At 39.5% G+C, this 288,358-nt stretch overlaps 1 protein-coding gene and 2 long non-coding RNA genes across 9 annotated transcripts; all 3 read right to left on the bottom strand.

Moving 5' to 3' along the window:
* Window positions 1-30,851: 30,851 nt before the first annotated feature.
* Window positions 30,852-42,278, bottom strand: LOC309849306. The gene is made up of 4 exons (XR_014303642.1): window positions 42,196-42,278; window positions 36,847-37,007; window positions 34,995-35,069; window positions 30,852-31,436 (listed from the first exon to the last, which is right to left on the bottom strand). It is a non-coding gene; the product is annotated as an uncharacterized lncRNA (long non-coding RNA).
* Window positions 42,279-46,428: 4,150 nt separating this feature from the next.
* Window positions 46,429-68,953, bottom strand: LOC309848733. 2 transcript variants are annotated; one of them, XR_014303245.1, is made up of 5 exons: window positions 68,836-68,953; window positions 59,522-59,633; window positions 59,252-59,406; window positions 53,563-53,703; window positions 46,429-46,854 (listed from the first exon to the last, which is right to left on the bottom strand). It is a non-coding gene; the product is annotated as an uncharacterized lncRNA (long non-coding RNA). The 2 variants fall into 2 exon arrangements; XR_014303246.1 differs by having other exon boundaries at window positions 59,252-59,385.
* A 95,523-nt stretch (window positions 68,954-164,476) lies between these two features.
* B3GLCT (beta 3-glucosyltransferase) lies at window positions 164,477-282,690 on the bottom strand. Of its 6 annotated transcripts, XR_014303530.1 has the most exons (16): window positions 282,452-282,667; window positions 268,225-268,274; window positions 258,771-258,810; window positions 253,314-253,423; window positions 238,008-238,084; window positions 237,204-237,315; window positions 230,054-230,190; window positions 223,119-223,182; window positions 217,252-217,371; window positions 215,505-215,574; window positions 208,608-208,721; window positions 200,291-200,390; window positions 188,890-189,009; window positions 178,929-179,073; window positions 166,269-166,557; window positions 164,477-165,042 (listed from the first exon to the last, which is right to left on the bottom strand). XR_014303530.1 is itself a non-coding variant. In XM_082701486.1 (15 exons), exons 1-15 carry the CDS (start codon window positions 282,522-282,524, stop codon window positions 166,390-166,392), a joined length of 1,500 nt encoding a protein of 499 aa, XP_082557612.1. In that variant the 5' UTR covers window positions 282,525-282,690; the 3' UTR covers window positions 164,477-166,389. The 6 variants fall into 6 exon arrangements, 3 of the variants coding, with proteins under 3 accessions (XP_082557612.1, XP_082557610.1, XP_082557611.1); XR_014303531.1 differs by lacking the exon at window positions 178,929-179,073; XR_014303532.1 differs by lacking the exon at window positions 188,890-189,009.
* Between the last annotated feature and the right edge of the window lie 5,668 nt (window positions 282,691-288,358).

The raw sequence follows: 288,358 nt of genomic DNA, 5'->3' as shown, positions 1-288,358 counted from the left end.
ATACTGAAAATGACTTATTTGGGGGTGGGCAGATAGTGTGTTATATTCTAATGACCTGACTTACTAGGTCAAAGTAGCAGGCTAAAGTCAGCCTGTATCAAGAACCAGTTGTTAATAGTTAAGAGTTTTCAAGCTGGTTGTTAAACAATTGATAACTTGAAATCAATCATTGTAGGAGTATTTACACCACAAAGATCAGTAAATGCTATAAATTGGGTCCTTTTTTTTCCCCCTCAGAGAGTCCATTTATCAGCACACTGCTGAGTACCTGTGTCACATACAACACATGGAAGAAAATGAGGTTGCTTCAAAGGTAATGGCTTTTTTTTCTTGAAGCATGTTTGCATCCTATCTAAATAATCTTCCCACCAATTGTATGACAGTGGCAGAATATTTTTATTATTCTGCTTTACATACCTGGAAATTGAAATAATGATGCATAGTCATCAAGAATGCAAAGTAATGTCTATCAGGATAAATCCAGGACTAAAACCTAGGCTTCCTGGCTTATCACAATATTTATTCTATTCTGGTTTTGAGATACAGTATCACAGGATATTGCTTTTTACAATTTTGGACTTCCAATTAATTTTTTTAAAGATTTTATTTATTTATTTGACAGACAGAGAGAGATCACAAGTAGGCAGAGTGGCAGGCAGAGGGAGGGAGGGAAGTAGGCGCCCTGCTGAGCAGAGAACCTGACATGGGACTCAATCCCAGGACCCTGAGATCATGACCTGAGCCAAAGGCAGAAATCTCCTCAAGGATTTCTGAGCCATCCAGGTGCCCGGACTTCCAATTAATTTTAAGAGATGCTATGATGTTTTCTAAACTAACAAAAGAAGGAAATCATTAGAATTAAATATTCCATATATATCACTTAGTGGGGAGTGGTTGGAAATGAGGAGAAAGTTGAAGAGATGGTAAATATTTCCTACCAATGTATTTATTTGTCAATGTTAGGTGAATACTCTGCTGGTTGCCTTTGGATATAGAAAAAGGATATCAAATAAATGGAATGTGTACATGTTTCCCTGAAAAAGATTTCATTATGACTAGGAATCCTGAACAGACGTGAAATGCTCAAGAATGTTTACAAAGCAAAGTAACAAAAAATGAAGTGCAGTTTTGTCCAAACTGGGAACCTGTGCACTGGGAGGTTGATCAAAGGAGGCCTCCTGGAGGGCGAGAATTTTGAAGTGTGTTTTTTAGGAAGTGTCAGATACAGCTGAATTGCTGAAGATGACAAGAGAGGATGTTGGTACCTGGTGTGCTAGAACAGCTAAGCAAGGACTTCCTTCCGCAAAGGATTTCCTGACTTCTGGACATTGCTCTAGATAATGTACCTCTCCTACGAATGGGGAAATGCGACTTAAACCAGACAATTTCATTATACCTTTTCCAGTCTGGTAAGAGAACCAAGGTTGAATATTAATAACAAAATATTAAAGCCTAGGATTTTATTTTCCTTTCTATCACTTTCTTTAGTCATTCAAGTCATTTCCTTTTGACATTAAGTACATAAATCAGGTATGAAAATATCTGAGAAAATTTTCCAATTGCTTTCTATAAAGCTACATGACATATTGTTGTACCACAATTAACAAAATCCTAGAAGACAAATATTTAAACCCATAAACCAAATGGATCAGAGTATGCCTATTTGCATCACAAAATGTCTTTCTTTTTATAAAAGGATTCACTACTGTTTTATTAGTTCATTTTTTTAAATTTTTTTATTTTTTATAAACATATTTTTATCCCCAGGGGTACAGGTCTGTGAATCGCCAGGTTTACACATTTCACAGCATTCACCAAAGCACACACCCACCCCAATCTCCATAACCGCACCCCCTTCTCCCAAACCCCCTCCCCCCAGCAACCCTCAGTTTGCTTTGTGAGATTAAGAGTCACTTATGGTTTCTCTCCCTCCCATTCCCATCTTGTTTCATTGATTCTTCTCCTACCCACTTAAGCCTCCATGTTGCATCACCACTTCCTCATATCAGGGAGATCATATGATAGTTGTCTTTCTCTGCTTGACTTATTTCGCTAAGCATGATACGCTCTAGTTCCATCCATGTTGTCGCAAATGGCAAGATTTCATTTCTTTTGATGGCTGCATAGTATTCCATTGTGTATATATACCACATCTTCTTGATCCATTCATCTGTTGATGGACATCTAGGTTCTTTCCATAGTTTGGCTATTGTGGACATTGCTGCTATAAACATTCAGGGGCACGTGCCCCTTCGGATCACTACGTTTGTATCTTTAGGGTAAATACCCAATAGTGAAATTGCTGGGTCATAGGGCAGATCTATTTTCAACATTTTGAGGAACCTCCATGCTGTTTTCCAGAGTGGTTGCACCAGCTTGCATTCCCACCAACAGCGTAGGAGGGTTCCCCTTTCTCCACATCCTCGCCAGCATCTGTCATTTCCTGACTTGTTGATTTTAGCCATTCTGACTGGTGTGAGGTGATATCTCATTGTGGTTTTAATTTGTATTTCCCTGATGCCAAGTGATATGGAGCACTTTTTCATGTGTCTGTTGGCCATCTGGATGTCTTCTTTGCAGAAATGTCTGTTCATGTCCTCTGCCCATTTCTTGATTGGATTATTTGTTCTTTGGGTGTTGAGTTTGCTAAGTTCTTTATAGATTTTGGACACTAGTCCTTTATCTGATATGTCATTTGCATATATCTTCTCCCATTATGTCAGTTGTCTTTTGATTTTGTTAACTGTTTCCTTTGCTGTGCAAAAGCTTTTGATCTTGATGAAATCCCAATAGTTCATTTTTGCCCTTCCTTCCCTTGCCTTTGGCGATGTTCCTAGGAAGATGTTGCTGCAGCTGAGGTCGAAGAGGTTGCTGCTTGTGTTCTCCTCAAGGATTTTGATGGATTCCTTTCTCACATTGAGGTCCTTCATGCATTTTGAGTCTATTTTCGTGTGCGGTGTAAGGAAATGGTCCAATTTCATTCTTCTGCATGTGGCTGTCCAATTTTCCCAACACCATTTATTAAAGAGGCTGTCTTTTTTCCACTGGACATTCTTCCCTGCTTTGTCGAAGATTAGTTGACCATAGAGTTCAGGGTCTATTTCTGGGCTCTCTATTCTGTTCCATTGATCTATGTGTCTGTTTTTGTGCCAGTGCCATGTTGTCTTCATGATGACAGCTTTGTAATAGAGCTTGAAGTCTGGAATTGTGATGCCACCAACTTTGGCTTTCTTTTTCAATATCCCTTTGGCTATTCGAGGTCTTTTCTGGTTCCATATAAATTTTAGAATTATTTGTTCCATTTCTTTGAAAAAGATGGATGGTACTTTGATAGGAATTGCATTAAATGTGTAGATTGCTTTAGATACCATAGACATTTTCACAATATTTATTCTTCCAATCCAGGAGCATGGAACATTTTTCCATTTCCTTGTGTCTTCCTCAATTTCTTTCATGAGTACTTTATAGTTTTTGGAGTATAGATTGTGTGCCTCTTTGGTTAGGTTTATTCCTAGGTATCTTCTGGTTGGGGGTGCAATTGTAAATGGGATTGACTCCTTAATTTCTCTTTCTTCTGTCTTGTTGTTGGTGTAGAGAAATGCAACTGATTTCTGTGCATTGATTTTATATCCTGACACTTTACTGAATTCCTGTACAAGTTCTAGCAATTTTGGAGTGGAGTCTTTTGGCTTTTCAACATATAGTATCGTATCATCTGCGAAGAATGATAATTTGACTTCTTCTTTGCCGATTTGGATGCCTTTAATTTCCTTTTGTTGTCTGATTGCTGAGGCTAAGACATTTCTAGTACTATGTTGAATAGCAGTGGTGATAATGGACATCCTGCTGTGTTCCTGACCTTAGCGGAAAAGCTTTCAGTTTTTCTCCATTGAGAATGATATTTGCGGTGGGTTTTTCATAGATGGCTTTGATGACATTGAGGTATGTGCCCTCTATCCCTACACTTTGAAGAGTTTTGATCAGGAAGGGATGCTGTGCTTTGTCAAATGCTTTTTCAGCATCTATTGAGAGTATCATATGGTTCTTGTTCTTTCTTTTATTGACGTGTTGTATCACATTAATTGATTTGTGGATGTTGAACCAACCTTGCAGCCCTGGAATAAATCCCACTTGGTTGTGGTGAATAATCCTTCTAATGCACTGTTGAATCCTATTGGCTATTATTTTGGTGAGAATTTTTGCATCTGTGTTCATCAAGGATATTGGTCTATAGCTCTCTTTTTTGATGGGATCCTTGTCTGGTTTTGGGATCAAGGTGATGCTGGCCTCATAAAATGAGTTTGGAAGTTTTCCTTCCATTTCAATTTTTTGGAACAGTTTCAAGAGAATAGGAATTAGTTCTTCTTTAAATGTTTGGTAGAATCCCCCCGGGAAGCTATCTGGCCCGTGATTGGAGATTTTTAATGACTGTTTCAATCTCCTTACTGGTTATGGGTCTGTTCAGGCTTTCTACTTCTTCAAGGTTCAGTTGTGGTAGTTTATATGTTTCTAGGAATGCATCCATTTCTTCCAGATTGTCAAATTTGTTGGCATAGAGTTGCTCATATTATGTTCTTGTAATAGTTTGTATTTATTTGGTGTTAGTTGTGATCTCTCCCCTTTCATTCATGATTTTATTTATTTGGGTCCTTTCTCTTTTCTTTTTGATAAGTCTGGCCAGGGGTTTATCAATTTTATTAACTCTTTCAAAGAACCAGTTCCTAGTTTCGTTGATTTGCTCTATTGTTTTTTTGGTTTCTATTTCATTGATTTCTGCTCTGATCTTTAGGATTTCTCTTCTGTGGCTGGGCTTAGGGTTTCTTTCTTGTTCTTTCTCCAGCTCCTTTAGGTGTAGGGTTAGGTTGTGTACCTGAGACCTTTCTTGTTTCTTGAGAAAGGCTTGTACCGCTATATATTTTCCTCTCAGGACTGCCTTTGTTGTGTCCCACAGATTTTGAACCGTTGTATTTTCATTATCATTTGTTTCCATGATTTTTTTCAATTCTTCTTTAATTTCCTGGTTGACCCTTTCATTCTTTAGAAGGATGCTGTTTGGTCTCCATGTATTTGGGTTCTTTTCAAACTTCCTCTTGTGGTTGAGTTCTAGCTTCAGAGCATTGTGGTCTGAAAATATGCAGGGAATGATCCCAATCTTTTGATACCGGTTGAGTCCTGATTTAGGACCGAAGATGTGATCTATTCTGGAGAATGTTCCATGTGCACTAGAGAAGAATGTGTATTCTGTTGCTTTGGAATGAAATTTCTGAATATATCTGTGATGTCCATCTGGTCCAGTGTGTCGTTTAAGGCCTTTATTTCCTTGCTGATCTTTTGCTTGGATGATCTGTCCATTTCAGTGAGGGGAGTGTTAAAGTCCCCTACTATTATTGTATTATTGTTGATGTGTTTCTTTGATTTTGTTATTAAGTAGTTTATATAGTTGGCTGCTCCCACATTGGGGGCATAGATATTTAAAATTGTTAAATCTTCTTGTTGGACACACACTTTGAGTATGATATAGTGTCCTTCCTCATCTCTTATTATATTCTTTGGCTTAAAATCTAATTGATCTGATATAAGGATTGCCACTCCTGCTTTCTTCTGATGTCTATTAGCATGTTAAATTCTTTTCCACCCCCTCACTTTAAATCTGGAGGTGTCTTCGGGCTTAAAATGAGTTTCTTGGAGGCAACATATAGATGGGTTTTGTTTTTTTATCCATTCTGATAGCCTGTGTCTTTTGACAGGGGCATTTAGCCCATTAACATTCAGGGTAACTATTGAGAGATATGAATTTAGTGCCATTGCATTGCCTATAAAGTGACTGTTACTGTATATTTTCTCTGTTCCTTACTGATCTACCACTTGTAGGCTCTCTCTTTGCTTAGAGGACCCCTTTCAATATTTCCTGTAGAGCTGGTTTGGTGTTTGCAAATTCTTTCAGTTTTTGTTTGTCCTGGAAGCTTTTAATCTCTCCTTCTATTTTCAATGATAGTCGAGCTGTATATAGTATTCTTGGCTGCATGTTTTTCTCATTTAGTGCTCTGAATATATCATGCCAGCTCTTTCTGGCCTGCCAGGTCTCTGTGGATAAGTCAGCTGCCAATCTAATATTTTTACCATTGAATGTTACAGACTTCTTTTCCCGGGCTGCTTTCAGGATTTTCTCTTTGTCACTAAGACTTGAAAATTTTACTATTAGGTGATGGGGTGTGGGCCTATACTTATTGATTTTGAGGGGCATTCTCTGAACCTCCTGAATTTTGATGTTTGTTCCCTTTGCCATATTGGAGAAATTCTCCCCCAATAATTCTCTCCAGTATACCTTCTTCTCCCCTTTCTCTTTCTTCTTCTGGAATCCCAATTATTCTAATGTTTTTTCGTCTTATGGTGTCACTTATCTCTCGAATTCTCCCCTCGTGGTCCAGTAGCTGTTTTCCCTCTTTTGCTCAGCTTCTTTATTCTCTGTCATTTGGTCTTCTATATCACTAATTCTTTCTTCTGCCTCATTTATTCTAGCAGTGAGAGCCTCCATTTTTTATTGCACCTCATTAATAGCTTTTTTTATTTCAACTTGGTTAGATTTTAGTTCTTTTATTTCTCCAGAAAGGGCTTTTATATCTCTCGAGAGGGTTTCTCTAATATCTTCCATGCCTTTTTCAAGCCTGGCTAGAACACTGAGAACTGTCATTCTGAACTCTAGATCTGACATATTACCAATGTCTGTATTGATTAGGTCCCTAACCTTCAGTACTGCCTCTTGTTCTTTTTTTTGTGGTGAATTTTTCCGCCTTGTCATTTTGTCCAGAGAAGAGTATATGATGGAGCAAGTAAAATACTAAAAGGGTGGCAACAACCCCAGGAAAATATGCTTTAACCAAATCAGAAGAGATCCTAAATCGTGATAGGTAGAAAGGGGATAAAAAGAGGTTCAAAAAGAAAGAAAGAAAAAAAAAGAAAATGAATAAAGAAAAATATAAAAAAGAAACAATATATATATTAGATAAACTAGTTAAAAACGAAAAGGGTAAAAGTTTAAAAAAATTTAGCAGATGAAGAGAAAAAAAAATGAAAAAGAAAAAAATTAAATTAACTGCAAGACTAAAAAAATTACATGGAGAAAGCCATGAGTTCCATGCTTTGCTTTCTCCTCCTCTGGATTTCTGCTGTTCTCCTTGGTATTGAAACCGCACTCCTTGGTAGGTGAACTCGGTCTCGGCTGGATTTCTTGTTGATCTTCTTGCGGAGGGGCCTGGTGTAGAGATTCTCAAGTGTCTTTGCCCCAGGCGGAATTGCACCACCCTTATCAGGGGCTTGGCTGAGTAGTCCACTCGGGTTTGCTTTCAGGAGCTTTTGTTCCCTGAGCACTTTCCATAGAGTTCTGGAGGACAGGAATACAAATGGCGGCCTCCTGGTCTCCGGCCCGGAGGAGCCGAGAGCCCGGGGCCCCACTCCTCAGTGTGCCCTCAGAGAACAGCGCCCAGTTACTCCCGTCTGCCTGACCTCCGGCTGTGCTCCGAGCTCACCGAGCCTGCGACCGGTTCAAGGCAACCCTGGGCTGTGATCTTACTGTTGGCTGTGTCTCTGTAGCTGGTTTTCCCGTTCCAATACCCGCAAGCTCTGCAACACTCAGACACCCCCGATCCTTCTGTGACCCTGTGGGACCTGAGGCCACGCTGACCCCACGTGGGCTTCGCCCCGGTTTAGCCTCTGGAGCGATGTCCCTCAGTGGAACAGACTTTTAAAAGTCCTAATTTTGTGCTCCGTTGCTCTGCCGCTTGCCGGGAGCCGGCCCCTCTCCCGGAGTCTATCTTCCCGTCGCTTTGGATTCACTTCTCCGCCAGTCCTACCCTTCAGAAAGTGGTTGTTTTTCTGTTTCCAGAATTGCTGTTTTTCTTCTCTTCGATCTGCCAATGGATTTGCAGATGTTTGCAATCTTTAGATAAGCTATCTAGCTGATCTCCTGCTAGCTGAAGTAGTCTCAGCCTGCTACTTCTCCGCCATCTTGACTCCTCTCCTATTAGTTCATTTTTTATGTAGGCATTTTTTAAGTTCAGTCTGTATTTTTGGCATTATAGACACAAGGTTGTATAAAACAGGATACCCTGCCCTCACAGATCTCAGAGTATACAAGAGGAGACCAACATGTTCTGACATAATTATAGTCACGCTTGAGGTAGAAAAATGTTGGGGTTTGGGGCCAACAGCCAAGAAAGAACTCTTGAGACATCTTTGATGCAAAAAAAAGAAAGTGGTTTTATTAAAGCACAGGGACAGGACCCATGGGCAGAACGAGATGCACTGTGTTTGTGATGGGTGACTGATTATATACTTCTAAGTTGGGAGAGGGTTAGGGATTGTACAAGCTTCCAAGGTATTTTGGAAACAAGCTTTCCAGGATTCTGAGGAGGCTATCTGTTGGTAGGAAAATATCATTTGTTATTGTTTAGTAAAAACTCAGTCAAGCGGTTCTTCAGATATGTATCAGTGGGCCATACACTTGGAGGATAATTGCTAATATTTATCTTAGGGGGTGGAGATAAAGGAAACTTCCAAAGGAATTTTTATACGTTAAAGAAGACTTAGAGGATCCTGGGGGCTTGGGATAAGATTGCCTCTTGACCTTAGCAAAGTATTAGCATCCAGGCAGCTGAGTACCTAGAGGACTGTCACTCTATTTGGAGAACTTGTCAATGGGCTATAAGTAGTAAGGAAATTTAATTTTTCTTTTGCCTTTATTTTCCACATTAACACCCAGTTGTTATAATAGAAGTCCAAATACCATAGGAATAAAATGATTAGGACAATTAACTGTTTCAGCTGTTGGGCAAGTCTATAAATAGAAAGTGATGATTCAAGTGAAAATGAATGAATGGGTTTACCAGAAAAAAAAAGAAGAGCTTTCCTAAAGGATGACAAAACAGAAAAGTAAGCAAGTATTTTTTTTTTAATGATGTGTTGCCATGGTTTCCACAATGTTCATGGTGTCAGTCTAGACCACTTAGACATAATAACTGAAAGGCTCATGTGAGATTAGGAGTAATCCTCATATTATGTCACAGTCGTGAAAGGTGGTTGTTGTGATTATAATTGGAGTGGGAAAATTGAAGCTTCTGGAGACAGATTAGGTATACGTGATAGGAAATCACTGAACATTTTCAGCAAAATCCACAATAGTATGCTGTGAATTATGCCTTTTTAAAAAGATCATTTTAGAGATGGTATAGAGGATGGATTGAAAGTTAGAATTTCTTAAATAGAAGTTTCCTCATTACATTCAAAATGTAATTTTATTTTCAGAACTTCTGCTTGCATAGAGCAAACCCTTAACCCATTCCCTAAAACAAGTGGGCCATACCTCAGATAGGGCAGGTGAAGTCCAAAAACCACAAGTGTTTTAGTGTCATGATCTTCTGTTTTTCAGTGACACAAAACTGTTCTACTCAGAGCAAGTACCATCCACACTATAAATATTTTCAAAATATCAAAACAATGGCTCCAAATAATTCATATGTATAAGTTCCCAGTTACTTATCATCCATTTCTTGACCAAAAATTTTGATTTTGACCTTAAGGTTCCCTTTCTCCTTGCTTTGAGATGTTGCCAGTTGAAGCTGAACTATCTGCAAAACTGGTATAGGATTCACTTCATCCCTTAAGATAAACAAGGGAAAGCTTATAAGGAAATTTCTCAAAATGAGGACTCAATACAAAATATGGAGGCTTTACATATTTTTTCAAAGGAATTTTGGGAAATTGAGCTTAGAGCTTGCTAACATCCTGTTGAGTTAAAGATCTGTTGGCTAACATCCTGCTGAGTTAAAGATTTTCAAATTTGGAGAAAATAAAATAATTAAAACTGCTTCTGAGGGTACTGTAAAGGACTGAAGAAATCCATGATTATTCAAATTAATGCTCTGGAACACTTTCTGATATAGCTTGGGGTAATGGCAGGCAGTTGTGTTTTCCTTGTATTTTAAAAATATCTTAATTTGAAAATCATCTTTTGGCATTTATGACCCCAATTCTACCGTGTCAACATAGCACATTACTATTCTCTTTTTCATTTTTTACTTTTTAAAAAAGGTGAAAGACTTTATAAAACTCAATCTCAAACTTCTTGAACCAAAGAATTCAGGAAAATGATGCACTACCTGCCATATATAAACAACCAGGTAGACCATATTGTAGGTAAGCCTGAAAATCAGTTAACTCTATTTTTATGTTTTGTTTTGTTTTCTATCTGTTGTTACAGCTCTTTATACTTTCTTAGCCAAGGATGGAAGAAAGAGTATCTGGTGATGGCAATTTATTTAGGCTTGACTCAGACTGTAGACTGCTGAAAATTTTTCAGCCATTGGCTTTTAGAAAAAATATATCTATCTGTAAGGCCGGTTGCACTTGTAATTTTGTTTCAGTCACAGTTTGATTTATCACAGATCAGTGGACATTAGGCTATGACTAATTCTTTCAGTACCTTAAAGCCACTGAGCTTTTGTTGTGCAGGAACTCAGGAGACTGCCCAGGTGGTGGTTAGCAAATTGTCAGGCAGTGATATTGAGGGTGTGGGAAAGAAGTAGCCTGGTCTACATAATGGTTCAAATCATTATCTAAAAACACCATTTTGGTGCTTTTTATTGGATCAAGACTAAGTTCTCTACCCTAGGATCCAAAGCATTCAATTTAAAGGCCTCACTAGCTCTCTTGGAGCTTCTCTCTCACTCTTGCCAGCTAGTGCCCTGTGGTTTGCCTATTTCTTTATTATTATGGCCCAGATTTAGTAACTTTGACTTTGTTACTCATATCCAACTCGTATATTTTCTTAAATTCTCTCCTCTAAACTAAATCCTCAAATTTCTTCAAGACCCACAGTTTAAAAATCACCTTAACAGGGGCGCCTGGGTGGCTCAGTGGGCTAAAGCCTCTGCCTTGGGCTCTGGTTGTGATCCCAGGGTCCTGGGATTAAGCCCCGCATCTGGCTCTCTTCTCAGCAGGGAGCCTGCTTCCTCCTCTCTCTCTGCTTGCCTCTCTGCCTACTTGTGATCTCTGTCTGTCCAATAAATAATAAATAAAATTCTTAAAAATCACCTTAACAAACTTACACCATCCCTCAAAGATATTTTGGTACTCACCAAAACAGAAAATATAATACTCTAAACCCTTTATCATGTATTTTTAGTCCTGGCATTCATACATCACAGGACTTTGTAGCTGGAAAGGACACTAGAGATTGTTTATAGAAGGGAATCTGAGGCCCAGAAAGATTGAGAGATTTTTTCTAGTTAGAGTTCGGTGCATTGAAGACTGATGCTCCTGAAGAGTCTTGAGACCCAGTGGTATCATGAGATGACCTTAAAATTATCAAAGGATGGTTGACTTGTATTTATTTTAGCTTCATAGTTAAATCTGAATCTCGGAAAACAAGCATTCCAGGTAATTCTTATGTGGCATCTCCCAGTCTTGCAACATAGGTATTCTTCAGAACATCATATTACGTACTCACTCCGAGAGCAAACAGAGTGTGTTAGATTTTGGAAAATTTCCACAGTTGTTTTGTGTGAAGTTTCCTCTTCCACTTTCCCATAGCATCCATTTCCTTTTGCAGAGAAAATATCTACCCTCTTAATAACTGAATTGAATTGTAGTTATATTATTATAATAATGATCTTATCATTGGATTATTAAATCATGAAGGCAGGGACTGAGATTGTTTTGCTTCATTGTATCCCTGTGTCTACAACAATGCCTTGAACATAGAAAGTCCTAAAAAAACTGTTGAATGAATGAATGACTGTTTATGCCTTTTTTCCAGCTTAAATGTATAGGCTACAAGACAGGGTTTAGTTCTTATTATCTTAAAGCAATTCATTTAAGTTATCTAAAGCTTAATCAAGATTTTTCAATAAAAATCTACTAGAACATGAGTCACACATTTACACGCCTATAGATGCAAGCGGGGAGCACAAGTGAGCAAAGTCAATTAGGTGTGGGAAAAAAACAGCACAACAATGCAAGCACAATCTTAGAAAAGGATACTAATAATGATTAGAAGTGTGGCAAAGAGCATAAGTCTCATCTAAACTGGTTGACTACTGCCTATCAGAATGGACATCCAGTGATTTTTATAGAGAGGCTAAGATTCAGATTTAAATATAAAATATCACAATATTAAAATATTGATAATTCATTTTAAACGAAAAACACTTTGTGAACAAATCTTTCTATGGGTATCCCAATGGCCATCAATTGCTAGACTTCTGTTCTAGAATCAAGGGAACACATCTGGACAGCTCTGTATGGGTAAATGAACCCCGTACTCCCTGTTTCTTGTTGGGACCTCCAGTAGTGTGTGGACAGCATCATGCTCTAAACATCATGCCACCATGAGAATCAGATGAATACAGCCCTTTACTCCAATCCAGGACCTACAAGGGCTAAGAAAATATAGCACAGATGTACGCTGCTGGCAGGCTCTGCAGCTTCACAAGCCAGTAATTGGCTTGACATTTTTAAAATAGGAAAGCAACAAGACTTATGCACTCTAAATTGACCATGAAATGCTCTCAAAGTGAAATTACCACCAAGCCTGTCTGAAACATCTTCCCAGAAAAGCAGGAAAAGGGAGGACCAGAATGGGTGAAGTTACTTTCTTAAGCTTAGAGTCTGCTTTGCCTACATATTTGAGAAAATTCTTATAAAAGTAGTGTGCAATTTGATCGAGATCTTTTGCATATTACACAGAAGAGCATGTGCATAAGAAAGGATTCTTTCATAAGAATTATATTGTTTAGAGCATACAATATATTACCTATTACACTGCATTATTCAGCAGGCCATGCCTTCATGAACCAAAAGGATTTCAACTAGAGAAAGTTAGTCAAATCTCTTACTTGTATAGGAACCCATTTTTTTTTTAAATGAAGACAAACCAAACCACTCAGGCAGCTAACACACATACACATACACGCATACATGCATGCACACACTCACACATACATGTGTGTGCACGTACACACACACACACACATACACGCACCATGAGCTAGGTCAATAGAATTATTTAGTTTAAAACTGTGTACATGGGTCTAAAAGGATATTCATTCAACTACAAGTTCATTGATCAGCCCGGTGTGAAATGGAGAAAGTTGGCTGTCAGAAATAGCATCCTGTGGAAGGTTTGGAACTTAGAAAGAACCTACTAACTGTACTCGTTTGGCTGGCTAGCGAAGCATGCTGCCGTCACTTGCTCAACATCCTTTTGAGCTCCTGCTGTGTGCCAAGACACTGTGTGGACACCAACAGTCATCTCTCACCCATCCTGCTTCCAATTTGCTCCAGAGACATCCATTTTCAAGATTAAGCACTTAAGGTACACTGCTCCTCAAAGTGGAGAATGTAATCATTTCAAATACATTGACATTTTCTCTGATCCCACTGGTATTATTTGACAAACAAAACATAGGCAGTCTCAGCACAAGCCCAGAGAACAGATATTTTTGATGAAACAGCTGAGCTAGGACTCAGTCTCATTGTCTGTCTCCTGACCAGGTGCTTTCTGCTCTTCCTCTGAGCCCCTCTGCCTTAGCCACAGACAGCAGCCATTTGTTTCCCATCTGGCCCATTTCCAGCTTTTGATTTAGTAGAGATACAAGATCATTAAACTGGAAAGAATTCTCAAAACATGAATCAAATATCCTGGTTCTAATATACCTTATACAAATCACTTAACCTTTCCCTTATGTAAAATAATTGGATAATATCTGCCCATCTAAACACAGAGGACTATAATGAGAATAACAGAATTTATACACATGAAGTCAACATATACAACGTAATCAAGCAGAAATAAACCTCCTTACCTCAGAATTCCTTATCAGTGTTTACCTAGTTTTGCTCACTCCAAGATCTTAATGACTACTTGTAAAGTGGGGGACTCAAATCTAACTATGTAGAGCAGGTGTTCTTTAAGATGACAAAAATAACAAAACATATATTATTGGAACTGACCAACTTTGCTCTGGGATTAAAGTATACCATATTTATATGGTATTTATATACAAATAACTGGCTTTTTATATTATTCTTTAGTTTACTCCACTAGGGAATGAGTGGTAACCATAACCAGTATGGCTAAAAGATTATTTCTGGTCTGCTCTAGTCTTGGTCTCTGAAGTTAGAAACTTCAGCATCATCTCTCACTCCGCATCACCAGTCCTGTCAATTCTGCCGATCCTCTCTCCTCTCCTGAGTCAGTGAACTGCCTCAGCCCCATATGGATCTCCTTCTCTTATCATCTGGATTATTGCAATAATCACACCAGTCTCCTTGCTCTAGGCTTGCTCTGCTCTAATCCTTTCATCCCACAATCACTCTTGTTCTCTTCCTAAGGGACACATTTGACCAGGTCACAGCCCAAAAACCTTCAGTGACCATCCACGGCCTTCATATGTAACACTAAGCTTGCTCCCTAGCTTTCAAACCCCTCTACCTCCCCAAAAACCGTAAGATACCTAGTAATAAACCTAACCAAAGAGGTTAAAGACCTGTATTCTGAAAACTGTAGAACACTGATGAAAGAAATCAAAGATAAAGAAATGGAAAAACCTTCCATGCTCATGGATTGGAAGAACAAATATTGTTAAATCTTTGTATTACCCAAATCAATCTTCACATTTAATGCAAACCCTTTCAAAATACCACCAGTATTTTTCACAGAACTAGAGCAAACAATCCTAAAATTTGTAGGGAACCACAAAAGGCCAAAGCAATCTTTAAAAAGAAAAACAAAGCCAGAGGCATCACAATTTCAGAATTCAAGCTATATTACAAGACAGATGGTACTATCCCCAAAACAGACACATAGATCATCAGAACAGAACAGAGAACCCAGAAATGGACCCACAGCCGTATGGTCAACTAATTTTGACAAAGCAGGAAAGAATATCCAATGGGAAAAAGATGGTCTTTTCAACACGTGGTATTGGAAGAACTGGACAGCAACATACAGAAGAGTGAAACTGGACCACTTTCTTACACCACACCCAAAAAAAATTTAAAATGGATGAAAGATCTAAATATAAGACAGGAGACCATCAAAATTCTTGAGGCGAACACAGGCAGCAATCTCTTTGACATCAACCATAATGACTTCTTACCAGACACATCACCAGAGGCAAGAAAAACAAAATCAAAAATTATCCACTGGGGCTTTATCAAGATAAAAAGCTTTTGCGTGGTGAAGGAAACAATCAGCAAAACTGCAAGATGACCTACAGAATGGGAGAAGATATTTGCAAATGACATATCTGTTAAAGGGTTAGTATCCAAGAGCTGTAAAGAACTTATCAAACTCAACACACAAATAAAATAATATAGTGAAGAAATGGGAAGAAGACATGAACAGACATTTTCCCAAAGACATACAAATGGCTAACAGACACATGAAAAGATGTTCAGCATCATTCATTATCAGGAAAATACAAATCAAAACCACAATGAGATACCACCTCCCACCTATCACAATGACTAAAATTAACAACACAAGAAACAACAGATGTTGGCAGGGATGTGGAGAAAGGGAATTCCTGTTGCACTGTTGGTGGGAATGCAAGGTGGTACAGCCACTCTGGAAAACTATATGGGGGTTGCTCAAAAAGTTAGAAATAGAATTACTATATGATCCAGCAATTACACTCCTAAGTATTCAAACATTATTTTTTCAATTGTGTAGTTTTCTTTTTATTCTTTAGAGGCAATAAAAAATTTTAAGACTTAAATATTTTAAAGGCCCCTGAAAAGTGAGTAAGCATTAGTTATGTTTATCATGCCCAATAGATCAAATGTCTCTATGGCTATAGGGCTAAATGTATATGGAAACACACAGAAAAAATAAAAGGTCTGGAATTATAAACAATGAATGTAAGTTCTAGGAAGGGAATTATGATTGGAAGTAGAGGGTTAAGGAACACTAGCTTAATTTATAATGGCTAAATTTTGCACAGAGAATATGTTCCTATATTACTTTGAAAATACAACTTGAAAGGGGGCTTAATATTATTTTTTCCTTTTTCTTTTCTCTCTCTCTTTTTTTTTTTATTTCTTTTCAGCATAACAGTATTCATTGTTTTTGCACCACACCCAATGCTCCATGCAATACGTGTCCTCTCTAATACCCACCACCTGGTTCCCCCAACCTCCCATCCCCCACCCCTTCAAACCCCTCAGATTGTTTTTCAGAGTCCATGGTCTCTCATGGTTCACCTCCCCTTCCAATTTCCCTCAACTCCCTCTCCTCTCTAATGTCCCTTGTCCTCCATGCTATTTGTTATGCTCCACAAATAAGTGAAATCATATAATACCTGACTCTCTCTGCTTGACTTATTTCACTCAGCATAATCTCTTCCAGTCCTGTCCATGCTGCTACAAAAGTTGGGTATTCATCCTTTCTGATGGAGGCATAATACTCCATAGTGTATATGGACCACATCTTCCTTATCCATTCGTCCGTTGAAGGGCATCTTGGTTCTTTCCACAGTTTGGCGACCATGGCCATTGCTGCTATAAACATTGGGGTACAGACGGCCCTTCTTTTCACTACATCTGTATCTTTGGGGTAAATACCCAGTAATGCAATTGCAGGGTCATAGGGAAGCTCTATTTTTATTTCATATTATTTTTTAATTAAGTATAAAGAGAAGACTAGAGTGATAGATATCATAGACACTAAGGATTTTCAAGAATTTTGGGTAATTTTTAATGATGGAAATATCTTTAAACCTATTTTTACCAGGATGTGACATATTTGGGCAGATTAAATAGTGCTGATTTTTTTTTCAAAACAAGTAAAAAGTCTCCAAGATAATTGTCCAAGAACTTTACTGTAGTATCTGACTATATAAAGTACTTTTGGAATGGATAATTCAATATATGACTTTTATAATAAATCTTTCCCATTGTTTATATCTGATTTTGTAGCTTCTAGAAACATATAATGAAAAAATTGATATGAAACTTTTGGTATTAAAATGATGATACTCCAGAGGTAAGAATAAGTGGACCATGTTTCATGTTACTTTGCAGTAGTTTGCTTTCACCTCAGCATTTATTCCAAGTCCTGGGTCAGTTGCAAAGGTTTTTCTAAGGACACTAAACCGAAGGCTGTTACCACAGAGGAAGGTATAGAAATTTCATGTAACAGGACCCCATTCTTTCAACATATATTTTAATGATTACTTTTATTAACATTTGCAAGCAAACATGAGGTATTTAAATATATGCATAAAAGTGCTTTGTTTATTTTTATTTTTTTAAAGATTTTATTTATTTATTTGAGAGAGAGAGCATAAGCCAGGGGTTGAGGGGTAGGGGGAGAGGGAAAAGCAGGCTCCTCACTGAGCAGGAAGCTCCACAAGGGACTCCATCCCAGGACTCTGATATCATTACCTGAGCCAAGGGCAGACACTTAACTGACTGAGACACCAAAGCACCCCTAATTATTTTTTACAGAGAAATAGAGACCATGAGCAAGGGGAGAGGCAGAGGGGGAGGTAAAATCCCAAGTCAGCTCAGCGCTGAGTGTGGAGCCTGACGTGGGGTTCAATTCCACAACCCTGAGATCATGACCTGAGCTGAAATCAAGAGTTGTATATTTAACCAACTGAGCCACCCAAGCACCCCTGTATTTTTTTGTTGTTGTTGTTGAAGTTTAGTTGATTTATATTATATTACTGTCAGGTGTACAACAAAGTGATTTGACAACTCTATACATGATGCAGTGCAACCATGATAAGTGCAGTTATCATTTGTCACCATATAATGTTATTACAATATAATTGACTATATTCCCTAAGCTATACTTTTCATCCCCATGACTCATATATTTTGTAACTGGAATTTTGTGCCTCTTAATCCTATTCACCTATTTTTGCCAATCCCCCAAACTGCACCTGGGTGCCTGGGTGCCTCTAGCAGCCACCAGTTTGTTCTCTGTATTTATGAGTCTGCTTCTGTTTGCTTTGTTCTGTTGTTTGGATCCCGCATATAAATCATATGGTATTTGTCTTTCTCTGTCTGAGGCTTATTTCACTTAGCATGCTATCCTCTAGGTCTAACCATATTGTTGCAAGTGGCAAGATTTCATTCTTTTTTATGGCATAATAATATTTCATTGTATGCGTTTACCACATCTTCTTTATCAATTTATCTATCATTGAACACTTTATGTTGCTTCTATATCTTGACTATTGTAAGTAATCCTGTAATAAATATAGGCATGAATTAGTGTTTTCATTTTCTTTGGATAAATACCCAGCAATGGAATTACTGAATTGTATGGTATTTTTAGTTTTAGTTTTTTGAGAAAACTCCATACTGTTTTTCACAGTGACTACACCAATTTATGTTCCCTCCACAGTGCATGATGGTACCCTTTTCTCTAAATCTTTGCCAAAACTTGTTATTTCTTGTCTTTTTTACTCTAGCCATTCTGACTGTGGTTCTGATTTGCATTTTCCTAATGATTAGTGATGTGTCTGTTGGCCATTTAAATGCCTCTTTTGGAAAAATGTCTATTCAGGTTCCCTGACCATTTTAATTGAGTTATTTGACTTTTTTGGTGTTGAGGTGTGTGAATTCTTTATGTATTTTGGAAAATAATCCCTTATCAGATATACTATTTGCAAATATCTTCTCTCATTCAGTAGATTGCTTCCTTCACTATGCAAAAGCTTTTTAGTTTGATGTAGTGCCAATAGTTAATTTTGCTTTCGTTTTCTTGCCTGAGGAAACATATTCAGAAATATATTGCTAAGGCCAATGTCAAAGAGATTACAATCTTTGTTTTCTTTTAGGAATTTTATAGTTTCAAGTCTTACATTTAGGTATTTAATCCATTTTGAATTTATTTTTATGTATGCATAAGAAAGTTGTCCAGTTTCATTCTTTTGCATGTAGTTATCCAGTTGTCACAACACTATTTATTGAAAAGACTGCCCCTTCCCCACTGTGTATTCTTGCCTCTTTAATTGTACATGAATGGACCATATACACATGGGTTTTTGCTTCTAGGCTTTCTATGTGGTTCTGTTGATCTATGTGTCTTTTTTTATGCCAATATCATGCTGTTTTAATTACATAGCTTTGTAGTATATCTTGAAATCTGGGATGGTGATACCTCCAGCTTTGTTCTCAAGATTGCTTTGGATATTTGGAATCTTTTGTGGTTCTATACAAATTTTAGGATTATTGTTCTAGTTCTATGAAAAATGCTCTTGGCATTTTAACAGGGTTTTCCCTGAATCTTGTAGATTGCTTTGGGTAGTATGGATATTGTTGAGAATAATCTTTCAACTTATGTTTTGTCTTCAGTTTCTCTCATCATAGCTTTCAGAGTATGGTTCTTTCACCTTCTTGGTTAAACTTATTCCTAGGTATTTTATTCCTTTTAATGAATTTGTAAATGGGATTGTTTGCTTAATTTCTCTTTCTGCTAAAAAGTGCATGTCTTAATGCATCCAAGAACATTCTGTTTTCACCCATTCAGACAAGATAGTATCATTTTAAATGTCATAGTTTTAAGATAGTCTAACCCATTAAAGATTTATTTTTTTAATAATCTGGATACCACATGATTGTTTTCCTATATTACTTAACTTATTTAAAAAAGTAATTTTTGAGATTTTTTTATTAGTCTTCTTTTGTCCACAAATTTCCTTTATGTTTAGACATTATTTTCAAATCCAAAATCTGAATTGACCATGATGAACACAAGGACAACTTTGTGTTCCATTTTTTAGTGTGAGGAAAATTATTTATTATCTTTTTATTTCCAACATAAAGTCTAGAGAAAATGTTAATTGATTCCTTCTGGCAATAATTGAGAACTGGTAAAAGTATCATCCTAAAAACATGAGGTAGCAAGCAATGTTAAAGAAAAAAAATGTTGGAAAATATTAAAGCCAAATTTTCCTAACAGTATTATGAAAGAAGGACATTGAGCATTCAATACAGGGACAAGATATAAGAACAAATAAATACATCAAACCAATGAAAACAAGATAATCAAAATGCCACAATATTCAAAAAGTGGCAAGGAGTAAGAAATTAAGGCATTACTGAAAAAAAAAAGGAGTGAGAACAATAGATGTAAAATGGAGCTATGAAGAGGAAAATTGAAAAAATTAAGAAAATTAACAAATTGCAGTTTTTAGTACATTGTGTCATTTAGATAAAGACCAGTAACATAAAAACAAACTTGTTTTTAATTTCTGATTTTATTCTGTAATGTGAACCAGATGCTAAACAAAACCATTCAGTTCAACTGATCAAGTGGAAAATTACCTTCTTTCCAGCAGAAACCCTTGGTCATCCAATTTAAGAACTTTGTTCTATTTTGGCATTGTGTCAATATTTTAGGTAATGTAGAAAGAAATAGATCAAATTTGAGATAAATTCTAAGCCACTCCAGGTGGGTGTCCTAGGTCTGGTTTTAGCCAGAAGCATCTTGACATTGCTGTGCATTGGGTTCTGGTTTGGCAGAGCCAGGTTTTTCGTGACCTCAGATCTGTTTCTCTGAACCTTACTGTTCATGCCATTCCAATTTCCCTCCTTCATTTTAGACTGACTGAAATGGCCATCTTTTATTTTGAGTAGGTCTTAACTCATTTTTAAATCTCCTGGAGAGAGACATAAAACTGAACCCCAAACATTGGAGTCATATATGCAGGGCCACCCAAACCCCTGAGGAGTCTTACAGGCCTGTGCCCAGCTTGGCAACTGATGTGTATTCCAGGCATTACTCCTTCAAAATCCAAGAAAGCAGTAAACTCCCTCTATATTTTCTAATTGCAATGTGGAGGAGAAGATGAATTTTGGAGAAATAAAAATGTTTTCCAGCTCCTGACATGAATATACTAATGAAGTCCTAACGTCAGCCTCTCGCATTTGGAGGCCAAGGAAATTACTCCATATTGGAAGCCTTGGGACATGGCCCAATACCTGGGGAGTGAGCATGCTCAGTAAACAGTCTCAGAAGGGGTTTCAGCACAACTCAGAGCTTATTATCTTCTGTCTATCCCACACCAAATCTAAGAGAACATTTAACAACAAATCTCAACACTGCCTGATTCTGCTGAAATTAAGGTGGCTATTCAAGTTGTTTTAACTTACAGCAGGTTCAGTATGTCAAAAATATTCTTGCTCTGATACCAAGGTTATGAAAAATTAAGGTGGCTAGTTGACTTTTTTTCTCTAAATCCATCCTGAATCTTAGACTGTGTTCAAAAGTTTACTTTTTTTTTTTTTTTTCTGTGTTCACCCAAATGAACTTGACGAGGAGCATCAGCCACATGTGGAAGTTTTGTTTGTATTACCTCCTTTATAACTTTTTCGTTTAAATCACCAAAATACGCCCACATTCTGTTTCCCTTTTCATAGGGAAAGATAAAGTATATTTCCCAGTGCTCATGTGTCATCATTCCAATTTTATATTGCTAAATTCACTCAGGTGGACTTCCTGAGCACAGCACGTGTCAGGCCTTTATGATGGGAAGGAATAGCCCTCAAGCTTTTCTCCTGTCCAGTAGTTTATTTGGATATTCTTATGTCCACTCATCTTAGATTTCCCAAAAGAATCTCCACTTTAAATATTGTGTTCTTCTGTTGTCTTAAGACATTGAATGTGAAAGGCCATCCCAGGACACTTCCTGAACCATAATATCCACATGTGAGTTATGTCAATGTTTGGTACAGGTACTACTTTCTCAGTGTCTTCATAGTTACCTTATCCTATGGCAGTCTGCGTTCTGCTATCCCAGGACACTAAGCTTTTACCTTGATAAAAGCTAATGTAGGCTAGCCATTTCTGCAGTAGATCAAAGGATAGACTGTTAGCAGAAAGAATCCCATCATACAGCCAGTCACAAATGTCCTCAAAGTGGAGAGGATGGTCTAAAATAGTTCTTTGCTGTTTCCAAACTAAGCAAATTCTTTCTCATATGCGCCTCCAGAAGTCCCTTCTTTCTTGATATCCTTCCTTCCTTTCCTACCATCTGTCCACCTTCAAGACCTCCTTTGTCACTGACCCTGTGTATAAGCTCTGGGAAACCCATTCCTGGTTTCATCCAAAGAGGGGATAATGAGTTCTCACTTTCTTTGGAGCAGAGCCCTTTAAAAACCAGCCTATGTCATGCATAATATAGATGTGTTATTCTGCTAGAAAAATCCCTCCTGGGCAGAGGTGAAGATGCATGTGAATAGAGGTGGTGAGAAGTCCATTTCACCATAAAGGAATAACAAGAATTTAGGGAGAAGAAAATATACCTAGGAGACTCCCATTGATATAAATTTTAAAATTCTGATGATTGAAGTTGGCACATAGTCTATTAAGATAATGGTAGTTAATATCACTGAGTATTTTCTTTATGATAGACACTGAGTATTTTCTTTATGATAGACACTGAGCTAAGTGCTTTGCTTGGATTATATATTTACCTTAAAATGGCTCTAAGTAGTAGGTGCTATTTTTGTTACAATTTTGTAGATGGGGAAACAGATTAAGAAGATTAAATTGCTTACTTATAATTAGACCATCCTGACTTTGGGTACAAAAGATGATGTGCACTGTGCCCATTATAGTTACTTGAGTATAAGAGTCAATCCTAGATTAAATTAAAAGAACTTGGAAGTCAAAAAGTTTTATACCCACCCACCTCTCCATAGCACATACTTGCATAAAGCTTAGAACAGTGACCTGAAGACATTAAGAACTAACAAATGTTTGTGAAGTGCATGAAGGCACAGCAGGATTTTCATAGGTTAATGAAGGCATACACCACATTTTTGGAGTTATAGTCAAGTGTTCACTCTTTAAGTTTACACATATAGAAATAAGAAGTAAAATATAGCAATGACAGGGAACATATTTAAAAAGAGAAATGAAAGACCTTAGCCAGAAATGAAAACAAGATAAATATCACCCTGGACGAGAAATGGAATAGAGATTGAAAATGATGAGCTTGCTGAACCCAAAAGCCCACGAGGCTCTGGCTCTGGACATAGGCAGTGGCTATCAAGAGGCAAGGTTCTTAAGGTAAAAGGGGCTGGAAGTTCTCCATCACACATGGGGCAGGAACCAGGTTTACAGCATGAAGACAAGGGTTCAGGTAGGACTCTCCTTAATCATAAAAAGACATTAAACAAAAGAAAAATAATATGGTAAGGGTCCTCCTGGAGCTCTGGTCTTTAGAGAGCTGAGGATCTAAGAAAGCAGCATGTCAGTACATCAGAATATGAGACAGTAAGCCAAGTTGTCTTCTGGTTCTGCAAAAGATCTACTCTCTCCAGTATCTTGGTGGAACAGACATTCAACACTGTTCTAACTCTTCTTAATTTAGAGGCTCAGAGGGCCAGGAAGAGGCAATTGGAAATCTGCTAGCCTGAGAGGGAGAGACAAAAATACTAGGAAATCTAATATTAAAAAGCCAACAAAATCAACAATGAAAACATTCTTATAGAATACTTTATAGACTCAATTTTATAGACTATTTTTAGCAAAACCTCCAAATAAGTGTACTAAATGTGTTAAAAAAAAGAAAAAGAATGCAATTGCAGGGTCATAGAGAAGCTCTATTTTTAATTTCTTGAGGAATCTCCACACTGTTTTCCAAAGTGGCTGCACCAACTTGCATTCCCACCAACAGTGTAAGAGGGTTCCCCTTTCTCCACATTCCCTCCAACACATGTTGTTTCCTGACTTGTTAATTTTGGCCATTCTAACTGGCGTAAGGTGGTATCTCAATGTGGTTTTAATTTGAATCTCCCTGAAGGCTAGTGATGATGAACATTTTTTCATGTGTCTGATAGCCATTTGTATGTCCTCATTGGAGAAGTGTCTGTTCGTATCTTCTGCCCATTTTTTGATATGATTATCTGTTTTGTGTGTGTTGAGTTTCAGGAGTTCTTTATAGATCCTGGATATCAACCTTTTGTCTATACTGTAATTTGCAAATATCTTCTCCCATTCCATGGGTTGCCTCTTTGCTTTGTTGGCTGTTTCCTTTGCTGTGCAGAAGCTTTTGATTTTGATGAAGTCCCAAAAGTTCATCTTCGCTTTTGTTTCCTTTGCCTTTGGAGACATATCTTGAAAGAAGTTGCCATGGCTGATATCAAAGAGGTTACTGCCTACGTTCTCCTCTAGGATTCTGATGGATTCCTGTCTCACATTGATGTCCTTTATCCACTTTGAGTTTATCTTTGTGTACGATGTAAGAGAATGGTCGAGTTTCATTCTTCTACATATAGCTGTCCAGTTTTCCCAGCACCATTTATTGAAGACATTGTCTTTTTTCCACTGTATATTTTTTCCTGTTTTGTCAAAGATTATTTGCCCATATTGTTGAGGATCCATATATGGGCTCTCTACTCTTTTCCATTGATCTATGTGTCTGTTTTTATGCCAGTACCATGCTGTCTTGGTGATCACAGCTTTGTAGTAAAGCTTGAAATCAGGCAATGTGATGCCCCAGTTTTATTTTTGTTTTTCAACATTTCCTTAGCAATTCGGGGTCTCTTCTGATTCCATAAAAAATTTTTGGAGTATTTGCTCCAGCTCTTTGAAAAATACTGGTGGAATTTTGATCAGAATGGCATTAAAAGTATAGATTGCTCTAGGCAGTATAGACATTTTAACAATGTTTATTCTTCTGATCCATGAGCATGGAATGGTCTTCCATCTGTCTGTGTCTTCTTCAATTTCTTTCATGAGTATTCTGTAGTTCCTTGAGTACAGATCCTTTACCTCTTTGGTTAGGTTTATTCCCAGGTATCTTATGGTTCTTGGTGCTATAGTAAATGGAATCGATTCTCTAATTTCCCTTTCTGTATTTTCATTGTTAGTGTATAAGAAAGCCACTGATTTCTGTACATTGACTTTGTATCTTGCCACGTTGCTGAATTGCTGTATGAGTTCTAGTAGTTTGGCACCCTTCAACGGACGAATGGATAAGGAAGATGTGGTCCATATACACTATGGAGTATTATGCCTCCATCAGAAAGGATGAATACCCAACTTTTGTAGCAACATGGACAGGACTGGAAGAGATTATGCTGAGTGAAATAAGTCAAACAGAGAGAGCCAATTATCATATGGTTTCACTTATTTGTGGAGCATAAAAAATAGCATGGAGGACAAGGGGCGTTAGAGAGGAGAAGGGAGTTGAGGGAAATTGGAAGGGGAGGTGAACCATGAGAGACTATGGACTCTGAAAAATAATCTGAGGGGTTTGAAGGGGCGGGGGGTGGGAGGTTGGGGGAACCAGGTGGTGGGTATTCGAGGGGGCACATATTACATGGAGCACTGGGTGTGGTGCCAAAGCAATGAATACTGTTACGCTGAAAATAAATTTGTTAAAAATCCCAACAATTTGAATATTAAAAAAAAATAGAAAAGAAAAGGAGGCATTACTTCTTTTAACAAGAACAGGAAAAACTCTGTAAAGTAAAAACAAGGAAAAATGAAACAGGTACAATAGCAAAGAAAAAGAACCAACTATAAACTTGGAAATGAAAAAAATATGATATCAAAATGAAAATAGTATAAATTCCAGAAAGAGAAGAGCTGATGAAAGACTAGCTATTTGGACAAGGGTAGATAGAACACAACCTGCTTTTCAATTCATGTCACAAAGAAAATACTACTAGGTCTTGACCTTTTCTTCCCAAAGTCTGTCTAACATCTGTGAGATGTGACTTTGAGTCTGCTTAAGCCCTTCCAGACTTAGTTTAGCAAACATCTCTGATGACAGTTTTCCAGAGGGTAAATGCATCCTGTTTCTGTATATTAAGGACATTCGGGCACTATGAAAGTGAATGCAACCCCACCCTGCTAGATTAAGGATCTGGAAGCAATGAGAAGTGATTTGCCCCTTCCACTCTCTTCAAGTCCATCTGGTGACCAAAGACAGGGATGGAGCATCCCTGAGTGATTTGGTGAACACATCTCTGTGCTCTACTAGAGTCTAGAGTGTGAGGGGCCCAATCTGGAGGGCCCTTCAATCCCAAGATGGAGAGAACATCAATCTAGGTTGCTAGGAATTGCAGAGAAAGGAGTTTGGGAATTAGAGGAGGTGTTGATTACCCTGTCTTAAGAGAGAAATGATACTCATGGGTTGTGTGTAATCCAGGACAAAATCAATCTCCACCAGAAGGGTTGTATATGACTGTGGGGAGCCCCCACTCTTGGTTGGGCTACTAGGTATCTGGAGGATAAAATGCATCAAAAAAGGTAACTTATTGGGTACTGTGTTCTAGTGCTATAGCCCCTGCTCAAGGAGACCAGGAGGGCTTGTAGCTGAGAGTGGCATGCCGTACCTGAGATAATGGCTCCCCTTAAAAGGAACCTTCTGTTAGAACCAGAGAAACTAGAAGTCCACTGGGAAACTGGGAGCCATTGTGGGACCTGAGGCTGCAGAACAGAACACGTATGTGGAATTTTCTTTCAGTTTATTCAGACTTTCAAAAATACTGTGGACATTGCACTTGCCATTTGAAGCATTGATGCTTGCCATTATTGAGGATTTGAGTAAAATTCATATTCCCTGGGGTTTTTAATGCATGAGCATCTTCTACACAAAGCTTCATAAACAGGAGTGGCATCCTGAAAGTAGATTAAAGAGTTTGACTCATTTTATTTGGAACATCCTCTTAGTAGTGGTTGCACTGAAGAATCTTGCTTGTAGCTTTTAATCTTATATAGTCATATATATAAGCTATATATATATATAGCTGAGCACTACCTTCTCCTGGCTCTTCTGCAATGCCATGCTAGATCCAAAGTGTATATGCTGGCCTGTGGAGGCCTCTTTCCTGTCCCTGCTCACATCTGGTTTTCTCACTCATCTTCTGGTCAAGCTTGCTTTCTGCCCTTTAGCAACTCTTACCTCCAGAAAATTCTGCCTCCCCTCATAACTATCTTGTGTAACAATTTCTTTTCATTTTTTTCCCATCTCTGTTATTTGTTTTGTTTCCATAGAAACACAGAGCTGGAAGATACTGTAGGGACTACCTAGTTCAGCACCCACATCTTACAGATGAGAAAACTGAGGCCCAGAGAGTATAAGGAGTGTGTGTGTGTTTGAGTAAGCCATGGGATCTGGCTCTTCTCAGAGAGCTGGCTATGTTTCTCGGACTTTACGTCAATAGGGTTTCTCAGGGTGGCAGACTCTTCCTGCAGCCCTTCAGAACACCCTAGATAGAAGTCCAGCAATGCAGGTCATTCTGAAAGTATCTGCTCTGTCTTGGGAATAGACTGAGTCTGTCTCTGATCTTTTTGTACTCTTTGCAAAGTCTGACCCAGTGTTCTCCTTCCCAGCTTCCTGACAATCCTGCTGTCATCCAGAATGTTCTCCCCCAGCCTGACCTGATTCTCCATCCTACTGCTTCTGTCTAATATTGATCTCCTTGCCATGGAATTTGGCTACTGGTCCAGCAGGAGGTTGCATCATTCCAGCCTCCTAAGTGTTTTTTGATGCCCCTTGGTGGCCATGAGCAAGGATTGGTCGCTAGGTTACATTGGGATCAACTCAGCCCCCAGCTCCCCAGAGAATGAGAAACGGTCCATCTGCACCTGCGTGCTGTGCCTGCCAAGACAATGTGCTGAGGAAGATGTCTGCAAATTTTAGGGCTGATGAGGATGGGGCTCTCAGAGAGTTCTTGCTGGACATCTGTGACCCAGGGCTTCTCTTTAGGGAGAATAAAGTGAGGCTAACTTAAATGGGCTTAGAACCATAGAATGCTAGTCCTGAATGATAAGTAAAATTTAATGTAGACAAGAGCCCAGTGGGTATCTGATTTAAGAAGCATCCACATCATCTTGGGGGATTATTAAAAATTCAGATTTGCGGGCCCTACCCACAAGTATGGTTTACTTGGTCCACAGTAAAGCACAGGAAGATAACTTTCTAATAACCGCAAATTGGAATCTAATAACCGCAATTTGGAACCCCTCAATATGCACACCTCCTGTTGCTGCAAATAAGGAAACTGAGGGCCAGGACCTCTTGGTCCTCCACCCAAGTACAGTAGGTTATGGCTCCCCAGCCCTGTAGAGAAAAGATCTCTGACTTGGATTTCAAGCTTCTATATGGCCATGACTCTTTCCTTGGCTCAGTGAGAGGTGGGCTACTCTCCCAGATGTGTACCTGGAGGAAAGAGGAAAACCAAGGGCATGAAGGGGAGTGGCACAAAAAGAGAACTGGAAAAGCAGTGAGGACAGCTGCAAGTGCTTCCTCACTTTGCTGAAGGAAATCACTGAGGGAGAGCACCCAGTCAACTCTGGAAAAAGAGCCATCAACCACCTGCCAAGCCATTAAATGTGTGGTCATCACTCACCTAATGAAACACAACATGAATGTCTACAGAAGCCTTTCTTTCTTCCAGCCTCATCTTCCTCCTTCTCCATCCTCCTCCTTTTCTTCCTTATTTTATTTCCTGATGTATAATGTGAAATACCAAGAATTTTTAAATGTGACATCATACAAATGCAAGTATGTCAAGATGTCTGCCAGTCCCCAAAGTCTACCAGGAGTAATGCAGCAGCATAGTCCTGCCTTCTTGGCATTCCTCACACTTCCTTTTCTCAAAGGTTTGTCCGTGATTGAGTGTTACATACTCAGAGAGAGTGCAGAGGAGGAGGCATTAACAGTTTTCTAGAAGAAATGCTTTTTTAAAAATGATTTTATCTTTCAATCTGAGTTCCTCTTTAAAATTAAAATAGCCATTCAGCTCTTTTGCGCCTAGTGTGCAATTTCAAATTACATCCTCTTGCAGTTTTCCTGGTGCTTGCCAAGACCTCGCAGATAAGAGGATGTTTTATACTTGCAGTATAAGTTTTGTTCCAGTTACACACATTAATCACCAAATGCCAAGAAGTGGCAAATATATGGGACAAAACAGGCAGCATAAATTACATTTTAAGGTGTCCAGATAAGAGCAAAGTCAACATCTCCATATACCACCTCAAATCTCTTTTGGAATTAGATGGTGGTATAAATTTGAAGCTATAAATAAGCAAGACACTTCTGCACTGTCATACTAACATCATAAAAATGAACCACTTTTTTTCCCATTCTGAATGTGCCTGAATTTGAACCAGAAGTCAGAATGGTTTTAGAGAAACACAAAAATGTGCTATATAAAAGCAAATTTAAACTGGGAATTTTTTTCAAATCACTAAACGAAAGTCATCATCATCACACATTGTAGCTTCTTTAGAGCTCCAGTCACACTGGGACAAAAATTCCTGGGTGAATGATCCTCTTCACTTTGTTGAATAACGTTCCCCACATGGTTTTACTTAAAATGTGACAGTTACAGTGCTAATCACTCCTGTAATGAGATATCCAGTTAAGAGAAAACAGTGGTGGAAGCCCAATTGATAAAATAAAAGGAGGAACCCTGCGTGGGTTTGGAAAACCTCACACATACATGCATTAAAAGTGAGCTCTCAGGATGTGCTAGACGATTCTGGACCCCGCTGCTTTGGAGCTGAGGTGTCTGTCATGGGTGACCTCCCAGGAGATACCAAGTCACTGTTCAACAAATGATGGTAAAGGTAGATGCATCCAACTCTGTGCAAGCCTAGCAGACGTTGAGAGGACATGCCGACCAACTAGATAACTCTGGGTTTTATAGACAACTCTTGGGATAAATGAAGTACCATTTAGCATGCTTAAGTATCAAAAGTGATTTCACTGTACTTTGGTACAAGAAACATTATTTTACTCACAAAAATATCATATATTATTTATTGGAACCCATGCCAAAACCATAATCTGAAGATGCAGCAATATTCCAACTATTCTGGGCAGAAGGTCTACAACTGTATGATTAAAAATAAATATGTTGACATCAATAAATATGAAATGCAATAAATTTACTGACCAATACACTTCTACACCTTTCAGGTCATATTGTAAGTGCAAATAACAATTCTGCCTTTCAAAGAATGCCAGTACCTGAAAAATCAGCCATAATATAAAATGGATGTGAATGGATTTTTTTTAACACCTTGGACAAAGTAAATGTATAATGGAGAACTCAAGATAGTGGCAAGACACAATAAACTAATTGAAAATAACCTATAGAAGGGCACCTGGGTGACTCAGTGGGTTAAGCCTCTGCCTTCGGCTCAGGTTGTGATCTCAGGGTCCTGGGATTGAGCCCTGCATCAGGCTCTCTGCTCAGCGGGGAGCCTGCTTCCCTCCCTTCTCTCTGCCTGCCTCTCTGCCTACTTGTTTTCTGTCTGTCAAATAAATAAATAAATAATCTTAAAAAAAAAAAGAAAAAGAAAAAGAAAAGAACCCATAGATATAGAGCCAGAGTGCATATATACAAAAAATAATAATATTTATGACTGATAGAAAGCTTTAAACTACATAATAAATTTGAAAGAATTTCAATATGCGTTTCCATGCAACAAAACCAAATAATTCCCTGACTGAGTAAACAATAGGAAACAAGGGGAAACAAGAATTCTAGTAGATACTACCTTGAACTTATTATTATAATGATCCTGCTGGTTTTAAGTCATAGTTTACCTTGAGGCAAATATGTATCCCAAATGTTAGTAAAATAATACCAAATCTACTTCTTATCAGTTGTGTGGCTCCAGGTTTGTTATATTTTTGTTTAACAAATAAACACCACCCACTCCCATGTCAGGTCCCGCCATTGTTGTCCTGATGTCCACCCTCGAACAATGGAGGCCTGGCCTGACAATTGGCATAGGAGCTCACGGATATGGGAAAAGCTCCTTGTATTTGGAGGAGACCGAGGGAATGTGTGTCAAAGCCAACAAATCCAGGGTTTGGGGATAACTATAGTAATGGCTGATTGATGTGTTTTTTTATTTTAATTTTTTCTTCAGCAAAAAAGGCAACAGCAGCCAACATACTGCATTTTTGAGTGAAATACCTGAAGGTTTTATTAATCCAATACAGTCGGTTGATTTGCTAAGCCAAACGGAAAAGGGGACCATGACTGGCTTTGTATTAGTGGAGTCTTGTACCCAAAAGCAGAAAGCCCCGGCAGAAGTGAGTTATAAAGAGGGACGTCCACTAACAATGAGACAGAAGGGGAGGTGCCCGCTGACAAGGAGCCAGTGGTCCAGGATGTAATGGTGGATTAAATAGTACTTACAAGTGAAAGGACCTGATAGCTGTAATTAGAAAGATCGTCTGAATCGGAACAGTAATGTTCTGAGGGACAACTGTGCTAAAACTCCTCAGGAATTAATTTAGCTGTGATAGCCCTGGGCCAATGATGCATATTGATATCAGCAACTTTCCAAAGCAATAGTAACAAAAACATATTTCACGACCACAAGCGTATCTGCACTTCATCCCACCGTCTACCACCGTCTGTTTCAGCATCTGAGTCTAGAGCTACAAAATGAAAAGCAGACAAATTGAACACAAATTGAGTAATGAATGATACTTATATGCCTGAAGATTAATTATATTGAAATTGTATATGCACTTAGTTGGCTCTCTCTCATAAAATAAGGGAATGCCCATTTTAGAAAATTTCCCATTAAAAATGAATTGTATGGGGTCGCCTGGGTGGCTCAGTGGTTTGGGCTGCTGCCTTTGGCTCGGGTCATGATCTCAGGGTCCTGGGAGCGAGCCCCGCATCGGGCTCTCTGCTCCGCAGGAAGCCTGCTTCTCTCTCTCTCTCTCTCTCTCTCTCTCTGCCTGCCTCTCTGCCTACTTGTGATCTCTGTCTGTCAAATAAGTAAATAAAATCTTTAAAAAAAAAATGAATTGTATGTAAGATTTAAAAGGTTTGAAAGTTTCTGAATGAAGTTGACCATCCAGAAATTTTTCATTCCCCGAGCACTGTAGATTGTGGAACACTTAAAATACTATGCAGATTGGTGTGCCTGGGCTGCTCAGTTGGGTAAGTGTCTGTCTGACTTCTGCTCAGGTCGTGATGTGGTCCTGGGATCCAGCCCCGCATAGGGTTCCCTGTGCAGCAGGGAGTTTGCTTCTCCCTTTGCCCTTCCCCTGGTCATGCATACCAATAGCATACCAAATAAATAAATAAATAAATAAATAAATAAAATCTTTTTTAAAAATCAACTTCTTTCACCTCTTCACCTATCCATATAACACGAGTGTTCATTTTGTGGCACACAGCTTTCCAACTCAACATAAATTTCCCTTCTTTTTTAAAAAAATCCCAAACTCTTTTGTTTTAGTCTCTCCCTCTTTTTCTCTTTTCTTTCCTTGTGGCAGCTATAGTCACAGTACAGACACATGTCTATCTACTGAACATTCTTTTTTATAAGTTACAATATATGTGCACATTGTCTCTCTGAGAAGGGAAAGAAGAGAGTCCGTGCAGTCCTACACTCTGTGGCTTTCTGTGGCCTTCTCCACACTAATCCTCGAATTTGAGGAGACCATACACGTAGTCTGGCTTACTATTCTTATTTACTGGCTAAAGACAGTAAGTGTGTCAAGTTGTTTTCTATTAGCTCCCGCCCAGTGCTTGTCCCACTGCATGAGACTCCCCCACCCCCACTTCCTTCTCGTATTGATGGTAATGTGCCCAGATAGTTCTGTTTGCTTGTTTGGGGAGAGGGGAGTGAAGTGGGTGGGACAGGAGCTGGATAGGTACTGATTGCCCAGAACATGATGATGATGTAGAAATATGGCTAATATAATTATTCTTTCTCAAGGGGAAAGCCCCTAAAATAAACATAAAACCCTAATAAAAGTCAGACACAGTTTGCTTAACCACAATATGGTTAACATCCAGGTGTGAAATATGGAATTTAGAAATACACGCATTCAGAACTAATCTCTTTTTCTTCCTGAACATTCAGATTGGTATGCTATGGAATTTAAACATCTTCAGTTTCCCCGTGGCTATGATTATGAACATTTCCAGCAGTGCTGTAAATATGTAAACAAAATGCTGTAGGAAAATGACTTCTTTTTTCAGAAAGTGCATACAAAGATATCTACTGCAGATTTTTCTTCAAATCCAAAACAATGGATTGATATGCACAGGCTGTTCTTTATTCCTAATCTATGAGCCATGGTGATAGCACACTGATCTGGTCAAGCAGAACTCCAGGGGTCCACCTCTCCTTTCCCAGGTTTCCTTCCGTGTTCCCCAGTGGCCCCAGGGAGCTCCCCACCTCCTGGGGACAATACATTGCTGGGAAGGGCACTCTGTGAAACTTTAGTATAAAGGATCTGAACTTTGCACAGAGCCCCCTCATTGAAACACACCTACTTGGGTAACAACCTCCCTGAAATTTACATATAATGCCATCAGAGCCAGCTGTAGCTAAAATTGTGACCAGGCATGAGTTTTTTTCCAGAGCATTTTGTACCCTTTGCCCTTTGGTGACTTGGGGACCTTCAGTATTCACATTACTACAAAGGAAGTTTTGAAGAGTCTGTGAAGTTTCTTTATCTTAAAGAGATATGACAAATAAAAAATCAGTGGTCCAGCTCAAAGCATGCTTATGGAGGAAAATGCTGAATAGCATTTGGATACAGAAATAAATTGAAGAATGATTTATATCCAAGCCAAAATCCATACACAGATACCTGTGTGAGTATTAAAAAAAATTGGGGGGCTTATGGAAAAAACTGAGCTAAAAAAAACTTCTCTCGAGAAAGACACCTTTAGTTGTTGTGGTTGTTTTTTTTTTTTTTAAGATTTTATTCATTTATTTCGACACAGAGAGAGAGAGATCACAAGTAGGCAGAGAGGCAGGCAGAGAGAGAGGGAAGCAGGCCCCCCACTGAGCAGAGAGCCCGATGCGGGGCTGGATCCCAGGACCCTGAGATCATGACCTGAGCCGAAGGCAGAGGCTTTAACCCACTGAGCCACCCAGGTGCCCCTCTTTAGTTGTTTTTCAAAAGGCAGTATGGTTGAGTAAAAAACCCATTAAGTCAATGAACTATTACTTTCTGGGTCCAAAAAGTGACATTCTTATTTGCATCATGTCCTTGAATTTAGTGTTTTTAAACTATCATTTATTTTTTTTAACACTTAAAAATTCCACTTCACTTTTCCAAATCTTTCCCTCTCCTCTTCATCTCATGTACTTAATTTTCCCCCTTTTAGGGGAAAGGGGAAGGAGAGGAAAAAAGATTTAACAATTAGAGGCTTAAGTAAAATTTTGGTAAGTTTTCATCCAGGTTCTGCAGTCAAAACTACAACAAACTGAGTGTTTACAGATATTCTAACAGCTTCTGACACTCTGAGAAAGAAGGGTGCCACTAAATCTACCACTCATTGAACTGGATTGGGTACTAAATGGGAACTAGAGGAAGAGGTAATCCAGTTATCAAATGTTTCAGGAGCATTCCTGTGGGAAAGCTCTGGTGTTGGGTGTCGGTGTCCTTCTTCCAAGCTGCCCACTGGCCCTCTGTAAGCAACTCACTGCTTGAATAAGCCCTTCCTCATCTCCCCACAAATATTTATTGAACAACTATTATATGCCTGGTACTATTCTAGGTCCCTGCCTTCATGGAATGTACATTATAATTGGTTGAGAAAGAAAGAAATGATAATACCTCATTATCCCAAGAGTTAAATGATTAAAAAATACATATAAAAGACAGAGAATGACTTTGTTGGGTATCAAAATGGGCAGTCAGAGAAGGACCCTAAGAATATTTAACATTACATGTCAGCTGCCTTCTCTCTGAGATGCTACAGCTCAGAAACTAGGTCTTCATTTCTGTCTGGAAAGATGAAAACTTTTTTTAAAAAATAGTCAAATATGGAATAATATGGAAGTATTTACCCTTGGAATATGAACTCTAAGAGAACACAAGGAAGCCGAGAAATAAGAATAACTATTCTAGACAGAACTGTTTGGTGAAGTTTTATAAATGGCCTCCATTCTTAAAATATAATATCCTTGATTCTGTCCCCTTTTGCCCCAAGAACCAAGAAGTTTCCTGCAGACTTACCAGGAGAGGTATGGTATCTTCACAGATCTCTGGGAAATGCTGCCATCAGCTTCTGCCCCTAAGAGATGTGGTGCCCTGTGAAGGGATGAGATGAGGTGTAATTCAAGGGAGATGAGTGGCAGAAAGGCCATCGGATTCTTGGTGAGATCTAGTCTTAGTCTTGAACGGTGGCCAAATGGCCTGAGTATTCCCCTTAGCCTTCCCCAAACTTGACAGAAATATAGTTCTCTAAGGGGAGAAAGGTGGTTTCCTTTGGTTATTGAACTTTGGTGTTAGAAATGTGGTTCTAATTTGTTTCAACTATGCTGTGATTTCAATCTTACATTATACTTGACATTAATTTTTTCTATCCTTTTTTTTTTCTTTTTGATCCTAAGCAGCTCAGAAAGGGAAACATGGTAGTAATCATACAAGCTTAATGTGCTGATCCCAGTCTTTACAACATCTTTCTCTAAGTCTTAAATGTGGGCAGAGACAGGAGAGGATGGTTTAGGAGATATTCAGTAACCAAACATACAAGCCCACAATGCCCCTCCCCTCAAGACAGCGTATTTCACAGACCCTCACAGCACCTTGTCACATATCACGCCCCTGAATCAGGACAGAGTGCTAAAAAGGAGGGATTTCTCATTTTTAGTTCTTTATTTCTCATCTTTAGTTCCATCATTTGTGTTGGTACAACCTTTTAGATTTTAATGGAAAAAAAAATAGGATAGGCAAGGTTAAATTTCTATCTGAAGATTTATCTTGAGGGTAATTGTTTTAATCCCTAGTTTTCATTTTTTTTATTGAGAACCTTAAACATTTTTTCCTTAACTAAAGAATCTTAAGAATAAATATAAAGTACATTATTTAACATGTTGCAGAGGGAAAGTCTACACAAAGTGTTGTAATTGTTTATCAGTTTGTAGGATGACCTACAGTAAAAGTTTCTACTTTTTAACCACTTCTAAAATTGAATCTTATGTAAAGTACCAATATATAGAGACAATAATATTTGGTTGTTCTCATTAAAATGGGGGTGAAAAGACCTAAATGTCCTCTTCTTTCACAAATGCACTCCATACATGTAAGAGACATATTTAAACCATGCCCTGAGAAGGTCCTAATGTATGACCCCAGAATAGATGGCTCTGAGGGACACACTCTTAGAGTCAGTTTTTGTGGGACTCCACTCCTAGCCTTACAATATCACATTTCATAGGTGACCATATTTGTTTATCTTGAATGTGATTACCTTTTTGGTGTGTCTAGCATTTGATTTTGCTTATTCAATCTCCAAACACCAGCCAGGAAATTTAAAACACACCACATAAAAAAAATGAGTTCATTTTTTTTATTTCTCCTTTTATACCCTTTAATGAAAATAGAAATAGGTAAGTTACAATAATCAAGTTGCTTTGAAAGGAACCTACAAATTTTACCTGGATCTGATATTTGATTTTTGTTTGTTTGTCTTTTGTTTGCTACTGTGTTAAATAGTCACCAAACTCCTTCTATACACAAGGCAGTTAATTGTCTAAACCAATCCGATTAAGACAGCATGGTTAAATGGAAAGAACATGGGTTTTGGAGTTATCCCAGTTGAGTCAGTTAGCGAGCTGTCCCACTGTGCCTCAGTTTCTTCATCTATAAATTGGGGATAATGTCTAACTTGCAGTGTGATTTTTGCAGTGTGAAGCTCAATGGGATAATGCATATGAAAATACATATCCTTGCACTTGGCCCAGAACACCCAATTTCCCTTCAAGTGGGAAGTAGAAGAGGGAGGGGTGTGGCTAAGTTTTCTGTAGCTTAACCATGGAGTGCAGGGTAAAAGTCTGACATCTAGTGGTCAGAGTGACATTTGCACCTCATCTTGTAGGGTTGAGTCTCCGAAGTTCCCAACTTGGATCTGCATCAGAATCACCTGGAGAAGGAGGCCCCTTTCATAAAGATCCTGATACTGTAGGTCCATGCCAAGACGGGGGAAGATCTAGCTTTAAGAGTTCCTCCAAAGGATTCTCACACCACCTGTTAATCATAGATAGTTTGAGGTCAATAACCTGAAGGTTCAGAGAAGAGAGGCTGGTAGGTGAGAAAGGTCTTTATTTTAAGCTTTTCATAAAAAGAGATCTTGTGTCGCAGGAGTACAAAGGCAAGAAAGTACTTTATGAAAGAGTGGATTCCCAGGTGTTCTAAGTCAAGCAAACCTAAACAAAGCTAAGAATGATCTTACAAAGAGCAGTAACCATAGCTCTTTCCATATATATATTTGAAGAAAACCTACCAAAAAGCACTACACTTAATCTCTCATTACAGTTTATTGAGAAACACAGAAAATCAATTATAACATTTCTATACATTTGACAAACACTTATCTAATAAATATTAATTGCCATCAGCTATGTTCCAAGAACTGTGTTGACTCTTAAGAGTATAATGAGTAATACTGATTTCTACAGATCTCATGGGCTACTGGGGAGATGAACAAGTAATCAGACTATTAAAAGTCATCTTAAGAGCCTTAAGACATAAAAAGGAAAGAAAGGTATGGAGGTATGCAAAAAGCTATCTGTATTAGTTTTCTAATTAGTTTTCTTCTGCAACAAATTACCACAAACCTATTGGCTTAAAACAATGCATATTTTTTAATCTTACAGTTCTGAAGGTTAGACGTCCAAAATGAGGCTTATGGGGCTAAGTCATGGTGTCTACACAGCTGTGATCCTTTGGAAAGAATCTGCTCCCTTGTCTTCTCCAGTTTCTAGGAGCTCCTTGTGTTTTTTGGCTCATTGCTTCATCATTCTGACCTTGGCTTCCATTGTCACATCGTCTCTGATTCTAATTCCCCCTGATTCCCTTTTATAAGGACTCTTGTGATTACATTGGGTCCATCTGAGTAATTCAAGATCATCTCCCCACCCCAGTCTCCTTAACTTAATCACATCTTGCAAAGTCCCTTTTGCGACACAAGGTCATATATTTACAGGTTTCAGCATTAAGACATGGACATATTTGGGGAACCATTATCCTGCCTACCACATTATTTCACCCAGACTTGGGGAATCAGGGTGAGAAGGCCTTCCTAGAAGAAGAGATATCTGAACTGAAACTTAAATGATAAAATATGATATTTCCAGGAAGAGAAAAAAAAAAAAAAAACAGTGAGATATGTGAAGAAGGTGATCAGTCATGCAGTAAGATTTCCCAAAGTGGAAACATGTGAGAAGACCCAGAGATAAAAGGAAGTATGCCTGTGGATCTAAAGACAGTGCTTTAGGGCTGTGTGGCAGGTGAGAGAGGGAGGTGATGAGAAGGTTCTAAAAATAATCAGAGGCCAGAGTATGGAGAATAATGTCAAAAGCTGCATTATGTGACTTCGGAATTTTTCCTGTGAGTAGCAGGGAGTTAAACTAAAGAACTTTAATTGGAAATACTTCACTCTGGTGTGAAGTGAAGCTTGGAAAAGGGGTACGGTTGGAGGCTGGCATGTATTGAAATCCAGAGGAGAGTTGATACAGCTGCCTAACCTGATGGTTCAGTGGCTAATGACACTGGTTCATGCTGCAAGGTTCCTTCACCTACCTTCTTTGTGGTAGGTGCAAAATGCTTAGCCTCTTTATACCTCATTTTCCTTATCTGTAAAAATGAGAATAACACTAGAGCCCAGTTGCATTATTCAGAGGAATGAATGCAGAAATATATTTAAAGCACTTAGGATAGAACCTGGTACGTGACAAAGATCCAGTAAACATTAACCATTGTTATTTACTGGCCATTTCAGTAGGAATGGAGACAACTGAGCAGACTCAAGAGCTATTTTTTTTTCCATATACTTTTTTTAATTTTCTTTTCAGTGTAACAGAATTCATTGTTTATGCACCACACCCAGCTCCATGCAATACGTGCCCTGCATAATCCCCACCACCTGGCTCCCCCAACCTCCCACTCCCTGCCCCTTCAAAACACTCAGATTGTTTTTCAGAGTCCATAGTCTCTTACGGTTCTTGGTGCTATAGTAAATGGAATCGATTTTTAATTTCCCTTTCTGTATTTTTATGATTAGTGTATAAGAAAGCCACTGATTTCTGTACATTGTATCCTGCCACGTTGCTGAATTGCTGTATGAATTCTAGTAGTTTGGGGGTGGAGTCTTTTGGGTTTTCCATATAAACAATCATGTCATCTGCGAAGACAGAGAGTTTGACTTCTTCATGGCCAATTTGGATACCTTTTATTTCTCTTTGTTGTCGGATTGCTGTTGCCAGGACTTCTAATACTACTATATTGAACAAGAGTGTTGAGAGTGGGTATCCTTGTCATGTTCCTGATCTCAACGGGAAGGTTGCAAGCCTTTTCCCATTGAGGATGATATTTGCTGTGGGTCTTTCATAGATAGATTTTATGAAGTTCAGGAATGTTCCCTCTCTCCCTATACTTTGAAGCGTTTTAATCAGGAACGGATGCTGGATTTTATCAAATGCATAGTCTCTCATGGTTCATCTCCCCTTCCAATTTCCTTCAACTCCCTTCTCCTCTCCATCTCCCTATGTCCTCCATGTTATTTGTTATGCTCCACAAATAAGTGAAACCATATGATAATTGACTCTCTCTGCTTGACTTACTTCACTCAGCATAATTCAAGAGCTATTTAAAAGAAAGAATGAATAGAACTAGTGGCAAGTTGCTAAAGTGGGGTGAGGTAGATCAGGAAGCCAAGACTAATGCTCTGATGTCTAGGTGGGCAATTGATTTAACAGTGCTGCAGATAATAGTGCCCTAGGACATAAGAAAAGAACTAAGATGTAAGTATTTGTGTGTAGGAGATAAGAGAAGTGATTGGTTCAGTTTTTGACATGTTGAGTTTGAAACTGATTGTGAGACTCTTGAGAGATCCAATAGACATTTGGTGGCTATGTTTAGAAAGATTTGAGATGGACATGGGAGTCATTAATTGAATCCAGGAGAGAGAATGAGATCCCCTGGGAGCACATATAAAATAAGGGAAGGAAGACCTAAGCTAGAAGATGTGGATGAAGAGGACTCTGCACTTTCCTTCTCATGGCGTTTGTGACATTGAGTTCTAATTGTTGTTTATTGTCTCCGCCATATGACTCTATTACACTGCAGGCTCCCTGAGGGCAATGATAGAGTCTAACTTGCTCACCATTATACCTCCAAAAGGTAATATCTGGCTGGCATACAACCACACTCAATAAATACCTTCAGTTGACTTATTAAATTATAGGCATCCTTCAAAACCAAAAAAGGATAAGTAAAATATATAGTGGAAAGAAGCTGTGAAAGACTGAGCATGAAGACAATTAATATTGTAGAAATATGCATAAGGTATTGGGTAGCTTTAATAATGAGGTATATGAAAAGTTGGTATGTAAAAGTAGAACAATCACTCTAAGATGAACTATGTAGAAAGAATTGGCAGAAAGTGGCTGTTGGATGGTGATGAAAGTGGTGGTTGTGATGATAATGATGGTAGGCAAAAATGAGACCTGTGGATGACAATGTCATTAAAAATAGGATAAATTACCATTTATGTCCTTGGGTGATTCAAGTACAATCTTGTCTAGTGACAGATCTTTTTCTGGTCCAATAGTTCTGGGGTAATGGCAGCCTTATAATGGAGATCCTAGGTCAAAACCTAAAATATTCCTTTTCATGTATTTACATAGTCATTCCGCATTCATTGAGCACCTACTGCATATCAGGACACAAAAATGAGTGAGATTGCCTAAGAGGGAGTGAAACGACACATCACTGGTATAAAAGGAAATGTAAACAAATTAACAAGCTACCTTATTGATTTTATAATCTAGATATAAGACACTCTACCAAAATCACTTTCTCAAGGTCAATAATGACCTACATGTTGCCAAACTAAATAATCAATTCTAAGTTCTTACTTGACGTATCAGTAACATCTGAGAGAACTGATTACTTCCTATTCTTGTAATATTTTGTTCCCTTGGCTTCCTGGTTTGATTTTACTGCCTAGTCCTCTTTAATCTTCTTCAATGATTATTCCTCTCTTCCATGACTTCTAAACATCGGAGTACCTCAGAGTTGAGCACTTGGATCTCTTCTCTATCTATACTTACTTCTTCAGTGGCCTCATCTAATGTCTTGGCTTTAAATGTGCTGAAGAATTTTTTACTTCAAGCCTGAAAATTTCCCCTGATTTCCAGATTATGTAATCACATATCAAACTGACATCTCCTCTTGAGTATCTAGGAGATATCTCAAACTTAACATGTCCAAAATCCAATTCCTGACTATTCTTTAAAATCAGCTCTTCCCATAGTCTTCCCCTCTTAGCCATGGCAACTTTATCCTTCTAATTGTTCAGGCCAATTTATTTGAACTCATCCTTGACTTTTGTCTTTCTCTAGCACACAACAGACAATCTTTCAGAAAATCTTCTAGCTTTATTGTTACATTATATCCAGGATCTCATTTCTTTCATTACCATCAAACTTCTCCATGCCATGGGCATCTCTCACTTGGACAACTGCAAGAGCTCCTAACTGTTCTCCTGCTTCTACACTTGCCTTCCTATAGCCTTGTCTGAACACTGAAACCAGATGATCCTGTTAAACATGTTGGGTTACTGCTCCACTCAAACCCTGCTTTTTGTTTCAGAGAGAAAGCCAGAATCACGATTACCTATCAGACCTTAGATCCATTCCTTGCTCATTCTTTTGAGTCATACCAGCCTCCTTGATATTTCTCAAACATGCCAGACATTTGTTTGTTCCTTCCGCCTGGAACAGTTTACTCTCAGATAACTGAATGGCTCATTCCTTTACCTCCTTTCAGATCTTTGCCCAGTGCAAAGTTGGGAAGAGAAGCGTAATCGGCTCTTGTGAACTGGTACTAGCAGACTACAGTGCACCAATGGGAGGCTAACTTGTGTGAGGTCAGTTTGTCACCCCTGTGAGATTAAAGACCTATCCCTCAAATGCCTGAAAGATTCTGATAGCACTAAAAAAAAAAAAAAAAAAAAAAAAAAAAAAAAATATCCACCTTGGGATTATGTCTCTTTCCTCAAATAGGCCTCTTCCCAAGAAAGCACAGAGAGAGTGACATGATTGGCCATGCAGTCCTTTGGTTTCGGATGTGAAAGTTGGACCAAAGGGAAAGTGGAGAGAAAGGCTACCCAGCGAACTTCACTTGTGCTCAGCTTTTAAAGACCTGCTCATACCGGGCATATGCCTAGAAAACAAGAGAGTCCTTGTCCTCAGAGGTGCATAAGGTGCCTCATCCAAAAGTTCTGATGGGCAAGCATGAGTCAGTCCCCAGTAAAACAGCAAATCTGTAAAGAAAAATGAGAACAAGTTAAGATGGGCATATTTATCTAACCCTCTATAATTGCAAAACTTACAATTCTAGGGCAACTGTTTTCCCTTCAGAAGAGTTAGAAAGAGAACATTGTTTTTCTTGGAGAAGGATGTAAGATGATTTGAATAGGGATGAAATATATATTGCCAGCCCCAAGTAAACTGCCAATATGAACCCAGAAATATGAATAAAGTTTGAAGGCAATAAAAGTCTTTTTTAAAGTACTTAAAATGTGCCAGATACTGTGCAGACTGTTTTACATAACTTAGTTCATTTAGCCTTCACAAGAAGTTTCAGATTAGGTATTGTTCTCCCTATTGTGTAAATGGGGAAACTGACCCCCAGAGAGTTCAGATAAACTGGCTCAGGTTGGTGGTAAATGACACAGTTAAGTCTATTCGCCTCCAAAGGTGCTTTCCACTATTCCAGGTACTGAAGACAGGTAAAAGGGATGTGGCCAATATCTCCTACAGAGGACGAGGCTGAGGACAAGGCTGATTTCCCTATTGAACTGTTCCTTACCCACCTAGACTTGCTCCTTGGTTCTTCTCTGGTCACACCTTCCATAAAGCGACTCTGGATCATGGCCACAAGAGGGCAGACATGCCTGAAAAGTCAGGAGCACTAGGAGGAGTGAGGAACTTTATCCCGTGCATTTCCACTCTTGGTTTCTCCTTCACACCAGGATTAGAAGAGGCACTCCTGGGTCTGCAGAATAAATGGCAATAATTACCATTTTGTCCTTAACACAGACTTATCAACTAGTGCTTTTTATCGTTTTCATTTTACAGAAACATTTCAAAAAGAATGAGAGACCTGTGATGTCACTATTAATATTTTTCTTAGACTGTAGGGTCTTGTTGGAACTGTGGAAAGCACTGATCCCTCAAGACAAATTGCTCTGATAGGATAAGCAGCCCAAAGCATAGAGTGTAGGCACTTAGAGGGAATAACACTGTCTTCTTCAGCCCTGAGTTTCTCACAAACAAGAAATATTAATTAACTAATTTTAAAAAAGAAATTCAAAAACGTATTGTATTGGGTTTACTACCTTCAAGATTTTGCAAATGAGGCTCCTTGGCATTATTATTTCATTGCATAAGCAAGGTATCGTGAACTCAGAGACACTCACATCAAACCACAAAGTTTTTCAGCAAAAATAAGTATGACTCGCACTAAGTATTTACATTTAGAACTCTTTTTGCCAGACCTCATGATAATCTCTAGATCCAGAATCCACACAAAAATCAAAGTCATGCCAGACCTCATGATAATCTCTAGATCCAGAATCCACACAAAAATCAAAGTCAAAAGAGACGTACCCTGATAATCAAGTTCTGGCAGGCCAGGCTGTTTGTCACTCATTAGAAGAATCAATGCTTAGTCTACCCCACTCAGTTTGACCCAAAGTAGAGAAAATTGCTAACCTCACCCTGTTTCTAGGGTTTCAGTATCTTATAGATAACAACAAAGCATTGGAAGAATATTTTCGAAGTCTTATATTAAAGGTTAAGGAAAGCAGAGTCTAACTAGATCATTAAGATGACCCCCCAGAGTAGCTACTAAGAACTTATACCAAGCCATGTTGATGATATCTGAACTAAGATGATGGCAAATGCTGGTTTGAAGTTTTACTAGATGAGGAAGAAAGTGTCACAAGAAGCTTATTCCATGTAATCCTTTAACGAGGTTCTAACCTTTTTATTCCAGTGGCCTTCAGAAGACTCTTTAACTGTACTTTTTAGTCATTTCTCTGCCCAACCAACTTATTCCATGTTGATGAACTCATGGTTGCTGTCTCTTTGGTTGATTTTTTTTTTTTGAATTATCTGTTTCATTCTCATATCTGGCTTCATACTAAAATAGTCTTATGAATCCCCTTAGCACCAAATTCTGCAACCCTAGTCCATACCACCCCCACTTCTAATCCAGCCCCAGGAATCCCGTGCTGCATCAAACCCTGGTCCTACCTCTCAGTAAAGGAGTACTCCAGAAAGAGTCCGTTTTTATAACATCAATCCTGTTTCATTCAACAACTATTTACTAAGCCATCATGTGTGCAAGAGTTATGCTATCTACAGGCAAGGACCCAAAGAATGTTAAAGTAAATGTCCATATATCCTTAAACTTTGATAATACATTGGAAGTGAGCATTGATTAGGGCAAGATAACCCTCATATATGATGAAAAAGGTTCAATTTCATCATAAGGAGAAAATGCTAACGGTGTCCAGAGGAGGAAGAGATTAAAATCAAATTAGAAGGATGAGGAGAATATTTGAAAAGGAGTTAGCATTTAGTGAGCATTAAAAAAAGATCAAAGGGAATGATGCTTCACAAAAGAAAATGACACCTTCAAGAGCATGGGCGAAGAAAGCGCTGAAAGTACACCTAGATTTATGGACTGGCCAAGTATGGCTGAAGAATGGGAAAATGGGGTCCTGGAAAGAGTGGAAGGGTCAGCCACATGGCTTTGTGAAATTCAGGAAGGGGATACATGAAGTGGACTTCTCAAACAAAGGGTACAATATGTTCTAACACAGCTAGTATTGAGCAATATTAAAACATGTTTCCACTGGGTGAGTTTATGCTGGATGGAGCTCCTTGGTCCTGAGAGATTCACTTCATTAATGTTTGCCTGGAACATGTCTTCATGTCTCCCAACACAGTTTATTAAACTCTTTCCCTTCGCTCCAACAAGTTATAAAACTTCTACCTCTTCTTCCAAACCTTGACTCATTTCCTAGAAGAGAGGTAATAATTTCACCTTTTAACTAAATATTTCATCCCAGGCTGTCTCTCAGAGCTCACCTCAAAGCCTCCAGGCCTCTTATCCCCTACCCCATCAGACATTTTGCTCATTATTTGTGTTAAACTATGATTTTTAAAATTTGGTTATGCCCATTTCCATCTCCACAGTGCTGCTTGTCTCCAGGGGTGAGATCTGTGTATGGTGGTTTTCCGTACAGCGGGGATCACCGTCAATGTGTGACTGGAAACAGAGCTCACTAAGAGCTCTGAGGCTCACCCTGATGCTCTATTGGTAGATGCTTTTTACAGTTAAAATATAATATGCTAATAGAAATCTAAACCTCATTTTATGAACTCTTTTGAGAAGTAGCTCAGGAATGATCTAAGATATGGTGCCATGATGGATTCATTCTTTGGTGGCTTGCTGTTAGTTCCCTGCCCCTTTTCAAGTGATGATATTTTGGGTAGTGTAAGAATGTTTTATTCTTATTTCCTTCTTATTTATTCTGATTTCCTTCCTCCTGAAGCTTATTTCCTTCAGTAAGACATTTAGAAATGACTTTCTCCATTTCTCCACTAATGTATCCAGTGTCCTGAGATGAGAAGGATGAGGATGCTAGAGAAACATGGCCCTTCTACCTGTGTGTCCGTTTCCATAGAATGTGTTGTCCCTAATAGCCAGGAAATCTTAGTGATTAAAGTTCAAATAATATTCAAAAATCTCCATTAACTTAAAATTCAGACATTTTTGGAGGGACACAGAACTAAGATACACTTTTATGTCACATGTAGGGGAGAAAAGACTTTACGAAGTACACAACTTTGATTGTGTACTTTGATTGTGTATTTTTTTGTCCCTTTTTCATCTCAGTGATTTTTTTTCCAATTTTACACATATATTTTTTCTCCCATCTAATTGATCTGATGTTAGCTGAAATTTTCAGAATTAAAGATACACTGACGTGGGTGCTGAAATAATAGAAGAATAGAGAGAGATCCTAAATATTCTGGTAGTATGTAGAAGTGGGGTGGGATTCTAAGACTTCTGCTCTGGATGCATAATTTTCACTGTTCTTTAGAAATCAGGATACCAAGGACCATGACCACAACATGGATATGGAAATATAGTGACGACTTAGTGATTGTACGGAATTTAGGAAGTATAAATGAGGATTTATGTATATTCTTTTTCCTATAATTAACCTTACAAATTAAACTGTCTACACTTCAAATGGGCATCTTATTTTATTTTCACTAAACATTCCTTTGCTCCTCAAATTGTATTAAAATTTTAAAAATTTTAATAAATAAATAAATAATATAATAAAATAAAATTTTCCCTAAACATTCCTTTGCTCCTCAAAGTGTTCAACTTTACTCATGGAGTCTAACATAAGGCCCAGGATTAGCCATTAGCGCCTAGGTGTATTAACACATATGCACATAACAATGCCTTATCTCTATAGCCGTGTGCTCATAAAGGCAAATTGGATACACAAGAAGGAAAGATTTCATCATTCCCAGTTTGGATTAACATTCCCAGTTAATATCTATATGGTCTCATGATGAGCTTGAAGGCAGACACAGTGGGTTTGCCTGTCCCCATCCCACAAGGACTCATAAAGACTAGGTCTGTTGAAACATATCCAATCCTCCCTTGCTTGTGGAAATCGTTCAGCCATCAGCACGTGCCCTTTTCTCTTTCTTCTTGTGCATCCCCAAACTCCAGGCTTTGCACACTGCATTTATTCCTTCTCAGTCTATTCCAAAACCTGTTGGTTAACATACAAAAACAAACAGATCTAGGTTAGGCGTTCCTCTGGATGTGCGTTTCTTCTTGCATCCCAACCCACAAAAGACAGCCGCTGTCAACAACTACCAAACTCTGGCCTTTAAAAGCATAGTGCCTGGTCTCAAAGCAAAGATTTTTTTAATTTACTGGATATTTGTGAGTATCCTGGAGCTAAGTGACCACACAGAAATGTTTTCAAGAACTATTCTCTAAGGAGAAACCAACTTAGAGAGCAGGAAGTGAAGACTTTTACCATCATGGCTTCTCCCTGCCCTCAGGATACCTCCTGCCTCATCTGGCGTTCAAGACCCCCCTTACTGAGGCCTTGCTGCCTCTCTAGTCCTTTTCCACAAGTGCTCCATCAAGAGCCCTCTACTGCCTGCTCTCTAACTTTGTTGTTGTCTTCATCCATGCTTGGAATGCACTCTCTTTGACTTGTCTAAATGTTATTTCACCCCCAATGCAAACTGCTCTTTATCCTCTCTAAAACCTTCCCATACCACTGGGATCTACCTTCCCTTCTTTGAATTCAGACACTTACTTATCCGTATGGTTTATTTCCCAAATGTCATATACTTAATTATGACCTTGTTTTGTCTCATCATTGATTTTTCTTATATTTGACTTATAATGACCTTTCTTCTCAACTAGACCATACATTTCCTGAGGGCATGGGCCCTGTTTTTTGCCTCTTTGTCTCCCACTAGCACCTAATGGCACACAGTAGGAACTCAATATATATTCATTGATAACATATGGGGACAAGCAGCTCAAGAAACTTCAGAAATCTTATTCCCATGAGAGACTGAAAATAAATATATATATATACATTCAGTGATGCCAACTCTCTGGAGAAACAAGAAAAAACCCACCTCTCCTCATGGCCTGAGTGTCATTTGCAGGCTCCAGCCCCTCCTCTCCACTCTGCCTCTGACCACCCCTGAAAGAGATTTTCTAAGCTGCCCCTGCTCTGCCTTCTGTCCTCTACAACTTGGACTTCTCTGGGTCAGTGATTTAGCACCCATCTTTCATTCTTTTGTGTTTTTCCCCCATAGACAACCCATAAGTGGTGATCAAGTCTAAATGCCCTGGGCTACAAGTCTGCTTTTCCCCTGTTATTGCATAGCTATATGACACATCCCTCTGGTTATTCATGCTTTCCCACGGTGTCATCCCTTGTAATGCTTTCATTGCTCCCACTCAGTTCCCTTCCCAAACCCTTACATTCTGCCTTCTTGCACTCTCCATTATCTACAGACTCCGCAGTCCTCAGACCCCTCTGGGAACCTCCTCCTCCTTTCCATACCTTAACTGTAACCAGCTGTCTCCTGATGGCACCATTTCTCCGACAGTGCCAAGAAACTGCTTGTTTTCTCACACCCTTGTTAAATGAGATAGGATAGATCACAGCTTGGTACTGAGTAGGGGGCTTCAGAAATGGTAGCTATTAGTAGTCCATCATTATAATTATCATTGTTGCTATTCCTCAGATCAAGAAATGAGGTCATCTTCCTCCCCACTCCTCCATCTTTTGGAGAAGACCATGCTCTCTGGAGTGCATGCTGCCTGGGAAGATCACCCTTGGTTCCCTATTAGAACTGTCAGTGGGGCCTCTGGTACATAGATGTGCTGTCTTCCCTTTCTCCACCAGCCCCACCTCTTCTCACTTCCTTCCCTTTGCATTGTAGATATATATCGAGATATCTACATTTAGATATATATATAGATAGATTTTTTTTTTTTGCCTTGTAGATTTGATGGTGTAGCATCTCCATCCCACTCTTGCCCAAACTCTGAATTCTCCTGTCCATCTTTCTTCTTCTCTGACCTGCCCAAACCAATCTCACTCCTACTTGATATCAATTCTGCTTTCTCTACGCCAGCACCTGAGCAACTAAGCCCCAATTCAACTTGTTAATGTTTATACAGGAGATTTGTCATACATTTTGTATGATAGGTTATTCTGAAGTTTTCTTTCTGTGATATATTGTTCAAAGCAACATGTAATTTCAGAGAATCTGATCTGCCTCAAACTCTGATAGCAGTGAAAACATTGACCTGGCCACAGGCTTCTTGATGCCTAATGCTATAGCTATAGGTCTTGAAAATAAATTGGGAAGAATTTTATCTTTTTTATTCTGTTAGAGAGTTTTAACAGCACAGGAATTTACCTGTTCCTTAAAAGTTTGATGATGATTAAAGCTGATTGGTTTTCATGTGGAGTTTTCACCTTTGAAAGTGAGGATCTTTATGAAATAGGAGTTATTTAAACTGACAGATTCAGTAATAGAACTGGGAAGGAATACTTCACTGTAGGCAGTTCTTTCAGTTCTAGATTGTTCTTCAACTGTTTACTCTTTGTTGAGAACATCTTTTGGGCTGTTCATATTGAATTTCCTGGTTACTGATTATAAATGAAAACAATTACTTAAGAGATGGCTGAATGGCTTACTTGGGCACAAAATTACATTCCTCTTACCTCAAGACTGTCTCAGACAGTTTTGTAACTTACAAATCCTGCCTGAGTTTTCAGCCTGCTGGTCTTCCATACAGATTTAAGACTTGACAGCACCCCCAGTCACATGAACCAATTTCTTAAAATAAATCATATACATATGATGTGTATAAACAATACAGATACATATTATATAAATACATGAATACAGACACATGCACGCACACACACATATACACTATTGGTTCTGTTCTGGAGAACCCTTACCAACATACATAATCCAAAGTTTTTTGCATTTACAATCATCCCTTCACTTTCTGTGGACCATGGTCTATTGTTATTTTCTTTCCTTTGAAGTCCAAAGCAACATAATTTATCGTTCAGTAGCTAAAGTTTTTTGGCTTTTTTTTTAAGATTTTATTTATTTATTTGACAGAGAGAGATCACAAGTAGGCAGAGAGGCAGGCAGAAGAGAGAGGAGGAAGCAGACTCCCTGCTGAGCAGAGAGCCCTATGCAGGACTCGATCCCAGGACCCTGAGATCATGACCTGAGCCGAAGGCAGCGGCTTAACCCACTGAGCTACCCAGGCGCCCAATAGCTAAAGTTTTATAAGCACTGTGGAGTACATAAACCCTTGGGTGCTTTCAAACAATAAACTCATACAGTTTGGGGGAGGCAATTTTTTTTTAAAATATTAAGACCTGGGAAAATGTTTACAAAATGATATATTTTAAATCTATACAAATATATTATAAATCTACAATGTAGAGAATCTGCCAATGATTGGTGCATCATGCTTAGTGCACTGGTTCTTTTTTTGGTTCTGATTTTTCTTTTTGTCTTTTAGCTATTTTTTTAGGTTTTTTATTTATTTGACACAGAGATAGAGAGCACAAGTAGGCTGAGCAGCAGGCAGAGGGAGAAGGAGAAGCAGGCTCTCCGCTGAGCAGGGAGTCTAATGTGGGACTCAATCCCAGGACCCTGGGATCATGACCTGAGCAGAAGGCAGCTGCTTAACTGACTGAGCCACCCAGGTGCCCCGATTCTGATTTTTCTTAAACTTCATTCCAGTTAGATGTGATCTCAATTTGGATTTTTTTAAAGTAAAAAAACAAAACTGGGGAAAAAAATATGGGCATTGTTACTCTCCTTGAGGTGGAATTACGTATGGAATGTTTAACTCCTTTTTGTAATGAATGTGTGTTGCTCTTATAATAGAAAAAAAAAAAGATTCTGAAAAACAAATACTTGCTTTTCATAATACAATTAAATTAGAGTTGGAAAATTTGAATAATGTGGATGAAATTAAAGAAATATTGAAAAAATTAAGAAATTGAAAACTTAGGGGTGTAGGAATTTAAGTTTATTTCTCCAGTACCACAGACAAATATGCATGCAGGGCAGACAGAGGGACAGGAGTACAGATAGCAGGATTAACCATCACACAATGGAAGGAAACATATTTAACTTTCTGGAAGAACTAAGCCCCAAAAGTCTGAACATCAATTAATGAAATATGACAATTTTATTAAAAAGGAAGGCTGTTAATTGGGGCCTGAGGTCCTGGGAGTATAAGCACTATGTCAGCTCATGAGCCCCAGCTGGAAATACCCCAAATGAAATGGAAGGATGAAGTTAGGAGTGGATGAACAAGAAGGAAGTTTTTGGGAACAAAATGCTCTTCAGAAAAACTGAATGATAAAGGAACTCAATGACTCAGCTCTTAATGCTGATTTTTTTTTTCTTTTAAAAAGGAATAGACATTCATAAGAAGTTAAATCGAAATGTATTGAATCTGACAACACAACCACAGAAGATGAGAAAGATGTTCAGAAATACATGTAAACTTTGAGAAACTTTACCAATCAAATACCACCCAGGAAAATAAACCCTTCTGGGATAAAAATCCTTTTACTTAATCATGTAAAGGCTTTAGGAGTATTTCAGGAGAAAGGTACCCAAGAAATTTCAAGTTATTTTTATTACTTTTATTGGAAAGGCCATTTCTCTGCTTTAAGGCTGAATTTTCTGATGCAAGTTCGGTGGCTTTGGGGTGAATCTGAATGCAGTTTTCAGAGCAGTGAGAAAAATCATGCAGTGTTAAGTCGCCAAGCTTTCTCCAATAAATCTTTTGAAAATAATTGATAAAGATGCTTAGGGCTTCTCTGAATTCCTGTGAGGTATAGCATTCAAAGAAGCTGGTAGTTTTGGAATAGTGCTTTCCTTTGATTACAGACTGTTGGATTCTCAAATGCCGCATAGCAATATAAGAGCAAAATATATTCATTTTTAACTCGCAGTGGACAAAATACAGAGGTACCGTCTTCACTTTGAGGCTGAGAAGGTAGATCTGGATGCATCAGCCCAGTTATCTTCTTGGCTATTCTTAATGATCATTACCAATACCAATTACCAATGTGTCATTCACTAGGGAGGGAAATGATAATATAAGCCATTTCAGGCATTTGGCAAAGGTAATCAAATACCAGGAGGAAGAAATGGGATAGAGCAGAAATAAATACAACAAAAGTCCTCATAAATCAGGAAGTCCAATCGAACTAATGACCAATGACATACATAATAGCACATTGTAATTAATATCATACCATTCTAATGCAGGGGGAAACTAGTATTGTATCTGGAGTTTGTACATTTTGAGAATTGTTGAGTGTTTGGGATTTTAATGCTGCTCTGTAACACAATTTTTACTCTTTAAAAGGCTTTATTTATTTGGGGAGAAAGAGAACATGAGCACAGGGATGGGGCAGAGGGAAAGGCAGAGGGAGAATCTCGAGCAGAGTCCACACTGAACACAAAGGCCAAAGTGGGGTTTGATCTCATGACCCTGAGATCATGACCTGAACCAAAACCAAGAGTCAGACACTTAACCAACTGAACCACCCAGATACCCCTGAACTTTACTTTTTTTTTTTTTTTGGAACTTTACTTTTTAGAAAATATTTACTTATTTAAGTAATCTCTACCCCCAACATGGGGCTCAAACTCATGATCCCAAGATCAAGAGTGGCGTGCTTCACCAGCTGAGCCAGGCACTCACCCTCTCCCCACTTTTTATTCTTCACAAATTGAACTTTGAAAATTTCCCCTATATACCAAAAATTGCTCATTTAATAATAATAATAGTCTACACATACCATGTTTCTTTTATACCAGACATCATAGTTAACAAGTATTATCTCACCACAACCCTCTAAGATAGAAGATCGTTTCTATCCCCATTTTGCAAAAGCGAAAACTAAATTATAGAGAGGTTAACTTGCCCAAAGTTATACAACTATTTGGTGACAGACCTAGGATTCAGACCCAGTTAATCAAGCTTAAGTATTAAGGCCTTTATACTAATACACCACACTCTGCAGTTTATATTTTAATTGAGCATCTATTAAGGACATACCACTTTGCTTATTTGTGTAGATGATGTGAAGTATGAGACAGGATTTTTAAAAAATGCTTTTAATAAATGAAATTTGGTATTTTTCTCTTTCCAAAACCCCATGCATATACACATAGCATTGCTTAGCGTTTTGCCTCAGTCTTTGGTGCCATCTGTACTGAAAATCCCTAAAATAGTGAAAATAGCTTACCGGCAGAGAAGAGCTGATATTATGACACTTAATACTTATCTTTCCCGACTGTTGGATCTGGATCCACAGGAGCAAACATATGGCTTAGTGATGGCTCTCTAGGCTGCAGGCTTGTGCTGCAAACTTCCTGTTGTGATATCACTAATGAGAGAGTTCCATGCCCAGCCTACCCTCCCATTTCTCCAAGAGACCATTTCCTGGTGGAAAGAGGCATGTTAAAGGCCAAGACTCATCTCTGGATTGCCTTGGATTTCCTCTCACTATTACTAAAGTCTAATAATAATAACAACATTAATTAGACACGTCTCTTAGCACTGCCCTATACAGCACTGATTTGTTATAATATTCTCACCACAGAAATATTTGTATTAAAAATAGAGACTATATAAATCCATTATAGTGAGTCAGAGTATAATTAGAACAGTGAAGCGAGTGAAATTACCAACATTCAACCTTTTGGACCTACAAAAAATGTTTTCTTATATACAATGAGTATAGTACATAGAGTGTCCTAAGTTCTCTGCCAATGAACCAACTGCCCATAGGGCACTTTGCTCAATCTCAGTGAGGTTTAACTCTTTGGTCTCTCTGCCATTATTGGATATTCTTGTGGTTCAAGGAACTCACCAAATTAAAAAGGGTACATTGGTGACATTGCCTCCAATACTGCAAGGCCTCATGGAAGAGCTGAAGGCTGATGTGAAATGCAGGTTTAGTGGCTTGTGGCCTCCCCAAGGGAATGTCATAGAAGCACAAGGTGAAAATCAGCTGCCATGTAGAGGGCCATGCAAGAAATAAGACATTATGAAGAGCATCATAAGCATCATTGTTGCACTGGGAAAATAGAACAGACACATGTCACAGCTTTGGGAAGTATGACAAAAATGAGTAACTGTCAAGAGTGCATTTTCATGGGGATTATCCCCTGGCAATCCCTGTTTCCAGAAAGAATCCTCTATATTAAACAGATATGTTTGAAATAACAGTGATTAGTCTATACGTTGTGGGGACTATGATGGGCAAGGCACTGTGCTAACTGCTCTGGATGTATATATTAGGGTTCTCCAGAATGACAGAACCAGTGGGATGTACATACATTTCGATCTACTTTGAGGAATTGCCTTCCACACTGTTGAGGCTGACAAGTTCGAAGTCCATATGGCAGACCAGGAGAATAGAGACTGTCAGGTGGGAGTTGATGCTGCCATCTTGAAGCAGAATTTCTTCCTCCTCAAGAAATCTCAGTGTAATGCTACGCCTAGAGCTTTTCAGTGGATGAGATGCTGCCAATTCAGAGTGTAGAGGATAATCTCCTCTACTTAATGTCTTTTGATTATACATGTGGACCACATCTACAAAATACTTTCAGAGCAATCCCTAGATTAGTGTTTAACTGAATAGCTGAGTACTATGGTCTAACCCTGGTGACAGCTTAAATTCATCACCACATGTGTGCTATTTTCTCCTCCTGAAAAATCTGTGAGGATGTTGTCATTTTATCCTCATTTTACAAATAATGAAGTCCAAGAAGGTCAAGAACTTGTTCAAGGTAATAAAGTTTGTAAGGGATGGAGTCATGTTTTGAAACTAGGGAATTTAATTTCAGAGTCTGTGAATTTGACGACTGGGCTCTTTTGTCTCACAAACTAGTAAGGATTTTATGCTAAGGATGCAGAAGTTGAAAAGGCAAAACCCAGCAAAACGTAAAGCCAAAAAGAGGTCAGTATTAGAGAACCACAGGCTTCCCAGCACCATAGCCAACCCCCCACCCCAGCCATCTCATCGTTCAGTGAACACAAGCTGAGACATATTAAATGAGCCACTCTATAAATAGAAGATTATAACATAGTGCATACAGGGATACCAGCTTGTGTGGGGAAAAAAAAAAAAAAGTCAGATCAATTTAGATTACACATAAGACAGAAATCAAGGGAAGAGTAAAAAAGTTCTCCCCTCTGCCATTCCACACAGTCTCCTTCCAAGGTTTCCTTCCAACAGCAGCATTAGCAGTATCTGGGAAAGCTGCTTCCTCAGAGCTATGACAATGGGCACACAGAAGGATGTGGGACTTGAGAACTCCAGGGAAAAGCAAGTCTACGGATAGCTGGAGGGTGATTTTACAGTTGCTGGAGGACTCTCCCTCACCTACCAAACAAATGCCTCTCTCCCACTGACACCGTCCCTTTCCCATTGACCATTGGTGGCACTTGCAAAACCTTTCCATGTCCCTAAAACTCTCAGCTCTGCTTGCATATATTTTAGCAGAAGACCTTGTTCCCACCTGGGGAGGAAAATAGAGGCCAGCAGAGACGACCTTCTTAAGCTTCTCATACGACCACCAAACACAGATCTGTACCAGTCCTTCCAGGCTTCCTCTGCAAGATGACCCCTTGTCTTGTGCTCTGGATTCCAAATATCACCGCCATCCAGCACCTCTAGAACATACCTTGTCAGTCTCCATTTCCTTTCCCTCTCTTAATTTTTTCAACATTTTTGTTTTTTTTCCTCCCCCCTACCTGCAAGTAGAATGAAGGCTTCCACCATCTTAAAAAAAATACCTTGATTCTACATCATTGTAATAAACATAAATAGATAAAAATGCTTTACAAATAGGAAAATTTGATCAGAGAAGGTAGGATAAAACAATTATATTCTGATTACAATAAACACATCTTACATATCAGGTTATAAAGATTATAGAGACACCTGGATGGTTCATTCAGTCAAGTATCTACCTTTGGCTCAGGTCATGATCCCAGGGTGCTGGGATCAATCCCCACGTCATTGGGCTTCCTGCTCAGGGAGGAGCCTGCTTTTCCCTCTCCCTCTGCCCCTCCTCCCTGTTTGTGCTCTTTCTCTCTTTCAAATAAATAAATCTTTTAATAAAATAAAGATATTATAAAAAGATAGAAAAAAATAGATTCCTTCCAAATCCTAACCAAAATACAGTGTACATCACATAAAGAAAACATGGAGACAAGAAATATTACAAGAGAGAAGAAAAGGAAGTTTCATAGAGATAAAAAGTTCAGTTTACCAGGAAGATACAAAAAATTCTAAATCTGTATCTGTTTAAATATACTCTTTTAAATTTGTGTATTCTTCTAAATATAGACAGCAAAAATTAACAAAAGAGGAAGTATATATCAGTAATGTACTGTGGGTTTTAACATACCTCAACCAGTAATTTACAGAGCAAGCAGATATACACAGTAAGATTTCAGATGATTTGATTAACGTGCTCTGACATATCAATAAACTGTGCTATCAGTTGAACGTAGAAATGCACTATCACTCTCCCTACAGATACATTCAGCCAAAACAGGCACACACACATACCCAGAGACATTTACAAGAATATTTATAGCATCACTATTTCTAATTGTCAACAACTAGAAACAGGCAATGATACCAGGGCAGATGAAATAGATGAATTATTGTATCTATCGATCTATCCATACCTTACCTCAATTCTGCTTCTCCTAGAGCTACCAAAACTTTTCTTTCTTTCCTTATCTGACAATCTCGAGTACACATATTATCAAGGAAAAAAAAAAACACTAGCTCTGTTTCCTCACTTTTATCGCACTGCTCAATCCTTAGCAATATTCCCAGCCCCCATCTTGCCACCGAAATTGTTCTGGAAAAGGCAGCAATTACAAAACTCTGTTATCTTGTTTCTTTTTCTTCTCCCCATTATCTTGTTTCTTATTCCTGTTCTAGGTTGGTTTCTCAGCATCACATGAAATCAATGGTTACTCCCTTCAACCTTACAATTCCTTTTTCTTAATTTATTTTTTTATTTTAAAAAGTTTTAAAATGTGTTTATTTTAAAATTTAAATTTTAAAATTTTATTTTCATCCCAGTATCGTTAACATGCAGTGTTCTAGAAGTTCCAGGTGTACAGTGCCATGATTCCACAATCCCATACATCACCAGCTGCTCATCCCAAGGGTTCTGCTTAATTTCTTGATTTCTCTCTTCGTCCTCTTTCTGATGCTAAAACCTTCTCTTTTTCCTCCCCCCACCCCGCTCCCCCGCAGTGTCTTCCACATCTTCCACAGCCTCTTGTTCTGTCACTGCAGGCACACTAAGACCTGAGGCCTCATTTCTGTTCCTGCTGGGAAACAACATTCAGTCTCACAGCTTTACTGCCATGGCTGTGCTGAGGCAGTAGGTACATTGACATTGGTTGAACATGGACTCTGAAGTCAGATAACAAGTTAACTCTGCCCAGCGAAGTCTCTAAACCCCAACACTTCTCCTGAGCTCTAATCAGATGGACCCCAAAAATTAACTTGACTCAGTTCATAACTGTGTAGTGAGCCAGTTTGCATCCATTCGCCTTCATAAGCTGTTGAAAGCTCATATCCTATTCTTATAACATCAGACCCAGTTTATGCATTTCTCAGATTTGCTTGGCTATGTTGTCTGCTTGGTGATAAAGTGATGTCTTGTTGGTGCAGAGAAATGATGTCCATCTTTAATTGAAGAGAAGCTTGCTGAACTCTGTCCTTGCCGTCATGACGGAGGCTGATCTCTTGTTGTGCTAGGCTGCCTGGCACTTGGCCCTGCTTCCATAAGTGGCTGGTTTTGATTTCCCAAGTTGTTAGAAGCAGGACCAAACCATGTCTCATCTCACACCTCTGACTTCATACTACAAGGCTCTCTCTTCTGCCCTTGTGCTGTCACTGCTGAAGTGCAGGTTCCAAAAGTTTCATAAGCTCCTCAACCCGCCCACCCCACTGGCTTTCCAGGATGGGTCTTTCAGAATGAAGTTTGCAAAAAGTGCGTGAAATGTTGCTGGCTCATGCAAGTGCCACTGCTCTTGGGGGGAAAAAATAACTGGAAATGTGGGGGAGTTACACCCCAATGGTGGAAAGAAGGAGAGGCTGTTCAGTGAGTGAAAGGAGCTAACAGATTCTTCTCCCTTCTCCTCTCTGAGAGACTATTCTGAGACCCAGTATTTCCATTTTCCTTCTCTGGAGTTGTCCTACATGACTGAGGAACCGATAAGTTTCCTGGTAAAGTCTAAACAGCTTGGAATGCACTCCTTTGTACTTGCACTCTCTCATCCCCTACTTCGCTTACCTGGTTCCTTCTCTTTTGCTTCCCTGTATTACACCCCCTCAGCAAAACTTTGACACCTAAGTATTGACTTGGGCTCAGTACTCCAGGGAAACCATAAAATAAATATTCACCACACAAAGGAAAAGGGAGTATAATCTTCTTGATTCTCTAGTAAGTGCAAGTGGTTTTGCTAAGTGACTTCCCTTTACCTCTTTGAATCCGCACATAAATCTGTGCAGTAGATGTTATTTTTCTCCTATTACAGTGAAGAACTGAAGCTCAATGAGGCTTAAGTAACTTGCTCAAGGTGGCACGGAGCTAAGGTGCTAACACCTGTGTGTCTGGCTTCCAAGGCAGTATTCCTCCCCCTGTTCTTTACTGTCTCTACTCTCAGGATGTTGGGGCCTGGGGATTCTATGAAGGCTACCTGTGGTAATTCACTGTTGGGATCTTCAGAAGCTTTGAGAATGATTCAGTGAAGAACATTTTAAGTACCCAAGCATAGCACCGTCAGAGAGTCCTAAGATGACAGGGTGAGCAGTCAACAAAAGCAGATGGCTAAACACCCTTATTATTTGACATTTAGATATCACTTGTAATGTCATTTCTAAACAGAATCCCATTAATGAGCCAACGAAAGGTCACGAAAGTAGCTGCTGCAGGAGACACAGAGATCTAAATGGAGACACAAGGGAGGGGAGCTCTGCCCCACCCAAGCCCAACTCGGGCTCCATCGACATGTGAAACCACTTGGCCAGGCCCATCTAGATCATCCAGATCCGTCTGTTTCTCCTCATAAAGATCTTTGAGAACAACGAGTACAAAGGTTTAGCTAGAAAATTAATCTCGAGATGAAGTAGAGGGATCCTGACTGCCAGAGACGGACAAGGGAGGGATTTCCTCATCCTGCACAAACTGTAATTGGCAGAGTTCTGTGTGTGTCCAGAGGTTCGGGCCAGGATTGCTCTTTGGAAATTGGAGACAGACTGAATTTTGACCCTAGGATGGCTCTCAGCATCTCTCCAGGTTGTGAATTACAAACTGAACCTTTTCAATGTGTCCTTCCTATGGGAAGGAGATGTCTTCTTGTGTGATTAAAAAGTCATACTGTTTACAGATCTAATCGTTTTCTCTTGGTCTGATAAAGTGCTGGGAGATTGACTCCTTGAACATGCGCATACTTGGAAAAGCTGGTGGATTGTGAAGAAAGCATTAATACCACCTGCCTGATATTGAAACTCTCACCTTTAACCTTGAGGAGCATCCCAGAGGTCTCCAGGAACTCTGCTATGCCACAGGAGGTTTGCTGTCCCAGCATCATTGCCTGCAGAGGTCTTTTCCTCTTCTGTATGGTCCCTGCATGCTGTTCTGTCACATCGCTGCAAAGCCAAAACCTTCACCTAAAGAATCAGCACTTGTCTCTGAAGTTAGGTAAACCCCTCATCTCTCAAACCACTCTCCCACAAAAACCTGTTCAAAGAGCTTAAAACACATTGTCTCAAATTGTAATATCACCTAGAGGTCTTGACAAAACAGTCAAATTCTGATTCAGTAGATCATAGCAGGGGGTTGGGCGCTGAGATCCTGCGTTCCCAGCATGCTCTCAGGATATGTTAATGCTGCTGATCTGTGAACAAAATTTAGAATAGGGAGAGCTTAAAAGACCACCTTGATTCTCTTTTGAGTTTGAAGATTATTTGGTCTGTAGAAAAATTGTCCCTTGAAACTTCCTCCTTCTTACCAACAAGCTGTTCTGGGCACCACTGCGGAAATTTTCAAACAGATGGGGACAAAGTTAGAAACACTGAGAACATCACATAAGAGCTGTTCTTGTTGGCTGCATTGTTTTAGCTCTCGGCACAAGCACAAACTGAATGCTGACCTAAAGGCTTATTCTCCAAATTACATACAAAAATGGATTTTGCTGATGCTACTTGACTAATGTGCTTGTTCCTGAGACCACCAGGTTCATTTTATTCCATTTCAAATTGGTAATTTTTCTTTGGGCAATTTCAATTATTGTAAGGGGGTAAGAAGATTTAAATGTTAAAGCGCATAAACAGAAGCAGCTCAATTGTGTATTTAAATTCTATATTTGTTTAACAGAAGTAATACTTGTTATTCTGCCTCTATTTTAGGGTTTTCATTTTCTGCCTGGAGAATTCAGTCATTTTAATGTCTTTAGAAAAAAAAAAAAAAAACTATTGTGGAAATGCAGCTAGTCCAAAACATGTTTCACCGTCTAGAACAGATGAGGGAAAAGGGTTTTGAACTAGGCAGTTCTTTCCAGATGCTTTAGAAATGCTTACTTAATATGTATTGTCTTTTACCCAAAGAGCATAGACTTGTATTATCTTATATAGAAAAATACCTTACTTGGAGAAAAATAAGGATAAACATGTGGTTACACATAAACTATACCAGTTCTTAGATTTAGCCCTTATATTCATTTTTGAAAACTGCCTGCCTAGATCAAATCCTTACCACTACATTTCAGTAACAGCCTCCTGGTTACTATCCCTGTCTCTAGAAGCTATTTATTCTAAGTAGATATCTATTCCAAAACACATTTGCCAAAATCTCCTTAATTTGAGATTAAGACCTTAAAAACCATTTAGCATATCATTCTCCTATTTCAAGACATTTGTTTAAAGCCTACCCACTGTTCAACACCCTTCATCGTATAAATGAACAGCCAAAATCTCAGATCTGAGGGACTAGTATTTTGCTCAGCAGGGACAAAATAAGGAGCCCTACCTCAGTAAGTTAGTCTTAATTATTTCTCTCTGTCCATATTGACCTATCATTTAACACTGAATTCCATTTCTTTAATAAATACAGAATTCAAGCTATCTATTTATTCTTCAATGAGTTTTGGCAGTTTGCATATTCAGAGGAATTTCTATTTCATCCATGCTGTTACATTTATGTGCATAAAGTTCTTTATAATATTCCCTTAGTACACATTTAATGTTTGTTGTATCTATAATAATACCATCATTTTTCCTCCTAATATTGTAATTTGTGTCTACTCTCCTGTTTTTTGGTTTTTGTTTTTCAGTCAATCTGTACAAAGTTTTACCCGATCTTACTGCTCTTTTAAAAAAGCCAGTTTCTGGTTGTACTTACTATTTTTCTGTTTTCAATTTTATGGATTTCTGCTTTCTATTATTTTCTTCCTTCTGATAACCTTGGTTTACTCTGTTCTTCTTTTCTAGTTCCCTAAATAGAATTATATTATTAACTTGAGGCCCCTTTTTTTCCTCATATATGCATTTAATGACATTTTTTCCCTCTTAAGTACTATTGTAGCTTAACCTCACCAACTCTGATATGTTGTATTTTCATTTTCACTCAGTTCACAATGTTTTATGATTTTCTCTGAGACTTGCTTTCTGGCAAGTGGATTATTTATTATCTAATTTTTATCTAAACTGTTATCTAATTTCTAAGAATTGAGGGATTTTCCAGTTATTTTTCTGTTATTGATTTCTAGATTAATTCCATTATGGTTAGAGGATATATAGAGGATTGCATGATTTCAATAATTTTAAATGTGTTAAGGTTGTTTTATGACCCAGTATATGTTCTATCTTGATAAGTGGTCCCTGTGCAGTTGAAAAAAATCTATATTCTGTTGTTCTTTGGTGGAATGGTGCTGCTCATGTCTTCTACAGTCTTATTTTTTGTCTACTTGTTCTATTACTGAAAGAGGACACTGAAAGCTTCCAGCTATAATTGTGGGCTTATTTCTCCTTGAAGTTCTTCCAGTTGTATTTTAATACCACTTTTGGTTTTCGTTTTGATTTTTCTGTGTATGCATACATATTAAAGATTGTATGTCTTCTTAGTATATTGACCTTATTACATAATGACACCCCTTGGTAATTTTCCTTGTTCTAAAGTCTACTTTGCTTAATATTAATAGAGACAATCCAGCTTTCTTTTGATAAGTGTATGTTACATATTTTTCTTTTTACTTTTAACCTATCCATACCAGGATGTTTCAAGTGGGTTGTTTCTCAGTAAATATATTTGAGTCTTAGTTTTTTTGTCCAACCTAATGATCACTGTCTTTTGGTAGGCTTAGACCATTCAAATTTAATGTAATTATTGATAAGTTATTGTTTTGTCATTATTTTTCTTTTTATGCCCTCTATTTTATTTGCTCCTTTTCCCCTTTTGTGGATTTTTTAAAAATCATCCTTCCTCCTAATTTATTTCCCTTTGTGGATTTTTAAAAAATATTTAGCTATATACTTATATTCCATCTTATCTACTATCTTTTTTGTCTCTATTGTCTTTTCTTAGGGGCTGTTATAGGCATTACTACATACATATGTCACTTTTTAACAGTTTACTAAAATTAATATTTTACCTTTTCTGAAATGTAGAAACTGTATTCTCCCCCATTTTATGTTGTTATGTATAGTTGTCATATTACCTCTACAGGTATTAAAACCTTACCAGACAGTATTATAATTTTTGTTACCATACATATTCTAAAGAATTTGAGGAAAAAATAATGTCATATTTACCCAGTTATTTACCACTTATGTTGTGCTTCCTTCATGCCTAATTTTTATTTTTCCTGTAGTGCCTCCTTTAACATTTTTTTTAGAGAAGGCCTGCTTTTGACTAGTTCTCTTAGTTTTCTTTCATCTCAGACTGATGTCATTATTGCTTCATTCTTAAAGATATTCTTACTGGATAGAGAACTGGGTTGACAGTTCACTTTTTACACTACTTTTAAAAGGTGTCACTTTATTCTAGCGTTCATTGTTTCTCATGAAAAATCCAGTCATTCAAATATAATGTGTAATTTTTTTCTCTGACAGCTTTTAAGATTTTGAATATTGATTTTCAGCAGTTTAGTTAAGATGTATCTGGGCATGGTTTCCTTTGAGGTGATCCAGTGAAGGGTTCTTTAAGTTTCCTGAATCTGTAAATTTATGTCTTTTTCCAAATTTTGGAAATTTTCAGCCATCATTTCTTCAATACTTATTCTGCATTATATTCTACTTATATCTATTCTACTTATATCTTCTCCCCTCCTAGGTTTCAACTGTCATGAATGTTATGTCTTCTTATACTATTCCATAGGACTCTCATACTCTGTTTAAACTTTTTTCCCTAAAATATTTTTCTCTGCCTTTCAAATTGGATAATTTCTATACTCTATTCAAGTTTACAGATTCTTTTCTGTGTCATTACTTTTTTTAGTTCTAAAATGTCCATTTTATTCTTTTTTTACAGCTTCTCTTCCCCTGCTGAGAACTACTGTCTTTCCATTTGCTCCAAGGGTGTTCAACCTTACTTCATGAAACACAGTTACTGTAGCTGGTTTAAAGTTTTGTTGGACTTAGATCATCAGGATTCACATCACCACCAGGTATGCAGTTGTTGAAAGTTTTTTCCTTATGAGTTATTGAGATTTTCTCTCTTCTTTGTATATCAAGTAGGTTTAAATTGTATTCTTGACATTTTACATATAATGTTTTAAGACTCTGGGTCTGTTGGAAATCCTCTGGGATGTAGGGCTTCTATTTCCAGCCCAGTTGAAATAACAGAAACCAGTTTCATCATCTCCTAAAAATAACCCTCCCCCTTCAAAACAAAGGACAAAATATAGGCAACTGTGGTTTTTAAGACACGGATACCAGGCCATTAAGGACAGCAATCTATAAGAGAGAGATAGGAAACAAGGGAAGCCCTAAAATTGCCCTTTTTTAATTCTGTAAGACAGTTATCAGGCCATGATGCTGGAAGTGGAGGCCAAAGCAGAACCCAGTTTATTCCCTGAGTTGAGTAGATTAAGCTCAGCATCCATTGAGACCAACTTGGCTAGAGTTTACAGCACAAATAACCAGAGATGAGAAAACTACCCAAAAAGGGAACTCTGGAGATCTGCAGGGGTAGTGAGTGTATATGTGTGAGAAACTAAATGCATGCTAGCAAATAACCACCCAAAAAGTATCAGAGAAAACATTCTTTGGTGTTCACAGAGGACCAGGAATATGATCTGTTTCCACCAGCCAGAAGGGAAAACCTTATAACCCATGAAACATCTAGTAAAGTACTCAGAAGTATCTTATTTCAGTAGTGAGAAATAATTAGCCTTAGTTTAAATGCTGCTCTGATTCTGCCTAAATATGTCTTACAAACAAGACATAAAAAGATTAAACTGTTTCTTAATTTCATCCCAGGAAAAAAATTAAGAATATTTATAGGAAAACAAAAATGTCCAGCACCTAACAAGCTAAAATTTACAATGCCTGGAATCCAATTTAAAAATCCTAAATCATGTGAAGAAACAAAAAAAAAATGCCAATAATGAGTAAAAATCAATCAACCCAGAATTGATATAGGTGTTAGAAATGAGTAAAAATCAATCAACCCAGAATTGATATAGGTGTTAGAATTAACAGAGAAGGGCATTAAAAGTTATTGTAACCATATTATATATTTTCAAAAATTTAAGTAGAGGGGCACCTGGGTGGCTCAGTGGGCCTGCCTCTCTGCCTACTTGTAATCTCTGTCTGTCAAATAAATAAAGAAAAACTTTAAAAAAAATTTAAGTAGAGGCATAAGAAGTCATTTTTGAAATCCAAATAAAATTTCTAGAAGTGAAAATTACAATGTCTAAGATGAAGACTACATTCAATGAGATTAACAGCAGATTAGACATTATTAGAAATAAAGATTATTGAATTTAAGAGAGCACTAATAACTATTTAAACCAAAATATGGAGAAAAAAGAATCAAAAAAAAAAAAAAAAAAAAGCACTGGTTAACTGTGGCCTAAATTCCAGAAGCATAATATTAGTGTAAATGGAATCTCTAAACTAGAGGAAGCAGGAAGAAAATGAAAATATTTTAAATATTAGGGGGTAAATTCTCCCAGATTTGTTAAATGCTACAAACCCCCACAACCAACAAGTTCAATGAACACAAACTTGCTCAAAACAGTGATAAAGAGAAAAGTCTTAAAATCAATCAGAAAAAATGATTAGATATAGAGAAACTAAAGTAACAGTGACATCAGATTTCTTATTGGAAGGCTAACAAAAACACAAGTAGACAGCATTCTAAAAGTCCTAAAATAAAAATTACTATACAGGAATATATCCCCTAATGAAAATATCTTTCAAAATTATAGAAAAATAAAGCATTTTATATATATAAAATATAGATATATAAAAGCTGAAATAATTCATTGTTAGCCTGAAATAAATATAAAGTCCTCCAGGCACAAGGTATCTAATTATCAGATTAAAAAATATCTTTTTAAAAAAGGAATAAAAAATATCATATAAAAAATTTATTTCACTTAAATGTCTTTAAAATTAATTTTTATATATATGGATAAGAAAGCAGGATTCAACTCTATCCTGCCTTTCAAGGCTATATAAGTATATCTTCATAATATGTGTGTGTATGTGTGTGTACATACATATAGAATCTTGACTTTTATTTATACCAATCAACTATCTTAGTATTAGTTATAAAAAATTGTTATATTAACATCATAAAAAGTATAATGCAGAGCAAAGAATATTATCAGAGGTAAAGAAGTTTAATAATGATAAAAGAAACAACTCATAAAGAAGACATAAAATCCTAGTCATTTATGTACCTAATAATAGAGCTTCCAAAGATTTAAAGAAAAAATTAATACAATTGTAAGGAGTAAGGAGAAATAGACAAATCCAAACTTCAATTCAGAGATATCTATACTCCTTTATCAAGAATTTATAGAACATGTAGGTAAAAATTAAAAAATAAATAAAAACGGCTATTTGACACATGAAAAAGTGTTCATCATCATTAGCTGTCAGGGAAATTCAAATCAAAACCACATTGAGATACCACCTTATGCCAGTTAGAATGCCAAAATTTGACAAGGCAAGAAACAAGTGTTGGATAAGTTGTAGGGAAAGGGGAACCCTCTTACACTGTTGGTGGGAATGCAAATTGGTGGAGGCACTTTGGAAAACAGTGTGGAGGTTCCTCAAAAAATTAAAAATAGAGCTACCCTATGACCCAACAATTGCACTACTGGGTATTTACCCCCAAAGATACAGATGTAGTGAAAAGAAGGGCCATATACACCCCAATGTTCATAACAGCAATGTCCACTATAACCAAACTATAGAAAGAGTCAAGATGCCCTTCAACAGATGAATGGATAAAGAAGATATGGTCCATATACACAATGTAATATTACTCAGCCATCAGAAAGAAATATTACCCACTATTTACATCAACATGGATGAAACTGGGGGCATTATGCTAAATGAAATAAGTCAGACAGAGAAAGACAATTATCATATGGTTTCACTCATATGTGGAATATAAGGAATAGCACAGAGAACCATAGGGCAAAGGAGGGGAAACTGAGTGGGAAGAAATCAGAGAGGGATAAAAACCATAAGAGTCTTTTAATTCTGGGAAAACAAACTGAGGGGTACGGAGGGGAGTGGGAGGGAGAATGGGGTGCCTGGGTGCTGGGTACAAAGGAGGACATGTGTTGTGATGAGCACTGGGTGTTATATGCAACTAATGAATCACTGAACACTACATCAGAAACTAATGATGTACTATATGTTGGCTGACTGAACATAATAAAAGAAAGAAGGGAGGGAGGGAAGGAAGAAGGAAGGAAGGAAGGAGATCTGACTCATCATAACAAACTAAAAAAATGGATATTTTCATATTAATAGATGGAGAAGAAGCATTTAACAAAATCCAACATTCATTCCAATAAAAAAAACTCAGCATCCAGGAATAGAAGAAAGCCTTCTCAATCCGGTAAACATCACACAGAATGGTGAAAGATGAAATACTTCTCCCTAAGACCAGGAATAAGACAGAAATGTCTGCTCTCACCATTTCTGTTCAGTGTTGTACTGAATGTTCTTTGATTAGTCAAAGAAAGGGAATAAAAAACATTCTGAATTGAAAGGTTAAATCATTTGTAGATGATATGACTATGTAGAAAATCTGATAAAAATTTTACCAAAATAAACAAATAAAAGCTCTTAGAACTAGTGAATTTAACAAGGTTGAAGAATACAAGTTTAATATACCAAAGTTAATTGCATTTCTAAGTATTAAATCATCAGAAATTGAAACTAACAATATAGAATATCCCCAAGTATGACATACTTTGGAATAAATCTGACAAATATGCAAAACTTGTACACTAAAAACGAAAAGACATTAATAAGAGAATTTAAAGAGGACCTAAATAGGTAGGCTATGTTCATGGCTCTGAAGACTCAATATTTTTAAGATGTCAGTTCTGGGCCTACCTAGGTGGCTGTGCCAGTTAAGCATCTGCCTTCAGCACAGGTCATGATCTCGGGGTCCTGGGATTCAGCTCTGCATCAGGCTCTCTGCTCAATGGGGAGTCTGCTTTTCCCTCTCCCCCTCCTCCCTGCTTGTTCTCTCTCTCTCTCTCTCTCTCTCTTTCTCTCTCTCTCATAAATAAAATCTTTTAAAAAATAAGATGTCAATTCTTTCCAAATTGACGTCTGTATTCAATGCAATCCAAATAAAAATCTCACTTAGATTTTTTTGGTAGGAATTAACAAACTAATTCTAAAATTTATATTGAAATTTAAAAAATCTAAATTAGCTAAAACAAGTTTTAAAAGAAAAACAAAGAGAATTAACTTTTTCCTGATTTTAAGGCTGTTATAAAACAGAAGTAATCAAGATAGTGTCTTGATTTATAAAGATAAATAGATCAATAGAAGAAAGATTCCAGAAATATAGAAACATATCACAAATATTGACAACTGATTTTTGACCAAGGTACCAAGGCCCTAAAGACAGTTCAGTGAAAAAATTGAATATTCAATAAAAAAAAGAGATACAACTTCAATCTATACCTCATACCATATATAAAAATTAACTTAAATCATAGATTTAAATATAAAATCTAAAACTATTCAACTTCTGAAAGAAAAAGAGAAAATGAAAAGACAAGCTACAGACTAGGAAAAAATACTTTGCCCATTTTTAATATTGAGTTGATTATTTCCTTATTGAGTTTCATGAATATTATAGATAAAAGTCTTGTACAGATTTATGTTTTGGAAATATTTTCATTATTTTGTTGTCTTTTTATTCTTTAAACATAGTCTTTTTTTTCTTCCAACTTCTTATTGAAATTCCACTTAATTAAACATACGTTTAATATTACACATAATATTACACCACTAAAATTTAGTGGTTCATCATTTACATACATTACCTGGTAGATCATCACAAGTGCCCTCCTTAATACCCATCACCTGTTTAACCCATCTCCACCACCTCCAACCACCTCCCCTCCAGTAACCATCAGTTTAAACAGTCTTTTAAAGAACAGACATTTTTAATTTTGATAAGGTCTATTTTACCAACTTGTTTATTTATGGGTCATGCTTTTGGTGTCATATTGAAGAAATCTTGACTAACCCAAGGTTACAAATGTTCCCTCCTTGCTTTCTTCTAGAAGTTTTATAATTTTAGGTTTTATATTCAAGACTATAATCCACTTTGAGTTATTATAGGGTACAAAGTATAAAATAAAGTCAAAACAATTTTTTAAAGTTTATAAATATTTATAAATCAGTAAAGGATTTATATCCAGAACACATAAAAAAATTTAAAACTCAGTAATAAGAAAATGCACAAGTCGTGAAATAAACAAAAACAATGAATAGATGCTTCACCAAAGAAGATAATATAGACCATAAATGAGCATATGACAAGATGCTCAATATTACTAGTTATTAATTAAATGCAAATTAAAACCACAATGAAATACCACCACTCACCTATTGGCATGTCTAAAATCAAGAAGACTGGTCAAACCAAATATTGGCAAGGATGTGGTGGAAATAAAACTCTCATGGTCTGCCTCTCATAGGTCAAATTTTTAAATCATACAGTTGTTTTGGAAATGAGTTTGGTAGTTTCTTGCAAAAGTTAAGCACATACTTACTATATGATCCATCCTTCCTCTCTTAATTACCCAAAAGAATCGAAAACATATGTCTACACAAAGCTACCATTAATGATCATAGCAGCTTTTATTAATAGTTCAAAACTATCTACCCATAGAGCTAAATGGACAAAAACATTGTCTATTCACATGTATTAGTTTAATAGGGCTGCCATCACAAAATGGGTGGCTTAAACAACAGATCTTTATCATTTCATAATTCTGAAGGCTAGAAATCCAAAATGTTCATTGCCCAGAGAGCTGTTCTGGGCCTCTCTCCTAGCCTCTTGGCAGCCTCAGGAATTTCTTGGCTTGTAATTGATGTTCACCCTGTGTCTTTATATTATCTTACCTCTGTGCATTTCTCTGTGTCCAAATTTCCCCATTTTATAAGGACACTAGTCATATTGGATTAGGGTCCACCCTAATAACCTCATTTTAACTAGCTTACCTCTGTGCAGACCCTATTTCCAAATAAGTTCACATTCTAAAGTACTAGAGGTCAGGACTTCAAAGTATCTTTATTGGGTGGGTGAGGGGAGGCGGGGTGGGACACAATTCAACCTATGACACTATGCAGTGGGTTACTATTCTGCAATAAAAAGCAAAAGCATAAATGATTTTGAAACATTTATAAGTGAAAGAAACCAGACCAGAAAAAAAGTATATACTGTATGATTCCATTATCTAAAATTTTAGAAAATGTAAACTAATCTATAAACTGCTTTCTTTGTAGAAGGCAGATGAGTGATTGCCTAAAGCAATGGATATATGGAAATTTTGTTGGTGATGAATGTTTGCTATTTTTATTGTGATAATTATGGTCATGCAGACAAAATGATTCAGAGACAAGATAAATTCTGTCAGCGGAATGAAACCACACGGAAAAATAATCCAGTTATTGGCAGTGTTGGGTATCATTATCCAGGCAGGACAAAGGAACCAGTAGTTCTCCCCTCTGGTTTCACCTTCATGTCAGTTATGTACAGGCATACCTCAGAAATACTGCGAATTTGATTCCAGATCACTGCAATAAAATGACTATGGCAAGTCAAAAGATTTTTCTGTTTCCCAGTGCATATAAAAATTAGGTTTATACTGTACTATAGTCTTATTAAGTGTACAAAAGCATTATATCTGAAAAATGTACATACCTTAATAAAAAATAATTTATTGCTGAAAATGCTAATCATTATCTGAGCTTTCAATGAATTGTAATCTTTTTGCTTGTGGGGAGCCTTGTCTCGATGTTGATGGTGACTGCATATGTCTCTGAGGCAGTGTAAATGGACATGATATCAGTTTTGCTAATTATTGGATCCTTAGCCAAGATGTTTTATTTTTCTGTGTTTTAGGTTTCTCAACTAAAAGACGGAGGAGATTGTATCTATTGCAATTCAATAGATAGAATTGATAATATCTACAGTTATTCAATGTTAGTACACTTTAAGATTTGTTTATTTAATAAACTGTGGCATAATAATACTTGCCAGCCATTTTTCTAAGCAGTGCTCAAATATTAATTCATTTAATTCTAATAATAATCATATGATACAAGTTTTATTTTCCTCATTTTTAAAGCTTGAATAACTTACCCAGTGTCACAAAGCTGTAATACGACAGAGTTGGGATTTGAGCCAAAGAACACAGTCTGGCTACGGTCTGTGTTCTTAGCCACTCATTGCTGCCTTACTTTGGAATTAAATGTAAATTTTAACAGGAAAAAAAAATCCATGTCACTCACTAAAAATGACAGCCGTCATGTTGAAGCAACAGTTTTTATTATCCAATGTTATATGATACTTCTGTTTAGTTATTTGTTACTGTCTGCCAAAGTTTCTAGCACTCAGTAGGCACACAAAAATATCTATTAGCTGACTTGTCATGTTGTCAATTCTCAATTAGCCAAAGTGACAAAACATAGAAATCAAATGAGTAGTAGCAAACCATATATATTTGGCCTGTGCATATCTAATATGCTAGAGCAAGATGAATTAGTTTCTTGTCTGTAATTCCCCTTCCTAAATGTACTTCCCTAGCACATTTACTTAATTATCTCTCAGACATTCTGCAAGATGTCACTAAATTTTCTCTCATTAAAAATATCATTTTCTATTTTCTGAAACTGTTTTACTCTCCTAGCCTCTACAAGTCTGTAACTCATCCCTTAGTTAGCTTAGGGATAGCAAGTGGGTTTCATCTGGAGTGTCAACTCTGGATAGTTGTGACTTCCTTGGGACAATGGATGGAAGAGTTTTGAGGCTGAGTCTTGGTGTAATCACATATGAATCACTTATCTACAAGGGACTAAGGAAGGCGTGCACACAGGGTCACACTTACGTCCATCCCTGTGGCCCATCTCCTTATTCAGTACCACATGTCCAGCCATCAGAGAACAATAATGTATATTAACTAACTGGAATTTAAATAAAAACTTAAAAAAAATAATAATGGTGAGGGATTCAAACAACACTTTTAGAGAATGCTCAAAGAATAAGAAAGATATCATCACTTTATTAAATTGAAATCCAGTAAAGATAGAACCAGCAATGCTGATTTCTGCTTGTCACTCTTAAAAGTCAGCTGGGATTCTACTCCTATTTCCTCAGCTTCAAATGACTGGCCTCTCAAATAAGTGACTCAGGAACCAGCATCCTTAGAGATCCCTAACCTCAGAGTTGAGAAGATGGTGATGATACAAGTCAAATCAAGGGTGGTAACAGAACCAGAACCTAATGCTTTGGCAACTGAAAGTAAGGATCCTCGTCTTCCATGAGCATTGTTTATCTATCTATGAAATGTCACCTATTTCTCAAGGATGAGTCATTGGAAATAATATATTTATAGGATAACGATAGAGAATATCTGAAAATCATTGGAAGTCACTTTTCTAATATAAACTTAGACAAAATCAATTGTAATGAAGTACCTGACAACATGAAAAAATTAATTTTGAAATACTCTCTGAAGGAGAAAGTTAACTCAATTTTCTTTTATCATCAAGAGGCCCACTTTCTAAGAATCTAAGAAGATGATCTCTGTAGGAAGAAAAGGAAATATCCAAGAGCTTGACGGAAGACTGAAGAGAAATTGGGCCAGCCCTTTGCTGTACACAGAAGAGGCTCTCAGCCAAAGGGGCAGTGATTACCTCAGAATATGGCACGGTCCTCAGACCATGTTAACTCTTCCTCTTACTACTTTCCTACCATACAGAAGCACAGGAGAGCATGTTCATTTTTTTCTACCTCAGAGACTGCTGGAAGCCTGGAATGCTCTAGTGGTGCTTGGATTTCTTCTCCCATCATTGTGGCAAGTCTCTTCAGAACAAAGATTTCAGGCACATCTATCTGGTGGGTCAGCCTGAGACACACATGAAAACCTATGGCAGAAAATGTTTCACCACGTTGTGGAAAAACATTTCTGCCATTTTAATTTTAGAACATTAGAAATAGACTTTTAAAATGGAAAGTAGTCCCGTGGCTTTAAAATTCTAGCTATTAGTTTTTCTAAAAACTGTATAAATGAAACTAAATCCTTTATCCCTCCCCCCCCCCAAAAAAAAAGAGTAGGTAGAACTGTGTCACTTCACAAGGTGACTTTTTTTTTCAAAGTCTTTTTGACTCTCAACTTTAAAAAGGATGACATTCAATAAGAGCTAAAAGCCTCACATTATTCATTCCTCTTTGAACTTCTCTTGAATGTGTTCTATGATCATGTTGTTTTTGGATATACTCCCTTTATAGCAGCTGCCCAATGATCCATTAAAATGACAAGTGAAGGGCCACATGGTGGGCTGAGTGCACTTAGTACAACTCTGACAGGAGAGATGACAAAACGGTCTCTTCTGGTCAGTTGCAGAGATGCCTCTACACCTGAGAGCAGAGGGAGAAGATTGAAGTTAAAGCATAGAATGATCTTTGAAACTCCAGAGAATGGAAATAGAATTGAGGAACTGTGGTGCCAAATGAATCAAAGTGATTTTAAATTGGTATTAGAAACCAAAGAATGCAAAGCTATAGAGGATTTTCTACAATCATGTTCCAATTACCTCTTATCAGTGGGTTAAACGACCATCTTTATGAAGTTTGATGGGCATCATTGAGTAGATGACACCATCCATGGTTATCTCTTTAATTTCAATTAAACCTAGATTATTTATACTAATGCAGGATCCGGATGGACGACAGAGAACTATAGATGACAGATAACCTCCCTGGGATTCTTTTTAGCCAACAACCATTAATACCCATGAGCTTACTGCTGCAGAGATCAAATTCTACAGTGCAAGCTTTGAGAAACACAAATGTGAAAACTTTGCTTTTTTGACAAAGGACTTTTAAGGGACTCCATTTCTGGTTAATGTGAGCAACAATGAGCTGGATTAAGAAATAAGTGCTACATTTCTGTTTGATTTCTGTTTGATTAAAAAAATTTAATGAAAGTCATAAACAGGAGGCCCATGTATTTTCTTTTTAACTTTCTATTTTGGAATAATTTTAGATTTACAAAAAGTTCCAAAAGGGAATGGATAGAACCCCATGAACCCTTTACCCATCTTTCCCCAATGATGACACCTTTTATAACTATAGTACAATATCAAAATCAGTAAACTGACACTGGCATGTTACTATTAACTAGATTATAGAAGTTATTCAATTTTCAACAATTTTACACAAACTCATTGTTCTGCCAAATTTTGAAGAAACAAATTATTCCATATATATATGAAGTGTACCTATGAAATGTCAATATTTTGTTAGTTGAAAATTGACTAGGAGTTGTAAACTTGATGAAAATATGATTCCATTTATGTTACTGATAATTTGCAAAAATATTTTCTCTTTAATTTTGTTTTCCTACTGAGTTTATTTTTATTGTTTTTATACTTCCATGGAAGTAAACAATATGATGTCTTTGAAAGAAATGTAAGTAATTTTTTATATGAATTTAAATTAACATTTTATAGCTAAGACAGATAAAACTGTTTGGGTTTTCTGTGTAGACAATCTGATGTAAAAAATGGCCATTATATTTCCTCTTTTCTAATTCTTATATTATCCTTTTCCTTAATGTACTGTTTTATCCAGAACTACTAGAATAATGTAGAAAGGACATGATATTAATGGGTTCTTGGTTTTCAAATGGGATGATTCTAATGCTTCACCCTTAAAATGTTTGGTATAGGCTTTGAATATACAACGTTAGTCACATTAAAGGAATTTGCTTCTATTTCTTACCATGTCTTTACCAAGAGCTTTTAAAAAAAAATAATGAATGAGTACAGAATTTTCCCAAATTATCTTTGTGCCCCTACTGAGGTGTTTGTACTCTTTTCTTTGATATTAATATGATTAACTACATTTTGATATTTTCTAATGGTAATCACTTCTTCATGTCTAGGATAAGTCAGACTTGGCCAGAGTATCGTTTCTGTTCTTTACATTACTGAATTTAATATGCATTTATCATGCCTAGGATTTTTTATGCAGATAAATGAATGATATTGTGTTATAACTTTCTTTTATTATATAGTCCTTGTCTGATTTGGGTGTCACAATTGTACTGACCTCAAAAATGAATTGGGAAATATCCTCTTTTTCTATTCTCTAGGAAAATTTATGCTATATGAAATTTCTGTACTTATTGATAATAAAATTCCAGAGTTTAAAGGAAAATAAGTTTTAATCAACACATACGTATCACTAACATTAATAATTTTTGATACTGGCATATTAAATATGATATGCAATTTTATAAACTTGGTCATTTTGTATGACATAAATTGTTCCAGTCTTCCAATTTACTAGTTCTTGATTAGGGAAAGATTTGTTTTTTAAAACTCCAATTGATGAATGTAGTGGTGGTCCATGGAGAAAATTTCATTGAGTATGGCAAATACAATATGATGATATCAGTAGTTGTTTTGCCTGAGCTTAGGAAACCACAACACAGTCACCAGATTTATAAGCTTCTGTTGCTAGTATTTGGTGGACCATGTAGTCTAATCTTGACACACTGACATCAGAAAACTTAAAATCTTGAATTCTATACTGAAAAAAGTGTAAAATTTGTTTAACAATAGTGTGAAATCTGTAAAATGCCTGATTTTCTGGGAGTAAGTATAAAGTAAGCAGTGAAAGCTGGCTGTCCAGCTTGCCGTCAAATTCTGGTCTCTCCTAATCAGATATATTAATTATAGTTTATATGTCTTGGGAAGCAGTCCTTACTCTTCTGGAGGAATATCAGAGAAATAAGTACTTTTCAAAACTCATATTTTAAAAAATATGCTTGACTCCCTCTACACTGAAAAAATTAATAATAAATAAAATGCACACACACCCAAAGACAGTAGCTGTAAAGGGCACCATTATAACCACTCCCTTGCATACACTCTCAACCTTCCAACTTCTGCCTGACCTCACCATGGAAAAATCACAATCCTAGTTAAAACCATCTGTCTGCATATTTCATACCTGTATCTGTACAGCTATTATGGCTGGAAGAAAACACACAATCACACTGATTGATCCTACTTCAGATTTAAAATTTTAAGTCAAGTGGGCCCTTATTTTATGATGCCCAACAATCATGCTGTAGTCCCCTATTTCATTCACTCTTCTATTCTTCTAGAGAAGTATAATCACTTCTTGTTGTTTGCTGCAGTTACATCCTTTGAAGCAGCCAGCAACAGTGAGCTAATGCAGCCTGAACCAGTGCTCCTAGGAGACTACAGAGTAAGGCTGCTAGAACTTCCAGCCACATTTTCATCGGCTGATCCTGTATAACCTTGTTTTTTGTGTGTTTTCATTTTAAAACATCTTATTTAATAGATATTATTGATTTACACTGAACTTACAAGACAATAGCATTGTAACTCGTGCCTAAATAAAGCTTATCTAATACACATATTTGCTCCATAGGACAACACACGGCCTCCTTGCTCTCAGGAACACTAGACAGCACTTCAGCACTATACCTGGAAGGGGCACTATAAACAGCAAAATCACCAATTAAAAAGCACAAAATGCTAAAATAGACCATGAAGAAGACACTTTCTTATACTCTGAGAGCTGAAACAAGAAAGCAGAGTGTCACCCCGTTCAGTCTCAGCTGGGAACATACACATTGGGTGACGACAATATTTCACAGATCAGAGTGTGCGTGTATCTGCAAATGAAAACACAGAGAGTACAGATCTGGGGGTGACAAGTTAATTTTAACAAATGGGTTAAGTTTGGGTTAAGATTGCAAGTATGAAGTCCACAAATAATGAGAATCAACTATAATATTTCACTGTCTTCTCCTCTCAAACCTTCATCTTCTCCTTCGCCCTCCAACTCATGACCTTGTTTTTTCCTTCTCCAAGATGTATGAAACAACCAGATCTTCTGCTCCCACCACCACACAGTCAAATTTCTAGCATCTTCTCCCTCATACTATAACTTCCTGTTTTCTTCTTGTTCCTATTTAAAATCACCCCCCACCCCAGCTAGGCACTAAGATCTCATACCCTCTCACCTCCTCAAGGACATTGTTCCGGCTATTCTGCCCTTACTACCAAGCAGTAGTTTTTCTCTCTCTTAGGTCATTTCTGTCAGTGCAAAAATTTTGTTCTGTCTTCTTTCTTGATAATTGTTCTGGAAGCTATTTTGCAGAATTACAAAAGCTTTTTAAAATAGTCATACAATTTGCCAAAGATTACTGTCTCTCCTTAATATTTATGAAATGATCAGAAATGAGTAGTTTCTATGAGGCTATTAATTGCAGCAATATTCATAAAAGCAAATAATTAAATTTGGGACAACATGGGTGGATCTGGGGGGTATTATGCCAAGTGAAAAGAGTCAGACAGACAAAAACAAATACCATATGATTTCACTTATATGTAAAAATCTAAAAAAAAATTAAAAAGCAGAGAGACACATAAATACAGAGAAGAAACTGGTAGTTGCATGAGGAGGGGATAGAAAAAATGAGTGAAGGGGAGTGGGAGACACAGGCTTGCAGTTATGGAACAAATAAGTTATAGGAACAAAAGGTACTGTGTGAGGATTTTAGTCAATGGTCTTATAATAGTGTTGTATGGTGACAAATGATAGCTACACTTGTGGTGAGCATAGCATAACATACAAACTTGTGGAACCGCTGTGTCGTACCTGAAATATAACATTGTGTGTCAACTATACTTAGAAAGAAGAAAACAGAGAATTGAAAGCAATCTAAATAAATAGTAGAGGGCTGGTTAAGTACGTAGAGTAAAATACTACATAGACATTATAAGCTACAGATTGATAATAAGTAACATAGGGTATTCTTTCCTACAAATTAAGTTAAAAGCACAAATTAAACAAATTATAAAATATTATCCTGCTTCTGTAAAAAGAAAAAAATGAATTCATTTTGCCTATGTTGGTTTGTACTCTGAAAAATAATTGGAAGGATATACACCAATATTTTATTCCTGGTTTGCCTACATCCAAACCGAGGGTCTTAGCTACTCTACTAAACTCTCAGGTGTGCCTGTTCTCAACTAGACTGCAAAGGAAGCCCATGAAAGTTTCTGTAATCTTGGCCCAGAAAGCCGCACTAAAACTATACATATTTTGCTAACTTATTCCTGGAATGTAAAAAAAAAAGTCAGAGTTGCAGTGTCTTGTCTTATATAGGTACACACAATTTAATTATAAAACTGGGACTGTGACTAAGGGGCTTCTTAACAAAATGTCTGCCAAAGGGGTAAGCTGGGATCACTCTCCCTTAGTCAAAGGCAAAGACCAAGAAATCCAATACCCCTGGTAGAATAAGAAAAAACCGCTCTTACAATAGCAAAACCAACCAATAAGTTCTCAAAACTGTGTTTAAAGAAAGAAAAAACAAAACAAAACTCGATGTCCAAGGGCAAGCAGAATCTTTTCTAGGGGAAGTAGGAGGTATGTGTGTAGTAGGCTGGCTAGTTCAAAGCCCGACTTCCATCTTGACAGGATTCTCACAGATTGTCACCACGGCTACTCCTCTGCTAATTCTCACCAGATGTTTTGAGAGATTGAGAGCTTTTCCCAAAACCTATCCCAGTTCCCCAAAACAATTAAGACCTATAATCAGATTCTAAAATTCGCCTTCATACACTATTAAACAACAGTGCATCATTTAAGGAGAAAATAAGAATAAGCAATAGAATTTAAATTTACACTATTTGTGAGATTGCTGGGGGGAGGGGATTTGGGAGAAGGGGGTGGGATTATGGACATTGGGGAAGGTATGTGCTTTGGTGAGTGCTGTGAAGTATGTAAACCTGGTGATTCACAGACCTGTACCCCTGGGGATAAAAATATATGTTTATAAAAAATAAAAAAAAATTCTATTAAATTTACACTATTTCGGTCGTCAAAGGGCTTAATTTTTTGTGGTTGTTTTCACAACCATCCCATGGAACAGGAAGAGATGGTACAGCTACTCTGTTTAACAGGTGAAGAAAGCAGGGCTCAGTGGTACTAAGCGTTTTCTCAGTCACATGTCAGGTAAGATGTGGGGTCAAGAGCCCAGATCTGGGGCTCCTGGTTCACTGCTCTTGGCTTCATAAGTTGCTGGTCAATATCTTCTCAGGCCTTGTGTATTTGTACCCCAAAGCAATCACACATCTTCATCTCTACCTCCTTTCTGTGCACCTCAAATCCTCACCTCTATGCTTTTACAATGTTCTACCAACCTTTTTCCACTATTTACCCTACAAGCTCCCACATTAGTCAAGTTCAAGGACTAGATTCTGCCTTTATAAAAAAAAAAAAAAAAAAAAAAAACATGTATTTAAGTTACATCAGTGTTTGCTTAATAATTATTCCTTAAATAATTTTATGTATCCTTCTGCTTTATATTTCAAAAAAAGTAAAAATAACCAGTTCTATGATGAAGAGAATGGCTAACTTTTAGGATTTTTAATAATTATTCTTGCCCATATCTGTTAGCAGGTCATGACAGAACTTTGACCATTTCATAACCCCAATTTTTGCCTAGTTTCCTGATGCTTGAAGGAACTTCAATCAACTTCCTTCTTTGTTCCCACCCAGTCCTGTGTCAGTACTCCACACCTTGCAAAATCAGCCTAATTAGCACAAGTGTGCTGCCCGGTGGACTCCTAAACTCTGAGGGCCTAGCCTTTAGGTCTACCCAGTCCATGTATGGGCACTGAGAAATACCCAAAACCCTTTAAGTTAGGATTTTATATGAAAATAGCAAAACAATGTACTGAATATGACTGGAACACATACTTCAAAATGAAAACTATATAGTTTTTTATATGTGTGTAAAATGGTGTTTTTATCCAGATCAAACCTGAGGAACCTTAGAACCTTAGAACTCTTGACCTCTGCCCCAGAGGTCAACTGTGATGCTCCAGGCAAACCGCTTCTTAACTGTCATAGAACATTGGGAAAGTTCTTAACTGCCATGGACAGCAATGTCTAGACATATCTCTTGATGCGCTTGATGGAGCAGGAGCCCTGTAGGGACATTTGAAACTAATGTATATTTAGGTGTTTCTGCTGGACTGAGTGTCCCCAGAGGAAACCAGTCAGAAGGGAAGAAGTAGAGTCGTGAGAGAAGAATCCCTGTGAATAAAGAAGATTAGCCAGTTGGATCTGACAGGGCGTGGTGAAGCAGATGTACCATACAGGGCAGACATTGTACGTGTGCCTAAGCCAGGTTTTCTGCCCACCTACCCACAACTGCTCCCCTTCCCCAGGGGAGGAGTATGCTCCAGAAGGGAGTGCTCCAAAGGCACAAAACCTAACAAGAGGGAGTAGAGATCCAGAGGAGATGGGCAGCCATGTGGGGAGTGGTCTGTGTGGGAGGAGACCAGAGCATGGAGATGAGACCAGAGCAATTGGAAAGCATGTGGGCTTTGTTTTTAGGATGTGAGTTGCTGTGCCTCCTTCAAGGTGCTTCAAGAAGAAAAGTGAATTTAACCTTCCTCGGAGTAGGGATATTCAGATTAACAATGAAGACACACTTAGAAATCCCGAGATATGTTTTGGAAGAGATATCTTGAAAGGGGGAGAAATGGGATTTTGGCTGGGAAGAGACACGGGAATCCGGGCAGGGAGAATGGCAGGAGCACGACAGATGAGGACTGTGTGTACTCCGTGGCAGATGAAACTGGCCATAATCTCAATGAGTATACAGCGGGGGATATGAATCTGGAATTCTTTTTCTTTCACTAAAGGGATCAATGATAAGCCTTAGCACCGGGATGGATTAGGGAACCATCCTGGCCCAGTCTGGGTCGTCCTCTTCACGTCCCAGGTGTCTCATGTTCCACAGAACATCTCTTCATGGAGTATCCCCTTCTGGCTTTGGTGCCCTTATTCCTGAAGCCAGGACTTTTTGTTTAGGAAGTTGCTCACAGAATAGCCTTCAATTACACTGTCCTTGCCATTTATTTCATGGCAGGCTCTGCTTCCCTGAACTCTGTGAGTTTTGCTATGGCATTCGCTAGCCCGTCTGCTGTGCCTGTTTCTGTGTTCTCTTTGGCAATTGCATTCTCTCTTTGGGGCTCAGCTTCTTCCTACATGCTATGGTAATCAGACAGGCATTTGGAATCCAGCTCAGCAGCTGAATATTAGCTCAAAAGTATCCCCATTAGACCAAAAAAAAAAAAAAAAAGTGTGACTAAGTTACAATTTTAACATAAAAGGTCAGTTCCTGCTTGAAATTAGAGATGAAAAGAGTTCCCCACTAGTCCTAAACATGGATAAAAATCGATTGCTTATGCAGTAGGCAGTAAGCTTCTCCCTCTAGCCTCCTATCCCAACCTCTTCAGTATCTGATGGCAAGTATATTTTGCCAATTTTGTGCCAGTTATTAATGAAAACCTCCATAAAGCAGGTTCTCAGACTTTGCTGCCCACCTCTGGTCATTTTGCTTCTTTGTTTCTTATCTTGCCACCCAGTACCCTGATACCTAACGTATAGGGAACCAGGTTACCTTCCTGATCTATACTCTGCTGCCCTCCCTGTTGTCTCCTTCAGAGGGCCAGTAGGACCCAGGTAGCTAGAGTCTGGCTTCACAGGAAGAAGGCTCTGGAAAGTGTAGTCAAGATGTTGAACTATAGTAGAAGTCAGTTGAACTTAAGGGAAAAGTAGACACCATACATCTATTACTATAGCGATATCAGGCGTTTGGAAATCCAGGTTTCTGGAGCTATTGAGCCCTGCCGAGGTAGAAGTTGACACCTTTAGCAAAGGTCCCATGATAAAAACACACAGCTTCTATTTACTCCGCTGGGTTGGTTGGGTGAATTTGGGGAATTCGCTGACTTTGTAACGTTGGTTCTTTATCCAGATTTCAGGGAGGATGGGGAAAAGCTAGGGAGGGCAACTACCAGGAACCCTATGGATCTGCAGATCCAGAAGTGAAGGCGGGAGAGACTGAGACCAGCAGGAGATGCTGAAATGGCTCAGGCTGAGGGTATTAGCTCTGCTCTGTTTTTTAATACCTGCCCCAGCTATGTGGTCTGGGAACCCCCTTGATGCAGATGTTTTTCTGTGTCTCCTGACTTCTGTAGCTCATTACGCTGCCTGCTTCGAAGACTCTCAGGACCCGTAAAAGAATCCTGAGATTGCTCTACTTTCTCCATATGTTTCCTTGATCCAGATATCCCCTAGCCTGTTGAACAGCATTGAGTAGAGACTTCCCAGCTGTAAAAAGACATTAAGGTCTGATGCGAGATTTTGTTATCTTTTTCTCTGTTTTGATTTTTATTTTTAATTTTAAAAGCATTTTAAATTTTAAAAATGTATATTTTATGAGGTGAATAACACTATCCCACTTAAACCTTTAAGATTTTGTCCCATTGTCAAGCCAAATCCAACTCCTTGGAATGAAATTCATAATTCTTCAGAGTCTGGCCCAAACTTTCCTTTCCAATGTAATCTCCTGTCACTTTCTCCCACCCTAATTGCTCTGGCTCCTTCAGAGAGCCTAGAACATGCTAAATAAATAGTTGCATGCCTCTCTAATTCTGCTTGTTGCTGGTCCTTGCATCTCCTCTACCTCTTGAGAATGCCTCTACCATGTTCTCTTCAACATTACCTTACTACTACCTCTTTCCTCCTTGAAAGACACCTGTCCTCCCTGCTCCCTCCTCCCAAAGGCTACTTCATTTATTCTCTTGTTATTTAACTTGTATTTGTGCCTCATCTTCCCAACTGTTCGAAGTTTTAGGGCAATATAGATGGCTCTTGCATTTCTTGTATACTCCCCACGTTGCCCGACATATAGTATACACATACAGCTCTTCAATAAATATTGAACTAAAATATAGGAAATAAAGCATACCAACCAAAACCCTTTGAAGATGGCCCAACCTTAAGCTTTCCTTCTAAACCTACCACTTTAGTCTCTTGGCTGAGCACTTTTCTATGCTTGCATGTACTCACTGCCTTTTTAGTGTTTAAGTCCGTTGATCAATATTGGTGACACTAGTGCATGTCCAACTCATAGGCAGAAGCCAGGTTTCCAGGCATAAGCCAAGGAGAGAAGAAATCGTCCCAACACTGCTTTTAGGATGTCTGCATCTGTCACATTGAGGTTAGACTTAAATGCCATGAAAGGAAAAATACAAAGAGTGCCCTGAAGCTACACCTACAGAGGAAGAGGTCAAGAGTTAGAATCTATCTACTTAATCATATTTTAGAGAGGGAAGCTCTATTAGTCAAAGTTTAAAATGGAGTTTTTGAAAAAACTAACAAAGTAGATAACTCAATAAAGCTTTTATTTTTTTCTCCTGAATGTCTTTTAAGTGACAAATTATGTCTTAGGAGTCTTGGTTTATCTACCTTCTCAAAAGAAATCCAACGGAGTTACTCTCCAATAATTTCCCTCAAGAATACGAGATGAGAAAGATTTATATGGGTTACTGAAGAATTGAAAGCAGAATGATTTTTAAAGTACTGAGAAAGCTATACATAGCACTTTAGATCTTCTTACCAACTATTTCCAGAACATGTTAAAAATATTTACATAACATAGGTAGTAGTGTATACCAGAACATAAATACACAGTATATGCTCTCAAATTGAAAAAAAAAAAAAAATAGACTTGAAATGAATGTTACACTTTCTTGACTGAAGAAAACCTTCAAGCCCAAACCACAACATGCTACAAAATCATCAGCTCATCAGCACTATCCTGGGGTGACCTTTACTCATATTCCTTCCTGGCATTCTTCAAACTTTAAAGATAGGATTTAAAAAAAAAAAAAAAAAAAAACTGCCCTAAATAGAGTAAGTTTATCCTGCTGTGAAATACAAACTTTTCCAAAACAAAAAGCCATGAATTCAACCATTCATCAGGATCCAGGGATTATGACAATTCCTGGCTCTTGGGCTAGTACTTGTTTCCGAGAAAAAAAAAAAATCAGTTTTCACTATCCTTAACATAAGTAAAACTATTTTGATTCAAAATCACTTTGAGAGGTAGTCATGCACATGATACCACATCCTTAATGTCTTTTGTTCTGGACAGACACTGGACAGCATTGCAGATATAGTCCCTAAAGGGAGGGGTTTTAATCCTGAAGTCAAGTTCCACTGGATAAAATTTAAATTGCAAGAGAATTTCCAAATCTATGATTTTTCAATCTTAAGGGCATATGATTTTCAAAAATGTAGACATTGAAGGATAGCATGCACTTTATTTTTACATGTAAAACTAACCTCCCTGCCCTCTCTAATAACTCCATTCCTCTTGCCTTCTAATCAGTTCTCCACACATAGTCCAAAGTATCACTAAGATGCAAACATGATCATGTCATTTTCCTATTTAAAAATCCCTCAAAAGTTCTCCATTGCTCTTAGGATGAAGTCCAAATTCCTTATCTTGGCTTACAGACCCTGCTGGGTCAGCCTGGCCTATCCACTTCTCTCTCTTTCCATCTATCACCCCTGCTATCACCACACATCTTTGCTTCCCAACTATATAGAAAATCCCTTAATTCTCTGTGCTCTGTTGTCGCCATGTCTTCAGCATTTTGTTCCCTTCTATGCCTGCTCCTGCCCTCCACACTCCCTTTAATTTAGACTTGACTTTACATGCACATGTTTGCATAAACACATGTAAGAACAAATGCCCTGGTGGTGTGAAGAGTAGGATTTAATTCTTAAATGTTACATACAACAGATTCTATAATGATTTTATAGGCCAGCATGTAACTTACCATTTTAAGTGCACTCCTATATTTTTCTCTTAATTACCTCTCCCACCACACCAAGTCTGTTTAAATGTTTGATGTATTATGAAATAAGTTCTGTTTCGAATTAAAAGCAACTCTATGCTGCTTTTGCCAGTGTGTAAACCTGGCGATTCACAGACCTGTACCCCTGGAGATAAAAATACATTATATGTTTATAAAAAAATAAAAAATAAAATTTCAAAAAAAAAAAAAAAAGCAACTCTAATATGTGGAGGGTTCCGGCCATCTCTCTTGATGCCTGTAGTTGTACTCTAATGAGATTTGATATAATCACTCTGGCTGTCTATTGTTTGATTTGGCTTGGTCTTGACTGCGTAGAAGAGTATACAGAAACAATAAGATATTTAATTCACCAAAGAGGTATTTAATTTTCTCATTTGCTAAATTAGAAGTGTGATAGATAATCTAGGGGAATGATGAAATACAGTTCACCTGCTGATATTTACTAGATTTTACAGTTCTTAGAGATCCTTAGAAAAAGTATCATAGTACTTTGCCGTTCCATAGGAAAATAATGCATTTGGAAACATTACCTCTCTCTGCCTGTAAGCTGTTACTTTCTTCTATTGAAGTGAAGTTCAGGATCATATAAAGTAAGCATTCTTCATTTTTGCTCCTTGCTGGTTACCGTCAAAATATCTGGCTAATGATCTGAATTCTTCAATTTTAAGTTGTTTTAATGCCAAGAAACCATAACTTTATATAACTTTAATCCAGGAATCTTTTCCTAAGGCTTACTAATTTCAGGCTTTTCTCCTTGAAAAAGCCCTTATTTTACACCAGTTTACGTGAGCGATTGTGTCTGGTATAAAGAGGAGCGGATGTTCAAACACTGACATTGACTCTAGGACCTCCCTAAGTGACGAGATTCTCTACAGGGTAGGGTATAGGCCTTCCCCAAGCCTCTTGATGCTTTGTGTAATGCTGGCATCGTTTCCTGCTGCTTGCCCTTCAGAGGTTACAAGCTTGTATGCAGATAGGTGACATCATCTATTGTACAGTGGTATTACAGAATACTACTAGGATGAGTCTGGAAAATGAGGGATTTGTGATATTAAATTCTTAAAGAATTCCCTAAATCAAGACTTGTATAACCAGGGTCTTTATCCAGTCAGAGTTTACCCAGAATCCCCATTTCCAGCAGCCCAAAAGCTCCTATAATGAATTCAGCAAGTCTTCATAGAAGTGAATGCTGGAGCTGTTTATGGGGCTGGGGCTGGGGCTGGGGTGGCCTTGATGGGTCATCCACTCCCCCTGTCCCCTACGCTCCAAGCAAATCTTATATCCAAGTGGCAGGGAATGAGCCTGTGCCTTTCACCCTGCCCTGGTGTTCAAGGAAGCACTTAACAGTGAATCAGAGAATAAAGTATGAAGCTCTTCAAAATGGACAAGTTTATCCTAATGAAACCAGTCTTTTTTAGTGCTTGAGAATGAAATAAAAAACAAGATTAGGGACGCCTGGGTGGCTCAGTTGGTTAAGCAGCTGCCTTCGGCTCAGGTCATGATCCCAGCATCCTGGGATCGAGTCCCGCATCGGGCTCCTTGCTCGGCAGGGAGCCTGCTTCTCCCTCTGCCTCTGTCTGCCTGTGCTTGCTCTCTCTCTCTGATAAATAAATAAAATCTTTAAAAAAAAAAAAAACAAGATTAAACCAAACCCCAGAATTAATACATTTAAGGAATAAGAACAAATGAGAGTGTTAAGATTTGGCAGAAAATAAAACCCTTCCTGTCCATAATATCGAAAACATAGGCAATCTGCCAAAAGTCCCCAGTGCCTCTCTACAAGTATGGTGCTGGGGACCCACAGAAGAGTCTGGAGACATGAAAAGAAAGAGAATCACAAGAATTTGGCCTCTGATTAGGAAAGATGGGCAGAAGACCTGGAAATAAAAGATAATTGGAGTAGGACTTCTTAGGTGTCCTCGTTACCATCAAGGTGGGCAGCCTTCCCTCTGTCCTGGGAAGGAGAAGCTGCCTATGAGAGCCAGTTCACCAGTCTACTTTATGGGATGTGGGGACGGAAGTAGGGAGGTTGTCTGCTGCGTCCTTCAGGTGCAAGGAGAGCTCTGAGCACTGACAGAGGAGGTTTTACTCTCAGGCAGCCACACCAGTTCTGTTTGGGAACCAAGTGACAGAGGTTGACCTCTAGGAAGAAGGAGAGGCCCAGGAAGGGAGAGACCCTACAAGATGCTCCTGGGCATCATTAACAGCCTTCCCTTAACTTCAGCACTGCTTACATTACTGCTGAGTTTACAAATATTTGTTAAACTGCATGGATTTATGCACTTTTCTGTAGTTTTATTTTACAACATTAAAAATGTTACAATGAAAAAGAACAGAGCACAAGGATATAAAAGCAGGCCTCTTCCTGGCACCTTAGTAACTGTAGGACTTTGGGCAGTAAACATAAGAATAAAAACTATTAGGTGCTATTAAGCTATAAGGTGCTATTAACTATTAAGAATAAAAACTATGGGTTGTGTCCTTGTACTAAACTTGCATGATGCAGCCATCTCATTGTTGATTATTACTGTGCCCATTCTACAGATGAAACTACCTTAGCAAGGTGAAGGATTCTGCTCAAAATCATACACCCCTTGAGAGGCAGGGCCAGGTTTAGACACAAGGTCTAAACCTTAATAGGTCTACCCAGAGCCCGCTGTCCTGCCAGGACATAGGAAGATTTCCTCCAAGGCCAGCTTGCTGCTGGTATAGCCACTCAAACAAAACCATGATGCCATGTTGTTCCTGGACTGTAGGGCGATTTTTGAGGTTGTAATCCGAAGATGTGGTCTTGACAGCATACTTTAAAGAATGCTTAGATACACCTTAGGCCAAGATACACCTAATGTGATGTTTTAAATTGCTCATAAGACTGTGTTTTGACAGCATTATGTTTCTGCTGGATTGTATAAAGAAAAATGGCCTGAAGGAGCTTAAATACTTAAGCGGTTTTTACTTTTGTTAAATGGCATACCAAAATATGGGTACACGATTGGCTTTCTCTGTAGTCCCTGTTTTGGCCTCTGGCTCCAAGTGATGCACTAGTCAACCCCTCAGGTCCCTGTACAATAGTCCTTCTGCCCCTCAGGAGAAGTAATTTAGATAGTCACTGGGTTCTGGTGACCCTGAAGAGACATAACTGGCCCCTCCCCACCTGGGAAAATGACTGAGCACATGGGGACCAAGGACCATTGAACCATTTCTCCAGTCACTGGCTCTCATCGCACAGCCAAGGCCAGTCCAGCCAGGTATGGGGTTGAGGTCCAGGACAATGGGGACGTGGGTGACTGTCACTGACTCTGTGCTTGAGCCAAGTCCATTGGTCGTGTGGAAATTGTTACTCCACAGTGTCCCATCTGGTTCCCCAAGCCGCTATGCTCATAACCCTGGTACTATAATGCCAGCCCCATGCTCCCCAAAAAAGAGGGGTGCTTAGGTCTGGATATAAGTGGCAGAAGGTTGAGGAGTAAATAAGCCACTCAATAAAATGTGTACATTTTCTAAGTATTTAATTAAATATTATTAAGTTTGCAGGATTGTCCTTGTAGCCTAATTCTAAGAGACCCCTTGGTATCTGAGCCTTGTTCAAGTTCACAGCTCCAAGATCAGGAAAGGTTCAGGCTGTGCTGGCCTAAAGAGGTTGAGGGAGATAAGTCAGGAGAATGTGCATGCCTGAATGGGCTGCGGTGGCCCCTCATATGTACCTGGAGCAAAATAAGAGCCATGGCATGGTCTCCAGCACATGCTCCTAGTCTGCAAGGCCTGGTCTGAGGGCAGCAATGTTCAAGTGCTGTGTATCTGCTTCCATGAGCCCACTCTGGGGCAGTGGAAGCTCAGACCTCCATCTGTCACTGGGTGATATAGCTCTTCTCTCTGCAGCCCACCTTATTTGCCCAGACTTTATCCTTTAGAGAAGCAGATCTTGATAGACCTATGCCCAGTCTATCAATAGGAACCTATTTTTGCCATTTGTCAATATTGGGGAGGGAGGAGTACAGAAGTATATGACTATGTTTATTTCTGTACAAGTACAAAATTTCCTGCATTTTCCGACAAAATGCAAGATTTCAAAAACAGAATCGATACTTTGGGGAAGCTTTGGGCTGGCCTAGAGAAAGATTTGGGAGGGTGTGGCTGCTACCAAGGGAGGTGGGATAATATAAATTCATTCTCCTCTGCCCGTAGGAACACGGGGCTTGCAAAACAGATTCCCCAAGTCCAGGCTGACCGCTACCTCTAGGGTATAAAGGAGCGCGACAGGCTCTCTGTCGTCTGCAGCGCCACACATGAATAAAAGTTGTGGGTCCCGTTGTCATAGAGTTCAGACCAGGAACTTCTGCCTGGGGTTGTGTCCCAGGACAGCCAGCTCCTGTGCTATCTCCAGCAAATTACACCCAGGCTTCTCATTTTCCTCCGAAATTGGTAATCTAGGACCTACCTCATAGAGTTGTTGTGAAGATTAAATGGGTTAATTTGTGTGAGGCTCTTAGAGTGTCTGGCAGAGAGTAAGCGCTCAGTACATGTTAGCTAGCAGCAGTGGCAGGAGGCATAGGAGCGAGTAGTCGGAGGAGGACGACGACTGTCGCTGAGGAAAAGCAGCCATCCTCAGCGGAGATCTCAGCCTGGTTGTCAGGGAAGCCGGTTACTCTCGTCCAAAGTTCTCCTCTGTCGTTTGTCCCCTGCTTGCCGTCAGTGGTTTGTAGCATTATTGCCCAAGTTTTTAAAGCAATGAAGCAATGAGCAATTACAGGGAGTTCTTGAGAGAAACACTCCCCTGGGCCATATGTTGCTGTATTGCTACTTCTCCTTTCTCCTAATAGAAGCACGTGATTTCCATGTTCTTTTTTCCCCGGGGCACAGAGCGAATGTCGAGCTGCAAGGGGAGCAGCGGGCCTCCGGATGCCACTTGATCTCATTTTTCCATTATGTTCCCGTTCATCCCGAGTTACACCTCAGACGCTTTTCACTAGTAAACAGAAGAGAGGGAGAAAGAGAGAGAACAAACTCCACTTTTTGACTGGTTCCTTAAACATTGCCCTTAGATGCTGGACAGAGGCTACACTGTTCGGGTTCAACAGTGTAATTAAGCATTGATGAAAAGGACCAGGGTGCAGGACAACACTGGCCCCCTCCGACTCCGGGTCTGCTCCCTTGCCTGGGTCAGTGAGGCTGGCTGCGACCCAAAGCACTCAACAAAGAAAAGTGGCACAAAGAGCTGAGGGGAAAAGGATGTCTTCCTGCCTTTTGAGTTTCAAAAGTCTAGACCTTTATGGGAATAAAAGAAATTTAAAAAAAAAAAAAAGCCTTTGAATTTAAAAGATTTGGGAGAAAGCCAGACGGGTAGGAGCAGGACTCCTCATGCTCTTCCATAGCCAATGATAAAAGACTTCTCCCACTGGGGTGGATGAGAGAGGAAGGATACAAGGGTTGATGTTAGAGGGTCTCTTGAAGAGATCCTGCTCTCCAGGTGAAGCTGTAAGGGGTCTGTGGGACCCATATGAATAGAGAGCCTATGCCAGAGTTCCCATGGAAATCACTAGAGAAATGGCCAGACTCCAAAAAATTAGATGAATAAAGGTAGTGAAGGGTCTACAAAGATGGGGCTTACATGGCTTCCAGAAACTTCCAAGTAATACAGAGTAGCTGAAAACCTGAAGCTGGTTCCTTTGTGCTAAAAGACATGGTGTATCAATCAGAAGATGGGAACATCCCTATAGCACCCTGTGTGGTCCAACAACTTTGGGCCCAATGCAACCGTGGACATCACAGTGGACACTGTGTAGACAGGTAACCCTTTTGTAAAGCCCTGGAATTTAGCCAAGATCCATGGCCAAAAGCATGAGAATCCCTGATTTGACTAGGATTATTTTTCCATTGCCCTATCAGACTGATAATTTCAAAAGATATTTTCTGAGATGTCTGGCCATTTAGATACACATAATACAAAATAGTGTGTAATTTTTTGAGCCTGCCTTATCACTGCTGAAGACATCTCTTCAAATGAAGTCTTTGTAAACCTTGTGGACTATAAGTACAATTCATAGAGGATTAATTATTCTGGGGATTTATCCCATGTTTGGTACAACACTGTGCATACTGAGGTAGGACAATGGTAAGGAGCCATACCTATAGCGAAGCCAAGAAGAACCTCTTAGGGCCACTGGTTCCCTGTGGGGGTTAGTGAGAAAGTCAACTAATGTTCCCAGATCTTAGGAGTTTGGGGGATTCTGAGAGGAAAAGTGACCAAGAAGAGAAGAGGTCTGAGGTCTAGAAGTTCCAGGAGGTGGTGAGAAAACCATAAGCTGATGGATCCCAGGACCAGACATCTGATGCCCAGGTCACTGACACGTTCAACAGATACTGCAGGGATAGCTAGCCATGCTCACTGGGGACAAGATACTCTTTCCAAATGCTAGAAAGTCCATTAGTCCCCTATCCCGTAGGCATTTAATGTCACCTCCAAAAAGAAAGGCAGGCAAAAGTGGAGAGAGAAAAAAAAAAAAAAAACCTAGGAAGCAGAACATTCACCTCACCATGGTAAGGTCCGAATTTAACAGTGGTTGAGAAAAAACTTTGTGTGTATCTGTAAAAAATCCCTGGATTAGATGAATATGCCAAAATGGGAACAAATGAGTTACTTGTTTTCATCTTTGCTCTCAAGAGCAAAGTTGAATTCAGCGTTCAAAAATGTCACATTTGCTCACATTCAAATTCAAAATGGTCTGATGTGGACTTGAATTACATACCCAGGAAAATACAAGCAAAGTGGTATTATAGGAGTGTTCTGGGGTCGGGGGAAAGGGTGGGAAGACAGCAGGCAGTTATAGTCTTGGCAGTCCCCCTGCAAGGAGATGGTTACAGCCAGGAAACATTGCATTAAGCTTAGAAAGCCACTTATTAAGTTTAAAAAAAATTTCACATTAGAAAGTTCACAGAGATAGTAATACAGAGAGAGCAGGGAGGGTGATGTTAGAGGTAGAAAGCCAGAAGGGAAGCTGATGTTTACCAGTCTAAGAGAAGAAGTGACAAGGTTGAGAAGAAGGGATGAATCTCAGATTTAGGAAGTAAAAAGAGAACTTGCTGTTTGATGCTTGACTAAGGAGAGGGCAAAGGGTGGGGGGTGGGTAAAAGATCCAGGGTAGGTTAGAGCCAGCTCCTTCGGACAACTGTGTGCGTGAGCATGGCATTTACTAGTTTTACCAGGGAAGGCAAAGGCTGAGGGGATAGCAGTTTGGGTGGTGAGAAGTAACAAAGGAGATGCTGAACTTGAAGCACCTGTGAAACATTTGTTTGGCAAGTTCTGCTAGCGAAACACTATCTCCAGAGATCTAGAAAGGACAAAATATCTGGGAGTCACTAACCTACAGATGGAAGCTGAAGTCACACCATGTGTGACACTGTCCACTGGCCCAGCATAGAGTGAAAAGAGGAGAAGATTCCAGGGCAAAGATTAGGAGGATGGATATTAGGCAGAGTAAGAAGAGCCTATAGTGAGCTCTGGCCATGAGCAGCCAGAAGACTGGGTGATATGAGTCAAGAGAGCATAAGTTCAGGGAAATGAATGGAAAGTTTCAAGAGGGAGTGGGTGATTGGGTCAGATTCCCAGATGAGCCTGGTAAACTGGCAACTTTATAGAGTCAAAGGCTCTAAGTTAAAATGTTTTCTGCATTTCCCCTCTCTTCTGTGGTTGCATGATTCTAGATGAGCTCAGGGTTGCTGTAGACTGTCTTACTGAACCTCCACCCAAGATGGGATTTTTTTTTTTTGTTTATCCCCTACTGCTCCCCTGATTTCAATAAGAACAAATAAATTACCCTGACAGTGACTCAGGAATGGCAAGAACTATGTTGTGGTGGGGGAGCAACTGCAGCCTTCTGGACAGACCCCAGCCCTGCTGTTCCTGTGAGGCTTTCACTTTTTTAGTGTCCCCTTTGAAATCCCAAATGTTGGAATCTCCAAGAGTATACTTTAGAGAAATATGGCCAATGTACAAACTAAGTAGCCTGAGAATTTTTCCAGGGCTACAGTGTACCTTTTGCTTATAGTGGCCCCCAAACAGGATAGATCCACACACTTTAGATTGTTTTCAAATGTTCTCCGTGGCCATTCCTCTCCTTAGGAGTTGGGTAGTACTTAGTGCTAGCCTAACTCTGGTTTCTAGACCTGAATAAATCTCTCTATCCTTTTTATCCTACTATATGGGCCACTCAAGAGTATGCCAAATCACAAACGAAATGGATTAATGAAACACTCCTCCAAGCAGATGTGTTTGGAAAGGTATCCTCCCTCTGGTCTCCTCCAGCCCTACTCAGATGCAAAAACAGGAGAAACTCCCCAAGCGGAGAGTTGAGCTCCATCTCTTCCTGATCACTTTACCACCCTAAGAATGGTATTTGATGTGTCTCCAGTGCATTCTGGGATACCCATTGGTCCACTGAGTCTTTCTTTAATCCCAGCATGGTAACTTGTCTGAGTCCTGTTTTCCTGAGTGTGGGACAATTCACCACACTAGGATGGGAAGTTGTATCAACCAAACTTGTACTGCCCTTGTCCCATAGCTTTCCCTATTCATAGGCACCTCCCTTTTATTCCCAAGAGACTTAGAAGAGGTATTAAGCCCAGCATGCCTCTCCTATATATCATCTAGTGGTTTATCCATTCAACAAATATTTTCGTGTCGGGTACTGGGATAAAACAAATTAAAACTCAGTCCTTGCCCCCATGGAACTTGCAGTCTCCCAATGTAGTTAGACAAGAAAATAAATATGACAATGCCATCACAAGTGCTAGGCTGTGGTGGTAAGGATACGCAGCCTGGCACTAGAAGTCCAGAAGGTTTTTCTTGAAGGATGTCTACACTGAAGAGTGAAGAATTGTAAGGTTGAAGGGGGAGAGGAAGCAGGGAATGGCCTTCCAAAATTAATAGACATCAGGTCAAGGAAGTCAGCATGATCCATGAGAAGAATAGCTTCTAGGCCATGTAATGTATCCTGGGGTTGGAGCAGAGATCAGGAGCAGATGGTGGAAGCCTGGGCCTGTGGGGGGAAAAAGCTTGGTCTTTCTCCAGTAGACAAGGAAGAACTGTGGAAAAGAGTTTAGTCAGTGGAATAACAACAGGATGAGGTTATAGTTTAGATCTTTGGAAGGTCCTGACTTGCTTTTAATCAGTGGGCATTCATTTTACACCACTGCAGAGACAGTGCCCAGGAAAAGAATATCAGAAACTTCAATGCAACTTGGAAGTCCAGATTTGCACATTGATAGTAGGATGTGAGGATGTTTGTGGTAATTGAACCTTTATGCCTCCCTGAGTCACCCATACCACATCCTTTCCTGTGAAAAATGTCTCCCCACAGTATGGCAGAGCGCAATGCGGAAGCTGTGACACATGGAGTCATGTTACATGGATGTCAACATGCAAGGGGCCACTGTTAAAGCATAACACTTGTCAGGGCAGCAGAGGGCTGCTGTCCCCTGCATGTTAAAAGACACATTTGAGTAGTCTCCCAAATAAACTGTGGCATGAGGTGGAAGAAAGGATCGCTTTAGCTGGAGGAGATAATACAGAAAGCTCCAAGCTCAAGCTCAAGTGGTTTTTGAAAAGAGATGGCATGTCCGTCGTCTGATATCGTATCAGAAGATATTAGAGTCCATCTTTTTTAAAAGATGTTTTAAACTTATGTTGTTTTTAAGAACAAAGCCTTAACCCTTGCAGACAATGTGGAATAAGAAACAAAATAATCAATTTCATAAAAATAATGAAATGCAACAAAGTATTTTAGCCTTTGAGGCTCCCTTTGGCATACCAAAATTACTCATTTCTGACATTCTCCTCATGCTGAACCATATAGAATCAATTATAAATCTATCTCTCAAAAGTCCAGGAACGCTACTGGGAAAACACTTGAAAATTTTTTTTTCAACCTAAATCCAAAACAGATGAAACAAGTGGAAAGAAATCAATTCTCTTTTCTAAAATGAAAATGAACACCATTTTCAGATACTAATGAAACAATTAGATGAGACAGCATAGTCTTTTGGACGAGAGCAAAGGTAAGAACAAATGACGCAGAAAAAATTGACCGGCCTGAGCTTTACAACAACTGAGAGCCCTATTCTGCTGGCCCATCTGTGCAGTCCTCAGGACAGTCCCCAGAACATGTAGCAGCACGGCCAGCAGATTTCACACACCAATAGCAAAGTCAGTAAGAAGCATACCCAACAGGGTAGGTAGGAAGTCTGGATGGCACCAAGTCCCCACTTAAGGAAATGCCCTCCGGCTGGATGGTGATGGTGCCGTCGGGGGGGGGGGGGGGGGGTGGCTTAGGGAGGGGAGTGATAGGAAAGGATGGGATTTGCAAGGATGAGGAAAGGGTGTAGCAGAGGAGAGCTTCTGAGAGTAGAGGAAGCCATGGCAGAAGGGAGGATTAAAAAGGGCCACATATGGAAGGGATGGCGGTGATGGTGGATATAGAAGATAATTTTTTTAAAGAGTTTCATAACATGCTTATTCTTGATAGACTCCTTAGGCATAATATCCCAAACAACATGCATGCATGTCATTTTTAAAGTAAGCACTTGATATTCTTGACTCTGGTTAATAGGTGAGAGTACTGTTTTATACTAGAAGTTGTTCTTTTAGGAGAACAACATTTTCCCCCATGCTTCACATCCTGAGCATGGCAGGTCTTTTTAAGCCAATATATATATATATATATATTTTTTTTTTTAAATCTTTTAAATAAAATATATATTACCAACAAACATGAAAAATGGAAAGTATGTTGAATGTAGGCTGTGACCTATATTCAGTTTGAATGTATGTTTGAAACAAACATACCTGCTCCCCTTCTAATGCAAAGAAATACAAACTACTAGCCTCATTGAAAATAAAAAGTCAGCGTGATAGGTGCAATATTTTTAAAAAGTGGTTAAATAAAAAGTCCTAATCCTCCTAATCTATAAAAGCGTTTGTTAAGGTCTCCTGAGGTCAGGTTACAGGAAGCAGATTACTCCCCTGTAGCTAACAGCTTCTAAATAAATCCTCCCTGGGCAACAAGAGAAGGGAAACATTTCTTAGATGCTGCTGGCTTAGCCACAGGCAAAATTATCAAGTCAAAAGAGGCAACATCTGGTCTCTCTTCCTTTTTTCAATCACATAGAGGCCTCCAGCCCCCAGAACACTACCTAGCCTGTAGCCATACTCAGTAAATCTTATATGAGTGAATGCAAGGGATGAATTGAACGAAATTAATGGAAAAGTTAATGAGCATTATCAAGTTCTCAAGAGCCCACGGGCCCGGCAGTGGAGACAGAAGAGCAAGAAAACAATAGAAAAACAGAATAAAAATTTAAAATAGAAAACAAAGCACCGAAGGAAAGTGTTTTGGTAGCAGTAGGTACAACATGCTGGAGGCACGTCGGGGCTCTTGCCTGCATTTACCCTTTTCTGTGTTTTCCTTTTTTCCCACCCCACCTGTATCCTCATTTCATTCATTCAACAAGTATTCTTTGGGCACCTGTAACCCACACCCAGTAGTGAGCAGGATAGGCCGGGTTCTGCCCTCAGAGAGTTTACATTCCAGTAGACAGGGTGGAAATACACAGTGCATAGGACTTAAGATAATTTCAAAGACAATAAATGCTGTTAAGACCATAACATAGGATAATATGGGAGTGATGGGAATTGGAGGACTGATTCATGTAGGATTGTCAAGGAAGGCTTCTCTGATGAAGAGACACTGGCTTTCTGCCCACTCCCAGGATGGAAATTGGCCTTTCCTCAATCAGTACCTTCAAGGAGAATGACTTTCAAACTGAAAAAATCCCCAAGAAAGTAGAAAGAAGACATCTAACTGTAGAAGTAATAAGAAAACTCCTAGCAGCTAATTATGTTAAATTCCTTCTCAGAAGAGCTAAAAACATGAGGAAGTTTATACACAATCCTGGAAACAGAGTAGTCTTTGAGGACTTAATAGAGAATAAGAGGGGAAACAAACAAGCGACATCAAAAAAATGCTTATTATTTACAGAAGGAAAGAAAAATGCAAATTTTGACCCAGATTGCTCAGTTTAATGTGAATTCTCACCAAAATGGAAGACAGACTTTCAAAGAACTGGTGCCTGTGTCCTTGAGGATCCCCCCCCCCCCATTCCATCCACTCAGCACACCCATGGCTTGACACTGAGCCTGCATTTCCCAAATAGCTCCCGGATTTTATTCGCCTGAATGTTCAGAGCATTTTATGCCCACAGCCAAACCGGAGTTCCTCATGCTCCCACCCATAACGTCCCTCTTTCTCTCGTTGTAATTTACTCACATTCATTCATTCATTTCACAAATACTTAGTGAGCACTAAATGGCAGTCTAGATGTTAACACGCTGTCATTGCAAAGAAGAATGCACAGTAGAGTGCGGGCTGCACCAACTTCAGAGTCCGGCATTGGGAACTCCAACCTAGGCTCGGGGCTTCCACGGAACTATATGAGTATCGACAAACACCTTACCCTTGCCGTCTCCCCATGTCCTCATCTGTAAAATAGTGCTGGTGGCATAGGTTTGGCACTAAAATATGGGCAGAAGGAGGGAAAGGCAAAGGGAGAAAGAGAAGAGGGGAGGGGAGCGAGAGGGGAATGTGGGAGAAGGGAGGAAGAATTGGCACTTCCCTCATTTGTGAGTATTAAAGGAAATACCAGCACTTAACAGCGTGCCTGGCACATGATGGTTTCTGTCATTACAGCCCCTCATTGCAAGAAGCCCACCTTCTAGAGAGAAAATAAGAACACTGTTCAGATAATATTAATAGTTAACACTTACTGAGTGCTTATACTGTGCCTGGCCCCATTCTAAACACTCAGTTCATCCTCAGCCCTTGGGGTGTTAGGTCCTGTTATTATTACCCTGACTCCATAGATGAGAACTACAGGCATGAAAGGATTAAGTAACTTGCCGGGGGTTATACAAGGAGTGAGTGGGGAGCAGAGCTGGGATTCAAACTCGGGCACTTTGGCTCCCATCGCTTCAGTCTCTTGCCTCACACAAGTATGAGCAAACGCATAGCTGTGATGCGCCCATGCTTTTATGGGGGATTCGCAGCCAGTAAGGTGATAGTGTGGCTGCAGCACGTGGAGCGCTGTGCTGCCGGGGCAGGGCTGGGGGTGAGGCTCACGCTGCACTGCACACCATGCTAGGGGCTTGGACTTTATCCTCTAAGCAATGGGGAGTCACAAAGAAGCAGTGTGATGGGAATTGCACTGTAGAAAGATTGCTCTGGGGCCAAAGGCCTGTGAGAAACGCGACCGCAGAGAAGGAAGATTGGTCAGAGGCTGCTATAGGGGGTCCCTAGGATAAGTGGACAAAGGTGGGGACCGTTTGATGACCTATTTAGAAGGTATCATTGGAAAAACATTGTGCTTGTTGCACGAAAAGGCTGAAGGAGAGTGAGGAGATGACGATTTTAAGACTTTGGACTTGGAAGCTGGGAGGACAGTGGTGGTGTCTTTGGGCAGGGAACACAGAAGTATTGAAGTAAAGATCTCAGAAGCAAGAAGTTTCCTATGTCTCCTGAGTCTGGGAGTTCCCCTTTGCCTCTTTTAAAACTTTCTTTTATAATGATAATGACAAACTTGAAACATATAGGAAAGGAGGAGTTACACTAAATTCCCACCACCTGGATGCACCAGTTCTTCACAAACTGTGGCGTTGGCCACATCTGCTTCATATGTACATGATATTTTTATAGTTACTCTTTTATTTTGCTTGCTTTTTATTGTTGTCAAATCATTTTAAATAAACTAAATACATCATTACATTTACTCTTTAACACTTTAGCCTCTATCACCAAAAAATACTTAAATAATCACAATACCATTGTCACACCTCAAAAAATTATGTAATATCATCTCATAATGAATCTACATTAAATTTTCCCTGGTAATTTCTGGAATTGCTTTATAGTTGTTGGTTTTTTTTTTTTTTTTCAAAGAAGATTGAAGTAATGGTCCCCTATTGCTATTGCTATGTCTTCTAAGTCTCTTCAAATCTGTACTAATCCCCCACATTTTTTAGGACATTGACTTGTTTATGAAACTAAGCCAGGTGTCTGAAGGGTGCCTCATAGTCTGGACTTGTCTGCTGGCTTCATCATCATATCTTTAAATTTGTTCTTCTACTCCTTGCAGTTCTAGCAAACTGGAAGAAAGTTGAAAAAGCCCAACCAGATTTGAGGTTAACATTTTGACGAGCATCCGTCATTAATGATGCCATATCTGTTGTATCTCATTCCATCAGTGTCAAGATTTTGGTTTCAAAATACCATCCTAATCATGCTTCTGAACAAAACTTGACTGATTCCAGTGCTGGGACGGGGGAACGAAAATGGTGAGCCCTATTCTGGAAAGCACAGGAGTACCCAGGTACTAATCGGTCATGTCAGAAGAACAAAATAGCCAATTTAAGGGGCCCCACTGGTTGAATTTGGGATACTTTAAGCATCCAATAAATAAATAAATAAATGACTGCAATTGATCAAAACATAGTGAATGTATAAATCTTTATAATAATCATAATACAGGGCACCTGGGTAGCTCAGTGGATTATTAATAAGCCTCTGCCTTCAGCTCAGATCATGATCTCAGGGTCCTGGGATCAAGCCCTGCATTGGGCTCTCTGCTCAGCAGGGAGCCTATTTCCCCTTCTCTCTCTGCCTGCCTCTCTGCCTACTTGTGATCTCTCTCTCTCTCTCTCTCTCTCTCTGCTAAATAAATAAAATCTTTAAAAAATGATCATAATACTCACAAAAAAATAAAACAATTCCGGGTCACTTGAACATTCAGGAGTAGTTCACACACTGCTGAAACAGTTTCTCTGCTTTGTATCTCCCTCTGATCCATAGCTCTGTGTCTTGAGTCTAGAATGCCCCAGACATGGGGCACCTGGGTGGTTCAGTCGGTTATGCATCTGCCTTCAGCCTCCTCGGGATCCTGGGGTTGAGTCTCGCATCAGGCTCCCTGCTCAGAGGGAGTCGTCTCCCTCTCCCTTGCTCTTCCCCACTGGTCATACTCTCTCCCTTGTGCTCTCTGTCTCTCTTATTCTCTCTCAAATAAATAAATAAAATCTTAGAAAAAAAAAAATAGAACACTCCAGCTTTCACTTAAATTGGATCATGACCCCAGCTGTCTTTTATGTGTTCCTGGAATAATTGGTAAAGGTGATGGGAACTGAAACTAGATTTTCTTCCCCAAAATTACTTAGGTCTTATCGAAAAAGACTGTATCACAAACATCACATTCTCATTTTAAAGTAAAATTGACAGCATGTTTCAGAACTTCCTTAGTACTGCACAAATTGTCAGTACTAAAAACCAGCAATAACAACAAAGTTTCTGATCCCAATGAGTAAATATGCCTTGCTAGTAAATATTCTTCTTGTGGCTCTGGCCCCACCCTAATCATTTTTCTAAAGTTTACATCTGTTCCATAAGAATAAAAAGCAGTTTTTCTCTAATATTTATAAGAACTGGCCTCCTTTCCTTCATGTTAACAAGTCAAAAAACACCAAACAAAATTCTATTTCAGAACTTAAAAGAAAATATACATTTGTTCCTTAAAGTCCACCAGCTTTAGATAATTTTTTCTCCTCATGCATTAACATAGTAAACTAACATCTAATCCATACTGCAAAAGTCATACTAAGTGAAACAAATAGTAAAACTTCACAAGGATGAAGGAAACAATCTTTTTAAAAAATATATGCAAGAAGATAAAGTTCAGAAAGGAACATTCAGTATCTTTTATGCAGAAAATGGTTTTGGTGTCAGACTTCTCAAACAGGTTCTGTCTGGTTCTTCATAGAATCTTAATTCTCCCCTATGTTTATTAACAATTTGAAAGACTCGTTTTGGACCCTTCTTGCCTCCTTTTCCTTGTACAAGTGTTTGTGCAAAGGCCTGCCCAGCCATTCCTATTCAATTTTAGTCATGTTTTAGAAAATCACCATCACACTTTCTCCTCTAATTCCTCTGGATCAATGTTTCTCTCTCTCTCTCTCTTTCTCTCTCTCTCTTTGGTTTTGTACTAAAATAAATTTTTTAGCTTAGAAACAACTTTGAAAATTGACCCCATGAACCACAATTTTGAGGCAGGATTTTTTTTCAAATACACTTCAGAAAAGTCTCCCAAGTTTGAGATTAAGAAACCATTAGGTGGTTTGCACCTCATTTCAATACTGGCTTAATGTTTGACTGGTTTTATGGCACAGACATCAAATATTATATTCCAATATTAGACATTAGAAGTTTTCCTGGCTGCAGATAGAAGTAGAGCAGGGGCATCGGGCAAGGCACAAACGTGGTAGAATAGACTTGTTTCTCATCTACACCTTCTGTGACAAAAAGAATTCAACATGGGTTTCAGAAAGGCCTGGAAGATGCTTTCTAAAAATTCATCTCTGCTTGGCATGAACCCTTTTCTTTTCCTGCACAAATATTCGACTCTCACTGAGGGGAAGAAATGGAACAAGAAGAGGTTGGGATTGTCTTCTGTTGTGTGATACAAGAGCCATCTATGCATTATTTTCAGAGTCGCATTGGTACTTTACACCAGTTAAGGGATTGTCATTTCACTTTTGCTACAGTTCTTTCCACACAGAAGAGCTTTTCCTGAGAAATGAAAAACTTCAATCCTGTGTGTCCTCCGAGGATGCCTTAAAAACTGGTTTCGGTGCCCCACGATGAATCCCGGCTAGCAGGAAACTATTCTCCACTAATATTTAGGATTACTGCACAATATTTTAAGCACCAGGCAAATGGACTATGAATCTCCCATCTAAATCTCACACTGCCATTTACCAAGACATCCTCAGTGAAGAATTCGTCATTTTTTCAATTAACCCTTGATAAAACTCAACTTGCTAATAGAGCTGTAACTTTTGTTAACTACAGAAGTTAATGCTGTATTTGCCTGACTTAGCACTTCCTCAGAATCAGTTGGGCTGTTCTCCCACAGCTAAACTCTACCTGATTTGCCTCCCAATCTCTGTACCATCACTCAACCTAAACTTGCAAACACGCTGAATAGCTTGGTTTGTCAATTATGCAGGAAAACTAAGGGACAGCACTAGCATAAAGTAAATAAACATTGCAGTGGGAAGGAGGGAGACTTTCTCTGTTTTTTTACCAGACATTCAGAGACAGGTGAGCCATGATTCTACTGGTTCTTGAATCAACAGAGCTGTATTAATTGACAATTAATATAAAAGCTCCAGGGTCTCCATTTTATTTCTTAGCACTAGAATTAAGCTCTTGATTTCATCTCACCACTTCGCCAACTATATAGATAATCATTGCTATAAACAAGAGTCCTTGACTATGAACCACGCTGTGATTCAGCTGCCAGGAGACTGTTAGAGCAGAGCATGCCTTCTTTCTGAAGGCATCTCTTTCATCACAAAGAGGACATTCTGAATGAACCTTAATGGTTTAGACAGTGTGACAAATGACTGAAGCTGTCCTTACACACAGATTCTACAGTTGTTATTGCAAATTGTGTTTGCAATAATCTAATGTTTTTTTAGTAAGACCCCTAAAAAATGGCTTTGCTCCTGAGACAAGCTTTCTTGGCAAGACATTAAATTCAATAAATTGGCTACCTCAAATGAGATTCCCATCCCAAATCATGGGCAAAATTATTATTACACACATTTCATAAAACTATCAAGCCCCTCCCATCTAGCTGGTAGGCTCAGGGCTGCAGGAACCTTCTAAAATCTGACACCCTTAGTTTGGAAACTAGTTTCTTGAGTTCTGTCTCTTCTGTGTGAGCAGTTCTCTCCATACTATGTGAAGGCATCCTTCCTTGCTGAGGTTCCAGCAGCTATGTGTTCACTGGAGTCTCTCCTGTAGAGTGTTGCTTTTTGTTTTTGGTTTTTTGCTTTTGTTTTGTTTTGTTTTGTTTTTCTTTATCACTAGGTGACAGCTTTGGCTTATCAGAAAGAAATTTGGGAAAAGTTTCCAGAACACAAACTACCATGGGAGAATAGTCCACAGGTTGAATCATTTTCTTTGTAAAGACTTCGTCATATCCCTCCTCAAATCTGTTTTAGGACAAGACTGCAGTTATTAATATTTCTGTCAGCTTCAACTTCTTCATCTTCATCAATTACTGTCTTCAGTGTCTTGCACCTACCTCTGGACAGCCTCCCATGGCAACTCTCCAGTTACCCCATGCATTGTTTCACCAAGGTGTCTCATGCCAAATGAGAAAGGTCACAGTACATGCAGCCCTCACATTGTCATGTCCATCAAGAACGCTGCCACTGGAACCCAGCACAGAGCATTGCTCTAGTCAGGCTTCAATTTCTTATTGGACAATCTCCATCATAATTATGCTTTTGCCTGTCTTTCTTTCCTCGGTGAACCGAAACTCCTCAAATCTCAAACTCTAGCCAGGGCAGCTCAGGGCAGCCTGACCCACAGTGGAAAGGACGCTTCAACCCATCTGCCCCAGGGGATAATCAGGCAAATGTGGAGCCTGCATCCATCTCTGGCCTGGCTGTCCTGCAGTCCATGAACTGCAGCCACACTGACTTTCTAGTCCTGACCCCAAAACACGTGTTTTTATTTGACTATAATACCCCTGCTCGTGTTCTTTTACAGATGGAGGTGTCTCCCTATTGCTACAAATAGTGAATAAGAACATTTCTTAACTTTTATAATAGAATGTCAACCCTATCCTTGCCTCTTCTAGCTTAACACACAAATACATATTTAGCCATATGGAGTAGCCTACACACCAGATCCTTATATAGGAAGATATTACTATTTGCTATCCATCACCATCAAATGCTTCACTCAGAGTACTGACATTCAATATATGGCAGAAGGCAACAATTCTTAATTTAGCTGTACATAAGGACCATTTGAAAGAATTTTAAGTAAAAATACAAATTCCCTGTACCCCACTCCAGAAGTTCCTGATCTGGTAGACATAGAATTTGGTAAAAGCTGGTTTTGGGAACCCTGGCTATATTTCTGTCCACATCTTCAGCTGTGCCCTTCTATGGTGGGATCATTGTTTATGCTTGTTTACAAGAATATTACTAGTCTAGGTTTCCAGTCCTCTCAGAAAATGCTTTCATTTATGTCAAATCCTACAAAAATCCACTTCTCTAATCCCAAAAGAACTAGAAAATTTATCTTTTTCTCCCTCTGATATCAACTGCTGTATTGCATAACTGTTAGCAGACCCTTCCTGTATCAATGTGGTTTCCCTGTAGTTGTCTGGAAGGAAAGCAGAGACCCAGCCCAAAAAAACCTCTGGGTTTTATGAAGACTCGGCCCAAGTGTGTTTTGTAAACACTGTCATCTGTCTCAGAGCCTTTTGTCCCTTCAGGATCGAGAGCAGAAGAATTGGGAGTGCAAGGGCTTGGGACCTGACAGACCAGAGACTAGATCTACACTCTGTCCTTAACCAACACAATAGTGTGACCTTGAACAAGTTACTAAGTTTGCTGAAGAAGCTTCATCTGTAAAATGGAAACGTTGTTATCTATCTCCTGGGGGAGTATCCCAATTAAATAAGATTCCTAGTGGGCACTTATTTCATCATAGCTGTGTTGACAATGATTGGTGTTGACATAGTGCCACCTGTGTGTGTGTGTGTGAGGTTACAGATACCATTGCTTTAAAAGCATTACATATACATACTGATATATAAAAACAGTTACATATTAATAAGTTTTATTATGTAGTGTTGGGGTCGATTCCACGTTAAAACATGTTATTAGTATATGTGCTGCCGAAGTGAGCACATGTTAAAACATGTTAAACCCCTAGGGCCTGCCTGGGCTTACTTAGCCATAGTGACTCCATGTTGCCTAGGTAGACATTTTGTTGTTTAATAAATGCCTCAACAGTTATATTGATATCAGTTCCAGGTAACTATTACTAAAACACATACCTAAAACAAGGCCATTTTGTTGTTTGATAAACGCCTCAACAGTTACTAGTATCGGTTCCAGGTAACTGTTATTAAAACACACAGGTAGGAGACATCCAATCAGCCAAAGCCACATATGTAGATGTCTGCGATTGTGCCCTATAAAAACTAGCCTGTAAGACCAAGGGGCGTCGCTCTCTTCGGAGGCGGCCCTGGCCAGCCAGTCTGACTTCTAATGCTTGGCATAGAATAAGGCTTTGCGTAACTTTGTCTCAGTCTCGTTCCTTTGATAACGGACCCAAAAGTAGTACATACATAACCTTTTATTGTGGTGATCTCTAAAGTAATAAAAATAATACTTTTAAAAAAGGAAAGAATAAATAATTGCTCAAGAAGGTAAAAAAGAGGGTGCCTGGGTGGCTCAGTGGGTTAAGCTGCTGCCTTCGGCTCAGGTCATGATCTCAGGGTCCTGGGATCGAGTCCCGCATCGGGCTCTCTGCTCAGCAGGGAGCCTGCTTCCCCCTCTCTCTCTGCCTGCCTCTCTGCCTACTTGTGATTTCTCTCTGTCAAATAAATAAATAAAATCTTAAAAAAAAAAAAAAAAGAAGGTAAAAAAGAGAAAGAGAATTCATTTTCAAAGGAGAGACCAAGAGAAAAAAGAAAGAAAGAGGAAGGAAGGAAAGAGGGAGGGGGGAGGGAAGGAATGAAGGAAGGAAGAGAAAAACTATTTAGTGCCTGAAAGTAGAAAACAGTTGACTAGTTAATATTTTGTGTGACTTATTCAGAATAGCAGTAGTATCACTTCTTCACAATGTTTGATGAGTACTGTTGAAATTTTATTTTTGTATTTGGTTATTAGTTGATCATGATTCAGGATGGCAAGGAGGGGGTTGACAGAAAATAGAGATTTTACTAATTTCCTTGCTGAAGATTCTTCCAACTTTAGTAACTGGAACTCAAAGGTAGAGATGACCACTAAGCTCAGAGAAATTACCACCTGAAAATCAGAAATAGCTACAGCTGTGGCTGTGAAGATGACTAGGGCACAGAAGACACTGGAGGATGACTCATCGTTTGAACCAAGGCTGCTGTGTCCTCGAGCTATGCTGGGCCCTAAATTGTGCCTGTCACCGGATTCTGAGGAGGTGGGATCTCTGAAGCACCCTGGGGTACAGGATCTAGCTGCAAAGTCATAAAACCCTTGCTACAGGAAGAGAAAGGTGGAAATAAAGCTTACACATTGGGAGGAGAGATATAAATTTGAATGGTACTCAATCTCTGTGATTTAGTTTCTTTCCATCCACCGTGTCCTTGTATCTGGGGTATGCAGGGCAGCAGGAGAGGGCACAATCAAGAGCAAAGATCTCTTTCGCTAAAAATCTCTGCAAGGCTTTGAGGACTCGGGGGTGTAGTCTTCTGTAGCTTATGAATACAGAGAATAAAAGAAAATATGCAAGGGTGGCAGGCCCTTCCTTTTCTCATTAGTACCAAGAACAGACATATGAACCTGAGGAATAAGTCATTTTTCTGCATGAACCCAGACTAGAGAGAGAATAATAGGAAAAAGTAAATAGGAGTTGGCAACCAAATTAAATATTGACAGCATTTAAATTTTTTTATTAAATATACCTGTAGTAGTAACTATTTCCCAGGTCCTGTTTTGAGACACTTTATAAATATTTAAACTGCCATAATGACTCTGTGAAGTAAATACTATCTTTATCTCCACTTCAGATGGGGATTTTGATTCATTTTATACTGCCCATAATACTCATTTCATTGGTTATTAAAGGCTACTATAGCCCTCTACCCTTTAAGTTGGAACAAAAATGAGGGGAAAGTGAATACAGTAAGCCATACAACCATGAGACACACCTCCAAAGGTATCCCAAGTATATTTGGGGAGACTTCTAAAGAGCTAGCTTAGCCTATTCATTTATTTTATTGGTCCCAGGGATGTAAGAAACCCAGATTTCATAATGTTGCCTGAAAACATGATTAAAAGCAATATCTTAGTACCAATTTTAACAATACTTTCTAGCCAGAAGTCACCAAGTCAGATCCCCTGCAAGGACCAGGCAGGTGATGTAAGTGAATGAATGTACTCTGGTGTAGAAATACAGTGTCTGCCCCATATAGAAGGGGAAATAGCTTGTCATATCTAGCCCATTTGCTCAGACTATCCATTGTTTTCAAGAGAAGCTAGAAATCCATATTTTATGCTAAATCTCCCTATTTTTAAATGTTTGCAACTAATTCAATTTTTTATAACACTATGTAGGTTAACAAAGCAAGTCTGTTACTCTCTCCTTCATCGTGGGTATCCATTGTGCAATATCTGCTCCATGGCCTTTGTGCCATGGCCACATGGGAAATGTCCTTGTAAGAAAGTGAAAATCCTATCAAGGGCTCCAACTTATGTGCACATCATGCTACTTCTGCTGAGCTGCATTTGGCATAGAGCTTTCTTTTTTCCTCTCTGGGACTACTTTCAAAACATTTTGAAAGGACTTCTTTAAAAGTGCCAGCCTTACTTATTCCTGTGGAGCCGAGCAAGAAGAAATAAACAGTACATAGCATAATTGTTTCCTGGTCACTCCCTTGAACCAGTAATCAAAAGGCAAGATTGCTCTGAAGTTTCTCTAATTAGCTCAAGTGTACCCAACATGCCAAGTTCTTTGTCTCCACCAATTTCTCTGACTTTCTTCTTCTATTTGGGAAGCTGTCATAAAAGATTCAGAACAACTTAATTTCATGCTAGCTTCTGCTCCATGGTGCTCCTCCATTCCTGAAACTCCGAAGGACTGCTCGGTTCAGTGGCTCACATAAGTCTTGGCTATCCCACCAGTCCCCTCTATCACAAGAGCTGGAACATGTCTGTCTTGTCACTGCTACTAAACTAACACTGGCCAGGTATCCCACGCAGATCCCTAGGTGGGGTGCTGGTAATCTGAAAAATTATTTTAGAATGATTTAATGTAAGAGCAAACAAATCATTTGAGATTTTGTCATTTTATATATAGTTGACTGTACCATCTTTTTTTTTTTTTTTAAAGATTTTATTTATTTATTTGACAGAGAGATCACAAGTAGGCAGAGAGGCAGGCAGAGAGAGAGGAAGAAGCAGGCTCCCCGCTGAGCAGAGAGCCCGATGTGGGGCTCGATCCCAGGACCCTGGGATCATGACCTGAGCCGAAGGCAGCGGCTTTAACCCACTGAGCCACCCAGGGTTATCCTTTTTTTTTTTAAAGATTCTTATTTGTTTCCAATTTATTTTATTTCTTTTCAGTGTTCCAGCATCCATTGTTTATGCACCACACCCAGTGCTCCATGCAATACATGCCCTCCATACTATTCACCGCCAGGCCTACCCAACGCCCCACCCTTTCCTCTCCAAAACCCTCAGTTTGTTTCTCAGAGTCCACGGTCTCTCATGGTTTGTCTCCCCCTTCAATTTCCCCCAACTCAATTCTCTACTCCATCTCTCAATGTCCTCCATGCTATTCCTTATGCTCCACAAGTAATGGAAACCATATGATACTTGACTTTCTCTGCTTGACTTATTTCACTCAGCATAATCTCTTCCAGTCCCATCCATGTTGATACAAAAGTTGGGTATTCATCCTTTCTGATAGAGGCGTAACACTCCATTGTATATATGGACCACATCTTCTTTATCCATTTGTCTGTTGAAGGGTGTCTTGGTTCTTTCCACAGTTTGGAAACTGTAGTAATTGCTGCTATGAACATTGGGGTACAGATGGCCCTTCTTTTTACTAAATCTGTACCTTTGCAGGGTCATAGGGTAGCTCTATTTTTAATTTCTTAAGGAATCTCCACACTGTTTTCCAAGGCAACTGCACCAACTTGCATTTCCACCAACAGTATAAGAGGGTTCTCCTTTCTCCACATCCTCTGCAACACATGTTGTTTATTGTTTTGTTAATTTTGGACATTCTGACTGGTGTAAGGTGGTATCGCAATGTGGCTAATGATGAACCTTTTTACATGTGTCTGTTAGCCAGTTATATGTCTTCTTTGGAGAAGTGTCTGTTCATGACTTCTGCCCACTTTTTGATGTGATTATCTGTTTTGTGTGTGTTGAGTTTGAGGGGTTCTTTATAGATCTTGGACATCAGCCCTTTGTATGTAGTGTCATTTGCTAATATCTTCTCCCATTCCATGGGTTGCCTCTACAAAGCTGTGATCACCCAGACAGCATGGTACTGGCATAAAAACGGACACATAGACCAGTGGAACAGAGTAGAGAGCCCAGATATGGACCCTCAACTCTATGGTCAACTAATCTTTGACAAAGCAGGAAAAAATATATATTGGAAAAAAGACAGTCTCTTCAATGAACGGTGCTGGAAAAATTGGACAGCTACATGTAGAAGAATGAAACTCGACCATTCTCTTATTCCATATACAAAGTTAAACTCAAAATGGATAAAAGACCTCAATCTAAGGCAGGAATCCATCAGAATCCTAGAGGAGAACATAAGCAGTACCTCTTCGATATCAGCCACAGCAACTTCTTTCAAGATATGTCTCCAAAGGCAAAGGAAACAAAAGCAGAAATGAACTTTTGGGACTTCATCAAGATCAAAAGCTTCTGCACAGCAAAGGAAACAGTCAACAAAACAAAGAGGCAACCCATGTACCATACTTTTTTTAATCTCTAGGATGCCTTGATTTCTGGAACACAACACATATCTCCTAGCTTCTCACAGTGTTGGCTCTTCCCTCTCTGGCCTATTTGCTCTTAGTTACCCCTCAGGTAGCTGTTAGGCAATTGAGGCTCTTCTTCCTGTGTCCCTGCTACACTGCCCTGTACAGCTGAAGGACCCCTACAGACTGGACTCAATCCAAAGAGCAATGTCAGTAGGATTCTGGGTCCAAATAAGCTTGAAAGATGCTAGGCTGGTTTAGGTTTCATCTTTCTTTACTGTAGTGTTTCCTCGTGTTTTTAGTATACTAGTGTACTCTAAAAATTTCTAAGTTTTTAAAAATTACTTACTCTGAAAGTCTCCTGAGAGGTATTCCAAAGGTCAAATATTCTGTGGGTCAAATCCCGGAAAGCCCATTCTAAAGTAAAGTAAGCCAACTGAAATAACTCTATATTGGGATGTATGTAGGATGGAAGACTAGAAGGACCTTGAGTGAAGGAATATATACTTCTTGACTCTTAAAGGTCTTTATAAGACCTCAGAAGTTAGTGGGCAGTTATGATTCCTTCGAGTAATCTCTATTAAGTCACTGGGTTAGTCACTTAGTTATAATGAGCGGAACACTTGACACAATCATGTCTTTGAGGATTCCTTCCTTTTTGATGAAGCCTGACTGGATCTGCCACAAAACCTCCGAGGAAAGAGCTCATTCAGTCTATTCTTACATATATACAATTGTTTTGATGATGGGTGAGGGAAGAGGTAGAGAGGACACAAACTGGAAATAAAGCTTGATAGAATAGTCAGCAACTGGCAGAAAAGTTTGTCAGCCACAGAGGAAAAATGAGATGTGAACAGTTCCAGGACAATAACCTTTGGAAACAATCAATGAGCAGGGAGAGAAGGAAAAACAAATATTACAGCAGGGAAGCTGGAGAAGAAAGAAGAAAATCAAGAGATACTGCATTATTAATAGTAGTAACAGCAGCTAACATTTAGTGAGCTGTTGGATTTAGTCATTGCATTCATTCAGTGAACTTGGCATTTTATTACTGAATCCTCACAAGAGCCCCCGTGAACTTTCTGAAGTTAAGGAATTGCCCAAAATCACACAGCTAGTAAGTAGCAGTAGAGTTGGAACATGAAACAATCTACTCCTAGAGCCCATATGTGAAAATGGGGGAAGTTCCCCCCAACCCCTGTAAGGTGGAGGAAGAGCTTTAGAAAGAAGAATATGGGTAACATGCCAAATAGCACAAGGAAACAAGTGAACGGAGAACTGGGAAGGATTTTGGATTTGGCAGTTCTAAATTTTGGAAAGTACACTTACCAAAAGAAGAGAGTCACAGAAACATACCAGATTATTGGTAATAAGGTAAGGATTGGATGCACGGAAATTAGAAGTAGTTGGATATGTAGCATTTATTTGAGAAATTTGACCTCAAAGGAAACTGAACTTAGTGGAGGCACCTTAGTAAGCCCTTAATCCTATTAGGGTCAGTATACTATTCAGGGTACTTAGTTGCTTTAACAACCCTAAAACCTCAGTGGCTTAAAACCATAGAAGTTTATTTCTTGCTCTTTTCAGAGTCCAGTGAGGTTTGTGGAGGAGGAGCTCTCTGTTCCACATAGTCGCTCAGGGACCTACGCTCCTAGCATGTGAGACCTTTGAGACCTCAGAATCCTCTAACTCAATCTGTGACTCTTTAGACCAGGAAAGACCTTATGAATGAAAGATGGGGAGATGGAGAGATAAGTAATGGCTAGACTTAGAAGTTATGTACATCATTTATATCCACATGTGTCCAGCTATCACATGTTCACATGACCCCACTCTGACCGGAGGGCTTTCTGGGAAATGTGCTATAGATATGTGCCCAGGAAGAAAATCAAGCAGCTTACCTTTAGCCTCTCTCTCTGGGCTCCTCTGATACAACTCTCTTCTTCCTCTGCTTACTAGCTACATGGTAGAGTGAAGAGGTACAGATACTTAGAGACCCTAGTTTCTTTTCCACTTTCATCTCAAAAATGAACTTGAAGTCTAGTCTTGGTATAGGCCGCCATCCTTTCCTGACTGGCCCAGAACTGGCCTCATCCTGCAGTGCTGGACTTCTACTTCCAAGGAGTCTGGTGGCCCTAAGCTGGCTCTGAATTAAGAGAGGTGATTGTGGGATCAAAGAAAGTACAGAGCAAAGAAAATCCTCTGCACGGTACTGATAATTCCAGGGAAGACTATCACATAGTAAATGTGAATGAGTAGGGCAGGCAGGGAATAGTGGGTCCCCTAGAGAATACTTACCTCTCCTAAAATTCTAGCTGCGTGTCAGTGCTTAGGAATATGGGCCCCTTGTTGCCAGATCTTCACATTTTTTCAAGAAAAGTCAGAAATCTAGATTTTTATTTGAAAAATCATTATTTTTTTTTTAAATTGGTCAAATAAAATACCTGTGGGCCAGATTCAACCAACAGGCTAACCATTTTCTCTCTGGATTCTGCAATGTGACACCAGGGACTCTAACCTCACCATTATGCTGCTCATAGAGCAATCAGAAGAGCTAAGCCTCTGGCACTCTTGAATAAACTGTATCATAAGAAGGGGAGGGAACTGGGGCAGGAATAGGGAGAATGTGTTCAGATGAAGCACCTCTGATAAACCTGACTTTGAAACAAGCTACCAGCGGCTGGTATGCCAATAATGCCCAAAGTGCCAGAAAGAGGATGCCCCTTCTATGTGTATGCAGCCTAGAACATTCCAAGTTTATGCTCGAGATTGGGGATAAAGAATCGCTGCCTCAGGGGGACCTCTACTGCTCATTACCTCTTAGATCCTGTCATGCTGTTGACAAACTCTGTCTCACATCTAGGTTCTAGCATACTCTATACTTTATTCTGTGCAATAATGCAGCTCAGCCGTTATGATCTCACCAAGTACTTAGAGACGGTGACCTGTACATGAACGAGTCGCAGAAAGCCAATAATGTTTTTTTTTTTAAGATTTTATTTATTTGTCAGAGAGAGAGAGGGAAAGAGAGCGAGCACAGGCAGACAGAATGGCAGGCAGAGGCAGAGGGAGAAGCAGGCTCCCTGCTGAGGAAGGAGCCCGATATGGGACTCGATCCCAGGATGCTGGGATCATGACCTGAGCTGAAGGCAGCCGCTTAACCAACTGAGCCACCCAGGCGTCCCAATAATGTTTTATTTCCATGTGATATTTACTGCTTCTATGACATCCAAGCTTGCAATCTTCACTTTCCTTCTTCGAACTTAAATCCTAGTTGAAAAAAACCTCTGATTAAGTCTGAGAAAGGATTCACCAAAATGGAAGACAGAAAGGCTCGAAAAACTCTAGTATTGAATTAGAATTAGATGCATTGGTATTACTGTGGGAATTTCTCATACATATAAACACAAACATTGGAATAGTTACAGATGTTATATATGTGTGTATATTAATATATATGTATGTACATGAGTATATATATATATTTTTTCAACTTCATCTCCTGAAGGGGTCTGGGAGCAATGATAGCCCAGTAGAAATGAGGATATTGAGTGTTCAAATCAGACTTGGCATCTAAATGTCATTTTTCACTAAAAGGAACTAAAACTCCTCAGTGGAATAGCACTTTCTATCACTGGGTGAGGAAGAACAGACTTTTTATTATCATTTTTTTAATACCAGAAAATGCAATAATACTCAAAAGAATTACTGGAACAAAAGAGTAAGAGCCAGCTTGAAGAGGCCCCCACTGGCCAAATCCAGAAAACTTTGAGCATCTGAATATATAGCGGGCATGCCACTCTCTAGCAGCCGTGGAGACCCCACATGGTTCTGCCAATGCCCTGATAGAGAATTTGAGGCCAGCATTAAATTAGAAATATTTCAAGTATTTCAAATGGGCAGGTACTGAAATACTTTAGCAACATAAACAATTTATTGTCAGTGAAAGAGTCATCAGTTTAAAAAAAAAACAATACACACACACACACACACACACACACACGTCACCCGACAACCTATCCAATTTCCCATCTGAATATATTCCAGTTATGCCTGACAGCTGTGCAGGCACAGTTAGGGTAGAGAGCGTCTTATGCTCTTGAACTTTTTGATACTACAGTGCAAGATAATTATAATAAAATAAGACCTTCACCAGTCCACAACAGATGCACCCCTAGTCTGCTTTTCAGTGCTCTCTCGCTCTCTGTCTTCATTTGAGAATATGAAAGAAAAGTGGGCACTTCCGACGCCACTGTCCACAGGCTCCTATCTTGCATGTTGGGACCAACACTGACCTCAAATGATCCCTCTACTGCTGACACATGTGTTAAGAGCAAAAGCCAATCACTCTGAAGACTGCTGAAAAACAAGCCCATGGCCTGAAGGCTTGCAAAGGTATGGGGTGTTTTGCACTCAAATGGAAAGGCCAAAGAGTGCATTGACAAAACACTTGTTTATTAGCTGTCCTAAGCCTCCAGAACAGAAGGGCCACAGGTATGTGCTGCTCCAGACATCCCTTTAGAGCCCTTCCTGCACCAGTGGTGTCCAATGCTACTAAGAGTGGTGTTTAAGTTGAACTAAAGATTAAAAATTAAAATATGCTGCTGTAATAATGACAAGTGCTCTGCATCCACCCACATGTACTTTTGTGAGACAGGGCCCATAGGTATGGTCTATTTAACTCAATTTAAATAAATTCATGTTAAGTGCTGTGCATTATAAGAAAAGTGATCACCGTTTTTTTCCCTCTTTTTATTTCTTTTTATTTCATTTAAAAAGAAGGCGTGCTTGTAATGACTGAAAAATTCTTGGCTCAAAATGTTGAAACTGCTTCACAGTTATGCTCTGGAGAGTAATTTGGTACATCTTAGAGAACTTTTTTTGGTTTTTGTTTTCTCTTCTTTTTCCTTTGAGGGGTTGTATGGAGCAATTTTTCTTTGGTCTTGTTTTTAATTAACCAGTGGGCAGCCCTGACCAGAGGAGTATGGATTGATTGCTTATTCTGCTTCCTAGACCTAATTTGGAAAACATAACGTCCATGTACTGCTATGAGAAAGTAATATATATTAAATATATATACATATATATTTAATGACACATGATGCTTTTTGAAAGTTGCCTCTTTTCTCCTTGAGTGGGCCCAGTATTTTATGAAATTATGACTTATAAAAATGGGTGGGACTTTGATGTACTATAAATGTGACTATGACTGTCAAGGAAATTTTTCTGCCACATGCTGTTCTTGACGTTGTTTTCTGACCTCTTTCACTGATGGAGAAAAGTATTGCCCCTTTTGAAATAACCCAAACAGATTCAGCTCTTAATTACTCACTGTTTAGAAATATGCACACAATGTAGAATTGCAACCCATTACATAAAATCATAATCAAGGAGTTCATATTAACCTAAAGTTAATAAATACAAAGGGGAGAAAAGAGAAAGCTCATTCTTAAAATAGAATACCAGCCAGCATGTGTAGATAGAATGGGGGAAATAATCATTAGCTGAAAGTCAAACCATCACAGGAGTACTTGGACCAGCAGGAGCTGTCAGTGGATGTGAGGTTGGGTGGATGGAGGTTTGGGGGTAGGATAATTTCAGGACATCTTTTTGCAAAAGATGGATCAAATACAAAAGGGGAAACAGCAGCTATACGTGAGGAAAGCTGGCAGACACTTAACTTGTCCCAGTGATCACAATCAATGTCTTAATGGGACCAGTAAACATCATGTGACCACTGACATGATGCACTGAGAAGAGTCCAGCATCATTTCTGCACTATTTCCGCCAAAAATATGTGGCTCGCATCTGGTCAGGAGAAAACATCAAACCAACCCCAGTTGGTACTCGTGCTATAGACCACTGTATTCTTTAAGCTTTACAAAGACATGAGAGTAAGAAAGACTTCCAGACTGATGGAAATTGATGCAACATGTTCACTAAATAAAACACACGTTCCTAGGTAGGATGCTGGGCCAGAAAGGAAAATAGACATTTGGTGTCTATTTCGGTGGGACAGTTGGTAAAATTTTAATGGGGTATGTGGATGGGATGCTTCTGTTGAACCAGTGCTGATTTCCTCATTTTCAGAGGTTTGCACAGTGGCAATGTAAGGGAATATTCTTGTTTAGGAGAAGTATATCCCAGAATATCTAGTGGTAAGGGGAAATCTGGGTTTGAGAAATGAGAAAGTTCTTTGTTTTGTTCTTGCAATTAAAAAACAGAATGAAGATTAGAAGAAAATAAAGCAAAATAGGAAGAGTAGTTTCCCCCCTGAATACCAAGATTATGCCTGGTTTCTAAAATATTTTGTTAAAATTTGCTATACTTTCCAGGTATTCAATAATAAACATGCATTTTTTAGTTGAGAGGCATTATAATAAAGTACATAAAGTATACCCACTTGATTTTTTGCTTGTGTTCGCACACTGGGTGAGACAGTGAACATTTCCAGCATGATATAATGTTCCTCTAAGTGGCTTCCCTGTTCATACCTCATCACCAGAAGTTTCCATTATTCCAATTTGTCAACTATCTTTACCAGTTCTTAAATTTCATATAAATGGAATGACACAATTATGTTCTCTTTTGTATCTGTCATCTTTTGCTCAGTATATGGGTGAGAATCATATCTACCGACCGTTTATTCCTTTTAAGTGCTGTGAAGTATTCCATTGTTTGAATATATCACTATCTACTCTCTTCTTGGTGAGAATTGTTTTTCCAGGTTGGAGTTATTATAACAAAATTTCTATGAACTCTCTTTGTGGAACCATGCCCTTAGGGGAGGAATTGCTTAGATGTGTAGACCAGTGGTCAGCAAAATTTTTCTGTAAAGAATAAGATAGTATTTTAGGCCTTGTAAGCCATACATTCTACCATAACCAGTCAACTCTGCCACAGACAATACCCATTTTCCAAGCCACCTTAGAAGCTTGTCGTTGCCTCTGGACACTGTCCCGATATCTATGTTTGTGACAGTTATTTTTTATCATCAGGCACAAACATGAGAATGAAGGCAACATACCAAGGATAACAGGGCAAAAACATATAAAGAAAATGAGTCTCTGATGGCATTTTTGAGCAGCTAAACCAAAACCATAAACTACCTACTTGAAAAATATATGTGAAAAAAGTAAATCTGTATTAAGATTCTGTGAATTTAATTTTTTATTTATAACTCCGTGCATTGCTAACAGATATTTTAATTCAGCTTCAGTTATTCAATAAACTTAACAAGAGATTTGTTGAATACCTGTTGTATACACTGTGATTCTGTTATTCTTTTGTTTCACTGAGTATTAAAAGGAGTTCACAACATGACTTTCACTTGAAGAATTCTAGTATAACACATGATATGTAACCGTCCCATTTCAAATAAATGATATGATAATGACCAATTGGTATTTCTAAAATATTCTCCCTATTCACTGTGGGAAAAGTTCCCTGCCTCAATATTGAAAGGGAAAGGAGTGCTTCAGTCTAATGATTGAGTTTTTTTTTTTTAATTTTTTATTTTTTATAAACATATATTTTTATCCCCAGGGGTACAGGTCTGTGAATCACCAGGTTTACACACTTCACAGCACTCACCAAAGCACATACCCTCCCCAATGTCCATAATCCCACCCCCTTCTCCCAAACCCCCTCCCCCCAGCAACCCTCAGTTTGTTTTGTGAGATTAAGAGTCACTTATGGTTTGTCTCCCTCCCAATCCCATCTTGTTTCATTTATTCTACTCCTACCCACTTAAGCCTCCATGTTGCATCACCATTTCCTCATATCAGGGAGATCATATGATAGTTGTCTTTCTCTGCTTGACTTATTTCACTAAGCATGATACGCTCTAGTTCCATCCATGTTGTCGCAAATAGCAAGATTTCATTTCTTTTGATGGCTGCATAGTATTCCATTGTGTATATATACCACATCTTCTTGATCCATTCATCTGTTGATGGACATCTAGGTTCTTTCCATAGTTTGGCTATTGTGGACATTGCTGCTATAAACATTCGGGTGCATGTGCCCCTTTGGATCACTACATTTGTATCTTTAGGGTAAATACCCAATAGTGCAATTGCTAGGTCATAGGGCAGTTCTATTTTCAACATTTTGAGGAACCTCCATGCTGTTTTCCAGAGTGGCTGCACCAGCTTGCATTCCCACCAACAGTGTAGGAGGGTTCCCCTTTCTCCACATCCTCGCCAGCATCTGTCATTTCCTGACTTGTTGATTTTAGCCATTTTGACTGGTGTGAGGTGATATCTCATTGTGGTTTTGATTTGTATTTCCCTGATGCCGAGTGATATGGAGCACTTTTTCATGTGTCTGTTGGCCATCTGGATGTCTTCTTTGCAGAAATGTCTGTTCATGTCCTCTGCCCATTTCTTGATTGGATTATTTGTTCTTTGGGTGTTGAGTTTGCTAAGTTCTTTATAGATTCTGGACACTAGTCCTTTATCTGATATGTCGTTTGCAAATATCTTCTCCCATTCTGTCAGTTGTCTTTTGATTTTGTTAACTGTTTCCTTTGCTGTGCAAAAGCTTTTGATCTTGATGAAATCCCAATAGTTCATTTTTTCCCTTGCTTCCGTTGCCTTTTGCGTTGTTCCTAGGAAGATGTTGCTGCGGCAGAGGTCGAAGAGGTTGCTGCCTGTGTTCTCCTCAAGGATTTTGATGGATTCCTTTCGCACATTGAGGTCCTTCATCCATTTTGAGTCTATTTTTGTGTGTGGTGTAAGGAAATGGTCCAATTTCATTTTTCTGCATGTGGCTGTCCAATTTTCCCAGCACCATTTATTGAAGAGGCTGTCTTTTTTCCATTGGACATTCTTTCCTGCTTTGTCAAAGATTAGTTGACCATAGATTTGAGGGTCTATTTCTGGGCTCTCTATTCTGTTCCATTGATCTATGTGTCTGTTTTTGTGCCAGTACCATGCTGTCTTGATGATGACAGCTTTGTAATAGAGCTTGAAGTCCGGAATTGTGATGCCACCAACGTTGGCTTTCTTTTTCAATATCCCTTTGGCTATTCGAGGTCTTTTCTGGTTCCATATAAATTTTAGCATTATTTGTTCCATTTCTTTGAAAAAGATGGATGGTACTTTGATAGGAATTGCATTAAATGTGTAGATTGCTTTAGGTAGCATAGACATTTTCACAATATTTATTCTTCCAATCCAGGAGCATGGAACATTTTTCCATTTCTTTGTGTCTTCCTCAATTTCTTTCATGAGTACTTTATAGTTTTCTGAGTATAGATTCTGTGTCTCTTTGGTTAGGTTTATTCCTAGGTATCTTATGGTTTTGGATGCAATTGTAAATGGGATTGACTCCTTAATATCTCTTTTTTCTGTCTTGCTGTTGGTGTAGAGAAATGCAACTGATTTCTGTGCATTGATTTTATATCCTGACACTTTACTGAATTCCTGTATAAGTTCTAGCAGTTTTGGAGTGGAATCTTTTGGGTTTTCCACACATAGTATCATATCATCTGTGAAGAGTGATAATTTGACTTCTTCTTTGCCGATTTGGATGCCTTTAATTTCCTTTTGTTGTCTGATTGCTGAGGCTAGGACCTCTAGTACTATGTTGAATAGCAGTGGTGATAATGGACATCCCTGCCGTGTTCCTGACCTTAGTGGAAAAGCTTTCAGTTTTTCTCCATTGAGAATGATATTTGCGGTGGGTTTTTCATAGATGGCTTTGATGATATTGAGGTATGTGCCCTCTATCCCTACACTTTGAAGAGTTTTGATCAGGAAGGGATGCTGTACTTTGTCAAATGCTTTTTCAGCATCTATTGAGAGTATCATATGGTTCTTGTTCTTTCTTTTATTGATGTGTTGTATCACATTGACTGATTTGCGGATGTTGAACCAACCTTGCAGCCCTGGAATAAATCCCACTTGGTCGTGGTGAATAATCTTTTTAATGTACTGTTGAATCCTATTGGCTAGTATTTTGTTGAGTATTTTCGCATCTGTGTTCATCAAGGGTATCGGTCTATAGCTCTCTTTTTTGGTGGGATCCTTGTCTGGTTTTGGGATCAAGGTGATACTGGCCTCATAAAATGAGTTTGGAAGTTTTCCTTCCATTTCTATTTTTTGGAACAGTTTCAGGAGAATAGGAATTAGTTCTTCTTTAAATGTTTGGTAGAATTCCCCCGGGAAGCCATCTGGCCCTGGGCTTTTGTTTGTTTGGAGATTTTTAATGACTGTTTCAATCTCCTTACTGGTTATGGGTCTGTTCAGGCTTTCTATTTCTTCCTGGTTCAGTTGTGGTAGTTTATATGTTTCTAGGAATGCATCCATTTCTTCCAGATTGTCAAATTTATTGCCGTAGAGTTGCTCATAGTATGTTCTTATAATAGTTTGTATTTCTTTGGTGTTAGTTGTGATCTCTCCTCTTTCATTCATAATTTTATTTATTTGGGTCCTTTCTCTTTTCTTTTTGATAAGTCGGGCCAGGGGTTTATCAATTTTATTAATTCTTTCAAAGAACCAGCTCCTAGTTTTGTTGATTTGTTCTATTGGTATTTTTGGTTTCTATTTCATTGATTTCTGCTCTGATCTTTATGATTTCTCTTCTGTGGCTGGGCTTAGGGTTTCTTTCTTGTTCTTTCTCCAGCTCCTTTAGGTGTAGTGTTAGGTTGTGTACCTGAGATCTTTCTTGTTTCTTGAGAAAGGCTTGTACCGCTATATATTTTTCTCTCAGGACTGCCTTTGTTGTGTCCCACAGATTTTGAAACGTTGTATTTTCATTATCATTTGTTTCCATGATTTTTTTCAATTCTTCTTTAATTTCCCGGTTGACCCATTCATTCTTAAGAAGGATACTGTTTAGTCTCCATGTATTTGGGTTCTTTCCAAACTTCCTTTTGTGGTTGAGTTCTAGCTTTAGAGCATTGTGGTCTGAAAATATGCAGGGAATGATCCCAATCTTTTGATACCGGTTGAGTCCTGATTTAGGACCGAGGATGTGATCTATTCTGGAGAATGTTCCATGTGCACTAGAGAAGAATGTGTATTCTGTTGCTTTGGGATGAAATAGTCTGAATATATCTGTGATGTCCATCTGGTCCAGTGTGTCGTTTAAGGCCTTTATTTCCTTGCTGATCTTTTGCTTGGATGACCTGTCCATTTCAGTAATGATTGAGTTTAATGCCATTCACAAGTGAGAGGCAGTTGCTTTCGTGGAGAAATTGAAGAGCTCCTAAAGTTTGTGTAAGCAAAGTTCAATTTCTTAGCCTGCATGTACTCACGTTTTAAAAAGCCCATTGTTAAAACACTTTTTTGGATTTAGGGAATTATTCCAAAATGTTCCTGATTAAAATAAATATCTTAGCCAGAGGGCGTAATATTAATAATCCTCGTAGTAGATTTTGTACCATGGTGCTCACTGAACCTCTGAAAGATTGAGGTGATAAAGAGGTAGAATTTGAAGGTTTGCAAAGAGAGGTTTGGAAGGGAGTTTTGGAAGGTTTAGGACATTCCCTAGGAAGCCAAGTATATTTGTCTACTCAGGCTGCCATAACAAAATACCACAGACTAGGTGGCTTAAATGACAGAAATTTATTTGCTCACAGTTGTGGAGGCTGGCAGTTCATCATCAAGGTACCAGTAAATTCAGTTTCTGGTGAGACCTCTCTTCCTGGCTTCTAGATGGCCACCGTGTCACTATGTCCTCTCATGGTCTTTCCTTGGTGCCTGTGTGTTGGGGGAGACAGAAAGCAGGCTCTTTGGGATCTCTTCTTATAAGCACACTAATCCTCTTGGATCAGGGCACCACCTTAATGACCTCATTTAACCTTAATTACTTCCTTAGAGACCCCATCTTCAACCATAACCACCTGGGTGTTAGGGCTTCAACATATGAGTATTGGGTAGGGGGACACAAACATTTGGTCCATAACACCAGGAAACAGAATGAAGTGCTGAATGTTGAAGGGAAGAAGCAAGAGAAAATCATAGAGAGGCCATATGACATGAAGGAGTGGTCACTGGGTTGGAGCCCAGGGTTCTAGTTGAGGCCTTACACCAACTTGTTATGTGGTTATGGGTTACATGGTTCAACCACTTTGTGTATCTTTAGTTAAAATGAAAACAGCAAAAGGGAGATTGCTACAGTCAAGCATACAACAGGGTGGATGTGGAAAGAAGCAGTATGACTCTTAGATCAGGGAAGCAGATCTCTGACACTGGCCCCGTCTTCAGGACTCAGTGCTCTGGAGTGTATTCCTTCAAGGAAGTCCCCCTCTAAAGCCTGGCACTTGTTGGGACTAGCCATGCCATCTGCACTTTGTGTGCCAAGCCCAGATGATGGTAATTTCTTTCCTAGGAGGACTTTCTGACCTTCTACTTCACATGTAGGGTAGACTAGAAGCCCATAGAGCTCTGGAACTCATATATACAGAGTCATCCTAGGGCCTCATAGAGATAGTCCAGGAAGCAGCTTGAAGAACATGTTACTGCCACTGACTGCTGTAGTGGCCACCAAAATAGAGCTGAGACACTAAATTTGAGCCAACTCTCACTCACATAGAACACAGGACAAAGAATCTTCACATGCCCTGATTGGAAGATAAATAAGTATCTCTTCTCTATCTATCATTTTAAGTTTTTATCAGTAAATCCCTATAATTCAACATGGGTCCATGAATTTGCTAATAGAATTTCTAATTGAGCTGCTTTTATAGACAGGCAACCTATAAAAAGATGCCCCCCCCCCCCCCCGCAAAAAAAAAGATGTTCCCATAACCCATGTGTCCCGGGGTAGCTCTAGAAAAGGGCATACTCCTTTACATTTTGTCTGAAACTATATCTGGTTAAGAGATTAGAGGAGTCAAAGTAGGTAAGAATTAATAGTGAGAAGGTTTCCAGAAGAGGAAATCCTGACAGCTAGAATATTACTCAGTCTTTGAAAAAAAAAAAAAAAAAAAAAAGAAGAGCAATTCAGAACCTTTAGATATCTTTGTTTCTTTTAAATAACACTAAGGACAATAAATTAAATTGAATCTCAGGCTTAAAATTAATTACTGAGCGTTGAGCTCTTCACTAATTACATGTCAGGTGTCTGGGTACTTATTCAGTGCTCTGTAAACAGAACCTTAAACTTGATCTTGGCATTTGAACTGTGGAGCAGGCTGATGATGTCTGGTTTTCTGCCTCTCCTCTTAGAATACAGATGCAATTGGAAAAAGCAACTAGGCAGTTCTTAATGGGTCATTTCTAGGCCTTAATTGAACTGGTCCCATCTATGTTTTTGGTGCTCAAAAGCCTTTGATTACAGTGCCAATTATCAGTCAATTACATTTTAGCTCCAATCTACCCTTTGTTATCTGCTCTGCCATATTGGAGCAAGACCATTTAAGCATTTCTCCTTTGTAGCAAGGAATGTTGTTAAGCTTTGTCAGTGAAGGGCTGCAGAAGGACATTGCAGGAGGAATGGTCTTCTCCCTGGTGCCAGTGTGTTCACCTCATTAGACAACTGCACGTGCCTGGCCTTTTCTGCTGTGCCCAATGGGCTGGCAACACATATCACCTTCCAGTAAGCATCTTCCCCTACAACCTACCTCAGAAAGCTGTGCAGCAGAACGCCTCTGGTGGGGCTCCTTGCTACTACAGGCCTACCCCGGCTCCTCCTTTGTACATTCAGAGCTCACTTTCCAATAAAATGTTAGCAAATACTTGTTTTCTAAAGCTAAACATATAGCACTCATTGTGTGAACATTTTCATCCTGCAGAGATTCTGCAAATGGCTTAAGAAGGGAAAAACAGAAATGAGCCTTAAGGAACACTTATATTTCTCAACACGTTTGCTCCGTTTTTATTCCCCAGAGGCAGAAAGACTGGAGGAAATGAAGGCAAGGCTGTGCATGCTGTCAAGGTAGAGCTTAGCAAATTGGTTATTAATCTGGCTCTTAGGATGCTTGAAACTTCTGGCATTAATCCAGGTGCCAAGATCAGTGAGGAACAATTTTTATGAATTAGACACTGTTTTAAAGATTACTAGAATAATCATTTAATTCTCACTACCACTGTATGGGGACAGCCCAACTACCAGCCTTTTCTAAATGAGGTTGAATAATTTGGTTGAGGTCTGCGAGTGGCAGAGCTTGGATTTCAATCAGGACATTCTGGCTGCAGAGCATACACTCTTAACCACTGTGCTAAAGTAATGTACTTGGCAGTCAAGCTTGGAGTGTCTTTGGAGGGAATCTCTCAAGACAGCCCTTAAAACAAAACAAAACACACCCCATAAGTAGCTTAACTACCCTGTTTTACATTATGCTACAACCCAAATCTGTTTGAACCCAAATATCCACTTTCTTCACTTGAAAGAAACTTTCAATGAAAGTTGCTGGAGATATCACAAAGACAGACTGTCATACAGAATTTAAACTAATGATCATTAATCTCAAAGGGACACAGAACCCTCCCCACTGATTCTCCTGGTTCCCTCTTCATAAGCTCATGTTCCTGCACTGAGGCATTTCAACTTTCTCTTCATCCCTCAAACTTCTCCCTCCCTCTTCCTCCCTACCTTGCCTCATTTTTAACTGAAATGTAGAAGTCCTCAGATAAGAGCCTTATCTTCCCACAGTGGAATCCACAGGCCCTCCTGTATTTGCAGATATACTTTCTTTCTATCGCAATGTGAGAAAGGCCTTCATGCTAACCATGGAGTGTTCTTCCACTGTACTCAGGTCATTTCCACTCTCTGCTATGTCAGGTGTTCATTCCTTCAACCTTCCCCCTTTTCTGCACTCCTGTAGCAATGCTCTCTCTCTGTGATTGATCCCATTAATATATTCATATGCTCTATATCTCACATCTTAATAAGGAGATTCTTTTTTGACCTACAGCCCATACCATTGCTCTGTTCTCCTCCACAACAAACCTTCTGAAAAAGGATGTATTCATTTTTGTGGTATATATATATACAATGGAATATTACTCTGCCATCAGAGATGATGAATACTTATCATTTACATCAATGTCGATGAAACTGGAGGGGATTATGCTAAATGAAATAAGTCAGTTGGGAAAAGATAATTTTATGATTTTACTTATATGTGGATTATAAGAAACAGTACAGAGGACCATAAGGGAAGGAAGGGAAAACTGGATGGGAAGAAATCAGAGAGGGAGATAAACTATAAGAGACTCTTAACTATGGAAAACAAACTAAGGGTTGCTGAAGGGATAGGGGTTGGGGGGTATGAGGTAATTGGGTGATATGATCGCATTAAGAAAGGCACGGGATGTGATAAGCACTGGGTGTTATATGAAACTGATAGGTTGTTGAACACTATATCTAAAACTAATGATGTACTATGTGTTGGCCAATTGAATTTAATTTTTTTTTAATTGCATTCATTTTGTCACTTGACATGCTTATCCAGTCTAGTTGACTTCTGTCCTTAATGCTCCAAATGAAACTGAACCAGTCAAGACCCCAGCAACTTCCACATTTTCAAATCCAGTGGCTTAGTCTCAGAAACTGACCTTATTCATTTAACTTGGTGACCTTTAACATTGCTTACTTTTCAAATACTTTTCCTGTTTTACCTTCCCTGATAGAATATTTTCTTGGTTTTCCTTCATATCAGCCAGACTGGCTACAAAGACCTTGGATTGGGAGACATTTTCTAGGTTCCAAATAGTAATATTTTAAGCTTTGCAGGCCACATAGGACTCTCCCATATTCTTTTCTGTATATTAGGGGGTTTTTTTAGCAACACTTTAAAAATTATTTAAAAAAAAATCATTCTTAGTTTATGGGCAACACAAAAACAAAACTACAGACCAGATTTGGCCTATGCATTATAGTTTGCCAATCCCAGACTTTAACAACAAAGGTTTAATTCTTGCTTATGTTCCATTTTTATCATGGGTCAGCTGAGTGTTCTGCTCATTTTAATGACTCCTGATTCTTACTGAATGGTCACCATCTCAAACATGACAGTTACTGTACCAGAGTAAGTGAAATGAGGGTTCTGGAATGTTAAAAACACCAGCAATGGTGGTTCACAACTCTTTGGCTAAAAGTAGTGGCATGGCCCACCCAATCATAAGAGAGTCCTGAAATTTAGCCCCACTGATGAACATCACTAATCAGAATCATATTCTTAGAAGGCAGTTCCCCCAGTGGTCTCTCCTGTTTCTGCATGTCTTAAAAACAGAGGTACTGACAGCTTTTGTTCCAGACCACCTTTGCAAGGATGTCTTTTTGTATAGCAAAAAGCCATGAAAGATAGAAGTTGTGCCTCATTCTGGAGCATAGTTTGTTTACTGTTCAATATAATAATGTGTTTCTGAGGCAACAGATGGGCTACTTTGCTTGGAACCCATTAAAAAGATTGGGATTCCCTGAGCTATGAGCTCCTCACCTATGATACAAGCCCATAGTGTATGCATCATCTACATATCACCCCCACTGGATTTGAGGACAGGAGAAACCAAGTGAACATGAAGCTCCTGTGGTTTTCTGTGTCATGCAAAATAAAGTGCTTTGTCTCTGACCCAGCACCTGTGTTTTCTGACAGCACCTATGAAACCATAGCAGGCTAAGTCAGAAGACAAAGAAGATCCTCATCCACATGCTTCTTAAAAAATGAGTGGGGCCACTTTCATTCTTGTCACTTTATCATAAAGGTCTTTCCTGAACTTCCCTACAAGTTATTCGCTACCACATCATCCTATTTACTTCAAAGATACTATAATTTTAAAACATAAATTCTGTCTTAATTTTCCATTTCCCTTCTCTTGAATGTAAGCTCCTTAAAAGTTGACATCACCATCTTCAGTGCCAAGAAGAGTGGTCTGGCACAACAGCTATGGTGAAGGAAGCGCAGATGAAAGAAAGGAAGAAAATTAATGTGAGTGTCATGTCCCTGATCCACAACAGGTCTGAATGCTTCTCTCGAGCTCCAGAGTTGAAATGCATTTAGACAGGTTGGCCAAAGGGACAACTAAGCCTTCAGGAAAGGTTAGCCACTGAAAGTCAATCCAGATTTAGAAATCTTTTTCCATTGGAACAAGAACACTGGGCCTATTTCTATGCCAAACCATATCCCTGAACGGAGGGAGCTAAAATTTTCTCCCTTGAATAGACAGATGGGTATAGATCTTGGCAGGTCCTTTGCTGGAACCCCTCAGCCTGCCTGCAAAGCCAACCCTGACCATACAAGGAAAAGGCCAAGATACCAGTTTTGTGGTGGTGATGGGTTAGGAGGATGGGGGCGGACAGTTTGTCTTTTATTTGCATTTGTCTGTTTACATGGATCTTGTAAGGTTTCCCCAGTCTGCACTTCTGTGGATTTGATTTCCAATCTAGGGACACTTAATAATTTTTAGATGAAAATTTCACCAACCTTTCCTTGCCTTGCCAAATTTGGTAGGGATACAAAAAAAAAAAAGGGGGCATTCTTGTAAAAATACATTTTTTTTTCCTACTTACCATTATATCTCTTTCAAAAACTCAGAGTCCCCTGTTTATTTTTGTTCTCTTCTGTTCTCATTGTGGTTTTCCCATCCTTTTCTCCTTCTGCTTTTCACATTATCAGCTTTCTTCGGGATTTCATCTGAAATCCACAGCATTACTCTGGCTGCTGACATTTTCAATATCTCTTTTCTTACCTGAATTTTAGATCTTGCAAACCAGCTTGGGAAGAGTGACAGCAATTTTTACTTATTTACTTTAAATTGCAGCAATAGTTCAAAAGGTTTTGCGTTTCTATAGAGTAAAGTGATGTATTGTTTTATTAATTCAACTATTTAATACAGAGAGAAGAATTTGCTAGCTTTTGAGTCAACATGACAAAAGGAAGACTTGATTTCTTTTTTGAAAGTGAGCTAAGCAAATGTTTACTTCAGTAATGAAGGGCAAATGTGAGTTATACAATTATGGAAACCTGGAATTGCTTTTTGTGTTAGCTAAAACAGTGATTCTCAAAAAGGTACTCTTAGAGAATAGTTTCCCAATGAAATGGGCTAATGTGTTCTAGTGCTCAAATTTTAACAATAGTATTTTCCCTATTACCTGAGGAAAAAAATAGATGGACTGAACTATTTTCTTGAATTTAAGTTTTTCTACCATAAATAGTGTTCATGCATGTGGAAGCTGCTGCTGCTTATCTGTTAACAAAAGTCAGCAGATGACCACTTTTTTTAAAGATTTTATTTATTTGGCAGACAGAGATCACAAGTAGGCAGAGAGGCAGGCAGAGAGAAAGGAAGGGAAGCAGGCTCCCTGCTGAGCAGAGAGCTGGATGCGGACCTGGGATCATGACTGAGCTGAAGGCAGAAGCTTTAACCCACTGAGCCACCCAGGCATCCCCAGATGACCACTCTTAATGAATCAATAGCAAACAGATACTTACATTAAATTCAGAATCTCAGATTGTTTTTCAGAGTCCACAGTCTCTCATGGTTCACCTCCCCCTCCAATTTCCCTCAACTCCCTTCTCCTCTCCATCTCCCCTTGTCCTCCATGCTATTCGTTATAAGTGAACAATCTGAGGGTTTTGAAGGGGCGGGGGTGGGAGGTTGGGGGAACCAGGTGGTGGGTATTAGAGAGGGCACAGAGTGCATGGAGCACTGGGTGTGATGCAAAAACAATGAATACTGTTATGCTGAAAAGAAACAAAAAATTTAAAAAAAAATTTTAAAAATTCAAAATCTCATTATTTTGCTAAATCTCTTGCATTATTTTTCCAAATAAATCACTTCACACCTCTGAACTGGTTCCTGGCTTCATGAGGAAATAAGCTAAATATTTGTGGATCTCTAAAATGAATTCTTTGATTTCTAATTGTTCTACTATATAAACAAAATTGTCACTCTGTATTCTAGACCATGACACAGATCAGTTCTCTCATAATAATAAAATTAAGAAGTGTTTAAAATTCAGTCTTAGAGAACCCTCATACTACCTGTTCTACATTCTTCAAAATTTATAGTCTAACCTGGTCAGCCCAAAGGAGACTCCTAAATGAATGCTAAACAAGTCCAAATTCTATAACAAGATTGTACCTCCTACTGTCTCTTCCATGAACTTCTTCTACTTCTTCTTTCTACTGTCTCTTCCATGATCTGGTTTCCACTTAAAACTGCAGAGTCAGAATGTTTATGTTTATGTGCATATTGATTTGAAAAAATGGCCATTCTAGGAAAACTTAGCTTAGTTAATACCAATGACCATCTACTATGGTTCTTTCTTTATTGATGGTTGGGCTGACTGTGGTTGGCTTTCCATATTACCCATTATTCTTATCAGTCTCTGCCCCCGCCCCTGTGTGTGTGTGTGTGTGTGTGTGTGTTGACTGAATGACCTATCATTCAACCTCAGGTCAACAAGATGATTTAAACTCCTATCTCTGTGGACCCATTTAAGATGAAAGCATATAAATCAAGGGCTATGAAATAATAGAAGAAACATCATTCATCACAGTTAGTCTGCAGTAATGAGGCTGGATACTGAGCTTGGGTTAAGAGGAATAGAGCCATCTTATAACATATGCGACATATGGAAGCCGTGTGCTCAAGTGTTTGCGGTATAGATCATCTTGCAGGAGACTTCATGCCTCCACTGAGAGCACACACTTGATATTTATGACCCATCTGTCAACTCAGAGTTTACTTTGGTTTTTATGTTCCACAGTTCTCCCAATCTTGATGGCCATGAGAAAGTGAAGCTTAATTGGTTTCCATGGAGATGTTATCACTCTTTGCATGTTATAGTGCAGCTGAACACTTTAATTCTACTTGTTTTCATGTTGAAATGCATCAATAAATTGTTCAAATTATCTTTTCCCAGGTGAATTTCAGATCCAGAGTGTTGTTACTTTTTCTAAATACCTAGTTGCTTGTAATGTTCTAAAAGGAAAGGAGGTTAGCTTGCCTGTATCGAAATAGATAACCAAGACAATATAGCCTAGCACTACGTGAAAAATAAGTACCAGTAAATATACTGACTGAGAGCCAACTACTCTTACTCATCCAACTAAAATTGTATACTACATAACAGTTGAGAGATGAAAAGTTCATTCAGTTTTTCTGGTTATTTTCTATCCTTGAGCATTATGTTTGTCACTAAATAGCTGGCAATTATTTGCCACATTACAAGACAATTGTGACAGAGAATATGAAAATAAAGTGGGGTTTGTGCGGTGTCTATACCAAGGGTATAGAAAAATAAAGGGTAAATCTTAACCTTGAAAGTGGTGGTTAGGTTAAGAGAGGTATGTCCTGATCTGAAGGGCCAGATCCTCTCAAGCACCCAATTCCCAGATGCTTCTGTTCCTCTACCAACTACATTAATCTTGATGTTTTTTTATGATGCTCTCCCAGCCCATGGCTGTTCCTCCTATATTCTTTGAGTGCTTCAACCCACAATCATGGCTTCTGTGGATAGTAGGCGGGTTTGTGTCATTCCTTCAGAGCTATACACCCATGTTCCTAACTGGCCCAATAGCCTACTTTGTTCCTAACTGGCACAATGGCCTGCCAAGAGGCTACTTTGGGCACTTCAAATACAATATGACCAAATCTAAACTCTTTATCTTCCCCTTCCCTAAATCAGCTTGCCTCCCTTTTTCCTTTGCCTCCTGGAATGGTTCCACCAAACTCCTATTGTCTAAACCAACCATCTTCCTCACCTCCTATTCCCATGGCTCTGGCTTACACACTTGTCACCTCTTACTTGATCTAGTGCAATGGCATCCTTATTATTCCCTGTCTCTAGTCTTACACAACATTAATCAGTCTCTCAAAGTCATTCTCTAGTATGCAAATTACTGTAAGCTTTTCCCTTGATAAAAGTTCTTCAAGATCTTACCATCACCTAGGACAAAATCTAACTTCTATTTGTAATCCACCAAATTCTTGATAAATCTGCACCTTAGTTCTCAAATCAGCACCATCTTATTGATTGCATGGTTTTTGAAATGTTAGTACTTTCACATTTTATCAAAATAACACACACACACACACACACATATATCTATATAGTTTTAAAAATCAAGTAGTATGGAAGGTCTATAATTAAAAGCAAATGTTCTTTTCCCGATCCTGTCCTCCCCCACTCCAGAGCCCCAGGACAAGCACTTTCCAGCACTTGTTTCTAATTCTTCTGGTATTCACCGGTGTATGTTTAGAAAATATATTTTCACTATCATTTTTTGCTTAGCAACCTTAGGGATCCCATTACCTGCACTCCCCACCTCCTCCTAATACAATTACATCACCAATATATTTCTCTACCTTTTTAGACTTAAAATAATAGAAACTTCTATTTCTTATAACATCAATTCTAGATACTGCCTTTCTTTCTATACTTCAGATTGTAACATTAGGATAACAGTCTTCCTACACTTTCTTTCACGTTTTCTCTCCACACCCCTTCCTAAATTTTATCAAATGTGTTTTTACTTTTATAATCTGCATATGCTATTCTGTAACAATGATTAGTTTTTCTGTTCTTTTTCTGTAAGTGGATTTTTCAAGTTTTAGCCATCAATGACATACTTACATTATCATGTCCCTATAAATATTGTTCACTGCAGAGCTCTTGTTTTATGATGTTTCTTTCTTTTATAGCTTTTATGTTCTGAAATACTAATTGCCTTGCTAGGGTTTCCTCCCTTTATCATATTCTTAAGTTCATCCAGCATCTCAACGGTGCTATGTGGTCTATGGATTCTCTTTTTCCTCCATAAGATCTCCCTCCTGGGTTGTCCATATTCCTGCTGCCATCTGGACTGATTGGTCTCTAGGCCTGCTCCATTCTGTCACTCTGGGACTCTTACTGTTCAACTGAGTAGGAGCCTTTGTATTCTGGATCCCTTCCTTTGTTTAGTGTCTCATTTGGCTGGAACATAAGTAACTTCCTAAGAAGTAATACACAGTGCATGAGAAACAAAATTTCTGTACCTCAGCACATTTAGTAACATATTTACTGGCTCTTCACACTTGACTAATAGTGTGGCTAGCATTCCATATAACTTTCCCTCAGCACACATAAGGCATTGACCCACCTGAAAATGCCCACCTTTCATGTAAGAATCCTATGGTTTTCCTAAAAGATCTTTTAGATTGTCCCTTTATCCTTCTATTAAATTTCACATTGTGTGTAAGTGTGGGAGGTTTTTATCTTTTGTTTGTTACAGTTTTTTTTTTATTATACTAGACATGGAATAGAACATTTTAATTAGAAGATTGGAGAAAATATTTCCTTGATAATTTCTGCTCTCTGATTTCTGTATTATCTATGGAAACCCCATTCTTGGATGTTATACTTGTGATTTCATTTATATGAGGTTCTAGAAAAAAACAGAACTACCATGACAAAATGCAGATCAGTGGCCACACAGGGTCCCTGGTAGGCAGATAGGGTTGACAACAACAGGATATGAGGAAACATGTTGAGAGATGAAAATGTTTTATATAATAACATAAATGCATGTCTGTGAAAGTTCATCTAATTGTACACTTAATATTCGGAAATTTTGAGGTACATTTTACCTCCAGGAAAAAAGCCTTTTAAAAAGGAACGGAGTCAAAACAGTAAGAAGCTTATGAGATCTATAGCATGATATCGTCATGTAAATTAAAAGTAGAATAGAGCACACTCATAAACTGTCATTCACCCATAAATAGAAAAGAAGTACTGACCCATGCTATGACATAGATGAACCTTGTTTTCTATCATGCAAAGTGAAAATAGCCTGACACAAAGCCACATATTATATGATTCAATTTATATGAATATTCAGAATAGACAAGATCATAGAAACAGAAAGACGATTTGCCATTTCCAGGGCCTGGAGGAGAGGGAATCAGAATGACTGGTTAATGGATATGGAGTTTCTGGTTTGCAGTGATGAAAGTGTTGTAGATTTAGGTAGTAATGATGATTGCACAACACTGAATGCACTAAAAGCTACTGAATTGCATATAACAGGAACCATGGTTAAAATGCTATATTTTGTGATGTGCCTGAGTGGCTCAGTGGGTTAAAGCCTCTGCCTTTGGCTCAGATCATGATCCCAGGATCCTGGGATCGATTCCCGCATCAGGCTCTCTACTCAGTGGGGGGCCGGTTTCCCTTCCTCTCTCTCTGCCTGCCTCTGCCTACTTGTGATTTCTATCTGTCAAATAATTAAAATATTTTTAAAAATTTAAAAAAAACACTAAATTTTGTGTTACCTGTATTTTCCCACAATAAAAATAAGTACATGTACACTGTTTTTCCACTTGCAGCACTGATGGGATAACTTATATTAGACCAAAATTTCCACCAAGAAAAACTCTAAAAGCAGTACACTTGTACTTTAGGGGGAACAAAAGCTTTTGGATCTAGCCAAGAAATTGGTCAAGCCAGGCAGAACATGAGGGAAGGTATGTATGATAGACTTTCAGACAGACCCCAGTAATCCTTGTCTCATGGTATTCATGCCCCTGATTTTAGGTGTGACTTGTGTTTTGCCTCTAACCAGCATATAGCAAAGGCAATGGGCTGTCACTTCTGTGATTCCATTACATAGGATTGTAACTTCCACCTTGCTAGCTGAGTCTGTTGTGCTCTTAGCTTGTATGCTTTGATGAAGAAAGTGTTGGAATAGCCCATATGGCAAAGGAACAGAGGATAGCCTAAGGCTAAAAACTAGCCAGGAAGTGAAGACTTCCTTCTAATAGCCTGTGAGAAACTGAAACCTGCTAACAACCACTGAGTGATCTGGAAGTAGATTCTTTCCTGGTCTAACCTTGAGATGAGAGGTGTCAGCCCTAGCTGACACCTCAGTTGCAGCTTCATGAGAGAGCTGAAAGCAGAGGACTGAGCTAAGCCATGTCTGGATTCCTGACCCTGAGAACTGTGAAATAATAATTTGTGTTGTTTTAAGTCTCTAAGTTTATGATACTCTAATAGTTTATATACTCTAATAGAGCTGGGGGAAGTAAAATTGCAGATCAGGATAAGACAAGGAAGAGGAACCCTGGTAAATATATCAGGTTTTCATCTGAGACTCCTAAAGTGCTAACCACTATAGTGATGAAGGGACAAAGTAGAATGATCAGCCCTCAGCAAGCCTGGAATCCCACTCAAATCATTTCAGACCTTGATTTAATCTTTTTTTTTTTTTTTTTTTTTTTTTTTTGCTTCTAGTTTATTTCCTAAAGGGAAATTAAATCATCTTTGAGAGAGAGAAAATCACCCACAGCCTATATATTTCATACAAAATGTCTAGCATTCAATCAAAAAATACCAGGCATGGCAGAAGACAGGAAAACTGATTTTCAAAAGATAAAACAAGCAATCAAAACAGATAATCCAGAAGACAATGAAAAAGTGGAGAATTTTGCCATAATATTGGGAGTCTTTTTAAAGTCAAATGGAAAGTTTAGATCTTAAAATTCCTGTTACTGATTTTAAGAACAAGTAAGGAAAAAAAAAAAAAAAACACAGTAGAAAAAAAGAGTGAACTGGAACATCAAGTCATTTGAAACAATTTAGACGAACCAACAAAAGGAAAAAGAGGAAAGGGGCACCTGGGTGGCTCAGTGGGTTAAGCCTCTGCCCTCAGCTCAGGTCATAATCTCAGAATCCTGGGATCAAACCCCACATCAGGCTTGCTGCTCAGTGGGGAGCCTGCTTTGTCCCCTCTCTCTGCCTGCCTCCCTGCCTACTTGTGATCTGTCAAATAAATAAAATATCTTTTTAAAAAAAGAAAAAAAAAAGGATGGAAAACACCAAAAAAAACTGCAATGGGGAGGATGGGTGCTGTAACATATATATAACTGGAGTCTTAGAAGGAAAGAAAAGAAATGATGGGATAAAAATATATTTGAAGGGACAAATGACTGATAATTTCCTAAAACAGATGAAAGATATTAGTGACAGACTCAAGAATCTCTATGAACACAAGATCTTAAAAAATTAGTTAAACCACAACTAGACATACAATAACATTGCTGAAAAAGAAGAATGAGAGTAAATTTTTAAAACAGAAAAAATAAGTATTAATTTCCAGGCAGAAACAGAAATACTGACTTACCAACAGAAATTATGAAGCCAGAAGAAAATGAGATGACATCTTAGGAAATGATGAAATTACTCGATAAAAAATCAAATTCTGTCAAAGGGAGAGTTGAAATATAGACCATTTCTAATTTTAAAAGTAAAGAAACATCCACTGTGATAAAAACTCTCAAACATGATCCTCGGGGTCCTGGAATCTAGCCCCACATCAAGCTCTCTGCTCTGCAGGAAGCCTGCTTCCCCCCCCCCACCTTTCTGCCTGCCTGCTTGTGACCTCTTTCTCTCTCTGTCAAATAAATAAAATCTTAAAAAAAAAAAAAAAACTCAACGAAGTGGGTATAGATGGAATGCACTTCAACATAACAAATGATAAGCTCATACCTAACATTATACCCAATGGTGAAAAGCTAAAAGCTTTCCTGTAAGCTCAGGAATAAGACAAGGATACCCATCATGGAAGTCTTAATCAACACAGTATTGGAATACCTAGCCAGACCAGTTAGTCAAGAAGAAGAAAAGCCATCCAAACTGAAAAAGAAGAAGAAAAACTGTTACTATTTATAGAAGACACAATATTATATATAGAAAATCCTAAAGCTCCACCAAAAAATTATTAGGACTAATAGAAGAATTTAGTAAAGTTGCAAAATACAAAATAAGTACACAAAAATGTACTACTTATATACACTAATAATAAACTATCAGAAAGAGAAATTAATAAAACAATTCCATTTACAGTGGCATCAAAACAAATAAAATACCTGGAATAAATTTAATCCAGAAGGTAAAAGAACTGTACTCTGAAAACTACAAGGCATTAATGAAAGAGATTGAAAATGACACAAAAGAATGGGAAGCTATTCCATGTTCATAGATTCAAAGAATAAATATTTTTATGTAATACACTGCCCAAAGCAATCTATAGTTACAGTGTAATCCTTATCAAAATCCGAGCGGCATTTTTCACAGAAATAGTACAATCCTAAAATTTGTATGGAACCATAAAAGACCCTGAAAAGCCAAAGAAGTCTTGAAAAAGAAAAGCAAAACTGGAGACCTCAGACTCCTTGATTTCAAACTATATTATAAAGTAATCAAAACAGTATGATACAGGCATAAAAACAGACACAGAGATCAATGGATTAGAATATAGAACCCAAAAATAAACTCACACGTGTATGGCTAATGAAATCACAACAATAGGGAAAGGACAGTCTTTTCAGTAAATATTATTGGGGAAACTGGACAACCACATAGAAGAGAATGAAACTGGAACACGGTTGTCCACCATACACAAAAATTTATTCAGAATAGATTAAGGACTTGAATGTAAAACCTGAAACCCAAAAACTTCTAGAAGAAAACATAGATGGCACATCTCCTTGATGTAGGTTTTGGAGATGATTTTTGGAACCTGACACCAAAAGCAAAAGTAACAAGATCAAAATCAGGTGGGACTGCATCAAACTAAAAAGCATCTCTCAAGAGAAACCATCAACAAAATGAAAAAGCAACTACTGAATGGGAGAAAATATTTGCTAATTGTTGCTCATACAACTCAATACCAAAAAAGAAAAAAAGAAACCAATTAATAAATGGGCAGAATATCCGACTATGCATTTTCCCAGTAAAATATACAGATGGATAAAAGGCACATGAAAAGGTACTCTAACATTACTCATTACCAGGGAAATGTAAATCAAAACTACAATGAGGTATCACCTCACACCTGTTAGAATGGCAGTTATTTTAAAAATAAGAGATAACATATTGGTGAAGATATGAAGAAAAGGGAGCCCTTGTGCACTGCTGGTGGAGATGTACCCACTTAGGAAAATGGTGTGAAGTTTCCTCAAAAAATTAAGTAGAACCACCATCTGATTCAGCAATTCCATCTCTTGGTATTTATCTAAAGGAAATGAAAACAGTAATTTGCAAAGATATCTGCATCTCCATGTTCATTACATCCTTATTTACAATAGCCAAGACATGGACATGACCTAAGTATTCATTAATGGATGAATGGATAAAGAAATTGTGGTATATGTACAATGGACTATTATTCAGCTATTAAAAAAAATTGTCATTTCCAACAACATGGATGGACCTTGAGGGCATTATGCTAAGTGAAATAAGTTAGAGAAAACCAAATACAATATGATCTCACTGATATGCAGAAATTAAAAAACAAACAAGCACCTCACAGATACAAAGAACAAACGAGAGGTTGCCAGAGGTGGGGGATGGAGTGAGCAAAATGAGTGAAAGGAGACAAAAGGTAAAAACTTCCAGTTCAAGTCATGGGGACATAATGTACAGCATGGTGATTATAGTTACTAATATCATATTATACATTTGATAGTTGTTAAGAGAGTAATAGATCTTAAAATTTCTCATCCCAAGAAAAAATGTATAACTGTTTGTGATGACAGATGTTAACTTGACATATTATGATAACAATTTTCATAATATATATACATCTATTGAATCATTATATTATATACCTAAAACTAACATTATGTGTCAATTATATCTAAAAAAAAAAAAAAAAAAAAAAAGGAAAGGAGTAGAATTTATCACCAGGTAACCCATGCTAAAAAACAGCAAAATTATATAGATGGTAAGTGGAAAAGATAAAAAGAAATTATCCCAGTAGAATCACAGCAATGTAGAAAGGAATAGAGAGCTTTGAAATTTTGAAAATTTAACAGTAATTTCTAAATAACCCATACATAAAGGAATAAATTACAATGGAAGTTTTTAAATATTTTGAACTAAGTAATAATACTATATAGTAAAGCTTACAGGATACAATTAAAATTGTGCTCTAAGGAGAAATTAAAATGTATTTATTAGAGGTATAGATTAGAAAAATAAGAAAGGCTAAAAATCAATGATATGATCTAAGCATCCACTTTAGAGAAAAAAAATCATTTTTGAGATAAAAGCAAAATAAATCCCAAGAAAATAAGAGAAGGAAATCATTAAGAACAGGGAAGAAAATAATTATGTACAATTATGTACAAAATAAAGGGAAAACAGAGAAAAGCAATAACTCAAAGCTGATTCTTTGAAAAGTCAAGGCAGGACTAATCATAGGAAAAGAAGAAAAGACATAATCAACCAGTGTCAAGACTGAGAAAGTGATATAACTACAGATTCCACATTCATTGAAAGGATGAGACACTGAAAATATAAGCACAGTGCTATGCCAATAAATTTAAATTTGGGAATGAAGTGAGGAACTCTCTTGAAAAAGTACAGTTTACCAAAACTTGATACAAGAATAGAAAGATCTGAATATATTAAATAAAGTGAATCTATAATTTAAAATCACCTCATAGAAAGAAATCCAGGCCAGGTCACTTCACCAGTGACTTCTTCCAAACATTTCAGAAAGGAATGAACAGATACTTATCCAATGAAGACATAAAAATAGCTATCAGACACATGAAAAAATGTTCATCATCACTAGCCATCAGGGAGATTCAAATTAAAAACACATTGAGATACCAACTTACACCAGTTAGAATGGCCAAAATTAACAAGACAGGAAACAATGTGCGTTGGAGAGGATGTGGAGAAAGGGGAACCCTCTTACACTGTTGGTGGGAGTGCAAGTTGGTGCAGCCACTTTGGAGAACAGTGTGAAGATTCCTTAAGAAATTAAAAATAGAGCTATCCTGTGACCCTGCAACTGCACTACTGGGTATTTACCCCAAAGATACAGATGTAGTGAAAAGAAGGTCCATCTGTACCCCAGTGTTTATAGCAGCAATGTTTATACCCCATGGTCACCAAACTGTGGAAAGAACCAAGATGCCCTTCAACAGACGAATGGATAAGGAAGATGTGGTCCATATACACTATGGAATATTATGCCTCCATCAGAAAGGATGAATACCCAACTTTTGTATCAACATGGATGGGACTGGAAGAGATTATGCTGAGTGAAATAAGTCAAGCAGAGAGGGTCAATTATCATATGGTTTCACTTATTTGTGGAGCATAACAAATAGCATGGAGGACATGGGGAGATGGAGAGGAGGAAGGAGTTGAGGGAAATTGGAGGGGGAGGTGAACCATGAGAGACTATGGACTCTGAAAAACAATCTGAGGGTTTTGAAGGAGCGAGGGGGTGGGAGGTGGGTATTAGAGAGGGCACATATTGCATGGAGCACTGGGAGTGGTGCAAAAACAATGAATTCTGTTACGCTGAAAAGAAATAAATTTTAAAAAATTATAATTAAAAAAAGAAAGGAATAATGCCAATTTTAAACAAACTCTTTCTAAAATAGGAAATTTGGGAACACATCTCAAGGTGTTTTATAAAACCTGCATAACCTTAACACCAAAACTTGACAAGAACGTTCTACAAAAGGAAAATTATAAATTAATCTCTCAAGAACATAAATAGAAAGATGCTAAATAAAATACTGGTACATTGAATACAGTGATAGAAATAAATGATAATACATTTTAACCACCTGGGTTTATTTAAAAAATTCAAGACTGGGGCGCCTGGGTGGCTCAGTGGGTTAAAGCCTCTGCCTTCAGCTCAGGTCATGATCTCAGGGTCCTGGGATCGAGTCCCGCATCAGGCTCTGTGCTCAGCAGGGAGCCTGCTTCCCTCTCTCTCTCTCTGCCTGCCTCTCCATCTACTTGTGATTTCTCTCTGTCAAATAAATAAATAAAATCCTTAAAAAATAAATAAAAATAAATAAAATAAAATAAAAAATTCAAGACTGTATTACATTCAATAATAGTCAATTTATCTATTATTCAAAAAAAAAGAAAAGAAAAAAGCAATGATCTCAAAAGATGCAGAAAACTTATTTGATATTCAAACACTAGTTTATACTAATAAAAATAACTCCTAGCTAGCTATGAATAGAAGGGAAGTTTCTGAATCTAATGGAGGCCCCCCTCCCAACACACACACAAACTGTGGCAAACGTCATACATATAAAACTGCAAGAGATTTTTTTGCCTCTGAGATCAGAAGAGAGGCAACTGTATGCACTGTTATTACTTCTCTTCAACATTTCATCAGAAGTCTAGTCTTTACAGTAAGGCAACAAAAGGAAAAGGACTGAAGAAATAAAGCCCAGTTAAAAATGACATGATTGGGTGCCTGGGTGGCTCAGTGGGTTAAAGCCTCTGGCTTCAGCTCAGGTCATGATCCCAGGGTCCTAGGATCGAGCCCCACATGGGGCTTCCTGCTCGGCAGGGAGACTGCTTCTTCTTCTCTCTCTGCCTTCCTATGATCTCTGTCTGTCAAATAAATAAATAAAAATTTTTTTAAAAAAATAAATAAATAAAAATGACATGATTATATATGTAGCAAATAAAAAAAAGTGGTGGAGTCCCTGCGTGGCTCAGTCAGTTAAGCATTGAACTGTTGATCTCAGCTCAGGTCTCAATGAGTTCAAGACCCTCGTTGGGCTCGTGCTGGACATGGAGCCTACTTAAAACAAAAATCTTTGGTAATTTTAGAGTTAATATGTGAATTCAACAAGGTGGAGAGATCTAAGGCTAATAATGACTCAACAAAGACTCATACCCAGGATATATTTCACATTCCTATAAACCAGTAAGAAAACAAAACAAAACAAAACAAAAAAGGCAAGTCAATTTTTCAAAAACAGGTGAAAGATTTAATCAGGCATTTCACAGAAGATAATATCCAAATGGCCAGTAAATGTATTCAACCTCATTAATCTTGATGGAAATGCAAATTTAAAACACACTGAGGTATGACCACACATCCATCAGAACGACTGAACATGAGAGACTGAAAGTAGCAGAAGGATGCGGAGGAGGGGTGGAAGAGAGATCTGAGAATGAAAAGCTAAGAGGCCGGCCGGCCTGCCTGCCTGGCTAAATACATGAACAAATAAAACAGGTGGGAAAGAGGATAATATAAGGAAAGAACTAAACACTTTTATATTTTAGGATAAGTATAGCCTCTCCAAAAATCAAAAGTGGAACAACAGGAAAAAATGTAAGTCCAACTATAAACAAATTAAAATTTCTTCCTGATAAAATAAAACCAAATAGATCCCATAAATACAGTTAAACATTAAACTAGTAAAGAAAAAAATACAACATAGATCACAAACCAAATGAAATTATATCCAGAATGTACAAAGAGATGCTATTAATCACAAATTAATAGAAGCAATAATTGCTATTGTTAACCTAACTGGAAACTAGTCCTGAAGAAGAGGAGAAAGGTGTTCTTACTATAAGTTTGACAAAATCCCCAAAACAAATCAGCCCACGTGATGTCAGGCCATTGACCCAGGAGGGGACTGGAGGGGCTTGTACCTCATCCAAGCCCTATCTGGGAGAATACCAAGGGGACTTATATTTCTAGAGTTCAGCCCTTGCAATGCTAAGGAGAATCTTTTTTTTGCAGTAGTGGCCCAAACCCCATCTCACAATTATTGTCATAGAGTCTCCAGGGACAGAGCTCAGGGATCTGTATAATTTCAGAGCCACTCAGGAAATCCTTGTGATCATTGAGAGTTGGGGACCTAAGGCTCTCAACTGAAGAAGGATGAAAATAAGAATCTGTGAACTATATAGAGGAAGGCATTTTTCAAGTTGAAGTTGTATACTCAGCTGCTTCTGCTCTTCTCACATTACTACTTCTTGTGTCCTTCTGAGTCAGATTCAGAGTGCTAAATGAAACAAAAAAAAAGTATTTGAGGAAAAAAAGAAACCTTCCCTTTCCTCGCTTGAGCCCTTCTTTTAAACATTGAATTTCAAAAGCATTTGGAAAAATGTTGGGGGGCAAATTGGTTGTGGTTTTCTTTTCTTCTCCTCCATCCTAGGCCAAGCCATTTACTTAACTGGGAGAATACAAGGTTGTATATAATGGACCATTTCTCTTGCTAGTCCCTTCTGGAAGTGGCAAAAGACAAGAATTATGAGAACAACCTGTCTTCCTCTCCCTATGAACTCATTTCTACAGACGTGAAAAGTTAAACCTCACCTCCCTCCTTACTTGCTCCCTAGGTCAGAGGTAAGGATGAGTGGAGTGTTTCAATATGGACTCCGGCCATGGTTATGGCTCTGTGTCACCACGGCCACAGGGCATGGGAAGCCATCACGAGGCTCCCTGCATTTTCACTGCTCATCTGTCCCAAACACAGAAGCCACGGGGGGGTGATTGCCTCATTTTTCTCTCTTGGCTGGACTGATATGACCAGGGATCACGATAAGAGAAGGAAGTAAGTGAGAGTATATGGACCATTAACTCCTCATGGATGAAGACTGTTGTATCTGGTTGGCAATAAACCCTATTCCAGACTGAGAAAGCTATTAATCTTCTTGTATTAAAATACACTTGATAAAATCAGTGGGCAGGTAAACCTTATAATCTGAAATATTGGAATATACATGTTACCTCAATTAGCAAGGGCAGGTCTACAAATTAACTTAGCATGCTTTAGGATGAATTTAGGGAGCTTTATATGTTGTGTGTGTGTTTTTTAAATATAGTTGCTTTTTTCCAATTAAATTAACCTTGACTTTTAAGTGAGGTGGTAGATTTGGAAATGGATTGTGACAGGAGAATATAAAAGCCTGTATCTTTTATATTTTTGAAGAAGGGGGTTACAGACTGGTAACTTACTGAAATTTAAGTATTAATTCCTTAAAAGCTTATTGAGAGGAGAAGGGGAGAATATATTTTCCCCCCTTGTGTTGTTTGAACTGATCATCTTGCAAATAATATCTCTGATTAGATTATTCAAACACTGGTGTGTTCTGCTAACTTTCTTTGGTTGACTGCCTTTCTTCATATCACTAGGGACATGAGAGGATATATCTGCAACTCAATTCCAAGCAAGTGCATCAGTGAGTGCAACTTTCTGCATTAATATGTCAGAATAAAATATCACCATTAGCTTATGATGATGGGGGATATTTTTCATCTTTCTTAAATTGCTTTTCCCCTCAAAAAAAATTGTCAAATTTTGAAATACATTTCTAGGTTGTATTTTCTTCAGGTTGTGAATTTCTCTTTTGAACTGTATTAGCAGGTATGTTTGTGCACCTGTACTGGGAAGTCATTTAAACCCATTGAAGGGTTGGCATTGGTGCCTAAGGGAGTCTACTTTGTAGCATCACAAAAGTCATGAGCTAAATTATCTAGAGTAGCCTTCAAACTCTTTAAGTGGTTATGATGTTTAACTGAATCAGGTTCCAGATCTTCACTTACCTGTGTACCTTGAACTTGACACTGCCAGTTCTCCTTCCCCATCACCCCTTTCATGCTAAGAAAGGAAGTCCCATCTCTCAATTTCACTATATGTTGCTCTGGGTAGGTAAACCTCCATGTACAAAACAAAGAATCCATTCAAAATCTTGGTGTCAGCATTAGGAAATGACTAAGTAAAAGTCTTATATGGGTGAGGTAGTTTCTAGCTCTTTGCTGTCAAGCAAAATTGAAAGATGACATAATGGAATTATTATTAGCTGGTGGGTCACTAAACATCTTGGAAAAATAAATTACTATGTAATTTTTGGAATGCAACTCAGGATTTCAACGAATTAAATCCACTCTCACCACTCTTGTTCAACATAGTATTAGAAGTCCTAGCAACAGCAATCCGACAACGAAGAGAAATAAAAGGTATCCAAACTGACAATGAAGAAGTCAAACTCTCTCTCTTCACAGATTACATGATTCTTTATATGGAAAACCCAAAAGACTCCACCCACAAACTACTAGCAATATACAGCAATTTAGTCATGTGGCAGGATACAAAGTCAATGTACAGAAATCAGTGGCTTTCTTATACATTAACAATGAAAATACAGAAAGGGAAATTAGAGAATTGATTCCATTTACTATAGCACCAAGAACCTTAAGATACCTGGGAATAAACCTAACCAAAGAGGTAAAGGATCTGTACTCGAGGAACTACGAACACTCATGAAAGCAATTGAAGAAGACAAAAAAAAGATGGAAGACCATTCCATGCTCTTGGATCGGAAGAATAAACATTGTTAAAATGTCTCTACTACCTAGAGCAATCTATACTTTTAATGCCATTCCAATCTAAATTCCACTGGTATTTTTCAAAGTGCTGGAGCAAACAATCCTAAAATTTGTATGGAATCAGAAGAGACCCCGAATTGCTAAGGAAATGTTGAAAAACAAAAATAAAACTGGGGGCATCACGTTACCTGATTTCAAGCTTTACTACAAAGCTGTGATCACCAAGACAGCATGGTACTGGCATTAAAAACAGACACATAGACCAGTGGAACAGAGTAGAGAGCCCAGATATGAACCCTCAACTCTATGGGCAAATAATCTTCGACAAAATACGAAAAAATACACAGTGGAAAAAAGACAGTCTCTTCAAAAAATTAAATGATAATACTATAACATCCCCTCTATTTCCATCTACTTACTGATCAATAAAAATTAAAATAGCAATAATGTTCATCCATGAATATATAAAATCACATAAACCTACTCCACCAATCTTACTGAGTTGCATTCCCATGAAAGTTTCTTCTATTTAATAATTACCTTAAAAATCTAATACATAGCTACTGTTTTTATAATGATTATAATGATAAATTGACGTTGGTTTTTTAAAATTTAAAGCCTCAGTCAGGGGAAAAAAATTAAAACAATAACTGTATATGTATATAAATTTAAAAATATATTTTTGCATATATACTTTCATATATACATTTACATATATATATATATATATATATGCACACACACAACTTTTGCCAAGAGGTATGGTGAATTATTAAGAAATGGCTTTGGAGAATTCTGGGCATGAATTTAAGGAGAAAAGAGAATGATTTAAAGCTTCTGATTGTTAAAGAATAGATTGTTCCTGTATTTTTAAAATGATGGTAGGTATTAAATTGCCATGGTATTTGTATTCATCTAAATAGATCAAAAGCGTGATTTAGCAGTTTAATTTTAATTTTTTTCTTTTTTTAAATTAATTTGTGTGTATGTGTTCCAAAATTCATTGTTTATGTGTCACACCCTGTGCTCCATGCAACAGGTGCCCTCCTTAATACCCACCACCAGGCTCACCCAACCCCCTACCTCAGTTTGTTTCTCAGGTCCACAGTCTCTCATGGTTTGTCTCCCTCTCCAATTTCCTCCAACTCACTTCTCCTTTCCATCTCCCCACGTTTTCCATGTTATTTGTTATGCTCCACAAGTAAGTGAAACCATATGATACTTGACTCTCTCTGCTTGACTTATTTCACTCAGTATAATCCTTCCAGTCCCCTTCATGTTGATACAAAAGTTGGGTATTCATCCTTTCTGATGGAGGCATAATACTCCATTGTATATATGGACCATATCTTCTTTATCCATTCGTCCATTGAAGGGCACCTTGGCTCTTTCCAGTTTGGCGACTGTGGTCATTGCTCCTATGAACATTGGGGTACAGATGGCCCTTCTTTTCAGTACATCTGTATCTTTGGGGTAAATACCTAGTAATGCAATTGCAGGGTCATAGAGTAGTTCAATTTTTAATTTCTTAAGGAATCTCCACACTGTTTTCCAAAGTGACTGCACCAGCTTGCAATCCCACCAACAGTGTAAGAGGGATCCCCTTTCTTCACGCTCTCCAATACTTGTTTACTGTCTTGCTGATTTTGGCCATTCTGACTGATGTAAGGTGGTATCTCAATGTAGTTTTGATATTCATCTCCCTGATGGCTAATAATTAAGATCATTTTTTTCATGTGTCTGTTAGCCAATTGTGTGTCTTCTTTGGAGAAGGGTCTGTTCATGTCTTCTGCCCATTTTTTTTCACGTGATTATCTGTTTTGTGTATGTTGAGTTTGAGAAGTACTTTATAGATCTTAGATATCTGCCCTTTATCTGTGGTGTACTTTGCAAATATCTTCTCCCATTCTGTGGGTTGTCTCTTTGTTTTGTTGACTATTTCCTTTGTTGTGCAAGAAACTTTTGATCTTGATGAAGTCCCAAAAGTTTGTTTTTGCTTTTGTTTCCTTTGCCTTTGGGGACATGTCTTCAGAAAAGTTGCTGTTGCCTATGTTCTCCTCTAGGATTTTGATAGATTCCTGCCACATGTTGAGGTCTTCTATCCATTTTGAGTTTACTTTTGTTTATGGTGTAAGAGAATGGTCAAGTTTCATTCTTCTATACATAGCTGACCAATTTTCCCAGGACCATTTATTGAAGAGACTGTCTTTTTTCCACTGTATATTTTTTCATGCTTTGTTGACAATTATTTGACCATGGAGTTGAGGGTCCATATCTGGGCTCTCTATTTTGTTCCACTAGCATGTTTTTGTGCCAGTACCATGCTGTCTTGGTGATCACAGCTTTGTAGTAAAGCCTTAAATCAGGCAACGTGATGCCCCAGTTTTGATTTTCTTTTTCAACATTTCCTTAGCAATTCTGGGTCTCTTCTGGTTCCATACAAATTTTAGGATTGTTTGTTCCAGCTCTTTGAAAAATATCAGTGAAATTTTAATCAGGATGGCATTGAAAGTATAGATTGCTCTAGACAGTATAGACATTTTAACAATATTTATTCTTTTGATCCATGAGCATGGAATGCTCTTCCATCTTTTTGTGTCTTCTTCAATTTCTTTCATGAGTGTTCTGTAGTTCCTTGAATATAGATCCTTTACCTCTTTGGTTAGGTTTATTCTCAGGTATCTTCTGGTTCTTGGTGCTATAGTAAATGGAATTGATTCTCTTAATTTACATTTCTATATTTTCCTTGTTAGTGTATAAGGAAACAACTGATTTCTGCACATTGATTTTGTATCCTGCCACATGACTGAATTGCTGTATGAGTTCTAGTAGTTTGTGGGTGGAGTCTTTTGGGTTTTCCATATAAAGTATCATGTCATCTATGAAGAGAGAGAGTTTGACTTCTTCATTTGAATTTGAATGACTTCTTCATTTGAATGGCCAATTTGAATACCTTTTATTTCATTCCTCAACTTCATAAAGTTTATGAAAAACTCCCAGAAAATACTTCAGTTTTTTTACAGTGTATTATAATTACCTAATTTATGGCTACTTGAACTGTCAAAACATAACATTAAAAAGGTAATTATTATATAAATAGAAGTTAAAAATCATACAAATAGATGAGTCAAAGTTTTAGTTAACCCATTACAGAAAGAACTAGCATAAAACAAAGACTGTTTGAAAACAGAAAATGAGAAAATGAGCCAGTGAAAGAAGTAACAAACAGTACAGGTGATTTAGAACCAAAATCAGCTAATGTGCTATGGGGCAATAAGATCATAACCCTTGGGCGCCTGGGTGGCTCAGTGGGTTAAGCCGCTGCCTTCGGCTCAGGTCATGATCTCAGGGTCCTGGGATCGAGGCCCGCATCGGGCACTCTGCTCAGCAGGGAGCCTGCTTCCTTCTCTCTCTCTCTCTCTGCCTGCCTCTCCATCTACTTGTGATTTCTCTCTGTCAAATAAATAAATAAAATCTTAAAAAAAAAATAAAAAATAAAAAATAAAAAATAAAAAAAAAGATCATAACCCTTAAGGTTATCTGCTCTAGCAAGACAGCCTAGAAAAATCCTCATACCTTATCGTTTTTCTACCAGCTAACTTGAAACATGACAGAATTATAAAATGACGGGGCCCTGATCAAGCACAAAACTAAGTCAGACTTCTATTCCCTGAGTCAGGTTACCTTGCAACTGGATTATTAGAAAATGCTCTTAGCAAGACATTAAAAGTTCAAATAGTCATCTTTTCATCTTATTTATCAGCTTTGGATAGTTCTCCTTGGTAAAGCTTCTGATGTTATATTTTTGGAGTTTGACCTTTGTGCTGCAATTATTTGTGTTCCTGTTCCTAAGAAATACATAGGGGAAACTGCTACCACTAAACTGATGAAACATTTTAAATGTTATCTTTAAAAGGTTAATAAAAGGAACATAATTTTTTGGAAAATTCAGGAGCTACATAATTATGGTATGATTAAAGCATGGAAGGGAAATTTGCTGTTAGCTGTGTTTTAAAGAATTGATGGGTTATTTTTGCCCAAATATGTATTTCTTAGGAACAGGAACACAAATAATTGCAGCACAAAGGTCAAACTCCAAAAATATAACATAGACCTCTAGTACCTAATCCACTATTCACATTCACATTTCATCAGTTGTCCCAGTGGAGTCCCTCATACCTACTTTTTTCCTACCTAGAGTCCAAAATGTGAGGAGGTATAATATAGTCCAAGAGAACTGTGTGATCTTCCTAATTTACATAGATAGGAAATGGGAATATGTGTGGGAATGGATCTTGAGAATGTGAGATGAAGTTCAAAGGAATATAAAGTTGGATGAGTCTAAAATTATTAAGAAGTGGCTCACAAAGCAGAATTCTGAATTTAGTGTTTCAGCTTGTGGGGTTAGGAAGAGTTCCGTTTGGTTGGTTGACTGAAATATGGAACCAAAGTAGCCAAATGCCAGAACCACCTTGGTATGTTATAGAAGGAGATATTCAAAGATTTAAGGACATTAAATTGTTAATGTGGGAATAAATCCTGTTCACCCACCTTGGGAGAGTTGGGAGAGACAAGAGAACACAGTTTTTACCATGATTTTGAGAAAAAGATTTGGGAGGGGAGCCCCAGCATCCTTGACTATCTCTATGGTTGCCCTTCTCTGTAAGTCAGCAATTACAGGGGAAACTGCTACCACTAAACTGAGATATCTAAATGTGATGTAAATTTTGGGATCTCAGTGGCAGGGGCCATAGGATCATGGTTAGTGTAATAGGAGGCCAAAACAATAATCAAAATAGTCTAATTGGCCAAGACCTATGGCATTTTCTAGTTGATCTCAGTGTCTCTAGAAAAGAAAAAGATGGGCAGCCTACTAAATTCTTACCTGATTTGTGTAAGTAAAATAAGTTTAGGTCTAGTAAATAGAAGTCTGACTTGAATCACTAAAATAGTTATTAAGTTAATTTCAAGTCTTCAAACCCAGACCTTGGATGAAGATGGAAGGATGACTGCCCTTAAGGAAGCAACCCATCGAACTGCCAATAATCTGTCCTTTTTTTCAGTCTTCCCCCAAAGAGACCTATGGCGACTGTGAACTGGGGAAAGGGAAATGAGATTTCTCAGGGATTACTTGACACTTGCCTTGAACTGATGCTAATTCCTAGAGACCCAAAATGCTGTTACCATCCATCAATCAGAACAGGGGCTTTTGGAGGGCAGGTGATCAATAGATTTAGTTCAGATCAGTCTCACACTGGACTCAGTAGGTCTTCAACCCCTCCCAGTTCCAGACTGCATCATTGGAATAGACCTACTTAGGAACTGAAAAAATCAACCATTGGTTACCTGGTCCACAGAGTGGGCATTATTAAGATAGGAAAGACCGAATGGAAGTCACTCAAATTGCCTCTACCTATGAAAAGACTAGATCAAAAACAATACTGACAATACTGCGCTTCTGAAGGGTCTGCCGGGATTAATACCATTATACTCAAAAGATGCAGATTTCCACCACCTCCATATCAGCTTGCCTATTTGGCCTGTATTGTAGACAGATAGATCTTGAAGGATGACCATGGATTATCAGGTGGTCACTCTAATTATAACTGCTATTCCACATGTGATTTTATTGCTTGAGCAGATTAACATACACCCTGGTACCTAGTATGCAACTATTCATCTAGCAAATGCTTTCGTTAGAAGAACAAGAAGTTTGTTTTTATCTGTTAAGGCCAGCAGTTTACCTGCACTGTCCTCTCTCAGGGATATATCAACTCTCCATCTCTATGTCAGAGTGGCACCGCAGAGACTTTGATCACCTTTCCCCTCCACAAGACATCATGCTGGCCCATTACATTCATGACATTATGTTGATTGTGCCTGGCGATATCAACTATCCTGGATATATTGGTAAAACCTTTGCATGTCAGAAGGTGGAAAGTAAATCTTAGACATTTTCAAGGGCCTCCCACCTCAATGATGTTTCTAGGGGTCTAGTGATATGGAAGCATGTCAAGACATGCCTTCTAAGGTAAGGAATAAATTGTTGCATCTGGCTTCTCCTGGGACCCAAAATAGGTGCACTTGATGTGCTGCTCCAACCTATTTGATCAGTGACCCCAAATTTTTTTGTGAGCCAATTCCTTTTGAATCTTACATTGTTAAATGTGTAGGCACTAATAGCCAGTTTGCTCTGAGCAATCCTTGCAAGAATATTTGTACAAACAAAGAGCGTGACAGAGATATAGTAACTTCTCCTGGAGCAGATTCATTTAGATTCCTTTTATTACATTACTATTACAGTAGAGTCAACAGAGGTCTCCCTCCTCTCCCAAGAGCAGATTTGCTTATAATCCAGGGTAATAAGAGAATGGCTCTCCGTGGAAGAGAGATGAGCAAGTTTTCTAGTAGCCCTTGAATAAGACGACAAGAAGCTTCCTTTTCTCTGAGTTCTACTCCAGGAATGCTTCCCACTCTACATGTAGGAAACATGTGACTTTGAGCACATGGTCCTGGGAGAGCTGAGGCTCAGGGAACAGAGACAAAGTGTTACTCTGGCTACAACTACTGCTAAAAGTAATCATTTTTCTGACCCAGATGCCTCATGTTTTTCTGCCAGTATCCATGGAACTGTGACAAGCTTACTTCTTAGTTTGCAAAGAGAATAAAATCTCAGAGTTTTCACAGTCTCTGACTTGAGAGTTTAACACTGATTACTAATTACATTGAGTGTCTTTTTATGTGCTTATTAGCTATTCATATATATTCTTTAGGACGTGTTTGTGCATGCCTTTTGCCCACTTATAAATTGAATTGTCTTATTGATTTATAGTAGTTTTCATATATTGTGGATATAAGTAATTTGTCAGATACGTGTTTTGTGAATATTTTCCCTTCATCTGGCTTGGAAATGTAATGACATAAAATATGAAGAGGGATAATACTCAATAGGATATACAGAAATCATTTTTTCTAACTACATATAAAAAAGAGTAGTTGAAATCTGAGTGCAGATTACAGAATTTTGTCTAGCCAAATCAAGAGATAAGAAAGATGAAAGGGGGGCGCCTGGGTGGCTCAGTGTGTTAAGCTGCTGCCTTCGGCTCAGGTCATGATCTCAGGGTCCTGGGATCCAGTCCCGCATCGGGCTCTCTGCTCAGCAGGGAGTCTGCTTCCCTTCCTCTCTCTCTGCCTGCCTCTCTGCCTACTTGTGATCTCTCTCTGTCAAATAAATAAATAAAATCTTTAAAAAAGAAAGAAAGAAAGAAAGAAAGAAAGAAAGAAAGAAAGAAAGAAAGAAAGAAAGAAAAATGAAAGGTTATAGTAAAATTGAATGAGGCTTAAACAAACACAAGTTACACTGGGGGTGAAACTTATCTGAGCAGTATATCTGTCTTATTTGGGGTTCATCATTGACACAGGAGGCATGACTAAGTGCGTTCTCAGAATGTTACCTGCATCTCACAGAATCCTTGTGCCTCAATCTTGAATCTGTGAGAGATAAGTAATCAGCTCTCTCAGTCCTGAATTTCTGACACCATGTAAGTTCAGCAAGCCCATGATGGCCGTCTGCCTCCTCTGGTTCTGTCAATGCTGTTGTCACACAAGAAAGACTAACAATTACAAAACTACAAAGTGAGTTAAAGCAACAGTATACTTTTTACATTTTAGAATAATATAAATCTATTTGTGTTTATTTAAGGTCTTTTTAAGTATTTAAGAAAATGAGGTCTTCTGTTTTCAAAAATGTGGTAGACCAATATCAAACCTACTGCTGAAAACAAAAAAGAAGGGATACAATATTTTGAAATCTTCTTAAAAAGCTTAACTGGAAATAAGGATACACAAGGGAACAACAAAACTGAGATGGGAACCAAAGAAGCAGGTAGAATGGGGAAGGCTTGTTTCTTGTTGAAGGTATTAGCTTGAAGTGAGCTGTCATGGCGCATCCTGGGTGAAGGGCACAGAAGGCACATGGCCAGGGCCCAGTCTGGGAGATCTAATAAGAGACCTCCCCAAATAAAGATGGGGCCACAAAGAGCCATACCCTCAGTGTAGTGTGAAGTAGAAACCCCACTCTACCCCAAGGACTGTAAGGAACACTGCCTATCTCATACGTTGGCACAGAGTAGAAGTGGAAAACACTTAACATGATCTCGGTAAAAATGCCAATAAAACTTTGGTTCCCCAGCAGTCAGTACTTAGATACACCAGGCCTTGGGCCTATTCTTAGTGTTTCCCCCTTGAGACTCTCTTTCGGGGTGATTCTGTGTTCCACCACAGTTCGCCATCCTGTCCCCTCCTTTCTTTCCTCATAGTCATTGTGAGATTCCAGCTTCTTCATTTTACCCAGAGCTGGTAGCTCAAGGGAATGATTCTTGAGTTGTTGCCATGTTTTATGCCCTGTCCTTCCCCCGTCTGCCTGTCCACTGCTAAGGACTAGACTTCTACCTCTCTGCAGGCTTGTTTGATCTGAAGTGGGGTGCCATACTGCCCACGTAAGCTTCTCAGTTTCTTCAAAAACGTATTTGGTTCTCTGCTCTCCCAAAGTGCAAATAGCAGAGCTTAACATAGGATCATTTGAAAATAGTTACATATCTTCCTCTTCAGAGGCCCCAGGTTTTCCTTCCAAGGAAATGTATTCATTGGTCTTGAACTAAAGGCGTGTGACGTGAATGACACACGCTATAAAAGCAGAATTGTATTCACATATGCTTTGCAGAACATTCCTGTTCAAATCCTAATCCATTCATGTTCCAATTATAATCCTGTTCAAATCCTAATCCTAATCCTAATCCAAATCCAGAACATTCCTGTTGAAATCCTAATCCATCTAGGGGAAATGCCATTGGATTCAACTCTTGGAATACAGTCCTCTCAAAAGCAGCAACGAACTCAGTTTTCCACAGGCTCCTAAAACTCTTTGTCAGAACGTCATTTAAATTTTGCTGTGAGACTTCCTTAGGTTAGTTTTCCTTGCCTTTGGTTCTAAAGGAGCCACTGTGGAAATTCTCAAAAATTGGCAGATGCTGAGCATTTTAAGTGTCAACGCAGAGATCTTATCATTTGAAAGTGGTAAGAAGCACTGGCATGATGAGAGAGGCTGGCTTCCAGCTTTGTCATCAAGCAGTTCTTACTTCAAATTGTTGCCCAACATTTCTTCAAGTCGCTCATTTTCCCAAGTTGCTCTGCTTTCCGTGACAGAGTGTGAGAACCCCCAGAAGTGATGATCATGTGTAAACAGCCCTGGTGGGGAGGTGTTGCAGATCGGTCAATGGGCCTCTAGTCTGTTGATTTCAAGTCCTCTGTGTGATGACAGGGAGAAATGTATACAGCTGTCACCAAAATTATTTCAGAACAGTACCAGTTACATTCTAGGTGTCCATAAATGCTTGTGGAATTGATTTGGCAGAGAAAGCACTGGTCACATGTTTAGTGAAATACGTGTGGCCTAAAGTAGTACTCAAGAGAAGCACACCCAGACGAATTTGGTAAAGCAGAGCCTAGGGCGGTGTGGTAGGCAGAGTAATGGCCCCCCCAGAGATGTCTATGCCCTAATCCTTGGTACCTGTGAATATGTTATCTTACATGGGAAAAGGGACGCAGGTATGATCAAATTTAAGATTTTGAGATTGAGAATAGCTTCCCAATATCCTGGGTTGTTCAGGTTATTCCAATGAAATCACAAAAGTCCTTATAAGAGGGAGGCAGGAAGGTCAGAGTTAGAGTGAGATTTAAAGATCATGTGCTGGGGCGCCTGGGTGGCTCAGTGGGTTAAGCTGCTGCCTTCGGCTCAGGTCATGATCTCAGGGTCCTGGGATTGAGTCCCGCATCGGGCTCTCTGCTCAGCAGGGAGCCTGCTTCCTCCTCTCTCTCTCTCTCTGCCTGCCTGTCTGCCTACTTGTGATCTCTCTGTGTCAAATAAATAAATAAAATCTTTAAAAAATAAAAATAAAAAAAATAATAAAGATCATGTGCTGCAGTCTTTGAAGATGGAAGAAGGGGGGCACCTGAATGGTTCAGTGGGTTAAAACCTCTGCCTTCAGCTCAGGTCATGACCTCAGGGTCCTAGGATGCAGCCCCACATCGGGCTCTCTCCTCGGCAGGGAGACTGCTTCCCTCTCTGCCTACTTGTGATCTCTGTCTGTCAAATAAATAAAATCTAAAGATGGAAGAAGGAGCCAGGACCCAAGGAATGTAGGTAGCCTCCAGAAGCTACAAAAAAATAGATTCTCTCCTAGAAACTCCAGAAGAAAAGCAGCCTTATTGACACCTTGGCAATTAACCTGCTGAGGTCTATTGCAGATTTCTGACTTACAGGACTACAAGATAATAAATTTAGGTTGTGTAACCACTAGATTGTGGTAATTTGTAATAGCAATGAAAGGAAACTACTACAGAAGGCATATAGAAATCCCTGCCTAGATGGATGGTTTCCATGTTCTGTCTCATGTTCTTCCCCATTGGAAATTGAAACTTTGGGTATATACCTTAGAGATACCAAGTGTCCAAAAAAGTCTAATCATGCATCTTTAAATGTTGTGCTTTCAGAGAGTTTCATGATTCTGTTGCCTAATATGGAAAGAAATCTAAATTTTTAATTAATCCTTTGGGTTCTTGGAAAATCATCAGTTAAATAATACCCAGTGTACCTCTTCTATACTAATGGAGCATGCGACTGTGTAAGCAAATAATTTATACCTTTGTTAGATCCAGCAGCCCAAGCTGCTTTTTGCCCAGAATATCCCCCACTCTCTTTTTTCTTTTTTTTTTTTCCAGGACTTCTTATTTAGTGGCAATGTTACAAAATCCCCTTTGCCTAGGAATTTTAGAATGACCTACACCCTTTGTTTCTGCTTAATTTTTTTTTCAACAATAAGAGCTATTTACTAATAGCAGAAAAGGATTATCAGTTAGATACATGGCTCTATCAGTACTTTTTTGACTAGGAAATTTTGTCAGAATTAGGAAAATTGGGAGCAAAATGGCATGAATAATTTTAAAACACAAGACACAAATTTAATGTATGTATGTTTGTAGATACTGTGCTAGGTATTTGGATGCATTATATTATCTCATTTATTCCTCACAACAATCATAAAAGGTTGGAAATATTAATACACCCATTTTACAGAAGAGAAAAATGAGACATAATGAAGTTAGCTTGTCCAGCATCACATTGTGAATTATAGAGCCAGCATTAAAATCCAGCACTCTCAGATTTTCACTCCAAAACCCTGTACATTAAATCTGAAAAACATAAAGCCCTTTCCCAGGTAACATTGCTCTTGGACTCTGGCCATCAGTTTACATTATTTTCACTGTAATGTTACTTAAGCATATACAAACATAAAACTGATTACACATTTCTCTATTACTCTGGGGGGGTTACCACAACAAAATACCACAGACTTGGTGACTAAGACAACAATTTTTTTTTTTTCTCACAGTTCTGGAGGCCGGATGTCCATGATCTAGGTGCCAACAAGTTTGATACTAGAAAAGTGGAACCTGAGGTCTGGCTCTATTTTGACTCTATCTGCATTTTGACTTCAATAAGCCTATTGCCTAAAATTCTTGCTCACATAAGTATATTGTACAATATGTTATTAATGACCTCAAGACGTTGATCAAAAGGACTCAGGTAGACACCAAGGACTGCCCCATGGCGCTGGCTGGAAATCACAGGCAGATCCATACATCTCTCCCTGTTCCCTCCCACATGGGACATTGGCTTGAATGGGACACAAGTGGATGCTTCAGCATCATGGGGCTGTGCTCTAACAGAAGGAGACTACCCTCCCCTGAAACCTCTCTTCCTGAGGGGTGGGAGCACCTGGTTCCAGATAACCCACTGCCAACTCTGCCAGGGGTTTCAGAGCTCTGACAGGTCTCGGATCCCAGATTCAAACTGGGTCATTGAGAAGAGTTTAAAAAGCAAAGGAGGGGGTGCCTGGGTGGCTCAGTGGGTTAAGCCGCTGCCTTCGGCTCAGGTAATGATCTCAGGGTCCTGGGATCGAGTCCCGCATCGGGCTCTCTGCTCAGCGGGGAGCCTGCTTCCCTTCCTCTCTCTCTCTGCCTGCCTCTCTGCCTACTTGTGATCTCTCTCTCTCTCTGTCAAATAAATAAATAAATCTTTAAAAAAAAAAAAATAAAAAAAATAAAAAGCAAAGGAGTGGGTAGGGTTTAGGGAAACCAAAAGAAATCTTGCTGTAGTACATCAACACGAGCAATTGTAAGGTGCTATTACCAGCCCTGTGCCTGAAGGGATAAGGTGAGGGAACTGTTCCTGGGACCACACACAGAGGTGCTGCATGGGAAAGGCTCTCCAGCAGGGACATCCCAAGCCAAGGTGGCCCAGCGAGAAGGCAGGCAGAAGTAAAAGAGTTCAGACTCCTCCACTTCTGTCTCCTGCAGGTGTCTCCCATTGGCTAACCCAGACTAGAAGCCAGTGAGCCTCCCATGTCACAAAGAAGGGTGGAAAGTAGATCTGAGGGGCAAACAGAAAATATCCAGCGTACATGGCCAGAGCCTCTGAGGTCATTTTGCTGACAATCCCATTTGTATATCCACAAACACTTTGCTGGTTTACAATAATTAGGTGAAGTAAGTAACTGAAACAATGTTAATAGTAGAATATGGTAATACTATTACGTCTATGTAGTCTTTTGAAAACAAGGTTAGTATTAGGGCACTATTGAAATCTACTTTAAATGGATATCTAATCCAACCTTTGCAGGAATTAGAACCTGAAAATATCTGAAATTCATTTGCAGTCTTGCAAATAATGAAAAAAATTCAGACTCTGGAAGGATAACAGTAAATAAATGGCTTATTCACTCCATTTCAAATAGTAAATCAAGGTTTGTTGTTATTGCTTCCACTTTGCCTTTAATGAAGGTTATATAAACACATGCAAAGTGTCTTTCCCTAGAGTGCCGTGACATCATTTGGCCTTGGCTATGCAAAAAGCACCATCTGTGAACCAGGTCTGTCTCCTCTCTTTTCTGACTTAATGATGAAGTAGCACATTATTTGCCCCAAATTGCTGTTTTCACATCAAATAAAACCCTTAATATAGTAAATAGATTCTTGTAAAAATGACTTTCATTGGTTACTTTTCTGAAAAGGAAAAGTTTTACTGATAGGGTTGTAAGAGATTATGATGCTGGTTGTCATTTTGACATTGGTGACTGCTTGGTGCCAACACAATCAAAGACACAAAGAGGATAGTTGTTTATAAAAATTCCGAGATTACTTCCATCATATATCTAAAAGAAAACTCAGAATTATCATAGGGAACTCCCAGACTCCCAAAAGTGTGTCTAGGGATCTGTACACCAGGACGTGGAAGCTTGCAGAAGATTCCAGGCATCTATAGGCATTAAAGATACTCAGAAACGTGAAAGTCCATGAAGAAAAATCAGCTTAGCAAGGAGCTCTCTATGGGCATGTTTTGGGAGGTGACAGATATGTTCTCTCGTGGGTCAAACCTGCAGCCCACAGGAAGCTTCTTTGCCCCTTCCACCTGGCTTGTGACTCTTGGTCTGTGGGGAGTCAAAAGCGGATTTGAATTTGACAGAACAGAACTCAGGGCTCTCTTTGTCTGTCTTTTTGCTGAGCTGAAATGTGAAGTAAGAGCCCCAAAGACTCAGTCCCTAATTTTATACCCTCTTTAAACATATTTACTGAGCCCAGATTGTGGATCGGGCTGTGTTCTCTGAGCTGGAATATCACAATACACAGTAATAATTAAAGGTCCAAATTTTATCTAATCCAAGCAAATAATATGGCCAGGAGATTACAGGCAGAATTCCTTCTAGATTAAAACAGATACTCCATCCCCTGGTAATCCAACCATCCACAGTGGGTAAAGACCAAAGGGAAAAAGCTGTATGTAAATTCTCCAGCAGCCCTGAAGAGTCACAAAAAGGAAAAGGACAGGGCTGACTGACAAAAGGAGACCAAAGCTGTCACAGTGGGCAGCAGCCTTGAAGGTGATCGGTGGACAACAAGCCATGTCCTCTGCCCTCTTTGCTTATCTCACCACAGCACAGGTTATTAAAAACCTGAAAGGAACTCAACAGTTGATGAAAGACAGGGAGCAGCTGGCCTGCCTGGAGTAGGTAGTGACAGCCTAGATGAAGAGAACAGGATCCTCTCATGCCCACCTTCCCGCTGGGCCCTGGCCTGTGAATCATGCCTATCGGGTGCTGGGACAAGGTCCTTTGGTTACAAAGGACAATGAAAAAAATTCTTCTCTACTTACTTTTAGAGAAAGTACTCCTTAAATTGCCTTTTTACATTCTAGTGGATTCAAAATGCCTTTGGGATCTGAGAATCAGGAAGTCTTTAGATCATATATTGCAGAAATCTGTAAAACAAAACAAAACACCTTACATCAATTACAGTTAAAGCATGGAGTGAGAAGAGCACCCTCTGAGCAGAAGAATCAAGATAGTCAATCCTCTGTTAACCGGTCTTGACCACAGTTTAATGCTATTCAACAAGTATTTATTGAACTCTGTGCTGGGCTCTGTAAAGGACCAGGGATGAGTAAACTGGAGTCCATTTATCAGAGAAACCTTCAGTGTTATATACTAATAAGTAGATTTGAATCAAGATGAAAAGGAAACATTCAAAAAAATACAAGGCTCCCATAAACAATAAAAATATTATATGAAAAGTTCTGGGGGACTGGTGGAAGTATGGCTTGGTATTGTTAGAGTGTTCTTTGATAATACTTAGAAAATGCATTCAAATGTTTATCTCATTGTATCAAAGGTGTCACAAGTAGAAATTTAGCCTGAAGAAGTAGTCTTGAGCCCTTAAATGTGTACCAGAGTTTAGCTATTAGGTCATCACAGTATTGTTTATAAAATGGGGGATACAGGGGGGCCTGGGTGGCTCAGTGGGTTAGAGCCTCTGCCTTCGGCTCGGGTCATGATCTCAGGGTCCTGGGATCGAGCCCCACATCGAGCTCTCTGCTCAGCAGGGAGCCTGCTTCCCTTCCTCTCTGTCTGCCTGCCTCTCCATCTACTTGCGATCTCTGTCTGTCAAATAAATAAATATAATCTTAAAAAAAAAAAATTAAAGTCTCACTCCCCAGCTACCCACTTTGACCAACATATCTCAGAATTATCGCCTTAATGTCTAATCTTAGCCAAGTCATCTTACTTCTCTTACTTCATTTAATCTCTTCTAAAACTTAACCAAAAGTGTGAAAACAGCAGGGGCACCTGGGTGGCTCAGTCATTTGAGCATCCACTGTTGGTTTCAGCTGAGGTCACGATCTCAGGGTCGTGGGATGGAGCCCCCACCTCAGCAGGAAGCCTGCTTGAGATTGTCTCTCACCCTTTACCTCTTCCCCCTCACCCCCACCCCCACCCACTCACATGCTCACGCTTTCTGTCTTTCAAATAAATAAATCTTTAAAAAAAGTGTGAAAACAGCAGGTAACCAAAATAACCAAGAGAGTTTTTAAGATAAATTATAGTGTAAATATGCAGTGAAATATTATGTGGGGATTTTGTTACAGAACATTTAATAGTATGTAAATGTCCATGATATAGTACATGAAGAAAGCAAGTTACAAAGAGTTTTCCATTGTGATCCTAGAGCATTCCAGCTTTTTCCAGTTTTTTAAAGAAGCCATAATGCCTCTACCACCGGGCCCCAGCATATGCATATGCAGTTACTTCTTCCTAAAATGTTCTTCTTTTGAACCCTTCACCTGGTAAACTGGTTTTTTTTAATTTTTTTTTTAAGATTTTTAATTTTTATTTATTTGCCAGTGATAGAGGGAGAGAGAGCGAGCAAGCACAGGCAGACAGAGAGGCAGGCAGAGGCAGAGGGAGAAGCAGGCTCCCTGCCGAGCAAGGAGCCCGATGTGGGACTCGATCCCAGGACGCCGGGATCATGACCTGAGCCGAAGGCAGCCGCCCAACCAACTGAGCCACCCAGGCATCCCTTTTTTTAAAATTTTTATATCTCAAATCAAAGACCATCTCCCTCTCAGCATTTACTAAAGCTTTTGAATATTGTTTTAGTAGTAGTCGTCGTAATCTGTGGCCTGATCATAAAGTCTACAAGGACAGAAAGTTTGTTTGCCTTGGCTTACCATTGCATGTCCAGTATCTGTAACATAATAGAAACATAATACATATTTTTTGAGTGAGCCAAAGTTAATTTTCATATCCAGAAAAAAAGATGTTACCTTAAAAGGATCTTATTACAGTTATCCTGTAATTCCGTATTCTGAATCCATGAATGAAAGCCAAGCATATTTCAAATTGATTAGATTCAATATGACACAATTTTCCAGATTGCTTGAGCAGATAATTCATTTTAATTAGAAAGCCTTGAGGTCTTAAAATTAAGTTCTTTTCATAATGGAGTATAAAAATGTGGAAATAGCACCCATTGGGAATATTTAGTAATGGAATATTTAGTAATACGGGCCCTATATTTAGACAGTAGTATCATAACACTTTCAAATTCAAACCTCTTCGTTTCATTACAGAGCTGAAGCCCAGAGACACCCAGGGAAGCATCCAAGATTGCATAGTGAATAGAGCTAGGACCTTTCAATCCTGTGCTTATTCTACCTAAACATAAAGGAGCAGAATAACTCCCAGTTCCAGATATGGCATCAGAAGAAAGTCAAAGGAGGAATAAAACAGGAAGGTAAAAATAGTGAAAAGAAATTCTAGGTATAGGAATGTCTGAAAAGGTCCAGTAGACTGGTATAAGTGTGTGTATGTGTGTGTGTTTCCTGATGTGAGATGATCTAAGGCCATTGAGAACCCAGTGCCTTCTGATAAGTAGCAACAATGCCTGGCACAATAGAGTTGCTCAGTGTATTTGTGGAATGAATGAATGAGTGGGCATGTCATCCTTAGACTCCCCCAGTTCGCCCACTTGCTTGCTCATGTCTGAAAAGAGCTTATCAATGAATGGCAGCACACTGCCTCAGGCTGAATGCTGCTCTCCCTCAAAAAGATATCCATGTCCTAATTCCTAGAACCTGTGCGTGTTACCTGACATGGCAAGAAAGGGATTTTGCAGGTCTGATTAGAGATGGGAAGATTATCCTGGATTATCTGGATGGGTCGTAAATGCAATCACATGTATCCTTATACAAGGGAGGTAGAGACATGGATATTTGACATACAGACAGACGAGAAGTCAGTGAGACCACAGAGGCAGAAACTGGAGCGACGTGCCACAAACTGAGAAATACAGAGGCCACCAAAAGCTGGAAGAGGCAGGGATTTCTCCCCTCTGAAGGAAGGGGTGCCCTGCCAGCACCCTGATTTTCACCCAGTGATATTGGTTTCAGCTCTCTGGACTCCAGAACTGTGTCTAAATTTCAGTTGTTCTAAGCCTCTAAGTCCGTGGTAATTTATTGTAGCAACTGCAAGTACAAATTTCGGCCCTGGGATGTGAGATGCTGGTCTAATACATAGCTAAGAAATGTGGAAGCGGCTTTGGCATGGGTACTTGCAAGAAACTCTAGGAATTTTGTCGTGCAGAATGAAAAAGCCTTCATTGCTCTAAATAGACTGTTGGTAGAAATGGACGTTAAAGGTGCTGCCAGAGAATAGTCACAGGAAGTAAGGAGCATGGGGAAGAAAACCTATGTTGTGTTAGAGAACATATATATTATTATAAATAGAATGTTGGTAGAAATTTGAGCTTTAGAGGCCCTGTTGGTGAGGACTCAGAAAGAAATGAGGGAAATATTTTTGGGAAGTGGAAGAACGTGAACCCTTGGTCTGGTAATAGCAGAAAGTCTAGCTGAATTATGTCCTACAGTTAGTTACACTGGAAAGTAGAACTAACTACTTAACATTGCTAAGCAATGAACTTGGGTGTTTTGCTGAGATTTCCAAGCAAAGTATTGGATGTGCACTGGTTTCTTCTTGTAGCCTGTAATCACATTTGAAAGGAAAGAGGGAAATAGAGAAACTGCTAAGCAGAAAGAAAACTAAACTTGACGGTTTAGGAGATTTTTAACCAATCCAGACTGTAAAGGATACCTAAATTAGGAGATTGAGGCTGAGGAAAGAATGCTCTGAAGAGAAAATCAGGGGCATAGCAGGAACAGTCTTTGGCTAGTGCCCTGGGGAGATGGGAAGGTCAGAGTATTCCCTGGCACAAAGGGTCCCGTGAAGATGTTAAGTGTATGACCTGTGGATCCTCTCGGTCATCAGAGCAGAAACCAGGGGTAGAGATGAGATCGTTAGGAAGGATCTGTAGAGGAGCACCATGTCCAACAGCATGAATCCCTTTGACATACATAGGAGACCCATAGGGTTTATGGGATTTTAACACATGCCGAAATGATACTCATTTGATCCAAAGGGACAGAACCAGGACGAAATGAAAAAAGGCTGCTAGACTCCCAAAATTCCACAGGCAGGACAAAAGATAGTAATTTTTGCTTTTGTTAAGCCACCTAGTGTGTGATAAATTGTTGCAGCTGCCACAGGAAATTAATACTCACACATTCAGTGGTCAACAAGACACTCTTGGGTTTTTTAATTAAATCAAGTTAAATATTAATTACATCCAAATTAAATGTTGAACAGGGTATTTATAACATATGTATCAGGCATAAAGACTACTTATGAAATAGATACCTATGTACCCACAAACCTGTTTAAGAAATAGAAATTCAAGGGGTACCTGGGTGGCTCAGTGGGTTAAAGCCTCTGTCTTCAGCTCAGGTCATGATCCCAGGGTCCTCTCTATCTCTCTCTCTGCCTGAACTCTCTGCCTACTTGTGATCTCCGTCAAATAAATAAATAAATAAATAAATCTGAAAAATATAGTTTAAAAAAAATAGAAATTCAAGTTACCTTTGAGTCCTCCAAATGTCTGAGAGCATATCTTCCTTGCTTTCCCCCCAAGGTAATTACTCTCTTGAATTCTGTGTTTATCATTCTCTCATTCTTCTTCTTCTTTCTTTTTTTTTTTCTTCTTTTTTTGGTATATGTGTATCTCTGTATTTACTTTTTCATTTTGCATGGTTTTTAATGATTCACAGGAAATCCTAAGTTTTGTTCTGTTCTGTGTTTTGTTCTGTGACTTTTTTATTTGCTTAACATGGATCTGTCTCATGTGGTAGGAGTACGTTCATATTAACTGCTGCATAACATGATAGTAAAAGGACATACAACAACTTGTCAATTCTTCCAGCAATCGACACGTAGATCAGTTCCAGCTTTTGGCTCTCCTGAACTGTGTATGCTGCTATGAACATTGTTGTGCATGCTTCTTGGTGCATTGGTGTAAGACTTTTACTAGGATCTGTGCCTTGGAGTAGAACTGCTGAATCCCAGTGCCTGAGTACTTTCACCCTTACTACGTGTATTGTTGTTCCAAGTACTCGTACAGAAATTTAAAGTTCAATCTCAAGTAGCCAGTTTCTTCATTTTTTTAACCTCCCAACATATGTTGCTTCTATAATTTATCTGATATTTAATCATATTTGGCTTTAATCTCTCTGTTGTAGGGTTATTTATGATTCACTCCTGGATTCTTGGTCATCTTTATGCATGCTGGTGTTACTTGCTCCGCTTGGCCAAGGCAAACGAGCACAGGTATTCAGTGAATAGACTCGGAAGCCAAAAGGTCTAGGCTGGAAACCCAGTTGTGCCATTTACCAGCTGGGTGACTTTGAGCTGGTTACTTAATCTCTCTGTGCCTCAGTTGTCCCTAGCATAAGTTGGGGGAAAACATAACCCTTATTTTAGTGCTTAGAGTACTTACTTTAAAGAGTTATTGTGAAGATTAAATAAGCCATGCCTGGGTGGCTCAGCCAGTTAATTGTCTCCCTTTGGCTCAGATCATGATCCCCCAGTCCTGGGATCGAGCTCCTCCTCAGGCTCCCTGATCAGGGGGGAGTGTGCTTCTTCCTCTGCCACACCCCTGTTTGTATTCCCCTTCTCACTGTCTCTGTCAAATAAATAAATAAATAACTTTAAAAAGAAAGAAGAACGTATGTAAAAAGTCAAATACTCTCAGCAGGTTACTATCCCACAATAGAAGTGATCAAACACTCCCTAAAACTCTGTCTGTCTACACTTTATTCCCATTTAACAGTGGAGCCTCCTATCAAAGTGGATCCGTCCACTGAGTTCTGGTTTCCATCCTGCTTCACCAGGACTGCCCATGTAGTCATTGCACCAACCTTGCTTTCTATGTGATTGTTCTCATCACATGTGGACATTCCCTACAATCTTCCATCTTGAAATCTATGATAAGATTTATCACTATTAGAAATCATCTTGTTCCTTCATTTGTTCACTGCTTTACATTCCTTCTCCTTGCACCTACCCCTGCTCCCACAAGGGATGTAAGTGCCTCTTAAGGGAAAACATGCACTAGAAGACAACATGAGATACAAAAGCTTTGCTTCTTACAGATAGGAGGAAAACTCATTTTTCAGGACATGTTTATAGAATTCTTGGGAACATAAAACAGAAGCACCTACTATGTGCCAGGCATTCAAAAATGCCAGGGGTAGAGTGATGACAAGTCAGATAAGGGACATCCTGGAACGTCTGGCATATAGTAGTCTTTTAATAAACAGCTGCCGAATGATCTATTAGTTGATTCATTTTAGTTCACAGAAATTACATCTCTGATTTTTTTAAAAGATTTTTTTTATCTGTGAGAGAGAGAGAAAGAGCATGAGCAGGGCAATGGGTAAGGCAAAGGGAGGAGGAGGCTACCCACTGAGCAGAGAGCCCAACCTGGGGCTTGATCCCAAGACCCTGGGATCATGATTTGAGCTGAAGGCAGACGTTTAACTGACTGAGTGACCCAGGAGCCCTGAAATTACATCTCTGATTATGAACAATAGAAACATCTTCTAGCATTCTTCTATTATCTACTTTTGAAGAAAAACACAAACAATTTTTAAAGAATATGGATGTGGAAGCACTAAAGGTATTCAATAATCTGGAAATTCAGAGAACACTGACACTTAAGTACTTGAGCTTATCATCACTTTGTGCTATTGTTTTATGTTCCCGAACATTCCATAAAGGCGGTGTTTGTGTCTGAATTTCTGATTTAGCTGTAAGATGTAAAAATCCTACATAGACAACTTGGCTTCAGTTATATCAGAAGTGACTTAAAAGCAAAAATAGCATTCCAGTTATTCCTTGATGTTGACATTTCTAGGATAAAAATAAAACAAAAAAATAAGTAAACAAGTGAGTTCCTATTAAAAAGACAAAAGAAATGTGAATAGGACACTATCTGTCCTGGGAAGTTCAGATTCAAAACGTGTTTCTTAAGATGGGAACTGCATGGGAATCCATTCCAAAATAACATCTCCACTTGTTATATAATTAGATAATGGTTTCACAGACTTTGTATAAATATATCTTCATGTCTGATGGTTTTCTCTTAAAAGGATATATTACTAATTTTTCTCTCTGAAAACTGTGTTTATAGAGCCACCAACTTTCCCCCCTGACTTTATTCATTCTTTTTCTCCTTGCCCTTCCCACTCTAGGTTGGACTCAATGAACACACTGGAGAAATGAGTAACTTAGGCAAAGACCTTTTTATTCGTGGTTAGGCTCACATAGTTCCAAAAAGTAAACGTAATTAACAAAACACCCACAAGTACCAGAGAAAGTGCTCCGGTCTCAGTAGAAGGCACTGATCCTAAGAAAGCTTGATGTGGGTCACCACATAGAGATGCGGCTTCACTCCTGTTGAATGAATGTGCTGTATTCTGAGTGTGACAGTTGGGAGGCAGGAGTAGGAAGAGCCCAAGCCTCTTCTCCACTGGGTTAGGCAGCCAGGCCCTCCAGGGGTGGTCTCCCTGATGACATGAAGGTGTCCGCCGTGGTAGCTATGACAACGATCCCAGCTACAGCAACGATGCTGATGTCATCACCAATAGTTTGACAGGATCTAGAAATCTTTAGGGTGCTTCTCATCCAGTTGATCATCTCAGATCCGTTCCTTGGACAGGCCACAGAGTCCACTTTCACAAAAATGAATCCAGCGCATTCAGTGACCACTGAAAACACACCAGTCCTGGTGTTTGCTAATCTGGCACCACAGTTAAAATACGATTGCATCATTTTGGAAATAAGTCCAACCTAAGGTACAAGAAAATGTATTGTTAAAAAACACACATGGGTACTTTTGGTGGTATGGCTTTAAAACCCAGCACTTGTCTATAAAAGCCTTACAATAAAGTTAGTGAACAGCAATTTTTATTTTTAAAAAAATGGAAAGTATTTTACTAGACCAAATTAGTTTAAGACATATGAAAATCAAATCTTATGCAAACACCCTTAGAAAAACTGAATTATATAATTAACAGTCCTTTCCACAAATTAATAACAAATGTGTTAAATTACTGTGTATTAAAGATATGGTTTGAAAGTTAGAGCTGTTTCAAAATACTATGTTCAAATCTCATTCTGTAAGAACCCAGGGAAGTTGTCAAACCACCCCGTTGTCCTTCCAGTAGGGTTTCATGGTACACCGGAGGGTTTATTATGAGTCAGGAGAGAGTCACTAAGTAACATTCAAAGAAAAATAAAAGTAAAACATTAGGTAAAAATTAATTTAATTCACTTCCTGAGACTTACACAGAGCTCACTGACTTAAATAAAGCATGACAACACTGTTTTTAAATATCAAGAACACTATTTTCTGGCAGCATCCAGTATACTTTTGTGTTACAAGTAGGTCATAAAGATAGGGCTTCAGGGAGAAATAGAAACACAGATGAACCTCTAAAGAAAGAGAAAGCTCGAGCAGAAGACTTCTTATTCTCTTTTTATGAGGCACAAACAGAAAAATAGATAAAACATAACAACACTGATGATAGACTGCGGGGGACTTCATAACTCGACTTTTATGTTTTATGAATGATATTTAATACAGCATTATTCCTGCTGAATAACCAGAAGATTTGCATCATCAATAATACAGTTAAAAAGTTCACTCCATGGTAATATCCATGTCAACCAATGTTACCTCTTCTACATAAAGCGTGTGTGTGTATATAGTACACAGAGAATATATATGCCTAGAGCATATATACAAACACAGTCATGTCTTCCCAGTCTCAAGCCCATCTGACACTTTACAATGAAGAGAGAAAACAGGAAGGAGACTTCTGGTACCATTTATTTTTCTGTGACAGTCATAAAGCTGCTGTATCACAGCTTGGAAAATACACAGTAATCATTGTATATTACAGTAACTGTATAATGCAAAAGCAAATGATTTTTTTCCCAGAAAAAAAAAATATCTGTTTTCCCTATGACTCTGCTTCCTCCCCCCTCAAAAATACCGTATACATAATTTCCACCTAAAGTCAGAAGGCTTCCAGTGCTCATGGCCGGTGGAAGCAGCATGGTCACAGCTCAGCAGGAGGATGCCTGTCTCCACTTCTGTCTCTGACGCAAACTGCGCTCCCAGGCCAGCTCATTTTACAACTCTTCCTTCAAGCCTTTCTGTGTCTCTTGCCTGGCTTTGTCCTCCTCCCTGGGCGCCAACCATGTGAAATACACTTTTATTGGATCAATGTTCCAGTGTTTGTGAAAGGATATGGGAACTTGGTGAGAAAGGTAGTCCCTGGGATAATCCACGGGCCGAGCCTGCAGGAAGAAGAAAAGAGAATCATGTTCCTCTATTTGCTGAAAACAATTTTGCTTCAGCACAGCATTATCTAAATTTATGAAGTGACTGCTTTTCGCCAATATTTGATATTGCTTATGAGAATGTAAAAGCAAAAAAGAAGATCTTTTCTACTACCCTCTCTCTGATGCAAGGCTCTTTGCTTTTGTATCTCCGATTACTTTAATATCCCAGATATACCACTTTTTGCTTCTGTGTTCCGTAGTCATGCCTCTGGGAGATTTCTCAACCATGGTAATAGATATAAAAAGCCTTCCTTGGTCAGTCATTCAAGTGACTATTATAACTTCTGCAAAAGGCAGAAAAATTGCTATTTCTCAGGCCTCTCTAAAGAAACTGGCCATACCTGGAATGTGTGTGTGTGGTGGGGGTGGTGAAGAGTTCTCAGGGGCTCCCCTTGCCTGTCCACTGCCCTGACGTCTAATTAGGTGTATCTCTCAGAGCAGGAAAATGCAGAGCTCATCAGGAATCTAGGAGAAGCATGAAGTAACTCAGCACTCACTTCGCAACCAGATACCTAGTCTGATTCCAGAAATGACAAGGGAAACATTGAATATTTTTTTTTTTTTTTTGAGGCTTTCATTTTCCTGACTGTATGGGTGAGAAGGGGAAATGACTGCTCTGTCTCTTCATGACCTTAGCTACTGGGGAAAAGCCTTCACATTGTGAAAGCCAGGTTTTTTCGCTTTTTTTTCCCTTCTATTTCTAAAGAGCTTATTCCTAATGTGTATTTCATTTCCAACCAACACCCTGTCTATGTCAGGTGAGGTGATAAAACGTGTAATCATAGAGAAGCAAAGCTGTGACTCAGCAGTTTGCAAGAGGGCCTAAAAAGTTTTTGCATCGTCATCACTTCAGGATTCTCTAGAACTTACAAAATGAAGGGTTTTTTTTGTTTGTTTGTTTTTTAATTTTATTTATTTATTTTACAGAGAGAGAGATCACAAATAGAGAGGCAGGCAGAGAGAGAGAGGGAAGCAGGCTCCCTGCTGAGCAGAGAGCCCGATGCGGGACTTGATCCCAGGACCCTGAGATCATGACCTGAGCCGAAGGCAGCGGCTTAACCCACTGAGCCACCCAGGCACCCTACAAAATGAAGTTTAAGCAGAATTAGACATAGTCTAGGATGGCTGAGATTGAAGTAACCTTCAGAGTATGGAAGGCAAGAGAAACCAGACATTATTTTTTTTTTTCTCTAAACAAAGCATCCACCTTTCTCTAAATGCTTATCTTTTTTATAGATTTATATAGCCCATCTGTGTTCTCTAATAACTCACTGACTTATCAATACTAAAACAGTCTTGGCTTTATTAAATCTAGATAGGAAACATTTTGAAAACAAGTCTTCTCTAGGCTAGTATCTTATTACATTCTATTTAAATGCTTGCAGTGAATATTTCTGTAAACCCTCTTAAGTGGTTTATAAAATACCTTCATTAAATTTTATCTCATTCAATCCTTGAAGCAACCTTGCAAGGTGATCAGAGTATCATGATTGATCTTCAGTTCATAGATGAGGAAACTGGAGCTCACAGAATTTATAAATTTCTTATGGCAACAGGTCTAACGCCTATTGCACTGGGGACAAGAGCAGGTGATCAGCCCAGCTCCTAGTTCAAGCAGGATGCCTGCAACTGGCCCTCATTCCGTGGCCACAAGCCTGGTCCACCAACGGTGCCTCAGGTGCCCTGATCTCCTTGGGGGTCTTTTTCCTGAGACGGCACAAATATCCTGCTCCAATGAGTGTTGATACTTCTGCATGGAAGTTCAAAATGACGGTGTGGGTTGAGCGGAGAACTTCCATGCATTGTCCTTTAAAGATTCTAAGTGCTCGTGGAGTCAAAAATCTAAGAAGGCAATTTTAAAGGATGAAGGTGAACCAAAGACCAACAATACACACTAGAATAATGTCTAACAGACTTGAGTTCTGAGTATCAGCTGAGGAGATTCAACCGTGATATCCGCTTGCTAGGCCCTCTGGGAGTTTACTGGCCTGGAAGAAACCCGAGGGAAAACAAACGCTCAATTTTGTTCTCAGACAATTCCACAAGGCTCCCAGAAGAAAGAAAGAAAAATCGTGGAAACAAATCTTGGCTCGTTTTTCACATGTAAAAATGAACTCTCAGAGACACAAATGCATCTCACAGGAAAAAAAGAAACCCATGCTATCTTTCCCTCTATTAATGCGGATTCCAGAAGGGACTGCAGTTGCATGTTAGCACATGAGTGAAGAGCTGGTTTACAAAGTATTAGAATGTGCTAATCATTTCTGGCAAATGCGGTTTTGGAAAAGAACAAGACAAGCCTAGAGAAGTGGAATGTGTCCACAGAGGCATCTGTGACACCAGGAAGTCTAGACGGACCCTGATAATCACATTACTGTGCCCAAAATGCCAAAAGGAAGTGGCAAACAGGCAGGGTTGGGTGGAGGGAGAAGGCCTTAGGAACAGACATGGAGAATGATGGGAAGCTGTGCGCAGGAGGAGAGAGATGGCGTAAAATGCATGGAAGGACATACATTGGGTCAAATCAAAACTTAATCTGTAAGTATTAGACCACACTGAACAGTGCAAAAAAAGAAAAAAGATTAAATTTGTATTTGCTTAGACAAATACAATTTTTATAGCTGTATTGACATAATTTACATACAATTCACACAGAGGCATGGTAGTTTGAAAACTTTTAGTAGATTTCCATATTGATCCAGTTTTAGAAGACTATCTACAGTCATTCCCCCAGAACTCCCTGCCTTGCATTTTCAGTGATCCCTACCCCAGTGGCAGCCCCCCGAGACCACTGATTTGCTTTTTCTCTACAGTATTGCCTTTTCTAGAAATTTCTTAGTGGAATCATACATTATGAATGTTTTGAACCTGGCTTCCTTCACTTAGCATTGCTGCATGTATCAGTAGTTCATTACTTTTATTGCTGAGCAATATATTACACTGAGTGGAAACACCATACAAACAACACACAGTTATTATCACACAGCTTCCATGCACCAGGAAATTTGGCAACACATAGCTGGGACCTCTGCTTCACGGTCTCTCACCAGATCGTAATCAGGATGTCAGCCCGGGCTCTATAATCTCATCAGAAGGCTCAAGTAGGAAAAGATGCACTTCCAAGCCCAGTCAGTAGGTACGGGTAACACTCAGTTCCTTGTGGGCTACTGAGCTGAGGGCTTCACTTTCATACCCTGCCCCCTTGCAGCTTGCTTCAGCAAAACCTGCAAGCCCGGAAGGAAGTAGGGAGCGTCTACAAGGAAGATGGAAGTCACAATCCCTTGCAGCATAATGACAGAAGAGACATCCCATCACCTTTGCCATATGCTATTGGCTTATACGCCAAAGAGGGGAAAACGCAAGGTATGAATTATCAACAGGAGGGGACCAATGAGATCTATGTCATAAATTGCCTGCCACATATATGTTTAATTTTTCTTTAAACTGCCAAAACATTTCCAAAGTAACTATATTTTATATTCCCACTAGAGCCCCAGGTCTGTTTGCTTATAGGCATTCTATACATGTGAATTTAGTTTGCATCTCCCTAATGACTAATCATGTTGAGCATCTTTCCATGTGCTTAGTAGCTGTTTATGCATCTTCTTTAGAGAAATGTCTGTTCAATCTTTTACCCAGCTTAAACTCAGCAGCTGATTCTCTTACTGAATTGTAAAAGATTGTTATATATCCTGAATTCAAGTCTTTTACCACATACATGATTTACAAATATTTCTCCCAATTTATGGGTTTTTTTTTTCATTCTCTGAAGGATATCTTTTGAAGAGCAAAGTCTTATTTTAAGTTTCATGATTTCAATTTATAAATTTTTCCTTCTATGGATCTTGCTTTTGATGCCATAAAACTTTGCCTTCACTAAGGTCAAAAAGAATTATCCCTATGTTTTTTTCGGCAGTTTATAATTTTATCTCCTATATTTTGTACAATGATTCATTTTGAGTTAATATTTGTGTGTGATGTAAGGTTAAGTTCCAAGTTCACTTTTTGTATGTGGAAATACATAACTGCTCTAGCACCAGCTGACCTGTGCCACTTCTCCCCTGGATTGCTTTGGCATCTTTGTCAAAAAAGAGTTTACCACAAATGACAGGGTTTATTTCTAGACGCTCTATCCTGTTGCATTTGCATTGATGTGTGTGTGTGGATGTGTGTGTGTTTATCCTTCTACTACTGGCATCGTCTTGATTACCATAGCTTTAGAGTAAGTTTTGAAATCATAGAACTGTAAATCCTCCAATTTCGTCCTCCTTTTTAAGAATTACTGTGTATTTCCATATAAATTTTAAGAATCAGCTTGTTGATTTTGACAGAGAAGCCTGCTATGACTTTGGGTATGGATTGTACTGAATCTATTGATGAATTTGGGGGATGTGGGGAAATAAAATTTCCTGTAAAAAAGCCCTAAAGCCCACAAGAAACACTTCACATTCCATTTGTCTAGTTAACTGCTCATATCCCAAAGGAGAGTAAAACTTCCCTTATCTCTTGGAGAGGCCAAGGGTTATATCCCTGAACTAGGTCCAGAGGGTAAGCCCCAAGGTGCCAGAAAAACCTGAACACTTTCCACCCTGGGATACATTTACATTTCAAGGAAGAATAAGGTGTTTATTTGCATACCAAAATGCTGAAGTAAGAAAGCATTTCCCTTTAGAAACAGAGGAAACAGTTTTTCTTTGCCCCTTGCTGATGGGGTATCTCACCATTTGCAGAGGCCAATTGAATTGGCCCTCGTCCTACTGCTCCGGAGGTAAAACTAGGTCAAAGGGGCAGTGGGAGTGGGGGCGAGATTTGCTTATTATTTATTTTGAGGTACTTAATGTAAAAATCTATCTCTGATCCAGAACACTTCGTTTAGGCATTCAGAATAAGTTAATTTTAAGTGAATAAGATGAAATAATGAAATTCTTTTTTAAAAATAGATTTTATTTATTTATTTGAGAGAGAGAGAAAGAGCACAAGCAGTGGGAGCAGTGGGCAGAGGGAGAAGCAGGCTTCTGCCAAGCAGGGAGCCCAGTGTGGGACTCAAGCCCAGGACACTGGGATCATGACTTGAGCTGAAAGCAGACGCTTAACCAACTGCGCGTTAACCAACCCAGGCATCCCAGTATTTTAAATGGTATTACAAAATCAATGGAGAAAATTGCAATAGCAATATTGAGTCTTCCAATCCATAAATATGGTATAGATCTCTTCATTTAATTAGATCTTAATTTCTCTCAGCAGTATTATACAGTATACAGTGTAACTCCATTTTAATTTATTCCTGATGTATCTTATTCACTTGCCTGCTTTTTGAATGACACTGTTTTCTTCATCTTCAGGTTTTGTTTTGTTTTTTTTTTTTTTTTGGTCAAAACAACACAGTTGCTTTTATATATTGATCTTGTAGCCTATAACCTTGTTAAACTCATCTATTAGGTCTGGTAATTTGTTTTTTTTTTTTCCTTTGGTAGATCCGTAAGATTTTCTACATACAAGATAATGTGGTCTGTGGATAAAGACAGTTTTACTTCCTCTCTTCCAACTTGTATCCTTACTATATATATATGTATACATATATGTATGTGTGTGTGTGTGTGTGTGTAAATATATACATATTTTCATCTTCTTGCACTGGTTAGAACCAATGAATAAAAGTGGTAAGACAGACATCTCTACCTTGTTTCCAATTTTGTTATTTTGTATATTCATTTCATCATTTTGTTGAGAGGTATTTCTTCTATTTTTATTTTTATTTTTAAATCATGAAGTGATGTTAGATTTTGTCAAACATTTTTTCTGTGTCTATTGAGAGACTCATGTGGCTTTTATTTATTATTCTACTCATATGGTATATAACAATAACTGATTTTGGATATTAAACCAAGTTTGCATTCCTGTGATAAATGCCAGCTTGTCATGGCATATAACCCCTTTTATATATCGCTGAATTCAGTTTGCTAGTATTTTGTTAAGGATTTTTCCATCTGTGTTCAAGAGTAATATTGGCTTGTAGTTTACTTTTGTCATATACAATTTTAATTCCTGTTACTTTTTTAGCAATATTTTTGGAGTGATTTTCTAAATTCTTGTTCTAGGGATAATAATATGCACCATTTTTATTTTATTTTATTTTATTTTTAATTCAAGAGAGAGAGAGAGCATGTGGGTGGAGGTGTGGGAGGAGCAAGGGGAGAGAGAGAAAAAATCCAAGCAGACACCCTGCTGAGTGTGGAGCCTGATGTGGGGCTCCATCTTGGGAGTCTGAGATCACAACCTGAGCCTAAACTGAGAGTCAGATGCTTAACTGACTGCACTACCCAGACACCCCAACAATATGCATCTTTGGCATATTAAGCTAATATTGGCCTCATAAAATGAATTGGGAAGTATTCTCACTCCTTTAATTCCATTCCATCGGTGTATGTAGTTTCAAATACTTTTTCTATTTCTTTTTAAGACAGTTTTGCTAATGACTGCGATTTAAGAAATTCCTCCCATTTCTTTTAAATTGTCTAACTGGTTAGCACAATTTTGGTAGGATTTGCAATGATGTCCCCTCTTTCATTCCTAACTTTGGTAATCTGTGTCTTCCTTCTTTTTCTCTTGGGCAGTCTAGCTAAATTTACCAAATTTGCTGCTCTTTCCAAAATAAATCAGTTTTGGCTTAACTTGATTTTCTATGCTGTTTTTCTATTTTCTATATTGACTTGTGCTCTACACTTTAATATTTCTTTTATTCCATTTAAAGGTTCAGATTTGAATGATAATATTCTTTTGCTTTCAGTGCAAATGTTTAGAGATTTAATATCCTTGTCCATTTCTAGTACGTTTAAAACTATACATTTCCCTCCAATCCCTACATATCTATGCTAAAAATTTTGTTATATTTTGTTTTCATTTTTATTCAAGATATATTCTAATCTTCCTTATGTTTTCCTCTTTAACCCAGGAATATTTTTAAATGTGTATAATTTCCAAATATTTGGAAATTCTCTTTTTTCTTCCACTGATATCTAATTTCATTCCATTGCTAAGAGGACATATTTTGTATGTTTTCAAACCTTTAAAATTTATTTAGACTTGTTTTTCTGCCCCAGCATGTGATCTATCCTTTAGAATACTGCATGCACACTTGAAAAGAATGTGCCTTTTGCTGTTGTCAGATGAAACATTCCATGTAGTATTTGTCCATTTCTCATTCCAATTCTGTCCATTTATGTTTCATGTATTTTTACAATCTGTTAGGTGTACATATACATTTATAATTATTGTATCTTCTTAATATATTGACTTTTGGTTATGAAATGTTCCTCTTTCTCTCCAGTAATATTCCTCTCCTTAAAGTGTATTGTGTTTAACATAGCCACTCAAACTCTGTATGATTAACTGTTTGCAGGGTACATCTTTTCCTGTACTTCTACATTCAACCTATTTGTGTCTATGAATCTAAAGTGTACTTGACTGTTACAATGTAGTCAAATCTTGATTTTTATGCAATCTGACAATATCTGCCTTTTTTTTTTTTTTTAAGATTTTATCTATTTATTTGAGAGAGAGACAGTGAAAGAGAGCATGAGAGAGGAGAAGGTCAGAGGGAGAAGCAGACTCCCCATGGAGCTGGGAGCCTGATGCAGGACTCAATCCTGGTACTCTGGGATCATGACCTGAGCCAAAGGCAGTTGCTTAACCAACTGAGCCATCCTGGTGCCCATAATATCTGCCTTTTGACTCAGGAGTTTAGTCCATTCATATTTAATGTAATAATTGATACACCTGTATTTTTATCATTTTGCCATTTATTTTCTGCATGTATGGTTTTTGTCCTCTGTTTCTCCTTTATTGACTTCTTTGGTTAAAAAATCTTTTTGTGTATATTTATTTAATCCCTCTATTGATATTTTAAACTATATATTTTAAATCATTTTCTCAGAGATTTTTCCAAGGATCGCAGTATGAATCTTTAACTTAGGTTAATACTGACTTAATTCCAATAAAATCAATTGCTACAATATAGCTTCATTTCCTTCTCCTTATCTTTGCACTATTATCATCATATATATGGCATTTACCTATGTTATAAATCCAATAATAGGATTATAAATATTGCTTTAAACAATCTTATATTTAGGGGCACCTGGGTGGCTCAGTCATTAAGCATCAGCCTTTGGCTCATGTCATGATCCCATGGTCCTGGAATCAAGCCGTGCATCAGGCTCCCTGCTTGGGGGGAAGCCTTTTTCTCCTTCTCCCACTCCCCCTGCTTGTGTTCCCTCTCTCACTGCTTCACTCTGTCAAATAAATTTAAAAACTCTTTTTTAAAAATCTTATATTTGCTAAAGAAATTGAGAGAAAATATGTATGTTTATATACATGCTTTTCTTTTAATTATATGCACATATATACATATGCACATATATACATATATGTATACACAGTCTTTTATATTTTCCTCCATATTAACCCTATCCAGTATTCTTCCATTCCTTCCTATATATTTTAATTACCATGTGCCATTTTCACTCATCCCAAAGGATTTCCTTTAGTTTTCCTGTAGGGGAGGTCCACTAGCAAAGATCTCTCTCACTTTTTGTTTACTTACGGATATCTTTATTCCACTTTTGTTTTGGAAGGATAGCTTTATTAGATACAGAATCATTAATTGATTGGGTTTTTTTGTTTGTTTTGTTTTTTGCTTCTGCCTTCAGGCTTCTATTATTTATAATGAGAAATCAGCTAGTAACTATATTTTTTGTTTCTCTTTTCATTAGGCTGCTTTTAAGACTTTCACTTTTTCATTGTCTTTCAGCAGTTTGACTATAACATGTCTCTATGTGATTCTTTTCATGATTACCCTACTTGAGCTGTCGAACCTTTTGGAGCTATACATTGTTTTTCATCACATTTGGGAGGTTTCAACCCTATTTCTTTGAAAAACATTTTCTATCCTGTTCTCTCTCCACTCACTTTTTAGGACTCCCATTAAATGTATATTGGTATACTTTATGGCTTAAAGTATTTTAAAGTTCTGTTCATTATACTTTAGTCGTTTTTCTCTCTCTTCTTTGGACTGGGTAATTTCTATTGATCTGCCTTCAAATTCACTGTTTCTTCTGCCATTTCAAATCTACTATTAAGCCCACCCACATAATCGCTCATTTGAATTATTTGGTTTTACAACTATAGAATTTTCATTTGTTTTTTATTGTAGTTTCTATTTTTTATTAAGATTTGCTATTTGTTGAATCATTGTAATCATATTTTCTTCTGGTTCTATGAACATGGTATCCTTTAATTCTGTGGCTATGATTTTATTAGCTTGTTGAAGTCTTTGTCTATCAACTCCAATATGTGGTCCCACTCAGAGTTGGTTTCTGTTCCCACATTTTTCCCTCAGTACATCTCTTTGCCTTGTGTCATGATAATTTGTTGAAAGTTGATTATTTTGAAGATGTATTGTAACAACAAATCTGTTTAATTTTACTACTTTTAAAAAACATTTTATTTATTTATTTGACAGAGAGCTAGAGATAGAGCACAAGTAAGCAGAGTGTTAGGGAGATGGGGAGAGAGGGAAGCAGGCTCTCTGCTGAGCAGGGAGCCCGATGCGGGACTCGATCCCAGGACCCTGGAATCACAACCCGAGCTGAAGGCAAAGGCCTAACGACTGAGCACCCAGGCGCCACAATTTTACTACTTTTTTAAGAAGTAACTTGCCTGGATTTACATTGTAGAATCTTTCTTACTGCAGTGTATGGCTATTGATATCTCCACTTAATTTTTAGTTCTTTTAGCTTGGATTGCTAGGGGTCATCCCTAGTTTGAATGTGCTTGAATAGCTTAGTGGTTAACTTATCATATGGGCAGAGGTGATGCTCAAACCTCAAGCCCCTAAGGCTTCTACCTATGTATAGGCTGGAAAGCACATTCAAAGACTCAATAGATTCTCAAATATGCCTTGGATTTTACTTTCTTCTAGGCTCATCCAGTGTCCATGTGCATGGTTTCCCAGTAGGCCAGAGAATTGTGGAGAGCTTTTCTAGCCCTGTTATTTCTCTTATTTCCAGGGTACAAAGTATTAAACTTCTGGCTAAGATACCCTTTACCATATCTGAGACTGCCACCTCAGGCCCAAAAATGTGCAGGTTTTTCTTACTTGTTTCTTACCAAGTTTGACTATTTTAGGATTTTTATCTCTCTGTACTCAAACCAAGTGCCCCACCCTCACCCCGACAGCAAAGCTGCCATTTTCCCCAGCCAGGCCCATACAGATTAAACTGTTGTTGCTCTTTCCAGCCAAGCTGGGGTGGTTGGAGAGGTGGAGCTTGGGTGGGGCGGGTGGGGAGAGACTTCAGGCAGAAAGGCCTCAGAAGACCTCATACTCTTCTCAATTAGCAGTTTTTCAGGAATAAGTGTTTCTTAGTGCTTTTGGTTTATTTCCAGAGTCCTGAAATAAGTATTTTAACAATTTATGCAGAGGATTCATTGGCCATTGCATGCTGCCATACCCACTGGTAGCATATAATTTTGAAAGAACAGGAAACCATATGCTCCAGATCGTTTGTTTTTAATAAAAATATATACTAGACATTCCTTGAAGTCCCCTTCTAAGCCTGTGATTTCACAATTACCTCCCCTGACTAAAAAGAAGAAAAATGGCCCAGGCAATTTTGTATCTGAGACCGTTTCCAAAAGCCTACTCTTTCTCTAACTCTTCAGGGATCTTGGATTTTTATCTCTTTGCCTTATATGTGTTTCTCAGTATGAACAAATACACTGTTTGGAGCACTGTTCAAGCATTATAAATGGGAAATAATTTGTAAAGCATCATAAGCTCTCTAAAAGAGGCTTAAGAATTAGAAGATATATAGTAGTATCTATAAGGGAGGATATGCTTTAAGCATATTTTACAATTTTGGAAAGATTTAAAATTTATTATGTGAATTAGGGAAATCAAGAGCAAGAATTAGAAGATATATAGTAGTATCTATAAGGGAGGATATGCTTTAAGCATATTTTACAATTTTGGAAAGATTTAAAATTTATTATGTGAATTAGGGAAATCAAGAGCTTTAAAGTCTATGAAATTATGGGTTTTTTTCATTTTTAAATTCTCTTCAAAGGATTTTTGCTTAAAGTATATTTTCCTTCTTTCTTATCATTTTCTTTACTAGCATATTCTTGCCTTAGTGAAAAAGGCTGCTATAAAAATCTAATGCTGCATTATTAACAATAATAAATCATTCCCCTTATACACCAACAGTTTTAATTACCCTTCCTTTCCTAGAAGTGAAACTCTATGAGATAGAGCAAGAAAGAGAGCAAGAGAAAATAACTTGCTTCTCTAAGTCATCCTGTAACACAACACATAGGCTTAAGATGAGTGGGACCTCCTAAGGTTTTAAAAGATGGTTAAGTACTCCTGACTGGTACCAAGAAAGAGGTTTCTCATACATTTCTTATTATGAAAATCTGTTTTTATTCTCCCTTATGGTCCTTAAGATGCAGAAATGGATTCTGCCTTTCTTGATAATGCAAACACTTTCTTTGCCTTGTTCAAGTTATTTCCTACAGTGCTATTTCTGTCATGTTCAATTTTCTTTATTGCTATGATAGCATTTGCTACTGGTTACTAAATTTGACAACATATTTATTCTTACAACATCAGAACATTCACTGACCTAATTCTAAAAAACTACCAAAAAGAGTGCAGAGGATTCCCTTTTCCAGACCACAGTATGATGGTCTGGAGCACCAACCATCCCTGGTAAACATCATCTGAGACAACAACAACCTCCAGATTATATGCTTATTGAGATACTAAACTGAAGCTTAAAAGTGTTTAGCCACTTAAGTTTAATAGCAACCAAAGAGGAGTAAGCCCAATAAAAAGGTAACCAGTGGACAGTGTAAAAACCTAGGACAGTACAGAATTACATACACTTGGCATATATACAGCAGGAAATATTAGGTCATTCCTATATACTTCTAGATAGCATTTAATAATTTCAAAATGCGATCTATTTTTCAACTCAAAAATAGGGAGGGGGGTGGAGAGCAGATTTTCCCTGGTCCTATATTGAAGGACAATGACCAAACACCATTTTGTTTTCCAGAGGTTTCTGCCTTCTCTCTTCCTGCTGGGTATGGTACAGCATCAACCCTCTGGACAAAGAGGTCTGTTAAGGATGCCCCTCTGGGGCCTGTCCACATAGTTCTTAATATGGTTTCCAGAAGAACATATGAAGGGAATGAAGTAGAATCTTTAAGTGAGAAGAAAATCCCCCTCTCTCCCTCTGAGGTAAGTATAGAAACATTGTTCTCACCTGATGGAAGAGAGGGCTGTGTGTCACAGGGATTCCCAACCCACTAAAGCACATTCCTAGGACCATATCGTCGGGGGCATCATGGCTGTAGCAGCGACATTTACTGGCAAGAAGTCTCCTGATTGCTTCTCTGCTGAAGACCATTCTAGTGGGAAGCCAGAGCAGACAGAGAAAAGGGTTAGAGCAGCAGGTCCTCCAGACCTTTAATCTCAATAAAGAAATAGAGTTCAGAGGCCACATTCTTGATAAAGATGTTGACATCAGCAGTGTTTTATGTTTAATAGTAATTGTGGGGGAAATGTTTTGTGATTTTGATGAAAGGAAAATTTGCTTTGAAGACACCTGTACATATCTAACAGGCAATTTTATTTCCTTATATATTTTTCACAAATGAATATTCTACAATATTCTTTTCCTAATGAGTCAATGGAAAATTAGAATAGTTCTTCAGTTTTAGCACTCTTAATGAGGTCAATAACAAAATCCACCAACATTGCCAGAAAGTAGATGGGCCCATTAATACAAGTGATGACTGACAGTGAGATCAAATCTAAATGAAACAACCAGGCATTGTCCAAGTGACTCCAGGCTATGAAAGTTGCCTTGAGGTGATTTTGAGAAAGAGAAACGAGAGAGGGACAGTGAGAGAGAGAGACTGAGTTGCCTCAAATAGAGCTATGATACTACTAGACCCAGTATGCTGGGTACTTTCTGGTGGGACTCATGCCCAATCTTGCCATTCTGGGCCCTCCTTGGATCTGCAGGAGGATGGAAACTGTAAAATAATACTTTCCAGACTCCCTTGCCAGCTAATACCCAGCTTCATTCTGACAATGAGGGGCATAATACTGGGGGAGGCCATCCACTTCTGGCTCCGGCAGTCTCCATGGTGAGGCAGGCGATGGGGGACAACTCTGGGGCAGCAGAATGTTGGCAACAGAACCACAGTGGCCGTGGGGAGCCAGTGCGAGGACTGGCTCAGACACAGTGTTGAGACCCAAAAGCAGAAGCAGCTAGAGCAATCCACATGAACAAGCTCCAGAACACAGCCTTTGCTCTGCTCTTCCAGCCTTCAGGGCTGTAGCAACTTTCTATAATTACTGAGTTCTCAGCAGAACCCCTGGCACCGTTTTATTCCTCTGGCCCTTCCCAACACTTCGGCACCAAGTTCTTTTTGAAATACATAGCGGTACAAGCCTTTCTCAAGAAACAAGAAAGGTCTCAGGTACACAACCTAACCCTACACCTAAAGGAGTTGGAGAAAGAACAAGAAAGAAACCCTAAGCCCAGCAGGAGAAGAGAAATCATAAAGATCAGAGCAGAAATCAATGAAATAGAAACCAAAAAAACAATAGAACAAATCAACGAAACTAGGAGCTGGTTCTTTGAAATAATTAATAAAATTGATAAACCCCTGGCCCAACTTATCAAAAAGAAAAGAGAAAGGACCCAAATAAATAAAATCATGAATGAAAGAGGAGAGATCACAACTAACACCAAAGAAATACAAACTATTATAAGAACATACTATGAGCAACTCTATGGCAATAAATTTGACAATCTGGAAGAAATGGATGCATTCCTAGAAACATATAAACTACCACAACTGAACCAGGAAGAAATAGAAAGCCTGAACAGACCCATAACCAGTAAGGAGATTGAAACAGTCATTAAAAATCTCCAAACAAACAAAAGCCCAGGGCCAGACGGCTTCCCGGGGGAATTCTACCAAACATTTAAAGAAGAACTAATTCCTATTCTCCTGAAACTGTTCCAAAAAATAGAAATGGAAGGAAAACTTCCAAACTCATTTTATGAGGCCAGCATCACCTTGATCCCAAAACCAGACAAGGATCCCACCAAAAAAGAGAGCTATAGACCGATATCCTTGATGAACACAGATGCGAAAATACTCAACAAAATACTAGCCAATAGGATTCAACAGTACATTAAAAAGATTATTCACCACGACCAAGTGGGATTTATTCCAGGGCTGCAAGGTTGGTTCAACATCCGCAAATCAGTCAATGTGATACAACACATCAATAAAAGAAAGAACAAGAACCATATGATACTCTCAATAGATGCTGAAAAAGCATTTGACAAAGTACAGCATCCCTTCCTGATCAAAACTCTTCAAAGTGTAGGGATAGAGGGCACATACCTCAATATCATCAAAGCCATCTATGAAAAACCCACCGCAAATATCATTCTCAATGGAGAAAAACTGAAAGCTTTTCCGCTAAGGTCAGGAACACGGCAGGGATGTCCATTATCACCACTGCTATTCAACATAGTACTAGAGGTCCTAGCCTCAGCAATCAGACAACAAAAGGAAATTAAAGGCATCCAAATCGGCAAAGAAGAAGTCAAATTATCACTCTTCGCAGATGATATGATACTATATGTGGAAAACCCAAAAGACTCCACTCCAAAACTGCTAGAACGTGTACAGGAATTCAGTAAAGTGTCAGGATATAAAATCAATGCACAGAAATCAGTTGCATTTCTCTACACCAACAACAAGACAGAAGAAACAGATTGGTCCTAAAATACAGGACTATTCTGGCCCTACGGTAGTAATGGCTCTTCTCATAGTATGAATAATCCAATAGCTGACAGGGCTGAAGGGACTAATATGGTTCACAAATCCATTCCCAGTAAGCGACAATTTCCTTGAAGGCAAAACTGTCTATAATTTGTCCTCGTATTCCCACAGCCAAATGCAGGGAATTGCGCACAGTAAGTACTCAGCAGAATTTGATGCATCAAAGAAGTGAGAATAAAGCTGCCCTTACCAAGATGTTCTTCCAGGGGGAGGGGAAGGAGTTCTATGAATCAGTCTAGTGGGAAGGAAAAAAGGATAAAGACCTTGAAGACAATCCCTCATGCAAAATGTTGATTGCATACTCAGCTGGGGGGTTAATTCGCTTTAACTCGGTTCAGTGACCATGCGCTGGTGACGCAACCACACAGGGAGGGCCTCTCCCTGCCCTGGCCAACATGTTGGAGGACACGGTGAAACAAGACCAGACAAGAGGGGAAAGCAGCTGTTTAAGTTGATACAAGAAAACAGGACCGTACCTGAGGAAGAAGCAGAGTTCTTGTGAACTCTACCAAAAGGAAAACTCCATGTCTGAAAACGCACCAGAAATTCTCTGTCTCTCTGAGTCTAGGGCCCATAAGGAATTGGGATAGCACCTTCGTATGGGTCAAACCCCCATCCATCTACCTGATCCCAGGAAGAGAGCCTATGTAAGGGGATATGCACCTGCCAGAGACAGACCCTTAAACATCTATCCAAGGCCACATTAAGGGGAATTTCCCAGGTAAGTATAATGCAGTTGACCTTGAACAATGCTGTGTTGAGGGGCCAGCCCCATGTGCAGTTTAAAATCTGATCCAACTTTTGAATCCCCTAGAAGTTACCTACTGATAGTCTACTATTGGCCTTACTTAGGTAAGATGAATAGTCGATTAATATATTGTATGTTATATATATTATAAACTGTATTCTTACAATAAAGTAAGCTATGGAAAAGAAAATTTTATGAAGAAAATTAAAAGGAAGAGAAAATACATTTACAGTACTATACTGTATTTATTTAAAAAAAATCTGCATATAAGTGAAACTGCCCAATTCAAACCCATGTTGTTCAAGAGCCAACTGTACTTGTATTCCAATCAGAGCTCTCATCATCTTTATCTTAAGCCTGATTTTAGTAAAACACTTTATTTTTTTCTTTCATCAGCATCTAAAAGAATAAGAAAGAAAGGGAAGGCCCAGTTTTATCCTGGCCCCCTCTCTGAAAAGTTAACTTTACAGGAAGATAAAAGGTAAGCATAAAATCTTTATTAGTAATTTTTTTCCTATTTTTTCCCTACTCACACAGAGCAGTCGTACATTAATTATTCACACAAACTAAGTACACACGAGCCTTTAATAAGATGGGCTTATTAGTATGCTGATGGGTTATTTAAAAATGAAGTTTTCCCCCAAAATGGAAAAGTACCAGACATATCATGGTATGTCTGCTCTGCCCAACTTTTAAATATTAAAAAGATGTTGAGAGGCTATAAGCCCAATAATGTGATTTCTTTTAATATACACACTCTAATTTTAAGCAGAAGAAAAACTGAAATGAGAAGCAGGGGCTTGCCCCAGTCCGCACGTGCAGAGGAAGAGCACATACAGAAGGTGAAGGGCATCAGACACGTGCCTGCCTCTCCCGGTCTTCCAGCAGATGAACAGGTCAGGACTGTCTCCAGGTAACACTGTCCTCAGCCCTTTTGAGGAGGCTGCCAAAGAATATGAGGACATCCTGATCATAGCTTCCTACTCAGACATAGGTAAGTATTTCAAAAAGGACAGCGGTTATTGAATAAGCTGTCTGCAGATACCTGAACATTCAAGGAGTAAGCAATGAAACGAATGCCAGGTACTTGCATTCAAATCCTACAAAGGTCTCATTTTCCAAACAATACGGAACACCTACACATAAATCACTGTGGAGTCTACACTCCCGATTCAGCTCTGCTTCGTGGGGCAGAAGGGAGATGGTTGAAGGCAAGGCTTTACAAAAACGTAACTTGACTGTAAACCACAGCAAGAACATAAGAAACACATTTCATACTACAGCCATTTGTATGTGTTGTGTGTATATAAAACTGAAAATTTCATGAAACATACACCCCTACTACATGTGATACACTATGATATTTCTATTTTATTCTATTCCATTTTATAGTTCATTATTTTTAAATGATGGTCATGATCCATTCATTGGTTTTATAAGCCATTAATTGATCCTGACTTGCTGTTTACAAAAAAAGTCATGCTGGTTCTTAAGCTAGATCATCAGAAAAGTCTACTGAGAAATCATTTAACATGATGTCTGCAGCTTTCTTCAAAGGTTGATATGAGACAATCTTGTGATAAATGTTTCTGCATATTTGTAAAAGTGCTATTAAAAACAGAATATTACACCAGTCATTAGTTATACAAAGACCAATGCTCAGTGTTCATGCATTTGTTTATTCATTTACTCATTGTACCTGGTTTAAAAAAAAGAGTCCCTATGCTAGCAAGTGAGGATATAATGGGAAATGAGACACAGATGTTGCCTTCAAATAATTCATAATTTAGGTAGAAAACAGAAAGGTAAATAGGCAATTAAATGATAATGGTTTGCATAATATGCTACGAAAGTACATTTGAAAGGCATCAAACCCAGACTTGAAAGGCCAGACTAGGCCAAAAGCTTTCAGGAATAAATAATAGGTATATTGTGTCCAAAAAAATGAGAAGGATGAACTGGGTGACAAAGAAAATTGGGGAGGGGACACAGTGCTATACAGAGACCGGCAGATGCCAATCTTAGGGAAGAGGACAGAAGAAATGCCTCCGAGGAACTGAAATAGGATGAGGGTGCAGGTGAACGAGGCTAGAAAAATAAAAGAGCATCTGCCAAGGTCATCAGAGGCCCGGTAAGTCTTTTTTTTTTTTTTTTAAACATGTAATGTATTATTTGCCCCAGGCCCCAGGCCTATGAATCATCAGGCTTACACAATTCACAGCACTACCATAGCATATACCCTCCCCAATGTCCATAACCCAGACACCCTATCCCTCTCCCCCCACTCCCCAGAAACCCTCAGTTTGTTTCCTGAGATTAAGATTGTCTTATAGTTTGTCTCCCTCACCCATCCCATTTTGTTTCATTTTTTCCCTCCCTTCCCCCACAACCCTCTCACCTGCCTCTCAAATTCCTCATATCAGAGAAATCATACAATAATTGTCTTTTTCTGACTGACTTATTTCACTCAGCATGATACCTTCTAGTTCCATCCATGTTGTTGCAAATGGCAAGATTTCATTTTTGATGGCTGCATAGTATTGCACTGTATATATATACACCACATCTTCTTTATCCATTCATCTGTTGATGGACATCTAGGTTCTTTCCATAGTTTGGCTATTGTGGACACAGCTGCTGTAAACATTTGGGTGCACATGCCCCTTTAGATCACTACTTTTGTATCTTTGGGGTAAATACCCAGTAGTGTGATTGCTGGGTTATAGGGTAGCTCTATTTTCAACTTTTTGAGGAACCTCCATACTGTTTTCCAGAGTGGCTGCAGCAGCTTGCATTCCCACCAACAGTGTAAGGCCTGGTAAGTCCTGATGAGGAATTTGGACTTTATTCTAAAGGTAACAGGTGGTTATAAAGGAATGCAAAAGATTTTTACTTCCCATGGCAATGCAAAAAAAAAAAAAAAAGTTTAAATCACATTAACCAATGGAATTGTTGAAGAAATCAATGATATGAAACCCAGATGAACTGATTTCTAGAGAGAGGAATCCTTCCCAGGTGGGTAGCAAGCTATGGCAGTTTTCAGGGACAAGCTGGGTCAGAGGGCAGGAAGGAGGAGAAAAGACCAGATAGAGGCATTAGCCCCAAGGCCGTGGACCCGGCAAACCAGCAGTGATTAAAATTAGGCCTAATCCCAGGCCAGAATGATTTCTATAGGAATCCAGAAGGCTATCTTAGATGCCAACAGTAGGAAAGAGTTCATAGTCTTGGGGAAGAACAAAAGCAATGGAAGTGAGGGAAGGTCTCTGAGCAGGAGGGCCACAGGATCAGACGTGAGTGCAGAAAGACCTCTCTGGCTGCAGTATGGTCGACTGCAAGGAGCAGAGAAGATGAGCTGTGGCAGGAGCACACATGTAAGAGGTGGGGTGACCTCAACTAGTCCTGGGGAAGTGGAGACATAAGTGGTACTTAGGAGACAAAACCGACTGGGTTGACTGAAAGGTCCTGGGGAATGAGGAAGAAAGGGTAAAACAGACTCACAAGTCTCTGGGATAGAACTCGAGATTCCATGTGTTACCTGAGGCAAGACTACTGGAAAAACACTAAAGCAGGGGCTAGAGTCAGAGGATGAGGTCGGGATGGCAGCGCTGGGTCTCAGGTCCTGTGAATCACGCCAGTGGACAGGGCCTCTGGCAGGTAGAGGTAGGAATCTGAGTCAGGAGGGAGGTGTAGCAGGGGATAGAGGTTTGGGTGCCTTCAGCACCGTCATAGGGATGGATAAGATCACCGAGGAGAATGCAGAGCGAGAACAGAATACCAGAAAAGATGCCGGAAAAACATAGTCATTTAAAGGAGAGGAAAAGGGACCCAAGAAGGAATGATCAGAAAGGCAGGAACACACAAGGGTAGGACACTGTTCTGGAAAGCAAGAGAAAGGAGCACTTTAAGGAGTGACTAGTCACCTTTGTCAAAGGAACCAAGAGGTTAAACAAGAGAAAGGTTGGAATTAGCCACTGGACATGGCTATATAGACATAGCCACAGACCTCCTCAGCAAGATGGTCTAGGTTGAAGGCCGAGCATGGGGGTCAGATGGAAGTGGGGGCTGGGAAAGAAGAGATCATGAATCATGGATTCTGAAGATGAATGGAAGAGGAGATGAGGGAGGGTAGCAGGAAGGAGTATTAAGATGGGAAAACTGGAGGTGGTGGGAAGTCCATAGGAGCAAGGTAGAAGTTGAACATATAAGAGGTTAAAGGTGCTATCTCAGTGCTTACAGTGACCACCATGGGCCTGGGAATGGGAGCAGTGACACTCATGCAATGCATCTGCCGATCTGGCACTAGCCTGTGAGCTCCCATAAGAAAGGAACTGTGGCTTTTGTTTGCATCCCCCCCCCCTGCCCCACCATGCCCACACCCACTAGGCTCATGGAGTGAATGAGCAACCACCTGGAGTGATGAAAGGCAATGCTGGTTGGGTGAGGTCAAGTGCCATTTCAGGCTTCAAGGGCCAGTCTGTCTCAGAAACAACAGTGAAATCCAACAAGCAAGGAAGAAAAGAAGATCGTTTTCTTGACAAGAAGTCACTTTTGTGTTAAAAGTATATTGGGAGGGAGACAAACCATAAGTGACTCTTAATCTCACAAAACAAACTGAGGGTTGCTGGGGGGAGGGGGTTTGGGAGAAGGGGGTGGGATTATGGACATTGGGGAGGGTGTGTGCTTTGGTGAGTGCTGTGAAGTGTGTAAACCTGGTGATTCACAGACCTGTACCCCTGGGGATAAAAATATATGTTTATAAAAAATAAAAAGTTAAAAAAAAAAATTCAAATTTCAAAAAAAAAAATAAATAAAGAGGTTATTAGATTCATAAAAAAAAAAAAAAAAAGTATATTAACACCTATGTAGCTATATTCAAATAACAGGACCCTTTCAAAGGTAGGAAGTTCTTACTCAACAGATACCATGCCCTGATCCTTAACCAGCCCCAGTACCTCATCCACTAAAAACTAAATGCATTACCATAAGGTTGCACATAGCTTGAGCTTTTTTTTTTTTTTTTAAGAAGAGATCAATACTCCTTGGCCTTCCCTTTAGTGTCTTTTCGAAGGCCTACCTGCACCCTCATCTCCTGATGCTAATGACCTCAGGTAGAGGCACGTCACTGCTCAACAAAGATCAGTACACCTGTCCAGGCTTGGGTATCTCTATGAAAGAGCCACGTCCATAGCCATGTTCTATTTTTTTATTATTATTTTTTCACCATAGCACATATTCTCCCCAACATCCATCACCAAGCCACCCCATTCCTCCCACCCCTCCTCCTCTCCAGCAACTCAGTTTGTTTCCCAAGATTAAGAGTCTCTTACGGTTTGTCTCCCTCTCTGGTTTCATCTTGTTTCATTTTTTCCCTCCCTTCCCCTATGATCCTCTGTCTTTTTCTCAAATTCCTCACATCAGTGAGATCATATGGTAACTGTCTTTCTCTGATTGACTTATTTCACTAGCATGGTATCGTCTAGTTCCACCAATGTTGTTGCAAATGACAAGATTTCTTTTGCCATTTTTTGATGTCTGCATAGTATTTTTGATGGCTACATAGTATTCCATTGCATATATCTTCTTCTTTATCCATTCATCTGTTGATGGACAGCTGGGCTCTGTCCATAGTTTGGCTATTGTGGACATTGCTGCTATAAACATTCGGGTGATGTGCCCCTTCGGATCACTACATTTGTATCTTTAGGGTAAATACCCAGTAGTGTGATTGCTGTGTCGTAGGGTAGCTCTATTTCCAACTTTTTGAGGAAACTTCATATTGTTTTCCAGAATCATAGCCATGTTCTATTAACAACTGAATCAGCTAGACCACACCAGAACCCCTGGAATGTGATTCTGGAGGTCCCGCAGTAGGAACCATTCTGATCTAAGGGATTGAAAAGTAAGAATATAAAGTCCTGACCCTTCAGAGGTTTAGAAACCAGTGCCAAGAATGTGGCTCAGCACATGGTGGATATTCAGCAAATACCTGTTGAATGACTTTAAATTACTATAGTTGATACTGAGATCCTCCCTACATACCCCAATAGCAAAGACTCCAGAAATAATAGAAAGACTAATTGCTCAATTGATTTACCCATATAAATCAAATCAAAATCTTCCCCACAAGAGATTAGGCAAATGCTCATTTAAAAATATTGACTTTTCACTGTTATTTAAAACCTATCAATCCTACACAAATAGCACTTAATTGCTTAAGGTCAAACTCTTTTCTGAAATGTGATTTATTAGCACCAGGTAATTTAAAAGTCTAATGAGTTATTTTTCTGACCATAAAATCTATATCCAAATTTCTTTTTTCATTTAAACAATCAAAACTAATTGGCTACCTAGAAATAATCATTCCTATAGGAACCAAGTACCTTGGTCTCTACCAAGAACTTTGACAACCATTTATATTTCTTCATGGAAAAATAGTCTTTAGCATGGGTTCTTTTCATAGTTCACAAATTTAATATTCACTGTCCTATAACAGAAACATATACAGAGCATGCTGGTATCAGGACCACCGCCACAGACCAAGCCCTGTATGGTGGAAATAGAAGTTCATGCTGAAAGTACGTGCAGAAAGCTATGCTCATAGTTACCCTCCTCCTCCCGTGATGTAGCTGTAGCCGCCAGTGCCCAGGCCATAACCATACCGCTCTCCCAGAAACACCGGTTCGCTTGAGTCGTAACAGCTAAGCAAGTGTCGGAGCCTGGAGATGCTGAAATTCCAAAGGGAACAATAATGACTTAACTCCAAAGTGTGCTCATGGTAAAGAGTTTATGATTCTTACATCCCACGGGTCACACTATAGAATTATATGTATATATATGTATAATTATAATAATACTATGAAATCATTTAGAGATGAAATTCAGTGATTTACAGAAAAACACATTTTTTTCAAAAAGAGAAAAAAAAAAATCGATGGACTCTGTTTCTGCCTGGCAACAGGAGAGAAACTAAAAAACAAGGGGATCCCCAGTTTTAATAAGCCACTGCCAGAACATGGCTGCCTAGTTTGAGTGAGGGGGCAGCAAGTTAATGAAGTAAAGGTTGCCGATGGTAGCTCACTTCTACCAGTCCTGCTTCTCAGTAAGTGTGAACCAACTGTAACATCTTTTCAGGTGTACGTGGTGTGGAGTGCTGACAACACTGACTCCATCTTCGGCCTCCATCTTGGTCTCACCTGTAGGGCGCAGGTGGCACCACTTTAGATAACTACCCCGTGATGGGACCACGCCTCCCTCGCCAAAAAAAGCTGGGGATTACGGTCTGGATATTAGCAGAGAATTGCTGCATATTGCCGTCCCGACTGAACGACCCAACCACTCACCCACCCACCGACCAGCCAACCAACCCACGGTAAGCTGTCCTGAGTAAAACCGTGTGAACAGGATGGAGTGGCTTCTTCCATTTTCAGTATTAAAGTGCCTTCTCAGTCTGGGGGATACATGACTGACCCTCCTCCACCTTCCTTGTGGGAAGGATACTGAAAATCAAACAAGCCATGGGTGAAGGGGCTGTGCCGGGGGAAGCCCACTGTCTGTGAAGGAAACCCCAAGCGGTTTAGCTACCACCCTGTGGGCAGACTTGGCCTGGACTTCTGTGCGTTTCAGACCATTCAGATGTCATCCCTCGTCCCTGTGAGGACAGGGAGGCCCTAAAAACACCTATCTGAAACAGTGGGTGTTCGGACTGTAGGATACTGGAGAACATCGTACAGTGGTAAATGGATTTGAGACATCAGAAATGGCCTAAGCCACTGCTCAGCCTGCCTTGTGACAAAGATTATACACTGCAGGCATAGTGAGAGCTGCAGGCACTTAACTAATCTGATTGGGTAAATGCTGGCATTAAGAAAACCTGGCTTAACAAGGAGGCCGTTCCCTCCGCTGCACCTGACCTCTATGGAAGAACCGAGGATGAAACATGCCATTTCCACCCAGCATTTTGGTGGCCCAAATGAAAAATTACTTTCCTCTTGTATGAATTTCCATATCTCACGGTCAGTCCCACAGACTAGGTATGGGACTTCAGTATCCCTTCTTGTCCCTGGGGTTAAACGTCCGACTGCTATAATAGCCCCTATATAATGGCAGACTTACATGAAACCGAAAGGGAGATCAACTGAAAAACAGGGAAAAATAAAGGATCCTCCCAATGATAAAGTGGTGGGAAGGGGGCCTATCGAGAGCTCGTAAACAACAGTAGCAAGATCTAGTATTATCTGGGACCCCGAGAGAAAATACAAACAACCCATTTCAGTCTTGCTAAGCCTCTAGAAGGCACTGCCTAAGAGAAAGCAGTTTACTTCCTTGAAGGAAGGCTCTAAAAGCCAGGGGTGTTGCCAAGTGCCCCTCTGCTAATGGCAGAATTTCAGGGGTGGATACCACCCCTGAGACCAGGGAGGTAGACCAGAGACTACCCTCAGAGACTAGGAGGTAGGCCAGTGTTGCCCTCTCATGCGTGCAATAGGGGGCAACCAGAGGCCCCAGGTGGAGTTAACCATTTATTGGTCTTGTACCAACCAACAGACACAGCAAGCTCTAATAGTCACTGGCTGAATGCACACTTGTCTATGGAAACACTTCAAAATTTGGGGGAGAAATAAAAGCAAAAAGAGTAGTAAGATGAGTACAAGCTTTAGGGATATTAATGCCAAATGTGAGTTGTGAATTGAATGTAACTTCACACCCAGAAGGGTTTGGCTGGGGCTTGTGGCAACAACAAAATGGGAAATCAATTATAGTTATTGGTGTAAGTTCAATAAGAATGTGGTCTTGTAGCAGGACACCACTGGAAGAAAATGTTCTTTTAACAGGACATTGGAAACAATGGTTATATTACCAAGGCTGTGACTGGAAGGTGAGACCAAGGTTGATGTTGAGAAGGGCTAGCTTTTCCTTGTCTGAAGAAGTTACACCACTTACAGATACCTTATAAAGTCCTTCCACTGTGTTCTAAACTAGAGCTGACCAGGTCCAACTCCACCAAATCCCCAGTTCTCTCATGACATTAATCAGCGTTTCCTGAAAAGAGTTGTTCCGTGGTCAAATTTGGATTAATTTTTTTTAATTGGCTAAATAAATTTCAATGTTTCTCAAGCCTGGTGAGCATCATGCATGTCCAAGATGTGGATATATCCCGTATTTCTCTAACTTATTAATCACAAATTCTTATAGAGAAGTATTAACACCGAGAAGACTGGTGCTCTACAATTTCATTTTTCCTCCTTTGGGGGATAGGTAGGATATTAAGAAGTCAAAGTGGAGATGCGCAAGGTGAAGAGAAGGACCCCCTTTCCAATCCGCACTGCTGCATCTTACACAAATAGCCCAGCTAATAAGCCTAAAGCTGAAAATGAGTAAATTTAATGGATGAAAAAATCACGTAAAAATATGGTGCAAAGAGTTTACAGGTTTGTTAATGATGTTTCTACCTGCCCGGAAGTCAAGGCCTCTGACAAAGTTGACAGTTTCTTAGTGGCCAGAAAATGTTATCTTTGAAACTGTCCTGTCTGGGGCTCACAAGGTGAGCACCTAGTTTGGAATCGTCTTCAGATCAGCTGATAACTCTGCGGGGGAAGGTGAGGAGGTGTGCAGATACCCAGTAAGACACCATTCGGTTATGGAGAATATACTCAAAGATCTCTAAGGCAACTGTAGCCTTCAGCTGGTAAAAGTCTGTGTGTGTTTAAGAAAAACAAAAACAAACAAACAAAAAAACCTTGAAGACCTCTGGGGCCAATTTAAATCTACTCCTTGACCTGAGAAGAAAAGTATTTATCTTCCTCCTGCATATTGTAAAAATGTCAATTCAACCCTCAACTTCTAATTTCTGAGGTTAAAATAACTGGGATTTAACATCTCATCTGGTTTTCTTTTCCTTTTAACATCAACCATCTCCCTACCCAGTATCATTTTAAAGCTGAAGAATCAAACTGAGTCTGACAACCATCATATGTTTCATTTTGCTAAAAACTAGAAATGTGGATAAAGCAGAAGAATCTCCAGTTCTATCCAAGCAGATTGACCATTCATCTGGGAAAGGAACTTTTATTTAACAATATGCTACCATTTAGGGCAATTTTAAGGCACAGAAAAAAAAAAAAACAGTATGGCAACAGGTAAGACTGACTACATGCTATCAAAATCATAATAACACAGCTTAGTGTTGCATATAGATTTTCTAACAGCATAATACTGATTTGTGTATGTATAATGGACACATGTTACCTATGTTTCAGCTGTACAACATAGTGATTTGACAAGTTTATATGTAATGTTACGCTCACCACAAGTATTGCTACTATCTGTCCCATTACATTGCTATTACAGTATCATGGATGGTATGCCTTCTGTTTTTTACTCCCATGGCTCACTCGCTCCATAACTGGAGGTCTGTATCTCCTCTACCCTTCACGTATCTTACCCAACTTCCCATTCCCCTTCTGTTTGGCAATCGTTAGTTCTCTGTATTTATAGGTCTGATTCTTTTATTTATTTTACATTCTGTTTATTAGTGGAATCGTAAGTCAGACTAAGAAAGACAAATACCTTATTTCATTTAATACCTTCCAGGTCCATCCATGTTGTCACAAATGTCAAGCTCTTTCTTTTATAGCCAAGTAATATTCCACCGTGTGTGTGTGTGTGTGTGTGTGTGTGTGTATAAAGATGTGATAAATATCTATCACATCTTTATCCATTTATCTATCAATGCACACTTGGGCTCCTTCCAGGTCTTGGCTACTGCAGACAATGATGCAGTAAACATAGGGGTGCATAGATCTTTTCAAATTGGTGCTTTCCTTTTCCCTGTGTAATCACCCAATAATGGAATTATTGGATCATATGGATATTGGATTATTGGATCATTTTTGACTTTTTGAGGCACCTTCATACTATTTTTCACAGTGGTTGCACCAGTTTGTGTTAGCACTAGCAGCGCAAAAGGGTTCCTTTTTCTCTATATCCTTGCCAACACTTGTTGTTTCTTGAATTTGACTTTTGCCATTCGGACAGGTATGAGGTGATACCTCCTGTGGTTTTGATTTTTGTACTTCCCCCAAAATTACTGATAGGGAGCATTTTTTATGTGTCCGTTGGCCATCTGTTTGTCTTCTTTGGAGAAATGTCTATCCAGGTGCTCTATTTTTTTTTTTTAATCTGGTGCTCCATTTTTTAATCGGATTGTTTTTTTGGTGTAGTAGGACTTCATTACATATTTTGGATATTAACCCCTTATTGGACAGATCATTTGCAAATATCTTCTCCCATTCAGTGGGTTGTCTTTTTGCTTCATTGATGGTTTCCTTGGCTGTGCATGTTTCCTTTCATTTTGATGCAGTCCCAATAGGTAATTTCTGCTTTTGCTTTCGTCTTAGGAGACATACCTAGAAAAATATCGCTATGGCCGATGTCAGAGAAATTATTGCTCAAGCTCTCTGCTCAGATTTTTATGGTTTCAGGTTTCATATTTGGGTCTTTAATACATTTTGAATTTGTGTGCCTGGTGTTAGAAAATAGTCCACTTTCCTTGTTTTACATGTTGCTGTCTAGTTTTCCCAGCACCATTTATTGAAAACAGTGACTTTCGCCCACTGTATATTCTCTCCTCCTTTTTCATAGACTGACGGTAATAATGTGGGCTTATTTTCTGGGGTCTCTACCCTGTTCCACTGATCTATGCATCTGTCTTTATTGCCAATACCATATGGTTTCAATTACTACAGTTTTGTAGTGTATCTTGAAATCTGGGATTGTGATACCTCCACGTTTATTCTTTTTTATCAGCAATGTCTTGGCTATTGGGGGTCTTCTGTTGTTTCCTACAACTTTTAGGATTATTCTAATTTTAAGAAAAATGCTATTGATATTTTGATATGGATTGTACTGAATCTGTAGACTTCTTTGGGTAATAGGACATTTTGACAATATTCTTCCGACCCAAGAGGATGGAGTATCTTTCCATTTGTTTGTGTCACCTTCAATTTCTTTCAACAGTGTTTTATAGTTTTCAGAGTACAAGTCTTTCACCTCTTTGGTAAAATTGTAAATGGGATGTTTTTAATTTCTCTTTCTGTGAGTTTTTTTGTGAGTGCACAGAAACACTACTGATTTCAGGGTATTAATTTTGAATCTTGCAACTCTAGTGAATTCATTATTACTTCTATTAGTTTTTTGGTGGAATTTTTAAGGTTTTCTATCTCTATCATGTCATCTAAAAGACTGAGAGTTGAACTTCTTTACCAATGTGGATGTCTCTTATTTCTTGTCTGACTGCTATGGCTAGGACTTCTAGTACTATGTTGAATAAAAATAGTGAGAGTGGACATCTTTGTCTTATTTCTGATCTTGGGGAAAATCTCTCAATTTTTCCCATTGAGGATGATCTTAGTTGTGGGTTTTTAACATATGGCCTTTATTATATTTGGGTTTAGAAGAAACATACCTATTTTGTTGAGAGTTTTTATCATGAATGGAATCTTGTCAAATGCTTTTTATATATCTATTGAGCTGGTTGTATGATTTTTTACCCTTCATTTTGTCAGAATGCTGATTTTTTAAAATCCAGATGAAATTCTACTCCAACCTATGGCTTTAATTTTTCAATGTTTTATTTGGAAATAGTTTCAAGATTATAGAAAAATTCCAGAGTAGTACAATGGGAAGTACTCTCCTATATCCTTTACCCATATTTACCAGTTGTTAACTTTACCCTATTTGCTTTATCATTCTCTCTCAATCTCTCTAGATAGATATTCATATTCATATATTCATGTATCTGTGTATATATGTGTGTGTGTAAATGTGCACGTGTGTGTGTGAGTTATACACATATATTTTCTCTTTTCTAAAATATTTGGGAGTAAGCCTCATATGTTATGCCTATTTCTCCTAAATACATCAATGTGTATCTCCTAAGAACAGGAAAAGTAAAGAATTTCAAAAACTTTAACATTAATATAGTAATTTTCTTAAAAAGTCAAATATACACCTACATGTTTCAGCCATTCTACTCATAGGCATTTAGCCAAGACAAATACATATACAAAGATATATACACAAAAGTTTCTAACAGCCTTAATTAGGATTCCAAAACTGAAAACAAATGCTTCTATCTAATTTACCACCCTTATTCCAATTTTATCAATTGACCCAATGTCTGTTCTAGCACATCTCCCCTTCAGTATAGGATGCAGCTCAGGATCTCTTATTGCATTTATTTATCATATCACCTTATTCTCTCTTAATCTGAAAATTATTCAGCTTCTCTTTGTCTTTTGTTACACTGGTATTTTTAATAATAAAAGCATCTCCCCTATTTTTAATGGAATGATCCTCCTGTTGGGTTAGTCTGGTGCTTCCTCATGACAAAGCCCAGCATATGCATTCCCAGTCACAGTATTGGATATATGATGCTGTATCTGACACACGATGTCCTTCTGATCTTCACAGTGATACCTATTCTGTTCACCTAGTCAAGTTGTCTGGTATCTCCACTGGACAGTTTTACTATTTTTCCATTGCTATTTTTTTTAAAAGATTTTTTATTTATTTATTTGACAGAGAGAGATGACAAGTAGGCAGAGAGGCAGGCAGAGAGAGGGGAGGAAGCAGGCCCCCTGCTGAGCAGAGAGCCCGATGCAGGGCTCGATCCCAGGACCCTGGGATCATGACCTGAGCCGAAGGCAGCGGCTTAACCCACTGAGCCACCCAGGCGCCCCGACCATTGCTATTTTTTTAATTCCAGTTTAATTAATGTACAATGTTATATTAGTTTCAGGTAACCTAGAAGAAATAGATAAACTCCTAGAAACCTATAGCCTCCCAGAATTGAATCAGGAAGAAACAGAAAATCTGAGCAACTGATTACCAGCAAGGAAACCGAATCCCAACAAACAAAAGTCTAGAACCAGATGACTTCACAGGTAAATTCTATCAAATATTTAAAGAAGAGTTAATACCTCTTCTTTCAAACTATTTCATAAAAACAGAAGAGGAAAAAAAGCTTTTCTTCCAACTTCATTCTAGGAAGTCAGCATTCCCCTGATACCAAAACCAAAGAAAGACACTACATAAAAGGAGAACTACAGGTCACTATTCCTGATGAACATACCTATTTTCTACTTCTTATAAGCATGAACTCCTTTATCCCTAATTTTAATGGTCATAATTCATTGTTGTCCTTAATTACATGATGCTTGTCTAAGATGTGACCAACAGGAAACCATTTTTCCTTCACTGTGATGTTTTCAATTGAAACACAGTTGAGTTCATCTTTTTTTCCTTATCTTTATTAACTTTTCTCCTGTCATTATTGATTTTTCAAATATGTAAAATATGAGCATGCTTCCACAACTCAACTGAATTAAAAGATAAATTCAGAAGTATCACACCCTCTCTTACTCTGTCTATCCTCTTCTCCCACCCAACCCTTATAGAAACCAACTTCAGGGGCACCTGGGTGGCTTAGTGGGTTAAAGCCTCTGCCTTCGGCTCAGGTCATGATCCCAGGGTCCTGGGATAGAGCCCCACATCAGGCTCTCTGCTCAGCAGGGAGCCTGCTTCCTCCTCTCTCTGTCTCTGCCTGCCTCTCTGCCTACTTGTGATCTCTATCAAATAAATAAATAAAATCTTTAAAAAAAAAAAAAAGAAAGAAAGAAAGAAAGAAACCAACTTCATGGTTTATTGGTTCAACTCTCCCTCACTTGATTTTGTAAAGATAAGGAGATATAGGTATGCTTTATTTCCTTTTCATTCTTACAGAGAGACTAGATACTAAATACATTGTGAGTTTTGATTTCCAGGAGATACCATTAAATGAGAAAAGCATTCAGTACCAATTTTTCAAGGAAACAAAATTCTGATTAATTTGAACTTTTTCTCTATCTCATCATTTCTGCATGTATCTTTATTATCTCCTTCCTTGTGTTTTTTGGGGGTTGGCTTTATGATTTCTTTTTCCCAGCTTTTAGAACTGGGAATTGAACTTTTTATTCTCATTGATTTGCTAGGTCTTTATCCATCCCTTTATTTTTAGGCTTTTTGAAGAACTATGTTTATGTAGGTCTCTTGTATAAAAGTACAGAGTTGGGGTTTGCTTTATGAGCCAATTTGAAAAGTTCTTTGGTAAGTTAAACCCATTCAAATTTAGTGAAAAACTGGTAATATTTGGTTTCAACATGAAATTATTTTGGGTTTTAATTATACATATACTATTTACTATTTCTTTTAAGAAAAAAATTTGTGTTGGAAAAGTTTTTCCCATCATCATATATTTAACGTTTTATGCCTTATTATGTTTTATTTAACATTTTGTTATTAGATCTGTCAGTTGTATATGATACCCTTTGAATCTCATCTCCTAGCTGTACAGTAAGCCATGATCTTATTCTACTTTCCCTTTTCTTTCCATTTTTTAAAAGTTTCAAGATTCTGCTTTGTCAAACATATTACATTTATATACTATTCCCCTACCCACATCCCCAACCCTGTTTTACAGTTAAATATATGAAATGTCCACCATCAGTCCTCTTGCCCAAATTTCCTCTCTCATTTGCATGAAGTTCTCTAATATATTCCCCAGGAAGGATGCATGTGCATACTGCACATAAAATTTGTGACTCACAATTTTTTTAGTTTAACATGTTCCTCTACCATTTGTTCCATACTTAAGTCATTCTGAGAAGTCTGATGCTGGTCCTACTTTCTTGTTCTACAGGTTATTTTGTAATTTTGCCTCAAGACTCAGAGGAAGTTATCGAAGCCTAGTAGTTTTACCCAGTGATGTGAAGAAGCTGAAGATCAGAAGCTGAAGTCAATTTTCCAAGGCACCTACAAGGTAGGCCTTTTCAATATACACTTTAATGTCCTCTTTTATTTCTGGTATTTAAATGTTATTTCTGTTCTTTTTATTTTTTCTTCAGTCAGGAATTCCAATTATACATGTATTGGACTTCATTGCCTCTTCAATTTGAACCACTTTTTTCTAACCTTTTTAAGTACTTGACCCCATTTTCTGTATTACTTTCCTAATTTTCATCCATGTCCCTTATTAAATTTTCATTTGAATTTATTTACTTTGGGATATTTTAGTACATAACTCCAGATATAAATTTGCCTTCTTTCTTTCTTGAGTCTAAAATTCTACCTTTACTTTTTTTCCTTTTTTTAGGTTTTGAATTTTTTTTTTTTTCTTAACAAGGCTATATGACTGCATGGAGCCCAAAGTGGTGCTTAAACTCATGACCCTGATATCAAGACCTGAGCTGAGATCAAGAATTGGATGCTTAACCAACTGAACCTTGTAGGTGCCCCTCAGTTTTTGAATTTCTGACCTGACTCTAAATCTTGCAACTATTCAGGCTTATGTCTTAGGAGAAGTCAAAGTTCATGCAATCAAAAATGATGTCAGAGTCTTGCAAGGTAAAAGTGCCAAGCTCAAAATAAAAAACACATTTAAGACCACACTGGGCAATTAGACATTATTGCTGGCAAATAAGAAAATGTGGCAAAACTTTTAATTGTAGATTATACTGAAGATTGATAACTTAAGTGAAGTGGTTAGATATAATAAATGCTATATAAGATGTCCTGAAAAAAGACCCCATTCTTGGAGAGATTGTACTCTGCTTGGATGCTCACAGTTTAGTCTAGGGTACACTGATCTAGAATCGGTATCTGGATCAGCTGGTTTATAGTTTTCATCAAATTTGGAAAATATTTTTTAAAATATTTGTCATGTGCCCTTTTTGGGGACTCCAAATTGCATATATACAAAGCCACCTGAGATTGTCCCACAACTCAGATATGTTCTGTTCACTGATTTTAAATTACTTATCTTTGTGTTTCCTTTGGATAGTTACTATTGCCATGTTCCCAAGTTCACTTGTATTTTCTCCTGAAATATCTAGTTTTTCTGTCAATCTCATCCAGTGGATTTTTCACCTCAGAAAATATAGTGTTCACCTCCAGAAGCTTGGTTTTATTATACCTTTCATGTTCCTTTTTTAATAAATGGAAGAGTTATTAAGCTATAACAGAACTGGTAGTTATAACAACTAGTTAACACTGTCATTCTGGGTAATTTCAATCAACTGATTTTTCTCATTATGTGTGTGTTTTCCTGCTGCTTTGCATGTCTGGTAACTTTTGACTGAATGCTAAACATTATGAATCTCTGTTGGGTTATGGATATTTTGGTGTTTCTAGAAATCCTCTAAAGCTTTGTTCTTGGATCCAGATAGTTACTTGGAAATAGTTACTTGGAAATATTTTGGGGGGGCCTTTTAAGGTCTCTTGGGCAGGACTGGATGGAGCATTACTTAATCCAACCTTAACTGTTTGTTTCCTGCTACTAAAACAAGACATTTCTATATACTTTACCCAATACCCTGTGGATCCAGAATTCCCAGTCTGGCTGGTGGGAACAGGTACTCTACTGAGCCCTGTGTGTTGGCCACCATCCCCTCTCATCATTTTGGCTGGTTCTCTCCCCAGCCTCCAGTAGTTTCCTCATACACATTTGTACTGAACTCTGGTTCAGTACAGATCTCTGGTGTTATTCAGTGCATCCCTCCCTCTCCAGTGCTATGTCCTATAAACTAATAGCCTCAGTCACCCTAGGGTCTCAGCATCATCTCTTCAACTCAAGAGTTGGCCAGATTCTACCTAGGTTCCCAATACCTCCCCACCCCACAGAGGAATGCTCAGCAGCTATTTACACTTCCTTAAGGCAATTAGCTGGTGCTGCCATAGAACTCACCTCCTATGTTTCACATGTCTCAGGGGTCACTGTCCTTTGTTGCCTAATGTCCAGTGTCTTAAAAACCCTCATTTCTTATATTTTGTCCTTTTGGGGGAGTTGTTTTAGATATAAGGGTAAATCTAATCCCTGTTACTCCATCTTGGCCAGAAGAATAGTACCCATCATAGCTTCTGCATATGAATATATGTAGCATTTAAAGCCATCCTAGGATGAGAAACACTCCTTACCTTATTAATGTATCATCATCCACAATGACCAACCATGCAATTTTGTCATGGCTATGATTCAGAAATTTTTCCAAAATAGCAAATGTCTTTCCACAATGACCTAGGAAAGGCAAGAAGAAAATTTATAGTGTAATATTTTCTTTAAAATGCACATATAATTCATTTTAGGGGGAGCCTGGGTGGTGTAGCTGGTTAACCATCCAACTCTTGGTTTCAGCTCAGGTCATGATCTCAGGATCAGGAGAGATGGAGCCCCACACTGGGCTCTGCACTCAGCAGGGAGTCTGAGTTTCTTTCTTTCCCTCTGCCCCTCCCCACCCCCCACACTCTCCTTTTCTCTAAGTAAAACTTTTTAAAAATTTTAAAAATAAAATACATATATAATTCATTTTACATTATTTAGTTTTAAAGTTTTAAAAGCTTAGATCCTGACACATACACAAATAGAAATTTTTAAAATTAGCCTTTTCTTGTTTTCATAGACATAGTGAACCAGTGGGAACTTCAGAGATCATGAAGTCTAAGCCGTTTATTTCACACACTGGGAAATGGGAGACCCAGAGACAGGAGGTCACTTAGCTAATCTGAGGCAGAGCTAAGATAGTATCCTTGCTCCAAAGTTGTAAGCCTCATAGAAACTACAGAGTCTGGCACCTTTCTTTAGGTATATTCGAAAGGAACGGTTAGAACCCTAAGCATTAAAACTTGGGAAACAATGGTATAAAAGTAGGATATTACTTTTCCATTGATTTACTTTTTAAATACTTGCTATTAAGTTTCCAGTATGCCAGATACTGTGGCAGGTTCTTCTCTAAAAGCATAGTATGGACTAAGAGTTATGGCTCTTCAGATGCCAACAAATAAAGGTCAGTGCTTTAAGGGAAAATGCTGGGTCCCAAGATAAGAATAAAATGCTTGGAGAGAGAACTCAAATCAGTAAATAACAATATACCCCTGATTTCAACAAAATATTTGGTGACACAATAGAGAACAAGCTAATATTAACAATATTAAACCACTCAATGTGACCTTTATTTTCATTTTCTTAATTTCTTTATGTATTTTTAACCATTATTTGAAAGCCATCTCAAACTCCTATAGGAACAAGGTAGAGTATAAATAGCAATAATAATGTCAGACTAAACAAATTAAGAACTCAAACAAGGAATGTATGAATAAATGATTATGAAAAAGCAACTTAAATTGAAATCTAAAAAGGCAGCTTAACCAAAAAAAAACCTCAATCTAAAATTATTTTTCCAGAGCCAAGGGAATATGGCAGAGGAGTGGGGGACTCTCGTTTCATCTGGTCCCAGGAATTCAGCTAGATAGCTATCAAATCATTCTGAACACCTGTGAACTCAACCGGAGATCTAAGAAAAGAATCGCTGAAATTCTACAAATAGAAAAGCGATCACTTTTTGCATGGTAGGAGGTGCAGAGAAGTGAACCGAGGCGATGTATCAGAGGATAAACCCTGGGGGGGTAAGGAGCCTCCATAAGCCAGATATCAGAAAGTGCTATAGCAGTGGGGCACAAAATCAGAACTTACAGAAATCTGTTTCCATGTGTCTAAAAGGTGCTCAGGTGGTGAAGCAGGCAGAATACCAGGTGGGGACAGCATGCTCTCAGGATACCCAAAAGACTAGGGGTGCCTGAGCGCGGCAGAGTTCCCAAGCATTGGAGTAGGGAAGTCAGCTGCAATCAGGGATCTCAGGAGTGGGCTCTCAGTTCTGTGTTGCTATAAACTGTAAACCACAGCACGGTCAGTAGACTGCTGTCTGAGCAGGGGTGAGAGTCCCCTCCTTGCTCCCGGGCAGTGGCATATGTGTGCGCTGCAGGAGTCTGTAAAGTTTGGAGACTCCACAGGGTCCTGTGCCTAAGATTAAAATGCTCAGTTATAGGCTGGGTGAACACAGAGAGCAGAGGGAAACCAGGGAGACGAGAATGACTGACTGCTTTTCTGTGAGGGCTTACTGAAGAATGTGGGGTGCGAATTGTCAGCTCCGGGGCTGAAGACTGGGGCACAACCGTTCTCATCCTCTAAAACAGTGTGTAAAGCCTTTAGGGAACAAAAGCCACATACAGCAATTTGAAGCAGCTTACGCTCTGTCTGGCCCCCTAGCAAGGGGTGGGGCAACTCCGCCAAGACAAAGACACTAGAGTATCAGTGCAGCAGGCCCCTCCCCCAGAAGACCTGCTGGAACCTCAGGCCAATACCAAGTTTACGCAGCACAAACTTGTGAACGACAAAAGTCGACACTTTTATGTCGACAAAACTCCAGCACCAGAGGAAAATAGAATATAGAATTTGAGGTTTTTCTCTCATTCATCAGGCTTTCAGTTCAATTTTTTTTCCTTTTCAACTAGTTTCTTATTTTATCAAACCTTTTAAGTCTTTTTTAATTTTCATTTTTACCTTTTACATATACATTCTTCATTTTTTGCCTCATTTCATCATATTCAATTTTATTTTTGTATATATGTAAGTTTTTCTTTCTTTACAATTTTAGGATTTATTTTCTAACAAATAGACCAAAATATTCCCAGGACCTAGTGTATTACTGTGTTCAGTCCACCTGTTTGATTATATTCTTTTTTCCTTTTTGGTTTCTGATCTCCTCTGATTTGTTTAGTACATATTTTCCTGGGGTCATGGTTGATATCTTTGTATTTTGTTGCCTTGTTCATCTGTTCTTCTCTGGACAAAATGACAAGATGGAAAAATTCACCACAGAAAAGAGAACAAGAGGCAGTACTAACTGCCAGAAACTTAATCAATATGGATACAAGAGAGATATCAGAGCCAGAATTCAGAATAACGGTTATAAAAATATATCCATTTATCATGCTAATGGACATCAAAAGAAAGCTGGGATCTGGAGGAAGACAAACCGTAAGAGACTCTAAATCTCACAAAACAAACTGAGGGTTGCCGGGGGGAGGGGGATTGGGAGAGGGTGGTGGGGTTATGGACATTGGAGAGGGTATGTGCTATGGTGAGTGCTGTGAAGTGTGTAAACCTGGCGATTCACAGACCTGTACCCCTGGGGCTAATAATACATTATATGTTTAAAAAATTAAAAAAAAAATTTTAAAACCCATATAAATCATAAAAGAAAAATTGAGATATTTAACTACTTTGAATAAAATAATTTTGTTCGTTAAAAGAAAAAAACAAAACAAAAGAAAGCTGGGGTGTCAATCCTTTTAGCAGACAAAATAGATTTTAAACCAAAGACTATTAACAGATGAAGAAGTTCACTATATCATAAAGGGTCTATCCAACAAGAAGATCTAACAATTGTAAATATTTATGCCCCTAACTTGGGAGCAGCCAATTATATAAACCAATTAATAACAAAATTAAAGAAACACATTGATAATACAATAATAGTAAGGGACTTTAACACCCCACGCATGGCAATGGACAGATCATCGATGCAGAAGATCAACAAGGAAACAAGGCACGTTGGACCAGATCAACTTCACAGGTATATACTGAGCATCCCATCCTAAAGCAACTGAATATACATTCTTCTCAAGTGCAAATGGAACATTCTTCAGAATCGATCACATACTGAGTGACAAATCAGATCTCAACCAGTACCAAACGATTGGAATTATTCCCTATTTTCAGACCATAATGCTTTAAAACTTGAACTCAATCACTAGAGGAAATTAAGAAGGAGAACAAGCACATAGAGGTTAAAGAGCATCCTATTAAAGAATGAATGGGTCAACCAGGAAATCAAAGAAGAATTTAAAAAATTCATGGAAACAAATGAAAATGAAAACACAACTGTTCAAAATCTTTGGGATGCAGCAAAGGTGATCCTAAGAGGGGATTATATAGCAATACAAGCCTTTCTCAAAAAAACAAAAGTTTCAAATACAGAGCCTAACCTTACATCTAAAGGAGCTAGAGAAAGAAAACAAATAAAGCCTAAGCCAACCAGGAGAAGAAAATGAAAAAGATTAGAGCAGAAATCCATGAAACAGAAACCTAAAGAAGACTGGAACATATCAACAAAACTATGAGCTGGTTCTTTGAAAGAATTAATAAAATTGATAAATCCCTGGCCAGACTTATCAAAAAGAAAAGAGAAAGGACCCAATTAATAATATCATGAATGAAAGAGGAAAGATCACAACCAAACACCAAAGAAATACAATTATTAAAACATATTATGAGCAACTATATGCCAGCAAATTAAGAAATGGATGCATTCTGAGAGATGTATAAACTACCAAAACTCAAACAGGAAGAAATAGAAAACCTGAGCAGACCCATAACCAACAAGGAAATTGAAGCAATAACCACAAATCTCCCAACAAAAGAGCCCAGGGGAATTCTACCAAACATTTAGAGAAGAATTAATACCTATTCTTCTGAAGCTGTTTTAAGAAAATAGAAAAGGAAGGAAAACTAATAAACTAATTCTATGAGGCCACCATTACCTTGATCCCAAAACCAGACAAAGACTCCAATCAAAAGGAGAATTACGGACCATTATCCCTGATAAACATGGATGCCAAAATTCTCACAAAAATACTATCCAGTAGGTTCCAACAGTACATTAAAAGGATTACTCACCACCACCAAGTGAGATCTATTCCTGGGCTACAAGTGTGGTTCAACATCCACAAATCAATGGGACACACTACATTAATAAAAGAAAGGACAAGAACCATATGATCCTCTCAACAGATGCAGAAAAAGCATTTGACAAAATACAGCATCCTTTCTTGATTAAAAATCTCCACATATAGAGATAGAGGGAACACAGCTCAATATCATAAAAGCCATCTACAAAAAGCCCACAGCAAATATCATTCTTAATGGGGAAAAAGTGAGAGTTTTTCCCCCAATGGCCAGGAACATGACAAGTATGCCCATTCTCACAACATTCTCTGTTGTTCAGCAGAGTACTAGAAGTCCTAGCCTGAGCAACTGGACAACAAAAAATAAAAAAAATAAAAAGCATCTGAATGGGCAAAGAAAAAGTCAAACTCTCACTCTTCACCGATGACATGATACTCTCTGTGTGGAAAACCCAAGACTCCACCCTAAAATTGCTAGAACTTATAGTGCACAGAATTCAGATTCATTTCTATACACTAACAATGAGACAGAATAAAGGGAAATTAAGGAATCGATTCCACTTACAATTGCATCAAGATACCTAGGAATAAACCTAACCAAAGATGCAAAGGATCCATACTCCATAAACTGTAGAACACTCACAGAAGAAACTGTAGGAGACAAATAAATGGAAAAATGTTCCATGGTCATGGATTGGAAGAACAAATATTGTTAAAATGTCTATGCTACCCAAAGCAATCTATACATTCAATGCAATTCCTATCAAAGTACCATCAACATTTTTCACAGAGCTGGAAGAAATAATCCTAAAATTTGTATGGAACCAGAAAAGATCCCGAAGCCAAAGGAAAGTTGAAAAAGAAAACCAAAGCTGGTAACATCACCATTCACCATTATTAAGCTGTAATCATTAAGGCAGTATGGTGTTGTCATAAAAACAGACACATAGATCAATGGAACAGAATAGAGAGGCCAGAAATAGACTGTCAACTCTACAGTCAACTAATCTTCAACAAAGCAGGAAAGAATGCCCAGTGAAAAAAAGATAGTCTCTTCAACAAATGGTGTTGGGAATATTGGACAGTCACATGCAGAAGAATGAAACTGGACCATTTTCCTACACCATACACAAAAATAAACTCAAAATGGATGAAAGACCTAAATTTGAGATAGAAATCCATCAAAAGCCTAGAAGGGAACATGGGCATCAACCTCTTTGACCTCAGCCACAGCAACTTCTGGCTCGACAGGTCTTCAAAGGCAAGAGAAACAAAGGCAAAATGAGCTATTGGGACTTCAACAAGACAAAAAGCTTTTGCAAAGCAAAGGAAACAGCCAACAAAACCAAAGACAACCAACAGAATAGGAGAAAACATTTGCAAATGACATATCTGATAAAGGGTAACATACATAATCGATAAAGAACTTATCAAACTCAAACCCAAAGAACATATAATCCAGTTAAGGTATGGGCAGAAGACATGAACAGACATTTCTCCAAAGAAGACATACAAATGGCCAACAGACTTATGAAAAAATGCTCAACATCACTCAGCATCAGGGAAATGTAAATCAAAACCATAATGTGATACCACCTCACACCAGACAGAATGGCTAAAATCAACAAGTCAGGAAACAACAAATATTGGTGAGAATGCAGAGAAAGGGGAACCCTCTTACACTGCTAGTGGGAATGCAAGGTGGTACAGCCACTCTGAAAAAGTAGGGAGTTTCTTCAAAAAGTTAAAAATTAGAGCTACTTTACAACCCAGCACTACAGGGTATTTACCCCAAAGATGCATGTGTAGTGATATGAAAAGGCACTTACACCCCAATGTTCATAGTAGCAATGTCCACAATAGCCAAACTATGGAAAAAGCCCAGATGTCCATCGACAGATGAATAGATAAAGATGATGTGGTATGCAGTAGAAACTATGGAAAAGAACCTAGATGTCCATCAACAGATGAATGGATAAAGAAGATGTGGTATATACATACAATGGAATACTATGCAGTCATCAAAAGAAAGGAAATCTTGCCATTTGCGATGACATGGATGAAGCTAGAGGGTATTATGCTTAGCAAAATAAGTCAATCGGAGAAAGACAACTCTCAAATGATCTCCCTGATGTGAGGAAGTAGAGATGCAACATGGGGGGTTTGGGGGGTAGAAGAAGAATAAATGAAACAAGATGGGATTGGGAGGGAGACAAACCATAAGTGACTCTTAATCTCACAAAACAAACTGAGGGGGGCTGGAGGGAGGGGAGTAGGGAGAGGGTACTGAGGTTATGGACATTGGGGAGGGTATGTGCTTTGGTGAGTGCTGTGAAATTTAACAAAAAAAAAAGATGTGGTATGTACACAATGGAATAGTACTCAGTCATCAAAAAGAATGAAATCATGCCATTTGCAATGACATGGATGGAACTAGAGAGTATCATGCTAAGGAAAATAAATTAATCAGAGAAAAACAATTATATAATTTCAGTCATAAGTGGGAAACAAAACAGAGAACATAGAGAAAGGGAGGGAAAAATAAAACAACACAGAGTCAGAGAGGGAGACAAACCATGAAAGACTCTTAACTATAGGAAACTGTCAGTTGCTAGAGGGGAGGTAGGTGGGGGATGGGGTAACTGGGTGATGGGCATTAAGGAGGGCACTTGATGTAATGGGCACTGGGGATTATGCAACTAATGAATCCCTGAATTCTATATCTGAAACTAATAATATACTATATGATAATTAATTGAATAAAATATAATTTAAAATAAAATCATGTCTCCAGAACAAAGCAATAGATAGACTCAGTAATATATTTAATCTTGTCAGAAGAATGGTATATCTGATTCTACATTGTACACTATTAATCAAGACATTATAAAAGAGATGACTATGAAATAATCCAGGTAAATTACTCAATAAAACAAGACAATGAACTTATTTCTTTTTCTATTCATAAAAGGGTATGGGAAAGTAGAAAACTAAAGAAAAATGTGTGGCAGGAACACTAAATAAAAATTAAGATAAAGAGCATCTGAAGGTAAAGTGGCCAAATGCCTACCTCTATTTTTCTGAAATAAAAAAACTTTTAATTATAAAGTCTGCACGCTGAAGAGAAAAACAGGTGTACTGCCAATAATTACTCATTAAAATATTAACAAAATACATGACTCTTGTGGAGCTTATGCCCCACATAACCAGGGTAGGATGTGGTTAAGCACTCCTGGAGAGGGATATATAAAGTGTGAGACCCTAAGCTCCATGAGGAGAGAAACCCTAGGCTTCGTTCCTGCTTTCTCTTCTTCTGGGGCTTTGGCAGCTGGAAAATAGTAGCCACAGAACAATCCTGGCTGGGTTAAACCACTGAAGAGAAACTTTGTGTGGCAAGATGATAAATTAACTTTGGACACTCCATTATGGCCACAGTGAATTATGAAGGTATAAAAAAAAATATGTTAAATAATCCTAGTTGTCATGTGTTCAGTCATATCATTATGGTCTAACAACTTACGACCTTTCTTGATACTTATAAAGCAGCTCTTAATCCAAGAGAATTGGTCCCTATCCATGGGTAAAGATGCCGGGAGGGGAGAAAGTGAAATTACATAAGGCAAATATAATATTTATAAGATATTTCATTATTATCCTAATTTAGGATAATGATGGACACTCTGAATAAGAGTAGTACAAATTAAGGACTCACCTCTATCTGTATTGGGAATCCCCAGATCTACTGTAGGAATGGAACTTTCTGTGTGATCACTGTAGTATTCAATGACACTTGCCTGGCCCGCCCAGGTCTGCTTTACAATGGGGACTGAAAAAATGAGAGAAGTGACAGTCACCGGTATAGTTCTGAAGGAAAGCTTAGCACCATGAAGGGCAGCATAATCACTTATTAAAGAAGAGAACCATTATTTGTTCTTCAGGTATCCCAACCTGCTTGCTTTTCCTACTCCAAGAAATGTCCGGTTGTCCGTCGATGACAGCACCTGCATGGAACCCTCTTTTTGAGATGTTTTCAGTGTATGTTAGAGCCCAACACTTCCCATTTCTGATGATTCCTCATTCTTTGAGCCCATGTAGTGATCCATTTCCTGGTCTGACTACACTGAAGTATTTTCATTTTCCTCTTTCCCCATACGCTATTTCATTTAAAATTCACAACTGGATTTTTCAAATGCTTCTTAGAGGGGTGGGAAATAGTCTGTGTTTCTGGCTGAGATGCAAATTGGTCTCCCTTAGGATGGGGATGGGGGCTTCTCAAATGACACATGTCCCCACCCAACGATTGCAAAAGAACCAAGCAATCCTACCCAGGGCATGACCCTACCACTGAGAACCACTGCCTGGGAGAGCTGATATTCTTTATGCTACACTTCTGGAAAAACGTGGAAGAAAAAAGGTTGAGAACCACTGCAGATTTCTGACCTCAACCACTAACAGATAAATTGTTTTAATTAAAGAAACACAAACAACAGAAAACTTTCCTAGTTTTCTCTAATTTAGAGCTACTTTTAAGCTTCACCTCTTTCCACATTTGACAGAATTCTTCCTGATATTAATTCATATGACCAAACAGCTGCATAATTATTTTCTTATATACTTTTTTTTAGCTACTGTCTGTGCATCTCTAAATTGTGAGAAGAGGTTTCTGTTGTTTCAATAGAGGAAAAAAAAAAAGGTCATATCTCGATTATAAACCCTGGCAATTTAAGAACCTCCACTCCAGTGAACTAAATCTTCAGGTCAGTATTTTGAGATTTTATCAGGTCATTTATCTTTCCCTTTTTCCCAGCACAAATAAAAATATATGTAAACACAACCAATACAATGTCAACCTTAAATGTTTAGCTATGCAAGTGAATAAACTTGGAGTCAAAGTCAGGGAGCCCTTTGTATATAAAACACAAAAGGGCACCATTTTATCCATTATTCACCAGCTTTTAAGAAAGACAGACTATGAATTCTGGACATTTGTTACAATCTCTAAGTTACCTATTTTAACCCACTAAATAACTTTTAGGGCTTAAAATACAATTTTTCTGCAATCCTGAAAAGGCAGAGATTTCTTCATGTCAAAATGGACAAAGATGCATAAATAACAGATAAGGCTGCCTGAGTGGGTAGGAAGGGGGAAGAAAACAAATCCTCTCCTACTTTCACATCCCAACACAATGAAAGACTTCACCTTGTCACCACAGTGGCAGTCTGCCATGGGTATCACACGCAGGAGGACTTACCCAGAAAAGTGCTCTCGGCAGCCTGCTGCCGCTAATTCACTCCTGGGTAAAATGTCCTCCCTTGCGTGATGCTGAAAGAAGCTGTGAGGAAAGGTCAAGATTTTCCTCAGTCCACAGCCCTCAGCTGTGCAAAAGTCTGCTTTCGCTGTCCTCAGTCATTAGCCTCCAGTTCCCTTTTGCTCTAATGACTTTATTAAACAGCAGAAATGTTTCTTCTCGGCTGATTTAAGTGACATTAAAATCAAGTGTGAGTGAGTTCTTTGCTGTACCTAACTACTTGTTCTTGTTTGAAACAAGGGAAACAGAAATTTCACTTAAGGTAAGAATTCCTATACGAATCGTTCCCCATAGCAGGCAAGTGCCCAGGATGTAGTAGATGCTCAATAAATAATTGAATTTTGTAGAAGTTCCCACAAAAGGCTTAGGGCTATCTCTGGAACTGGTTTAAAGGAAGGTTTTATTCATAAAGGCAATTCATCATTTGGTACAAGACTATTGCCACCATTACCAATTGTATAAAAACACACCAGCCATTTTAATATAGTAGGATGCTATGATTCTATAATCCCAAAAGCATTCAACAATTTTTATCATCTGCTGCCTCATCACTATAGCTCCTGAAGCGTTTGTCATATCTGCCAGCTATAAAGAATTCAAAGCTAAGGCTAAGTCTTCTATAACAGCAGGTAAAACCTTTACCTTTAGTTAGGGTTGATTCTAAATTACCTAAAACTTTTAGAGTATTGGTCGATTTCATTAGCAATGTTTGAATTCTAAACTGAATTCATTCTAGTTATAAAATATTTTAAACTGAGGCACTGCGTTCCCAAGTATATTAAACTGTGAGAAAATATTTCAATATAGTTACATGATCTATTATCTCATTTTCAATACAGAGAAGCACACTTAGTACCCCCTAATAAAACACTAGCCTCTTTCAAGAAGGCTTACCACAGGATAACTTGCAATTGGAGCGAAGTAAAACTTGTGCTATTAAAGAAAAAACAATCCCGCTGCACAGATGGCGTAAATCTTCCACATGGCTTTACAGACTCGAAGCAGGAAATGTGTCTCGCTAGCAGGCACAGAACACACATTTTTACCCCTGGTGAATTTACTTGCAAAACTGATTACAAATGAAAATGCACTAGACCCTTAGGCACTGTACAAAGACTACCACACAATCAAATGTGAATGACTTTTGATGTTAAGAAATCTGCTATTTTCACTCGACAAATAGGCTTCCTGTCTCCATATACACATCAGTGACAAAAATCCTGCTTGTTCCTCTCTCCTCCGAAAAGGGTTAGAGACACACACCCTGATTTTAGAGATGAGGTGTACCTAAGCCTGAAAGGCACCCCTCGGGGCTGGTCTAAAACAACATGTTCGGGCAACCTTGGAACCTTTCTATCTGTTCAACAGCCAGGGGGCGATCTGAGCAGGGCAGCCCCGGACTCCCTCCCTCTCTTCAATAATCTAATGACATTTGAGCTGCACTGTAATCCACGCCTCATGTCTGAAATAAGCAGACTGCAGCCCAGGACCTGTCAGCCTCTCTAACCACACACATCTTTCCATAAGTCTGCTCAGATGGGGCCTCTTCCAGACAAGATGACTGCGGTAAAGGTAACAGGGTGTTTTTTGTTTTTTCAATCTGAAAGGAATAAAGTGTTTATTTTTAGGTGCTCAGGAAGCTGTGAAAAGGAACGAAAGGCTGAGCAAATAGCAATTTTACCTCATTAATCAGGGGGACTGCAGCGGGAGAGCCTCTCACGACCCAGCACTTGAAGAACAAAGCGGTGACTGCCACCAGATACTTAAGACACGCACAGGAACAGCGTGGCAAACTGGTGCAGAGAGAATTCTTAACATTTTCTGACAGCTCACGTCACACAGTAGAAAAACACATAACCCAAGAGGAAGTGAACAAGCTGAATATTAAAACTCCAGAGACCTTCTCCTTGCTTAAATATAATTTTACATGCTATGCCTAATTTGCTTTATATAAGACATTTAAAGTTTCTTTAAAACCCTAGTAACTGCTTGCATCTCAAGAGCGTGTTGCTATTTCGATGGTGTCAATATGTATTTCTTTCTTAAGCCAAAAGATAGAATATATTTTTGCTGTGTCCTAAGAATGCTTTATTACATTTGAATCAGAATCCGGACACAAAGCAGTTACATAAATGCTTGTTTCACCATCAAGCAAAAAAGGTACAAGATGTTAAGTAATTGTTTTTTAAAATTTCAGAACTTGGGGCGCCTGGGTGGCTCAGTGGGTTAAGCCTCTGCCTTCGGCTCAGGTCTTGATCCCAGACTCCTGGGATAGAGTCCCGCATTGGGCTTTCTGCTCAGCAGGAAGCCTGCTTCCTCCTCCTCCTCCTCTCTCTCTTTCTCTGCCTACTTGTGATCTCTCTCTGTCAAATAAGTAAAATCTTTTTTAAAAATAAATAAATAAATAAATTTTGGAACTTGCCTTATTACCATTCTTCATTAAGAATATAAAAAATGAGTTGTGTGTATTTTATTTTCCTTTGCCAAACTAACGGGAGCCTTTAACAGAACGTGCCATCCCTCACCCTTACCCTGGACATGGCCGGCATTGTAAGGAGCCAGGAATGGGGGACATCACAAGGGGTCTTCTGCTGTCCCCAGGGGCAGTGCACCCACAAGTGAGAACCTGCTACCAGATACATCACCAACAGTATAGCCAACTCTCAGTTTTTCTCCAAGATAAATATACAGTCTTATCTATGGGTGTTTTTTTTTTTTTTCCTTGTCATTTGGCCTTTGTAACTTCAAGGGTTTCTATCACAAAGTTCATGGGGAAAGAATGAAGAAAAAACCGACCCCACTCCACGTACTGGGCTTGACTAGAGCAGTCAAATGCTTGGACAGGAGTGGCAGCCTGAATGCCCAGCTTGCTTTATATTTTAGATCCTCTGTGGATTTCAACTTCTGGCTCTCCCCCCTTGCTACTGAAAATAAAAAGCCTACTTTCCCACCTTCTGGCCAAGTCAAAAATGACCTTCAGCCTAGCAAAACGTCAACATGAATATCCAATATCATTTATCAAATGTTAAGATTGTAATACATCCAAGGAGATGACAGTACAGCTGTGCTGTGGCAGAGAGAATTGGGGATTTAGAGCCAGAAACCCTGAATCCCAGCACTCCTACTCAACAGTCTATAAGAACAGGGGCCAGCTGTGTCAGCTTTCTCTACATGATCAAAGGCATAACATTAATTATCACATCATCAGGAATTGTCACCATGAAGGCAGATGATACAATGTATGTAAAAAAACAAACAAACAAAAAAACCAGAAAATGTAAAGAAGATGAGCAGACGCAGTTAATATAGTATTGTCCTTGTAACTAATAGGGTTACTGGATAATTCTCTGGGCCAACCGGTGGTTAGACTAGCCTTCCAAAAGAAGGAGAGGAGCCCAGTGGCATCGAAGGCTCACTTCCATCCAGCGATATGGACATCAAAGTCGCTAAAATCCTGCTGCCTCAACATCTTTTCAAACATTCTAGTTTAAAGATGCCTTGCCACAGAAACCCAACCGTGAAAGCCTCATAATATCTTTTAATTAAGTCTCAGGCTTCAATGACCCCAGATTCAGATTCATAGCAACGAATCAATGTATCCAGCTTTGGAGGGTTTGGTTTTAATGCTCTTAACAGGCTTTTTAGATTTGTAATTTTTAAAGACCTTTGACTTGAAATTCAAATATAAAAGCATTTGATGGATACCTGAAAAGATTATCTGACCCTGATGCAAATAAGAAAGCAATAAACTAGATCATTCAAAATTACTAAATTAAAATCAGCAAACTTCTTTTTCATTTCTGTAAAATATGAAAAATACAACCAGGGATGGTCCCTATTTTACTGCTTTATAGTCACTTGAAAAATGTCTCAAAAGAGAAAATATCACTACCACCACTGTTCTTAACATCAATATTATGAAAATAGTCACTACTCCCAAGTGCAGCTTCAGGATCAAATAAATCAATGTGAACACTTCTGTTGGCTGTTTTTTTTTTTTTTTTTAAAAGGCAGTCCCTTCATTCATTTCCTTTGATACTTTATAAAATATATAAAAAATTATCCCCAAATGCCCTTCCAGATTTTAAAAAAAGCAAAAGGATATTAAATCTATGTTAATTTTTGTGAATGATGAAAATTTTAACTTCTATATTGATTTTTAATAATCTTTAGGGCTCTCTTATATAATGAGTGCCTATATTAGACTGATTGAATAGGACTTGGCACCTTATGTGACTATTTTAGGTAAATATGAAGGTTTATAGTTACATACTTATATGATACTGTACATCATAACCAGATTCTAATTGATGCTACTATCTTAATATTTCAATCCCAAATTATACTATTTTTTATTTGGAAAATGTTTCCCTTTAAAGTATAATTTATAAGTACCATATTATCAAATAAATTATCTAAATGAAATTCCCCCATAGCTCTAATCCCCTGAAAACGACAGCTGGCTTAGAAATCTCTTCTACATAAATATCACACTCTTGATGAAATCGACTGTCTTTTCATGGAAAAAAAATTAAAATATATGCTAAAATTAGAAAATGCAAAAGACTGTCTAATTTTCAATTTCAGAAAAGTGCAGCTTGAAATAAGGCAAAAAAAAAAGAAAGAAATTATGTCTACTTAATTTAGGACATACTTTTTCTTTTACATTATCACCATAACTTAGTAGAATTCTGTAATAACACCAAAAAGTTGAATAAAAACAACATTCATCTGCATGCCAAGATCTTCTTAAGAAGGGACCACTATGTACAAGCCACCTATTGCCTTTTCTGCAATATAATCCACTCATGAGCAAATACGTATCTTTAAAAGTTCCAGTGTGTGCATCCACCATAATGTAAAAAGAAGGATTAGTCTTGGAGAAAACATCCTTTTTTTGGTATTCTCCCACCTTGAAATCCCCTCTAACATTGCTCATACAGTTCAGAGCCGGTGCATGGACATAAATAGGACATTGTTCTGCAAAATGGATTGTTATTCATGCATCGTGTCCAAGATTGCCGCAGCTGTGCTTTCCCATTTCCAATTTAAAACACTGCTCTGAACGGTATTCAGAAGGGCTAGGGCCACTCATGTTTTGATACAAAACGGTCCCTTCTAATTGATCTTAGTTATTGAAGTGGTACGATGAGGAACACAAGCTAAATAACTGTTTTCATTCCAACAATGTATGTGTCGTTATCTCTTCCTTGAGTTTCTAGCTGGCTTGTACTTTTTTTTTCTTTTAAAGGCAGTTGGGATTTTATAAGTTCAGGAAAAATGAGTAACACAAAACATACTTCTATCACTGTGAAATTTCTTGCATGTTTTTACTGCGAAAAATATATCCTCTTTCTTCACTGGATTTCCCTAGAAAACAAGAAAACATATGTGTATATATGAGTCCGTGTCATATCAACACCCACATTCATACCCCACCCCTATTAGATCTTGCATGCCACAGAGGTGACCTTTACCAACATCAAGGACATTAATCCTGTTTCCAGGATTAAGTTTCTGGAGAAACAGGAACTATAGTTCAGCTGACAAGACCTCTGATGTCAGCCAGACCTGGGCCTGAATCCCAGCCCTGTCCTGTACTCACTGTGTCACCCAGACAATATTCCTCGGCTCTCAACTTCAGTCTGCTCATTTAGAAGATGGTCAGAATAGCCACCAGTGAAACCACTTTCATTGCTACATTTATTCAGCACATTCTAACTTCCCAGTAAATGTTAGTCATCTTCCCTTTCCTTTTTCCAGCTGGTGAAGATTTTCATAAAGGGAAAGAACCAGTGGGCTGTGTTCCTGTACAACAGGAGTTGACTCCCTCTTGGGGGACCAGTCTCACTTTGATGTTGAAAGTATTTTTATGGCCCCTTTATTGTCTACCCAAGTCTAAGCTACAGCAACATTCTGTCTTCTGCCAAAGGGACAATTACTTAAACACTTGGGTACAAGGAAGGAGGGGCAATTATGGGGCCCTGAGCCAGCCCAGCCCCAGCCGGCCACTCAGATGAAAGGGACACATGGGGAGACTGTGGACAGCCTACACTCAAGGCCACGGATGGCTTCATGGGGTGTTCTGACCCCTTTATCAAATGTCTTAGGCCTTTAATAATATTCAACCATGACTCAAACATCATCTGGGGCCAGTTTATGGTGACATTTAAACACAGCTTTGTCATATTACTCAAGACACTAGGAGGCTGACCCCACCAGACCACCCAAAAGAGCACTAAAGAACAAGCAAGCATCATGTCTAGAAAGACAGGATTTCCCCCTCAGGAACTGAGCAAACATTACAGATTCTCTCCCATTACTGCAATGTGTGGGGGTGTGTGTGTGCGTGCACGTGTGTGTGTGTATACATATATTCATTTTTGAATATGCCACACACAGACTCCTGTGTGACTGCTTTCAGAAGAACAGACAACATTTGAGGGTGATGAATATGTTTTCTCTTCTGATAAAGAACTGTTAACCTAGTGAGTTTCAGGGGTCTTCAGGCTCATCCTGGGAACTGGACCTAGGGTACAATGAAACAAGATCATTCTGAAAGTTCTGCTGGACAGTGGCAGATGAGATCGAATTAACATCTCCAGCTGAGAGGAGATGGGCTTGGGGAGAAGGATTAGGTGTAGCAGGAAATGTCTGAAATCACCCTTCTAGGAAATGCAATAGATCTTCCAGGAGACACATGCTGAATCATCGACAAGGGAAATGACTCCAGGCACACTGACTCGGAAGACCTGTGGCAGGCAGTTCTGCATGGAGCCTCGGGAGTGAGGCGGTGCCCTCAGGGTCCTCACTGCCCCTCCCCTGGACTCACTGTGTGACCCTGAACAAGTACTTCTTAGTCCTTTCTCTTCTCATGTGTCAACTAGGATAACAACATTGCTCACCTGATAGGGCAGTTACTAGTAAGAAGTCTGGTATCTACTTCTTACCTGGCACATAAGTAGAAACTTAAAGTCCTAGGACAATATTATGCACAGCATGTAGATTTTCCTTTGTTATGTAAGGAAGCCTTTCTTCTATACTTACGCAAAGTGGTAGAAAAGAATGGAAGGTGGTAGCACAGTAGGAGTCCGCAGCCTCTGTACAAAACTCAGGCACTGGAGTAAGGGGAGGCCCATTGCCTTTGTCCCAGATGTAGAGGGCAATCTGTCAGGACAGGAGCCGGCGACAAATGAAAGAACTTGGCCAACACCGCAAGTGTAAGAAGGTACAAAACATGTCAAGGAAAAGCAGACCATGTCTTCTACAGAGCACTAAGACTGAACTGAATCAATTTGACAATATTCAACAGATTTTTTTTTTTTACATATAAAAATCGTAATTTCATGTGGATCAATATAATCTTTTATTAACAAGAATCCATATTCTTGTTCATATTCTGAACACCAAATAATTCCAAAGCTGTCATAAGCAATTTCAGGGACGTGATTTTAGGGTTTCTAAAACATCGCAGTAGAAGATGAAAGAAATTATTACCATGAGGCTGGTTTTCTGCAGTATGGTAATTACACACCTTGACTAACAGCCTTGCTGGAAACATCTAAAACTGTTGGATAAAATATCTTTAAAATAATTTTAAATGGATTGTTAAATTTCCATAATAGTATGGAACTTGTGAGGACAAAACTGCAAAAGGAAGAGCCTGGGGAAAATGGCATCAAGGGTAGTATCCTCAGTAGGTAGATGGTGAACTGTGGTGATGCGGAGTTTCTGACAGGAGTTAAGAAAATAAAGCCCAAGACTCACCCAAGGCGGAGAGTGTTTAAGTGCAAAGCCCACATAAATCTAGGACGTTGGAGCTAGATGGAGGGGGAAAATATCATCTCCAAATCTCCTCTGAGATTCTGTAATCAAAACCCGGGCCTCCCTAATGTGTGCCACTAATGTGGTCCAAAACACTTCAAACAGTTATTTAAAATGGTACCAAGTTAGTATAATCCTGTAGCAGTAGGAAAAACAAATGCAAATCCTTCCACCTTAATGTAGGACTCAGAAGATTAGCACAGATACAGTTTGAAACAAGACTACTCAGAGAAAACTCAGAGAAAAAAAAAAGCACAGGGATGTGAGCTGATCACCAAAAACCAGCAGACACTGTATCATCAGATCCAAAAGTCTGCAGGTCTTGGAATTATCAAACACAGTTATAAAATTACTATGTTTAGTACATTTTCATAAAGAGAAAACATTCAAACATAAGCAAATTTTTAAAAATTATGTAAAATAAGCAAATTTGAAAACAAGGAGCTAAACTTCTAAATATAAAAATCAGTAAAGAAAAATTTAATGATTAGGATAAGCAGAGTATTAGACACCGGTGAATAAAAAATCAGGGAATTAAAAGATGAAAGTCCCCCAATTATCTAAAATGCAGCACAGCAGAAACAGAGATGGGAAAAGTAAAAGAAAAATTCAGAGTGCTGGCACACATCTACACATCCAGGAGGAGACAACAGAAAGAATGGGGGTGAGAACATGCTTGAAAAAAGAATGGCTGAGAATTTCCAAAAATTACATAACAATCCTATTATAGAAAGGGTCAATGAATCCCATGTAGGATGTAAAAAAAAAAAAAAAAAGTCAGCACCTAGATATCTCATAGTGAAACTGCAGAATATCAAAGACAAATAGTCTTAAAGGCAGGCAGAGAGAAAGATTACCTACAAAGAAGCCACATGAGACTGATGCTGATTTCCCAACACCACAGCAATAATAGAAACCAGAACAGTGTAGTAAAGCCAGAGTGATGACAGAAAATGATGGACAACCCAGAATTGTAAACACAAGGTAACTATGTTTAAAGAACAAAGTCAATACAAATTTTTTAAAGGGAAAAAAATTGAGAATGTACTACCCCACTGAAGGAAACACTAAAGGATGTGCCTCAGAAGAATAAAAATGATCCCACCAGGGTGCAGCCGCCCTGGAAAACAGTATGGAGGACCCTCGAAAAGTTAAAAACAGAGCTACCCTACAACCCAGCAATAGCAATGCTAGGTATTTATCCAAAGGATACAAATATAGTGATTCAAAGGGGCACCTACACCCCAAGGTTTATAGCAGCAATGTCCACAATAGCCAAACTCTGGAAAGAGCCCAGATGTCCATCGAAAGATGAATGGATAAAGATGATGTGGTATATATACAACGGAATACTACTCAGCCATCAAAAAGAATGAACTCTTACAATTTGCAGTGATGTGGATGGAACTAGAGAGCATTATGCTAAGAGGAAATACGTCAATCAGAGAAAGACAAATATCATATGATTTCACTCAAATGTGGAATTTAAGAAATAAAACATGAGCACAGGGGAAAGGAAGAAAAAATAAAATAAGACTAAATCAGAGAGAGAGAGAGAAACCATAAGACACTCTGAACTCTAGGAAACAAACTGAGGGTTGCTGGAGGGGAGGTGGGTGGGGATGGGTAACTGGGTAATAGGCATTAAGGAGGGCACTTGATGGAATGAGCACTGGGTGTGATATGCAATTGATGAATCACTGAACATTACCTCTGAAACTAATAATACACTATATGTTAATTAATTGAATTTAAATTTTTAAAATGTCAAAAAAAAAAAAAGATCCCACCTGGCAGGTCTTTGAAGTAAGATGGGATACTGAGCGCAAAGGCACTGGCAAATACACGGTGAAGCTATTACAAATATGAATTGCATAAAATAAAGATAATATTTAAGTTGCAGGGTTTAGGAAAAGAACAAAAATACTAAATGACAAAGAGCATTTAAATTGGTAAGGGGAGGGGCGCCTGGGTGGCTCAGCAATTGAGCATCTATCTTCAGCTCAGGTCATGATCCCAGCGTCCCTGAATGGAGTTCCAGGATCAAGTCCCACATGGGGAATCCCCACTCAGGGGGGAGTTCTTCTCCCTCTGACCCCCCCCCCACTTCTTGTGGTTTCTCTCTCTCACTGGCTCTTTCAAATAAATAAATAAAATCTTTAAAAAAAATTGGGGAGGGAATATTCAGAGTTCAATTATTCTAAGTCCCTTGGATTTAGGCCATGAATTACTTAGCTTTTGTTAGGTTAAGAATGCATGTTAAAATATTTTAAAATAACCAGGAAGGTACAGAAATGAAGACCGAATTTCTAAAACAGCAGAAGAGGAAAAAAATGGAAAAAGAACAAAAAACAATCTATATAGAAAGTAAGGAAGTGTTTAAAGGAGCCAGAGAGAAAATGAGGAGAAGGATAAAATAAAGTGTTAGAAATCAATTCAAATATAAAGGTTATCAAGTTCGATATAAGTGTAAATTCGCTACCTGGTTTAAAGACAAAGACTGGCAACCTGGGAGGAAAAGAAGATATGTCCTCTCCAAGAGAAGCACATCTAAAAGAGGACACAAAGGGGCTGTAAGAAAAAGATGAGAGACAATTAAAAAGCAAACCTGAAAGGAAAGCCGGTATAAAAACAGTCACAGCAACAAAATACATGTTAGGGCAAAGAGCATGACAAGAAATAAAGATGAATTCATAAGAAGACTTAGGATTCTAAACTTGCATGCAATTAAATAACATAGTCTCAGAGGGAAAAAAGCAAGAGTTGGCAGTTACAAGAGGAGATATTATCAAATGCACCATTATTATGGAAGATTTTCCCATTTTTCTCATAATAAATGATAGATCAAGCAGACAAAAGAAGGATGGGAGGAGGAGGGAAGGAAAGAAAGAAGGGAGGAAGGAAGATTAATTTATTATATTAAATCTATTTCTTCCTTAATCTCATAAAGAGAATACTATACTCCCCAAATTATAGCATATACATCTTTTCCTCCATTTATGAAGAGTAAACATGAACCAGGCCACAAAATAAGCCTAAAAACATTTCTAACAATTGTTATATAGACCACACTAATGCTAAGCTAGAAATCAGTAAAACAACACAATAACACACACAAATATACTGGCTCGCAATGAAAAATGTATTTTTTAAACTGGGTCACAGTAAAAAAAAAAAAATAAATAATTTAAAAGCCTCTGCCCTAGAGAAATCCCCGCCCAGGATCATCATGACACACGTCCACAAAACACAGAGAAGTAATGAGTGTAATAGCAAAAAACGCAGAGCGGTGCAGAAGCCCCCCACCGGAGAACAGGTAAGCTAACTGCTCTGGTCTCCGGAGAGACTCCTGCCTGGAGTGGAAAAAAGTTCATCAGAACTGCCGCACATAACCACGTGGATGAGTTTCAAGTCAGAACTATACCCGCGGCACGCTTTCGTTTATCCGAAGTCCCAAAAGGGTAAAAACTGCAAACTGTCTTATTCGGAGGCACAGTCATATGCTGTGGAAGAGGAAGAAAAGGAAGAGAGAATTCAAGAAAGTGTTTACTAGAAAGAATGAAAGGAACGCAGGAATGTCACAGTCAGGGAGCTTCAAAGTGATAGGTGATGTTCTAGTTCTTTAAACCAGATGGTGATTACACAGATATCTTGACCTATCCTCATACTTTCCACATACCTTAGAATTAGTTTTTGTAGGTATTTAGTGTTTAATAGATTCCTGAGCCTGAGTATCTATACCAAAGTTAACTCTTCGTTAAAACTATCTAAGTAGACCTGCGCTTTCAATTAGTCGTTCTTTCCTTTCTATAGAACGGAAGAACAGTTTTTTACATGTATATTTCTCCCCCAACAAGCTTTTTCATCACATGCCATCAGCCAGGAAGGTAAAGCCTTGAGCGTACCCTTTTTGCTACTGGTATGCTGCCAGCACTCCTGGCCTGAGTGACATGTCAAGATTGACCCCACTGCCCTAAGATTCAGGTTCCCCAAGAGTGAAAGGTGACAATGTTCCAGGCAGTCCGATGTGCCTACGAAGGGGCACGTGCACCCGAATGTTTATAGCAGCAATGTCCACAATAGCCAAACTATGGAAAGAACCTAGATGTCCATCAACAGATGAATGGATCAAGAAGATGTGGTATATATACACAATGGAATACCATGCAGCCATCAAAAGAAATGAAATCTTGCCATTTGCGACAACGTGGATGGAACTAGAGAGTATTAGGCTGAGGGAAATAAGTCAATCAGAGAAAGACAATTATCATAAGATCTCCCTGACATGAGGAATTTGAGAGGCAAAGTGGGGGGTAGGGAAGGAAAAAATGAAACAAGACGGGTTCGGGAAGGAGACAGACTTAGAGTCTCTTAAGCTCACAAAACAAACTGAGGGTTGCCAGGGGTGGGGGGACGGTATGGAGAGGGTGGTTGGGTTACAGACATTGGGGAGGGTATGTGCTAATGGTGAGTGCTGTGAAGTGTGTAAGCCTGAAGATTCACAGACCTGTACAGCTGGGGCAAATAATACATTATATGTTAATTTAAAAAAAACAAAAACAAAAAAAAAAAAAAAACAAAGATCCAGGAATGATTAAAGCCTCCAGGATGATTGGTCACTAAATGTCCACTAAACGCCCAGGGATGCTGGGGTTCCAACTAGCATGCCATGCACAGCTGCCTGCTTAGGACCAACTGGCTCAGTTCAGCTCTAGAGGGCCAAGGACAGAGACGTGACCACAGCATTGTACAGCCAAAGTACCAAATAAGAGCAAAGGTGCTTTGATGGCAGTTTTGCGTGTTTTTAGAAATCCACCTTTGCACCCATCCACCTAGCTTAAAAAAAAAAATCAAGAATCACAGAGGAGAATTGAGAATCTTTTTCACTGCTCCTTCTCCACCTACATGATAAAAATGAGCTTTACAGAGAAAGACCTAATTTACTGGAGAAGAATTACCTTGGTGGGGAGAAAAGACATAGAAGCATTGGGTGGGGAGGGGTATGCTGTCAGGGAATAAAAAACATCTTTTACATTAAAACACATGAAGTCTTGATTACTGAGACTTTTAGCAAAGAAACAATGACGTACCTCATGTTTTAAATCTATCGTAAAGTCGGACTTCAGGGATTCACTCTTTAACCTCTTGGTAAGCCTAGAAAATAGAAACAATTTGAGGGTTTCTTTTTTATTAATCAGAGGAAGCATCAAACAAGAATAACACATTGAGACTTTCTCCTGTTTGAAAACAGATTATGAGCACACATTTTAAGATAAAATTAAGAGTTCCACATTTCCTTGAGGCAAAGCACTGTGAAACTGGAATTACTTGTTGAGTAAGAAATGAATGCAAGCCTTTTTGCAAATGCAGCATTCATTGTTTAAACATCTGGCAAACACGATAAAATACAATAGAGAAAATTAAATGTCTTGTGTAAAACAAAGCCACAAAGCTTGTTGACTCCCGGTAAGTGTATTGACTCCGGATACAGAAAGAAGACAGAAAAGAAAAGAAAAAAAAGCTTGCATGATAAAGAAACAAAAGTTGCTACTTTTCAGTCTCCTGCTTTTAATAATCCCAATGAACTCCAGCTTGTGGAGTTTTTAGGGGAAGAGAGCATATGGTTTCTGGAAAGAACAAAAAATCAAGTCCTTCTCTTAAGGAAATCTTTAGTGGTTCCTTTCAGGGCAGAGGAGAGCTCCATCCTTCCCTTCTACTGCCCCCGAGCTTCTCCACACTGGCCCACGACACCCACAGCAAACACCTGCCAGCTGTGTTCTCTAGCTCTCCCTCTGCCTAGCACACCCACACCCAACCTTCACCTGGCAAACCTTTCTTCAAGGTCCAACTCAAGGGCACCTTGTCTGTGGAACTTTCCCAGACTTGCCCACCAGCATAGATGGAAATCCTTTGCTCCCGGAATAGGAAGCAAGCTCTCTTAACCTTATCACACATGTCCCAACCTGTTGTACATCCGTCCCTCTCTGTGCTACAGCTTCTTTGTATCACCAGCATGGCCCACTGTGCCTGGCCACCAGGAGCACTCAGGGAGCTGCCTGAATGAATGAGAGCAAGATATTCTTGGGTTCCAAGCTGCGTGAGGTAGAATTACAGATTTACCCAGACTGCTGAAATACCATATGGTTCTCTGTCTCAGGGCTAGAGACTAGAACATCGGTTTCAATTACAAACCCCCTAATGTGTATTTTAACTACAAAGATACAATAGTGATTACAAAAGGAAAAGTAAAAAGGTTCAAAACTCTTTACTGAGATTTTGGCTTAGTTGAACCACAAAGGTTTCTTTTTTTTAATTATATTTATTTATTTTAGGGAGAGACGGCACAAGCAGGAGGGGAAGAAAGAGAGAATCTCAGGCAGACTCCACTCTGAGCACGGAGCCCAAAGTGGGGCACGATCCCAGGACCCTGAGATCATGACCTGAGCTGAAACCAAGATTCAGATGCTTAACTGACTACACCACCCAGGTGCCCCAAGATTTCCTTAAAAATTTACCTTTAATTAGAGGAAAGAAAGAAAGGACACAGGTTATAATTTATGTGTAGTATTAAAGCATTTGTCTTGGGGTAGATATTAGTATGGCTTGGTGGCAGTAACTCCAAACAGGTCACATAATCTAATGTAATCTCGGTCACATTCCTGCTCGATACCTGCCCTCAGATTTGTCGGGAGGAGTGAGTGAGGATACACAGAGACACATACATGTTCTCGGACACACTGCCAATATCGATTAACAGAAAAAACCCTGCCCTGGCACGAATTCTCTTCCAAGTTGCAGTCTGCTCAGTGAGAGCTAGTTTTTACAAATAAAGAATTATCAAGGTCACTTTGGAATCTGGACTCAAGCCAAGGGCCTTCAAAATCCAGTCAGACCACATTCAGACTCTGAAGACAGAAAAAGTCATACCTGGGCTTCCCGCCATAGGCAAGGGACACACAGTTGGGATGGTGACCTAATTGCGAGTGACAGCCATTGTTAGATGGCTGTGTACCACAGGTCCCTTCTTCCTGGACAATAAAAATATCTCTGACCTGTTGCCCTAAACATGCTCTCTGAGTTTTCAACTTTTTAAGTTTCTTTCCCATTCAACTCCAGAAAATTTATATTTGGAGGAAACCTCAGATGCACAAAACAGAAGAACACTGAATTTCTTTAAGGTGGACAATGACTAATTTGAGGACATACAGATATACCCTAGAATTTTTAAGTGGTTATTTCTAGCATCCCATGCTGTCTACCATAACCTTAAGTGACGGTTACCTAGGCATCACGAAGGTCATAATAAATCAGGCTCACTGACAGCCAGAGCCTAACCCAGTCACCTTGCAAATGTGTTTCTAGTTCTAAAAGTGTGCAGGACATTTCACCTAATTCAAAAGGCAAGTCCTGAAAGTGGAAACTAGGTTTCACTTTTCTATACAACAAGACAGCACAAGAGTTTTCCAAATGTGAATTTCAGTAACCAACAATGCCAAAAACAAACACACAAACAAACCACAAAAACCAATTAAGTTCAGAAATTCCAATTACTTAGATAAAATATTTCCTCATTAAATATTCAGTTCCTGGCAAATATGACGTTTGATATTCAGCTTACCTATTTTTAGAATGCCAAGTCATGTCCCAATAACACAGCTCTAAAGACACAACCAGTGAGACCGGAAACTTGCAACAGAAGAGGACCCCATCACCTCTATATTAGGAGGGGTTCCTAGTTGACTTTAACAGTCCCATTTGTGAGCTAGTCAGAGGATTAAATTTTGGAGGAAATCTAGGTAAGTTTTACTGTGGAAAAACAAAAGAATAAACTGGTAACATCAACCTATTTGAAGAGATCGTGTTATTGGAAATTTCTCCAAATATGTTCTCTTATTGACACTATTGTTAGATCACAAAGATGGATCACCAGGAAATGTTAGGTGATGTTAATTCAAAACTCACTGATTGCTAGGGAAAATCGTGTTTTTGGTAGGACATGGTCTTTAAAAGTGTGTGTTGTGAAATGTTTTTAAGTAACCAGTTTTTCTGATGACCTGAGCAGGAGAAATACTTAAGTAACTGTAAACAGTTGCCCTACCTACTGAGTGGGCCATAAAATCAAGGAAGGGAGGCAAAGGGAATCATCACTTCTGTAGTGGGCGCTGTAGACCTCCTACTCAACAAAGAGCTTCCCATTCCTTCTTCCTCAGAGACTTCTAATTACTGAGCCCAATAAATGGGCTGCAGGGTCAGAATTAGTTTAATCCCAACCAAAGCACTGAAATTCCCTGCATTGTTAATGGTCTGAAGTTGACCCAATCTACTTCAATCAGATGATATCCATCCAACTGCAGACTGAAGATAAGCACTATATTCCAATAGTTGGAGAGGTTCTCCACTGCTGAACATAAACAAACAAAAACAAGTAGCGCTTTTGGCCTTGAATCACAAGAGGAACCAGATTTAAGATAAGCTGCTGCTGTATGTGGTTTCAGGTGGCTGTGTACTGCGCATGAGAGAGAAGGAGAACCAGCATCCTCAGTAACAGGGCTGAACTTCTACATTCACCAACACAGGCCTCACCTTCTAATTACAGTTATATTTCCTTAATCTGATAGGCTAACTCATATAGTCTCTAATAACAGGAGGAAATAGCACATTAGCTTTGTAACTGGGAAAAACCAACTGGGAAGATCAGATTTTGCAGCCAGTAGGGCTAACTGATACTTTGTGCTGGTGGTAATACGAGTTTCTTGAAGAATATATAGAATCTCCTATGAGAAAGCCATTTTTAAATAGCTCTTGGCCATAACAGAATTGCTATGCTAAATGGGTTACATTATTTTGATTACTTGTGTTCATCACAAGAAAAAGGATCTGCACTGGAATTTTTAAGTGGCTTACGGTATCAGGTCACCAGAATTTTGATTTTGGTACTCGGGTAGAGCCTCCATTTTCATTCTGTTTTGTTTTTGCTGGCAGGGAAAAGTAGGAGAGGCACAGAGAAGACCACAGATATTAATCAACTACAAACATCGTGCAGCTTGTTGGCAACCATTCAGTGTTATGGAAGCAAAAAACAACTGAATGCAAAAGGTCAACTGGTGCCTTATCCCTCTATTTATGGGGCAACTGTTGGAAATTTTTGGAACGTGTACAAAAGATTAGTCTTTTGGCCCCAATTCCCTTATGTAGTCCCTTACATACCCTACTGCAGGGACATGAGGCCCACGGTCATCTCCCACATCTCAGCAGAAAACATTGCTCGACCAGAGAGGGAGTAAACGGCACCCGTCAATAGGTGCTTCCAGGGACTTCGTAAAGACGACAGAAGAGAAGCAGGCACCAGTATGACGGCCATTACAGAAGGCCAAGTTATCCCTCACACAGCACCCCCTTAAAATGAGTCTCTTGGCTAGCGCGGAGCCTGCAGCCCCAGTTCACAAAGCCCCCCGCAGTTACTTGCACGGTGAGCATGCGAGAGTTAGAAGATGAGCACAAACCAGAGCCATGAGAACCTGCTGGGGGGCAGGAGAAGAATCAATGAAACAAGATGGGATTGGGAGGGAGACAAACCATAAGTGACTCTTAATCTCACAAAACAAACTGAGGGTTGCTGGGGGGAGGGGGTTTGTGAAAAGGGGGTGGGATTATGGACATTGGGGAGGGTATGTGCTATGGTGAGTGCTGTGAAGTGTGTAAACCTGGCAATTCACAGACCTGTACACCTGGGGATAAAAATACATTACATGTATTTTAAAAATTTTTTAAATTAATAAAAAAAAAAAAGTAAGTCAAAAGGAAAGCAATAATTAAGTTCTTATTACACCAAACTCAGTAAAAGGTGAATTGCCTCCAGCATCCAGGGGCCTCCAAGGTCCTTGCTAGATGGGGGATGGAAAGAAGTGAAACTCTCTAAACTACAGGACTCGTCTCCTGGATGAGTTGCCTCCTGGATTGGGAGGGAAGGATGGAAAAGGGGGCTCTACTGGCTTCAGAGAGATGGTTATACTCCAGGCTTGCTGGAATATAACCAGGGTCTTTGCAGGGTAGTGGGTTTCTCTTTAGCCTTGGGGGAAGAAGGTGGTGTCTGTGCTCAAGAGAACTGCCCAGGACAAGTTACAGCTGTGCTTGTCCCTCTGTCCAGGAAACAGAAGACAAACAGAGTTAGGAAAAGCTTCTAACTCCCAAGTCAGAGAAGCCATAGCCACCGGAACTTGTGTAGAGGAGTCAGTCCACATAATTCCAGGCTATGAAGCTAAGTACAGAGAGTGAGGACAGAGGGGAGGAAGGCTACCGCCAGGTGAAGAATCTGCAAGGCGCAGGGAAAAGCTCTGGGGCTGGGATGTGCCATCCACAGCTCTGGAGGGTCCAGACTGAACACAGGGAGCCAAACAGGACCCAAACACCAGGCTGCTGGACACAGCAGGAAAAGAGTGTCCTGGGGGTTCACAGTCACCAAGCTACAGCAAACCCAAACTTAGTTCGTCTGAGAGTAAAGATGACCCAGGACAGCTGAAACAGAATTATCTTCCCCGCATCCTGCTGAGAGCAGAGCCAGACAGTGCAGGGTAAGAAGGGAATGACAACCTTCTTTTCTCATTCCCCTTCCCCTCCTGCCCATCCCTTTCTGAGAACAGAGCGGGGAACATGTGTGGGCCCTCCTAGGCATGTCTGGCACAGGCTGGGGATGGGGTATCTTTGCCTGGTATTCTCAGGACGGGTCCATGGGTCTCACATTTTAGTTGGAGATAATAGAATCCACTCTGGCCAGTTTAAGCACAAAGGACACTTATTAGTGCATACGGATGGCTCATAGAATTACTAGAAAGTCTGAATAAAGAGACTACAGGCTGAGATTCCAAGATCAACCTCCAACTGACACGACAGAGATGGGTAGCCGAGGAGCTATGGCCTCCATCACCATCAGGAAGCTGCCATGTCAGGAAGCTACTGTCTCAGCTGCCAGCCTTCAAATGACCCCTCCTCTATCATGACCTCCCAAGCCAAATGGACCACGATCTCACTGTCTCCATCTCCACAGAACTCCATTCCCAAAAGATTTTATACAGCGCATCAACCTAATGGAGCCCACCTCACGGAGCTGCTGTCTAGTAGGAAGGAAGGCGATACAACGTGGAGGTGGTATTGTTGATCTTTCCTGGATTCTCCATCAGAAAGGACGGTCTTACGCTGTAAAAATTTTCAAATGTCAAAAAGTGTTGGCCAGCCACGAAAGACAAGGTACTACTATCTGTCTAAAAAGCTTTCCAAGACTCAAAACCCTAAGACTCAAAACCGTAGAAACAGCACACCTGATGTGAGAAAAAACAGACACCCTTCCATCTTTGAAGATACAAAGGCCACAACTGCTTTATCAACTTTCCATTCCCTAAAGAAGAAAAACACATCATAATTAATCTGAGGCACTTGAATTAAGAGCCTGTCAACAATCCTATTTCTCCTGGGTTACAACTTAATTATCTTTACTTTTCACATTGAAAAAAGCATTACTGCAATGGCACACACAAATAGCTAGGTACAGACGTGTACAGCTCTAGTAACTGTCCCTGCTGCCCGGCCCATGGGAACGTGTGTACCCATGTACATAATTTGTCATCAACTCCCACTCCCTGGGCATGTCACAGACCTGATTTCTTACTGACAATCTAAGTCATACCTATAGTTAACCAGATCCATGAAAACAGTAATAACTCTTGTGGATGCAGAATTCTCAGAGCACTTGTGTACCCTCCCTTAGGCTCACAATTTGTTACTCACCTTATTTTGCAGGCGAGGAAGAGGAAATAGAGAACAGATGAGTAATTAGTCTGAGAGAACAAGTACGTGACAGAACAGAAGCAAGCCCCCCAGGTACTGGCTCTGTTCCAGTCTTCCCATACCATCACACACTGCCTCCGGTGCCAAACTCACCTGAGATCAGCTGCGGTACTCAGTGAACTAAATGGTGATCCGAGCACACACACACACATGCATACACACACAAAGTCTAATAAATTCTTACTTGTTTACAAGTGGAATACTAAGGGCCCAGCCAGCAGCAAAGTCTGGATATTTAAAAATCGTAGGATTTTCAGAAAAGGCATAATGGTGAATTATTGTAGATTCTTCGTCATGTAAGGCTTTTCCTAAAAACCATTCCTGTTAAATAAAGATATAAAACATCATTTTCTTATAAAGAAGATGTAGTGTATATATACATATGTGTATGTGTATATATATACATACATACATACATACAATGAAATATTACACAGCCATCAAAAAAGAATGAAATCTTACCATTTTCTACGACACAGATGGAACTAGAGGATATTATGCTAAGCAAAATAAGTCAAAGAAAAACAATTATCATATGATCTCACTCATATGTAGAATTTGGATCAAAGGGGAAGGAAGAAAAAAATAAAATACAACAAAACCAGAGAGGGAAACAAACCATAAGTGACTTAATTATAGGAAACGAACTGAGGGTTGCTGGAGGGGAGGGGTTGGGGGAGAGAGTAAATGAGTGATGGGCATTAAGGAGGGCACGTGATGTGTTATTCTGGGTGTTTTAGAATACTAATGAATCACTCAACACTACCTCTGAAACTAATAACACACTATAATCAATCAATTGAATTTAAATAAAATAAAGTAAAATGTATTTCAAATGTACATCCAAAAAATAAAAAATTAAAAATAAATAAAATGTCCTTTTCTTAAAAAGCCATCTTGTTATAAGGCCAAAAACAAAGTCATATCACTAATTCTAGTTAATTAAGTATTCTGGGTAATACAGAATTAGCATAGATTATTACTTTCTAAAGAATTTTAACAAAAACATAATTAATGCTCTATGATAATGAACATGGCATAATCTTCACAAAGACAGTAACTTAGTATATCAACAGGATAAACAAAATGTTAGTCATTATGCCATAAACATATAAAAGTGGTATTTTACAGAAAATTCTGTATCAAAATACTATTAAGGTAAAGAAAACACTGTTCCAGGACACCTGGGTGGCTCAGTGGGTTAAGCCTCTGCCTTCGGCTCAGGTCATGGTCTCAGGGTCCTGGGATGGAGCCCCACATTGGGCTCTCTGTTCAGCCAGGAGCCTACTTCCCCTCTGCTTGCCTCTCTGCCTACTTGTCAAATAAATAAATAAAATCTTTAAATAAATAAATAAATAAATATAAAGACAAGAAAGCAGTGTTCCTTTATGCCCTTCTGAGGTTTTCAAAGAAGAATCTGAAAAATTCCTTCCAGAATTAGTGCCTATTTTATTCATTTATTCATTTATTCATTCACTCAATTTACATTTATTATTATCAATTAACATTTGTCATTTATTCCATACCAGGTGGGAACACAGCTTACATAATAGTGGGGAAACAGAAAATAAGTAAAATAGGGTCAGATGGTGACTGCACTGTAGTAGGATGAAAATAAAACAGAGCTCCTAGGGGCTTCCCTGGAAAGAGAGAAAAACCTCTCATGAGCTAACAACTGAATTAAGAGTAAGTAATACCAAAGGGCCAGCTATGCACAAATCTAGGGAAGAACAATGAAGGCAGTTACTACCAAGTCCCATGGTGAGAACAAGCTTGATGCATTTGATGAAAAAGGAAGTCCGGTGTGCTAGAATACACCGGGTAGGGGGAAATGGTATGAAAGAGACAGGCAGGAGACAGCTCAGGGTGGATTTCAGATGACAGCAGGAAGCACTGCAGACTTAGTCCAAGTGTAGTCTAAGGCTTCCACTTCCAGCCACAACACATCTCCCACTGAGAACAGATGTGAATGCTGGAGAAAATACTTAAACCAAATAATTGAGGGCCTCAGAAAACAAAGACAGATAGTAGATGAGAGCGAACATCCGAGAGAGAAGGGAAGCATATTCACAGGAAGCCTGTAGTCACCTCCTTTTACCCCTCAAGCCTTTTGCCCATAACAGGGAATGGCACACAACAGAAAGCAGCAGCTGGGACCCTGCAGCCTTGCTGGACTAAGAAAGGGGTTGGAGCTGGAGGCTGCCAAGAAGGTAGAGATTTAAGCAGATCCAGAAAAGTGAGCCCCAAATTCTGCATGTGATTTCCCTTCAACTCCTATGTTGAAAAAAAAAAAGAAAGAAAGAAAGAAAAAGAAAACAAGAAAAGAACCAAGAGCCAAGTGTAAAGCAGCAGTGAAGAGGCTAATTGCCGACCAAAGGCTCCAGCAGTGGTGCTGGGAAGCCCAAAGCCCAGGTGCAGCGTCTGCTGGAAGAAAGGGTCTAGAAGGGAGGGCAGTCTGTAAATAGATCTACCCAAACCAGGTGTACAACCCAGAAGAATAATAAATCCTCCTGTACATAGGGATATCATCCATAGCCTCTTTGATTTTTCACACAAAATATCTGGAATTTAGTGAAAAATTACCAGGCACGCCAAGAAACAGCACCAGAACAAAAACAAAGAGAAAAATGAGAAATAAAGAAGCATAGATAAGTCAAATACCGCAGTTATCAAAAAAAAAAAAAAGTATTGTTCATATATTTAAGGAAACAGATGAAAAGATGAAGAATTTTACCAAAAAGCTAGAATATAAACAGAAGTCAGATGGAAATTCTAAAACTGACCAAGGCAATAATTGAAGTCAGGAATCCAAGAGGATATTAGACACAAGAAAAGGAAGGATCAGTGGCCTGGAAGGTAGTAAGTGAATAAAAAATAGTTTGTTGCACAAAAGAGAAAACAAAAGGAAGAAAATACAGAAAAGAGAATAAAAGCAATATGAGAAACAGTGAGCAAATCTAAAACACATGAAATTGGAAGGCCAGAATAGGAGGAGAAAGAGAATGGAACTAAACCAATATTTGAAGAAACAGAGTCTTAGAATCTTCTGAAACTAACAGAAGTCATCAAGCCATAGATTCAAGAAGCCCTATAAACACCGGTAGAGTACTAAGGAAACCACACAGAGGCATATGTTGATTGAAAAGACCAAAGTTATAGAAAACCTTAAGAGTAGCTTGAGGGGAGACGGGTTAGGGTGAGGAACTAAAACATACAGTTGAATTTTCAATGGAAACAACAGGATGTAAAAGACAATGGAACAACATCTTTACCATGACAGAAGAAAATCACTGCCCACCTAAAATGCTGAATCTAGTGAAACTATCTGAGCTGCAGTCGGAAATCAGTGGAGATTTCTGAACAGGTAAGTGATATGATCTGAATTACCAAGAGGCTAGATTATTAGGATGGCAAGAGTAGAAAACAAGAGACCAGCAAGGAGACTCTAATAATTGTCAAGACAAGATATGATGGTAGTCTGGACCAGAGTAGCAGTTTTAAACATGGAGAGAGGATGGAAGATGATATATTTTGGAAGTAGCCTCAGTGGGATATGCCAACACACAGCTGAGGGAAAAGGAGGAATCCGTTATGAGTTCTAGGTTTTCTTATATGAATCACTGGATAGACCATAATGCCATTTCTGGATGAGGAAGACTGAAGATGGGAAAGGTTTAAAAGGGGCATTAAGTGGGGCGCCTGGGTGGCTCAGTGGGTTAAGGCCTCTGCCTTCAGCTCAGGTCATGATCCTAGGGTCCCGGGATCAAGCCCCACATCGGGCTCTCTGCTCAGTGGGGAGCCTTCTTTGCCCCCCCTCTCTCTGCCTGCCTCTCTGTCCACTTGTGATCTCTGTCAAATAAATAAATAAAATAATCTTTTTTTTTTTAAAGGGCATTAAGAGTTCAGTTTTGCATATGTTGAATTTGAGGTTCCAATTAGAACCTCAAGAAGGGGTATGCAGTAGGGAGTTACAGGAGCAGGGAGCACATGGCTCATTCCCTTGGTTCCTTCCTACTCTGCTCAAAAGTGACCTGATACCCTATATACAAGAGTAAGGCCACCCCCAATCTATCCCTTATCCCTCTCATTCTGCTTTCTTGTTCTCCATAGCTCTTACTACCATCGGCCACATTGTTTGCATTTTGGCTCCTTGCCTATCTCTCCTGCCACAAGAACACCCCGCCCCTCGGCAGGGAAACCGTCCATTTCGCTCACTGCTCTATCCCCACCAGAAGACTTAATTAACATGGAATAAGTGCTTACTACTTTTGTTAAATGAATGGAGCAAGCCCAAGAGAGCTTCAAATGGAAACCACCCTGTTAGAGAAACTAATTTAAATCAAGCACCCTAAATTCTAAATGTTTTGCATATTTTCTTGTTATCCAGCCATCCCCACCTCACTCCCTGCTCCAGAAAACAAAACTGAGAGGGACACCATATTATCTCTTCTGCTTGTGGCTGTGTCCCAAATACCTCCCAAACCCTTGGTTTTGCTCAATTCAGCAACAGATCTTAACTGAACATGTGTGGAACCCATTAACATAACTGTGTGCTCGGCCTTTGAAGCTGCGTCACGATTTTCTTGACATTTTATGGTTATTATAAATCATCACCAGGCAAGAGGGATAACTATAGGGTATATGGTTTTGGCTTAAGATAGAAATTCAAGATCTTATAAAAAAAAATCAATGACATAGGACTTTCTCAAACTGTTACACATTACTCGATATGAAAATCATCACATGTAACATACCACATCAATATAGCTTGTTTAAAGAAAATAAAATACTTCAGGAGATTTTCAGTACCTTTCTCACTAATCTTTCACTGTTAGAATTTCCTGCTGCAAACACAATTTTATGCAAAACATGTTTCTGTGTTTTAACTTCTAATGGCAGTGTCTGGCTATGATCAAGTGTATAAGATTGTTACCATATAAACTAAGGGAGAAATTTACACAGAATCTGTGGAAAGAGGCACTCCCCCCTTCTTCTTAACAATTTTCTTAATAGTTTCACAGTAAAGACAATTATAATCAAGATAAGCTGTAAAATAACAATTCAGACAATGTTCCATTAGTATCTTAGAATTACTCTTTACCAGAACCGGCGCTTCACATCTATTAAAAAAAAAAACAACAAGACATTTCGGCAAATGCAAACTCATATTAAAAGCATACAGTAGGAAAAAAGGTCTCCAGCAAGATATGGAAACTTCTAGAACTCACCTAGAAAGGCAATTTTAAAAAGATTAATTATTTTAATAAAATTTAAGTTTTCCATTTAAAATATTGTATAACAGTGTAAATTTACATAAGAATGACAGAAAGATACTGAAGGAAAAAACATCAGAATAAAAAAAACTACTGATGCTCTAACATACTACATAATTACTACTTTAATATAGTTTATTAGTAACACTATCAAAGCCAGTTTTGCTTTTTTCTAAAATTCCAAATGGTAGGGGAAAAAAGCACACTGGTTTGAGCTAACTTGAACATTACATAATTTTTATTTCCTAATGCTAGTTTCAAAAGAAATAAAGCATCCTAGATTTTTTTAAAAGGCTGAGTTCAGGAAAGAGGGGGAAAACCTCTCATTTTACCTCTATTCTGTACTTGCTTTTCATGAACTTGCTTTGAACTTTTAAATTTATCATTCCAATTTTCATTAAAAAGCACAGTGAGTCACCATCTTCTGCAAAGAATTAGAGCCACGGATAATGGAAAAATAATCTCCAGGTGAAATGAACACTAGGAGGAGATTAAAACTCCTACATTCTAAAAAGGATTTGGGAGTTTTTTTCAAGTCAAAAGGAAACTTAACAGCCTAACAGATGTTTTACACAAAACATGGCCAAAGTACATAGATGCTGGTTAGCATCATCTGAAAAGACGGGATAAGACACATTTATAATTCTTCTCTCCTTTGACGGATTTTTCTTTTCAACCTAACAACCTTCTCATTCAATTATATCTGTATCTTTCCAGAAAGCAAAGGCATAAAGAGAAATCATAATGGACCCTTGCAGTTTTTAAAGAACACTGAAACCCGTGGCTTTGTTAAGGTAACAGACTTTCCATTGTTTGAGAATGATCACTGTTGCCCAACATTATTCCTACATCAGTAAATGAAGCAGGCACCCAGGAGCCACCTTTCCTTCTCCACGTTTTCATTAAATATGATTTAGTTCTGGAGTGGGACCAGAATAGGGGTGGGACAGGTGTCTAGTGGTACCTGAAAGCCCCCAATTTTCCTTATTCTAAGTTTAAAGGATTCCATATGGTGATTTGGGTATAACCTGGGCTTCTCCAAGAGAAATGAATAGGCTAATTACTCTCAACTTATCTCTAGGGCATTCTCCTGAGACAGGATGTAGCCCAGCAGGAAAGCTGACATTGCAGAGTTAACCCGTCAATCACAGATACTCATTGACCACGTATTAAGTGTTCAACACTCTGCTCAGTGCTAGGGACTTAGAAATAAACATGATCCAATTGCTACATCATATCTGCCCAAAATAAAATCTAAAAATATGAAAGATAAGGATACAGAAAGTAGCAGTGGACTTTTTTTTTTTTTTTAGCATTAGACTTCTAACATGAGAAGCACCCCTTCTTATCTCCAGACCTTCTCAGATTTTGTTCCTTCTGCTTAAAATACTCTCTCCTATTAACTCTTACTCATCCTACAGGACTCAGATTAAAGGTCGCCTCCTGTCCTGACTCTTGGAGATTAGGTTTGATGCCCTGCTCTGGGCTTCTGATATTTCCCTTACTGTAAGACCTCTCACTTTTCATTGCTTTCCAAATGTTCTGTTTTCTCCTGCCATTCTTTATCATCCATGTCTTCAAGATCCTCGTCTGTCTGTCCTAGCCCCTGCTATCACAGTCCTTGATGCACAGCTGGCAACCAAGAAATACTACTTATCTAAAATAATATGTGGTCATTGCTGACAAAGAGAAATAAGCAATTTAAACTTATTTCTTAACCCAGAGTTATAGCTTTTTAACTCTCTGAAACTGTAACACATATAAATAGATTTTGTCATTTAAAAATGGTTCACTGAAAGTTCTATCCCTCCAAAAGCTACAAAAACTTCAGAAAGAATTATTTGAACATTACTTCTAACTATTCAACTATTATTTCATTCCTTTTAATTTTAAATTAAGTGTTCTTATTAGTTTGGAAAACCTCTCAATTAAAATTAAATCTTCTTTTAAGCATTTCCCCCAGTTAGATAAATTCAGTAATAACAGACTCTGAAAATTTACAAGCATAGGAGGAACTAAGATTCAGAAACAAGATACACCTATGGTTAAATTTGTATTCACCTTTGATGGGTCGTATCTTCTGAGTGTTTCTAAGAGTTCTGGAATTTGTATTCTTGTCTCCTCTTCACAGAAGAAAATCCATGATGAATTTCTGCTATATGTTACAGAAAAGCTGACAAAGAGAAACAGGTTATAGTAAACACTTCTATAAAATGAGTTTATAATAAGGTTTAAAACTAATAAGCAAGAAATGGATGAAAGACATATAAAATGGCTAGAAATCTAGATTTTTCCCCTACATTTTTCTTCAATGTATAATTTTAGCTTATGGGAAAGCCAGATACTAATGGTTTATAAGACAGCTAGAGTTCTTAAAGTTACTGCTCTCTGTAACACCACCAGTCCAGAAGGTAGATAATTTCCAAAGATAAGTATCAAATATATTGATATTTTAGCTTTTAAGAAAGCAACATATGGGACGCCTGCGTGGCTCAGTTAGTTAAGCAGCTACCTTCGGCTCAGGTCATGATCCCAGCGTCCTGGGATCGAGTCCCACATCGGGCTCCTTGCTCAGCAGGGAGCCTGCTTCTCCCTCTGCCTCTGTCTGCCATTCTGTCTGCCTGTGCTCGCTCTCTCCCTCTCTCTCTGATAAATAAATAAAATCTTTAAAAAAAATATTTAAGAAAGCAACATATTTAAAAACAGAAGCCATTCATGATTAAAAGAATCAAGAAATTTAGGTAATATAGTAGTCATAAGAAATAGAGTTCAAATTTACTTTTCTTATTGACTCTTAAAAAAGTAGGGAGCATAGGAGTGGTCAGGTAGAAATGTCAAAATCTACACATTTCAAATTAAACATACTGTGGTAACAATGGAAGTATGGTCCATGCACCTTCCTGCTTAGACAGCTGATGAAGAAGAAGGACTCTGGGGAGATCCTAAAGAAACATTATTAAAGAGGAGAAATAAATAAAAACACAATATGATCCAATTCAAAAAAAAAAAAAGACTCAATTTTTAAATGCAGGTATTTTCAGAAACCTGACATTTTACTCTCCTACGTACTGTCCTTTTTCTTCTCCTCAGGAGTTACTAGAAATGAGAGATATTGGCTGAATCCACATAACCTCTTTATCACCTACGCATAGAAGAGTGCTGAGGACTCCAAGAAGGGTCCTCAGTGATCCAAGGAACTGACCTGAAATTTGCAGATTTGCAAAGGTGACCAGAAGGGGAGAGCACAGAAGCAGTCAGGGATAACACAAAGGCATAGAAATAGCTTTCACTATACATCCACGGGTAGCAGAAGGAAAATAAAACATGTCAGCTAAACAAGAGGATGTGTATGATATCCAATTTATCTCCTGTAAAAAAAAAATTTTTGAGTGCCCTTAAAAAACTAAAACACAATAACAATGAAGAGTTTGGGGTCTAAATACTAGAACTGTAACCCTTAGGTACTCAGACAAGGACAGTAATAACAGACTCTGAAAATTTACAAGCATAGGAGGAACTAAGATACAGAAACAAGATACACCTATGGTTAAATAAATATCAATACATATACACAGCGAAAGAGAGAGATTAATACATTTAAGGCTATGAATGTTAGCTTTGAAGTAAAGCACTATTCCATATATTTCACGTTATTACAAGCCCTAGGTCAGATATATAATAATATGCTTGAATACCACCCTCTCAACAAACTTTAGTATATTCTGTGTTTTATTTGCTTCCTTGGTAACTGTTGCAGACAAAACACATTAAGAATAAGTGTGTCAATATTCAAACTATTACTAAACTAATGTAGATTCCACACCTGCCTTTAAGTTCATATAAGTTCACTATTTCAGGAGAATGGTTTTCAGTGTAAATCTTTGGAACTCACTATCAAATAACGTCTCATTTCTTTATTTTATGTAGTATTTATTTTAACTTTCATGTACAAATATGAAAGGCAAGGACAGTAATCAAAGGTCAAATCAGATGAGCAATATGACATGTCAGAGAAAAAAACAGATGGAAGGCTGAATTAACAGTTAGTTACTCAGTATACTCAATGTAATTCTGGGCTTTCCCACTGTTGATTATGAATTATGCAGTAATATCCATTGACTTTTAAGAAATGGCTATATACATATGCTATATATATACATAGATACATGTATATTCATGAGGAATTATATAAGAATAAAAATCATGTGTGAAGAAAACTAGTAATATTAATAGTTGAATAAAACTTTCAGATAATTATGGTATGCTAATATGGCTAGCTAGAAAAGAAAGAGCAATTACTTTAAAAGGTTTTGTAAGAAAATAGGTAGGGGTTTCTGGGTGGCTCAGTCTGTTGAGTGTCTGACTCTTGGATCTCAGCTCAGGTCTTAATCTCAGGGTTGTGAGTTCAGGCCCTATAATGGGGTCCATGCTGGGTGCTAGGCATGGAGACTACTTAAAAAAAAAAAAAAAAAGAAAAAAGAAAAAAAGACCTATTGTGTAGCAATCAAAAGTGTAATAATGAAGACTTTGAAACCATGGAACTGTCTTTATGTTAAATGGAAAAACAGACAGAATTCCAAATATGTAAAACAAATTCATATATGAATAGAGACTGGAAAGGAACCAGGAAAATGAAAATATTTGTGTCAAGATGACCAAAGTATTACAACTATGTTTTAAAAATCCCTTAATGTAGTTAAAACATAGTTTAGTTTTAAAAGTTTCTTGAGGAAAAATGAATACATTTCAGAATTCTTCTTATGTACTAGTCCTGTCCTCCTGGTTGCGGGAAGTATATAAAGGATATCAACAGTTATCACAGGAAGGCTGTGAGGGCAGCATCCTGGCAAGGATACAGACAGGCCTACAAATAATCTGTCATGACAATAAAAGCAAAAAAGCAAAGTCTTAGCACAAAGGAGTGAAATTCTAGTCTAAAATAAACTCTATGGATTACTAGTAAATTATAATCGTCCCTATCCCCATTCCTTTTTGTTTACTAAATCATATGCCTGGGTGTCATATCTGCTTCAGTCAGTGAACATAAAACTGGCAATCAAGTTTTCTGTACCTACTTATCTCCAAATAAAAACATTTCAAAAACTAGTGGGCTGTATTGATACCTGCCTCCAAAGGTGTGTGAATACCTTGGTCCCCAAAATATGCCCACCTTGACTTTCAGAAACCTGATCTTAATTCTTGATTAACCCAAGGTCCTTTCAATTATAAATAAATTTTCATTCATTAATCCTCAAAAAGGCCCAAGAGCTTTTATTCTTGTTTTATGTATATGCTATATATGTGTGTGAATTGATGCACATGTGTACATATGTATACTCTGTGTGAACACACAGGCACACATGCTCCTATGTATCAGCACCTCTAAGATATGATAACTTAAAGGGTCACAATAAAATTGTCTATCAAGGGACGCCTGGGTGGCTCAGTTGGTTAAGCAGCTGCCTTCGGCTCAGGTCATGATCCCAGCGTCCTGGGATCGAGTCCCACATCGGGCTCCTTGCTCCGCAGGGAGCCTGCTTCTCCCTCTGACTCTGCCTTCCACTCTGTCTGCCTGTGCTTGCTCTCGCTCGCTCTCTCTCGCTCTCTCTCTGACAAATAAATAAATAAAATCTTTTAAAAAAAAATTGTCTATCAAATGATCTTATCTCAGTTTTTACTACTCAGAATTGTAATAATTAATGCTCTTTCTACTTGTGTATTATAACACCACCATGAGATGTAGACTTCCTTTCAGCTGCCATAACCAGCTTATAGCACTTTTACATGCAATGCAATTTTTTTAATATGTAATTGGATGAATGACTGAGAGAATTTTCAAATGAAATATGAAAGGGAAAGAAAATAAGAAAATGTTGTATCAACAGTGCCATTTGGAATAAAAGCTATAGTAAAGTAACCCATGCGTATAGAACTGTCTATTGTCCATCTAAATGATGCCTATTCATGCGACAATACTACCATCTCAAACTTAAAAAGTAAGGCTTTCTCAATAATGAGATAATGCCATAACAGAGGCAAGCATAAGCGGGCTAAAAATAAAAAGGGGCCTACTGTGGGCAAATTACAGAAAAAGGAAAGAAAATGAACAAGTTGAACAATAACAGTTGACTTTTATGTCAACTCTATTTATTTCATTGAACCAGTCTATCTTCACTTCCGTCATCAGCATCTACTGGTCCCCTAACAAGCACTTTGAGGTCAGAAAGCCTACTGGACATGCAGTCAGTACTTCCTTTGAACATATATCAAGCATACGTTCACACTTAAAGCCCCTAACAATTCTGAACAATCACCTTCAAAATTAACACTCTAATTGGCTCCCTGGTTCTGACACAAATCCATCACCCGTATTTGGCCAAGGGGTTTGATTCCACAGCTGAGCATTCTAACGACGCTCTCTGCATGCGAATGGAGAGAGCCTATCATTATAATTTTTAAATTTTATTTATTTATTTGGCAGACAGAGATCACAAGTAGGCAGAGAGGCAGGCAGAGAGGAAGGGGGAAGCAGGCTCCCTGCTGAGCAGAGAGCCTGATGCAGGGCTGGATCCTAAGACCCTGAGGTCATGACCTGAGCTGAAGGCAAAGGCTTAACCCACTGAGCCACCCAGGTGCCCCGAGAGCCTATCATTATTGATATGGAAGTAAAATCATGAAAGTTTTATATCTAGAAATATTAATAGTACAAATGAAAGAGTCAACAGTTGAACATGGATGGCAACAGACTAATATTTTAATACCAAAAATAACTTTAATTATTAGGCAAATTTGGTTTTGGATCACTTGACTCTGTACCTCTGTCTGGAAAGAATTCAACTAATTTAACTTCATGCTGCTGCCTTTTTCTTCTTGACGGACTGTTTCCCAATATTTGTAACTTGCCCATTACCTTACTTCAAAGCGTAGTGGTACAGGAGTTAATGGTCTAATTCAGTCTCACCATTCAGACCAAGTACTAAATTTGAAAGCAAAAGCCAAGACATTTGTTCAGGATGAGGCAGTGGCTTTGAAAGACTGAATCCTGTTTTAAGAAAGTTTCCAGTTCAACTGCATTTCCAAATTCCAACTGTTATATATGTCTTAGCCATTGAAGTGAGCTTTTAGACCAAAACATGAATTATGATGGAAATTATCATGTTTATTGTTATAACTTCTCCCATAAGAAGGAGGTATATCTTATAAGGATGATGATAAAGATGTCTGATATGCTGTTTGGAACACATATCAGACAGATTTACTAGTCTTTAAAAATTCAGTATTCATTTATGAACCAGATTTCATGTGATGCTGTAATAACATATATTCCAAGAACCTGGGCCTCTATTTAAAATATATATAGATATATATTTATATTTTCCAAATACTTGTCTTACCCCTATCTTCTCCTAATAAAAGAAAGCTATTACCTCATTATTTATAAAATTTATTTTTATTAACTATTTACTTTGAAATGCATTACTAAGTACATTTTTATAGCTCATATAAATCTGCTATAACTAATCATTCATTTATTCATGAAAGGCAGCACAGCTCATTGTTTAAGAATCTGATTTCTGGAGCCAAAGTTCTTGCATCAGAATCCTCACTCTAGGGGCACCTGGGCGGCTCAGTCAGTTAAGTATCCAGCTCTTGATTTCGCCTCAGGTCATGATCTCAGATCCTGAGATCAAGCCCTATGTCAGGCTTGGTACTCAGCGTGGAGTCTGCTTGTCCCTCTCCCTTTGTGCCTCCCCTTGATCCTCCCCCAACCAACAATAAATAAAATCTAAAAAAAAAAAAAAAGGCAGCTGTGATACTGCCCCAGTTTCCAGCTCTCTGTCTCTGCTCCAGACCCTGGCTCCATAGATCAGATGCCTCACTAGTTTCTGCAACCACACCTTTCTCCACATAAGCTCACCAGCTGGCTCGCAAACGGCTCCCTTTCTTTGTATTCACCCCTTTCCCTAATAACCAGCAAGACTCACGATGACTACTTCCATCAGGCGTCCCCACAGTTGCCCCAGGCAGGAGTCTGGCAAAGTCTACTATTTTCTAAAAAATATTTTATTTATCTATTTGAGAGGGAGAGAGAGATCACAAGTAGGCAGAGAGGCAGGCAGAGAGAGAGGGGGAAGCAGGCTCCCTGCTGAGCAGAGAGCCCGATGCGGGGCTCAATCCCAGGACCCTGAAATCATGACCTGAGCCAAAGGCAGAGGCTTAACCCACTGAGCCACCCAGGCACCCTAGCAAAGTCTACTATTTGTTCAAGGCTCAGTTCAAATGCCATCACAAAGCCTTCACTGACCTTCCAGGCAGGGCTGAGTGCTTCCTTGCCTGTGTCCTTAGAGAGTGATGTTGCTGTGGCTTCATGCAGCAACGTGTAGTGTGCTATCAGAATGAGCTTGGTGGAGGGGGACACCACCACTCAGCTGGAAGGGGCCAGCCTGCTGGGTGGGCATCCCCCACCACTGGCACCTCGTCCCCAAGGAGCACTTAATGTCCTCTGTACACCTGCATGTGCTGGTCCCCAATGTCACCTCTAGCCACTGGGTACAGGTGTAACTACCAAACGAAGGAGCTCTAAAGCGATGGCTTCCGCGGGCCTCCAGCTCCAGGCACAGTCCTGTGTGGCAAAATCTTGACTGTCCACACTGCAACATAAGCTGCACCCCGACCCTGGAGAGATCCAATGTCTGTCTGATGTTCTTACTGGGCCAAGCCCCAGCTTCTTCCAGACTCATCCGGGATAGAGTTCTCCAGAACAGAGAAGGGGTTCAAATGCTAGGCAGCTAAAAAGAACAAATGCTCTCAGCATGGCCTTCTCTATAGTAGGATGAACTCGTCATCACAGAGTTACCACCTCTGAAACAACGTGGATCTTAATGTCCTATTCTCTCCTGGGGCATCTTGCCCAGGTCCTTGCTTAACGTAAATACTCAATAAAGACTTATTAAGTGAATGGATGGATGAATAAATTCTTACTCAACAACAATAAATGTAATATAATGTAAATATGTAATGTGTATATATACGCATACATATGTAATACGTAAAATGTAAATGTGATGTAGTAAGTCCCCAGTTTAATAAACAACTAATGTGATACTCAACACCCATCAGTTACTATGAAAAAAATGAATCGAATCTTCAGTAAGCATCTAACTGCTCTCACCTAAAAAGAGAACTGTAGTGATATCCAGACACACACAGTCAAAGCTAACCTTTCAGTGAAGTGCCTCATGCTGTCTCCTTGACAATAAAAAAAATTTTCTAAAAACAGGAAACAAAAAACCATCTTTTTTTTTTCTTTCTCCAGCTTCTTCACACTGAAAGGTTTCTGTTCTGGCTTATCTTATGGAAATAAAGTTGTTGTTGTTTTTTTAAACTAATGAACCAAAGTCTGTAGACTAACTCTCCTCTAGCAAATAGTGATTTACAAAACTTTCTGTGAACAGGGAAAAAATTATCATTTATCTGTTAAGGTTGAGATTCTTTCAGGTTTTAAATAAAGTTCATGCCACAAAAGAAGACAATAAAATTTTAAGTGTCTGTTCTTTTCAAAAGCTATTTAGTTAAGGGGGTAGGGGGTAGTTTCTGAGCAGGTAGTTTGGCTCCATTTGGCCCAAAGCAGAAAATGTAATCCAACGACTGCCAATTGCAATGCATACAGCTACAACGTCCCCCGACCTGTCCCCCCAAAACTCTTCTAAAAATATCCCACCTCTGAACTTGCTTTTCTGTATTTGCAGGTTGCCTTAAAAACAGAACCATAGGGTGTGGTGAATAAACAATGAATTTTGGAACACTGAAAATAAATAAATAAATAAATAAATAAATAAATAAATAAATAAATAAAAATTAAAAAAAAAAAAAAACAGAACCATAATTTCTCTGTGCTTCTGCCCACATTTGTCTTGGGTCCTGCCTCCACTGCGAACTCAGGCCTCCCCTCCCCCCTGCTCTCACTACTACAGGGGCTGATTTCCTCACTCAAAGTGGTTCCCCAATCAAGCGTGACCCTTGCCCTGTACTCTTGTTGAAGCTCACACTTTAGAGTCTTCAACAATTTTTGTTTTACTAGAACCGACTAAAAAAACCACTAGGATGCTTTTATATTCTTTCCTTTATTGTCTCCGACTTAATCCTATCTGAAATTCCTTTGGAGAACAATACTGGTTTCCATACCTTTAGGCAAGTATTAAGACCTAAGATGTCTGAAGTTATAGTACAGATGATCATAGTCTCAGTTCCCCTTGATTACTGGATCCCAGGTCCCATGAGGGAGAAGACGACATTCAGAGGATCGCCTCTCCATCAACAATACAAGAACAAGATACTCCGACAGTGTCATTACCAGAATCCAAGCTCTTTGCTCCCACTCCAGGTAACAAAAAATACATATATGTGCATTTCACACAATGTGCATTTTCACACAAATGTCCATTCAAGAAGGAATTTCCTTAGGTTCGAGAAACAGAAGTCAAATCATAACTGATGCACATATAGTATGCACATAGTACGTGTCTCAAAGAACACACACTCAAGTGCCTGATTAATTAAGAGATGTGGCACAAACTCGCCTTGTGGGTTTCTGCCAGCCTCACCTGCAAGCGGCCTTTTGTTTGTGCACCTCTTTAAATAGCTAATCTTTGTAACTTCACGCTACTCCTCCATCTGTAATGTGGGCAGAAAAAAACCCGAGGGGGAAAAAATAGCACTTCCTCAAAATCTGAATTCTCGTATCCACAGATATGCATTTAGGAACCCTGTGCTCACCAACCACATCCCCCAGCTCACTTTCCTTTCCATCCATTCCAGTCTAAAAAGACCAGTACATGTGTACTGTGAACACATCCTTACCCATCATCCAAACCGTTCCCAAAATCCCAGTTTCCACCTGGCATCCTAACAGTAAGCTTTCTTGACAATTTGCCTTTGTCTTCCAGTTTCAGTTTCTAAGTTCTCAGCTAATAGCCCTCCAGCTCATTTTTCTTGTCTTTCTTACCTGATTTGACATGCCTTTTTTCCTTACCCTCTCAGGCTTCACATGCACAATGGACACGACATTAATAAACGTATGCTTCTTACATACTGTCCTACTTCCTCACTGGTTTCAAATAGGCACCACTGTTCTTTTTTTTTTTTTTTAATTTATTTGTCAGAGAGAGAGTGAGCACAGGCAGACAGAGTGGCAGTCAGAGTCGGAGGGAGAAGCAGGCTCCCTGCGGAGCAAGAAGCCCGATGTGGGACTCGATCCCAGGACGCTGGGATCATGACCTGAGCCAAAGGCAGCTGCTTAACCAACTGAGCCACCCAGGCGTCCCAGGCACCACTGTTCTAACAGTCCCTCTGTATTGCCTGAAGATGTCTTTTCACATTTATAAGTACCTAATACAATCACAGATGACCAACTAATATTTCTTGGATAAATTTTTGAAGATGCTTATCTTGACGTCTAGCATCTACCTAATGATATAGTCATTTCTATTATGAAGCAGTTACCTCCTACTCATAAGGAAGTCAAAGAGCTTGAGGATCTTTCTAACCTGTCACTCCCCAGCAATCAAGAACGGTACTCTGCACATAGAAGAGCACTTGGTAAAGTCTGCTAGCTGACTGATTGGAAGAAACATCCAATTGTAAACCACAGAGTCATTATAAGCTGTCTTATAAGCTTCAAAACTGGAGATGGACAGAACAACTCAAAATGACCCAAAGTATTTTAGAAATAAGGGAGTTTCACCACTCTAGCAACAACTCCCAGTATAGTACTAAGTTTCAGACGGAAAGTTAGTTTAGGCTCCTGTTTTTATATTCTCATTTAAAATGATGAAAAATGTTTGTGTTCTTAATAAGACCACATTTTAGCACTTTGAGGCAAAACAGGCCTAGGTAACAACTTGCCAAAGAAAAGAGAACAGCTAGAAGCAGATGCATAATCACAGAAACCATTAAATTTTTGCACCTTAATTTTTGGCAGATTTTGTAGTCAAGTGCAACCTGACAAGGGTAATGAATAAACAAACAGCAGTTCTAGACATCTGGCAGTGTGGGAGGAATAGATATTTTGGGCTATCAGATAAATATTCAAAGATAAAACTACTGTTGATTCCACCCTTAGCAAGAAAATTTTGTGAATGCTCATGGTGGGCAAATCTATGGGGAAAACCCAGATTGCAACCTGAACACTTCCTGATTCAGGTCCCCAGTGACATGAGAGCCCCAGGCATCCTGTTCAACTGAGGTACAGCACACATCTGCCAAACCATAGGGTTGACCCATCCTCGAAGAAGAGAGCATGCTCCCCACCACAGAGCTAGGAATGCCCTGACAACTTCTGCCTTAGATTCTCCTGTGGCTGATGAATGAGGTGTCAATTCTTTCTCAAAAATACATCAATTTCTTAAAACGAGTTCTAGTTAAATTTTTAAGTAGGGAGTCATACCTACCTCTTAAAGGGACTTTGGCCCACCTACATGTTTTGTGGATCTCAACAATTAATTCTCTGAAGTTAACCTCATTGCTCTATTTTCATGTAGTTCTAGGTCAGGGTATCCCAATACTGCCACCAGGAATTGTCCGCAAACACTGTGTTAGCTGTCAACTATCTCTGGATCTTTAAAATTCGACTTTAAATTCTTTAAAATTCAACCTTTAAAATTCAATAAATCACATGTATACCATTAAAACAAAACAAAAAAAACACCCCTATAAAGAGAAAAAAATGAACCAGTATCCAGTATAGTTGCAGACTCTAAAATGTCCCTGGCCATTTCAACTACTAAAAGGCAGGATCTTGTGAACAAATTAAATCTAAGCATTAAAGTTTTGTCATAACTACCTCAGTATTCACAGTTGGCTTCCATCCTAGGAAAGAATTTCAGAATAAGAAAAGTAGACTATCTTATAATTAAAGGGAAGTTTCCTTATTGCTTTAGTCTAGACTCCATTTATTATCACAGAAATTAAATGCTGGAGAAGAAGGGTTTGCTTAATGATGTTGCTTAATTACGTGTCTTTAAACGTAAAACCAATATTGCCACCTAGTGGCAATCTGAGACAGCTACTCAACACGCGGAACGTGCAAAGTGTACATGGAAAGGACAATAAAAATTAAGGATAAGCAAACTGAAAACAGAAGCATAAAATAAAGTGCTAGGAAAGGTAAATACGGAAGTTAAATGGAACTGCTTTCTAAGCTTTAAAAGCTGAGAAAAATCTATCAGTGAAAAATGCAGTTTCTACTATTGTCCACATGCAGCAGAACATGAGGAGCTGTGGGGGATACAAAGAGAAGTATAGAGCAGGGCTCGCCTCCCTTTGGAGTCTGAGGGTAGGACAGATGCCCTGGAGGAGCAAGGCCACTGCAGGGGAGCCTGTGGGAGACACCAGAGGAGCATCCCAGAAAGTGCTGTCCACCCTGCCGTCTGTTGTGGCGGACCTAGGCCGTCAAAGTAAGAATAACAAACATTCAGTCCTTTAAAGGGAGGGAACCCCATCACAGGCTACAACACGGATGAACCTTGAGGACGGTACATCCAGTAAAATAAGCCTGTTCAAAAAAAAAGACAGATACTCTATGAGCCCACTTACGAGGGGTACATAGAGCCGTCGGATTCATAGAGACAACGTCCAAGGGTTCTCAAGCGCGGAGGGAAGGGAAATGTAGAGTTGCGTCATGGGTCTGCATCCAGTTTCTGTGGAGAAGACAAAAAGCTCCGGAAACTGGTTATGCAGTGTGAATGTGCTTTACGGTATTTACACTTAAAAATGGTTGAGGGCAGATTTTACATGCTTTGCTTTTTTCTTTTTTAACCATCATTAAGAAAAGTAACAATAACAAGAGCACCAGTAACAGCAAAGTGCTCCGAGTGGAGACACCTCCCGAAGTAAGTGCATGGGCAGGAGTCCCCACAGCAAGACGACCCAGTGGCATGGCCAGTTTTGAGACCCTGTCTTACAAGTTCGACTGGGATAACAAGACAGCAGCGATCACTGTTCGAGAGGCTATTCCTTCAGCGTCCCTGACATCCGACCGTGCTCCTTCTGTGTGTCTCACGCACTCCTCCTACATCCCCAGAGGGCTGCTCATGCTCTGCCCAGTCCCCAAACCCTGGTTTTCCCCCACAGTCCCACTTCCCCCCGGAAGAAGCACCTTCAAGCTTTCTGCCACTGCCTACATATGTTCCTGATTCCAAATCCCACCTTCTGGTCAAACTGTCCTCCTGAGTTTCAAGCAAACAAACATCCAGCCTCAAGCATGTGACACCTCCACCTCAGATGTCATGGGCAGAAACCTGCAGTCCTCTCAGAGCCTGCAAACCCACGAATCCCAGCCTCTGCCTCAGATGGCGGCCCCACTCCACCCCACCTCAGCCCGACCTGGACTCTGGTCCTAACTTCTCCACTTTTCACCCCAACTGCCCCCATTCTGGCCTCACATCCCCTACCACAACCTCCCCGCCAGCTCCACCCCTCTCCCCTGGCCCCGTGCCTCTCACACTGCCTGTGGTGAAGCATCAGCAGAGGTCAGCACCCACACTTTCAGCAGCATCACCCTGGACCATTCCCAGTGACCTGAGATGAGGCTCTTTACCCCGGGCTCATTATCTGTTTAGCTGCCCTCCTCACAGCCACTGGAGTGATGGTTTTAAAATACAGAGCTGACACAAGGAGGCCCTAATGGCTCTCCCCAGCCAGTCATTTTCAACAGGCAGTGCTTGTAGTAACAGGACTGTGGGTTCCTCCTGCATGTACTGCCAGGGGCCAGAGATGCTAAATGTCTTGGATCTCAAAGAAATAGTTCTCAAATGCCCAGAGCATCCCCTGAGAGGCCCTGAGAAAGGCCTGGACCCTTAAGAAGACCTACAGCTCATCTGCAGTCAGTCCCTACCTAACCTTCTGGGCTGTAGCACCTACACCGCCCCACATCCTGGGCAACACACTCATGCTTCTACCCTGGCTGCCTTCCCCCGGTTGTCTACAGAGAAGCCTCCCTGCTCCCACCCTCCTCTTTAACCTCTCTAGTGCCTGATATTTTATTTATTTTTATTGTACTGTGGCAAGAACAACTTAACATGAGCTCTGTCCTTGCAACAAGGCAAAAACTTTCTAATGTACAACAGAGTACAATGCTGGAGTGCCAATCCCAGAGCTCAGTCATCTTACTTAATTGAAACTCCTTGCATATACCACTCCTCATTTCCCCTCCCCTGGTTACTACCGCCCTGGCCTTTGATTCTATGAATCTGACTATTTTTAGATATCTCATGTACATGAAATCATGCAGTATTTGTCTTTCTACACTTTAGCCTTGCTTTAAAATTGTCCATGTATGGGCCTGTCTCCTCTCCTGGACTGTGGGCTCTTCAAGCACAAGGACTACGTTTTGCTGATGCCTGCATGGCCAGTGCTTTGCTCTGTAAATACTGAATGAATGAGTGAATGAATGGGAGGTTCATAGATAAATTCTTCTATTGACTAGGGGAGTCCTTGGTGTATAAACAATGTCCTGACTTTAGCAGTGATGTCCATTTGTCTCTTCTTCCTTTTAGTGATTATAATCACCTTCCTCCTTCCAGAGATTAGAACTCCTTGCATTTTGACTGGATCCAAAGGCCACCCAACTAAAGATTACCTTTCGCAACCTACATGTGCCCACATGACAGTGGGATGTAGGGAGAAATGAAAGAAAAGACATATACCACTTCAGGGACCAAACCTTAAAAGGAAAGTGGTTGTCCTGCATACACAAGAATGCCAATGTTGTGGTAGTTCCAACCATGCCAATGAGGACAAGACACTCTAGCCGATGGTAAAGTAACAAAACAGAAGGATTCTGGCACAGAGCTGCCAATCTCCGGCCACACACCCATGGGACTATTTGTGAGTGGAAGTAAACCCCCACCTTCCTTAACTCATTTGCTATGTTGTCTGCGTTAATGTAGCCAAGTGAATTTTCTTCTTCTTCTCCATACTGTCTCTCGAAGATTCACTCATTCAAGAGATCCTATTTTCCTAGAAGCAACTCATACTCAATCTTTTTATACAACTCTTTTCTCCACATTCTGTTGTTTCACTGGAAGAAGTAAAATAGCTATTTTATGAGAGAGGTATGAGAGGGGTCCACCATTATCAATTTAAGAATTAACCACAAAATTTTAAATAGAGAAAATAATTTACCTAAACCAAATTTTCATTTTAATTTGTTCAATTTCCTCTTGATTCAATTCCACTGCCATAGGCTGAATACCCATTCTGTTTAAGGTGCTCAGGAGGAAGAAAAAGCAGAACAAGCTGGATTAAATGGGGAAGATACGTAATCTAAAAGACACGATTCCCTCTGTGAGAGGGAAGGTATTTCTGAGAACAAGGACACATGATTACATAAAGATACACAAGCTCTTAACTCATATGAGTAAGTGATGCGTAAGTCTGTCCTGGTGTCATTACTGATTATGCAATCCAAGGCAACTGCCAAGGCCTAATTGAACTAAATTCCATTAATGTCTGCCTGAACCCAACTGAGGGATTATTCAGGCTACACATTCCCCATCCTCTCTGCCTTGGCCTTCATTTGGCCATTCCACTAGTGCTTTAGGAGAGCAAATGGAACAAAGCCATCCAGTCAAGGTTGCTTCATGTCTGTCTCTCTGACGAAATCAGATAAGGTTTAGTAGAAGGAAATATCCAAAGTTGGGTTTCCAAACAAAGAAGTATTTTTTTTTTATTCTTTCAATGACTTTAATATCAGAAAAATATTATAATGTCTCTATTCTTTTTTTTTTAATTTTCAGCATAACAGTATTCCTTGTTTTTGCACCACACCCAGTGCTCCATGCAATCCGTGCCCTAATACCCACCACCTGGTTCCCCCAACCTCCCACCCCCCTGCCGCTTCAAACCCCTCAGATTGTTTTTCAGAGTCCATAGTCTCTCATGGTTCACCTCCCCTTCCAATTTACCCCAACTCCCTTCACCTCTCTAACTCCCCATGTCCTCCATGCTATTTGTTATGCTCCGCAAATAAGTGAAACCATATGATAATTGACTCTCTCCGCTTGACTTATTTCACTCAGCATAACCAAACAAAGAAGTATTTTAAACTCATCACCGGCGTCTATCTCCAATTACCAAAAAACAATCTGTCTCTAGCATGCTAGTCTTTCCTTTCCCTTGAGAAGCTGTGACGCTCCAAGGAGGGGAGGCAAGGACCTGTCCTTATAAGGATGCTAGGAGGTTGGATGAATTTTATAGGTAAAGCATTTAAAGGTTAAGCACAACTAAACCTTATGCTCAGCACTATCTCAGCCTTGAATACCATTAAGGCTAATTTGTCCATGGCTATTTACAATCCTTTATTTCCCAGTACCCACCAACAGAAAGAAAGCAATCCATCAGAGACACACATCTCCTGTCAAAGAGTTCTTGCCAACAGAGCTGCGGGATGGCCTTCATCTATAGACAAGCATGTGTGTCTTGAAGGCCACAGCAAGGCAGTGTAGTGAGCAGGGTTGGCAAAATGTTTTTTGCTCCGCTAAAGAAAGCATCTCTATAGCAAGACAAGAAGGTAGATCTTCCTTTACCCAAACCTCCAGCATTATTCATAGCAGCTTTAGATTCAGTTCATGCCTATTTTAAACATTATTAAAATATGTACCTGCATGTGTCGATCTTTCTCTCCATAATCCTTCTTGGATATTGCATTACAAATCAACCCAAAAGTTCAATTAATGATATCCAATTAAAAAACAGATTAAGAGACTCATGGAGGAAACACTAAGGTTAATGAAAATGTTATTTCAACATGAAAATTGCCTAAGAACCTGGTACTAAAATTTTGAATATTAATTATCCCTGCTATTTTAAGCCCTGCTTTTATAATGTTATTCCTTCCACTTCTTTTTATCACACTTTATGACAAAACCACAATAGTCCTACACAATTATGCAAGTCTCTTAAATTTAAAAAAATAAGAACTTAGAAAGTGAGACTTTGAGCATCCGGAATTAATAAGAACATTTTAAACAAGTTGATATTAAATAAACAAAACAAGTCAGAAGAGTTACTCCTATCTAAATGAAATGGATTCTCTACATATGGAGTACTCTGGAAAAAATGAAAGCAACAACAAACAAGTAACTAGCAGACATCCCAGCCATCACTACATACCTGTGTAAGATTTGCCGCTTGTTTTAAGATGCTTTTTTTTAACTGTTCTGCTCTCTTTGCATGAAAAGAATTACTTTGACTCTGGATTACAAATACAATTCCTTTTAAATCTAGAACCAAAAAAAAAAAGATTTCAGGTATTTATTTTTCAACAACTGAAATAAACTTAAAAGCAAGTTTAAAAAAGAAAAGCTGCAAGGCAAGCCTTCGGGCCATAAAAAAATCCATTTAAATGTAATCATAGCGACAAAAATCTCTTTTTGAACTGATCTCTGAAACATCCTTCCTAGAAGTTAGCAAATAAGCTCACTGTACTCCATCAAATCTGCAGTAACAAATGTGCACCTGCTCCTGCGTCTGTCGAAAGCACAACTGGTAAATGTGAGAAAGTAGGAAAACGTCGACAACACTAGCCTCCCCGGTAGCTGAAAATCTTGCTTGCCACTAGCCTTCTAATGAGTCACACATAACCCTACCTTGCACCGTGGCTTGTTATGGGTTGAAGGGCATCCCTCAAACACCACAGGTTCAAGTCCAACCCTCCAGGACCTCCGAATGTGACCTTACTTGGAACCGAGTCTTTACAAAGAGGCACTCAAGTTAAAATGTGGTTGTTGGTGGGGGACCTAAGCCAGTATATTTGGTGTCCTTACACAAAGAGGAAATCTGGACGCAGATACACAGCGGGAAGATGATGTGAAGCCCCTGCGAGAAGACAGCCTTCTACAAGTCACAGAGAAAGGCCTCAGAAGAAACCAACCCTGCCCACACCTTGGGCTCAGACATCCCCCTTCAGAACTGTGAGATGCATTTCCATTTTTAAGACACACAATTTGTGGCATTTTGTTTCAGCAAACCTAGCAAACTAATAACACCACTTCAAAAATGTTTTGGATGGGTCTTTAAGGTGACAATCAACAGTGACGACTTCTGTCCCATCAGGTCACGAGAGCTTGCAAATAAATAACTCCATAATTTCTACTTACTCCACAGGGCTCCTGGCCAGAATTACATGTTATCTCCAGGAAAACAGCCACTATTCCACAGGAGCCTCACAAGAAGTGTGGCATACAAGCCAATCTACAACAACACTGGCAGTGTTTGCCAGCCCCCTAGACTCTCGCTTCAGGGTGGCCAGTTTTCTTGCAATGACGAGCACAGAGCAAACCCTTGAATGTTAGGCCCATCTGACCAGGGAAGACAATTGGAGGTCTTGCCAGCAAAGATGGTTGCTTGGTCCCACAACGGAGAAGCACATTAGGTTCTGAGTTTGCAATAAGGCAACGGATAGAAACAGCCCTAAGGTCACTGCCCTGTGCCCAGAAAGGGGCGTTGGCAAAAGGCAGACCTCACATAAACTGTAGCCTCCAGTCACCTTATAGCAATAAATATGGGGACCAACCCCCCCACCATGTGCCTTTCCTTTTAACACCTCGACTCAGAGACATAATTTGGTTTTAATTTTATCCCATATATTTTATTGTTTTCATGTTCAGTTCTATAGTTCCATTCATTTATTCAATCACTCAAATATTCATACAGCAAATAGCTCCACAGTGAGCCATCTAGATCCTTAAAATAACCCCAAATGCTCTTTGGTTAAAACTCAATAAAAAATTTAAAGGGAAATGTTCAACAAGCTATTGAATATGACCTAATTCTTTTCCTTTGGGGGTTTATATAAATATGAACATTCCACATACCTACCTCTATTTCAAATCAGCTTCTTGGCTTTATAAGTAGGACATACAGATAAGACTTGTACAAGTATCTCATGTTTCAACTGAAATGTAGTATTTGTTCTACTGTATTGAAACATTAATGTAAGTGATATATCAAAAGAGGAGTTATAAAGACTTACTTTTGTTAAAAATGAGATAAACTTCAGAGAAAAATTTTTGCAAAATTTTGCAAAAAAAAGCTGAAGATGCACATTCCCAACAACCCAGAAACTCCACTCCTACTAATCATCCTTGAGAAACTTGCATATGCATAAACAAGGATATAGAATAAGAGTGCTCACAGCAGGATTGTGTAAAAGGAAAAAATTTGAAGCAACTCCAATACCCACTAATAAGAATACTATGCAGAAATGAAAATGAACAGGTACTTGAGGCATCATCCCAGATGGACATTATAGGTGAATCCTACAGACTGAAAAACAAAAGCAAGCTTCAAAGGAATAACCATATAAATCAAAGGTTTGTGAAAAGATATGCACAAATATATATAAGATGGATATATCACATGTGATCAGAAAATATAAAAGATTACATGAGAACACCAAATCAAGTCCACATTATAAGGAATGTTTTATTTCTTAAACTAGATACATGGATGTTCATTGTATCACTCTTTGTGGCTTCCCCTATGTTCAAAATAATTCATAAGAGGATTTTTAAAAGAGCAAATCCATCTGTCAAAAGGTTAATACTGCAGTAATCAACTCCTGCCTTTTCTTCTACCAGATCAGCAAAATTCCCACTGCTCCCACAAAGACAACAGTCCTTTCACATGGGAAAGAGGGTTTGCAAGAAGAAAAAAGTGAATCCTTCTCCTTTGCTTGCACCTGAGTCACATGCTGTGGGTTGTGTTTGTTTTTTCTGCTACTAGGAAACCACCACCTTCCTTCTTCTCCTTGATCACACGTGCTCTGGGCACTCATCCAGCAAATGTGCCTAAGTCTGTACTGAGGGCAAGGTTCTGGCGTGCTGAGAGAGGGAAGCACAGTCCCAGCAATAGCGAGCCCGAGCCAAGGTAATAAGACAGCCATTACAGTACAGAGCCAAGTGGGGAACTACGGGAGCACGGGGTGGGGGAGGGGGGAGAGCAAGTGCAAGCAGACCTTCTGGAAAGGGGCATTTCCTGCCTTTCCTTTAAAATGCTGCAATTTTCTGCAGACCCAGGCAGAGAGGGTGGCAGATCAGAGGCGGAGAAGGAAGCAGGGTTATCACAGAGCCCACAGCCTGCCTTCTTTCTGCAGCATCAGGAGTTGGTGACCGGGGAGTCTGTTAGGTACTTGAGAGAAAAAGATGAAGGGAATAGTCAGCGATGAAGCTAAAGGAGGAGGCTACCTCAGCCAGATCAGACCATGAAGGATTTAAGTGCACACTAAGAGTGCATCTTTAGAGTAATAGCTTTCAAACAGGGGAAGGGCCATGGAGCCATCCAGGACCCCACAGAGTGGGGCCTCCACAGAAAGCAATGAGGATCCTATGTCCTGGGGATGCCACAGAAGAGGTGGGAGAAGCTTCTCAACAGAGAGGGCGGTGACGTCTGGGAGAGCATGTGGAATTAGGGCCCTGAAAACAGTAACAGCTGAGAATGGCTGAGAAATAGGGTGCAAATCGGGCAGTTACTGGTGATGAGGCGAAAGAGGAATAAAGGGGCCGTACACCGAGTGCCTGACGACAATGAAGGGTGCGATGGGCCACAAGAGGAAGATAAATCACTCAAGACCGGGAAAGGACCTGTGTGGGTCTGAGGCCAATGGTAAGCTGCAGAGCATTAAGGAAAGGTGATGGAACCAAGAAGGTCCCTAGAAAAGACCCCTGAAGGAGAAATAGTAATTCTTTGAAGGAAAAAGAAATCAAAGGTTCTCTATTTAGACTAATAGACTAAATAGACTAATAGAAATTAGTCTATTTCTCTGATAAGAAATTAGTCTACTAAGCACTAATCCCTCGGGGACAGAGGTAATGTAGAAACACAGACTCCATCCTGCCGCTGTCTCTCTGATGAGCAATCAGCGTGCAGCTCTTCTGATAAAAGCCGAACAGCAAGCGGACTCAGGAGTTTAGGCTGAGGGATAAATACGCACGCACACATGTGCATGAAGAGCCACTCCAGTTGTATTCCACTTGGTGAGAGTAACTGTCACCCATGCATCTCCTGACCAGGCAGTGAGCCGAAACAGGAAAAAGGCCACCTCACCCTGAGTGTGGAGAGACTCTGATTCTCCTGGGGGGCTGCTTTTGCAGTCCACCTCCCAACGCCCCCAAGCCTGCAGACTCAGGTTGACACTGTGGCAAATAAGGCCCCGAGGTCTTTTTGGATATGCCGATACCAAAGCACCTATCACTAGATTTGCCATTTGTAATCGCAGGAGTGCTGATTTACTTACCCAGGTAACTTCCCCTTGGTTCTTTCAAGCCCATATCCTAGACTAGTGACATTAGTTCATTTAACAACCATCTTCAGATTTTTCAGGGCACCTGGGTGGCTCAGTCAGTTAAGTGTCCCACTCTTGATTTTCGCTCAGGTCATGATCCCTCAGGGTCATGAGATCGAGCCCCACATCAGGCTCCGTACTGACATGAGCCTGCTTAAGATTCTCTCTCTCCCTTCCCCCCTACCCTCCCAACCCTAAAAATAAAAAATAATAATCATTTTCTATAAGGAGCCCCAGGAGCCTCATCAAATTTCATATAATAAATACAAAAACAAATGCCCAAACCCACAAGTGTTGGCAGCAGGAAGAACATCTCCACAAAGGGAGAAGTGGCTAGTCATCCAGGGTGTCATAACATATAGAAGAGAAAGCACTGAACTAACGAGGCTCCTTCAATATGCCAGTCTCAGAGCTGAAGGCATGCATGCCCGGGACCCCAGCACAGGCCACCCAGGGCTCCTCTCCTGCCTTCCAGACTCTGCAGAGCCCAGGCCTGTGAAAGAAAGGCCTAGAAAGGAAAGTGTGCCCTTTCTCTCCTGTCCAGAGTCTACCTCGGTCCCCACGGCCTACCCTGGGACCACCAACATCGACAAAGTTCACATAGATGTCGGTCTTATCTGTCCTCTTGTCACCATACTGGGACCTATTTCTCACAATACCAGAAAGCAGCAACGACAACTGTGATGTCATGGTCACATTTCTGAAGATGCTCACAATACACTGAAGTGGGGGACAAGTAAGGGTACATAGGGGCCGTGACGGGGGCAGGGGGTGTCTATAACAATGCAAGTAGCTGCTTCTGCACCAGCGTTCTCAGGACGGGTTTAGCGTGTGGTGGGTAAGCTGACCCGTGGGGAAAGCAGTGTCTGCAAGTCAGCAAGTGGAAAATCGGGCCCCAGGCAGAGGGGAGTCCTTCTCTTCCACTAAGTATGGGCCTCTGATGACAGAGACTCTGTCTTACTGTCCCCATCGCCCCCTCAGTGTTCACCTGGCCCAATCCTCCACCCTTACTGGAAACTCAGTAAACAAGGGTCAAGGGAATTCAATCTAACATAATGGCTGTTGTTCCCAGTACAAATCACATGTCACTCTGTTGATGCGAAAAGTGTTCTCCTCGGGTCTGCGTGAGGGTAGATGTGGGCCCAGACCCAAGACAGAACATTTGCACAGCAGTACTAACCTTATAAAGAAAATCAGGAAGAGAATTCATTTCACTGAAATATAATTTACAAGAAATATACCTGGGTACATACTCATAAGTTAAAAAAAAAAAAATCATTACTTACCTATGTCACTTGTCCTTGAGACACCACTTTTCTCCAAATTCTGTATTTTGGATAAAAGAGAAAAAGATAAATCTCCCCACATCACAAGGCTAGCAAAACACCAAAAAAATAAGCACGGTACACAGTAACATTTGGGGCAAGACGGCAAAGAGGATTGCTAAGGCTTAAGTGGTTCATAATGTTCTGGGGAGAGTTCATTTAAAAACCCCGCGAATCCCATAGCCTGGCCCACAAGACAGAAGCAGTCTCAACGCTGCCAGCGCGTGGTTCACGACGATGAGCCCCACTAACTACGGGATTTATCACCTTGTGGGCTCGGACATACCAGCATCTAGAACGTCACCACCACATTCTCTTCCACCCGAGGAGCAGCACTGGGGGCCTCAGCGGAACCCAAGAAGGCAATCAGCCAGCAGTTCGTGAGCACAGAAGGGGCCTTTCAGAGCTTTAGAGCTCTGGACACAGAAATCCAGACGTGTGCACAGAAACACCTGGTCCTAATCCTGATCCTGAGCCTAGGTGGATCGGGGGAGGGGCTCGTAAACAATTCCTCTGACAAAGAGCAAAGTGTCAGCAGCTACCTCTGCCATGTTCACAGTCTTCTCTGGCAGACAAGGAAGGAATTTTCTCTCTAATTGCCCTTTTCTGCTTTCAACTGCCATTCACTATAATTATAACAATTGGATAGTGGCAAATATCCTTCAATTTTCTTCACAGACTGCAAGGAGAAATGCACTGGTGAGCCTTTACCAACAAAACTGGGAACAGCTTAAAAGCCAAGATACAGCCAGAGAAAGAAGGAGTCTCGGAATGCCAAAGGGGCCGTGACAAAAGAGAGGGAGGGCGGAGACGGAAACACAGGACAGTGTCTATCTTCTGCTGCTTTTCCTGCAATTATCTTTGTCTCAAGAATAGAAATACCACTGAGTGGAGGAGAACCCCATGGTTGGGTACCACTTTGTTATGCCTCGGGACCAAGTGACACTTGACTTAGTCCTGATAAAACACGGACTTTTCGGAAAAGCCCACTAAAAAATACTGGAATGCTGCGCTGCTTCTCTAACTGTGCTAAACCAAAGCTGGGTCATCATTGTAAGTTAGCACATATGGAATCACTGCATCTCCCATGCTCTGAACGCCCCCGCCGGTCAGGAGCACAGCCTGCCCTCGGGGAAGCAGCGCTGGCCTCAGAACCAGAAATGCCGATCAGCATTCACCCCTAACCTGCTGCCCATCCCTTGATCAAGCTGCCCGCTCCTTTCAAGGCCACAGCTTTGGCCAGTAGATGAGGATGGTGGAAAATTTCCAAGTTTAGATTTACAAACAGCATTGGCGTGGGTAAAGAAAATACTGTGTATACACACAGTGGAATACTATTCAGCTTTAATAAGGAAGGACATTCTGGCACATGCTACGCCAAGGTACCTTGAGGACATGATGCCAAATGCAATCAGCCAGACACAAAAAGGCAAATGCTGTACAATTCCACTGACAGTGTTGTCTGATTCATAGAAATGGAAAGTAGAAGGGTGGTTACCAGGGACCAGGGACGGGGAACTGAGAGCTGTTTACTGGGGACATTTTTAGTTTTGTGAGATGGAAAGAGTCCTGGAGATTGTCTGCAGGAGAGTAGGAATATCCTTACTACTGCTGATCTGTACCCTTAGAACTGTTTACGATGGTAAATTTTATGTTATGTGTATTTTATCATAATTTTAAAAGAGAGAGAGAGAGAGATGATCCAACCCAACACTCCACTTTACAAATGAGAAAATGGAGGCTCAGAACAGGTAAAGGATTTGCCGGAAGTCCAACAGTCATTCTAGCCACAGAACCAGGATGAAAATCCAGGTCTTCTGAGTTCTTCCCCATGTTCCTTTTTTTCCACCCGTGGGATAATGCATGCCCTGTCTTCCAGAGGCATATTCTCCGGAAAACATGTACCAGAAGAAAGCACGCTTAAGAGTGAGCTCCAAGTGACACCCACAACAAAAATCACCTGTAGCCATAAGCTGAAATATTTAAAACAAAACAAAACCAAAACCAAAAAAAAACCCTGAACTCAGTGTTTCCTGACTACCTTAAGCTGGAAACCAACTGGACGTCCTACCACATCTCTTTGTGAAACCAAAGAAAATCAACCAAAATTACACATCTTTCCATTTGTTATTAAGCTTTGCGGTTCCAACTGGCTGAAAACAATAGCTCGGAAATGATTAACCATTTCGAATGGCTCGATTTGTAAACTGTAAAAATAAAACATCCCAGAACGACCGCATTAAATGAACTGAATGGAACCAAAATGGTCTTGAGCAATTTCCCCTTTGAGAAAGAAAATTAGACTAAATGAACGAATTGACAGGACATTTAAAATTCTGTCTCCAGCTTTCCTCGTGAAAAGGCTTAGCTCTTCCTAAGAAGAAACACGTGGTTCGTTTTATTATCTCTGCTGCCACATGTTTCTTACACTGACTATCAGTATCAGTCAAAATGAGCTCACTGTTAAAGTTTTGTAAGTCAACTGAATTGCTATTCAGATAGGAAAGCAGTTTCTTACTAATGTATCTACCCCACAGGCAGCTCCTACCCTGGCTGGGAAGAGACAAATCCAAGTCACCCTTTGGTGTAGGTTTTATTTGTGAAGACACGATAGATATGAACATGTGCAATCCACATGTGTACTGCCTCATTTACAAAGCCTTCATGAAAAGATAAAACATCCTCCAAAGAATCTCATAGGAAATCTTCTAAGAAGAGAAGTAAAATGGCATCTTGTACCCAGTTGCAAACAACTGCCATCCCCTAGATGTTGAATGAAGTGAATTGGTCAGAATGTGTTCATCAGTGGACTCAGCTAAAAGCTGGTCCTTTGTTTTAATTTTGTCCCTACCACTTACTAGTTCAGGCCTCAGTTTCTCATCTGTAAACAAGAAGAATAATTACAAGACCTACATTACAGGGTCATTGTGGGAACTTCATTAGGTAATACAACGTTGAGCATATCATCTGCCCAAAGAAAATGCTCACTAGTTGTTAACTATTAATCTTTATCATCATGAACATCTACTTCATATGAAGTCAACTAACACCATAAAAGAAATTTAATGGACAAAAGTGGTAAGGTCAATGGTTCCTGTTTTTATTTTGACTTAATGTTCCATCTGAAAGGCTGTATAAGGTATCTCTTGCTGTCATATCAGGTACACATTTAAATAGTGTCTGGACAGCAAAGGAAACAGTCAACAAAACAGAAAGGCAACCCATGGAATCGGAGAAGATACTAGCAAATGACTCTACAGAAAAAGGGTTGATGCCCAAGATCCATAAAGAACTTCTTAAACTCAACACCCAAAAAACAAAGAATCAAGTCAAAAAATGGGCAGAGGACATGAACAGACACTTCTCCAAAGAAGACATACAAATGGCTAACAGACACATGAAAAAAATTTTCATCATCATTAGCCATCAGGGAAATTCAAATCAAAACCACACTGAGATACCACCTTACACCAGTTAGAATGGCCAAAATTAACAAGACAAGAGACAACATCTGTTGGAGAGGATGTGGAGAAAGGGGAACCCTCTTACACTGTTGGTGGGAATGCAAGTTGGTGCAGCTACTTTGGAAAACAGCGTGGAGTTTCCTCAAAACATTAAAAATAGAGCTACCCTATGACCATGCAACTGCACTATGGGGTACTTATCCCAAAGATACAGACATAGTGAAAAGAAGGGCCATGTGCACCCCAATGTTCATAGCAGTAATGTCCACAAATAGCCAAACTGTAGAAAGAGCCGAGATGCCCTTCAACAGACGAAAGGGTGAAGAAGATGTGGTCCAGGGTGCCTGGGTGGCTCAGTGAGTTAAAGCCTCTGTCTTTAGCTCAGGTCATGATCCCAGGGTCCTGGGATCGAGCCCAGAGTCGGGCTCTCTGCTCAGCAGAGAGCCTGCTTCCCTTCCTTTCTCTCTGCCTGCCTCTCTGCCTACTTGTGATTTCTGTCAAATAAAATCTTATTAAAAAAAAAAAAAAGATGTGGTCTGTATATACAATGGAATATTACTGAGCCAGTGGAAAAGATAAACACCCAACTTTGGCATCAATATCGATGGGACTGGAGGAGATTATGCTAAGTGAAATAAGTCAAGCAGATAAAGTCCATTATCACACAGTTTCACTTATGTGTGGAACATAAGGAATAGCATGGAAGACATTAGAAGAAGGAAAGGAAAAATGAAACCAGAGGGGGAGACTATTTGTGAGAGACAGTGGACCCTGAGAAACACGGTTTTAGAGGGGAGGGGGTTGGGGGAAATGGTTGAGCCCAATGATGGCTATTAAGGAGGGCACGTATTACAAGAGCACTGGTTGTTATATGCAAACAATGAATCATGGAACACTACACCAAAAACTAATGATGTACCGTATGGTGACTAACATAATAAATAAATAGGGTCCGTCACTCTTTTAAGTGGTGGACACACACACACACACACACACACACAATCTTCAAAACAGCTTTTTGATATAGGTCCTATTACCCCATCTCCTACATGAGGAAGCTGAAGCAGAAAGGGTCAGTAAGTCCCACAGCCTATCAGTGTTGGAGGAGGGACATGAACCACAGTGTCCAACTCTATCCCTACATCACACAGGATACAATATCATAAGTTACCACAGGGGGTAAATCTGGGCAAGACTACAGGTTGAGGCAGGTATGTGGCCACGGCTGAGGGGGGCACCAGGGCTGAGGGGGTGCTGTGGCCTGGAGCACGAGGCTAGGTGGGCAGGCTCCCCTGAAAACTGCATTAGATCAGAAACCTGGTTCTAGTCCAGGAACCTAGAAGAGGAGCCTAGGCCCAGAGGTCAGGCCCCAGGAGATACAATAGGGCCCAGCACCCAGAATTCAGACGTGAAGCCACCAGATGCCCTGATGTGTGGGGCAGGCCCCCAGCCCTAAGCAGGGCCGCCTGCATTCCAGAAAGCGCCCCCCCCCCCACTCTGCCACCCCTGAATAAAGCAAGCAGTGAGCTGAGAGGGAAGGAAGGCAGCTGCTTCTGAGCAAGCTGGTGGGGCAGGTCCTGATCAGTTCTGCCAAGGGTGATCAACTAATGAGAATCCCAAGTTAACGTGGTTGTTGGTAAGAGCCTTAACTCCCATGTCCAGGTTCATCTACAGACTTAGGGTGACCTTGCAAATGAATTCTTCTCCAGCTCCCAGTCTCGGGTATGGTCCACAGTAGACATTTTATTACTACCTCTCCTCAAGGGATCAACGGCTTTTTTGGCTCCGTGGCCTAAGCACAAATGGGATATTTTTCAAGGACTTTAATACCTTGTGTGAAAAATGACATGAAGATGTAAGACTCACCTTGTTTCTATTTATATTTATATATATATATATATATTTCAGAAGACAGATACATATATATTATCCTATTCGAGAATGTGAATTAGAACCTATGCTTGAAAGTATAGGCTGTAATTTTCAATTCATTATACAAAATGAATTGTATTAATTCAATTCATTTGTATTCAAATTAATTCCCTATTACTATCCCTTAGGTAGCACTTAAAATTTATTACAAATGAGCTTTATTATTGTCAAACACACATACACATACACACACATATTACAATGCACACAGCTATATAAAATTACAGTATGAAAAATTCAAGGATTCAGGAAATTGAGATTCTGACTTCACTTTTTATTTTTTTTTAAGATTTTATTTATTTATTTGAGAGAGAGAGAGCACAGAATGAGAGAGAGCACAGGAGCAGGGGGAATGGGCAGAGGGAGAGGGAGAAGTAGATTCCCTGTGGAGCAGGGAGGCCCCCAACTCCATCCCTGGCTCCATTCCAGGACTCCCCAGATCATGACCCAAGTCAAAGGCAGTTGCTTAACCAAGTGAGCCACCCAGGTGCCTTTTAACTGCCAGTAACCTCAGTCAAATCACGTAACTTCTTAGCAGCTAAGTTTTCTCTGCTGTACAGACATGCCTCGTTTTATTGTGCTTTGCTTTATCATGCTTTGCAGATACTGTGTGTTTTACTAATCGAAGGTCTGTGACAACCCTGCATTCAGCAAGTCTATCAGTGCCTTTTCCTCCAACAGCATTTGCTCACTTTGTGTCTCTGTGTCACATTTTGGTGATTCTCACAATATTTCAAATTTTTTCATTATGATTACATTTGTTATGATAATCTGTAATCAGCTATCTTTGATTCACTATTGTAATTGCTCTGGGGTGCCACGAGCTGTACCCATAAAAGATGGCAAACTTCAATGACAAAGGTGTCTGTGTTCTGACTGTTCCACTAACTGGCTATTCCCCCATCTCTCTCCCTCTTCTCTGGGCCCCCTATTCCAAGACACAACAATACTGAAATTAGGTCAATTAGTAACCCTACAATGGCCTCTAAGTGTTTAAGTAAAAGCAAGAGTTGCACATCTCTCACTTTAAATCAAAAACTAAAAACGGTTAAGCTTAGCGAGGAAGGCATGTTGAAAGCTTAGATAGGCTGAAAGTTAGGTCTCTTGCACCAAACATTAGCCAAGTTGTGAATGTGAAGAAAAAGTTTTTAGAGGAAATTAAAAGTGCCGCTTCAGTGAACACACAAATAAGAAAGCGAAACAGCCTTTCTGCTGATACGGAGAAAGTTCGAGTGGTCTGGGGAGAGCAAACCAGCCCCAATATTCCCTTAAGCCAAAGCCCAGCCCGAGCAAGGCCCTAGGTCTCTGATTCTGGGAGGGCTGAGAGAGGTGAGGAAGCTGCAGAGAGAAGTCTGAAGCTGCAAAGGTTGGTCCATGAGGTTGAAGGAAAGAACCAGCTCCGTAACAGAAGGTACAAGGTGAAGCAGCAAGGGCTGGGGGAGAAGCTGCGGCAAGTTCTCCCAGAAGGTCCAGCTACGATAGTGATGAAAGCGGCTACACACCACAGCAGGTTTCTAGTGTAGACAAGACAGCCTTCTACTGGAAGATGCCATTGAGAACTTTCAGAGCTAGAGAGGAGAAATCAAAGCCTGGCTTCACAGCTTCAAAGGACTCTCACGTTAGGGGGATAACACAGCTGGTGACCAATGCTAACTGACCATTCCAAAAATCCTAGGGCCCTCTCAAATAAAATATTAAAAAAAAGAAGAAAGAAAGAAAGAAAGAAAAAAGTACACTGAGCACTGAGTAATATTGTTGAACTGCTACATTGTATACCTGAAACAATGTAACACTATATATTAACTACACTGTAATTAAAATTCTTGAAAACTCAAAATAAATAAAGATAAAGAAACATGTTTCATGAGATGAATGATCTCATGGTGATTCTCTGATGGATCCAGGCAAAGAATGTTGAAAACCTTCTGGAAAGGATTCACTAATCTACTATACCATTGAGAACATTCATGACTCATGGGAAGAGGTCAAAATATCCACATTCACAGGAGTTTGAAAGAAGTTGATTCCAACCCTCATGGATTACTTTGAAAGATTTAAGACTTCAGCAGTGGCAGTGACTAACTGCATTTGTGGTGGAAACAGCAAGAGGACTAGAACTAGAAATAGAACTGGGGGTAGGGGGATGGTGGTATGGGCAAAACAGATGAAGGGGGTAGAGAGGTATAGGTTTCCAGCTATGGAATAAATAAGTCATGGGGATGAAATGTTCCACACAGGGAGTACAGTCAATGGTGTTGTAATAGTGTTGTATGGTGACAGATGGGAGCTACATTTGTGGGGAACATAGCAGAATTATAGACTTGCCTAATCACAGTATTGTATGCTTAAAACTAATGTATCATTGTATGTCAACTCTACTTCAATTTAAAAAAAAAAAATAAGGAAAGAAAGAAATGGAGCCTGAAGATGGGTCCACCTCATGATCAAACTTGAACAGATAAGGAGCTGCTCCTCATAGATAAATAAAGTAGTTTCTTGAGATGGAAACTATTCCTGGTGGAGATACTATGAAGATTGCTGAAATGACAACAGTGGACTTAGAATATTACATCAACTTGGTAGATAAAGCAACAGCAGGGTTTGAGAGGACTGACTCCAGTTTTGAAAGAAGTTCTACTCTGGGTAAAATGCTATCAAACAGCATCAGCCACTACAGAGAAATCATTCATGAAAGGAAGAGTCAACCAATGGGGCAAACTTTATTGTTGTCTTATTTTAAGAAATTGCCACAGCCACCCCAGCATTCAGCAACCACCACCCTGATCAGTCAGTGAGGCAAGACCCTCTACCAGCAAAAAGACTACAACTTGCTAAAAGCACAAGTGATGGGCAGCAATTTTTTTTCTTTTAGCAGTAAAGTACTTTTAAATTCAGGTATATGTTTTAAACATAATGCTATTACACACTTAACAGACAACAATACAGTGTAAACACAACTTTGGTTATGCACTAAAAACCAAAAAAAAAAAAAAATTCATTTGACCTGCTTTAATGCAGTATTCACCTTCTTATGGTTTTCACTTAATTGCAGCAGTCTGGAACCAAAACCACACTATGCCCAAGGTGTGCTTATACATGGGAATATCTGTTTTGCTTAGTAATAACAGGATCATTGAGAAGATCAAGTTAATTAAATGTCTGAGAATATTTTATTAACCATAACCATAAAGGATCTTAAAACCAAAGGAAATCATGATTATTGTTCCTATATAGGAAACGCACAGCACAGTTAGAACAGATAATACTCTGTTGACAAAAGAAACATCTTTTTTAAAAATGCTTTTACACTAATTGTGGGATAAAAAATCAAGTCAACTGAGCCTTAACTAATATGATATAGACAATTTATATTTTTAAAATATGGTTTCTCTTTAAAAAAAAAAATACTGTTTCTCTTTCTCATCTGCTAAATTCATCTAATGCAAAGCCTATATGGTAAACTTTAAGCAAAGTTCCTGAATGCAATTGATGATGAAAAAAAAGCAGCAGCTCTGCGATTTGGATAAGAGTTGTCCTGTCTTCATTGGTCCCCCAGGTCTCGGTTCCTGGGTCCGACCATGCAAGGAGCCTGGCAGTCACCCTTGGGGACTCACATAGTGCCACCTTCAGGGAGAGGGATAGTCAGGCTCTTATGACCCCAGGGACAGAGCATAAGACTCCTTTCTCAGACTGGGAAAATGAAGCCCAAGTTTAGATGTGGTCAGACTAGACAAAACTACGGTCTCCAAGCAAGACTTCTAAAACGTCTAACTCCATTTCAAAATACTTTTTCTTAAAATGAAATTTGAAACCTACTTGGTCTGCTTAAACCATTATTAAAGGACTTTAAGCTTATGTGTAGCTTGCCACTAGAGATTAAAAATCTATGTTGACCAACATTCCATTAATCCATTTAAAAAAATGATAACTGTTGAAAGACAAAATCATTACAGCTCCCATTAAAGAAAATACAAATGAACCTCAGACAGGAAGAATAGATTTGATCACGAGAATAGTACCTTAGATTGCTTGACCTCTTTCTTTATATCTTCAGAAACCAAAGCAAAAGCTGGAAAAAAGAAAACATTTTTCCATTAAATTATCAATTAAGATTCATTCTCACATTCAACAGTTGTGCTTAAAATGAGAAAAATAGGGTTCTTTAATAAAGCATATTTTGCTCATTTTTAAAAGCAGCTGCACTGCTACAAGCCCACCCCGTGGGCCACCTTCATCTCCGGACCTGAAATTATTCATCGGTGGGAAGCTAATGTGCTTAGCCTACCAAGCGAAAGGAATATTACATCAAAGAAATTAGAATCTGTATACCATTTGTGTCTCTGGATATAAACTACAAAAAAGAGATGCGTACAAAATACACCTTCTCAGCAAGCTTGATTCTGGTGCCTTCTAAAGCGAAAGGGAATTTCTAAGAATCTAGAGGGAAGCGGTACAGATTCCTACTCACACAATCACTGCAGAGCCTGGCAGGCACCCGAGCTGAATCTGGGGCAAGCTTTCATTCTCAGGGGCTGCCAGGTTAGAAGTGTGGTGCAGACAATGGGTGACTGCACAGAGCCCACTCACGCAATGGGGCCAGGAGGGGGAAGGGAATTCAAATCACTCCCTATTTAGAAGGATTTCAGGTTTTGAGTTGATAAAGAATGGATAAAGATATCCCTCCAGACACAGCTAGTCTCTACATTTAAAATAATAATAATAACACTAACAAGAACATGACAGGAAGACTTTGAAAATACAAAGCAAAATAATAAACACCACAGTCAGGAAGGTTAACCAGACAAAAAAATAATGTACTTTAACTTGATGGTGCATTTCTTCTGAGGAGCTAAGAGAAAAGCACCTCATAGAGTTTGCTTTCTCCAGTTAGCGTCCCCAGGAGAAAATGGGCAACGGCATAGAACAGTCATGCACGAAAAGTGTTGGACGCCGATTCGGCAGAGTAATAATGTAGTACAAGGGGTTTCGGTGGTAGGTCTCCCGGGAAAACGGAGGAGACCCTCCTGAGAAGCAGCAGACAGCTTCCTCCATGCGGACCCCTCCAACCTCACCTCCACCCCCAGACGCACCCCCACCCCCAGACATCCACTGCCTCCAGTTCTCTCTCCATTAACATGTACTCAAAGGAAATGATGGAAAACATTCACACGAAGATGCAAATGACTGACAACCTTTAATCATTTCCATTTCCAGGATGACATTTCAAAAGGCAGGGGGAAATCGAAAACGTAACCTAAAAGAACCTCTACGTGTGGAATGTGGACAACAGCAGATGTTACAGGAGGCCTCCCTGAGACCACCTCCTAGAAATAATAATCCCCAACTCCACCCCTCCTTACCTTCTTCACTCTTTTTCTCCAGAGCACTCACCACCATAATACATACTAATATTTGTTTATTGCTTGTCTTAAATATTAGTTTATTACAAGCTCCATGATTTTGTTTTTTGGTTTTTTTTTTTTTTAAGATTTTATTTGTTTATTTGACAGAGACACAGAGATCACAAGTAGGTAGAGAGGCAGGCAGAGAGAGAAAGGGGGAAACAGGCTCCCTGCTGAACAGAGAGCCTCATGTGGGGCTCGATCCCAGGACCCTAAGATCATGACTTAAGCCGAAATCAGAGGCTTTAACCCACTGAGCCACCCAGGTGCCCAGGAATGTGGTTTTGACTGCCTGCCCCATACCTAGAACACAGCCAGCACACAGAAGAAGGTCAATAAATATTCATAAATCAATCAATTATTCAATCAATACAAGTCTTTACAATGGCACTGGGATCCCATCATTTATAGGCTGTCTGCTCCTTCCACAAGGTACAATCCACCAAGCAAATTGAAGAAATTTAGTATGTCCTCCCAACAACAATTTATTCTCAGTAAGATCTGCTCCACTTTCTCATTTTACACACACATACACACACACACACACACACACACACAAGAAGGCAACCACAAAGCCCAAATCATTCATTAAATTCTGAGAGGAAAGATTTAACCCCAAACAGCATTTTAAATTCCGCTTCTGGGTATTTGATTCTTTGGTTTTGTCATATTTGATTTACCTCCAAACTAGCAGGCACACTTTTTAAAACCCTCAAGAAGATACCAAAAATAGAATTACTAATGAGCATTAGTAGGGAAGTCACAACACGTTAATATCACTCAGCACCACAGAATTCCACAAAACAGAACATTCAAACAACTTGCAGGATATGACAACTGTGGTCAATCTAAGACACGACTCTGAGTCCAAAATCCGTCTCTGCTGACTCCATCAATTCTTAATTCCAAACACAGACCGTTAAAGCTTTCTGGGCTAAAATTCCCTCTTTTGTCAAGATTTAAAAAAAAAAAAAAAACCTTCTCAGTTTAACACGTTCAGTGACTCATCATCTAATAACCAGGATTTAGTCTTCCCTCACTTTTTTGGCAGGCCAGATGGCTATGTAAAAGGAAGAGTATGTCAATACAAAAGCCCTTTCAAAGGCAGACTCCATACTAAAGAAAACAGGTCTGCAAGTTACTAACATGTCACCTTTCATAAGTAAGCAGCTAATGTCATTTCATAATGTTTCACATAGGAATCACATGGAGGGAAGACATTCCTAATAAATCAAGTGAATTCCACAAACCCTTCTTGTCATAATCAAGACAACACACCTCTATTCAGACAAAGCTTAACTGAAGCAAGAGTAAACTAGATTTTAGTTTCCTCCAAAACCACAAAGGCCTAGATTTAAAATACCCTTTAAAACACACACACACAGAGAGAAAGAAAACTGTCATTTGTCCCTATCACACTCTGCTGTGAAATTAAGAACTCCTTTCCCCCATGATAGAAATAAAATGTATGATGTTTAAAGCAGTAACAAAGAGGTGCCTGGTTGGCTCAGTCAGTACAGCGTGTGACTCTTGATCTTGGAGTCATGAGTTCAAGTCCCACGTTGGGCATAAATCTTACTAAATAAATAAACAAATAAAGCAATAAGGGAAGAAATGCATCAGTTACTTTCAGGTATAAGAGCAAATCACATGGCAAGATAATCCTCATTAAACATAAAAATATACTAGTTGGTTTTTCCTTTGTGTTTCCGTAATCTAAATAAAACAAATCACCAAGGAACCAAATGCATTTTGAAGGCACAGAATATGCTATACCACTAATAAACCCAATCTTAAAATAATGAACCCTTAACAAAATTCCTACCCACAAGATCCTGGCTTTCACAGTTGGTGCAAATGAAGGAGAAACGGTAAAATTAGAGGAGGAAGTAAGAAAAATCAGCAAGCGAGGTAAGAAATTACCTGTCACACAGTGGGACTTTACCACTACGTGGCCCAGGGTGGAGGGAAGAAGGAAGGAGGAAAGGGTCCCCCAACTCTGCCAAAGGGAGTGGCCACCTGGGGCTGGATAGTTATTGTTTGGCTTCATATTAATTTCCAAATTCAGTGGGGAAAAAATATTCTTGAAAGCGTGGCCTTAATGTGCAGTTGGAGAACTATTCCAAGGTAAATCATGCTCTTATATGCCAAACTGCTGTTTAAAAGTAATTTTCCCTTTTCTATTTTCAACATGAATTCCTGTGAATTGCTACAGGGAACTATATTTAAAGTGCAAATCAGGATGGGCAATAGAAATAAGACCTTTCCGAGATAACTTTAAATAATTCAAGCCAACTAATGTGTTAGCACACCTATTCTAAGAGATAAATCAAGATTTTACAACTAACCTGGGACTAAGATTTATAGGCCAGCCTAAGCCCTAGAGTGCCAGAAAACTGGAGAGGAATTAATTGCAACACATTTAAGCAACCCTAATCAACCATCTTTTCTTGTTCCTAGGAGTGAGCAAGGGACCCCAGGAGCCCCCACAGGAAAGATGATTGTCCCTCCTAGTTCCTCGTGCTGTTTTGCTCCTCTTTCCTGGTTTGTCCTCCCAGACTATCCCAGGAACATCTATCATAGAAACCAGATTAAACACACACACACAGAAAAAAAACAGAAACCACTGGGAAGCTCAATAACTCCACTCAGAGGGGTGCTGCCAGGATTAAGTGAGATAAGACACAGCATTTAGCATGGAGCTCTGTGTGTTCATAGCTCAACTGACGCTGCCATAAGCCACTCGCGGGGCAATGGTTTGCTGTGGGTCTAGGCGGTGTCTAGGTGGTCGTGGGCCCTACCCTGGAGCTTGGAGGGAGGCAGGGAGTGGAACCGTGTGTCCCTAGCTCTGGATCCAGGACAAAGCTTGCAGCTGAGCCCCCGGCACCTCTCAGGGTCTCACACAGGCTCTGCCCCACTTTCTCTTCTGACACACTGTGGGAGGGAGCCTGTGGGGCTTCCCTTTCTTTCCTGTGACCTACTTACGAGAAACGTTTCACCCAGCACAGCTCCTCCCCAAGTGGCTCCAGCTCCCTGGAGCTTTCCAGGTTGAATTCCAAGTCCTCCAGAGGAGGCCTTCAACTCCAGGATGTGCAGCCCACAGCTGACTGACTTAGTTCCAATTACCTGCTTTGAAGATCATCCAGGCAGGCAGAGCGACCAGAAACGCATGCACCCCCACGCAGCGACAGAGGGCAGAGCCTGCCTTCCCTTCCGCCTCCTCAGATCTACTGTCCCTGGGGCTGTGCACACATGGGGTAGCTGCTCCAGCCGCCCGCCCTGAGGCATCCCCGTCCAAAGTGGAGATGGAGGGCCCCTGGCGCTCCACATGGGCAGAGCACAGAACCAGCCCTGGCATGTGGCCAATGGTCAAATGGTTTCTCGGGTGTTATGTTTCTAGAACAGGGCCTGACACATGCTATGTGCTTTAGGCCGTAGCAGTTACTGTCATTAGTAATAGTTTACATTTTCATTTGAACAGGAGAAAACCAGAGTGGCTATATGCACCAGCATCACCCGTTCTGCTGGGGAACATGAGTAAGCAGCTGCCCGAGGAGCTGATGTGAGACACAAGTCCCTCAGTCAACAACCAAGTGCACAAGCATCCACTGTGCTGGCTGTCACTCTAATGGAGTCCCTGAGGGAGCACCTGGGGTGGAGACAGAGGCCGTCTCACCCAAGGCAGGGCAGCAGAGGGAAGGGAGGCTCCCAGAGATCAAAGCACTGCTCGGACTAAACTCAACATGGTGCTTGAGCAAGCAAATTCCAAGCAGCAGAGACTTCAAGTTACAAGAGCGAGGACGCCTGGAAACAGGTTTCTGTGTCAAAGTTTGAATAGTTTAGTGTACCCAGAGCGCGGACACCTGAGGGGAGGAACTAGAGCTGCATGCCTGTGGGGAGGGAAGACAATGTGACGTGGACACCTGTGGGGACGGAATGTCTGGGACATGGACACCTGTCGGGGAGGAGAGAGACTGAGGCTAGAGATGGAACTGGAGACAGCAGGGCCATGTCATGAAAGGGCTCAGTGGTAGGGGGTCTGCTTTTATTGTAAAGGCCATGAAAAGCTTCTATCAAAGCAAGCACCATGTTGAAACGTGTCTTTGACAGGTTTCCAGAGTAGTGTTGGGTGGGGCTGTGAGGGGACAAAACAAAAGGCACAAACATGCCAGCTAGGAAGCTAATGGAGCCAGGTAATGGGAGAGAAGGGACAGAATTCGGATGAGGCAGTGCCTGAGCGTGGTGAGTGGTGAGCAAAAGCGGGGTGTTGGAGATATTTAAGCAGCAGAATCTGCAGTCCAGGAGTCCGGTGCTACCAGGAGACAGGGCAGGGAAGGGAGAGTCCATAGGGGTTGGTGAGAGGAAAGGAGCGTAGGTGAGTCCGGGATGCAGAGGGAGCAGCTGAGCACACTGAGGTGCCGTTCACAAGCCCGAGAATAAAGCCAGGGGGAGCAAATGCATGGAAAAACTCAGTCTGCTTCCCAACATCCTGAGGTGCTGAGGCCATTCAAGGGAACATATCCAGCAGCAGGGAAGGGCTCTCCAGGTAGAGAGAAGCTAGGGAGAAGGCAATTGTTTAAGGAGTTTATAAGGTGTTCTTCCAAGGCATTCTCTCTGTAAAGCTTCAAAGTGCGACGGAAAGAGGTGTGGCCCAGGAGAGCTGGCCTCCACGGCCTGCTCCACGAGGAGGACCAGCACAGCACGCTGGTCGGATGCACAGAATCTAGACTCCCACCTTGTGGCTTCAAATCCAGGTTCTGCCACTTAGTAGCTCAGCAACACTGGGCCAGTGACTTTGGCTCTCAGAGCCTCTGCCTCCATCCCTGTAAAAGGGGGGAAACTAACAAGAATGAGCTACGTTGGTGCATATACAGGAGCAGGACAGTACCTGGCCTGTGAAAGGAATGATTGGAACCTTTTGCTCAGGTGCCAAAGAGCAAACTCAGGAAAAGAGATGCTGCCCTGGGGAGGAAGCTGGACAACATTAAGGTCAGGGAACCGCTGTGCCCCACTCCGTGGGTTCCACACCACTTACAAGGTGACCAGCCGGCTGAGAGAAGGAATAGAGATTGGGGAGGGGGGAGCTGGCCTCCCCTCAAGTGTGGCAATGAGCACACTGACATGACGGTCCTCTTTTGAGCTGCTCACTACCTACCCCTGCTTGGTCTTACTCCATCTCAAACACTTTTTCAGTTTTACCAAAGAAGTCAATGGGCAAGGGAGTTTGGAATACAGATTTTTCTTCCCTTGGCAACAGAGTTGGCCAGGACCAATACAGTCTCTGTGCCAGAGGGTAAACCTACTTATAGAAAGGACAGTAAATAGAAAGAAAATAGAAAGAAATGGGAAATAACTGTATATTTTAGAAAGACAAAGATCATTTGCTTCTTTGATTCCTATATCATTTAAACAAATAATAGGAAAGCCCATATGCCAAGGGAAACAGAGTTTTGGGGGAGAGATTCAAAACACCACCCTCACAAGCAGGTTTCCTAGGTTGAGTCATAGGTAAGGGGCAGAAGAAACCCCCGTTGCACAGCCCACTCCAGAACAAACTCACCACCAAAAAAATCAGCGCTTCATATAATCCCTTTGCATTGTACGAGCAGCACTGAACAGTGAACTATCAAGTTAACTTATACAGTCTCTGCTTAAATTGGGGGTATCTTATTTCTACAATATAAAAAGTCATTTTAGAAGACCCTCCCCACCCCATCAGCACCACTGAATCCACAGTTGCCACAGGCTGAGATGTTCTAATGTTGTTAGGAACTTGTCAACTGTCCAAACACCTTTGCTCAAACAACCCACTCTTCAGTTTCTGAGACTCATGGTCCTCCTCCTACAGCCCCTCCAGCAGCATTTGAAAACCTGCCTGTTTCCAAAGGATGCTGGAACCAGAGAAAGACTGCTTTGTTTGAATTCTGGAGTTTCTGGTTCCTTTCCCGAGGTGATGAAATATCTGAGCAAGACAAATCAAGCCTCAAGTCCACGCTTTGCTGTCTCAGAAACAGCTCCTTATTTCATTTTAAAAACAAAGCAGCCAGCAATCATCTTTACATTCTACAGATATGCAAGAAAATCAGCTGGCAAGAGTCCCAGTTTCTACCTGGGCCTTAGGCAGGGTTCCTGCACCTGCGAGCACATATGACCCACCTGGGGCCTGCTACAAATGCAAATCTAGAGGCCTCATCTCAGATTTTTTTTGTAAGAAAAATATGAAGCTGGGAACCCATAATATACCTTTTAACAAGGGGCCCCATAACAAAGGAAACTCTTCAAGACACTGAGGGGATTCTCCTGTGTGCTGAAGTCTGACACACTGGGGTGCAGAGCTAAACAGACTCTCAAGGGAAAGGAATGGGATGATTTTTCCAAAAGGCCTTGGCCATTTACCTTCCTTTACTTCATTCACCTCATAAACGAAGAACAAGCTCCAGTATATCCACCCTCAAGGATCCGGAAAAGATAAATTCAGCACGATATGGAAAGAGCCTTCGGCTTCCTACAGCTTTCTTTCAGCAAGCAATGATGTAAACTAAAGCATATCACCTTTTCAGACCATAAAATATTCTTTCAGTAGTGAAAATAAGTCATATCCCTAGGTGAAGATGGCATTGTTACAACGGAGATACATTCTAATCTTATTTGAGGATACCTTTTCTCATTTTTTGGTATAAGCCTACAGCTTTACATCACACAGATAAAGATGATTTTCTGTCCCAGCTTCTACCAAATCTTGGATACCCATACATTTTGAATGAAAGTTTAAATGGATTTATTTTGCCAATTAAGATTCTCTCCTCTTTAAAAAAAGAAAAAAAAAAAAATCTACTCAAATTGCCCTCCAAATCTCTCTGCAATCTCTCCTCTGAGCTCCAGACCCACAAATCTAACTGCCCACATGACACCCACCTGAACATCTCACGTTCCCCAAACTCAATTTGTCCAAAGTGAACTCCTCATCTTCACCTCCCTCTAAAATTAAAAGTAAATTTTAGAAAAATGTCTGGATACTTAATGCCACAGGATGGTTAAAAGAAACTCTATATTATTTAACTACAATAAAAAAAAAAAGTTAAAATCTGGTCCTTCTCCATTAGTGCCTGTATCAGTAAACAGCTCTGGTACCCACCCACAGCTTATGACAGAAACCTGACTCATCTTTGACCCCCTCCTTCCTCTCAGCCCACTGCTCCCATCAGCTGCCTTCATCATCTCTCACGTAGTTGATTCCGGCAGCCTCCTCGCTGGTCCCACAAGTCCTCACCAGTCACCTCTAATCTCGGTTCCCCGGGACAACATCAGCGAGTTCCTTACAACGGGAGGTTAAACCATGTCACTCTCCCACTGCAGCCCCTCAGCTACTTCCCACTGCTCTAAGAACAAAGCCCAAAATCCTCACCTTCCTCCGTAAGACCTGCATTGCCTGACCCCCACTGAACTTCCCAGCCCCTCTCTGAATCTCTCCAGTCCTGTCCTATCTCGGTTGTGTTCCTCCAGCACCAAGCTCTTTCCCCTCCTGGGCATGTCCCCTTCTTCCACTTAACTGCCCTTCAGGTCTGAGTTCTGATGTCTCCTCCTCCAAGAAGTCTTCCTTGACTCCCTACTCCAAGGTTTCTTAACCCGGCACCCAGCACTATCAACAATAGATCAGATCACAGATTCTTTGGAGAGTGAGATTGTCCTGCACATGGTAAGATGTCCCTCAGAGCCCCAGCTCTGGATGCCAGTAGCACTCCCTGCCACAAACAAAAAGTCCCTAGCCATTGACAAATTCTCCATGGGGGGGCAAGAACGCCCCCTATTGAGAACCACTACTCCAGACTCCAGGCTAAAGCCCTCCATTTCCCTGCCTGGCATTCTCCCAGCACCCGGACTCCCCTGCCAGGGCACTGAGCACAGGGCGATTTGTTTTGTTTAGTGTTTAATGTCACCTTCCCCTTGGAGACTGCCTGCTCCACCAGGGGAAAGCCAGATTCGATCTGTCGTCTTCCTGCAATATCCCCAGTGCCTGATACATGTAGATACTCAACAGTCAGAATAAATGAAAAAAATTCCAAGTACAGTTCTTTCTTTTAATACTATTTTTGAACTGTTAACATTTTCTAGGAGTGCAAATCAGCGCCTACACTGAATTGGGTTCCTCTAGGGAGTGGCTTAGTGAATAAAGCTTTGAAACATGGAATTAAAGGAGACTCTCAATCAATAATAGATCTGATGAACCCCCAACACTCGCTAAACTTTCCTTTGTGTTGGAAAAGATAGAATTAACACTCCTATATACTATTCTTTACCAAGAATCTGGCAACGCCAAAGATGGATTGTCCATAATGCTACAAGAGGCAACACATAATAACATTTGCGAATCGCCCATAATCCCTTTGTGCCTAGAAACACCCTGATTTATGTTTCTAATGAAAAGCAAAAAACAAAATAAAAAAACCTGCCTCTTAGTGGTCCAAATGAAGTCAGTATTAGGACTTACTCAACTACTAGGCCCACAATGCTTGCCTCAGAACAAGCTAACAAAAGGGTCAGGATAGTTCCTCCCTCCCCCACGCCCACCACCCACCATCCCACCTGAAACAGATGCTCTTTTCCCCCTCTCCTTACCTGCCCCCTGATAAACAGCTTGACTGTTGGCTACAGACAAACTCCTTTGAGTCAAATCCATAACCAAGAAAACCATGCCTACTTGGAAACCCCAGACTACCTGGACAAGAACTCATCCAGACAGGTAAACTCTCTATCAGTCATAGCTGCTTAAGAAATAAAAGGAGGGTTTAAAAATCGAGAATTAAAACACACACACACAATAACCTGGGATCAGGTCTGACTCTTGGTGTCCTAAAAAGTCTAACTCACTGCAGTAAAAAGAATCTGAGCGAGAACTGGACCAGAATTAAAAAAAAAAAAAATCAAGCCTAATTTTGGTGGATGCTAACAAATTCAATCCTGACACATACAGAGTAGAAACAGGGATAAGAAAGATAAAAGTTAGGGGCACCTGGGTGGCTCAGTGGGTTAAAGCCTCTGCCTTTGGCTCAGGTCATGATCCCAGGGTCCTGGGATCGAGCCCCGCCGCATTGGGCTCTCTGCTCAGTGGGGAGCCTATTTCCTCTCTGCCTGCCTCTCTGCCTACCTGTGATCTCTGTCGGTCAAATAAATAAATAAAATCTATATTTTAAAAAAGCTGTATTTATCAGAAATTCCTATTTCAGGAATTAAAAAAAAGAAAGAAAGAAAGATAAAAGTTAGCATCTTATTATTTTACCATTGGTTCAAATGAGCTTCTTCACAGATGTATCAGTTAGGATTAGGTTGGCTGCTGCACGTAACAGAAAACTCAACTGAGGCTTAAACAAGACTGAGGTTTATTTTTAATCTCATGCAATACAAGTCTGGAAAAAGGGACCCAGGGCTGGCGTGGTGCTCCACAGCCTTCAGGCACCCAGGCAGGCACTTTCTGCACTTTCTGCCCCACGATCCTTACTACTGGCTTCTGTCTTCAAGGTCACCTCATGGTCACAAGATGACCACCATGGCTCCATCCATCAGATTTACACAATGGGAAGGAAGATGAAACAAAGACAAGCAAACAAACAAAGAATAACAAAAAGCATGCATCCCAACTGGGTCAGCTACCTTTAACCAGCTTCACAAAGAGACCCACCCAAAAATCACTACAGGTAATTCAGTGGCTGTCCCTGCTTGCAAGGGCCACTGAGAAACTTCTTTTCCCTGGACACACCGCTGCTGCCACTACCACCATGAGATTCCTCCATCCTTCCCCTCGCTCCCTGTATTATCAGTCAGCTAGGGCCGCCTTATCAACAACCGTAGACAAATGGAAATTTATTCCTCACAACTCTGGAAACTAGAAGTCCAAGATTAAGGTGCCAACGGGGTTGGTTTCTGCTAAGACCTCTCTCGTTAGCTTGCAAGTAGAAAAGTCTTCTCACTGTGTCTTCCAATGGCCTTTTCTCTGTTTGAGTGCATCCCTGGTGTCTCTTCCCCCTCAGAGAAGGACAAGGACACAGTCCCACTGGACTACGGCCCCACCCTTATGACCTCATTTACCCTGCATTATCTCCTTGGAGGTCCTATGTCCAAATACAGTCACCCAACATTTCTGATTATCTTTTTTTTTTTTTTTTAAGATTTTATTTATTTGTTTGACAGAGAGAGACACAGTGAGAGAAGGAACACAAGCAAGGGGAGTGAGAGGAGGAAAAGCAGGCTTCCCACCAAGCAGGGGCCCAGTGCAGGGCCTGCTCTGAGGACCCCGGGATCATGACCTGAGCAGAAGGCAGATGCTTAAGCACTGAACCACCCAGGTGCCCTCATTCCTGATTATCTAAGAGGTTTTTTAGTCAGGAAAGGAAGGAACTACTGAGGAAGGGTAACTGAGTAGCAGATAGCAGTCTCTGCCACAACAGACTCATTACATTAAAACTGTAAGAAATGGCAAAGTTCTGGTATTTTATCTAGTCTATGTCTTCTGTTTTATATGAGAAAACTGAGCTCAGACCCACTAGGAGCTGACGTAGAGGTGTGAATAAATCTGATTCTAGAACTGGCACTGGACTCTAGAACTGAAGTTGCAGTGAATTTGGTCTGTATAATCATATGGGTTTAAAATAAATTTTCTATATTGACTTTTCTCTAACAACTCGAGAGAATATGCTATAGTTTGTGGGAAAACTAAGCTATATATATACCCAGGCCAAACTAACGAGGGAATATTTAGAGTATTTTTAAGCAATCAGGATTGTTCACATGCCTCAAAATTCCTAACACAATCTCCGTTTTAGCAAGATCCAAGAGCCCCGGTTTAGAGATCTATAGATTGGGTACCACATCTTTCTGCATCTGGGTGCTCCCCCAACACCACCAAAGCAGAGCTCAATAAACCAAGCTCATGATTTACTTCAGACCTCGAAGAATACAGCTTCTTGTCTGTACCAACCCATGAAAGCCAGTTCACAAAGCCAAATGTCTCACAGGGACCTTTTAATAGGTTTTAGGTCTTATTTATTGTGCTTATCTGACAACTTCACAATGTTAATAGACATCTCTAAAAATGTGTTGACATTTTGCTTCATTCTGACTGTCCTTTAATGTGTTATCAAGTTTGGACAGTACAGATATTCCCTTAAGTGCAGTAAAAAATAGACACACAGCAATACAAATGTATTTCAGCCCCTACATTGAATATATTATGTACAAATATTATATCCCCAGTACACCATTATAAAGTGCAGTGCTATAAATAGAATGCCAATTTCAGCTACCACCCACCCTGTTTGGTTAGGTGCAAAACTTCCAGGCAGCAAGCCAACTGATGTAGCCAAGAGTCACCTAGTAAATTCCCACCCCTCCAACCTCCCTTTCTCCCTGGGCTGCCCCCCTCCCGGCCATGCATTCTTTCTTCCACTAAAGCCGATCTCCACGTTCAGTTGCTCCCCACCGTCAATTTATAGCTCTCTGTGCCCAAGGTGTCCCAACATTTTTAATTACATTGTTGCTTACTTAATCATGCATGTGAACAATTAATTAACAATTAATCTCCCTCGATTTTCCCACACTTACTGAGCACCTATAGAAAAGCGAAGAGTACGCAAATAACGTCCTCATTCGGAGAGTTTAAATCCAAATAAAAACGAGCTGTACAGGTTCCAGTGGGCTACCAAAAAGCAATGTGCAATAACGCTACGTCTCTTCCTAAATTGCACTATTCTGCCATTTCTAAAAATCTGAAATTACTGCCTTTTAACAGACTGCAAACACAAAATCCGGGTTAGAGGACAATAACCCCGAGAACACTGAAAAGGGAGTCATTTTCCCCCAACCTTTCAAATTTGAACAAATCTCACCATATATGTCAATCAGGACGATTTTTTTTTTTTTTGAACTTTGCCACATCATTTTACGATAAAGGGGAGAAAACGCTCCTGTGAGGAGAACGGGAGAAAAAAGGAAAGGGGCATTATGGCAGCAGCAACCCCGACAAGCACTGCTCCCAGAAGTGTTCTCTAATTTTCCCCCTTAAAGACCCAAGACTGGGGAATGTCCCCACCGCCTCTGCCACGCCACCACCTCACCCACTGAAGGCCCAGCCGGGCACCCCGACCCTCCCTTCCTAACCTAGGAATGATTAGAAGGGCTGGTGCCAAGTTGGCATGTCAGCCCTGGAGACCCGGGCACGGCCGGAAGACCCCCGCAGAGAGCCCCTGCAGGGCGCGCGGATCTGGGTCGGGGGGCGGGGAGGGCCGTCCCTAGCCCCCGGCTGCCCCGCGCGGAGGTGCAGGGCGAGAGGGCCGCCCCGGCCGGGCGAGAGGGCCGCCGGGCCCGCCCGCCTCCAGTCGGTGGCGCCCGCGCGGGGCGTGTGGGGCTTGCGGGGCAGGCGGGACGCGGGCGGAAGGCAAGGGGGCGGGACCGCGGCCGCCGCTTCCCGGCTCTCAAAGTTTCTTGCAGTTGCACATTTACTCAGCGCTTCCTGTGGGGGTGAGCGCCTCGCCCTCCCGGCTCGGCCGGCCGCCAGCTCCTGGCGGAAGGAGGCGGGCAGACGCGAGCGGGGCCGGGGCGGCGGCGGGACCCGGCGAGCCGAAAGGGGCCGGGCGCGCTGCGCCCCGGGGTCCGGGAGAGCCGGGTCCCCACCCGGACGCCGCGAGAGGGCGCTGCCGCCGGCGCGGCGGGGACGGGACGGCGGGACACGGGCGCCCGCGGGGCAGGGCTGGGCCGCCCGGCACCCGCTTCGGCGCGCGGACGCGGGACGCGGGCGGCAGCGCCCGAGAAGCCCACGCCTCTCCCGTGCGCGCCCGGGCCGCCCGCTACTTACCCAGTGAGCAGGTGAGGAGCGAGAGCAGTGCCGGGAGCGCGAGGCGGCGGCCGCGGCGAGCGGGCGGCAGCATCCCGGCGGCGGGAGCTGCGCGCCCTAGCGGGGCGCGGGGACGGGAGACACGCGGGGAGCCGAGCTGCGCGGCTGCCGCTGTCGCCCGTGCAGCCGCGGCTGACCCTTCTCCGCCGGCTCCCCTCCTCCCTCCTCCGGCTCCGCCGCGCCGGCTCCGGCCGCGCCCTCTGGCGGCCGACTTCGGGAGCGTCCTCGTGCCAGTTCCAGCGCCCGCCTGGCTCGCAGCCGTGCCTTGGGGTCCCGCCGCCGGGCGAGGGTAGGGATGACTGCACCTTCACTAGGACAGCGACCCTCTTCCAGGCTTGTGGCCCCCCGCTCCCTGCGGTCATTATTCTCCACTCCTGTTTTTCCTTCTCCCTTACCTAGGCCCCATCTCCTACCTTCCTGTCCTCCCACTTTACTCCTTCGCCTCCCTTTCCTGGCTCTCCTGGAGTGGATCAGTGGGTCCTCTCCTTACTCCCAAAGAAAGGGGGGGGGGGGGGGAGGAGACAGGAAGCCGAGTCGCTTTTCCTCCCTCCTAATGTACCATCTGCTATTTAAAAAGAAATCAATAATTCAACTCTTAATATTGTTGGCACCCGTGTTCTACGTTGATGAAGGTGTTTTTAATCAGCTCAACTAATTTACTTAATATCCTCTTTTTTAAATGGGATTTAGCCAATAGCTTAAGCCTGGAATTTGGCTTTCAATAGAAGTTAGCGTAAATGTAATTTCGTATAAATGTGATTTTAAGTGCTCACCATAATGGAAGAGGGGGGTTGTGTTTTATTCAACACGTCCCATAAAAATTAATTAAATTGGAATACGGAGAAGTCGAGTGACCTCATGTGGAGAGTCCCTTTTGTCCCCATGGGACTGCCCAGGGGCTCCCTCCCCAGCCAGGAGATGTGGTAGCCCTGGCAGAGGGCTGGCTCCACTATGTTATGTGGTGGGCAGAAGGGAAAAGCAGTACCTTCTAATGGTTCTTCAGTGCTTCCTGCCTCCGCCAAAGCCTTGACTCATGTCTCTCTCTTAGAAGGTAAATGGGACCAAGTGCCCATCACTTACCTGAGATTAGACCATGACCTCGTGAAGGCTGTGTCCTTGTTCTCATTCATACTTCATGTTTTCTGGGTGCCTACTCTGTGCCTGGGATTGTGCTAAGCACGTACCAACACCAGTGTCTTCCACGTGGATGTGCAACGTTCACTGACTTGCTAAATGTGAAATGAAGGCCAGTGTCAGGTGGTAGGAATACAAGTAAGATGTTGGGCTAATAGCAAAGCAGGTGCTGAATAAATGTTTATTGTCTTGGGCGCCTGGGTGGCTCAGTGGGTTAAGCTGCTGCCTTTGGCTCAGGTCATGATCTCAGGGCCAGCCTGCATCTGGCTCTCTGCTCAGCAGGGAGCCTGCTTCCTCCTCTTTCTGTCTGCCTGCCTCTCTGCCTACTTGTGATCTCTGTCAAATAAATAAATAAAATCTTTTAAAAAAAATGTTTATTGTCTTGAGCCTTATAAGTGAGAAGACCAGGGGCACCTCAGTGGCTCAGTCATTAAGCATCTGCCTTTGGCTCAGGTAATGATCTCCACGTCCTGGGACTGAGCAAGGAGCCTGCTTCTCCCTCTCCCTTCGCCCCTCCCCCTGTTGGTGCTCTCTCTCTCTCTCTCTTTCTGCAAAATAAAAAATCTTAAAAATAAATAAGTAAATGTAAAGACCATTCAGGGGTTTAACCTTGAATATGTTAGGATATTGTCATTTGTCAGTTCAACATCTGCAGCAAGGGTTTTAAAAGGAAGCTCAGAGGCTATGGGTTTTCTCTCTCTGGTTTACACAGATTTCTTAAAACTGGGAACTAAATAACTTGTGGGTTACCCATTTTGTGTGAATGCAAATAGTGCCATCTTGTTCCATTCAGCCAGGGTTTGTGGCTACATGTCACACTATCTCTATACAAAGGGAAAAGAAATCTAAGAATTCTTTCTTTTTTTTTTTTTTTTTTAGTGATGCTCTTCCAATTTATGGTTGACCGCATTGATCCCTTTCATCTTCTAAAATATACCTGCCTGGTTAAGAGTTCTAGAAGTTTTCCAGTTTCCAAAGCTGTTTTGCTTTCTTCCCAAAAAATATTCCTCAAATATATTTGATATCGACTATTAAACAAAAGCGTGTTTACATAGATGTGGAAGCCTAATAATTAAGCAGCTTATTTACCGTGCATGTGTTCAAAGACATACTTAATGTTTGGTAACAAGGAATTCCGGGTGCATCAGTGTTTCCAGCAGAATTCACCATAGGAGAGTATTTTGTACGCTGGAACAGGGTGTGGAGTACGGAGCCCTAAAGACAATGGAGAGCACACTCTGTTTAAGGAATAAACCTGCCCTGATGTTCCCCCGTTCCACAGCAGACATAGATAAATGGCACATTTCGAAGCTCCATAACTCACATTTTAAAAAGGATTACCTTTCACTTACTCTAGTCATATGATAAATGGACTTCCTGGGAGTTCCTCTCCCAAAAACAAGTTGAGAGCTTCCTGGAACAAAATGTGCCCGTGAGGACGCTAACAGATTCATGGCGAGGCACCGTGTGCCATCTGAAACACCAACTGTAAGGGGACAGCTTTCAATGGGGAAAAATAAATCTCTTGAACTCTAAGATTAGGATCTGAAAAAAAGACCAGGCCTCGCTCTCTCTTCCTGGGGTTCTCTCATCTTGATTTCAGAGGCCACCCCTATACCCATGTGCAGGGGTGGAGGGAGGAGTCCCCTTTTTTGAGGAAGGAGGGCTTGTTACATCTTGGTTTCAGCTCAGGTCATGGTCTCATGGGTTGTAGGATCAAGCCCCGTGTTAGGCTCTGTTGGGCTAGGCTGGGTTACATGCTCAGCAGGGAGTCGGCTTGAAGATTCTCTCCCTCCGCCCCTCCCCCTGCAAGCATGTACACTCTCTCTCTCTCAAATAAATAAATCTTTAAAAAAAAAAAAATGTTCCTGGGACTCCTGGGTGGCTCAGTCAGCTAAGCATCTGCCTTGAGTTCTGGTCATGATCTCAGGGTCCTGCGATGGAGCCCTGCTTTGGGCTCCCTGCTCAGCATGGAGCCTGCTTCTCCCTCTCCCTCTGTGTGCAGACATTCTCCCTGTATGCGTGCATGCACTCTCTCTCTCAAATATATTTTTTTTAATGTTCATAAGTAATTTTACTGCTCTGTGATAAATGCTACAGGACAAGTGGAAGGAATCACTTTGGAACATACAGAGGGAAAAACAAAATGGTGGCCATGGAATCCATCAGTAAGACAGAAGTGAATTGTGCAGGGTCTTAAAGGAGAAATAGGCTCCTGGGCTGAGAAAAAGAGGAAAGGCATCCCAGATAGAGGCACAATACACACAAAGCAGATCAGCCCGAAGAAGTGTGGTGTTCTGGGAAGTGGCCATTGGGTGGCACAGCCTTCTTACTCAGCCTCCTCCCAGCCTGTTCCCTCTCTCCTATGACCTGGAAGTTCTGTACCAGCAAAGACCAAAGGACGGATTCCAACTCTCCACTCTAAAAGGCCCCTCACAGGGCTCAGGAGAGCAGTTCTCTTTGCACACACAGAAGCGACCTTCAGGATTATTTTCAAAATCCTGAAATCAGGCTTGGGGTCTGATAGCGAACTGGAATGTCTAAAACTGGGTCTCCAGGACATAAGATCATTATAATCATCAGACCTATGATTTAACCGTCTGCCAGCCATGTTCCACGTCCCCAGAATCAGTGCTCACCTGGTAACAGAAGAGCACCCGATCACTTCACCTGAAGCTTTAAACTTTAGAGAAGCATGAGAATCTTCATTCCCTATGGGAGAAGAGTGAGACAGGAAGAAAAGACATATAGCGAGGCACCTGGGTGGCTTGGCTGGTTGAGTGACTGCCTTTGGCTCGGGTCATGATCTCGGGGTCCTGGGAAGGAGCCCCATGTCAGGCTCCCTGCTCAACGGAGCATCTGCTTCTCCTCCCTCTTCCCTTCCCCCCTGCTCATGCATGCTTCTCTCTCTCAAATAAATAAAATCTTAAAAGGAGAAAGAAAGAAGAAAGAAAGAGAGAAAGAAAAGAAAAGAAACAGAAATGAAGGAAGGAAGGTAGGAAGAAAGGAGGGAGAGAAAGAAAGAACAAGACACACAGCAGGAACCTTCATGGCTCAAGGTAGATCCAGGGGTCACAGCTTGGCTCTTCAGCCAGTGCTCAGGAGGGCCCAGGAGGAAGGCTCTGCTAACACAAATAAGGTGGTCTCTCCAACACCCTAGAGGAGCTGCTCTCACTTTTCTTCCAAAGCTATTCAAAAGCCATAGGTAAAACCCATTAAGCCAGACTTTCCAACAAGATGTTTACCCAAAGAGGCTTAACCACAGGATTCTCACAAACTAACAGCTCTGAACCAAGATCCAGGAAATAAAATAAAAGGTACCATCTTGGCAGGCCCCAGGACAAGCCCAGAAATCCAAAGCTATGGTTTTTTTGGTTTTCTGTTCTTTTGAAGATACTGTATGGTATAAAAACTTCTCTGGGGGGGTGGGGGAAGCTATCTCCTAGAAACTTCTGATTAGAAATAGATCATCCACTTGACTGTTTTGTTCTCTTTTCCAGAATCACATATCTTCCTATTCTCAGTAAAATTCAGGAATTGTTCCTAATAGGTGAATCAAGAGGAGCAATAGGAAGTATCTGTATTTCACTTTTTTTAATGCAATTTAAGTATATTTGATCTCCCCTCCATAAGCCATTCCCTTTTATTACTACTCAATTTATTTAAATCAAAAACAAACATATAATTCCCCCATTTCTCCTATCCCCTATCTCCCTGTCTGTGGAAACCAATCTATTTTCTGCGTCTATGAGTTTGCTTATATATATATTTTAGTTTCTGCATATAAGAAAGGCCATTTAACATTTGTCTTTCTCTGACTTATTTACTTAGCATAATGCCTTCAAGGTCCATACATGTTGTTGCCAATGGTAAGATTATTCTTTTTCATGGCTGAATAATATTCTTTTTTTTTTTTTTTTCCTTTATCCATTCATTCATCGACAGACCCTTGGGTTTTTTCCGTATCTTGGCTATTGTAAATGATGCTGCAGTGAACATTGGGGTGCAGATATCTTTTCAAACTGGTTTTCATTTCCTTCAAATAAATATCCAGAAGTAGAGTTGCTGGATCATATTGTAGTTCTATTTTTACTTTTGTTTTTTTTTTTTAATTCAAGTTAGTTAACGTATAGTGTACTATTAGTTTCTGGGGTAGAATTTAGTGATTCATCAGTTGCATATAACATCCCGTATTCATACATCAAGTGCGCTCCTTAATGCCCATCACCCAGTTACCCCATTCCCACACACACTTCCCTTCCACCAATCTTCAGTCTGTTCCCTATAGTTAAGAGACTTATGGTTTGCTTCCCGCTCTTATTTTATCTTATTTTTCCTTCCCTTCCCCTATGTTCATCTGTTTTGTTTCTTAAATTACACATATGAGTGAAATCATATGGTGATTGTCTTTCTCTGACTCATTTATTTCACTTAGGATAATACTCTCCAGTTCATCCATATCGTTGCAAGTGGCAAGATTTCATTCTTTTTGATGGTTGAGTAATATTCCATTGTATGTATATACCACATTTTCTTTATCCATTGATCTGTTAATGGACATCTGGGCTCTTTCCATAGTTTGGCTATTGTGGACATTGCTGCTATGAACACTGGGGTGCAGGTGCCCCTTTGAATCACTACTTTTGTGTCCTTTGGATAAATACCTAGTATTGCTATTGCTGGGTTGTAGGGTAGTTCTATTTTTTTTACTTTTTGAGGAAACCCCATACTGTT

The sequence above is a fragment of the Mustela nivalis genome (genome assembly GCF_964662115.1).
Source record: "Mustela nivalis genome assembly, chromosome: 15".
Classification (NCBI taxonomy): Eukaryota; Metazoa; Chordata; class Mammalia; order Carnivora; family Mustelidae; genus Mustela; species Mustela nivalis.
This window is presented reverse-complemented; position numbering and strand designations above follow the sequence as displayed.

Coding starts and splice junctions, on each gene's coding strand:
- B3GLCT (XM_082701486.1), bottom strand. CDS start 282,524: ATGCTGCCGCCCGCTCGCCGCGGCCGCCGCCTCGCGCTCCCGGCACTG. Junction 258,811..268,224: donor AAGAGGTCAAGCAATCTAAG/GTACTATTCTCG, acceptor TCCAAAATACAG/AATTTGGAGAAAAGTGGTGT. Junction 166,558..178,928: donor ACAGCCCTCTCTTCCATCAG/GTGAGAACAATG, acceptor TTCTTCCTGCAG/GCTCGGCCCGTGGATTATCC.